This window comes from Pinus tabuliformis, chromosome 3_2 (genome assembly GCF_031772625.1).
Source record: "Pinus tabuliformis cultivar Carrire ecotype Pingquan chromosome 3_2, CPIR1, whole genome shotgun sequence".
In the NCBI taxonomy this organism is placed as follows: domain Eukaryota; kingdom Viridiplantae; phylum Streptophyta; class Pinopsida; order Pinales; family Pinaceae; genus Pinus; species Pinus tabuliformis.
This window is the reverse complement of record NC_142302.1, coordinates 1,080,840,313-1,081,128,670: the sequence shown is the minus strand read 5'-3', so window position 1 is coordinate 1,081,128,670 and position 288,358 is coordinate 1,080,840,313. Positions and strand designations below refer to the sequence as shown.

The 288,358-nt window shown below is 39.0% G+C and overlaps 1 pseudogene; it reads right to left on the bottom strand.

Moving 5' to 3' along the window:
* Positions 1 to 138,662: 138,662 nt before the first annotated feature.
* LOC149184439 (DNA mismatch repair protein MSH5-like) lies at positions 138,663 to 250,107 on the bottom strand (annotated as a pseudogene).
* Between the last annotated feature and the right edge of the window lie 38,251 nt (positions 250,108 to 288,358).

The window sequence follows — 288,358 nt, the reverse complement described above, 5'->3', positions numbered from 1 at the left end:
ATTCCAAACCTTACATGGAATTAGCTGCTACCCGAATTTATCACTCATTCCTCAAAAAACGAGTCTCCTTTAAGCTCTTCTTAACTGACTCGTAAAATATGAAAAGATTGCCAAGCAATTGGCCTCTCCATCTCGTTAAAGTGACCAAAAGTGCTATCCCTCCTTTAGATTTTAATCTTTTTGGACTTGAGGTATTATTACACAAAAAGATTGAGCGCTTGTTTTGTTCGGCTCATTAAAAGTACCGAAAATTCATCCCTTTTGTATTGTTTTATACTTTTTTGGACTCAAGGGATTATATGACGAAAAAGGATTATTGGAGTTTTCTTTACGTTCCTTTTTCAGACTCTCTAAAATTGAAAAGGATCGAGTTATCTTTTTTGTTAAACTTGTTAAAACCAAATAGCGACAAACTTGTCCATACAGACAAGAACGAGTTTCACTATCGCTAGGCTCATAAAAACATAGCGATGGGTTTGCCTGAAGGGAAAATTATAGAACAAGCATATGTTATCCTCCTCAAGCTTGACAAAAATAAAGAGGTACTAGTCAGCAATGACTGGGGAAAAATTGGGAAGAAAACTTGAAGAAACTTTATTGGTAGCAAGTCGCTCTTGAACATGACACTTTCACTCTGCATCCAAGTCGAGTTGGGTTGTTCTGTTCACTGGTCATATCACCATGGGTCCGTCACATCATCCATATTTGGGGTTAACACTACCAATCCATCATGTCAGTGTCGCCGATATGTTCAAGAGAAGTCGCTCAGAGAATTCACCTGTGTCTCCTCCACTGCAATACGTTTACGCTCCATTCTTTCATGACCACCACCCTGAACCTTATGTCATCAGATCGTTTTCACCTCCATTAAAATCATTTGCTCCGTTCTGTGTCATTGATGTGGGATTCACTAAGGCCCTCCTATGATGGATCGCTTCTTGTCGACATCAGCTCATTATCCAAGAAGTCGATCTAGGAATAACCCTTTCAGTGCTTTGAAGCTTGCATGCCTCAATGGCATGTTTCTCACTTCCAGCGATAGGTTTACATCAATGGCCTTCGACCAAAAGATTTTGCGTGATGTTCGACACCAAGTCCCTTATTCACACCACGTGAATTGTACTGTAGTACCTTGAGGGTCATCATCATTATCGATGATTCCTCTCACGCCTGTTAACAGCTTACATCATTGGCCAGTAATCAGGCGATGTCTTTCCATGTTCGACTCCAGAACATCTCTCACATGGATCGACTTGTACGTTCAGTGAAGATCGAATGAGATTGAAGACCCTGGATCTAGTTTCATCCATGTGGGTTGCGATATATATTCAGGAAAATAAAGACATCAAATGTACATCATTACTGCACAGATAATCATCCAATCCAGGGGATGATGGCTCTACCAGAATCATCAGTCTGCACCCAGACGATTGTCTGTCTTATGTACATGAAAATGAATTTATAAAGCTGAGCATGGGAATGCTGGCCTCAGCTAGATCATGAAAATATTATGAAGATAATGTATTGTATTGTATCTTATTACAGGTCGCCTTCCAGTTTGAAAAAACTTCGGATCCTCATGATAAAGCATTTCACCTGACATCAAAAGATTAACGACCTCATGCTTTAGGGGGCAACTGTTATAGACATTTTTGGGCACTGCAACCCCAATCGTAAATGTCCATAAACCAAGGGCTCTTAAGTCCCTAAAAGTGTTTTTCCAACCCCTAAAAGAATAAGGTCAGCTGATTACATCATCTCCCAGAAGTTCTCCATGAAAAACTACTCAGAACTGGTCAAAATTGGACCATCTCACCTGCTCCATGGTCAAAGTGCGTTGCATCCCACCTAAATGCACACGGGAGGTGCAATTAATACTGAAAAGCCCTTCTATGGGGTGTGATGGGTGAGAGTGGACAAATGGCAAGGTCAATCTGCAAGGTGGAGGATCATGGAATCTTCCAGAAGCTTCTCCTGTGACACTTGCCACTTTGCATTTGCCCAGGGATGAGTAAGAGATCATCAATCTCCAAGTGGAATCAAGAACTATCAGAGAGAGGACACTAATCAAATCTCAAAAGCTGACTCACCCCCCTTGCAAACATCTATATATGGATCCCTCATCCCAGAGATCTAGAGGCTGGAATTTTGTATCCTGTAAGGAAGTGTTGTTGGTTTCTTGGTGTAACATCATAGTGTTGGGTGATCTAAGCTTTTCATGAGGTGAAGAAGGGCTTTCTTGCTGAGAGGATGACGCTGGGTCAGAAAAATTGGTTGTAATCCTCTTTGCTACTCTTGATTATTAATAAAGCTATTCAAGTTTTCCTCCACATTCTTGTATGATTGATGATATATGCATTTGTGTGGTCAATATATATCTGGTCCTATATTGTTTATGATAGTAGATCTCTGTTCTTGGATAGTGTTATGATGCTTTGATTCTACAGGTACTCTGAAGCTGGGTAAATGAGGAAGCAAGTGGCAAAGGTCTATTAGAAGGGAGAGGAATCAAGCAAGGAAACAAGCGCAAGACAGATGTTGGTCTCCTTCTTTCCCCTCTTATCTACTTCTCATAAAGGAAAACGAAAGTGGTTTTAGTTTGTTTGTTTCTAAGGTAGCTACCAGCCTTAGTGGGACTAGCAGCTCTGCATAGACACTATATTTCCTGATAACACCAATGATAGAGAAACATTTAAGAGAGCTATGGACATAGCTTTTATGGGTCAGGTAAATACATTTGTGGTTATTTATCTTGATGACATAAATGTTTTTTCTAAAACTAATCAGAAACATTTAAAGCACTTGATGAAGGTTTTTGATAGGTGTAGAAAATTTGGAATATCATTGCCAAGTCAAATTTTCAAGGCTTGATGGCTAAGCCATTAAATATACCTCTACTACATGGATCATTCATGACCAGCCTATCCCTTTATACTCTCCCTTCATCGAGATCTTTCGATCCTGCCAAACATGCATGGTACATTGGCGCCCGCACAAACCATCACCCCTACCCTTATCATAATCGTTTGTTGGTTTAACTCGCAAAACCCTTCATTGCATCATTGTCATGTTATAATCCCTTTACAAAGGAAACCCTTCGCAAAACACATAAACCATCCCTCTTTCACTTATCGCACTCAATATGGGCGCATAACACATGCCACAAGGACTCCGGACCCGACGGCGTTATAAACCACTATATCTATATTTTTGGGTCTGAAAACCCCGTCGCATACCACAATCGGCCTAAGTCCAAGGCATATGCATACATGGTGTGCTGCTACCCTCCAAACCTGACAGCCTTATCAACCAGAATATATATATTTTTAGGTCTGGAGCATTTCGCATATCATAATCGGCAGGGTCCCAAGGCTTGAACATAAGGTGCACAACGATGTGGCAGACCATCGATCCTATTAAGCATATCATATAATATATCGGGTCCAGAGTTAATCGCTTATCACTATCAGGAGGCACAGGGCTTATATATATGGCGCGCTACCATCTACCGGACCCGATGGTTTTATCAACCATATCGGGTCTGGAGCATTTCGCATATTGCAATTGGCTCAGTCCAAAGTTTCATTTATAACGCACCATAACCTCCTAGACCCACCGATGATTACAAAGTCTAGCATATAAATTTTCAAGTCCGCAATTCAGATTCGGCTGTGTGTTTTACGACAGTTTTCAGTCTAAACCAAGTTTGACTTGCTAGGCTTAATCTATGCAGAAAGCTAAAAGCCAGGGGGTGATTCTTTCACGTTTGATGTGATAAACGTTCAACAGAGGCAATATTCATGTTTTAAAGAATTTTTTTTATATTTTTATAAGCGTGACTGGTGTCTCTTATTTCTGCAGGCTAGGAGTAACGAATGCACAAGCGGATCTAGAAAACCCTTATATGCAGAGGTGTTATGTCGAAAGAGTTGGCCTTTGACATTTTCAGTTGGTTTCTAGGTGTTGCTTGCATGTTACAAAAACAAAACCACTCCATATCGCATCATGAATAGGACACACAATCATCCTCTCTAATCAATAACCATTTAGTGCCCAGGAAATGAAAAGCCCTAATGAGAGGCTTTTAGCATAAATATTACCTCCGAAGAGGAGAAGGGGCTTTTGATTTTCAAGAAGAATAGTGTTGCTTTATTGTGAATGAAGAGGACTATTTTTGAGGGAAGAAGGAGCCTTTAATTTCAGACTCATTGTATTGTTTTGGATCAAAGTGTTGTTATTGGCATGAATGTATATGTGATTTATATTTATGTATATTGATGACTTACAACTCACTATTAGTCTTATTAAATTGAATGCGATTTAGTTTTAGGTTAACTTGTGAATGGTCTCTAATTTGAAATTAAATTAAACATTAGTTGCAGTTTTAATTCCATAGAAGAATGTGGATTCCTATATGAATGATTGGATTGCAATTTAGCTTTAATATAGTCTTGTCTAGCTGTGAATTTAGTGATTGATTCATTTGGACTTGAATCTATGCATGATGTTTAACCTTCTTTATCACGCTCCTGCTGAACATATATATGATGTTTAAACCTTTGTATCATGCTCTTGCAGGATAGATTAGAGTAGCTAGGACTAGATTAGAGTAGTTAGAAGTAGTATAGATAGGATTTAATACATAAAGGTTAGTTGTTTCATTTTGTTGATTTAATTGAAGTCTTCCTCCCAGAAGCAATCTTTCGACATGTTCAAGCAGTTTACAGGGTCCCTTAAAACCCGTTGGAGCTAGCCAATCCAAATGAAAGCAGGTCTAATTGGGGCTTACAATCAGGTTAGTTTCCCTTGTTGGCATAGTGTACATTAGCCAGGTCAACAACAACTTGGAGCCTCACTCTATTTATACAATCCCATGGTCCATGGACCATGGGTAGGCTGACATTACATTACAAAACTTAGGGCAAACAACCCTATGACTCAATGTACATTTCGCACTTCGTGCCCACAATTCACGGAGTATTACAACATATTCGACCAAAACTTGGGCTTTGAGCCCCAAAACATGCTGTGGGGGGATTCCATGCCCAACAGACCCCCAACACAAACATCATGACTCACCCTCAAGTCACTCTGTCAGTGTGGCGATCTTAGTGCGAAGTCGCTCTGACTGGTCCCGAACTGCTCGGAGGTCCACACTGCAATGCTCAGTGGTTTGTTTGACCTACTTCATGCGCTCTTCCGAAGCCTATTTATCAGGAGCAAATCCTTGCCTTAGCACACACATCCTCTACATATGTGAGAGCTTGCCTTCGATATCTACTGTGATGGTGAAGGCCTCGTCAATCCATGGTTGGAAACATGCTTTGAGAACTGCCTCTTTCTGTCGTGTCGCATCCACGTGCTCCTTCAGTGTCTTAGTTTGCTTCATCTTCACAAGTCGTTGAGTGAGGACTACTTTCTGCGCAGTTCCTCAGACACTTTCGTACTGCTTCTGAAGTTCACACGCCTCTGTTTCTAGGTGTTGTATGTTGGTTTCTTCCTACAAAGATGTGAGGACCACAAATGCTTGTTCCAACATACCAATACAGTCTTGTACTGCACATCCAATTTCTTCCAACCCTGTTTGGATAGCGCTAGTGCACTGTTCTCTGACTTCCAGGGGAGTGGAAGGTTGCGCCTTCAACCGCAGCTCAGCGATTTGAAGATTCAGCTCCAATTGAACCTTTATCATTTCTACTCTAGCTTCGCGGATGCTGGTCGCCAACCTGTGGATCTGCTCTACTGCTAGTAGATTTTCTGGGATGGCCAACTCCAAGATGCATTTGCAAGCATCGTCTACCACCTGTTCCAACCATTAAGTTTGTGATACCAGTTCATCACGCTGCAGGCTGAGCTATTCAATATTTATCTTTTGATCACTCAAAAGCTATATCACGCGGCCCTCCCTGGCATGGAGTTCTGTTGTTATTCCATCCTACAGATGGTACAGTTTTTCTCACAGAAGGGTAGCCATATTGAGGCCAAGTCCTTTGATCCTACCAACAGCAGCTTTGTCGATCTCATTTTCTGCTACTAGCGCTCCTTCTGGTAACACTATGGTATTGGCCATCCTTGTGCGTAGCATCTATTCTTCTGTTGATGTACCTGCTGTGACATAGGCGGACAAGGTACCTTCTTGCGGGGGTCACACTTGTAGCTCCTACAGCTGCACCCTTAAGGCCCCCAACACAATTTTCTACTCTGTCATAACCTCTTGGAGCACTTCCTTGGTGACATCGCGAACTATCTCACCGATGTCGTAGAGGTATCCTTCAGTTAATGTGATTGGGTTGATGGCCAGCTTCGAGGCCTTAACCTTTTTCCATGGACCTGATCTCTATAGGACACACGACTGTTTGAGTTGGGTCGAAGTGGTTCCTGGGTCCACGCCCTCTTTTGCAAGTTCTGTGTCCTCTGTCTCCTATCCTGCAAGCACTTCCTAGCCCTCCTCTGCCTGCGCTGTTGTGGCCTCTACTATCTGCACTACTGCTGCTGCTTTGAAGGCCTTCTTTTGCTCTACGGCTGCCTGTGTCACTTTATGGGTTGTCCTGACCTCGGTTGCCACTTTTTCATTGCACCTTTTCTCGACCAGTTGGGTGACGCGTAGCTTGGAATTCTCCTTCCTTTTCTATGTTGCTGCCTTCTCCAGTTCCACCAAATCCAGGGCGTGCCACTCGGGAGGCCATGTCTCTAACACTATAAAGATCGCGTCGTCAATGGCTATGAATGGGAACTTTGTCCACTGCTGTGCCAGATCCTTTCACGCCTTGATGTAAATATTGTGCATGTCTGCCTTGAAGTCTGCAAAACTTTGCATATTGTTGTGCACTGTAGGGGGATAGGCGCATCCTCCTATTAATCCACATCCGAATGCTCGCCTCCATGAGCACCCAGAAGATCTTTGTATTGCAAATCTACTTCGCGTCCTTGGTAGCCCAGAGTGAAGCGTACTTTGCGGCCTCTAGTAAATCACGCTCAATGCTCGGGAACTGACTATCCTCCAGCAGTTCTCCCACTACCAACAAGATGGACAAGAGCAACCATGTGTAGTGGAAGGTCTTACCCTGCTCTTGGGCCTCCTTGCAGTTGAGCAAAAATTCTTCGCAGAGGAACTTGGCCCAATTGAACCAGACCCCTTATGCACATTGTTCAGCCAATGCAACTACTGGTGCTGGTACTTCATCGCCACGACATTTTATCATTACTTTACCAACCAGGAGTTGGGTGGCTATGCACACCCCTTTATCCTTGATACTGTTGATGGTGTAACCCCTTTTTTTCTTCTTGAGCTTATATTTTTTCTTCATGGCTTCCACTAGAGCCAAATCACCGCTTTTTCCTGCTATTGTCGTGAGGTCCTTTCCCTTATAGGGAAGCCAAGAAATTCTGTGGATGAGATCCACTGTGATGAGAATAGGCTCCTCCAGCCATAAGTACCCATCATGCACTAGGAAAAGCACCTGCCTGATGATGAAATGGTGATGGGCGCTCGGTGAAAGTATGGTATCCACAGCATATGAAGCAACCCGGCCTTCTCCACACTACACAACCATTTTCATGGTTGTAATGTGATCACCAGCCCCTCCGTATTCTGTTTCATTAGGCTCTCTATCTCTAAGTGTGGGAACTTCTCGCTGTCCACGAGGTCCTAGTCTTCAAATTTCAGGGTAGGCACACGTCCTAGGAGTGGACCCTCAAATGTAATTCCATTGGGGAGGAGCGGGGTCTGGAGTGCACTCTTCATTGCATCCATATCCCTTGGTACCTTAGCTTTCCATTTTCACGGGGGGACATATTCGGGCAATTTTGCTGCAGAGCGCATCAGTTGGATGTCCACTTCCATGTCTTCTTCTTCCTCTACCTCGGCAATCAGATCCTGTAATTCATCCTCCTCTTCATCTGTCTCAATGATGACAGCCTTGCCCTTTTCCTCCATTGATAGCTTTCTGAACCATGGATTCCTCGAGGACATGCAGACTGGTCCCATTGCCGGCTTATCTTTTTTAGTCTCGTCGTCTGAGGTGATTTTGGGATTTCTAGCACAACCACAGTACCTTCGGGAACATCATGTACTGTATGGGTCAGTGCGGTCTCACCGGTGGTTCCTTCTTCAAAGCCTAGCCCTCCCCTGGTATTCGTCATCTTGTCTGTATTGTATCCAGTCTTTTGCGAACTTAGGGGCTCGAATATTGCTCGGCTCTCAACACTTTGTTCTCTATTCAACCGCTCAAGTCTCAAGTGAACAAGTGTTGTCTCGTGGCTAGCCCCTCGCGTTTTATAGCACCTTTTGAATTCAAATTCGACCGTTCCCCCCAACTCCAGGCCATCAATGCTTTTTTACCGGTAGATTTTCCAAAATCTTTCCCATAATTGATGCCTTAAATGCCCGCTGCCTACTCCATTTCACCTCAAGCCGGACATCCCGTCATGAATAGTGACACTAAGAGTCACTTCCTAGCCTACCCACACAGCAGCGCAACCCCCCTGCATGGGCATGAACCTTGTGACTAGCTATTCCTACGCGCATTTGATAGAGCACATAGCTGCCAGGCAGAATCATTTATAGTCCTGCACTCCCTTCCAGTTTCCTGGAGTGCTAAGATTGTGCTTCCTACGACTAGTCAGGTGGCCGCACTGCCTATGCGAGGCTCCATCTCACTTTCTAGTATAGTCCATGGAAAATCCTCAATTTCCCTTGGGACAGTCGACACCGCGCACTCTACTGTATGCATTGCATTCCCCTGATTATTGCGTTTGGTGATATGTGGTCCTAGCCATGGCAACAGACTAATCAATTCTCGACGATAGTCTTCTAATTTGTTGGTATGATCATTCGCACTGTGCCTTTCCATCCTTGGTTTATCAATGAGACATTCTTGCTTGATCTCATTTTCCAGTCTCTTGACCTCTACGTCCATCAAAATGCTTTTCTTCCTTAGTCGTACCCAGTCTTTTTCGAGTTCGCGAAGTCTAAGGTTCCCTTGTTGAATGGCTTCCTGAAGCCTTATGTGTTCTACCTCGTGTAGCTGTGTGATTTCTTCATCCAGGGTTTTGCGCACTATCACACCTGTGGGTTCTCTTATGTGTGGATTCATCGTTGCATGTGCTTAGAAATTACAGTCCCTACCCTATTCCTCAGCCTTAGAATTGTTTTCGTGGTCAGAGTTTTTTACATGGTCCTATAGTCCCATCAAACCACTGGTATGTGCAGGCCCCAGTCAATGTGTTTCACTTGGTGAACCCTGTTCAGCACTTCGCACACCCTGTCGAATGCTTCTCCGTGGATATTCCTTAGAGCGCTTCGCCTTTCTTGCTGCTGCATTTTGTTCTGATTCTCTATTCTAGGAGTGGTGTACACTTATGCAGGTTGCATGTCATATGTCTGCACCCATCTAGAAAGGTAGGTGCGCAAGTTGTTTTGCCCCTGATAATCGGCTCTCATCCTGATTTGGGGTTTTCCAAATTGTAGGCGCATCATCCTCTTGCATCCGCGCTAGTCCTCAAAACTTCCCTAATGCCACCATCATGCGAGCATTGCGTGCAATGACCATTTTAGAGCATTGAACCGCTGTTGTTCTAGCACTACGCTTTCAAATTTTCTCAGGAATTCATCCACCGCTATCAACCCATCATATGTAGTTAGATCCATTACCTCTGTTGTCACACAGTGCAGTGATCTAACCATCATGTTGCAATTAAGTGTTGTTACTTCGTGCAGCCAATTCTGCCAGCGCTCTATTTCTTCATTTGAATCCAAGGTGGTGGAGCTTTCGCTCTCCCACGAAATCCTACCATCTACAGTTAGGTTTATCCAATCCTGTTCTCACACAGTTATCTTGTATATGCAATCGAGATTGTCATCACTATCATCGTTGTTCACCGGTTCAGTGTATCGCGCTCCTTCGGCTGGATCTAGTGGTACTACTATGTGTAGTGACTTTTTCTCAAAAATCATTTTCCACTTCTTCAGATTTATGACGCCATTCATATCGGTGGCCCAGCCTATTCCTAGTAGCATGGGATAGGGATTGTTGTCATCAACAATCTCTATCACTTCAAAATCTGCCTGCGCACTCGCACCTTCAATATCCACCATTACCCCTTGCAATCTTCCCATGGGCAGGATCTTCTGCTGGTTTTCCATTCGCAACTGGATAGGAGACCATTGTAGTGTGTGTCTACCCATGTGCTCCCATGTTTGTTTTGGTAGTACATTCGCATCCGATCCAAGATCTAGGATTACCTGATACATTTCATACTTGTTGATTTGCGCAGTCAACCTCATTTCCCTTCCTGTGCGCAATGAATGCTTTCCAAGTTTCCAGACTACACACGGTTCTCTTGACCTCGCGCACCTAGTGATAATTTCCTGTAGTACTTTTATTGCCTTGCTATCATGTAGCAGTTTCATGCATGTCTCCAGAAAGGTAGTGAGCATTGAAGGATCCATCCCTGGTTCTAGTTGACCCTTACTACCTGAAGTGGAGGCCTGCATGAAGCTCTTCTTAGCTTCCATGAATGTCTCCTTTGTGCATTCTAAATTGAATTCGGGTTCCTTTATAGGAGCCTTACGAACCTACGTAGTTTCTTCTAACTTCTTACCTTTGTCATCGCCAGTGGTCATACCGCTCATGAGCACTATGTTTACATTCGGGTCTTCTTTGCATGGCTCAGACCTCATCATCTACAAATTTTGAGTCAAAGGAGGTTGGAGTACCCCTTTTTCGTGCAGCCTCGCTATCAAGGTAGGGCAGTCTTCTGCCTCATGATCAAACTGAGTACAATACAAACATGATATCCTTGTTGGGTTCATACAATCATGGGCATAATTCCCTAACCTTCCATAATTGTAACGAATTAGTTGTCGCAACCCCTTCTTGGTTCCATTCCACCTCGACCTCTTCCGCACCCCTGAAATCCAGCGTGCACCATTCCTACATTTAGGTCGAGGGCTCGCGTTTTGGTCTACACCCTATAGGTAGGAGTCTAATCCATCATTAGTTCATAGCTTTTGCAGATGCATTCATCATGGCCTATCGACCTACAGAAATTACAAAACAATTGCTGGGACTTCTGCATATACTTCTACAATAGATGAAAACTATCCGTAGTGTGTTTTCCTCCTATCTGACAGATCACACACCATATTGCAGGTGTCATGCTTGGTCCTGCTTGTGCTTTAGGTCTTAACAGCATTGGCCCTCCTCCTACCAAGTAATTTGTGGACACTGGACAGTGTTCCTTGTAATGCCCCTTGCCTTTGCATTTTATGCACCATACCTCCTCGTCACCTTTGGCTAAGGTGTCCTATCTTATTTCAAACTCTGCGTCTCCAGACACATTTTTTGTAGTTGCACATGGATTTGTTGGACTCCCAAACCAGGGTCTTGTATAGGGGTCTCATGCAATCTCATTGCCATCTCCAAAGCTTCGGCATGGGTGGAAAGCTTTTGTTGTGATAGTGTCGTCCTTAAATGCGGTGTTAGTGACACTATAAACCATACGCAATGTTGTCCATCCGTCAAAGTCATGTTGGCTTCACGAATCATACTCTTAAACCTTTGGTCCAGATCCCAGGGGGTCTTGCCTAGGAGCATCGCAATCTCCTTAAACCCGATAATTGATTGTGTCTCTGACTTTGGCCTGCTAAATTCCTTGTTCAGCACGGTCTGGATTTCTGTGATTCCTGCGGTTGGATGGTCATTAGAATTCTTGATGTACCATGTTAATGCGTGATCCTACAACATGCTTACCAACGTAGCCTTCTTGATATTTTCATCCACAACTCCTTGTGATTCCCATACCACTCTTACCACAAACCAGAATTGGCCTGTATCTTCGTTCCCTACTCCTCTAAATATCGGTAGTTTGATCGCACTTGCCATACTGAACTGTGGTGGTGGCGGAGGTGGGGTGGTTGGAGATGAGGTGAGTAGGGTGAGATGGGTGGCAGGGTAGGTGGAGGTGGTAAGCACAGAATTCACTACCTTATCAAACTGACTGCGCTTCTTGGAGAAACTCTCACGAGCTCTTCCTTGCTTTCCCACGAGGGTGAAATTAAGGGACTAGTTTATAATTCTTCACTACCTCTGCTTCTGTAGATCTTCCCACTTCATGTAGTCCCAAACATTAATTTATTCGCATAACCCAATTTTCACACAATAACATCTTAATCCAAGTGTTCAAAGATTTAATATACTTACCTCGTGGTCCTTTGACGAAGCGTCGCTTTGCCTAATTGTAGCTGACAGTCGTATCTACCGCAAACTCAGTGATAAATCCCCATATAATTCGATCGAGCCAATGGTCCACAGCTCGCATGATCTTATCTCCGAATGCTTCTATTTTGCGCACTAATTCCAGAGTCCACATGATTGGTTTGTCGAGCCTACACCTTCCCTGACTATCTGCTAACTTTGCAATCCACTCATACACCTCAGAAGGAAAGGATGCAAAGAAAATTTTGTGGATTTCCATATATAAGTAGTGCTCCAACCACTGTTCCTTAGATACTTGTGGATTCTTGTTTTCCTGTGTCGTGAACTCGTGAATCTTCTTGTCCAACCACCCTTCAATTTCTTTCTTTTTTTGGATTCCAGTGACACGACATTAGACATCCCTTATGCAGATCCAGGTCCCGGCAACGGAACCATTTGTTGGCTTATAGGGGCTTGACCCAGGTTCAAAGATGATTTAGCCAAATAAATCCCGGTACTACTTGCACTTTCGGCAATAGTCCACGGAGCGTGGATTGAGGCCTCACTCGAAGTAGTATGGGAGGGTGCTAGAACCCAGTTTCCGCACCCTAGATATGTCTGATGGTTTTTTGGTGGTCTGCAGTTTGACCCTGCGTGCATGTCACTATGCACATCTATCAGTCCCTCACAGCCTGCGATGCTGCCATCGTGTAGCCCTGCTCGAGGTGCAACCCATGTTATTACCCAAGTTCCTTACTATTAACGTAATATTATCCGATTACTTAACTTATCTATATGAGCCCAATTATATTTAACGGTGTTCAGTATTCATATAAGTGTGCACGATAAACAAAATAGTATAAATGCATAGAAAGTAATACAAAAGCAGATACATTGTATTTGGAATCAAACTTCTCTTTATTATTCTTCCTCTTGGGTTATAGACTCAACGTTTCCTTGTGCACTCAGCTATAGGGGTCCATGCACTCAGCTGCGGACTCTACTAGGCCTCTGCGCACTCAACCGCAGAGCCTCTTCCTACTACTACAACCCAAGACACTTAGACTTCTTCTCTATTCTCGTTATCTTCTACACTCCATTCCTTTTCTTATATCTCTATCCTTCTCTTTACAACTTAAAGCCTTGCTCTATTTATACAATCCCATGGTCCGTGGACCATGGGTAGGCTGACATGACATTACATTACATTACAAAACTTAGGGCAAACAACCCTATGACTCAATGTACATTTCGCACTCTGTGCCCACAATTCGTAGAGTCTTACAATATATTCGACCAAAACTTGGGCTTTGAGCCCCAAAACATGCTGTGGGTGGATTCCATGCCCAACAGGTACCTTTGATTTTCCTGCTCCTATAGCTAGAATTAATGTCATTTCATCCTACAAGGTACCTTCTCGAAGAGAGTTCTTTAGAACTCATTATTTTTCGGATCCTTGGCCCTTATCCTCATCTACCACCACATCAGGAGAGGGGTAGATAGGTGGAATGGCATGTCCTATGTCTACAATGGAAATTTCTTATCAGTCTATTGTTAGTACTGCAGACTTCGATCCTACTCCTTTTTCACCAGAGGAGCTGGATGGGGATGTGGCTCTGGCCTAGACTCTAGAGTCGAATTCTACTCTGGATTTCTTAGATATTGTCTTGCCACATGAAGAAGAAATTCTAGAAGCAATGACGGGTGTTGAAACACCATGGAATGATTTACATCATCGTTCATATTTCCTCCCTCATTTGTGGGAAATTGAATCAATTTTGTCCAGTTCTTCATCTGCTAGTGATGTTCTTGTAGTTTTAAACCCTTTGGCTCTAGCACAATTTTTTGCCGAAGGTAACATGTCTGTTATTTCACAAACTGCTCTAGTGAAAATTTATAGGAATCCCAAAATCATTGAAAATGTCTTCATTGGATCTGACTGTTCCCCCGAAGAAATTCAAACTTATAATGATTTCTTTAAAGAGATTTGAGATGTGTTCGCTTGATCTTATGAGGAAATTCCTGGGTTCGATCCATCTATAGTACAACATGAGATCAAGATGTAAGAAAATGAAAAACATATTCTTCAGAAACTTCGACTGGTAAACCCTAGAAAAGCAATAGTTATCAAAGCTTAAGTGGAGAAGTTTCTTAAGGCGAGTTTCATATACCCCATTCCCTTAACTAAGGGGGTGTCTAATCCAATCCCCGTAGACAAAAACCAAGGAATGATCCATGTATGCAATGACTTTAGGGACATAAATAAGGCTTATCCTAAGGATAATTACCCCACACCCTTTATTGATCATATTATTTATGAATGTGTGGGTAATGAAATTTTCTCGTTTATGGACGTATTTTTTTGGTTATAATCAAATTACTATCTGTCTAGAAGATAAGCATAAGACAACTTTTATTTGTCCCTTGGCTAAATTTGCGTATAAAAATATGCCTTTTCGCCTAAAAAATGTTGGAGATACTTTTCAGCGGGCCATGTCATATGCTTTTCATGATATCAAGCACATTATTGAAGCTTATTTAGATGATTTAGTTGCTCATTCTCGAAAGAGAATAGATCATCCTAAAAATCTTTGATTGATTTTTGAACGATGTCATTTTTATAAAATCCAGTTGAATCTAAATAAGTGTGTTTTCACCATCACATCTGGTCGATTGTTGGGCTTCATCATGTCTACTGAGGGGATTCATGTAGATCCCTTCAAGGTTGAGGAAATACTTTAGTTGCCTCCCTCATCCTCTATACGCCAAGTTCAGAGTCTCTAAGGAAAAGAAAATTTCTTGAGAATATTTATAGCTCATTATGCCGAGATCACAAAACGATTTATGAGATTTCTTAAGAAAGGGGTCCCATTTCTATGGGATGATTTCGCGTAATGCTCTTTCGATGCTTTCAAAAAAACATTAACCTTTTCTCCTTTGTTGAGTCCACCTGATTATAGCAGAGACTTCCTTTTTTATCTCGCAGTAGCGGAATCAACTATTGCTAGGGTTCTGGTTCAGGAAGATGATGCCTTATGTGAGCACGTAATCTACTATCTAAGCCGAGGCTTAGTAGGTCCTGAACTGTGCTATTCTCCCATTGAGAAACTAGCTTTGGCAGTTGTTCATGTTGTCTAGTGACTTAGACATTATATTTTGTTTTGAAAAACTTTCATCTTAGCATCCTTCAATCCATTTCAGTTTGTTCTTAGTAGGTGAGTGATTGGGGGAAAATATAATAGATGGATTGTCATTTTACAAGAATTCGACCTTGAATTTATGTTGGCTAAGTCTAAGAAATCTTTAGTATTTGCCGAATTGATCTAAGAGTTCCCTTGTGAGGAAGAAAATTTCATTTATGAGGAAACTTTTCTTGATGAACATTTGTTTCTTATTTCCTCGTAATATCCTTGGTATGGGGATATTATTATATATCTCTAGACTTTGAATTTTCTGCTTTCTTTTTCCAAGGATGAACATAGAAAATTGTGTCACCTCGCTAAAAGTTATATTATTATAGTTGACACTTTCTATCGTTGTGGGGTTGATTCAATCCTTAGACATTGTTTAACCTTAGAAGAAGCTGAGTCTATGCCTAATGATTGCCATAGTGGAGCTTGTGGGTGTCATCTATTTGGGCTAGCAACAGCCCAAAAAAAATTTGCGTGTAGGCTACTTTTGGCCTTCAATCTTCAAATATTGTATTGAAGCAATCAATATATGCCATCCTTGTCAGGTTTATACTCAGAAAATGCACGCACATCCAACTTTGCTTTTCCCTGTGATTACCGTCGGTCCTTTCACGAAGTGGGTATTGATTTTACTACTTGTAATTTTCCTTCGATAGAAAATCACAAGTATATCATATTAGTCATAGACTACTTTACTAAGTGGGTTGAGGCTATGCCTACTTTCAATAATGATGGTGAAATATCAGCCTTGTTTCTCTTCAATCAAGTTATTTCTCGGTTTGGTATTCCTAAAGATATTGTCACTGACCATGGTAGTCATTTCCAAAATCAAATGATGTCTGAAGTGGCTCTCAAGTTGGGTTTCTGACATGAGCATTCATCTCCGTATTATCCTCGGGCCAATGGGAAGGTTGAAGCCGTGAACAAATCCCTCAAGATCATCCTACAAAGGATAATTAAAAAATCTAGATCTAATTGGCACATCATGTTATATCCGGCACTTTGGGCATACTGAATTTCAGTTAAGACTACCACTGGTTTTACTCCCTTTCAACTAGTTTATGGGTTGGAATTCATTTTTCCTGCAGAATGTGAAATTCCATCCCTTAAACTCATTGTTGAAATTTTTCCTGATACTTCTAGTCTCGAAGAATGCCTTGTTCATTTGGAACATCTTGATGAGCAGCATCGAGATGCCGCCATAATCAATGAAGCTCATAAGAGGAGGGTAAAAACTCAATACGATAAAGTTGTCCATCCTAGAAATTTTTCTGAAGGTGACCTTGTCTTGGTCTACGATCAAGACAAAGATGCCTTGGGGGTAGGAAAGTTTAAATCTATGTGGTACGGTCCCTTCATTGTCAAAAATGTTTTGAAAAAGGGAGCTTATGAATTGATTGATTTTGAAGGAAACAAGTTGGCAGAGCCTGGAAATGGGCTCTACCTTAAGAAGTACTTTTCTTAGGCTTCGGCCTAGCATTTGTTTAATTGTATATATTGTATCGTTGTACATATCTATCTATCTATCAGTTTTAGTGATGTCGATATTTTTTATCTACTTTGGTAGGTATTGATGGATGATTTGATATATCTAGGGTTTGTCAATGGTGCCAGTAGACACACTCGGAACCTTGATTCCACGACTTGGGTGATTTATTATCCATCTGGCCAGTGGTTGGTTTCGAGAGGAGTATGTATCGGTCTCGCTTCAAATAATATTGCCAAATATATTGTTGTTATTAATTTACTATCTGAGGCAATATCTCTTGATATTGATTCATTAGTGGTTTATTTGGATTCACAACAGGTGGCATCTCAAGTGAATAACATCTATCATGTGAGAGAACCTTATTTATATTGCCAATTTCTGAGAGTGTGTTTATTACAAATATCATTGATTTATATCACATTTTTTCATATTCCATGATCAGAAAATTCATTAGCAAATTCTATCGCTAATCAAGCATTGGATTGGCATATAAATCATTCATCACATTAAAACATAAAAAATAATCGAGGTATCATCTATATATATATGATCATCATGATAAACTGTCTATATATATATAGAATTTTATGTCTAAAATAATATACAAAATCAAGAAAAAATGTCCTACAAAATTAGGGCTTATTCCCATCTTCATGTCTAATAAAAAAAGATATGATCATCTATCTAGTGATCCTACTCAGTATGAGCAGCAAGAAAGAAAATGATGGCATTGGCCACCCGCCGAAATAGTCGCACCCAATCCCATGGTATGCGCACCATGCGTCATTGCATCTCCTCTGGTAAGTCCTCTATAACCACCATGGGTACTTGGTGGGTTAACCTCACCAAGTTTCTTTGGACTGCATGGAGGGTCCTCTCAATCTCTGTTGCATCCCCTTCAACGTCTCTTCTGCAATTCCTATGTCGAGGAAGACCATCAGGTCTCACTGGTCCAACATCTATGTAATGATCAATAATTTTCGAAGTGTTTTGTCTCATCAATTTTTTTTAATTTTTTTTATTATATATATATATTCATTTTAAAATCCAAAAAAAATCTTAAAATTCAAAATTTCAAAATCATTTATACCTATGCCACACCATGTTGCATCTTGTGGCAACATTATATCCAGATCTCCTTTGAAATCCATTTCGCCATAAGGGTAGTCTTCGACTGTAATGACCTGTTGTTCCCACCAAAGGAAAACCTCGTCATCAAATGTAGTCCTAGGGACCTCACTGCCCCCTAGTCATTTCATTAAGTCATCCCACCTACCCATCCGTGGATCTATTGGGCTGCTGATGGTGGATTATACCTTGGGACGAAGCCCATGTACTCTCTCGAAGAAGAAGGAACACAAGATGGTTTCGTATCCAAAGTTCTTTGCTTGACCCTTCTAGATAGAAGTAAGTTGTTTTTCCATATTGGCTAGCAGAGGTGTGCACCAATCAAAGACTATAGTGAGACAATCCATCACAAGACTCATTGAAACACGCAAAGTCTGATGTAGAGAAACAGAACCATTTACCCTCGCTATGCTAAAAAGCAGGATTCTTAGTGATAAACTCTCCACATGCTTGATTGGAATATGGCTTCCAATCTTTTCGGTGTTTCTAGGACAGTATATGTGGACATAGTCTTCTACACTAATACTACCTCTTGTCATTCCAGTTGAGTCAACTCTCTCTCCCCTCTCAGAAAGACTTGTAATGAAATAGATATCCTCTATTTCAATCCTCAGGGGCATCTGATCAATCACAAAAGCATCTTCTTCTGCACTCCAGTAGTGGATTAACATCTCAAGAAAGCTAGTATTTGCCTTCATATTTGGCATTTTGAAAAATTTTAACAATCGCATCCTAGTAAGGCATCTAATGCATTTTGATCCTCCATTACTTTATTGTAAATTGCATTATACTATCTTTCATGCCAAGTAATCTACATCCTGCAAAAAAATGATGTTTTGAATCATTAAAACCGTGTTTTTCAATTTTGAATTCATAAACACGTGGGTTTGTTATTAACACATTCGCATATAGGGATTTCCTATACACAGATCACATGTATCCAACCCGTGTGAGCACAGAGCAAAAAATTTAGAAATAATTTCCCATGGTCAAATTTGAGACAAAAAATCTAAAAATCATTAAAATTTGTCAAAAGTTCAATTAGAAGGTTACCTAGAAGATTGGAAGAAGTTTGGACGGTTGAATTTGATGGAGGAAGATTGCTTGGTTTTTTCTCCACAGCTCCTTCACCCAATTGCTCAAAACACAAATAAGAAATTGTGAGTCAAAAAGTCCTTATATAGGTTGACAAATGAAAATTAATTTTTCTAAAGTTTATTTTTCTTTTTGTGGACTTTTTGACCTTTTGTATTAGAGTGTTGGGATGGGTTGTTTTTACAGGATACTTTGGATATTTTTTGAGAAATTGCTTTGGTTCCATGACTGCAGACCCGTCATGGTAGATATCATTTTTTACTGGCATATAGGTTAGGGAATATCACTTTCCGCTACATTTTGCAAACTAACCTCCATACTGCAATATTTTTTCCATAGGGTCGACCCCATCATGTCTTGATTCTAAAACCATTTTCACTCGTCGACTTATAAAATCATGATATGATGGTAACACCAACCTTTACATGGGAATCTTAGTTAGATCCTTGCTAGCATATGTTTCCCATGCTGTTATATTGGGTAGGCTCGGGAGTCCTCTTTAGTCCCGCCATGACCTATGCGTTGAAGACTCATTCTCTTTCTTCTTCGCTATTTTTCTAGCTTTATACCCTAGAGGCTCCTTTGTGTTGAGTTGTACTGTTGCATTGCATGTTGACCATTTGTACCTTTTGGCCTTGACCCAGCTTCACTTGGACTCATGTTTAAGCCACCTTTTTGACCATGTCTTCTACAAAATCAACCTTGCAAGCACTTAGCCTCTGCAACTTGACACACCTTTTTTCCCTTGGAAATAACATTCCTTTGAGTGTCATTGACCAGTTTCGTCACCTTACATTGAGAATAGGAATGTTCCCCTCCCAAGAACTGTATTTGGACACTCGTTCTTTCCACTGTACTATAGAATTATTTTATTATTTTTCAGGCTTTGTGAATATGAAAAATACAAAAAATTATATATCCCAAAAAAAAGCTAGAATGGGACATTATTTCCATATTTCATTGCAACTAAAGTCAGTCATGTCACCCTTGAACAAAGCTCTCAAAAAATAAGTCTTTCCTCCATTGGGATGGACTTTAGTTTGACTTAGGAGAGCCTTAACCTTGTTATTAAGTCAATACTCCTCTGATTGGTTATCTCTTCGAATCATATGGAGAGTTTGCTTATTCCTCCTACATGACAAACTTATACAAAGTTATCATATGCTGCCATGTAGTCACATTTGAGTCGTGCTTTTTTTCAAGGGAAGTAAACCTGAGTCGACCTTTTTGTGGTGTCTCTTGACCTATTTTTCAGTCATCCATCCCTCGTTGTCAGAGTCATGTTTGTTATCACATCATCTATTTCGTCCTTTGCTCATGCTAGTTTGAGAAGGTCTCAATTGACTTCTTGTTGTTCAGTCTTACTCTTATCAACTACGACAAATTGCTATAAGAGCAGATCTAGAGCCGCACCTTGGCCCTATAAACATTATTGATAGGTCACCTTATGCTCAACATCGATCAGTATCATGGGTCTTTGACTGAGTGGTTTCCCTTGTGTTCGACCTCATCATTCATTATCACACATTGGGATTCATGCAGTACCTTGGTTTCCATTTGACCCTATTGGCTGATTCCTCGCCTCTGTTTCATCTTTCATTATTGGTTGGTTTAGAGGGTTTCTATCTTGCCCTAGCTACATCTTGTGTACGCCGTAAACGTGCTTCGGTTGGGTTACTACATCTTTATTTGTATGATTCCTTCCACATTATTGACCTACAGGTTACACTCGCACTGGAATGATGAAGGATGCTTTAATGCCTTCCTTCTAGCGGATATTTTCCCAACAACTTCAACTCATTTCTCTGGGAACAAGATCTAGAATCAATTTGGTAGTACCTTAGGGTTTTCATTCATCACTGGCAGACTCCTTTGCTATCGACAGTGGGAAAACATCATTGTCTCCTGATTGATAGATTCTTCCAAGTGTTCGACTACAACTCATTTATTTGCACTTGTTAAATTGTACTGGTTACCTTGACTCTCATCATCATTATTGGTGAGTTGTCTCACATTTGTTAATGGTATACATCAAAGACCAGTAATCAAATGATTTCTCACATGGTTGACTTCAGATGATTTATTCCCATTGCGTAGAAATGTACCATGGTGGTTGGTGAAGACCTCAAGTTTGCATCAGCATTTCTTGGTTCACTTGTCAGTTGCTCCTGTTTCTACTAGTTGACACCATCCACCTTATATGTTGTAGTTCCTAACAGCGACATCCTATATGTTGGCACCCTTGTTGCGTGTTGTACCATTTGTTCCACCATTTTGACTTGGTACTTTTTGGATCAGCTTTATGACTTCAATGATCATATTTCTACTTCAGCATCATTGATCAGTTCTTTATATGTGATATTGAGACATGTACTTATCTGGATATCATCAAATGATCCACTATGTATTTCCAGTTCCTTTATACTTATATACATATTGGATCTGCTTTTTTTCTTGACATGTAAACATGATTTATTATCTCTGAGAATGGGTATGCTCGCCTTAGACAGTAGTTTCTTTATGATCTCTTTCATTGGCTTGCAAGGCTAAATTTTGGTGAACTCCTCTCCAATCTCAACATGATTCCTTCTATACACTTAATACATTTTGGCCATCATGTACCCCTTCTGACCTCATATATTAGGGGGCATCTGTTATAGAACCATTTACCACTCTTGGTAGGTTTTATGCTCTAGTTATGGCCTAGGGAAACCCTTCCTTTCTAGACTTAGTCCAAATTCTAAAAAATAGTGTTTTACTTCCCATAAACTATTTTGCCCTGTGTTAAAAGTGTGTACACATGGGTCAATATATAACCAACCCACATATATGTGTTAAAACACTAAAAAATAAATAATCTCCTTAAATTCGGGTGGATTTAACGTGTTTTACCTATTACTCACCTAATATACCCTGTGGCCCAACTGTTTCCCAGCTGAAAAAATAATTTGGAGAAGTATAAATAATCCTCCATGGAAAGGCCTAAGGGGATAAGAAATGAGATATTGTTATTATAGTTGATTTATCCCTAATCGAGTCTGAAGAAATCCCTGTGCCTACTGCACTCCCAAGTTATAGGAAACCTTTGTTTCCTCTTTTGAGATGTCCTTCATCCATCTTATGACATCCTTGTGTATATCGATGGAGGAAGATCGCTGAGGTCGGGATAGGACGGTTCCACTTGGAGCTGGAGGAAGACTCAAGTTTTAGTTTTCCACATTTCATTTAGCTTACATCAATACATAAATGTTGTTATGTTCGTGATATTTATCGTGTTTATGCATTCATCCATGTTGTGATTTGCTTATAAATCTTATATTAATGCTCAATTTCTCATTTTCTTATATGATCTAACACATATATCATGAACATGCTTTATGTTACTATTGTTGTATATGCTTTTCTTAGATAAGTTACAGGTTCTAAAGGCATCGGAAGAAGCAGAGGGTTTTGACCCTGCGGGATCGACCCCGAACATAGGACCTCCAGGTAATACCACCTCTTCCAACTTCAGTAGTTTAAGCATTTAGACTGTTTGTCTACACATTTTTTTCTGTTGTATGCCCTCCGCTCTGTTGGGTTTTTCAACCCAAGACCCCAGGGTGTTTTCACCAGCATCACAAGTTCCAAGGTATTGATATGTTTCTGGACTTGCTTCCTAGATAGGATGTTGAAGTCGATAGGAAGAGATCTATAAAAGGTAGGAAATAAGGTGTCCTACATCAGTTGACACAAAACGGAACAAGAATGATCATTTTGGATATAGATTAGAGCAATGGGTCAAACAGACGGAGGCAAATTTCAGGCATATGATGGTATGGTTGATACATGAAGAAGAAAGTAGATGAATCCCTTGAACAATAGAAGGCACAACATCAAGGCTACCAAGTAGCTTAGACTCATGAACACCAAAGAGTGTTAGGATATAAAGATGCTGGAACATTGGAGTATGAAGGCTAAACTCATAGGATGGTAAGGTTTGGTGAGAAGATGACAAAGAGGTTTGCTGAGGGGGTGCCATGTTTAAGGGATTGACTACTACCAAAAGACCCTTCAAAATATAGATGTTGAACCACTCGTTTGTCCATTTTTTTCCATTTGATTAAGTTTAACGAGTAAACTAGGTGGTCTTTTCATATTTAGAGAGTCTGAAAAGATCGTAAAGACAACTCCACAGGGTACCTTTGTCATGGTTAATGACCAGATGCGACAAAGGGTTAATAATATACCTGACACAGTTCCTTTTCTGTAAGTTAGTCCATTGATTAGATAAACATATGCTCAATAGACGTCTACCTCATTTTGTTACGAGTATGAGGAGACAAAGTGAACTCGATATTCTTTGTGAAATTTTAACGAGTCAAACAAACAAAAACTCGATAGATCTTCATAAAATTTTAACGAGTTAGATGAAGGAAACTCAATATGTCTTTTTAAGTTTGAGTGAGAAAAAGAGATAAAAAGAATTGATCAAGTCTTCTTCATAGGAGTTTTACAAGCCTGAAGAAGGTAACTCAAGGGTTTTTTAGTTCAAGAGTGAGAAATAGTCACTAGTAGAAAATGATGAAATTAGTGACTAGGTGACTAAAAAAGTTATTCACCGTAATTATTTCAAGTGAATTACTACTAAATTTGAACAATTTTTAGTGACCAAACTAAAAATGACTAACTTAAACGACTAATTTAGTCTAGGGATAAAATATACGACTAGATAATAAGTGACTAAACTAAAAGTGACTAACTTAAATGACTAATTTAGTCTAGGATTAAAATATATGACTAGATAATAAGTGACAAAATTAATAATGATTAACGTAAATGACTATTATAGTCTAAGAATAAAAATATGACCAAATAACAAGTACAACAAGGATATGAATTAGTCATTTATGTTAGTAATTTTTAATTTTGTCACTCTAGAAATGGTAAATTGCAATTTTGATAGTGAAGTGTTACATTTCACTACAGGGGTCTCTGAATCCATCTACAATGTTAAAATTTAGAGACAAAGGGGTCTCTAAATCCATATACAATGTTGAAATTATGAATACCCTTTTGTCTCTAAAGTTTAACATTGCAGATGGATTCAGAGACCCCCTTCTTTGAATCCAATCTACAGTGTTAAATTTAGAGACAAAGGGGTCTATGAGTCCATCTATAGTGTTAAAATTTAGAGACCCTCATATGCAATGTTAAACACTCTAGAAATGGAAATTTTCAATTTTGATACTAAAGTGTTACATTTCACTAAATTTTAATGCTATTGATGGAACCAGAGACCCCCTTGACCCCCTTGAAGGGGGTCTCTGAATCCATCTACAATGCTAAAATTTAGATATTAGATGGATTCAACGACCCCCTCAAAGGGGCCTATGAATCCATTTATAATGCTAACAATTTTATACAATATTATTGAGTATAAGTTTACAATATATAATATTTTTGCACTCCTTTTGGAAGGAGGAATAAGAAAGAGAGTTTGAAACTGATATTGAAGGGTTTTAAGAGTTAATAGGAATTTGTTCCTCACATCTTAGAGAGACAACACACTATTTGTTGTGGGGTTTTTGTGGTGTTGTTACATATCATGGTTGATTATTGCACTAGATTCATTGCAATATTTATTGTACTACTTTGAATTCTAAGTATGTTGATTAATTTTAAACCTTATCAATTAATATAAATGTAGATTACTCTAAAGCCATATTATTATATACATAATTCTATAGACACATGCAGGGGTTGAAAAGCAGAGCTCAATTTCAAATCTTGCACCTAGGTAAAATTTGGATTATTCTCCACTTATAACAAATAGAGGAAACTCAATTAGAAAATAGTTGAATTATTTAAATTTCAATATAAAAATTTATGTTCTTATGTTTTTTTAGTTGAAAATAATTAGCATATTCTTATTTATATTCCCTCATTTAAACTATGCAATGTAAAATAAAAGATATTTCTAAATATTATGATCCCAAATATGAAGATGGACACTCAACCTAGTTTTTATTTTCAAGCCAACAAGTATAAATTATGGAATGCCATTTAGTTTGGAAATTATCCCATCCCAAGTCTTAATTTTATCTTTTCTTCTTATTTGTTTGTCCAAATAAATTATCCCACAAAAAATATGCATCCCCTTTCAACTTTGTGAATATATGCTTCACTCTCTTGGGGTCCTCAATTTTTCAAACTCGAGGGATTTCTCCATCTTCCCAATCTAATAAATCATCTAGTCTTATCTCCCATGGGGCCTCTACTTTTCACTCTTCATTAGTCACATCATGAATATCTATTGCAACCCCTCTTTTCTTAGCTTCCTCTATGGAATCCATTCTAGTTAACATGAACCTCAATGTCTGGGGGATTCTATTTGTGGTTATGTTTCCCTTTACCCTATGCTTGTATTCCTAATTCCCTTATGTGCTCTTTTGAAATTCTCCTTGTTATAGCTCCACCAAACAAATTCCCTTTGATATCATTGTTCTTCAATTCATATGTGAGCCTCAAACCTATTTTGATACCAAAATAATGCATCCTAAATTAGTATTTACATAGGCAACAATAATCATGGTTACAAATCCACTTCAAACATAACACATGATAAACAATTAAAAGCACACACAATTTTATATCCTAAAAAAAATAAAAGATGACTTTGCTCTTAGAAAGACATGGAACCCATATCAAGGCCCCTTAATTATTCCTTTTAGCTAAACTAATTTCTTACACTCAACAATTCATTATAATTTTCACTCTCAATAAATTGGAAAAAATATATATTTTACAACCTTTTAAATTTCAACAAACTAATTTTTAATCAGCTAACAACTCAAAAACTTCAATAATTATAAACGAATAAAATACTAAAAATCTATATGAAATTTATAGTGAGAAGAAAATCCTAAAAATTTTAATATAAAACTACATATTTATCTATCTTTTAATACCAATCAACCAACTTTTATAAAAAATAACTATGATCACAAACACTCTCACTATAAATAATTTTCCACAACCAATTCAAATTTCCCTCAATAATCTACATCAATGAATTCATTTGATCTTAAGCGTCTAAACCCTCAAAGACTTGGATAAACCTAACGAGCATAATATGCGTCCAATGAAATCCTCTAATATGATCATGTGAAATTTACCATTATTCCACAATGGCCTCAGAAAAGAACATGAAGATGGAGGCCATGAATAGCAATGGAAAGGAGGTGGATAAGGATCCGACCATTGGTTTTCCTCTGGTGATCGTGATGGCTGAACAATGATGGAAAGGAGGTGGATTGGGATTCAACCATTGGTTTTCCTCTGGTGATCATGATGAATTTCCTGAATGGTAGCAGAATGGACAAAGAAACCCTCTGTGGCATTGCCTTCATCTAGCATGTGGGTGCATAGAATCAGCCATCGTTGTGCTCCTTCATTCCCTTTCTTATCTCCCCTGGGATGCCTAGAGGAGGCTTCAGCCATGGCAGTTGATCCTTTGCCTCGGCTAATCTGACAAGGTCATCAATATAGCCTTTACCATGGATCTAGGGTTGCAACTCCTCCATGTCCACAAAACTAGGGCTAAATAGGTGGTCGATATTGTCATGATCTTGTTGCACACATACTTGTTGTTGAAACAGGTCTTTTCTAGCTACAGTTGGCTTGAATCTCTCAAGCCCTATTGTTAAGGTACCCATCACCATAGTCTTGTGATTTGGATCACCAACTGACCATCCTCGGCCTATGCTCTTACCACCAAGAGCTTGGCATCCAAGATAATAATCCTCTATTAGGATTTTGAAGAGGTATGTGCTATTGATACCTCTATTGTATTTTTTAGAACACTTGCCTCAAAATAAATAATTTTACAGGTCAATGATGAGCCTCATCATTGGGTAATTATATGGGCCTTAATTCACCTCCTAGCTTATTCAGACCAACTTTTCTCACAATTTATTACATGCTTTTTATTATATTTTGTTTATGATATGAGTTAGAGTTGGATATTATGCCTAGTGGACTAATATGCATTGAATGCAGGATTGAAGGAGAAAATCAAGGAATTTTGACAAATACTAAGGTTAAAACTTGAATGGGACAAGGGAGAGGGATTATAGGAGGTAAATCCTTCTCATTTACTTCTCCCCCATTCGAACATTCCTCCATTTATCACACCAGCTCGGAGTGCAAGAAGCCAAGTCATGAGGATTAGAAGGCGGCCGAGGAAGTGAGAGACAAAGAGATAGCTTATCTCGAGTTTGGGAGCTGAACCTCCCTAATTTTAAGTCATTAGATACTTTAGTTTTATAAGTAGAGAGGCCTAAAGCCTCATTAGAATTTGATTTTTTGTTGTAAAACTCTAAGCTATTTTCGAGCTCTAGACTTGTGAAAGTTTTATTGATGTAATTTTATGTTTTGGTAATAAGAATGAGTTTTTTTTGAGCCAACACTGAGTTAACTCAGAAGGCTGAAGCTCTTGGGTTAGGGCCCAACCCCAGCATCCAACTCTCCTCTTTCTTGTATCTGTATGCTTAGATTAGTCTCATACCTTCATTGTTAATTTGCCTTTAAATGTGTTTTCATTACAAGTAGTGTAGATTGGATTGGTTGTTTATTAGTTTTCTTCCATTTGTGCCTTACGTCAGTAGCAAGTTAGCAGGGATTAAAGGAGTACCACAAGGTTTTCATTAGGTGTCTTGGCCTCATTTCCTCCCTTTGGGATCATGATTTGAGGAAGGACCCTTATGCAACCCCAAAAACACAAATTTTTGTTTCTTGTATGAGCTTTAGAGTTTACTGTATTTAAGTTAGCATTTGATCAGTTTCTAAAAGTAGGATTTCATTGCCATCTCCTCTCTCTTCATTCTTTCATTAGATCTCATCCATGCTTACTTTATTTTTAGCAACTTTCCTCATGCATAATGTAGGAATTTAGTTCATTAATTCTGATTTTCTAGCTTATGAGAATGCTTCTTGTTCACATAGCTTTTTGGAAATTATACATGTTTTATGTAGAGCAGGTGCTTTAGGAGTAGACAAAGACTTCATAGCCAGCAACCACCTTCCACTTCATCCACCATAGTCATTCCTTGTTTCCACCATTGCCTTCACTAGTTTTCATCAATTTACATAGATATTCTTCCAAGCACATTGAATGAATCCAACCATCTTCTATCCTTTTTGTTGACTTTTGAGTGATCCTAGACCTTTCCTCATTTCATTCCAACCATCTACCACCTTTCCTAAGCCTTCAATCACCTCCAACACCTTCCATTTTTCTCTCGGCTGTATCCTGTAGGTTTCTAGTACATCCTGCAGGTTTTCCTGAAATGGCCTGTTTTGAGGCCAAATTGAGGGAAAACCTCTAGGAAGTCACCAAAGGTCTCCCAAGGGTCTCCCACACCTTCCGAACATCTCCTAACCCTTCCAGCCATCCTCCAACATCCTTAATTCACTCGCCACATCACCAAAAGAAGTTAGTTTGCATACTTGATTTTGCATGAAAATACTAAAACAAAGTTATTTCAATCCCTTTACTTGCACATTAGTGATGTTTGATGCTTTTCTCTTCCATGCTTAGATAATAGCATTTGGTTCATGTTAATTGTGATTTAGCATTGAATTTCGGTCTTTTTCATCGTTGTAGTAGAGTAGCTCCCACTAAGAGTAGATTTCCCTTTCTTCCATCAAGAAACCAAGCTTCTTCTGACTCCATAGAAGTCTGGCTTGAAAACCCCAGTGGTCTCTTTCCAACTGAACTGTGACAAAAGGAAGAACCATCACTTTTACTTGTGTATACAACACTGTCACCTCCAAGTTTGTATGAACCCTAGGTTGATAAAGTAAAGTTGGTAGCCTAGGAGTTGCAGCATTCTTGTTGCAATACTGGTGCTCATCACTTTTTTGCGTCGTTTCCGAGGAGGTGTCTGAGTAATATGTGATTACCTTCTGTTTCTTGTCTTTAATATTATGGCATTAGTTTATTTCTGCAAAGGTATTTTAGTTGCTTCCTTTTTCATTCTACATTTTTTGCTTTCCTTTCCACTTTGCAAGCAAGATTTCGATCCAACAAGTAGTTTTTCATTCAGTCAGTAGTTTTCATTTAATTAGCAATTTCAATTCTGCAAATTACTTTCCAAGTTTGAAAAAAAACACAAAACCAAACCAAAAACATTTCCTTTCATGCCTCTTAGGAATAGGGACAACTTAGGGAAATTTTTGCCAAATACCCCCACTGCATCAAATAGCCAGCCTTCCCTATTCTTCAGTGGCTATGAACTGGAGGAACTCTTAAGTGAGCAACTTGACATATTTGAAGAAACTACAGGGGAAGAAGAAGAAGAAGAACCTATTCCTACTGAACCAATGGCTGAAAACAAAAATAATAGAGAGAATAGAGAGAGAGCTTAGGGTGCCTTCCCCACCAGGGAAACCAATGGGGACACTAAGATGAAAAATATAAGCCCCTCTTCCCTACCTCATTTCCATGGCTTGACCGCCAAAGATCCCGACACTTTCCTATTTGAGTTTGTTGTTATATGCTGAACCTATGACTATACAGGTGATGAGCAGAAGTTAAAACTATTTCCATCTACCCTCAAGGATACAACATTGCGCTGGTTCATGGGTTTACCTGGGGATAGCATCATAACTTGGGCTCAGATGCAACAAGCCTTTAACAACAAGTATCGAGATTACTGTAGGTCAAAGGACACTAAAGAGGAATTTTTAGGATGACCATAGGAAATGGTGAATCCCTAGAGGATATGAAGTAAGATTCCAGCTTAGTTACAAAAGGGCCAGGTGCACACTTGACCCTGAGTCACTAAAGTTGGTCCTGCTTATGGGAGTAAGGGAAGATCTTATGGATACCCTACACTTGTTAGCAGGAGGAAATATCTACCAATTACCCTATGAGGATATCATGACTGTCTTTATAAACCATTCTAGGGCAGCTAGGAAAAAGGGCAGGGGTATTCAACCTATGGTCAATACATCCTCTTCCAACTCATCCATAAAGGGTGAAATTGTTAACATGCTGGAATATTTCAAGAGTGATATGCTACAAACCCTTGCCTTACAATTGGGCACTATGCACATTAAGAGAAACTAAGAGGAAGCAGAGAGAGCCTTGGCCATTTTCTTTCCTAGATGCACTTGGAGGCACCCTAGTAATGAATGTCCATTAATTTATATTGAAATTTGCTCAGTCTGTGAAGAAAATCACTCCACAGACAAGTGTGCTTCTTTGCCTGGACTCAAATCTATATATCAAGGAGCTGGAGGGGTCACTGAGCAACTCTGCTACATAAACGAAAGGAGACCTCATGGGCCTAGACCATACCAACAGGGCATGTAAGGGTCATCCCATGCATATTACAACCCCAACCAGACCACATGCATACCTTCTTGGGGACCCTCTATTCATCCTTCCTAGTCTACACCTCCTCCTTGGTCCTTTGCATCTCAGTATCACTTGCAGCTAGCTAGCCAGTCATTTGAACCATATGCTCTGCCACAACCACGGTGGAATACTCTGCCCCAGGGGTGGAGGCCCTAATACAACAATGCTCCAACATTATTGCCTCCACCACCTACTCAACCACAGTTGTTACACTCTGCTCCACCCAAGCAACCCCAGATGCCTGCCCAGCCAAATCCAATCCCGAACAATAGATAGGCTCAGAAAGTATACAGTGGAGAGACATCATATCCATCTTATGTTGTGGAAATCCAGGAGATTAACCTAAGATCTAGGAGAGTTCTCCTGGATAACCAACCTCCACCTCCACCTAGGGAGGTTGTGGAAGAAAGAGAGGAAAGGATTCTTAAAGTGAATCCACCCTTTCCTTAGATATTAACCCAACCACTCTAGCCTATACCAGAAGAGACTAAACTTCTGGGAGAATTGAAAAATATATGTGTAAAGATTCCACTTCTCCAAGCAATAACAGATGTTCCTATTTGCAATAAGTTGATTAAGGAGAAGTGCTTCAAGCATCCAGGGAGGTGAATAAGAGATGCCCCTACCATTAATGTCATTGGACATTTGTCTGACTTAATGTTGGGGTGGGTAGTTTGTCCAAAGTATTTGGACCTTGGAAGCCCTGTATTAGATGTTCACATCAATGGCACCATTGTCCCACACACTTTTATTGATCTTGGGGCTGCCATTAATGTGATGACCAAGGACACCATGCTCAATCTCAACCTCCAAGATTCATTGAGGAAGACCACAATAGTTCTGCAACTTGCAGACTGCTCCACCATGACCCCTGAGGGGATTGTGGAGGATGTGATGGTCTCCATTGACTCTTTGGAGTACCTTGTAGATCTCCTAGTTCTCTAGCCTAAGAATAAGCTTACTGGTTACCCTCTCATCCTTGGGAGACCCTAGTTGGCCATTGTTGATGCTTACATCAGCTACAAAGTTGGGAATATGACCATCAAGAATGGTCATATGCCTAAGAAGTTAGTTCTATACCCACCTCCTCATCCATCTCTAGAGCATGATTTACCTTTATGGTTGGAGGAGGAGTAAGAAGATGAAGTTTATTCCACCCAACTTTATACTTTAGAAACAACCATGGGAGGAGGACAACAGGATGAAAATGACTTGATTGAACACCTACTCCAAAGTCCAACTCTCAATACATTTCCCTTAGAAGATGTAGTAAGGGAAACCTAGAACAATCATCCAATTGACCTATGCTTGGCCGATTCCAACCCCCTCCATTTCAAAACCATAGAATTCGGCCCTGAGAGAACCTTGAAAATCAATCCATCTCTTTTTGCTCTCTAAGAAGAGAAATTATGCAACATGCTAAAGGAACATCTAGATACCTTTGCTTAGAGTTACAAAGAAATGAAGGGAATTCACCCCTTAGTGTGTACTCACCACATATACATCAAAGAAGGTTACAAGCTAGTCTAGCAGCCCCAAAGTAGGATGAATCCAACTCTTAAAGATATAGTGAAAGAAGAACTACAAAAACTGCTAGATGCAGGATTCATTTACCCTATCTCTGATAGTGAGTGGGTCTCTCCTTTGGTGTCAGTTCCAAATAAAAATGGTAAGTGGAGGATTTGTGTCGATTACAGGGAGTTGAACAAAGCCACAAAGAAGGACCATTTTCCTCTATCTTTCATTGACCAAGTGATAGATGGCTTGGTAGGGAATTTTTTTTTTTCTCTTTCCTAGATGGATTCAATGGGTACAATAAATCCAAATCAGTCTGGAAGACCAAGATAAAACCACCTTCACTTGTCCTTGTGGTACTTTTGCCTATAGGGTCCTTCCTTTTGGCCTATGCAATGCTCATGCCACTTTCCAGAGAGCAGTCCTGAGTATTTTTACCAATTTAGTCCATGATGTAGTAGAAATTTATATGGATGATTTTACACCTTATGGCTGTGATTTTCAAGAAGTTATGTCCAACCTAGGAAAAGTACTGCACAAATGCATTGAAATGAACCTGTCTCTCAGTCCTGAAAAATGTGAATTCTTGATGATTGCAGTGACCTTGCTAGGTCATTCAATATCTCAGCAAGGACTACAGGTGGACCCAAACAAAATAGCTATCATCCAAAGGGCCCCACCTCCTCAAAAGCAAAGAGATGTTAGAAGTTTCCTAGGGTTGGCTGGATACTATAGAAGGTTCATAAAGGACTTTAGGAAGTTTTCCTCTCCTTTATTTGGTTTTTTGGCCAAGGACTCTGAGTTTATATGGTCAAAAAGTTGTCAAGAGGCCTTAGACACGCTAAAGAACAAGTTAACCACTGCACCGATTCTATCAGGCCCAAATTGGGCCTTCCTTTTCATATTCATGTTGATGCCTTGAACAAAGCCATAGCAGCATCCCTAGGTCAGATAGATGAAAAATTGCCTTATGCTATCTACTTTATCAGTAAGAATCTATCAAAGGGTGAATTGGACTACACAGTGACCGAAGAGGAACTCCTGGCTGTTGTGCATTCACTAAACAAATTTAGGCATTATATTACAGGCTATCAAACATTTGTACATACTGACCATGCTGCAATCAAATATTTAATGAATAAACCAGATGTGAATGCTTGGATTATAAGATGGTTACTTTTATTACAACAGTTTGATCTAACTATTTTTGATAAGCCTGGTAAGGAAAATGTTGTTGTGGAATTTTGGTCCAGATTAAATTTGCCTACAGGTGAAGAAGGAATTGTTGATGACCAGTTACTAGATGAGCACATATTTTCTATTTCAGTTCTCTCTCCATGGTTTATTGATATAGCAAACTACTTGGTATCTGCACAATTCCCACCATAATTTTCCTCTAATGAGAAAAGAAAGATAGTAAGGAAGAGTGCCCCCTTCACTTGGATTGTTGGAAATCTATTCAAACTTGGCCCAAATCAAATCTTGAGAAGGTGTGTGAGGGAGGAGGAAGTATTTGACATCCTTCTGACTTGTCATGATGGGCCTTGTGGAGGTCACTTTGCAGCAAAGAGGACAACATTCAAAGTGTTGTAAGCAGGCTATTATTGGCCCACTCTTCATCAGGATGTGAGAAGATATACTAGTCAGTGTGATCGGTGCCAAAGGATGGGAAGGTCTACTCCAAGAGATAAAATGCCTTTGCAGCCTCAAGTGACTTTCGAGCCATTTGAAAAATGGGGCATGGACTTCATTGGACCTATTGACCCTCCTTCCAAGCAAAAACAGTACATCATTGTGTGCACTGAATATCTGACTAAGTGGGCTGAAACCAAGGCAATTAAGGCAACAACAGAAGAGAAGGTAGCTGAGTTCCTAAGGGAGAATGTATTTTACAAATTTGGGTACCCTAGAGAGCTAGTCACAAACCAAGGTAGCCATTTTACCTCCAACATGATTGAAGACTTGCTCAGCCAGCACAAGATCAAGCATAGAACCTCCACTCCCTATCATCCATAAGCTAATGGACAAGTGGAGGTGACCAATAGAGCGTTGGAGGGCATCTTGACCAAAGTGGTAAGTAGCAGCAGGAAGGATTGGGCAGATAGACTAGTTGAGGCCACCTGGGCCTATAATACCACCTAGAATACACCCACTAGATTCACACCCTATGAGCTGGTCTATGGGAAAAAGGCCCTGATGTCCATTGAATTTGAGTATAACACATTAAGGATGGCAACCCAACTAGATCTAGATCTCAGTAGTGCACAAAAAGAGAGATTGCTCCAGTTGAATGGTTTAGATGAGTTCAAAATGCAGGCCCTCCTACATATAAAGGTAAGTCAACTTCAGAGGAAGATCTGGCATGATAAGAACATCAAGGAAAATTAATTTCAATAAGGTGATTGGGCTTTGTTATATGATTCCATGTATATGGACTTCAAGGGAAAGTTAAGGACAAGATGGCTAGGACATTATGTTGCATAAAGATACCATGATAATGGTTCAGTACAGATCAGAACCATAGGTGAAGAGGCCATTCCTTTACTTGTTAATGGACATCGATTGAAAATTTGTAAGAGACCATTATCAAAACAAGAGTTCATTGATGGTATCAATAAAACAATGATGGTAGTGGAGCAAGTTTCAGCTCCTACCTCATCAAATCACTAAGAGGGAAAAAGAAAAAGAATAAGGCCTGAGTCCCACTATTGGGTTGAAAACCTCTTGGGGCAGCCCAATGGTGTTAATAAAAAAAAAGTGAGAATAAAAAAATCCCTGGGTCGAAACCTCTCTTGAGGCACCCAGGGAAAATAGCTAGGATGAAAACCTCTTAGAGGCAGCCTAGTTGTTTTCAAAAAAAAAAAAATCATGAAAATTTCTATTTTGTAGGTCAACAAGAAGGATGATCGGAGAGCAAAGGAGGATCACAAACAGACCTATTTCACTCACATTTTTATTTTTCCACTCATTTTCATTCACCACTCTACAATTTCTTTCATTTTTTCCACTCCTTTGCTTCAGTTTACAAGGGGATCGTGTTTTCTATAGGATCCCTTGAAAACCTACAAGATAGGAATCATAATGACCCAGAAATCCTACAGGAAGCGACCTGAGGGAAAAAAATTGACCTGCTATGTCAATAAAATTGCACCCCTCCATCATCATTCCATTATCATACCTATGTCCGCCTTCATCACCACTGCGTTCACCCTTAAAAAAATATTAGTTTAAAAAAAAATCACAGTCTTTGAAAAAGAAGGAAACAGAGAGAAATAGGGAGCATCACCTGAGTATTCCTCATTCTCCACACTCCTAGTATCCCTCTCCATCCATGTCACCATCCTCAAAATCCCAATAGAATGTATGATTAAGAGTTCTGAGGGAGAAGCAACTACATGACATCCTGTAGGAAATCCTGTAGCAGCCTATCCCACAGAATACAAATCATAAGAATAGAAAGCTTCCAACATGATGATCCAAGAGCAGAAAGGACTCCAAAGCATCAGCAGAACCATCATCTTCAACACCAGGTACCTGCACAACAAAATAATCATCAGATAACAACAACAAAGAAAGGAAGAAGAATAGCATGCAACCAATACACACAGCAAGCACCTTCGGTCTTCAACAACTACAGCAAGGTATTAGCACTGCAGGTAAGTATCCCTCTTACTCTCTCATGTGGATAATGTAATCAAAATATGTAAAGGTTACGAGTAAGTTGGTTTATAAGCAAAAGGTGGTTTGTTAACTTGGCCACCTTCAATTAGTCAACAAAGACAAAGCAAATTGTTCTCTCACACGTGGCAGTAGCCAACTCAAAAGTAGAAGGATAAGGACAAAAGCAGTTAAGGCTATGGAAGCATAAAGTGGGAGTTGATTACGAGGAGTGGGGAATGATGAGGTGGTAGTGGGGATCAATGGTCCAAACATGGAAACTGTACCTTGGCTACCGACACACCACCTCACCCCAAATGACCATAAGAGGAAATAATCGTTGTCCCCATGCATTCATGCATTCATTTCCTTGAGGTTATGTCTCACAAGTTGCTCTCATACCCAAGCAACCTACAGAAAGGAAAAATCCATCATTTTTCTACACAGGAATTCCTACATGATTGCACACAGGATTCCTACAAGATACACAAAGACAGTCTACAGGATAGGCCGAGACGAGTTTCAGATGGGAAAACATAGGGGTTGGCCACAGAAAACACTATGAAGAGGTAGGATCTATAATTACATCCCTCCTTCCAAGTAAATTGAACAAAAAATCCTCTAATTTGAGTGAATTTGGTAGTTATGCAAGAGAATTTTCCACACAATCATCTTAGTTTTTTACTTTTGCATTTGAAAATTGTATCAACCATCTCATCTCCTCAAATCTCACCAACCAAGATGACAGGAGGGTTTAATAGAAGGGATCCCATTAACACTGTGAGAATCCAACAACACCCTCAGGTACTAGAAATATTCACAAGGCATAATTGGATGGGGTTTTTCAAAAAATTAAGGGGGTATGATGATGAGGTGGCCCAAGATTTTTCTCTCTCCCTCATTCCACTTACCAGAGTCCATGCCACTGTTGTGGTCAGAAGCCTCTCTGTAGATCTCACCCCTAAACTCATCCGCAGGGTTACTACACTTTCCATAGGAATACCATGGAGGAAGGAAGACAAAGGAGATAGCTAGATCGCCAAAACAAAATTGTTTTTAGAAGGTGAGGAACCCATAGAGGACAAGAATGGAGTAAGGAGAGCAAGTTTATCATATCCCTAGAATGAGGTGAGCTACCAATTTATCAAATACATATCATGTGGTGGTAGGTATAGTGTGGTCTATGACTACCATTTTAGGCTTCTTGAAGAGTTGAGATTTGGAGCAAAAACACCCCCTCACCACAGGCTCAGCATACCATACTTCCTGATGCAATCACTGATAGACACAAGAATCAAGGTTCAAGAGGGAAATTCCCAACAATTAGCTCACCATGGGTTAATTAGAATCCTTACAGAATATGCCCTCCAAAACCTCAGAATTCCTATACAATGGTCAATTTTTAGAGACATGCAGGAAAAGGAGGACATCAAAGCTCTCACATATGATGTTAGTCCTAATGTCAGTGGAAAGGACGAGGAAGAGATTTAAGAAGAGGAATAAGAAGTAGAGAAGGAAGAAGAAGAAGCAGAAGGAGATGAAGATGAGATGGATGAAGAAGAAGATGAAACAAAAGAGAAGGAGGATGATGAAGAAATAGAGGAGGATGTTAAAGGGGAAACTGATAAAGAGGATGAGGATCTACAAGAGGAGGAAGAAAGGAAATACATAGGTGAAGAAATAAATGGGAAAGATGGGGAAGAAGAAAAGGAGTCACCTAGGGTGTCTCAAAAACTCATTAAGAGAGAGGCAGCAACTGCCCTCACTGCTCTTAGCACCCCCATCAATCAAAAAGGCAAAAGACAGAGGCAGGCCCCCTTATATTTTAGGACAAGGAAAAGAACAAGAATAAGGTAGGGTAAACCCCAAACACCAACCAAAATTCCCATTGTGATTTAGGACTCACCTAAACAACAGGAGAAAATTCCTTCTCCTAAGTCTCCTATCACCTATGTGAGAAGGCCTATGACTATATCCACCTCCTCCAAGGGAAAAGCAACCCTACAAGATACATATCAGGATCTACAGGAAGCAAAAGCAGTTCTACAGGATACTCTGCTAAACCAACAGGAGACAAAAAAATTGGAAAAGGAGGTAGGCCAACAACAAGAAACTAAAGAAGAGGACCCATAATCAAAATAACCTAGCCCCCAACCTAACCTTGACTTCTACTACAGGTTTATTGAAGGAGGTAGGGTCATTCCTCAAAAATTTGTTATTCAACTGTTCTTAGAGCTTGAGAAAGAGAGAGCCAGAACTCATCGATGGATGCATATCACCAAATTCAAGGGGGTGGAAGACATTGGGCACATGGAGGAGAAACTCAAGGAGATGCAAAGAGAGCTAAGTAGCTTGAGAGATAGAGAGGGCATAATGAAAAATTAACTAAGAACAGAAAATGCATGGTTGAGAGGATAACTGCAAGAAAGAGAGAATCAATTGGCATGTATGGCCAGTCTCTCTTTAGAAGCAATCTAGTATAGGATTCCAGCTAAATCCTATGCCCTATACCTCAAGGAATAGTGGTTGCAGTTCCAAATCAAGACCCTAGCATAGAGAGGCACCATGCCATTTCAGGACTACATGCAGTTCATTGATCTTTGTGATCAGAGCACACTAGAAGATAAGGCCAAGATGTCTGAGTTTTATTTGCACAACATGACCTTAACAGACATGAATGTATGGGACCCTAATGGTAAGCTAGGAGATTTACAGTTGATGGCTTTGGCATCATGGATGGAACATGAGGAATCAAGGGCTGCAGAGATGAAGAAGATATTAGAAAGGGAACAAACTGAACCTCTTATGATCAAAGTTGAACAGTTAGATCCCATGGCCCTCATCAATACCCATAATTTGATTGCAAATTATCCTTAGCTTGCACCCAGGTATCTTGCTGCCCAAGAGCAAGAAATTTCAAATTTTGAGGACATGTTCAGGCTGTTAGGGGATGATAGCATACATGTTTGCTTGAGGAGATGGAACACATTTCTATACAACTTAAAGATAAGAGAGTACCACTCTCCTCAGATATTGAGAGACGCACTGAATAGGACACCCATGTACAAGCAATCTATGCAAAGACTAAAAGTCAATTGGATTGGCCTAAAACTCAGGCCACCACTACTCTTAGGAATGCTAGAAGGAAGGAAGGAAGAAGAAGAAAAGAGGCAGTGGGAGGAGGTAGAAAAGAAATCAGGCTTCTATGAACAAGAAGAGGAAACCACAGCAGAGGCATGGGATGTTAGGGAGGCCACTAGAGCTATGAAGGATATGGATATTGATTGAGTTGCTCAGAGGATGAGAAACACTTTCAGTAGGGGGGTGATGATGAGCCTCATCATTGGGTAATTATATGGGCCTTAATTCACCTCCTAGCTTAGTCAAATGAAATTTTCTCACAACTTATTACATGTTTTTGATTATATTTTGTTTATGCGATGAGTTAGAGTTGGATATTATGCATAGTGGACTAATATGCATTGAATGTAGGATTGAAGGAGAAAATCAAGGAATTTTTCCAAAGACCAAGGTTAAAACTCGAATGGGACAAGGGAGACGGATTATAGGAGGTAAATCCTCCTCATTTACTTCTCCCACATTCAAATATTCCTCCATTTATCACACCAGCTCGGAGTGCAAGATGCCAAGTCATGACGATTAGAAGGTAGCCAAGCAAGTGAGAGACAAAGAGCTATTTTATCTCGAGTTTGGGAGCCGAGCCACCCTAATTTTAAGGAATTTGTTGGGAAATTTAGTTGTATAAGTAGATAGGCCTAGAGCCTCATTAGGATTCGAATTTTCGTTGTAAAACTCTAAGCTATTTTCAAGCTCCAAACTTGTGAAAGTTTTATTGATGTAATTTTTTGTTTTGGTAATAAGAATGAGTTTTATTTTGAGCCGGCACTAATTTAACTCAGATGGTTGAAGCTCTTAGGTTAGGTCTGAACCCTAGTAGCCAAGGCTCCTCTTTCTTGTATATTTATGTTTAGATTAGTCTCATAGCTTCATTTTTAATTTTCCTTTAGATGTGTTTTCATTGCAAGTAGTGTAGATTGGATTGGTTGTTTATTAGTTTTATTCCATTTGTGCCTTACTTCAATAGTAGGTTAGAAGGCATAGAAGGAGTACCACAAGGTTTTTAGTAGGTGTCTTGGCCTCATTTCCTGTCTTGGCCTCATTTCCTCCCTTTGGGATCATGATTTGAGGAAGGTGTTAACACCCAGGTTGTTCCCTATGACTCCCAGGGAATACGGCCGGGGTAACCACTAACCACTCTTTGGATTACAGCTTCTAGCCAAACTGTGATCAGAGAGGGCTCTCTCTTTAATATTTATCTCTGCTTTGTACTGATTTAAGGCTAGCTATAAGTTCAGGTTTGTTTAAGGTTTTGGTTGGATGATAATTTCAGTCAAGGTGCTTATGCATTCTCCAAAGTGTTCTAGTCCATTGGGCTATGGAGTCAGTGGTCCTTTAGTTATTTTGAGGTACTGAGTGATTTGCTGTAGTGATGCTTGTCACACGGAATCTGTCAAGGGTGCAGACACGACTGACCTTCCTAGAAGTCTAAGACATTCTAATGACAAACAAGACAAAATGGAGTGATCTTTCTCTAAATACACCTTTTACAACATGAAAACTACAAGTGTTTAGGCTTACCTTATTCCAAAACGCTGTTGTTGAAGTCCGTTCTTGACGATCCGGATGAGCTCCTCCTTCAAGTCAATTCCTGCAACCACAAACAATCAAACAATTACCAAGCACTTGCATTTCATATAATAAAACATATATTCAACATGCAGACCAAGGAACACATGAAATAACTCATTAACACAAGCTATTGAGAAAAATAAACCAGTTTGTATTAATAACGAAACAAAGAAACTCTTACAACCTGGCCTTGGTGTTGTGCAAGTTCCTCCCAGGGTCCATCAAGGGTTTTCCTCTACTTTGACAAAGCTCACCCTCTCCCAAGTAGAATCAAGTGAAGACAATCTCTCCTCACAAAGGCTCTAATGGAAGACCTAAATCCTGCAGCATTTACCCAAAGAAAATGTATAGCTCCAACCTCTTCTCCCTCTGGCTCAATGTCTTTATTTATAGTGCTGTAAAGAGGTTATTCAGGTCCACTATCAATGGGATCATCCCCCTCTATGGGTGGGATAGCTCCCTTATTGATGGGATAAGTTCCCCCTTAATAGAGATACATGAACCAACTGGAGGCGCATCCATTTCATCAAACCGACCTCTAGAATGTTCTAGAAGTAACCACAAGTAACTTTTTCAAGATAAAACTCGCGCATTTTGCCTTTTACAGAGGGACGCACCTGTCCCTTAACATACAGAGCGTCCATGGACGCAGATTTTGTGAACATGGTCAGCGTCCCCGCAGGTAAGGCTAGAGAGAACCTGCGACCCCAGAGATAAACATATTTTTTACAAGACTTTCTCTCTTCTTTGAGTTTGAGATGGATAACAGAGGCATGAGACTTGCCTAAGAGGGTAGCATGACTGTTGATTTGAGCCATACTAACTGTAAGTAGTCAAGGTGACATTTTTTAGTGTAACAGATTGCCCCCTAAAGTGCGAAGCCTGGAATAGAATAGGGTTTTGTAATTCTAGGAAGGGTGAAGCGCTTTATCATTTCAAGGATTGCCTTGTGGATGGCCTGGTTGGAACCTGCAATTTTCAACACAAAATACATGGATAAGATTATATCATCACTGAGGTAGGCATTCCCATACTCAGATTCAAAACTTTAACTAATGGACTAACTATTCTGATACAGGAATGATCTTGCAGTACATCATTTTTTTATAGACTTTTGTAGACACAGTATGGACGCAGCCATCTGTTTATGATTAGTCTACATAGATAATGAATACAAAACTCCTCGCAGCCTGGATGGTAGAAACTAGATCCAGGGTCTTCACTTCTACTTCCCGAATTGGTACGATTCTAGCCATGTGATTAAATGATTTGATGTCGAACATGTTAGAAACCACTTGATTACCAGTCGATGATGTAAACTGTTAACAAGCGTGAGAGAGACCACCAGTAATGTCAATGGTTCTCAAAGTACCAAGCACAACCCATGAAATGTGAATAGATGTTTTGATGTCGAACACTTCACGGAATCCTTTGATCGAAAGTCAATGATGTAAACTGACGTCAAAGGCGAGAAACCTGCCATTGATGCATGCAGACTTCAAGGTACTGTCGATTTCTAAGTCATCTTTCTAGATAATGTGTCGATGTCGATAGAAAGCGACCCGTTGCAGGCAAGCCCGCAACACGAAATCATTGTTCAAGTTGAAGAAATGTTTCTGTAAGGACTGACTCAGGGATGGTCAAATGGATGACAAGTATTTTGCAGATGAAAGTTTTTGCTTGCAGACCTCTTGAACACATAACGACACAACAGATGGCTTGGTGACGAATAACTCAAAGTTAATCCCCGAAACCCGGTTAAAGACTTTCAAAGTGATTTGGTCAACTGTGAGGTAAAAGATTTCCCAACCCAGGTGAATGAAAAGTGTCGTGTTCAAGAGTGGTAATAAAGTTTCTTCTGAGACAAAAGGTGACAAATAGGTTCATTCTTCTCTTTTTTCCCCCACCATTTCTGGCAAGTACCTCTTTATTTTTAACAAGCTTGAGGAGGATAACATATGCTTGATTATAAGCTCATCCTTCGGATGAGTCCAACCTAGTTTAAATTCGAACCCTAGGAAGGAGTGGTTCGTTCCTGTTTGTAATTGAACAGGTCCTCTACTGTAAAAGTTTTAACGAGCCCAGTATAGGAGAAACTCGGCGTTTTTCAATTTTAGAGAGTCTGAAAAAACTAAAGGAGACTCCACGTTGAACTTTTTCGTATATTTGTGTCCCTCAAGCCCGAAAAAGTATAAAATAATACCTGGGGGAACCGCTTGATCTTGCGACCAAGGAGTACTTTCATAATAGTGTCGTTAACCTGAAAAGTAAAAAGCGATCAAGGACACGTCGTTTTATTTCCTTATCGAGTTCGAAACGACAAAAACCCGGCAATCTTTTCCTGATTTTGCGGTCAGAAAAGAGCTAAAAGGGGACCGTCTTTTAATTCCGTTTTAACGAGTGAAAAAGAAACACTCGGCGATCTTTTCATGTTTTAGGAGTCAGAAAAGGGCTTAAAAGATGACTCTGAAATTTTGTTTGTGAAAAATTACAATTTCCCTCGAAATCCCTTTGTCCTGCACAAAAGCGACACATTACTCATACCTGTTTAAAATAGGCAAAAATACATTCAAAAACATCTTTTCATGGTAAAAAATGAACTAATTCATCCAAAAAACCTATAAAAAGACCTTTTACCATGTCATTTTTACCGTTTCACTGTTGAGGTTGAAAAAGGAGCTTTTGACAAGAAACTTCCCGTGGTCGCTGCGGAAAATCTGACCGTTGGAATCGAACGCCGTCTCATCCAGGTATTTTACACATCCTACTCTGCATTTCTATCCGTTTAGAATCAATTTTTAGGTTTTAGTTTCATTTTTTGGGGGGGTTTTGGTTTTGGAATGCGCCTCTCGGCGGACGCAGGTGCCCTTCGGGTGACCTGCGTCCCCCGACTTTTTCTCATACGGGAAAACGGTCGGAAGACGCAGCCCGCCTTCAGGCCAGCTGCGTCCGGGCGCCCTGTGCTACAAAGCCGGGGTGCGTCCTCCGAGAAACGCGCATTTCAAAACCCCAACTCTCTCAAAAACCACCAAAAATTCCCAAATTAATTTCTAATGCTATTTTTGATATGCAGGGCATTAATCATGTTAGACTGGAGAGAAAGAGAGCATGTAGAGGAAGATGAAGCTGCAATAAATCATCAACCTTCCCTGGATGCCCTAAGAGCATGTGGATTATACAAATATTGGACCATACCGGGCATGAGGGGCCAGGTAAGATTCTTGGAATGGCTGGTTGAGCGATGGAACGTACAAGAACAATGCTTTTACATAGGAGGGCACCAGCTCGAGATAGAGCCCTCGGATGTATACTTTCTCACTGGCTTGCCAAACAGAGGTGAGCAACTCAGTCTTGCGGGGACTAGGCCGGGTGGCCAATCCCTTGATAGTCTCCGCGAGAATTGGTGCACACCTGGGGCTCACCATTCAAAAGGCATAGAGATAAAACACATCACTCTACCGGAACTCAAAGTCATAGCGTTCACGGTTACCAGAATTTGCGGCGCGGCCGCTTTACACATTGCTTCCGGATCCCAAATGCGGATGGCAATTGACTGTTACCAAGGCACCATTTTCAACTGGTGTGAAGCTGTGTCGGCTCATATGAAGAGCCAACTGACCAAGGCAAAGAACGGACGACTAAAGACTTTTGGATATGGGCCTATAGTCGTGAGCTTTGCCTTGGAGAGAATTCCAATGCTGATCCCTCAGCAACTCACTGTTGATATCTTGGGTCCCCAGCAGCCAAAGCTGATACGATGGGTTGCGGTGATGGCCCGGCATCCTGACGAGGGCGCGACAGTAGTTCGATTCTCAGATAGTTATTTTGACTGGTTAGAGGGCCAGCTTTTTGTGATACAGGACTTTCCGTATGCCGGAATGGATTTCAGAGGTGATCCGGACATGGTTCTTCCACAGGGAGAACAATGGGACGACAGAGGTACTTTTTATTTTCACAAGTTTTCTAGTTATGTATTTTTTGTATTTTTTATATATATCGTCTCAAAACTAATAGTAAACTTTTTCAAAATGCAGATGTTGGTCCACAGCGTCCAGCCAACCTCCGGCCTTATGATAGACTACATCCAGCTGCACCGGTACCGGCCCCACAGGACGCGACAGCAGAAGTACTAGCTGAGTTGGAGCATGATCTAGAGCGTCTCACGGCAGATATACCTGAGACTACTATGGATGACATTCCTATCAGGCTTCAGCGCTTCGTAGTCGCGGTCCCTGGACCGTTTAGGAGATTTTTGCGTAAGGTAGCCCGCGCAGTGGTGTCGTACAGAGAGCACCACCAGTGATTGACTAGTCACTTTTGTAGTCACATGTGACATTTTTGACTTTTTGTACTATCATTTTGCCGATCATAAGGTGTTTTAAACCTATGATCGAAGACGATGTATATATTTTTTGACACACTTCTATCTATATATATCACTATTACCGGCTTATCTTGTTTAACATATGTGATGAAATGTTTTTAAATTTACTTGCATGATTATCGTAAATGTCTGTCCAACATTCGAGAAGCAATTGCATCTGCTAATGTATTCAAAGACCTTGGAATATGTTGATATTCAATGTAATCAAATTCACGTTCCAAGAGACGCACTCTCAAAAACAACCTTAATAACACAGGATTTCTAATGGCATAAACTCTATTAAGCTGTAATACAACAAGTTCAGAATCTAACCTCACTATCAAACGTCGAATTCCAAATGAAATAGATTCGGATAATAATTCAACCACTGCACTGTATTCTGCAATGTTATTCGTTGTTTGACCGAGGCTTACCCCATGCATAGAAACTAACTCGTCAGAGGGCGAATAGATAACCCAAGCTGCGGAAGAGATATTCCGTGTACTACGACAAGCACCATCAGCAAATCCAATGTATGTTTGGAGAGGCGTCGACATCTACAATATCAAGAGTAAAACCAAGATAAGCCAGAATAATGACGAAAAACCACACTTGCTAAGCTAAGCACACTGACTAAACTAACACACTTGCTAGCTAGAAAGAAAATCTAACCTATCTAAAAATTTCTCCATACCCATCATTTTAAGCATAATACCTCTTTAGGTAAAGTCCATTTCTGGGTTTACCCAAAGAGTCCCCATCAAAATCAACTAACTCATAAGCCCCTTTTGCTAGCTTTCGCTTTACAATGTAGGGCCCATGCCACATGGGAACGAATTTTCCGGCACCTAGCTTATCGTTAGCTTGATCATATAATAGTACTAGGTCTCCTTCCGAAAAACTTCGAGGGGTTACATTTTTATCGTACTGAGCTTTCATTCGTTTCGCGTGAGTCTCGATAGCTAAAGTAGCGTCACGTCGAGTCTCATCTAATTTAGCCAAGTATAATAACCGTTTCTCCTCTTCGGAAGTAGCTGGAAGTAATTCGACAGCCATTTGAAGTGATGGGATTTCGCATTCAATAGGTAACACAGCTTCTAAGCCATAAACTAGCTGGAAAGGGGTGAAACCTGTTGAATTTTTCACTGAAGTTCGATATGCCCATAGCGCCGAAAATAACATGTTATGCCAATTCGTTCGATGGATACCAATGATCCGTCGAATCATGATGACTAGAACTTTGTTGATTGACTCAACCAAACCGTTGGCTTGCGGATAATAAGGAGTAGAGCTATCGTGGCGCAAACCAAGCTGGCTTGTAAGCTCAGTCATCATGACGTTTCGAAAATGGCTCCCATGGTCAGTAATGATTGCTTGTGGGACACCAAACCTAGTTATGATATGATTGAATACGAAAACTGCAGCTGTCTTGCCGCTTGCGTCGAATGTAGGCATCGCCTCGGCCCATTTTGTAAAATAATCAACCGCGAGGATGATATACGCATGCCCCCCGGCCGAGTGAGGGTTACAAGTAATAAAGTCAATGCCCCATTTGGCGAATGGACCAGCGGCAATTATAGGGTGGAGAGGAGCAGGTGGAGCGCGCATCTTTCGATCAAACACTTGACAGTTGTGGCATGTTCTGACAGCAAGGATACAATCTTTAAACATAGACGGCCAGAAATAGCCAGCGCGCAACACCTTCTGAGCTGTGGCATACCCAGACATATGACCGCCACATGCTCCAGAGTGACAATCATTCAAAACTCTCTCAGCCTCTTCGTGAGTTAAACAACGTCGAAAAACTAAGTCTGCCCCCCGGCGATAAAGTGTATCTCCAATAATTCTGTATTGCTGGGATCGAAACCGAATTTTTCGACGGTCTTCCTTGGAAGCTTCAGGCCGAAAGGTTTGGGTTTGGAGATAGATGATTATATCCCCATACCACGGATCTAAAGTGCTAATAAGAAACAAAGATTCGTCCACAATGGACTCCTCTGCCACAGTCTCTGTGTCAGCACTCGGGAAATCACACATCAATTCCGCAAAAACTAAAGATTTCTTAGACTTGGACTTCTCGAACTCCAAGTCGAACTCTTGCAGGATAACAATCCATTTAGAGTACTTGCCCCCTAGCAGTTGTTTTGTCAAAATATAAATCATAGGGTTGCAATCCGAAATAACTGTAGTCTTGCGGAGAAGAATGTAGTGACGAAAACGCTGGACAGCTTGAACGGCTGCCAGGGCCAATTTCTCCACATGCGAATATTTTAACTCAGTGGGATTTAAGGTTCTACTAAGATAATATATCACATGCTCTGCTTTGAATTCATCTTCTTGAACTAACACCATTCCAATGGTGGAATGCGAAGCTGCGAGGTATAAGAAGTAGTCCTGGTTGTAGTTGGGAGGATGCAATAACGGTGCATGGGTCAACGCGTGTTTCAGTGCATCAAAAGATTGTTGGGCAATCTCGTCCCAAAAGAATTGTGCGTTCTGTTTCAACAACCGTGTAAAACCTTTAGTGACCTCGGCGTAGTTTGGGATGAATCGGCGTAAAAAGTTCGCTTTCCCTTGCAAACTTTGGAGTTGGCGCAAACTCGAAGGAGGAGGCAATTTGATGATAGCCTCGACTTTCGAGGGATCGACGCGAATGCCGGCTTTTGAAACAACAAATCCCAGCAATCGACCTGTTTCTATACAGAAAACACACTTGTGGGGATTCAACCGAATTCGATAATGCCTACACCTCATAAAGATTGCTCGTAGGTGGACAAGGTGATCAGCTCGTTGTAAAGAATGAGCAGGCAAATCATCGAGATAGGGTTGCACAATGTGCTTGATGTCATGAAATGCATAAGACATCGCCCGTTGAAAAGTGGCCCCGGCATTCTTAAGTCCAAAAGGTAATTTGCAATAAGCAAATGTCCCCCATGGACAAATGAATGCCGTTTTTGGTTGATCGGCAGGTAGAATATTGATTTGATTATAGCCTGAGAAACCATCCATGAAGGAAAACATCTCACTTCCGGCACAATCATCAATAATTTGATCGATATAAGGCGTAGGATAGTTGTCTTTTGGACAAGCTCGATTGATATCCCTATAGTCGATACAGATTCTTATTGTTCCTTGTTTTTTATTGACGGGAACAATATTCGATACCCAATCCGTTAACGGGATCGGATAAATGAAACCTGCTTTCAACAGCTTTTCGACTTCTGCTTTAATCGCAGCCGCTTTTCGAGGGTGAATCTGACGCAACCGTTGCCGAATGGGTTTAGCATCCGGGTAGGTTTTGATTTCATGAACAACAATGGCAGGATCAATTCCGGCATTTCCTCGTAAGACCAGGCAAACACGTCGCGGAATTCTTGGAATAGGGCCTTGTAAGTTTGGATTTCTTCTTCAGTACATGCGGCACCTATATGAATGTTCTCCTCGATTCCGGGCTTCACTGAAATATCAATGGGAATAGTACGAGAAATATTCCCTAAATTCAGCTCTGAATCAGAATGTTTCGTTGGATCCTGAGCGTCTTTGACATATTCAGCGGTAAAGATAGATGAAAAATCATTTTCAAATGCATCATCCTTAGGTAAAAACGAAGATCTGTGATGGAGATCTTCCCATGGTAGATCATCTACACTTAGGATTTCGCGAAGTTGTTCGTCAGATGACACTTCTTCGGGAAACGTTATCCGTTCTAAGGGTGAGGTGAAAAGTGACTCTTCACTGACCACATTCATTTGGTCGGTTGAATGAAAGTCGGTAAAAGACATAAGAGCTTCATAAGCAATCTCATACGGACTCAACGGCATAACATCACCGAGTGAGTCTAGCTCAGAGTCAGAGGGAACATACCAAGGATCATCATAAATAATGTTTTCTGACGTGATCATATGAATTGTTGCAAACGAAGGGTCTGCATTGAGTGGAGGGAGAGGAAAAGTTCCCAGTAAACCGGAATCCTTAACTAAACCTACACCAATGTCCCTATAAGGGATTGTCGTTTTACCAACATGCTGGATAGTTTCTAAAGAGGTTGGGTCGGATGAAAAGTATGTCAGCTGATCAATAGTCACGATCTTACCGTTATGTGGAAACTTAATGACTCTGAAGACCGATGAAACGACCGCTGTCATAGCATATGACCAACTTCGACCCAAAAGAAGGTTGTAGTCTAGAGGGGCATCAACCACTTCCACATCCAGACTAACGGTTTTACCTTCGACCCCTATAGGCAATTCTTGTAGAATACCAAACGGACGGAACCCACGGCCATCAAAGGCCTTAAGGATGGTGGGGGATTGGTTCAACGAAGGAGAACCAAGCGATCTCCAACATTGAATCGACATAATACACGTAGAAGCTCCCTCATCAATCACAGTCCGATGAATAGGCCTGTTTTTGACTATCACTGGAATTTGGAAAGCCATTTGATGGGGGAGACGCGGTGTACTACTTTCTAGATCAAAGATCATTAGGTTCGGGTCCTGAACATCGACAGCTCCAATAGCCGACAAAAGCAATTTTCGTTGCGCTGGACATGATTGCAGCACTTCGAGTGCCGACATTGCTGAAGGTGAAACAGCTAAGTCTTCAACAATGTTGTAATTCTGGGCTGCTCTCGCATGTGGATTGAAAGCAGACCTTCGAAGTACACCCTTGGCGGGCGGCTTAATCACTAAGTCTGGGTTAGGTTTTTCGATCTGTAGTGGATCGGAACCAGGAGCTGAGGTTGATGGGTTAGAGTGAGAAGATTCTGCTTCCTTACCATCAACAGGAGCCTTACTACCATAATCTTGCGATCGAGTCGCAATCCTGACATGAGACATCATCAAAATGGGTTCTTCACTGGCATTCGAAGAAGAACCTATCATCTTATTCTCCTGCTCTGGAAATGGATTTTTTAACACAGCAGGAGTGGGAGAACCTTTGACTATTTTCACTACCTCGGCCCGATGAGGGCAGTCTCTCGTAAAATGATCTTCTTCACAAATAAGACAAGGATAGCGAGGTTTGCGCTTTTCGTCATTGGTTTCCGACTTTTCCGTTTTCTCCTTTGGAGCCTTGTCTGCTTTAGCCTTCTTCTTTCCTTTCTTCTTTCCACCGTTTTTTGATTTGGCCGTAGATGACTCTACAGCGTGAATGTCGGCGGTAAGTTCAGGAGGAGAAGACTCTCCTGTCGGAGAATCAGGCAAAGTGATAATTGGAGTATTGGAGGTCTTGGAAGACTTCTTCTTACTCTTCGTAGTCACGATACCGATCATACCATCAGCGGCATGAGATCCCGAAGGAGCAGCAGCGATTTGGTTTGACTTTGGAAGATCCGGAATTTTCTCGTGTAACGTACCCGACTGAGTGTAAACTAAGTCAAGGTATTGTGCCTGAGCAATGACTTGCTCCTCAGTAACTACTCCGGCCTTAGCTACATCTTCAGTAATTCTTGGTAATAATGATTTGACAAACCATTCAGCTAAGATTTGGTCCGGGATAAAAACTTTCACTAATCTTCTTCGACGTCTCCACTCATGGATGTGATCAGAAATGTACGTGGATGTCGATTGTTTTAGCGAAGTTAATAATTCTGTACCATTATCGTATCTGACTGGTAACTGAAAATGAGTTAAGAACGAGGTAGCTAACTGGCTAAAGTTGTAAAAAGAGGCCCGTGGTAACTCAATGTACCACTTGGCTGCGAGACCAATGAGTGTACGCTGGAAAAGACGTAAGCGGATGGAATCATCTGAGATGGAATTTGATGCACACCAGAGGTGGTAAGTCATCACGTGATTAGACGGATCCTCTCCAGACTTACCTTCGAACTTGGGTATATCGCTGGGCAACTTATTTGGCATTGGCGGCCAGAACGGAAGATATTGAATTGGATCGTTCGTTAGGCGCGTCAAGTCGGGTAAATCTAAAGTCGCAATAAACGGTAACTGCCGGTTAGGATCTCTAAAACTCTGAGTCACAATACCAGCCCCAGGAGGAGGATATCCAGGATAACTAGGAACAGGAGTCGCATTTGGGATATTATATCCTCCTGGAAAACCAGGATTAACCGGACCGTACTGGGGTTGCTGAGGTGGTTGATAAGTGTACCCAGGATACGGTTGATACTGGTAAACCGGTTGTTGGGCAGCTTGCCCAGGTTGATACTGTCCCTGGTACGGAGGTTGAACAAATTGAGGTTGAGTAGTAACAACCGTACTTGTACCAGGTTGGCCTACAGGCATCTGGACTGTGGTTTGAACCGTGGGTCCAGACAACGGTACAGATGTCTGAGGAGTGGTTACAGGGACAGTAGAAACCGGAGCTGCCGATACTCCAGAAGTAAGCATGGTAGATGAAGCGGTAGTTGCTGCAGCCGTGTGAGGTGGAGTACCAGGTGCAATTGGCGGCTGAGTAACTACAGAAGTTACAGGGGTCTGAACACTTGACTGGACAGGTTGCGGTTGCTGGGGTGGACCAGGAACTGCAGGTTGTCCTGCTTGAGGTACCGACTGTATACTTGGTTGCGACATCTGTTGACCCTGTGACGGATCCCATGTTAACATTCCAGGGTATTGACTCGTAACAGGTTGAGGATACTGAGATCCATAGCCGTATTGAGGATAGGGTTGATAACTGTAAGGTGCAGTCCCATATGATTGCCCTTGAGGTGGTTGATAACCTTGACCAGGGTATTGACCCGTAGGTTGATAACCTTGAGGTAAATACGAATACTGGGGTTGACCTTGACCTTGAGGTTGGTATCCTTGAGGTTGATACCCTTGGGGTTGATACCCTTGGGGTTGCCATCCTTGAGGTTGCCATCCTTGAGGTTGATACTGATACTGAGGTTGACTTTGGGGTACATATTGAGGCTGGGGTTGATACCCTTGGGGTTGATACCCTTGAGGTTGCCCCCCAGTCACAAATGAAGTACCTTGAGGTTGCCCCCCAGGCATTAACGAAGGTTGCCCCCCAGGCGGTAATTGGCCACCTTGAGGTTGGTTAATGGGAGTTGAACCTGACATCATATAAACTTCACCTATACTCAATGGTACATTACCACTGTTTCCAACTAATAACCCATGATCAATGGGTTGAGGAGATGCTCCCGCAAAGGTACCAGAAAGTGATTGATACCCAGTAGGAACAGAAGGACCGCCATGTAAAAATGATTCAGGACTTTGTGAAAACACAGATGACTGACCAGACATATTTACAGGAGAATGAATTCCTCTAGGTGGAACCGGAGTACGAGGTGTAGAAAAACCTACTGAGTTGTCTAAAAAATTGGTTAATGCAAGGTACCAAGATTCACTTCTAGGAGGACTGTAAAAGATGGATTCACGCTCCCTTAGATCAAGGGTAATTAGATCTTCAGAATCAGAAACGCCTATTTCTTCCTCTGGAACAAGTTCTTCTATAGCAATTAATCCAACAGGAAGATTTTCGGTGATAATTCTTTCTATTCTTGGTGAATCAGGAACACTAGGAGTTGGAGTAACAGGTTCTGAAATTTCAGGTTCTTCGCCTGTTTCACTGGCAGATGAAAAACTACCAGCAAGCTCGGAAACTGTAACAGCTTCGGGATTGTAACCTGTTTCTAAACTTTGGTAATCTGGATGGACTACCAAGGAAAGATTCTCCTTCTTCAGGTGATCCTACTCTACTGCCACTAGGAGGAGTTACAAGGACCTTTAACCCTTCTAAATTACCTGGGTCGTCTCGAGGAGGGGATCCCCTAAGTCTACGGGATCTTCTCAACAATTCGGCCACAGAAACAACTTCAGGAGACTGGCCCGCAATTCGACGGGACCTTCTCGGTAATTCCGCCACAATTAAAGATTTTAACTACAACACACGAAAACAAAGTAAAAAATTTCAAATCAAACCACCTAAAGTCTTCTAAAGAACCAATCAAATTTGAAGCACACGCCTAAATAATCTAGAGCGTCAAACCACACACAAACAGTAGTCTTCCGGACCAAAAACGCTAGTTGGTGATTAGGCCCAACCTCGCAGGATTCAGTACAGAAATAGTGGGTGGAACAGTTACCCCGGCAACCTGCTTAATGAATAGACTGGACCAAGTTCCTCCACTTTAACCGTCTCGAAGTGAAGCGAACCCCCCAGAAAATCCAAGTGAGTATAACCGACGTCTGCTCCAGGTACAGTGGGACCTTCCCTCCACCGTCACCTTGGGTAGAATCCTAGATATTATGGCCACTAAGGTTACCAATCACAACAATTACACCTGGGGGAACAGTCTAAACTCCGACAGCACGCAAGGGCAGAGTAGCAAGCTCCAATCCCCTTACCGGCTCCTTGACAACAATCCAAGGTTTACCGATAAGTGACCCCTGGCTCCTCGACAATGGTTAATCCGAGGTTTACCGTTTGTAATACGTACTGCCTGGCGTCGTTCCCAACGAGGGAGGAATGATCCCCTCACTGGTTCGGACACGAGCTCGTGTTTCTCCTTTAAGAGGAGCTTTCCCAGAATGTAACTGAAACAATTGGATTTGTTCTACTCAAGATAGACTATCTGTTTGGTTTTGTAGTCTTGGAGAGTTAAGTACTCACCTACTCCAAGACCCTAGCCTAAGCTATGTTGGTGCTTCAGAGCCCTAGAAAAATAAAGATTACTAGATTGATTTTAATTTAAGCGTTACTTTTAAGGTTGTTTCTTAAGTCAAAAGGTGATGGAAGTGAAACTAGTGGTGTGTTGACTCGACTCGAAACCACTACAAAATGCACCTAGAATGATTTATCCACTACTTTACTTTTTCGATGAATTGCTTAACTAAAAAGTTGAGAGAATGCAATCTTTATAAAAGCAACTTCTTAATTGAAGACAATCAAAGAAACAATTCGTTTTTCTTTTCCAAGCATAAAAACATAACTTCTCTTTACATGCACGAAAAAACTCTTTTCTTCTTTTGAAAACAAAAAGCTACTTGAAACAAGACTTTTTAAGAAGATGTTTTTGTATTTTTCTTTTAATAAAGCAAGTAAATCTAATGTAACCAAAAATCAATCTTAACAACTCTTAAAATCTATGAAAATGCACTCATAAGCAAACTAAAAGCAAATTTACTCTAAGCAATCTTAACGAGGCCAAAACTAACAATGATTATTTCTAAGGTGTTTTACTTGATCACAATCAAATCAAGGACTAGCTTATTGCAGAATCAAAAACTAGCCAAAACAAAACTCTAATCTTTTTGTTCTTTTTGTAAAATGGAAATCAATACTTTATAAACAAGTAATTCGAAATTTGACCCAAAACAACTCAAATGGCAAGTTGCTCACAAAAGGAGACTTTACGACAGGCCCGACTTCTAAGAAGGTTGACTAACCAGAGAGATCTAAGGCTGGACAACTTTCTACTATCAAAGTCACTACAAAGCCTTTCCAAAAATCAAACCCTAGGTCTAAACTTCGTTGAAAACCACTAAAACACTCAAAGCTCACAAAACAAGTTTAGGTGAAAATTCTTGACAGGGTACTAAAGGATCTGGGCAGAAAACACTAAGGAAAAACAAAATCTAAAAGCAATTTGAAGCAAAAATGGAATTTTCTTAAGTTTTACAGGAAGACGCAGGCAACCCGTTGTCACAGGTGCGCCCCCGCTCTGTGCAGACGGCAACAGCGCGTCCAAAGACGCACTGTGCAGTACTCAGAGACTGCGTCCTTCTGGAAAATGAAGAAAAACCAAATCTAACTAAATCTAAAGCTAAGCCACCCAAATACTAATTCTCACAGTCAAAAACCAGAAAATAAAAATGATTTTCTCAAAGCAAAGTTCATATAAAGGAAAAGACTCTCTCATTAATGGATTCCCCAGCGGAGTCGCCAATTTGTCACACGGAATCTGTCAAGGGTGCGGACACGACTGACCTTCCTAGAAGTCTAAGACATTCTAATGACAAACAAGACAAAATGGAGTGATCTTTCTCTAAATACACCTTTTACAACATGAAAACTACAAGTGTTTAGGCTTACCTTATTCCAAAACGTTGTTGTTGAAGTCCGTTCTTGACGATCCGGATGAGCTCCTCCTTCAAGTCAATTCCTGCAACCACAAACAATCAAACAATTACCAAGCACTTGCATTTCATATAATAAAACATATATTCAACATGCAGACCAAGGAACACATGAAATAACTCATTAACACAAGCTATTGAGAAAAATAAACCAGTTTGTATTAATAACGAAACAAAGAAACTCTTACAACCTGGCCTTGGTGTTGTGCAAGTTCCTCCCAGGGTCCATCAAGGGTTTTCCTCTACTTTGACAAAGCTCACCCTCTCCCAAGTAGAATCAAGTGAAGACAATCTCTCCTCACAAAGGCTCTAATGGAAGACCTAAATCCTGCAGCATTTACCCAAAGAAAATGTATAGCTCCAACCTCTTCTCCCTCTGGCTCAATGTCTTTATTTATAGTGCTGTAAAGAGGTTATTCAGGTCCACTATCAATGGGATCATCCCCCTCTATGGGTGGGATAGCTCCCTTATTGATGGGATAAGTTCCCCCTTAATAGAGATACATGAACCAACTGGAGGCGCATCCATTTCATCAAACCGACCTCTAGAATGTTCTAGAAGTAACCACAAGTAACTTTTTCAAGATAAAACTCGCGCATTTTGCCTTTTACAGAGGGACGCACCTGTCCCTTAACATACAGAGCGTCCATGGACGCAGATTTTGTGAACATGGTCAGCGTCCCCGCAGGTAAGGCTAGAGAGAACCTGCGACCCCAGAGATAAACATATTTTTTACAAGACTTTCTCTCTTCTTTGAGTTTGAGATGGATAACAGAGGCATGAGACTTGCCTAAGAGGGTAGCATGACTGTTGATTTGAGCCATACTAACTGTAAGTAGTCAAGGTGACATTTTTTAGTGTAACAATGCTGCAGAGCCAGATTAGTGTCTAAGGAAAAACGTTTATAATAGTGATTGAGTGGGGTGTATCCAGTTTATGCAAGGCAATTAAGAATCTTGCAGTGAACTGCTAAAGAAAGACAATGAGAATATTATCCTAGAAGCAATGAAGAATTTCCTGGTAACATTCATACATATAGAACTAATATACACATGAGCAATTAAGAATTCATGTCCATAGTAATCCTGAAGACAAACATTTATAGCAGTAAAAATTGAGCACAAGGTGTAATAAAACAAATCCTGCACTATTCTTTTTCTTTACTACTAGTTTATTGAAACATGAGTATGATTTGGTAAACATAAGAAAACAAGAAACAGAGATTGAGAAAAACTTGTTATTTCATCAGACATCACAGGAATTCTGCATCAGCGCATGTAGCTTCATCCAGACATCAGATATTTCAGGAAATCACTGAGCTGATCCAGCCCTCTGTATTAGATAATTCTGAAAGTGTACAATACATTTGCCTCAGAGCGAAAATTACCAACCCCTTATGCGTTACTAAGGGGAGTATATATACAAAGTTTACATAAGAAAATATCTGAATGGAGAGTGAATGCTTCATTAATAGCATGCCAACCGCTGGAGTGTAGTAGCTAAGAAAGTTAATGCTGTAATAACTTTTGTTGCCTTAGCTGTCAAAAAATGGTCAGAGCCTGTTGACTTGGTGGCAGTTAGAGTCGGCTGAGGGTACGCTGTCAAAATTTGCGCATTTTTTTACCTTTTGGGCTAGCCGTCGTTGTCTATGTGCTGAGTCATATTTCAGCTGTTTTTAAATGCTGACTTTATCATGCTGTTTGTCTTGTAGTGACCTGGAGCTGGCAGTGACCGAACAGCCGAAGCTACCGTGGCAGAATCTGAAGCATAAATTGCCACCAATCCTCCTTAGGCATTTGATGTCTGCGCATCTTTATCAATGTTTCCTCGGCCTCTGTATGTCTGTAAAGATTGGGAGGGGTTTCAAACAGATGATTCACTTCATTCTCAATGAAGAACAAGCCTTCAAGTTTGTCATATAAGCTCTGTCCTGTGGGAGGCCCTGCTTGTTCAGATGAATTGCCAGATGCAATAATCTGATTTTCAATAGTGGTTGCCATTCTGTTGGCCATTTGATCTGGAGAGATCAGTTTTCCTGCACCACTTAGTAAGCTGGGCAGGCCTTTTGCTTGCAGCACTCCCATTTTAACTTTGTATTCCTCCACATCTGCTTGCATCTCATAGTACTTCCTCTCCACTGTTTGTATATAGTTCCTGAGAGTTAGTACCTTCTTGGCAGAGAGGACAGCCTCTGTTCTGTTCGGAATGCCTATAGCTGCTAATTCCTCCCTTTCTTGCCTGTTCAGGAAGTCTATCATTCTGTTTGCCTGCTCTGCTCTGTTCCCTAGCACTGTCTTGGCCTTCTGAATTTCTGCTTGAGCTTGGCCCATCAAATCCATCTGCTCATGCATTATTTTTATTGACCTCCATTGCTGTTTGATGGATTGGCCAATTTTGGCCCATAGGATTCTTTTTATGTCGGCCATAGCAGTCTCCAGATTTAACTCTTTCTCCAAGGCCTTTATCTTTTCTTTCAGAGCTTTTATTTCTCTGCTTTGCTCTGCTACAGTCATTTTGGACTTGTCATACTTGGCATCTAATTCTGCCAGTTTGGCCTTGGCCTGTTTTATTTCATCAGCCTGCAGCTCCATTTGTTTTATGGCCTTGGTCAAGTCTTCTACACTAGTGCTGGTATCTGGAGTTGTTGTTGTTCCTGCTGCTTCTGTTGTGGGGGCCACTGCTGCCCCTGAAGTTGTTGCTGTTGTTGAAGTAGTTGGAGGAGCTTGGGAAGTGGATTCTGCCTGTTTATCTTGTAGTGCTCCTTCCAGCTCTTTCTCCAATTCCCTGATCCTCTGGTCTTGCTGCATTAGGAGGTCTAATTGGTCATCGACCTGTTTTTGCTTTTGAAGCTCTGCGGTTTGAGGGTGCTCTGTGGGCTGCAGCTTCAACCTCTTCTTTAATGCATTCAGGTCATCATCTTTCTTCTTCATGAGTGCCTTCACACCCGTTGGATCACTAGGATCATGTCCTAGATCAATGATGATCTCCTCAAGAGACTTTATTCTATTGTCTTTGGCCTGAGAGGACATTCTCTCAAAATCCAACTGGGTGTTGGTGTTTTTTAGGGACTCTTTCAGCTCATGTGCCATGGTGGCCTTCTCCACCAAGGTTGCATAGACCATTTCCCCAGCTTGCTTATGGAGTTCAATCTGGTCCATGGGATGTATATCTCTGGCTAGGACCTCCACCCTTGTTTTTACAAAATCTGCAACTGTCTTAGGCTGCGGCCCTTTGGGCTTAAAGTGGCTGAGGAGCAATTTTTCCTCCTGAATGTCATATACCGACATTAGCCTTTCTTGCTGGGCTGGTGTTGCATCTATGAATTGCTTGTAGACCTCAGCCCTTAGCAGCTCATTCTGAGCTTTTATTTGTTTGAAAGAAGCCTTAGTGCTTTTGGGCTTCTTGCTTTGTTGGGAAGAAGAGGACACCTCCAAACCGAGCTGTAAAGTTTGCTCCTGCTGAAAGGAGCTTGTACCTGTATGCTGACTGCCCTCTCTGTCTTTTCTTGCACTGTCCAAGACATCTTCAGTAATGTCTTCTACCTCTGGGGAGTCTGCTCTTTGCCTTTTGGCTTCTGGCTGGTGGGAGGATCCACTGAGAGGAGTGGACTCTTCTCTTTCTCTTTTTGTACCCCTTTCCTCATGTGCTGGGGTTTGCAAAATTGGGGCAGTCAATGGCTCAGTTTGAGGTGGTGGTGTTTGCGTTATTGGAGCTGCTGGCAGCCCAGTTTGTGGTAGGACAGTTTTCCCTTGCTGTTGTTCTGGCTGTTGCTCTATTACAGGGGCAGACTTTTCCTTCACTGCTTGCTCCTCTGCACCCATTATGCCTTTGTCTGTCACCGGTGCTGATGTAGAGGGTGCCTGTGGTGCAGTCCTTGTAGCCGAGGTCCCTTCTCCCACTGAATAAGGCGGTCTGAAAGGTACCTGATGCACATAGTCTAGGTCAATAGTTTTTTCAAGCTCCCTCCTATTCTTTAGCATTCTCTCTTCCTCAGTTAGATTTTCAACTAGAGTATCCATCTGCCATTCTTGCAGGTTGGCATATTTTTCAATATGTGGGTACTGGCAATGCTTAATGCCTATAAGCCTATACTTATTTCTCCTAGCAGTGATGAAACCTTCAGGGTCATAATGGACCCACCGAAAACTATAGGACAGCTTGTATTTATCCTTAAGGATTAGGTCTGCATCTTCCCACCCTTCTTTCTTGTTCATGATGAAGGGGCCCAACTGGTGTTTGAACTTGAGGTGGGCCTTCTTTTTGGAGCTGTGGAAATGGGTGAGGTCGGACTGAATCAATTGCCTGTAATACTCCAAGGCAAATAACCTCATAGGTACATATTTTGGGAGCCTGTATGGACAGAGCTCACAGCCATAGATCCTAAACACAGTATGGTTCTCATATAGGTACCAGTCACCTATTTTATATCTTTTGGAAAGCTGCAGAGCTTTCTTTATCTCATTTGATATTCTGGGAGGAGGGGACCTCATCAACAGGCAAGAGACTGGGTATACAAATTGGTCAACAAATTCACAGTAGGTATAGGGTGAATTTGTGACTTTGTGATAGACAGAGGTCCAGAAGATGACAGATCTTCTTTCCCCTCTATGATCCAGCCTTTTAATGTAGCATGGGAAGGCTTCAGAATGGTAGTACATGAACAGGTGGTAAATATAGGCCGAGTACTTGAAGACCCCCTGTCTGTCCACTCTGCTCAACTGATCATGAATCTTGTTAGCTATGAACTTAGCAAAGTTATATTTGCAGGCAGGGGGTTGGCGTGGGCTGTAAGCAGATAGCAATACCAGCATTGTTTTATCCACATGCTCACTGTTTTTGTATCCCAACACATAGGCAATCATGTCCAGTAGAAGCCTGCCTACATCATTGAAATGGACATTCAGGTAGGGAGGTGGCCCTGTAGGCTGGCACTCAGGTCTCATGAAATTCCTGGTGACCTTTTGAATCTCCTCACTGGTCATCTTGGCACCAGTGTCCAGCAAATAGTTCATGGAAAATGGGATCAACAACTCTGTCTGATCAAAATGTAACATTTTGTTGATGGACTCAGCATTAATGTAGAAAAGGATCCTCCCAGATGGAGTGCTAATAGCTCTGTGCTGCACATCATAGTTTTCAGCACATAGGTGAATGATTTCAGGGAAGACATTTACAGCTGGGAGACAATAGTATGGTAGGTTTGACTCCCATATCCCATGTGTACCATGACCATCCTTATAGTCCTCTCTCAGTTGAGTGAAGGTCTGCAAGAAGTCCCTGTTACCCTCAAAGTCTTCAATAAGATAGTCCTTGTCAGCAAATGCCAAGGCCTCCAGCTCTTTATTTGGTGGATTTAATGGAGCTACACTGAGGGATGAGGATGCAGAAGCAGCCATTGTGAAACTTGATTTCGAATAAAAAGGAGTGAAATGGCTTGCAAAGTTTTAAGAGCTCAAAATGCGAGGTCAATTGTAGTCAATGTCTGAACTGTGTCTTATAATGAAAAACACGCAGTCTTGCTTCTGCAGTTTTTTAGCAAGTTCACAGGGATTGTGAACTGCTCAGGGCAATTTGCAGAGGGTATGAGGAATTATTTAGGTGAAAGGCTGCAGCTGGTGTGTACACCCGGCAAAAGGGAACAATGCCGGGCGCTTCAAAGGTAATTTTCACAGTTTTTACCCGCAAATTGACTGTATTCTATGTCGAATTACAGAGCTGGGCAATGCAGATTGCCTTGGCTTACTTTAGGTAATAGGTGTGGAGCTTATATGAATTTCAACAGGTATTCTAATGGCAATTTACAGAGAATTGGTAAGCATGGGCCAAACAGAGGAATTACGGTGAATACCTGGACAGAACGCCTAGACAGCTTGCGGGCCGAACTCTGAAGGTTGAAGTGATGAATCTGAGCGGTTGCAATTTGAATTTGGAGGTCTGGAGTCACTTTGGCAGCTGCAATGGCTATCTCCTTCTTCACGCGAAAATGACATTGAAAATGCCTCAAAACATGACTTTAACGATAAAATTCGGAAAAATAGGGTAATTGGCGCCTTTCCGCCGATGACGTCAGCATGACGTCATGGCGGGCCCGGGTACGGAGGTGACGTGGCTGCTGAGGTGTAGGCCAGGGTGGCAGGACACGGTGGCGGGTGGATAGGGTGGCAGGGTTACGTGGAGGGCCACGCGGCGCAGGGGCGGGGAAGGGCGCTACGTCAGGATGACGCAAGCATGATGCAAGGGGGAGGCAGTAACGGGATGGTGGTAAGCGGGTTCCCCGCACCACCTTTGGGCAAAGGCGGTATCGGGGAGGGGGGCTCCGAACAACCCCACCGCCTGCCACGCGTCCCTTGTACGGGGTGGAAAACCGCTTTCCCCGGACGCTAAAGGTCGGCAGGTCGGGGAGCGAAAATGACCGCCCACCGTTAGATCTGGGCGGCAGAGATCGGACGGCTGGCGGGTCCTCCGACGGATCGTGCAGGTTGGGGGGTCCCGCTGGTTTATTTAAATATTCAATTAAATACTTTTGGCGGAAAACTTTAGGATTGTGGGTTTTCGTGAGTTTTTTGGGGTTTTTGGGTTTTATTTGCAAACGAAGCGGGTTTGGGTAGAAAAGGTCCTTTACAAGGTTTCTTTTGGCAAATGAAGGTTTCAATGGGCCAAATGAATTCAGAAGAGGGGAGGGGGTTTGACTTAGGTTTATCAAAGTGACCAGATGTCATTTTGATCCCTGACAGAGAACATATGGCTATAATGCCAAGGGGAGGGATACTTATAGCATGTTTGGGGTTTATACACCATGGTGTTATAATACTAGGGGAAGGGTAAGATAGGGGATTTATATAATAGAATTAGTGGTTAATATGGATGAAATGGGTGGATGAGGGGAAATACTACTAAGTTTATTTGAAAATCACTTAGTTTAGGGAGTAGATCAAAATGAAAAGAATTTTAGACAAGAAATGTGGCTTTTAAGTGAACAAGAACCACCATGAAACCATAAATTCTTCCATGAATCTCAACTGATGAGGGGATGTTAGTAACAAATGGGAAAAGGGGAAGAAGGGAGGTTAGACATGCTTCTTTGCTTTGCTGCCATCTGATGGAGAAGAACACCTTCTCAATTTATTGATTTTGCTTTGTGAACATAGGCCAACACACACTAAATTGTAATGAATGACACTTCTGCAACCCCATCTGCCTACCCATCTACTTGCCTAGCATTTTTTTGCTTCTTCTTGGAGGGTGCACTTAGGCTAGCAGACCCTTACTTGCCTTTTCTTTTCTTTGGCTTTTTCCTTTTGATGGTCTATCTACTTCTACCCTTATTTCTTCCAAGGTCCCAGATTAAGCTGTTGGGAGCCTTTCTTCTCTACCTAAACTACTTGTCTGCCAAGATTAAACAGTTTGGACAGACTTCTTTCTCTATTCTACAACTGGAAATTCAAAACATGGCATGATCCAGATTAGGCTGTTGGACCATCCATCAAAATTGAGACAACATCAAGCTATATACACAGATTGTTTTCTTTTGGAAATATGTGATCTTTGCATGACCAAAGCAGAACATATTTGGAACTCTTCATTATCAATCATGAAATATGAAACCTATTGGTATAGGTAGCTAACAGAAGGGACCCTTATGCAACCCCAAAAACACATATTTCTATTTCTTGTATGAGCTTTAGAGTTTATTGTATTTAAGTTAGCATTTGATCATTTTTGAAAAGTAGGATTTCATTTCCATCTCTTCTATCTTCATTCTTGCAGTAGATCTCATCCATGCGTTCATTACTTTCAGCAACTTTCTTCATGCATAATGTAGGCAGTTAGTTCATTAATTCCGCTTTTCCAGCTTATTAGAATGCTTCTTGTTCACATAGCTTTTTGGAAATTATACATGTTTTATGCAGAGAAGGTGATTCAAGAGTAGACAAGGACTTCATATCCAACAACCACCTTCCACTTCATCCACCATAGTCATTCCATGTTTCCACCATTGCCTTCACTAGTTTTCATCATTTTACATAGAAATTCTTCCAAGCATATTGAGTGAATCCAACCATATTCTATCCTTGTTGTTGACTTTTGAGTGATCCTAGACCTTTAATCATTTCATTCCACCCATCTACCACCTTCCCTAAGCCTTCCATTGCCTCCAACAACTTCCATTTTTCTCTCGATTGTATCCTGTAGGTTTACAGGGAGTCTTGTAGGTTTCTAGTACATCCTATAGGTTTTCCTGAAATAGCCTGTTTTGAGGACGAATTGAGGGAAAACCTCTAGGAGGTCACCAAAGGTCTCCCAAGGGTCTCCCACACCTTCTGACCATCTCCTATCCCTTCCAGCCATCCTTCAACATCCTTAATTCACCTACCACATCACCAAAAGAAATTAGTTTGCACACTTGATTTTGCATGAAAAGACAAAAATACAAAAACAGAGTTATTTCAGTCCCTTTACTTTCACATTAGGGATGTATGATTCTTTTCACTTCCGTTCTTAGATAATAGAATTTGGGTCATGTTAATTTAGCATTATTGCAAAGCATAGTTTCTTGGAAGTTAATTAGGAAATGGTGTGATTTAGCATTGAATTTTGGTCTTTTTCATTATTGCAGTAGAGTAGCTCCCCCTTAGAGTAGATTTCCCTTTCTTCCATCAAGAAACCAAGCTTCTTCTATAGAAGTCTGGCTTGAAAACCCCAGTGGCCTCTCGCCAGCTGAACCATGACAATAGGCAGAACCATCACTTTTACTTGTGTATATAGCACTGTCACCTCCATGTTTGCACGAACCCCAAGTTGATAAAGTAAAGCTAGTGGCCCAGGAGTTGCAGCATTCTTCCTGCAATATTGGCATTCATCAGTCAACTCTCTAGTGGAATTTGAGAATTAATGAACCCAAAAAAACATTCTAGAACATCAATATTTCTTTGGCATTTGAATGTTGGATCTGTGTGCATTTCTGTAAATTCCTTAACAAACATTATCTTTAAATAAAGACTGCCCAAGGGTAATTTGCAATGACCTTCCATGTTTTTTTTCAAAGGAGGAGCCCTAAAAAAACATTTCAAGCCATGCAGCATTTCTTTAGCTTTAGAATGATGGAACTGGAAACATTGCACTCATAGGAATTATACTCCGACCAACTTCATCTCAATGTGTATAAAATTTACATAATTATTTTCCTATGCTTGGGGACATGAGTAATGATAGAGGTGATTTTAAAATTCCCTTTATGTGAAGGGAAAATTTGTGAGAGGTTGCCGATCTTTCCCTTTAGCCACCAAATAGATGGATACTTTTAATGATTTTCTTTCGACAAGTGACCTTGTATCGCTCCACTATGTTGTGACAGAAGAAACACTACATATTCTCAATCTTGAAACCTTGCAACACATAAAGCCAGGTAATGGATCTAGCTTATTTCAAAATATTTCTCTTTGACACTATTAGTTTATTACATTCTCCAGAACATAGTATTCAAAACCGGAACCGGTGACCGAACTAGTCCACCTATCAAACTGGGTTTCAAACTAGAACTGGTCAAACCAGAATTGGTTAGATCTTGTTAATTTTAGGTTAACATGTTGTTTTCATAGGAAATTTAATTTAGAGATCCATATTACCCCAATTTTCCATTAGAAATCACATAATACATCATTATAATGATAGTAACTGAAGGAATAACATAGACGAAAGATGAAAAATACAATCTAAGACAAGAGTACACAAGGATATTGCACAAGCTAGGGAAAAACCCCAAGATCGGGAAAACCCTTGATCAATACTTCATCTTATTAATAATACAAAATGTTCAACAGAGAGAGAAATTATAATAAATTAAGTCAAAATGACTTGCCAATTTTAAGATCCAATATGATTTCCCTTGGACAAGTGAATAGCCCAAAACTGCAATATCATCATTATGTCAACAGTAGTCAGCTAAGATCTGGTTAGGGTTTCTTACAGTCCACTATTGTTCCATTTAATTGATCAAGAAACCTACCTTTCAGCTATGTATTTCCTTGGCAAGCAAGAGGTTGTCCATCGCTGGCCCTTAGAATTGATATGAACCCAAGATAGGCTTCTCAACCCCTCTGTCTAACCTGGTGCATGCCTGCAGACCTACCTAAAGTAATGGCTCTGAAGTGCGGACACAGAAAGGGAGAAATTCTTCCTTAAATTGACAATAGATCAACTCGAATTGAATACCAAAACATGACCTGACCTTCTAAGGTTGAATTCAGACCTATAATGACAAGATTACCCATACAAGTTTCCCTAAAATTTCATCAAGTCTTGCAGTTGTTTATCTGAGGAATCTCGACTCTAGTTGTTGAGGAAGAAACCAAAAACAAGCAGCCCATTGTCCTCCTCAAGATATCAGCTACCTTAGATATAAATTGGATCCCTTTGATGTATCAAATGAGGTTGAAGTCACCTCTATATATACAAATTGTTGAGGGTCAAAAGACATGACCATTGGGCATTATGATGATGAGGCCGACCTTGACAATTTGCACATGAGTGGACATAAATTCAAAAACACACTTCTTCTTGTCCAAATATGATCATCTTTAGGTTGATTTTGGTCCTCTCAAAAAGAGGAGTTGAATGCAATAATCATCTCCAATAGATTAGTTTTCCATTGGTGGAATTTGTCCCTCGTTGCGTTTTAACACTCCCTCTCAACTAGGGAGAATCCCACCTCGCAGTCTATCATGCCATCCAGTCATCATGAACTATCCTTATGTCACATGCCATATTTGTATCTTATCTCTTCTCTACTCTACTGAAAACTGATAAGAATAATTCAGAAGCATCGATTGAGAGTGAGTCACAAGACCTTACCACTCTCCACCGAAAAAGTCAATCCATATAACCATATGTAAAACCATAATCAGACTTGATCCCAAGTGATCAAGTTTGTTGAAAATAATTCATCCTAGACATAGGGAGTATGGAAGTACATGATGCATCCATTAGTAGTGATATGGTCCCAAACCACCTTTCCCACTCATTGGCTAGATGATAAGTACTTCCCATGTGTCCCAGACTAGATGGGTAGGATGATGTAGGAACACTAGTAGGGAAAGAATATATCACATCCTACTCACAACCACATGTAGGGAAAGGAGAATCCACATCCTACAAACACATGTCACAACTATACATAGGGAAAGGAGAAACCACATCCTACAAACACATATCACAACCATACGTAGGGAAAGGAGAAACCACATCCTACACACATGAAAACCAAGAGTGGAAAAGGATAAACCACGTCCTACATGCATCCCAATCAATAATCATAGGAAGGATCCTACATGTGGGGAAAGGGTGAACAACATCCCACCGACATGTAAACCATCAATCGTAGGGAATAAGCATCCTAGATATGGGGAAAGGATCAACCACGTCCCACCAACATGTCCACAAGTAGATGTCTAATTGTATCTCTCACTAGGGTATATGTAGGTGAAGGTGAACCACTCATCCTTCTCATATGCCATAGGAGAAGGTGAACCAGTCATCCTATACATATCTCATCAATCATAGGGGAATGTTATGAAACCAGCTCAAGAAAAGATAGAAAAGATATATCAACGCCTTAGAATTCAGCCTCTTCGAGGGGGCAACCTCCTTTACATTACATAAATGAAAAATTCTTGGATGATTCAAATGACAAAACCTCCTTTCTATATATAGGAGTCTAAGGAGTCACAATATAATCCAGCCGACCTAACAATAACAATATAAAGCCACAAAAATAACAATAGAGGGATTCTATGGGGCATAGTAATAACAATATGGGGGCAATAGGGGCACAACAATATTAATAAGAGGTATAACTACAATAGTAATGGGGTAATCACTAGTATTATAGGGACCCAACATGCCCCTCTCCTTCAAAAATATGTTGTCCTCAACGCTTGAGTATTTCTGAATACTTCTGCATAAAATTCTCATCCTCCCATGTGGAATCTTCAGTGGATAAGTTCTTCCACTTGATACGATACTCTGAAATTGATCGATTTCATAGCTATCGAGTTCTTGTTTCTGTGACTGCTTCCGGTTCCAATATAATTTTTCTTTCCTCGTCAAGTTCTAGCAATATTGTTTGAAATGGGAGCTTGTCGCCTATAACCTTCTTTAAACATGAAACATGGAAAATTGGGTGCAATTGAGAAGCTGCAGGAAGCTCCAATTTGTATTCCATAGTACCAATCTTTTGCAACACCTTGTACGGACTTGGCATCAAACACCACGCAAAATCTTTCGGTCGAAGGCCATTGATGTAAACCTATCGCCGGAAGTGAGAAACTTGCCATTGAGGCATGCAAGATTCAAAGTACTGAATGGGGTGTTCCTAGATCAACTTCTTGGATAATGAGCTGATGTCGACAAGAAGTGATCCGTCACAGGAGGGCCTTAATGAATCCCACATCAATGACACGGAATGGAGAAAATGATTTTAATGAAGGTGAAAACGATCTGGTGATATAAGGTCTAGGGTGGCGGTCATGAAAGAATGGAGTATAATGTATGGTAGTGGGTGAGACACAGGTGAATTCTCTGAATGACTTCTCTTGAACATATCGGTGACACTGATGTGATGGATTGGTAGCATTAACCCCAAATGTGGATGGTATGGCGTGACCATGGTGATGTGACCGGTGAATGAAACAACCCAACCCGACTCGGACATGGAGTGGAAGTGTCATGTTCAAGAGCGACTTGCTACCAACAAAGTTTCTTTAAGTTTTCTTCCCAATTTTCCCCAGTCATTGCTGACCGGTACCTCTTTATTTTTGTCAAGCTTGAGGAGTATAACATATGCTTGTTCTATAATTTTCCCTTCAGGCAAACCCATCTCTATGTTTTAATGAGCCTAGCGATAGTGAAACTCGTTCTCGTCTATAGACAAGTTTGTCGCTATTAATCTTTTTAACGAGTTTAACGACAAAGATAACTCGATCCTTTTCAATTTTAGAGAGTCTGAAAAGGGACGTAAAGGTAACTCCAAAATTCCTTTTTCGTCATCTAATCCCTTAAGTCCGAAAAAGTATAAAACAATACAGAAGGGATGAATTTTCGATACTTTTAACGAGCCGAACAAAACAAGCGCTCGATCTTTTTGTGTAATAATCCCTCAGGTCCAAAAAGATTAAAATCTAGAGGAGGGATAGCACTTCCTGTCCCTTTAACGAGTTGGAGAGGCCAATGGCTCGGCAATCTTTTCATATTTTACGAGTCAGTTGAAAAGAGCTTAAAGGAGACTCATCTTTTGAGGAAAGAGTGATAAAAATGGGTAGCAGCTAATTCCAGGTAAGGTTTGGAATTTTCCAATCACGGCAGTGTCACAAGGATGGCTAGTGAAATCACTCTTCGCAGCTGTTCCTCAAAATGGGTAAACAATCAAATGGAGGTGAATGATCAGCCAATGAAAAAGTGGAGGTGACGGTGCAAACACGACCAAGGCTTTAATGGCTGAAGTACTACATTCACGATGGATATTTACCGGGGAATAGTTCATTTTTTAACGAGCTTAAACGTGGGTGGAAACATTTGCTCATGTCTTATGTTTATTTTTTAACGAGCTTGAACTATGTTTTAAAACTGCTCGATTGAATGGCCCCTTTTTTATTTTACCATAAATGGCTTTGTTCTTTCAAAGATTGTACTGTATTTTCAAATGCTTCATCAAACTAGTCATAAATGAACAATATATGCTTGAAAATGAGTTAGAACACTAATATTTTACTTTGAACTACGTAAAAAGTAATGAAAAAGTGTTTGTACCTCTTAGTTTACCATTTCATTTGAACCTTGGTTTGTTGGAGCTTTGGAGGTGCTTTCCCCCTTTGATTTTCATCAGCTGATTTCGGGAGATTCTGTGGACGATTCTCAGCACCGTCTGGACCAGGTAGGAGCTAAACCTGAGCTCTTCCATTTCATGGTTTCCATTTTACATTCTGAGCTTGATTCCTAGCTTTTCTGAGCCTCTGGGGTTTGAAAAACTCGTTCTGCCTTTAGCGCACCCTCTGTGTATCGAAAGGTGCATTGAATGTTGGCCTGTCTAAAGGCTATCTGACATGCAACGCACCCAGAACACTACTGTAGGTGCGATGGGCGCAGAGAAGGAATTCTGTGCACAATTTTTGATGGAAATTTTGCCTGTTTCTTACCAAAATCAGGATCTAACTCTTCTCTTGTTTGTTTTTCAGAGATCTTTGGAGTAAGATGACCATTACATGGTGAGAACGCGAGCATGAAGAAGAGGACATGCTTTCCCTACATGATCCGGTTACAGTAAACGCACTGCGGAACTGTGGCTTGCTAAAGTTTTTCTGCATTTCTAGCATGAGACAACAGATCAACTTACTACAATATTTGCTCGATGCTTGGGATCCTACCAACCAGGTTTTCCAGATCAGGGGCAAATCTATTCCCTTGACTGTAGTAGACATCTATTTCTTGACTGGCTTGTTGAGGCGGGGTGCCCCCATCTCTTTATCAGGTTCGGTCCGAGGAGGCGACTCTGTGAGAGATTATGTTCGCCATACTGCAGAGAAGGATCTCAGCCGAGTAAAGATGACAAGATCATTATCCATGATGTCACTGATAGGGACCTCAGGACTATTCTGTTTACTTTTGGTAGGATGGCCGGTGGTGCGGCTCTTCATGTAGCTAACCGATCTTATATGCAGTATGCCTTGGAATGCCTCCAACCGAAGGTGTTCAACTGGTGCGACGCAGTACTTCTTGTGATGAAAGAACAGTTGACCAAGATAAAGAGCAGTAGGTTGAAGAACTTCGAGTATGGTTCTATTTTGACCGCCTTTGCCTTGGAGAAGATACCACTAATGCAGCCACCGTATATTGCACTCGATTTACCTTCACCTACTAAACCACGTATGCAGAGATGGGTTGACCATATGTCCAGGCATGCTGGTCAGACTCAGATTTCATTTTCTGATACCTTCTTCAGGTGGTTTGATCGTCAGGAGATGGTTTATTCCGAGTATCCATGTGCTGGCATGGACTTCCAGGGTGATCCCGATCTAGTACTGCCGGATGGCGAACAGTGGGGCGCCATTGGTAAAATCTTTGACCATATTCCTATTTATCATTTTTCATTTATAATGTCCTTGTGCTTTATTCTATCAAGACTTTAATCAAACTAATGTGTACATGCAGATGTTGGTCCTATTCATCCAGTAGCTCGCCTGAGAGTACCAGCTGTCGCCGCAGCAGGAGAGGCTATCGGAAGGGCTATCCTTCGTGACCTCGATGTGGCCGAGACTCTCACAGCATTACAGGAGCAGGTTGAGGGCCTCACTCTTGGTATTCCAGACGTGAGGACTGACGAGCTACCTTTGAGGCTACAGCGACATACTACTGGTGTGCCAAGACGATGGAATCGTCTCTTACGCATGATCGAACAGGCTGTGACTTGCTATCACGAGCATCATTAGACTAGGGTGCCCCCTAGCATTTTGAGTTTTTTGGGTCACTTGAACGATTTTGTCTTGGTTACAGAACATTATGTGTAAACCATAAATAGTTATATATATTTTTGATTTTCGAAGTTTTATTTTGGTTAAGTTACATGATCCACATGCAAACATTGGTGGTATGTTTCTTTTTATAAATGTTGCAAATGTCTATCTAAAACATAATTTGCTAATGAGTCAGTTAATGTGTTTAAGTTTCTGGAAATGTGTTGATATTGAATAAAATCAAATTGTCTTTCCAAAATCTTAACCCTTAGGAACATGCGATAAATAGCTGGGTTTCGGACGGAATAGATACCAGTGAGTTGTAGTATTACGAGTTGTGAGTCTAGCCTGACAATTAGTTGGCGTATACCATGTGCGATGGCATCAAAGAGAAGTTCTATCAACGCGCTATATTCAGTGATGTTATGTGTTGATTGACCAATACATACCCCTCTGAAACTTACTAACTTGCTGCTTGGATCAAAAATAGCCCAGGCTGCGGAAGATAGGTTCCGTGAACTACAACTCGCTCTGTCGGCATATCCAACACATGACTCCAATAGGTTTGAAATCTGCAACAAATGTAAAAAGTGGATTACTTGACCAAAATAAACACTTTAGCGAAAACAAAAACATAACAAAAGCGTACAGGTTACCATTACGCATAGTAACGCTTGAGGTACAACCCATTACGACGTTGTGCCAGTGGAATTCCGTCATAATCCATTAACTCGTAGGCTCCTTTTGCTAACACTCGTTTAACAATATAGGGGCCCATCCATAAAGACTTAAATTTACCTGCTCCCAATTTATCAGATTCTTAGTCGTAAAGCAAGACCAAGTCACCTTCTGAGAAGACACGGGGTTTGACATTTTTGTCGAACTACACCTTGACTCGTTTCTTATGGGCTTCATTAGCCAAAGTGGCATCACGACGGGTTTCATCCAATTGGATTAATTCCAAGAAACAAGCTTCTTCTTTTGAAGTTCCGGGGAGGAGATCAGTTGCGAGTTTGAGAGACAAGATTTCGTACTGGATTGGTAAGATTGCTTCCAGGCCATATACCAGTTGGAAAGGTGTAAACCCGGTTGCATTCCTTACCGATGTCTGGTAAGCCCACAAAGCTGAGTACAGGATTAGGTGCCATATTCTCTTGTGAACTCCAATCATCCTTTGCAGCATGCGTTTCAGGACCTTGTTGATTGCTTCAACTTGTCCGTTGGCTTGCGGATAATATGGAGTAGAGCTATCGTGAGACAACCCTAGTTTGGCAGCTAATTCGACCATCATGTGATTGCAAAAATGCGATCCATGATATGTGACTATAGCCTGTGGCACGCCGAATCTGGCAACTACATGATTGAAAAAGAAGAGGGCAATTGTTTCACCAGTATTATCTAATGTAGGCATCGCCTCGGCCCATTTGGTAAAATAGTCAACTGCGACTATGATATACCCATGCCCCCCGGTCGAGGTGGGGTTACATGTCATGAAATCGATGCCCCATTTGGCGAATGGCCCAACTGCAACTATCGGCTGCAGAGGTGCAGGTGGTCTTCTGGTTTTTCTATCGAAAATTTGACATGCATGGCAACTTCTGACTGCGGTTATGCAATCTTTGAACATTGTTGGCCAGAAGTATCCTGCTCATAATATTTTTTGCGTTGTAGCATATCCAGATTGATTCCCCCCACACGCGCCTGAATGACAATCATTCAGGACTTTTTCGGCCTCCTCATGGGTGAGGCACCTTCTCAGAACTGTATCGATACCACGACGGTAAAGTGTATCACCGACGATCATGTAGTCTTTTGCTTGGTATCGAATACATTTTTGTTCAGAGTGGGAGGTGTTTGGCCTATATTTTTGGGTTTGGAGATAAATGATTATATCTCCATACCACTCATTGCTTGAAGATATCAGAAACAAACTTTCGTCCACGATTGTTTCTTCGGATGTTTCATTGTTGGACGACGATGGGAGATCGCACAATAATTCTGCGAAAACTAGAGCTTTCTTCGACTTGGATTTTACAAATTCCAGATCAAAATCTTGTAGGATTGCTATCCATTTTTAATATTTGCCCCCCAACAACTGTCGCGACAATATATAAGTCATGGGGTTGCAATCTGACAGAATGGTAGTTTTCCGAAAGAGGACATAGTGTCGAAATCTCTGTATCGCTTGAACAGCTGTGAGTGCTAGCTTTTCAACGTAAGAATATTTGCTTTCTGTATCATTTAAGTTTTTACTCAAATAATATATAGGATGTTCAATTCCATCGACTTCTTGAACTAAAACCATTGCAATGGTCGTATCCGCTGCAGCCAGATACAGGTTAAAATCTTTTTGATAATCAGGAGCGTAAATTAATGATGCTTGCATTAGTGATTCTTTTAAAGCATCAAAGGAAGCTTGTGCAACCTGATCCCAGACAAAGGGCACTTCCTTTTTCAAAATACGTGTATAACCTTTAGCAAGTTCGGCATAATTTGGAATGAACCTCCTCAGAAAGTTTGCTTTCCCTTGGAGTTTCTGAATCTGAAGAAAATTTGAAGGTGGAGGCAAATTTATGATTGCCTAGACCTTACATGGGTCGAGAAGAATCCCATCCTTCGAGACTACAAATCCAAGTAAACGACCAGAACTGACGCAAAATACACATTTGTGTGGATTGAGTGATATCTTGTAGTGTCGGCAACGTAGAAATATCGCTCTTAAATGTTGCGGGTGATCAGTCTGCTTTCGCGAATGAGCCGGAAGGTCGTCAAGGTATGGTTGAACAATGTTTTTGATGTCATGGAAGGCATAATTCATTGCCCTCTGAAACGCCGCCCCTGCATTCTTTAAACCAAAGGGTAATTTTCGATATGCGAATGTGCCCCACGGACAAATAAATGCAGTCTTTGACTGATCCTGTGGGCGGATATTTATTTGATTATACCTGGAGAATCCATCCATGAATGAAAAGATTTCGCATCTGGTGCATTCATCAATTATCTGGTCAATGAAGGGTGTAGGGTAGTTGTCTTTTGGACAAGCTTGATTTACATCCCTATAATCGACGCACACTCTAATTGTTCCTTGTTTTTTTATAACAGGGACAATATATGGTACCCAATCGGTTAGAGGAATCGGGTAGATGAAACCAGCATGGAGAAGTTTTTCAACTTCTGCCTTAATGGCAGCGGATTTCTTGGGGTGCACCTGCCGTAGCTGTTGTCGTACTTGTTTGACATCTGGATACATATTAATGTCGTGTTCAACGATACTTGAGTCAATGCCTGGCATTTCACTATATGACCAAGCAAAGACATCTCTGAATTCGCGAAAAAGAGCGTTATATATTTCCAGTTCTGAAGGAGAACAACATTTGCCAACATAAATATTCTCTACAACATCTGTTTTGGTCGAGATATTTATGGCGATAGTCTCTTCAATGTTGGACAAGTTTCGTTCGGAATCCACCGTGTTTACAGTATTTGATAGGAAATAAAAAACTGAAGGATGATAAAGGTCATCTTGAGTATCTTCTCCACAATCCGGAAGAAGGGAACGATGGTGGGAATCATTCCATGGTGCCCCTTCAATTACCATTGATTGGACAATTCCTTCGTCGGTGACATGCACTCGCGACCAAGGATCTGAAGGGATACCATATTCTTTATAACTATCTATCCAAACGCTTGATGAGCATTGATTTGGGTTTGCCTCCCATGCTAGGAACATTGATTGCTACAATATTTCCATTGGGCTTGGGGGAAAAACCATTGCATGATCCATGTTGATATCGTTTTCTGAGATCTTTTTAGAAGATATCATATTGCAGGTTCCAATTGACGCTACTTCCGCCAGGTTGATTGGAGGTGGAAGGGCGAAAGTTCCCATTAATATAGGATCTTTTAGTAGGCCTACTCCAATATTTTGAAGCAAATGGGGGCTTCCATGGATCATGGGAATGCTTCCCGTAACTTGAGAGCCATTGGGGAGGAAGTTTTGTTGATCGACGATTGTAATCCCTCCTTGAAAGGGAAATGCAATCTTCCTAAAATAGGTCGACACAACAGCAGCCATAGCATATATCCATGGTCTTCCTAGTAGGATGTTGTAATCAAGATTGCCATCGATTACTTCAACATCTATTTCTACTGTTTTCCCTCCTAGCTCAACTTTCAAGTTACTTAGAATACCATATGGGGTATATGTCCTTTCGTCGAATGCTTTTAATGTCATCGAAGATCGCGCCAAGGTTGGAGATCCTAAAGTTTTCCAGCAACTCATCGACATAATGCATGTAGATGCCCCCTCATCAATAATTGTTCGATGAACAGTTTTGTTGAGGGCTTTCACTTGAACAAGGAAAGCTAGTTGAGCTGGTAATTTAGGATCGTATCCTTTATGGTCAAAGGATACAAGATCGGAATCCTTTGGGTCTATCCCACCAATGGCTAATAATAAAGCCTGCCTTTGGGATGGGCAATTCTGTAGTACTTCAAGAGTCGACATAGCGGATGGCGATTGGGCCAAATATTCCACTATATTATAATGTTGTGCTGCTCTAGCACGGGGATTAAATGTCGACTTGTGTACTACTCCCTTTGGTGGTTTTATTGCCAATTTAGGAATGATGGGCGGTGCAACTTCTGTCAAAGTTGTTCTCGAACTACTAGGTTGATCTTTATCCTTGTTGTTCGACAACTGTGGATTCCCATAATCTTTGTTCCTTGTCGATATCAAAGCATCATTTTGCTACTTTGAAACCGACAACATTAGCACTTGAGACGGGGAAGCATTTCCACTTTCAACCAGATTTGTTCCCGGATTTGGAAACGGATCAGTTAACACTGCGGAGGTTTTTGAACTCTTGAAGAATTTCTTAACCTCAGCTCTGTGTGGACAACTTGCAGTCCAATGATCCTCATCGCATTAAGGCATGGATTTTTTGGTTTCTTATCTCCAGGAGGGTTTGAAGAAGATTTTTCGGGTGATGATTCTTCCTGTTTCTTCTTCTTCCCTTTGCCTTTCTTCTTGCTCCCTAGTTGTTTGGTTTCTTTGCCTTTATCTGTTGATACGACATTTACTTCCGAGGCAAGAAGTTTGTCTTTTGCATTTTGACCTGAAATCTTATGGGCCTTTTTGGATGTAGCCTTTGTCGATTTCGTGTCTATTGTGCCAATCACGCCATCGCCAGCATGAGTCATTGTTTGATTTAGGAGGAGGAGGAATTGAGAATTCCAGCCTAGGGGCGTCAGGTATTTTATCGTAGAGTGTGCCGGACTGAGTGTAAATCAAGTCCAAATATTGCGCATGAGCGATGACTTGCTCTTCCGTTACAACTCCCCCCTTTGCCACATCTTCCGTGATGGAAGGTAGTAATGACTTGATAAACCATTCAGCTAGGAGCTGATCGGGGACATACGTTTTTACCATTCTACGACGACATCGCCACTCATGTATATGATCAGATATGTGAGTGGCCGTTGTCTGTTTGAAATTGGTAAGAAGTTCTGTTCCCGTTTCGTACCTTATTGGTAACTGAAAATGGGTTAAAAAGGTTGTGGCTAGGGTACTGAAGTTGTCGAACGAAACTCTAGGAAATTCGATGTACCATTTTTCCGCTAGACCCATTAACGTCCTCTGAAAGAGGCGAAGTCTTATCGAATCATCATTTAGGGTGTTTGATGAACACCATAGATGAAAGGTCATCACGTGATTCGATGGATCTTCACCCGGATTTCCATTAAATTTAGGAATATCTGATGGAAGTTTATGCAGAATCGCTGGCCACCAAGGGGAGTAAGCGATTGGATCGTTTGTTAACCGATTTAAATCAGGTAACTCTAAAGTTGCCACAAAGGGTAACTATTGATTCAGGTTAGGTGAAGCATATCCAGGATAAGATGGGATTACCTGAGCAATTGGTCTTTGCATACCGGCATAATGCATTTGATGCTGGTAACTTTGGTAAGGTTGGTGGGCATGACCATTGTAAAATGGTTGATTTTGACCGTTTTGAATATACAGCTGTCCACTACTTGCAAATATTTGTTGCTCAGAACCTCGGTATACTTGTTGGAATTGCGGTTGTTGGTATTGTACTAACCATGGTTATGAAGCCATGTGCTATTGACCGATACTAACAGTTTGACCAAGATGAGGGGTAATTGTACCCGTCTGAACCTGTGTCATTCCACCAGTCGGCGATTGTGGTTGAGTCGTAGGGTCAAGGGGCTGTTGCATTACAACCTGAGAAACCTGAGGTTGGCATACAATAGGCAGCGCTTGAACTTGCGACACCGTCACAATAGATGGCATAGTTGGTATATTTGACATAGGTAAGCATTGTTTATCAAGTATACAACTCTTGGTTGTTGAGGTAGTATAGGTACCCAACCGCTTGAGGTAATTCTAGTATAACCTGAATGTTGTTGTGAACTCCCGTATGGGTATCCTCCCGGAGGGGATAATGAAAGGGTATACTGCCCCCCATACGGTGGTAATCCAGAACTCAAGGGAATGGTTTTCCCTTGGGGGCCAGACTGCCCAAATTGACCTCCAAATGGATCAATTTGTTGAGACTCAACATAAGAGTTTCCAGATATTATTACAGATGAACAAACAGGAACAGACCATACTGTCAAAATGGCCCCTGAGTGGGCTCCTTCTAGCGGTTGAGAGCTAGTCGGGACAGATGGTATACCGGCGAACATTTTCGGAGTGATAGCAGGGAGTTCTGTCGTCACTGTGTCAGACGACACAGTCCTAGATGTTGACAGTTGTTTAGACATTTGTAGCCTATCCAAAAGATTACCTAGCGATTCTACAAGAACTTCAGCTGGTGGTAGACTGACTTCTGATGAAGAAGGATATAGAGTGATCCCGAATCCAAATTGCGATGGAGTACTCGTTGGAGGATCTTCTACAATCTCTTCTATGGCAATCAGATTAGGTGGAAGGGGAAGACCATCAGGTCCGTAGAATATTTTTGGTGCCGAAGAAGGTATGGAATCGGTAGCGACAGATGTTTGAAGAGCAAGACTCTTCGAACCGGTTGAAAATGGAACTGGTTCGGTAACACAAGTGTTTACTCTCAGACTAGGATCATTATCACTGTCCTTCTGTGGCTGCTGAACTTCTTCTGTAGAGGCAGGGGTTCCAGAAATTTTTGGAGTAACCGGAGTCTCTGATGTCGTTGGAACACTTGTTTCAACTTTAACAGGAGATTTGGAACCGGTTAAACGAGTTCGCTTTGTCCGTACTAGCTTCGATTCCGGAGACAAAGATGGCTGACTCGTAAGCCTCCGCGAACGACGGGGTTTCAATTGACTTTCTTCCACGATTGCGGATTACTCGATCAACTAAAATAAAGGGGAAGTATGTTTCTGAATTAAATGAATTTTAGATGCTTTGACACAACTTTTTTTTTTCAATTTTTAAGAGTCGAGAAAAAACAAAAGATGACTCTAGTCTCCTTCGATTTTTAATGAGCCTGAAGTGACAAGTGCTCAGATGGACCTTTTCTGTTAAGGAGTATGAAAAGGAACGAAAGAGACTGCTCTCGAAATCTAGGTAGAGGGATTACCAAACCAATTGCAAAACTACAGAATACTTTTTATGGTACGGCAGTCAATCTTCCCGAATGTTGTGTTCAGTGCATTGCGATCGATAGGGTGGCAGACACAGCTTCCTATGGATAAAGGATGAAGCCTATTGGGGTCTCCCAAAATATACTCGACGGTACGTGGGAGCACAAGTCCATACTGGCACTTATCGTCTCAAAGTGGAGGAATCACCCAACCATCAGTGAGAACAACAGTTACCAGGCTTTACGACGCCGGAATACGTCTCTAGCCTAGACTTCTAAATGTTGTGCGTTAAGTTCCAAAGCGTTGTTAGATTCATTGGATTTATTTTAAGTTGATCTTGTTTATGAAGTTTTCCTTTCGGGTTCACCACGAGATGTAGATGTAATTCCTAAAATGCAGTCTAAGATGATAAACAAACTTTTTATCTCCTTTATGCAATGAAAATCCTAGCTGCTAGGGAAAAGAAAGACAGAATCTTTTCACAAAGAGCAAAGAGCACACTCTAAATGCACTTTCCTAAATCAAGCCAATCAGACTATCTATATGCAAATGCACATGCATGTATTTGTTTTCGACTTTCTTAGTATATGAATGCTAAAAAGAAAGTTGATGCACAAATCTGAATTTCTTTTCAAGCGACAAATATCAACAAGTTTCTTTTCGAAATAAAAATTGGAGACGATCACAACACTTTACAATTTTGAAATGAGTACTCGTTCTTGACACTAGAAAATTACAAATTCAGACCAAAAGCAATAGTAACAGGATAATCGACCATCAACAACAATCAAACTCTTTCCTACGATTGAAATCGACACTTGCAACAGATTCAAATCAAAGGACGACAGTACGATTACACTACTTTTGCAAAGGAGAACTGTAAATGACTCAACAAACACACAAAAACATCTACAGTTCTTTTGTACAAAGGAGGCGGAATAACAACAAGGAAAAGGGGTTTCAAACAGACATATACTGATCACAGGCAGCAAAATTCAGGAATAGAACTAGAAAGAATGAACCACAGAAGCCACAACTGCACAGAGCTAGTCTGATCAGCGCACCTGTAACACAGAGAATATGAAATGCAGCGCAGGTTGTCCACTCGGGAAGTGCACTGAAATTTAGAATCTCTGAATAGTACCTGCGTTGGGCCAGAAACGAGACTCTGTTCGGGTTCTGGGTCACAGTTTGTAGTTCAGTTCTTGGGTTTTGGCCGAGCAAAAAGTAATCAGTAATGCAACAATCAGGGGTAGATCTAAGGAGGATCTAAGAGCTATCACAAGGGCAATTAGATAGTTTGTGAATCAGTTGTTTAAATCATAAACAGATCCAGTAGATGGATTGAAGTAGCAGTTATCTACTTTGCATTTTTTATGGCAAATGCAGTTCGAATGCTACTTGTAAGTTTATGAAACAAACAACAAAGAATGATAAACAAACAAACTAATTAGTTCCCCAGTGGAGTCGCCATTTTGTTACAGGGAAAAGTGTCTATATAGAACTGCTCTATCCCACTAAGGTGTGACATCTGCCTTAGAAACAAACAGAGAAAAGCTACTTTAGTTTTTCCTTTATGAATTATAGATAGATAGGAACAGAAAGACCAACCTCTGTCTTGCGCTAATCTCCTGATTTGATCCCTCTCCTCTTTGATAGTCCTTTAGCTACTTGCTCCCTTGCACACCCAGCTTCACAAAGTACCTGTAAGATCACAGAAGCATAGCACTATACAAAGACATGGATCTATAATCATAAACAATCTAGGATCAGATGTAAATTGACCATACAAATGTAACAAGCATCAATGATACAAAAGCATGGAGGAAAACTCAAATAGCTTTTATTGATAAACAAGAAAAGATCCAAGAGGAGTTACAACCAGTTGTTCTGACCCAGCATCAACCTCCCAGCAAAGAAGCCCCTCTTCACCTCAAACAAAGCATAGATCACCCAACAATCTGATGTTTGTCTCAAGAAACCAACATCAATTCCTTACAATATGCAAAATTCCAGCCTCTGGATCTATGGGATGAGGGATCCATATATAGATATCTGTAAGGAGGATGAGTCAGCTTGTGATTTGATTAGTGTCTTCTCTCTGATAGTTCTTGCTTCCACTTGGAGACTGATGGCCTCTTACTCATCCTTGGTCGAATTCAATGAGGCAAGTGTCACAGGAGAAGATTCTGGAAGCTTCCATTGCCTCTCCACCTCGCGGAATGACACTGCCATTTGTCATTTCTCGCCCATCGCACCCCACAGAAGGGACTTTTGAAATGCAACGCACCCTCATAGTGTACTTGGATGAGATGCAACGCACTTAGCCAGTGGAGCAGCTGCAATGATCCTGTTTTGACCAATTATGAGCAGTTTCTCATGGATAACTTCTGGGATAAGCTGTAATCTGTTGACCTTGTTCCTTTAGGGGTTAGAACAACACTTTTAGGGACTTAGGAGCCCTTGGTTTATGGACATTTTATGCTTGGGGTTGTAGGGCCCAAAAATGTCTATAACACTGAGTGCCCTCCTAAGGGAGAAGTGTGCAATTCCATAAGAATCTTTTGTTTTAGCTAGGCATTATTACAGAGGTATAAGCGATCTTTGTACCATAACGAATCATTTTTCCAACTAAATGTATCAGACGTACTGGAATCTTGTTGTAACTTTCGAATAAGTGCCCACACTTCTTCGTCATTATTCCATTCCTCCCTTGCTTCGTTTATCCAATCTGGTTGGATAATAGAAATGGCGCACAACAATGCTTCCACATCCTCATCCTTTCTTGAGAGTGCATATACCACCACATTTTGCTTCCCTTTTTGTAGATGATTTCAAAGTCATAACCCAAAATCTTTGTGACCCACTTTTGTTGCTCTTCAGAGGATAATCTTTGTTCTAAAAAGTATTTAAGGCTATCATGATCTTTTTTTACCTTGAAGTGTCTTCCCATTAGGTAGGGTCGCCATTTCTTAAGTGCATGGAGTATTGCCAACATTTCCTTCTCATAAATAGCTTTGCTTAAAAACTTTCCCTTGATTGGACGACTTTCAAAAGCAATGGGTCTTTCATCTTGCATTAGAACAACACCAATTCCATTTCCTGAAGCATCACATTCCACAATAAAGGTTTTTGTGAATTCTGGTGTAGCTAAGACCGGTGCTTGTCACATTGCCTCTTTAAGATTTTCAAAGGCCTTTGTTGCTTCCGAAGTCCATGAAAATGCATCTTTCTTCAATAATGTTGTTAGAGGTGCTACTATTCTCCCATAATTCTTAAAAAACTTGCGATAATACCCTGTCGACCCGAGAAATCCTCGCAGATGCTTTATGGATGTGGGGATTTTCCATTCCTTAATGGCTTTAATTTTGCTAGGGTCTACCTTAACTCCTTCATGTGATACAATATGACCCAGATATTCCACCTCCTGGACTCCAAAGAAACATTTGGATCTTTTTGCATATAATTGTTTCTCCTCCAATAGTTGTAGCACCCTGTCAACATGTTCAACAAGATCCTTCCAATACTTTCTATAGATTAGTATATTAGCAAAAAATACTAACACAAATTTTCTAAGGAATGGTTTGAAAATGGAATTCATCAAACCTTGAAATGTTGAAGGTGCATTGGTAAGGCCAAAAGGCATGACCAAAAATTCATAATGACCCTCATGAGTTCTAAATGCTCTTTTTGGAATGTCTTCAGTCTTCATTCTGATTTGATGATATCCTGAATGAAGATCCAACTTGGTGAAGTAAATTGATCCATGCAATTCATCCAGTAATTCATCAATGACAGGAATGGGGAACTTATCTTTAATAGTGAGCTTGTTGAGATCCCTATAATCCGGACACATGCGCCATGATCCATCCTTCTTGTGCACCAATACTACTGGAGCAGAGAAAGAACTTTGACTCGGTTGAATTATACCAGCCTCTAGCATTTCTGCAACCATACATTCAATTTCACTCTTTTGAACATAGGGATATCTGTACGGCCTGATGTTTGGAGGAACACTTCCTGGAATCAGATGAATAGCATGATCATGATCACGACAGGTGGGAGACCTTTGGGAGTCTCAAATACCTTGGAATGATTTTCCAGTTCTTTTTGGAGATCTGGAGAAATAGATGATTCCGATGTGGAAACATCTAGCGAACATAATTGTGCAATTACACCTCTTTGCTCCTTTTTTAGAAGCTTTGTCATACCATTAGATCTGATTATCTTTCCTGGTTTCCCTGCAATACCCCTTAATTCAACTTCCTTTCCTTCCATAGAAAATTTTATGAAAAGTTCTTGAAAATTAAAAGCTATTGCACCCAAGGATTGTAGCTATTATACCCAAGGATTGTAGCCATTGGAATGGAAAGCATTGGGCTAGTCAATACGTATTCTCCCATGGATAGCTTGATATTATGGCACTTTCCAGAGAAATTTATTGTTCCTCCATTTGCAATCATCACTTAACACTCTGGTGCTGGATATAGGAAGCAATTCAATTCTTTTGCTACCTTACAATGAATAAAATTGTGGGTGCTTCCTGAATCAATCAACACTATTACCTTTTTCTTCTTGATTTGTCCTTCTATCTTGATGGTTTGGGGAGTGGTAATTCCCACCAATGCATTACAAGATATGGTCGGATTTATTTTTTCTTCATCTAGGATTTGTTCCTGGAGTATATCCTCTTCTTTTGACCTTTCTTGCTCCTTTTCTTCTTCCTTTTCACAATCTATGTAGAATAATTTCTTCTCAGCACACTTATGACCTTTAGTGTATTTTCTATCACAATTGTAACAAAGCCCTTTTGCTATTTTTTCTTCCAATTGTTGTGGTGTCAACCTTATAGGTTGTGGAAGACTAGGGGCAACAACACTTCCGTCTTTATAGTTGTGAGTGGTATGCTTCCTGGTTGCCATAATTTTGCTTTCCATTTTTCTTGCTAACCTGAATGTCTTCTCTAATGAATCAGGTTCCCAAAGGCGAACATCATGTTGGATATTATCCTTTAAAGACCCTATGAACACATCAATCCTATGCTCCTCTGGAATATCTTTTACCCTTATGTTCAATTTTTGGAACTCCTCAATGTGCTCCATTAGTGAACCCTTTTGTTTGAGACTTATCAATTGGCTAAAAAAAGTGTTGCTTTTTGTATCCTCATAATGTGCTATCAATTCTTCCGTAAAAATTGCCCAAGTGATAAATTGTTTACGCGAGCAAAGCCATTGATACCATACAAACTGATTTGGTTCCAAATATAAAGTTGCCATACATACCTTTTGTGTGTTTTGCACATTATTGAGATCGAAGAATTGCTCCATCTATAATATCCATGTGGCGGGATCCTTGCCATCAAACTTCCTCATATCGATTTTTGGAATATGGTGAGTCTTCGATCCAACATTAGAGTCTATGGAATCATGATTAACATTTCTTTTGTTCTCATCATGAGTTTCCTTTAGTATCCTTTCACCCTTAGTGACCATTTCTTGTAGCAACTTATTCATATTTATCTTCAATTCTTCCATCTTATCATCCATGCCATCAATTTTAGCTTATACGCCTTTCTTTAAACAATCCATCTTAGCTTCTACACCTTTCTTTAAACCATCCCTATTAGCTTTTACATCTTTCCTTAATCCATCCATCTTATATTCTGTTGCTTTTTGTGCAAGTGACACTTGTTGCACTTGTTCTTGTAATTTTGATATATCATATAGCATTTCTTCTTCTTCTTCATGAGTCATGCTAGAGCTTTCAGGTTCCTTACTAGGTGTTTGAATTTTCTTTCCTTGGGGCATCAGTTACCGATAATAATGCTCTATTATCCCCTTTGAATTCCTTCAAAATAAATTTTCAAACCAAGATGAAGCAAAAATTTAAGAAAATCTACACACCTTTTCTCACTTTGTAGGAGCTCAATATTGCCTCTGATGTATCTTTGTACTTTCCAATCATCTAGTTCTGAATTTGTGACCTGTAGTAGTCCTTTGTGTCCTCTTTCCAATGCCACAAGTCTGACCCAAATTAGATTCTCCAAGGAAGATTTATGCGAAATCTCCCACAGTGACTTGATTATAGACTAGTTCAGTAGAGCGAACTTGTACGACATGCCACGAGTCACTGTTTCGACCTTTGGATCTGAAAAATGCATACAAGAAACTACAGTCTGTCCTCTTTCTTCACCTTCTTATGAAATTTCAAAATGATCCCCAAAGAGAAAGTTATGACGATTTTCTCCAGGTCACCTGTTTGGAATGTAATTGAGGAGTCTGCAAAAAGGCCAACTTCCTCAGATCATATCTCCGAAAATATAGTGCGAAAAGCTTTGAAATTTGGACCCGAGGTTCAGCACGATTTCTTCTCAAATGGGTTTTTCTTTGCAACTTGTGAAACATCGCAAAAAAAAAGTTATAGCGAAAATTCCACGATGACCTGTTTGGAGCAGCGAAACCCTAGAATCCAAAGCTCTGATACCAAATGTTATGAAACCAGCTCAAGAAAAGATAGAAAAGATAGATCAACGCCTTAGAATTCAGCCTCTTCGAGGGGGAAACCTCCTTTACATTACATAAATGAATAATTCTTGGATGATTCAAATGACAAAACCTCCTTTCTATATATAGGAGTCTAAGGAGTCACAATATAATCCAGTTGACCTAACAATAATATTATAAAGCCACAAAAATAACAATAGAGGGATTCTATGGGGCACAGTAATAACAATATGGGGGCAATAGGGGCACAACAATATTAATAAGGGGTATAACTACAATAGTAATGGGGTAATCACTAGTATTATAGGGACCCAATAGGAAGGTGAACCACTCACTCTACAAACATGTCAACCATCATGGGGTATCACAAGGGAAGGTGAACCACTCACCCTATTGTTGCTCATAGCTCTCAAGAAGTACCCTAGTCCCTCAGGAGCTCCCAGAGCTCAATGTTCAATTGGGACCCTCCTAGTAAGGTCTATCGACAACTCCCAGCCTATCTCTGAAGAAAGTAATATTCTTATTCAACAATGATGAATCTAGGTAGTTTTCCAATGCACCATAAAGCGGTACCCAATATATGTGGAGTATGGATTCTCTGAAGAATATCACAATATAGCACGTGCTCAAATGGCTCACTGAAGAAATTCTTCAACTGAAATGGCTTCAAAATATGTCGTGGTTGCTGCTTTATATAATCAACCTCAATAGTGCTTTCAGAGCAACCGAATCAAGAGATATATTACAAGATGTTCTCTTTCCATCCATCATAATGCCAACCGAGCTAGCATCAAAATATTCATGGAATCTTGGATTTCATCATTGTACCTCAAATTATAAACCATAGAGTCAATGCCATATCTTACTAAGTAGCTATCAATATACATATAAAGTATTCATAGCGAGGCATTTATCTAGGACACCGAGGATCCCACAATATATGCATATTGAGACCAACAACTTCTTCATCATATCTTAAGTGCATGAAATAGATTATCAAGGCTAGGGAAACTCCCTATTACTTTGAGAGGGTCATCAATAAGATATCATCAATATCTACACCTTTATGGCTTGACTGTAACTTACTCTAGATATATATAGAAAAGTGACCTTGCCAAAATATAACCAAAGTCATGATCATGCAACTTCCATGTAGTCTTTCAAATAACAGGGATATATCTAAGTTATTTCCCTTATCAATAAACATTTGGCAAGAAGAGTCATCAGGTCATACTTTCAAGGATTCTATAGCTCCCTCTGAAGACTTGTTTCACGTGATCATATAGCTTTCAATTATGAGCTTCTCAAGCAAGGGATGAGACTTTTCACGAGGCAACTGCAACAATAAACTTCAAGGAAGCTCTAGGTCAAAGAGGAAAATTCTGAAGAATCATCATGGTTCTTCTTCAATGAGGGAGATTAAACCCTCCCATGATATTATTTCAAAATATCTTAATTATCCTCCATCAGTAGGTGACAGATGTCAAAATTGACACCTCATCTTCTTATTGTGCTCATACAAAATCTTTCATGCAATTTCTTCAAGGCACCTCAGCTTTCATGCTGATAAGGATTGTTATAGAGATCTGCTCCAAAGTCCCATGCACTTCTTCACTTAGTTGTTCTTTTAAAAAAAACATTTCAAGAGTGTTGCACCCCTTTTCAAAATCTAAGGTGCTGCAATTTATTTTATAGGAAGATCCTTGTAGCTTCTTCAAAAGATAAGTTATCAAATGTTTCCATATGTCTTGTTCGAAACTTCAATTATGAACAAGACTATAATACAGTCATCAATTTACTAGGGCTACAACATATCATTATGGCTACTGGACTGTAGTAATATCATGGATAATATTGGACTTGAAAAGAGATCATAGATGATGCTGAGTTGTAGAGAAGGGTCACACATAGCAGAACTGATGCCACGTGTCATTGTGAGGTAACCAAAAATCTTCACTGTGCAGGGTTCTATGATAGCTTTAGGTCATAAAAATTCTAGGAGCATGATTACTTTTGAATGATTCAAGATTTTTTCTTACAAACATGTCTTCAGCAAAATCTCTGCTCTGCTACTTAAGGCTTAGTATAGAAAAACTAAAAGAGGGTTAACTGTGTTATAAATATCGAATGATTTCATCGCTTGATGCCTATAGCTACCGTAAGTCAAAAAATCTCTAAAAGTTGGCTCAAGTAATATAATAACTATAGATCATGTCACTGTAGAGAGGTCAAGACTTGGTTCACATTCAACATTTATCATTGTATGATGTACAGATGCATTAATGCTCTAGAGCCTTACTAATGATCCATTGACATAGGGGTCTTGTCTTCTTTTTCTTTATGATTTGAGTTATAGAGTAGTCTAGAACAATAGAAGAACTAAGCTTCTTTTTTTCTAGGCTCTGAGAGGAATAGAAGCTCAAAAGTTCAACAAAGAGATATAAGAAACAAATGTCAACATACTACCTAAGGCCATGACCGATCATAAATTCAATCAGAATTTCCATACTTCAATAGCTTGCAAAAATACCACAATTGTTTCACGGCTTGCATGAATTCCATGCATATACCAATAATGATTGAATTTATGTATATATGTTGATAGTTGATGCCAATATTTCTCTGCTTGCAAATATTATGTCATTCACATACTGCAGAAACCATGTCAATATATATACGAAATACCATAATGTCTTCTTATAAATAGAGTATCTATTCTATGCATACAATGTGAATCATCTTACACAGCTGAGATGACATCCATACCATATGCAATACTCAGATCTCAAACCATATATTTATTTCTATATGGTTTTATCATACCAAAACATTTCCTGCTCTTTACATATATTGTTGGAGACATACTTTCAATGCCAATGTGTCGGGAATGAAAAATTACATATGTGATGAGCCAAAAGAGGTATAATGGATTCATAACCATGTGAGGTGCCTAACAGTGATAGGATGTGCCAAACCATACATCTGAAATGTAAGCTATAGGATCAAGCCAATAGAGTGAATTCATATACAAAGAGATCAGGTTATCTGTATGATGATATATACAAAAGAGACTGTGCTAAGTGAGATTGAGCGATACTATTTATAGAGGGACCATGCCAACCGTAAGATGCCATATAAAACATGGATACTATGCTGAGATAGAGCTGTTGAGTGAAAGTAGGACCTTTGACATGTAGGAATAGTGATACTTCTATGAAGATGAGATCTATGAAAAATTGCAGAGGGAAAGGTATAGTTGAAAATCTCGAATTCAATCCCTATCAGCAAAGTCTCTCAGATCAATGGGAGGATCTCAGAGGGAGATATCTCCTAGGTTATTCTTCTGGGAAAAAAAGACCATACTCTAGCTATATGCCTGATGTTTCAGTCCTCAAAAAAAAGTATTATAACACTTCAAACAAGGCACCACAGTGGTTCAAAAATCATAGAAGATTTTGTTTTAAGACATAATATACTTCCACAAGTAAATGCACAAAGGAGACTCCAAACTCAGTTAAAAATAGAGTGAATTTATCCTCCAAAATGAGCACATAACTACTGTAATGAACTCTTTGATTAGGTTTTTGGCTTAGTCATCGATATCATAGGGATTATGCCCAGAATTTGATTTAATGCCACAAGGAGCTCGATCAAGTAGTGCTTCTATATTTTGATGTGATGAAGCCATCTTAGTGATTGCATTTTCTCTTTCTTGGGCTCATCCTCACCTTAACTCTGATACCATGCTAATTTTAGGTTAACATGTTCTTTGCTTAGGATAGTTACTTCAAAGATCCATATTAGCCCAATTTTCCATTAGCAATCACATAAGACATCATTAAAATGACAATAAATGAAGAAAGAACATATACAAAAGATGCAGAAGACAATCCAAGACAAGAGTAAAAAACGATATGGTGCAAGCCAAGGAAAAACCCCAATATGAGGAAAACCCTTTATCAATTAATCTTATTATTAATATCAAATGTTCAACAGAGAGAGAAAGTACAAGAATTTAAATTCAAGATGACTTGCCAATTTGAAGATCTAATATGACTGCCCCTGCACAAGTGGATAGCCCAAAATTGCAATATCATTATTTTGTCAACATTAGTTAGCTAAGATCTAGTTAGGGTTTCTTATAGTCCACTATTGTTCCATTTAGTTGATCAAGAAACCCTCCTTTCAACTGTGGCTTTCCTTAGAAAGCAAGAGGTTTTCCATCGTTGGCCCTTAGAACTGATCTGAACCCAAGATAGGCTTCTCGGCCCCTCTGTCTAACCTGGTGCATGCCTACAGACCTACCTGGAGTAATGGCTCTGAAGTGCGCACACAAAAAGGGAGAAATTCTTCCTTAAATTGACCATAGATCAGCTCGAAGTCAATACCCAAACATGACCTAAATTTATGAGGTTTAATTCAGAACTATAATGGTAGGATTACCTAGACAAGTTTTCTTGAAAGCTCATCTAGTCCTACGACTGTATATCTAAGGAATCTTGGCCCTAGTTGCTGAAGAAGAAACCCAAAACAGACAACCCTTCGTCCTCCTCAAGATCTTGGATACCTTAGATATAAATTGGAGCCCTTTGATGTATCAAATGTGGTTGAAGGCACCTCTATATAGACAAATTGTTGAGGGTCAAAAGACATGACCATTGGGCTTTATGATGGTGAAGTTGGCCTTGACAATTTGCACATGGGTGGGCATAAATTCAAAAACACACTTTTGCTTGTCCAAACTTGATGATCTTTAGGTCGATTTTGGTCCTCTCAAAAAGAGGAGTTCAATGAAATAATAATCTCCAAAACATGAGCTTTGCAATGGTGGAATTTGGCCCTACTCTCCCATTTTAATAGACCTCAATGAACCGGGCTTTAAAAAAATACATGAAATAATTAATTTTTAATGAAAAAAACTATTTTTTAGATTTAAAACCATGGTTCCAAACTAATAAAGAAAACCTATGCAAATTTTTCTCATCTATATACCATGAAAAGTTGAATATATCAAGAGTGAACTGATTGCACTACATGTCAACAACAAAATACATAATCAATGAGGCTTTAAATGACCTTTAGAGTCCAAAAAAAATGCTACAAGATATGGGGCCACTAACCTACTACAAGTATACATATCAGTGATCAACATGATCACTCCTCATCATGATCAAACTCATCACCACTACTAGACATGGGTTTATCAACATGAGCTACATAAATAATTTGGCTTAGAGTTTGAGGCTTAACAAAGATGGATCAGTCTATTAAGGTCTAGAGAGATCTTCTTGTTGTGCTTCTACTCAGATATCTATAAAACAAAAGTAAAAGAAACATCAATATGATATTTCAACATTGTTCAGACACTTTTTGTTGTTTTGGATGATAGTTTCATTTAATTTCATATGGTTCTTAGAGTTGTGCTGAAGGTTGGTAGGTTTACATTCTTTTTCAAGAGAGAAGGGGTGGTGTTTCAATCTATGGGGCTACCAACAAATGATTATCTTGATGTGAACTTCCATGGCCCATAGGGTCAAAAAATTTCCATATTACCTCAAAGAAGACAAAACCATCTTGAAAATTTTAATTATACATGGTCAAAAGCCTACATATCAAAAGAAGAAAAGCTTTACTACATGGTTTCTAGAAAAGCAAAGTATTAAAGTGGTCAATTAAACCTAGTTGCTTCTAAAGCTCAAGAGTATCAATGAGAGAATAGCGAAATTGGAGATAAAAAGGGTGGAGTTATAATTCTGTAAATACTTGTACAGCTGGAAAGCTTCCTCCATGTCTTCTACTTTGCTCCTTACTTAAATAAAGTAGAAAAGTATGTGATTTTTTTACCTCCTTTTAGAGGACATTGAAGTAGTTTAGAAATTTGTACATCTTGAAATCATTACAATTATAAATTGTATTAACCAACTATCCAAAAGATGAAATATAGTTGGATTTTTGGCTAATCATGCAATAACTTATATGGATGACATCTCCTCTTCAATAAAATGACCTGTTTCTGGGAAAACTAGTGTCTTTTCGAACGATTAGCCCTCGAGGTTTGGCAGCTACCCTAGAAACAACAGTTTAAAGCAATTCACGATTTCTTCTATGTATAATAGATAAGAGAAAGACAAAGGGACCAACCTGGAACTTCTGCTTATTCCCTTGCTTTATCTCTCTCCCCCTTGATAGAGCTTGCAACTCCTCCCTGTACTTATCCCGCTTGGAGAGTACCTGTAAAGACATAGTAACAAAGAACCATCAAAGCATCTTGATCTATTATATCATAAGCATTATAGAATTAGATGTATAATGAACATATAATAGCATTCACAAATAAGAACATTTACGATTGCACAATCATATGGAAGAAAACTTCAAGAAATTTATTAAATAGAAGGGAAAATTACAACCCAGTTGTCTGATCCAGCATCTCCCTCTTCACTTCATGAAATAGTAAGATCACAGCAACAATACAATGCTCTTTCCTCAAATACAAACTATCATCACTTCCTTGCAATTCACAAAATTCCAGCCTTTAGATCTCTTAGATGAGGGATCCATTTATAGATGTGTGCAAGGGTGTGAGTCATCTTTGGGTTTTTGATTAGAGTCATTCCACTTGTTGCAACTAGTTCCACTTGGAGATTTCTTGGATCTCTTATTCATCCCTGGGTGAATTCAGAGAGGCAAGTGTCATAGGAGAAGTTTCTAGAAGATTCCATGAGTATCCACTTAGAAAACTATCTCGGACATTTGTCCATCCTCGCCCATCACACCCTACAGAAGGCCTAATCAGTATGCATCACACTTGAGCAGTGTACCACTCAGTATGCATCGCACCTGGCCAGTGTAGCAGTCAGTATGGTTCAGTTTAGGCCATTTCGAGATGGTTTTTCAGGCAGAACGTTTGGGGAATGATGCAATCAGATGACCATGTTCTTTTAGGGTATGAAACAACTCTTTTAGGGGTTGATGAGCCCTAGTTTATTGACATATAAGTTTGGGGTTGAAGTGCCCAAATATGTCTATAATAGTTGCCCCCAAAGCATGAAGTCGTAAATCTTGATGTCCGGTGAAATGCTTTATCATGAGGATTCGAGGTTTCAAACTGGAAGGTGACCTATATAAGATACAACATGCTACATCATCATAATATAATTTTCATGATCTAGCTGAGGCGGGCATTCCCATGCTTAGCTTTATAAATTCATTTCATGTACATAGATCAGATGGTCGTCTGATGATTCTTTAGATGTGGAATCATTATCCTTGGTTCGGATGACCATCTGTATAGCTTCTTTATACATTTGATGTTTTTATATCCCTGAATATATCGCAACCTAGATGGATGAAACTAGATCTGGGGTCTTCAAACTAATTCAATCTTCTTTGGAAGTATAAGTAAATCCATGTGAACAGATGTTCTGAAGTCGAGCATGGAACGACATCACCTGATTACCAGCCAATAATGTGGGTTGTTAACAGACGCGAGAGGAATCACCAATAATGATAATGACCGTCAAGGTACTACAGTACAATTCACGTGGTGTGAATATATGATCCGATTTCAAACACCATGCAAAATCTTTCGGTCGAAGGCCATTGATGTCAACCTATCGCTGAAAGTGAGAAACTTGCCATTGATGCATGCAAGCTTCAAAGCAGTGAAAGAGGTGTTTCTAAGTCAACTTCTTGGATAATGAGCTGATGTCAACAAGAAGCAAATTTTCATAGGAGGGCCTTGATGTATCCCACATCTACGACATGAAATGAAGAAAGTGATTTCTGGAGGTGAAAACGATCTGACGACCCAAGGTTCAGGAATGACGGTCATGAATAAATGAAGGTTGGAGGTATTGCAATGGATGTGGCATTAACTAGATTGTGGTTTCTCAACTGAATGACTTCTCTTGAACATGTCAGTGACACTGATATGGATTGGTAGCATTAACCCCAAAAGATGGATGGTGCGGAAGACCAATGGTGAGATGACTAGTGAACGGAATAACCCAACCCGACTCAATAATGGCGATGGAGTGAAAGTGTTAAGTTCAAGAGTGACCTGCTACCATAAATTCTTCAATTTTCTTCCCTTTTTCCCCAATAATTTCTGACCAGTACCTCTTTATTTTTGTCAAGCTTGAGGAGGATAACATATGCTTGTTCTATAATTTGCCCTTCGGGCAAACTTGTCGCTATGTTTTAACTAGTATAGCAACAGTGAAACTCGGTCTTGTCTAGAATGGAAAAGTTTGTCGCTATTGTTTTAATGAGTTTAACGACAAGGATAACTCGGTCCTTTCATGTTTAGATAGTTTGAAAAGGGACGAAAAGAACACTCCAGCAGTTCTTTTTTGTAAAATAATCCCTTAGGTCTGAAAAAGGATAAAATAATACAAAATGGATGACTTTTCCGATCACTTTAATGAGCCGAAAAAGACAAGCGCTCGATATTTTTCATGAGATAATCCCTCAGGTCTAAAAAAGATTAAAATCATACAGGAGGGATGACATTTCCAAGCACTTTAACGAGCTGGAAAGGCCAATTGCTCGACAATCTTTTCATATTTAACTAGTTTGGAAAGGGTTTAAAGGAGACTCGATTTTGAGGAACGAGTGGTGTCTAGGGTAGCAACTGGTTCTGGGTAAGCTTGGAACTTCTCAAAACATGGTCATTTCTAGGAAGAGGTTGGCTAATAAGACCACTCGTCGTAGTTGTTCCTCAAAAAGGGTAAACAACCAAGTGGAAGCGTATGATCGGCCAAAAGAATGGAGGTGATGGGAGGTACACAACCAAGGCTCAAAAGGCTGATAGCATGGCAATCACAAAGGTTAATTACCGCAGGTGGGTTCATTTTTTAACGAGCTTGAACCATGGGGGAACTATGCTCAGTTTTTTGTTTCATGTTTTTTACGTAAGCTAGAAACAACAAAATTAAAAAGCTAGAAACGACAAAAACTAAAAATTGAAGATGAAATTGAAAATGATTTGCATGCCCCCAGCATGATGAAAAGGAGAGTCTCCAATAGCCATATGGAAATTATTGTGGTTAGGTAGGATGGTTTCATCCACAGAATAGACAAAAAACTTCCTTGGCTTCGTCTGCAGAATAGACAAAGGTGAATGGTGTGTCAGACCACTCACGTAACCTACAAGGAAACTTATCTTTTCAGCTGGGTTCGTCCGCAGAATAGACATTCACCAGACTATTCATGGCAATCAGGTGGATGGAATGAAGGTTCAAGAGATACAACTGATGTAAAAGGACCATTTAGGGATGATGATTGACTTGGAGCTATGCTTGGGCCTAGAAATGAAAGCTGGTCAATGGTGACAATCTTGCCTTCATGTGGGAAACACATCACTCGGAAGAGTGTTGAAACAATAGCCTCCATATTATAAACATAGTCATGTCCAAGGAGTAGATTGTAATCTAACGGTCCTGGGACTACCATAACGTTCAAATGAATAGTTTCTCTTCCCAAAGTAATCGGTAATTTAGGAAGGATCCCTAACGGTCGACTGGTTCCTTTGTTAAAGCCTGACAAATTTTGAGTAACAGGCATAAGCGATGGCGAACCGAGCACTTTCCAAGAAATTGAGGAAAGGATACTCACTAATGCCTCTTCATCTATAATAGTGCCAGACATGATCATTTTACGAACTTGTACTATGATCCAGAAAGGTACATTGGAAGGAAGGTGGGATCTTGCTAGTCGATTCCAATCAAAGGAATTGACTAGACTGCTTGGAGGGGGCACCGAATAAATGGGAGAAATAACCCCTTGATTTACGAGAAATGGGGGATTTTCTTCCTATTGTGAAGGAACAATCAGATTTCCCCCAAGTTCATCAAAATCTGAAGTAACAAAAATAATTTGAACGATATCGTTCTCACTCTCTTCAAGAAGAGTATGATTTTCTGAAGGTAAAACCAGGTCAACTGTCACCTCAACCTGTTGATTTTGTTTGGGCATAGACTCATGAGATTCACTTTCAGAGAGAGTGGTTTCGACTGACGATTGATTTAAGTCAGTCGGTTTTTCAACTAGTAAAGGACTTGGAGAGAGTTTCCTATAGCCAGATGGAAGTCGCTGCGGTGATGTAGGACGGTTATCCAACACTCTTTTGGCTTCATCCAAAAAGGGATAAAGGTGAAGGTGATGGTTCCCTTCACATAACTTACATGGAAATCTAATATTTCTCATCTATTCATGAACTTTACTATCACTAGTTGAAGGTGTGTTATCAACATGATCTCCAGTAGTTGATGACACAGGATGTTGTGAATGGGGAGACCATTCTCTCAATATTCGAGGAAAGCATGGACAATCTCGAGAAAAATGGTCACCTGCACAAACTACGCATGGAAATTTGGCTTTTGAAAGTCTAATGTGCGGATTTTCACTAGATGATGCATGGTTGCCCCCTTGCTGAATTGGCTTCTTCTTCTTCTCAGCCACCTAGTTACTAGCATCACTACTTTCACCAAGCAAAGAGGAGGAAGGGGAGGGAGAAACAAATGAAGAAGAAGGTGAAGGGTCAACTTTAATATCAACTGGAGGCTGATTCAATTGCGGAGGAATTACGGTATTTTGAACCATAGAGGTTGAGAATAGCCAAACTAGCAGGCCAATGGTAATTCCCAGAAGGGACAATGTGGCCATATACAGAGCACCAATATTTCCCCAAGAAGAAAAAGGACTAGGATTCCCCTCAAAAGGGATTCCTTGATTGGTGGATCCTAGATTTGTCTCCATATATCTCAACCTAAGATCAACGAAGGAACAAGGATGTTATTCTGAATTCAATTAATTTTAAAGATGCTTTGACACAACGTTTCTTTTTCAGTTTTTAAGAGTCGAGAAAAAGCTAAAGATGACTCTAGTCCCCTTCGATTTTTAATGTGCCTGAAGTGACAAATGCTTAAATGGACCTTTTATTTTAAAGAGTCGAAAAGGAACAAAAGTGACTACTCTAGAGAATCTAAATAGAGGGATTACCAAACCAATCGCAAAACTACAATATACACCTTGGTGGTAAATTAAAGAGAAATTACCAAGGACTTATGTACGACAGTCAATCTTCCCAAATGCTGTGTTTAGTGCATTGCAATCGATAGAGCGCTAGACTCGGCTTCCTATGGATAAAGGATATAAGCCTATTGTGGTCTCCCAATATATATGTGACGGTACGGGAAGCACAAGTCCGTGCTAGCACTTTTCATATCAAGGAGGAGGAATCACCCAACCTTCGATGAAAACGATAGTTACTAGTTTTTACGACACTGGAGCATGTCTCTAGCCTAGACCTCTAGATGTGTTGCATTAAGTTCCAAAGCATTGTTAGGTTCATTGAAATTTATTTTAGAGTTGATCTTGTTTAAATTTTTCCTTTCAATGGTTCACTGCATGATGATGATTTGAAATTCCTAAAAATGCAATCTACAATGATAAACAATCGTTGTTTATTTTGATCAATGAAAATCCTAGCTACTAGGGAAAGAAGATTACAATTCTTTCAAACAAAGAGCAAAGAGCACACACTAGTGCATTTTTCCTAAATCATTTTTCGCACACAAACCAAATGCAAATGCAAATGCATGTATTTGTTTTTTCGTTCCCCTTAATGTGAAAAATGCCAAAAAGGAAAACTAAGTGTAGCAAAGATCTGAAATATTTTACTCAAAGTGACATTTCGACAATTTCTTCTTCAAAAGAGAAAGGAAGACTAAATGAAACTTTTCAATTTTGAATGAAAAAATGCTTTTGAAACTTTGAATATCAACAAATCAAATCAAATACATGACGAAATGTTCAATCGACTATTCAGGTAAGGAAGAATCAACGACACTTCTCTTTTTGACACAAAACGATGGTTACGACACTTTTTGTACTAAAGAGACAGATTGATTTAAGAAACTTTTCGACAAAGGATTGTAAATGATGAACAAATACATAAAAAAATTTACTAATCCTAATCAATGTAGGCTGATCTATGTGATGCAAGCAGGCTTCAGTAAGGAGGCACTGTTCATAAGCAACAAAACAACTAAATGAAACTGAAAACAAGGACCAAAAACCCCAATTTCTAGAATGGAAATAGGTTCAGTCAGTCATCGCACTTGGGCTTCATAGAAACAGGGATGCATCTCACTTTACAAACTCAGGAGGTGCGATGCATATTGGGTCATAGTGACAGAGAGTGCGATCAGCTAAGGAGCACAACTGAAATGGGTTTTGGCTCAGATGAGCAGTTGTTTTCAGTAAGTTAAGCTGAGCTATGATGGACAGTAAAGAGCAAAGTACAGAGGTAAGTCTTGAGAGGTTACTGAGCTACCAAAAGGGGATCTAGAATGCTTGTAAGTCAAATGTTTAATTAATAAACTAAACCAAAGATTGACTGAAGTAGCATTCATCTACTATGCAATTGTAGAGCAAGAGAAGTTTGAAGGCTACCTGGCTGGATTTAGGCTCTATCTATAGTTTATAACACAAAAAATAACAACAAACAAACATCTATTCGGTCCCCAGCAGAGTTGCCATTTTGTTTCTGGGAAAACTAGTGTCTTTTCGAATGACTAGCCCTCGAGGTTTGGCAGCTACCCTAGAAACAATAATTTAAAGCAATTCATGATTTCTTCTATGTATAAAAGATAAGAGAAAGACAAAGGGACCAACTTGGAACTTCTGCTTATTCCCTTGCTTGATCTCTCTCCCCCTTGATAGAGCTTGCAAATCCTCCTCGTACTTATCCCACTTGGAGAGTGCCTGTACAGAAACAATAACAAAGAACCATCAAAGCATCTTGATCTATTATATCATAAGCATTACAGAATTAGATGTATAATGAACATATAATAGCATTCACAAATAAGAACATTTATGATTACACAATCATATGGAAGAAAACTTGAAGAAATTTATTAAATAGAAAGGAGAATTACAACCTAGTTGTCTGATCCATCATCATCGTCCCACCATCAATCCCTCTTCACCTCATGAAATAGTAAGATCACACTAACAATACAATTCTCTTTCCTCAAATACAAACTATCAGCACTTCCTTGCAATTCACAAAATTCCAGCCTTTAGATCTCTTAGATGAGGGATCCATTTATAGATGTGTGCAAGGGTGTGAGTCATCTCTGGGTTTTTGATTAGTGTCATTCCACTTGTTGCAACTAGTTCCACTTGGAGATTTCTTGGATCTCTTATTCATCCCTGGGCGAATTCAGAGAGGCAAGTGTCATAGGAGAAGTTTCTAGAAGATTCCATGAGTATCCACTTAGAAAACTATCTCGGACATTTGTCCATCCTCGCCCATCACACCCTACAGAAGGCCTAATCAGTATGCATCACACTTGAGCAGTGTACCACTCAGTATGCATCGCACCTGGCCAGTGTAGCAGTCAGTATGGTTTAGTTTAGGCCATTTTTGGATGGTTTTTCAGGTAGAACTTTTGGGGAATGATGTAATCATATGACCATGTTCTTTTAGGGTATGAAACAACTCTTTTAGGGGTTGATGAGCCCTAGTTTATCAACATATAAGTTTGGGGTTGAAGTGCCCAAATATGTCTATAACACGACCTAGGACCACTGGAAGCATATCATTGTTCTCCTTCAACAACCAGTAAAGGCCAATTCACAATTTGGAAGGACGGTGTCTCTACTATCGGTATTAATCATTCATATTGTTTTATGACTTTTTATGGTCTAAAAATATGGTGAAAATTGTTTATTCAAAAGTTGAGACAATTTCGCTGAGTAGGGATAATATCATTAGTGTTTTAATATATAAATCATTGATCAACATTACCACTCATGAAACTCATCATTGATTCAACCCTACTAAAAATGGGATCATCCACAAGAGATACATATACATCATCTAGCTCAAAGTCTTCATACTTGCATTGCTCGACCTTTTAACATGCCTAACCAATGATTTTGGTTTGAGTGAAGGGTTCATCCCCTCAACCTTATAATGTGGTAGAAAAAACATAGCATGCCTAACCAATTATTTTCCTTTGAGTGAAGGGTGCATTTTTGTTAGGGCCATAATAGAGGAGTTCAAGAATCAATACCACCAACATCAATGAAGTTCAACGGTCAATGCCACCAACATCATCTTGCTCAACCTCGTTGGTTGTCTTTAGAAAGACCTGTTTCTTGACAATTGAAATGTGTAATTTTGTTCATGCTCTCATCTAAGATCGTGTTTGGTTTTGCATCAAAACTTGAAGATTTGGTTCCTCTATTGCTAGTATATGTCCAGCCTCTGAAAAGTTCTATTACAGAAAGGATTGGATGCTTTCTTTTACACTACTTTTTGTTCTCTTGTACCATTGTGGGGCTTGAAAAACACCAACATTGTCAAGATTATTCTATCAAGGGACTCCTCCCTTATCATGGATATTAATAATATTTCCAGTGGTGATATTGAATTTTTAAAATTTTATTTTCTCGTATTTAACTCACATTCAATCTATTCATGCCTTCCTATACTTAGGAGTAGTCTCTGAAGGCTCAACATAGATGGATCAATCTACTGAGGTCTAGAAAGATCTACTTTGATGTGTCTTCTGCTCAGATATCTATAAGATAAAAGTGAAAGAAACATCAATATGCTATTTCAACATTGTCGAGACACTTTTTGTTGTTTTGGATGATAGTTTCATTGAATTTCGCATGGTTCTTAGAGTTGTGCGGAAGGTTGGTAGGTTTACATTCTTATTCAAGAGAGAAGAGGTTTTGTTTCAGTCTATGGGGTGACCAACAAATGATTGTCTTGATGTGAGCTGCCATGGCCCCTAGGGTCAAAAACTTGCCATATTACCTCAAAGAGGACAAAACCATCTTGAAAATTTTAATTATACATGTTCAAAAGCATGCATATCGAAAGAAGAAAATATTTACTACATGGTTTATAGAAGAGAAAAGGATTATTGAGGTCAATTAAGACCATTTACTTCTAAATCTCATGAGTATCAATGAGAAAATAGTTAGATTGGAGATAAAAAGGGTGGAGTTATGATTCTGTGAATACTTATATGGCTAGAAAGCCTCCTCCATCTCTTCTACTTTTCTCCTTACTTAAAATAAAGTAAAAAAGTAGGTGATTTTGTTACGTCCTTTTAGAGGACATTAAAATAGTTTAGAACATTGTACATCTTGAAATTATTACAATTGTAAATTGTGTTTACCAATTATCCAAAAGATGAAATATAGCCGGATTTTTTGCTAATCATGCAATAACTTATATGGATGACATCTCATCTTCAATAGAATGACCCAGGATCACTGGAAGCATATCATTATTCTACTTCAACAACTAGCAAAGGCCAATTCACAATTTGGAAGGAGGGTGTCTCTACTATCTGTATCAATCCAATTAAATAAGAAGGAGATTCAAATTGTTTTATGACTTTTTATGGTTTGTAAATATGGTGAAAATTGTTTATTCAAAAGCTGAGACAATTTCACTGAGTAGGGAGAAGATCATGAGTGTTTTAATATACAAATCATTGATCAACATGAACACTCATGAAATTCATCATTGATTCAATGCTACTAAAAATTGGATCATCAACAAGAGATACATATGCATCATCTGGCTCAAAGTCTTCATACTTGGATTGGATTCCTAACTAATGATTTTGGTTTGAGTGAAGGGTTCATCCCCTCAACCTTATAATGTGGTAGAAAAAACTTAGCATGACTAACCAATTATTTTCCTTTGAGTGAAGGGTACATTTTTATTAGGGCCACGGTAGAGGAGCTCAAAAATCAATACCACCAACATCAACAAAGTTCAATGATCAATGCCACCAACATCATCTTGCTCAAACTTGGTGGTTGTATTTAGAAAGACCTATTTCTTTGACAATTGAAGTGTGTAGTTTTGGTCATTCTCTCATCTCAACTCGTGTTTGGTTTGGCATCAAAACTTGAAGATTTGGTTCCTTTGTTGCTAGTATATGTCTAGGCTCAAAAAAGTTCTATTGCAAAAAGGATTGGTTGCTTTATTTTCCATTATTTTTTGTTCTCTTGTACCCTTGTGGGGCTTGAAAAACACCAACATTTTCAAGATTATTCTGTCAGGGGACTCCTCCCTTATCATGGATATTAATAATATGTCCAGTGGTGATATTGAATTTTTAAAATTTTATTTTCTCGTAATGAACTCAAATTCAATCTGTTCATGCCTTCCTGTATTTAGGAGTAGTCTCTGAAGGCTCAACGGAGATGGATCAGTCTACTAAGGTCTAGATAGATCTACTTTGATTGGTCTTTTGCTCAGATATATATAAGAAAAAAGTCAAAGAAACAACAATATATTTTTTAACATCGTCCAGACACTTTTTATTGTTTTGTATGATAGTTTCATTGAATTTCGTATGGTGTAGAAGGTTGGTAGGTTTACTGATCCAGGTGGATATTGGTGGCCACCTGCCAAGTCCACCTGGACCCCCACCATTGTCTTTCTCAGCATTTTCAGTTTCCTTAATTATAGCACAACTTACTATTTTTAGTAGTTTTTCGGGTCCTGAACTTCCGGAGCTGTTTTGAGGCCCTAAACGACGTTTTTTGGGGAATCCGAGGGCAACATGGGTCCATGGAATGGACCGATGATGTTGCCCATTCCAACAATGGTAGTGCTCAGATAGATCTTTCTAACGAGCTATTGTACGCGTCAAACGGAGATCGTATGCCAAAGTTACGACCCCGGGAAGTTGATGTACCAATTTACCCCAAACGGGGCCCACAGTTTGGCGTTTCATCTCCTAGGGTTAGGTTTGTGAATGTTAAGGGTTTTCCATTGTTTCTCAACAATAAATAGGCCTTCGAGCCTCATTGTAACACAGTTGAGAGGCATGTAGCCACCACATCTCTTCTCAGAGATAAGCTACCATCGCCCTAGCTGGTTTATTTCCATTTCTGGTTGTAAGCATATTTCAGTATTTTCCATTAATGAAATGAAGTATTATTTCCGCTGCATCTTTGTGTATATGGTTATCTCTGTAATTTGTTGTGTTCCTATTTAAATCCGGATCAGTGGTATCAGAGCGGTCTGCTTTTTCTTTGTTTTTCTTTGCATGTCCCCAACAAGGTCGGGATATAAGGAGTTAGGGCTTGAACTGGTTGAACCTTTGCAAGACCAGCCTCGCAAATCCCGACGGCCTCCCATGGCGGATGAGAAGAAAGACGAGGGGGCAGGAGATCCCATCAAAATCTTGCTCGAAGAAGCCCTCGAGCGACAACGGAACGCGATGATGGACAGCTTTGCCCAGATCCTTCAGCGGCTACCCAGAAGCGATGCATCGGCTTCCAGCAGCTATTCTGGAAACGCCACACCCTTTAAGGTACAAGTTAATTTTGAAATCCCCATATTCGAGGGTCAGATAGACGTAGAAGCCGTAGATAAATGGTTAAATCTGCTAGAGGGTTATTTTTCTGTTCATGAATTTTCGAGTCGGGAAAAGATTGTTTTTGCTTTTCTCAAAGTAGCCCCCCACGTCAAGGACTAGTGGGAAACCTACTGCGAGCAGAAGGATGAAAGTACTGGCTCACTATTTTCAGCCGCACCCACCTGGAATTCATTCCGGGATGCCATCAAGGAGCAGTACTACCCTGTTGGAAGCTATGAGGATGAATACATAAAGTGGACCACGCTGCGGCAGGGAAGGGACCAAGACGTGCCGGAGTTCACCAATCTTTTCCATACCCTTCGCACAAAGTTGGGTATCAAGGATTCGGAGCAACACTTGATACTCAAATACCGTGGCTGCCTGCACAAGTACATCCAGGAAGAAATACAATTCCTGAACATATCCTCGCTCGGCGCAACATACCGATATGCCGTCAAGGTCGAGCAGAAGTTTAAACAAAAGAAGCGAGACTTTGGATCTGCGAATCAAAAGCAGGGGAAAGGTGCCCCTAAACCACAGAACAAAGGACAAAGCCAAGGTGGGACAGCCCAAGACAACCAACTGAAGCTGCAAGCAAAGAACAGCGCCGCGAAGCTGAGAAAGGACACTGGAAAATGGTGTGAGTTCCATAAGAGCTCCACTCACAACACAAGTGAGTGTCGGGCCAAGCAGTCACTGGTGGCTGAGCTAAAGGTTTCAGAATCAGATGCATGTTCCGACTCTGAGTCAGAACCCGATAAGGGGAATGAAAAAGGGAAGCAGATCATTGATGCGGATCCCAACGCCACTGTTGCTACCGCCAAGATCTAGAAAAATGAACCCGAAGATCCAGAGGAGGAGGAGCGTCTCTTCCACTCCCAGATGTGGGTAAAGGGCTCCCCGATACAGTTCATTGTTGATAGCGGGAGTCAAAAGAAACTCATTTCGGCAGAGGTCGTGAAGCGGTTGGGCTTACCGACCACAGCACATCCACAACCATACACCATTGGGTGGCTTCACCAAGGACGAGATCTTCGCATGAGCCAGCAGTGTCGCCTTCCATACAACATCAAGCCCTTCACGGATGAGGTATTGTGTGACATTGCTCCCCTTGAAGTTTGTGATGTATTACTAGGACAACCATACTTGTGGAAGTGAAATGTTGTGTATGAATCAAGGCCCCATGCTGTTATTATTACATTGGGAAATAAGTTGTACAGGATACCAGAGGTAGCACCACCTACCGCCATCTCTTTGATTACTGCAAAACAATGCAGTAAGATCATTTCCAAAACCAGGAAATTTGTTTTCCTGATGATACGCCCTCAAGGAAAGAAGAAGACAGTGGCCGCGGCATCCAGACGGGGTCCCTCTGCACGACAACTACAGATGGACAAGGTTGTGGAGGAGTACAAGGACATCTTCACCTCCCCTGCAGGGGTTCCTCTGCACTGTCAAGTCAAGCACTCCATCGATCTGACCCCAGGTGCGCCGCTACCCAATGGACCAATTTATCGGCGCTCCATTCTGGAGAACAATGAAATCAAGAGGTAGATTCAGGAGCTCCTGCAGAAAGGTCACATCCGTCCGAGTTCATCGCCTTGTGGGAGCCCGATTGTGTTGGTACAGAAGAAGGATGGGACGTGGAGACTCTGTATTGACTATCGGGCGCTGAACAAGATCACTGTCTGTAATAGGTACCCGATCCCGCAGATTGATGACCTCCTAGACTAACTAAAGGGGGCAAAATATTTCAGCAAGATCGATCTGAAGTCAGGATATCACCAGGTACCAATCGAACCCTCTGATGTGTGGAAGATTGCCTTCAAATCCAAGGAGGGCCTTTTCGAATGGTTGGTTATGCCTTTCGGATTGACGAATGCTCCTGCAACCTTCATGAGGCTAATGGATGACATCTTGCGGCCATTCACCAACTCCTTTGTAGTAGTATACTTGGATGACATTCTGATCTTCAGCCAGAGTTGGGAAGAGCACCTCCACCACATCCGACAGGTTCTCCAAACACTGCGGCAACACAAGCTATGTGCCAATTTGGAGAAATGCACTTTTGGCATGACCCAGGTTCAGTATCTGGGATACATCATTGATGAACAGGGGGTGCATGTCGATCCAGCCAAGATCCAAGTCATTCGGGATTGGCCCTCTCCAACCACTCTAACAGAGCTCCACAGCTTTCTAGGTCTTGCCAACTTCTACCGCAGGTTTGTGTTGGGGTTTTCTCATATTTCTTGGCCCTTGAGTCAAGTCACCAAGGGAGGGGCGAAAGCAAAATTCTTTTGGTCTGAATCTCAACAGAAGGCATTCATGGAGTTGAAGGATCGCCTCTGCACGGCACCAGTGCTCACGTTACCAGATTTACAACAACCATTTGAGGTCGAGACAGATGCCTTTGACTATGCTATTGGGGCAGTCCTTACTCAACATGGACATCCAGTGGCATATCACAGTGAAACACTTTCAAACACAGTCCAGAAGTACCCCACTTATGATAAAGAGATGTATTCCATTGTATAGGCCTGCCGACAATGGAAGCATTACATTTTGGGGAAGGAAACGGTCATCCACACAGACCACCGACCCCTGCAGTTCATACAGACCCAAGGGAAATTGCAGAATGATCGCCATCATAAGTGGTCTACATACCTGCAACAGTTCCACTTGAATATCAAGTATAAGAAGGGTAGCACCAATAATGTTGCAGATTGCCTCAGTCGACCACCGATCATGCCGTTAACCACTGTGCTCAACTCTTGTGGGCACGAGACTTCTGATTGGCCACTTCTCTACAAAAGCGACCCAGAATTCAGCCACACATACCAGACACTCTTGGAGGGTCGGCATGTTCCAGATTTTCACCTCCAGGATGCCCTATTATGCCACCTCGGCCACCTCTATGTTCCTTCAAGCGAGCGTGCCAAGATGATTTGGGAAGCACACTACAGTCGGGCTGCTGGGCATTTCGGGGTTGAGAAAACAGTGGCAGTACTGCAAAATTATTTCTATTGGCCAAATCTTCGACAGGATGTTGGGAAGTACATCAGATCATGTACTGCCTGTGCCATTTCCAAACCGACCATTAAGAAGCACGGCCTCTATACCCCGTTGCCTACCCCTAGTCAACCTTGGGAATCCATCTCCATGGATTACATGTCAGGCCTTCCTTCCACTAAGCATGGAAATGACTGTGTTTTTGTGGTCGTCGATAGGTTCTCGAAGATGGCCATTATGGTGGCCTGCAAGAAGAATATCACAGCAGAAGCCACTGCTAAACTCTTCTTTGAACGAGTGTGGGTGCACTTTGGGATCCCACATTCTATCATCTCAGGTCGGGACAGTCGGTTTCTCAGCACATTTTGGTCCAGTCTTTGGTCAATGTTGGACACCAAACTCACGAAGTCCACAGCCTTCCATCCTCAAACTGATGGCCAGACAGAGGTTGTCAACAGGGTGATTGTGCACATTCTGCGCATGTATAACTCAAAGCATCCACGCACATGGAACGAGAGCCTCCCCTATGTTCAGCACAGCTACAACCAAACTCTTCACAGCTCCACTGGCCATAGTCCTTTTCAGGTGGGTTTGGGATTCCAGCCACTATGCCCCATTGATGTGGCCATGCCACTTGCAGCTACTCACACAAATTCAGCTCATGTCCAGTCCGAAACAGATAAGGCCACCAGCTTCATTGAGTGCATCCAACATATTCACCAGCAGGTCCATGACATTCTTGAGAAATCAAATGCCAAGTACAAGCAGCGACATGATCAACATCGAGTGCCACACAAGTTTCAGGTGGGCGACAAAGTCTGGTTGCATTTGCAAAAGGAACGCCTTATTGGAGCCTATCGGAAATTGAGACCACTCTGATATGGTCCTTACACCATTACTAAGGCTATGGGAGACAATGCATTTGAGCTCAGCATTCCTCCATTCCTTAGCCTGCACCCAGTGTTCAATGTGGACCGCCTTCGGCCATACTTTTCACCATTGCTAGACACATCCGACATTGCAGAACAACTCAAACCCACAGAATTAAATCCAGATTGCATGGAACAAGCTGCAACTGATCGGATCATGGACACACAGATCAAGAACACTCGCCAACAGAATATCCAACTGTATCGAGTTGTCAAAGCAGGCCAACTCCTTCAGCAGGGCAAGTGGCTCACCAGGGAACAAGTTCAGCAAAAGTTTCCTCATCTCATGGAGGAGCTCAACGCAATGGGGACCATTGCTTCCTAAGGGGGGAGGAATGATCCAGGTGGATATTGGTGGCCACCTGCCAAGTCCACCTGGACCCCCACCATTGTCTTTCTGAGCATTTTCAGTTTCCTTAATTATAGCACAACTTACTATTTTTAGCAGTTTTTCGGGTCCTGAACTTCCGGAGCCGTTTTGAGGCCCTAAACGACGTTTTTTGGGGAATCCCGGTACAACATGGGTCCATGGAATGGACCCATGTTGCCCATTCCAACAATGGTAGTGCTCGGATAGATCTTTCTAACGAGCTATTGTACGCGTCAAACGGAGATCGTATGCCAAAGTTACGACCCTGGGAAGTTGATGTACCAATTTACCCCAAACGGGGCCCACAGTTTGGCGTTTCATCTCCTAGGGTTAGGTTTGGGAATGTTAATGGTTTTCCATTGTTTCTCAACAATAAATAGGCCTTCGAGCCTCATTGTAACACAGTTGAGAGGCATGTAGCCACCACATCTCTTCTCAGATATAAGCTACCATCGCCCTAGCTGGTTTATTTCCATTTCTGGTTGTAAGCATATTTCAGTATTTTCCGCTGCATCTTTGTGTATATGGTTATCTCTGTAATTTGTTGTGTTCTTGTTTAAATCCGGATCATTTACATTCTTACTCAAGAGAGAAGAGGTGTTGTTTCAATCTATGGGGTGACCGACAAATGATTGTCTTGATGTGAGTTTCCATGGCCGCTAGGGTCAAAAACATTTCATATTACCTTAAAGAGGACAAAACCATCTTGAAAATTTTAATTATACATGTTCAAAATTCTGCACATCGAAAGAAGAAAATATTTACTACATAGTTTCTAGAAGAGAAAAGGATTATTGAGGTCAATTAAAACAAGTTGCTTCTAAATATCAGGAGTATCAATGAGAGAATAGAGAGAATGGAGATAAAAAGGATGGAGTTATGATTCTGTAAATACTTGTATGGTTAGAAAGCCTCCTCCATGTCTTCTACTTTTCTCCTTAAAATAAAGTTAAAAAGTAGGTGATTTTTTAACCTCCTTTTAGAGGACATTGAAGTAGTTTATAAAATTGTACATCTTAAATTCATTACAATTATAAATTTTGTTGACCAACTACCCAAAAGATGAAATATAGCTGGATTTTTTACTAATAATGCAATAACTTATATGGATGACATATCCTCTCCAATAGAATGACCCAAGACCACTGGCATAATATGAATGTTCTCCTTCAACAACGAGTAAAGGCCAATTCACAATTTGGAAGGATGGTGTATCTACTATCTGTATCAATCCAGTTACATCAAAAGGAGATTCAGATTGTTTGATGACTTTTTATGGTCTGTAAATATGGTGAAAATTGTTTATTTAAAAGTTGAGACAATTTATTGAGTAGGGAGAATATCATGGGTGTTCTAATATACGAATCATTGATCAGCATGACCACTTGTGAAACGCAACATTGATTAGATGCTACTAAAATGGGATCATCAACAAGAGATAGATAAACATCATCTAGATCAAAGTCTTCAGACTTGGATTGTTCAACCTTTTAATATGCCTAACCAATGATTTTGGTGTGAGTGAAGGGTTCATCCCCTCAACCTTATAATGTGGTAGAAAAAACATAGAATGCCTAACCAATTATTTTCCTTCGAGTGAAGGGTACATTTTGTTGGGTGTGGAGCCTGATTATCTTCTTTATTCAGAGGTATCACCACATTGGATCCCAGTTCGTAATGTGGCGGCCACGCTGCCTGTAATATTTGTGTTGCAAGGGGGGTCTAGGGGGAGCAATAGTGATCTTTAGTAGCCCCCCTTGGCAGAGGATCGGGGGCAGTGCCCCTGAAGCTAAAAATTGATGAAAATTGCCTTGTAAAATGTTGTAATTTTGTAGTCAATCTAGGTTGTTCATTGGGTGAAGATCTGATGGTATAAGTTATGCTTAATTTAGGGATTTTTTCCCTAGAAGGAAACCCCTCACTATATATGAGGGAATTGTATTGTGTATTTGTAGATCTGTATTCTGAGTGAGAAAGAGAGAGGAGATTGTGTGACAGAAGAGAGGGAATTACAACAGATCTGTTGTATGTTTTATCTCTTCAGTTTGCTTGATAGTATAAAAGGAAGAATTGGTTGTTTCCCATGGACATAGCCCAAATTGGGTGAACCATGTATATCTGTGTCTCTCTTGTTTTATGTGCTTTCTGTGTTTATATTTCTGAAATATATTTTATGTGTTCCATTGCTTTGTAATATATAATTTTCTAACCCATTTTTGTTAGTTCCATGGTAGAGGAGTTCAACAATCAATACCACCAACATCAAGGAAGTTCAACAATCAATGCCACCAACATAATCTTGCTCAACCTTGGCAGTATCTTTAGAAAGACCTGTTTCTTGACAATTGAAGTGTGTAGTTATGGTCATGCTCTCATCTTAGCTCATATACAATTTGGTATAAAAACTTGAAGATTGTTTCTTTTTTTGCTAGTATATGTTAGGAAACCAGCTCACAAAAAGATAGAAAAAATAGATCAACGCCTTAGAATTCAGCCTCTTCGAGGGGGAAACCTCCTTTACATTACACAAATGAACAATTCTTGGATGATACAAATGACTAAACCTCCCTTCTATATATAGGAGTCTAAGGGGTCACAATATAATCAAGCTGACATAATAGTAATAACATAAGGGCACAAAAATAACAATAGTGGGTTTCTATGGGGCATCCTAATAACAATATGGGTACAATAGGGGCACAATAATAACAATAAGGGACACAATGGCAATAGTAATGGGGGAATCACTAGTATTATAGGGGCCTAACAGTATATTTCCAGGCTCTGAAAAGTTCTATTGCAGAAAGGATTGGCTGCTTTCTTTTCCACTATTTGTTGATCTCTTGTGCCCTTGTGGGGCTTGACAAACACCAACATTGTCAAGATTATTCTATCAGGGGACTCCTCCCTTATCATGGATATTAATAATATGTCTAGTGTTGATATTGAATTTTTGAAATTTCCTTTTCTCGTATTGAACTCACATTCAATCTGTTCATGCCTTCATGTACTTAGGGGTAGTCTCTGAAGGCTCAACAGAGATGAATCAGTCTATAGAGGTCTAGAGAGATCTGCTTTGATGTGTCTTCTACTCATATATCTATATAGACAAAAGTCAAAGAAAAATATGTTATGAAACCAGCTCAAAAAAGATAGAAAAGATAGATCAACGCCTTAGAATTCAGTCTCTTCGAGGGGGCAACCTCCTTTACATTACACAAATGAACAATTCTTGGATGATACAAATGACAAGACCTACTTTCTATATATAGGAGTCTAAGGGGTCATAATAAGAGCTGACATAACAATAATAATGTAAGGGCACAATAATAACAATAGTGGGCTTCTATGGGGCACAATAATAACAATATGGGGACAACATGGGCACAAAAATATAATAAGGGGGTTGTACTAATAACAATAAGGGGTTACACTAGTAGTATAGGGGCCTAGCATGCCCCTCTCCTTCAAAAAGTGTTGTCCTCAACGCTTGAGTAGTTCTTGATGCTTTTGTATAAAATTCTTCCCATGTGGAATATTCAGCGAGTAATTTCTTCCACTTGATGAGATACTCTGAAATTAATTGATTTCGTAGCTTTTGGGTTCTTTTTTCTATGACTTCTCTAGGTTCCAATATGATTTTTCCTTCCTTATCAAGTTCTGGCAATTTTGTTTGAATTGGGATCTTCTGCAACTTTTGAATGAGGGGCCACACTTCTTCATCCTTCTTCCATTCATCCGTTGCTTCGTTTATCCAATCTGGTTGGATAATAGAAATAGCACAAAACAATGCTTCCACATCCTCATGCTTTCTTAAGAGTGCAACTGCAACAAAATTTTGCTTCCCTTTTTTATAGATGATTTCAAAGTCATAACCCAACATATCTGTGACCCATTTTTTTGTTCTTCTAAAGATAATCTTTGTTCTAAAAAGTATTTAAGATTATCAAGATCCATTTTTACCTTGAAGTGTATTCCCATTAGGTAAGGTCACCATTTCTTAAGTGCATGTAGTATTGCCAACATTTCCTTCTCATAAATAAGTTGCTTGAGATGTAGCCGTAAAAATACCCAATCGCCTACATCAAAACTTCTTTCATTGCGATGTTGATCTACCTATTGTTTCATTCGATTCTGCACGAAAGTGGCATTATCCTTTAAAAGTTGGAGAACTTTTTGTTGATGCTCGATGTGATATTTCACTGATTGAACATTTTTCTTCTTGATATGTCCTTCTATCTCGAGAGCTTGAGGAGTGGTAATTTCTTCCAATGCATTACAAGATATGGTCAGATTCGTTTCTTGATGCTCAATGTGATCTTTCACTTCTTGAACATTTTTCTTCTTGATATGTCCTTCTATCTTGATAGTTTGAGGAGTGGTAATTCCAACCAATGCATTACAAGATATGATTGGATTCATTTCTTCTTTCGCGATGTGATCTTTCACTTCTTGAACCTTTTTCTTATTGATATGACCTTCTATCTTGAGAGTTTGAGGAGTGGTAATTCCTGCCAATTCTTTACAAGATATGGTCAAATTCATTTCTTCTTTATTTGGGGTTGGTTCCCGATGTATATCCTCTTCTTTTGATGTTTCTTGATCATTTTCTTCCTCCTCTTCATAATCTATGTAAAATAATTTCTTCTCAGCACACTTATGACCTTTAGTGCATTTGCTATCACAATTGTAACAAAGCCCTTTTTCTCTTTTTTCTTCCAATTGTTGTGTTGTAAACCTTGTAGGTTGTGGAAGGCTAGGAGAAGAAAATTTTCCATAATTATAGTCATGAGTGGTGGGATTCATTGTTTCCATAATTTCTCTTTCAATTTTTCTTGCCCACCTGAATGCCTTTTCCAATGAATCAGGTTCCCAAAGACGAACCTCATGTTGAATGTTGTCCTTTAAAGTACCTATGAAGACATCAATGTTTTGCTTCTCTAGAATATCATTTACCCTTATATTCAATTTTTGAAAGTCCTCAATGTGCTCTGCCATTGAACCCTTTTGTTTGAGATTTATCAATTGGCTAAAGAATGTGTTTCTCTTTGTATCCACATAATGTGCTATCATTTCCTCCGTGAAAATTGACCACGTAACCAGTGGTTTATAAGAACAAAGCCCTTTATACCATAAAAATTGATTCGGTTCTAAATAATTAGATGCAATACTTACCTTTTGTAACTGTGGTACACCATGTAGATCAAAATATTTCTCCATCTGTAGTATCAAATTTACTAGATCCTTGCCATCAAACTTCCTCATCTCTCTTTTTCTTGATTTTAGAATCTCAATCTTGAAACGACTGTAGCTCTATAATTTTAGATCTTTAAGTTCTAAAATTTCAGCCTGAAATAGCCCTTTGAGTCCTCTTTCTAACTCCACAAGTCTGATGACAATTGGATTCTCAATGAAAGCTTTATTTCCAATCTCCCGTGATGACCTAATTATAGACTAGTTTAGTAGAGTGAACTTTTACGATGTCCCATGTGTCACTATTTCAACCTTAGGTTCTGAAAAATATACCTAAACAAAATAAAGTCCATCCTCTTTATGTAAATTCTTATGAAATTTCAATCTGATGCTCTGAGAGAAAGTTATGACAATTTTCCCAAGGTCACATGTTTAGGATGTAATTCGGTAGTCTACAAAAACCATAACTTCCTCAGATCATATATCCAAAAACATAGTGAGCCAAGATCTAAAATTTGGACCCGAGGTTGAGAACGATTTCGTCTCAAATGGGTTTTTTTAGCTTCTGGAACTTTGTAGAGAAAACTTTATAGTGAAAATTACATGATGACCTGTTTTAGATGCAATTCTAGAGCTTGCACAAACCCTAACTTCCTCAGATCATATCTCTGAAAATATAGCGAGGTAATATCTGAAATTTGGACCTAAGGTTTAGTGCACTTTCATTTCAAATGGATTTTTTTTTAGCTTCTGAAACGTCGCAGAAACAAATTTATAGCTAAACTTCCACAATGACCTATTTGGAGTAGTGAAACCCTAGAATCCAAAGCTCTGATACCAAATGTTATGAAACCAGCTCACAAAAAGATAGAAAAGATAGATCAACACCTCAGAATTCAACCTCTTCGAGGGGGAAACCTCCTTTACATTACACAAATGAACAATTCTTGGATGATACAAATGACAAGACCTACTTTCTATATATAGGAGTCTAAGGGGTCATAATCAAAGCCGACATAACAATAATAATGTAAGGGCAAAATAATAACAATAGTGGGCTTCTATGGGGCACAATAATAACAATATGGGGACTACATGGGCACAAAAATATAATAAAGGGGTTGTGCTAATAACAATAAGGGGTTACACTAGTAGTATAGGGACCTAACAACATCAATATGCTATTTCAACATTTTCCATACACTTTTTGTTGTTTTGGATTATAGTTTCATTGAATTTCATATGGAATGGCCCTTCTCCAACAAATCAGAGAGGAATTTATTGAGAGCATTGAAGAAATGGAACAATGGTGGTGGCTTAACATTCCATCAACCTCACTAGTGAATTTGCATCATGTTGGCTAGTATCAAATGCTTTTTAAGTGGACAAAGTACTTCAATCTATGACTGCGTTCTATCATTTGATATAATTTCAATTAGAATATGAGTTGTAAAACCATGAACTATGGTTTCATCTTTATGGTACTAGATTGATTGCAAATTCTTTATAGAATCAAGTGGTGGTAAAATATTATTGTAGGGAAATTATGGTTGGGAAGAATGGATAACTACCATATATATGCTTTTAAGGTCCACACTTCACCATACAAACACATTTCAATAGCAAAACATTGCCACTTAATGTGATTCTTGCCACCGAGATCAAGAAGTGCATATGGTATTGGGAAATGGTACATGTTTAAAAATGTCACTTACAAATTTCTAGGAAACTGAGAAATGGAATGACACAATAATTAATGTGTAAATGAAAAGTTGTTATAAATGCATTGAAAAGTAACTAGCCTGACATAGGAGTGTAGGAATACGATTTGTTTTTAAGTACAAATACAATTTCCCAGACTTACTATGTGAACATGTTTTGAATACTCTTTTGTATTACAAAAGCCTCCACATATATTTTGAGGACTTATCCAACATGTTAAGTTTTGGAGCCACAACTTCATTTATTGTGTATTTCTAGGACTCTTCTCGGGATTAAGTAGATATAGGCATTGATACTATCTTGATAGACAATAATTTTTGTAGTATAGCACATGAAAGTCCATCAAGGTATAAATAATCTAGGCTTATTTGATTTAGCATATATATGGATGATCATCAGTAACTGCAAGTTGCCATTAATTCAGACATATACTTTTGGCACCCTGACATTATGTTTGACATTTTCCTATGTGACATTATTTTTGACATCTTCCACTTATTTTGTTGCCACTTTTCTATTTGCCAATACTCCAAGGATGGACTTAATAAGATCCCCTTCTTCAATGTCTGATAGTTTTATGTTGTAAGCAATCTGGACATAACCAATCCAGGATAGATTAGATTCCTTAGTCTCCAATTTTTTATGTATTGACCTTTTGGTCACAGGGGCAATAGTGCCATCAAAATTCTGTACAGGAAGGTTGTCAATGCTTGCAGGATTTTCTAAGAGGGATAAAGAATTATTCCCTATAGAAATGAGTGATTTCATTTTTTTGTCTCAAGTGCATCCTATGCAGTGAGCACTAGCCTAACATACATGTACTAGTGTGCAAATAATGCCAATGAGAGCATGCATTCCAACTCCCCAATGAACTTTGATGTCATATGCAAATGCATTGAGAAAGAATGTTATGAAACCAACTCAGAAAGAGATAGAAATGATAATTGAATGCCTTAGAATTCAGCCTCTTCGAGGGGAAAACCTCCTTTACATTACACAAATGAACAATTCTTTGATGATACGAATGAAGAGACCTCCTTTCTATATATAGGAGTCTAAGGAGTCATAATATAATCAGAGCCAACAGAACAATAATAATGTAAGGGCACAATAATAACAATAGTGGGCTTCTATGGGGCACAATAGTAACAATATGGGCACTACATGGGTACATCAATATAATAAGGGGGTTGTATTAATAACAATAAGGGGTTACCCTAGTAGTATAGGGGCCTAACATGCCCCTCTCCTTAAAAAAGTGTTGTCCTCAATGCTTGAGTAGTTCTTGATGATTCTGTATAAAATTATTGTCCTCCCATGTGGAATCTTCAGTGGGTAAGTTCTTCCACTTGATGAGATACTTTGAAATTGATTGATTTCGTAGCTATCGGGTTCTTGTTTCTAAGACTACTCCAGGTTCCAATATGATTTTTCCTTCCTCTTCAATTTCTAGCAATATTGTTTGAATTAGGATCTTTTGCAACTTTTGAATAAGTGGCCATACTTCTTCATCCTTCTTCCATTCATCCCTTGCTTTGTTTATCCAATCTGGTTGGATAATAGAAATAGCACAAAACAATGCTTCCACATCCTCATCCTTTCTTGAGAGTGCATCTGCAACAAAATTTTGCTTCCATTTTCTATAGATGATGTCAAATTCATAACCCATCATATTTGTGACACATTTTTTCTGTTCTTCTAAAGATAATAGTTGTTCTAAAAAGTATTTAAGACTATCATGATCCATTTTTACCTTGAAGTGTCTTCCCATTCGGTAAGGTCGCCATTTCTTAAGTGCATGTAGTATTGCCAACATTTCCTTCTCATAAATAGCTTACTTGAGATGTAGCAGTAAAAATACCTAATCACCTACATCAAAACATTTTTCACTATGATGTTGATCTACCTGTTGTTTCATTCAATTTTGCACCAAAGTGGCATTATCCTTTAAAAGTTGGAGAACTTGTTGTTGATGCTTGATGTGATCTTTCACTGCTTGAACCTTTTTCTTCTTGATATGTCCTTCTATCTTTAGAGTTTGAGGAGTGGTAATTTCTTCCAATCCTTTACAAGATATGGTCGGATTCATTTCTTAATGCTCGATGTGATCTTTCACTTCTTGAACATTTTTCTTCTTGATATGTCCTTCTATCTTGATAGTTTGAGTGGTAATTCTGACCAATGAATTACAAGATATGGTTGGATTCATTTCTTCTTTCTCGATGTGATCTTTCACTTCTTGCACCTTTTTCTTCTTGATATGTCCTGCTATCTTGAAAGTTTGAGGAGTGATAATTCTTGCCACTGCTTTACAAGATATGGTCTGATTCATTTCTTCTTTCTCTGGGGTTGGGTCTTGGTGTATATCCTCTTCTTTTGATGTTTCTTGATCCTTTTCTTCCTCCTCTTCATACTCTATGTAAAATAATTTCTTCTCAACACACTTATGACCTTTAGTGCATTTGCTATCACAATTGTAACAAAGCCCTTTTTCTCTTTTTTCTTCCAATTGTTGTGGTGTAACCCTTGTAGGTTGTGGAAGGCTAGGAGAAACAACACTTCCATCTTTATAGTTGTGAGGGGTAGACTTCCTTGTTGCCATAATTTTACTTTCCACTATGTAACAAAGCCCTTTTACTCTTTCCAATTGTTGTGGTGTTGCTCTAAAGAAGGTGTTGCTCTTTGTATCCTCATAATGTGCTATCATTTCCTCCGTGAAAATTGACCACGTAACAAGTTGTTTACGAGAACAAAGCCCTTTATACCATAAAAATTGATCCGGTTCTAAATATGAATATGCAATACATACCTTTTGTAATGGTGGTACACCATGTAGATCAAAATATTGCTCCATCTGAAGTATCCAATTTACTAGATCCTTGCCATCAAACTTCCTCATATCGCATTTTCTTGATTTTAGGAGCTTGAGCTTGAAATGGCTATAACTCTGTAATTTTGGTTCTTCCAGTTCTGAAATTTCAACCGGCAGTAGCCCTGTGTGTACTCTTTCCAATGCCGCCAGTCTGATCCAAATTGGATTCTCCAAGGAAGAGTTATGCCAAATCTCCCACAGTGACCTGATTATAGACTAGTTCAGTAGAGCGAACTTGTACGACGTGCCACATGTCACTGTTTCGACCTCTGGCTCTGAAAAATATATACACGAAACTACAATCCGTCCTCTTTCTATACCTTCTTATGAAATTTCAATCCGATGCTCAGAGAGAAATTTATGATGATTTTCCCTAGGTCACCTATTTGGAATGTGATTCAGGAGTCTGCAAAAAGACCAACTTCCTCAGATCATATCTCCGAAAATATAGCGCAAAAAGCTTTGAAATTCAGACCCGAGGTTCAGTGGGATTTTGTCTCAAATGGGTTATTTTTTTCACTTCTGAAATGTCGTAGAAAAAAATTTATAGCGAAAATTCCATGATGACCTAATTGGAGCAGCGAAACCCTAGAATCCAAAAGCTCTGATACCAAATGTTATGAAACCAGCTCACAAAGAGATAGAAAAGATAGTTGAACACGTTAGAATTTAGCCTCTTCGAGGGGGAAACCCCCTTTACATTACACAAATGAACAATTCTTTGATGATACAAATGAAAAGACCTCCTTTCTATATATAGGAGTCTAAGGAGTCATAATATAATTAGAGCCAACATAACAATAATAATGTAAGGGCAGAATAATAACAAAAGTGGGCTTCTATGGGGCACAATAGTAACAATATGGGCACTACATGGGTACATCAATATAATAAGGGGGTTGTACTAGTAACAATAAGGGGTTACAGTTTTAGAGATATCATAAACTGTAATTGAGTTTTCATCATGGAATTGAGTTGTTTATGAGCACATGCACAAACCACCAATTTCTGTTGTTGATTCAACAATTCCAAACAATTGTTCAAAATCTTAGCATGCTTCAAACTATTTTTTGGGACCTTTGAAAGTAACAACATATGAGCCAACCAATACTCAACGCTTCCAGCAATTCCTAAAAAGGTAGCTATTAGATCACCATGATTAGGAATATCAAAGTTATGATTTTGTTGATGGTGTTGGATCCGCCAACATTCAGGGGATCACCCTGGTATGAAGTCCCAAATAGACCTCACACTATTTGGTACGGTAGTCCCGTCTAGTACAATGGCTCGGTTGCCATTATCTTAAGTATTTGCCTCAACTCTTTCTTGTCAGCACAGGAGAGTGGTATGCTTTGTCTTCGAGAAGTGAGGTTCATGTGCCTAGTGAGTGTAAGTGTCACTTGTGTCAATGGTTCTTTCACCATAGAGGGATAGGGTGGGAGTGAGTCCCAAGTCAGTTGGGAGAAGTCCCAACTCTGCTAGGAACACATAACACAATACGACATGCACAGCTTCTGGTAGAACAATCAACATGGATGCGGAAGTCACAACACACAAGGGAAGATAACATGTATAAAACTCAGTGCATTAGTCCACGCGAGTACAATAGTTGTTATAGTAAGTTCTACGTGAAAGGTCTATCTAATGTCTGGGAGAGTAGTCTACACGGGCGAGACAACATTAACATCATATACAACATATTTCCATTAATAGATTATGTATTACAACAAGTGAAATAGTTCAAATGTAGAACACAAGTTAAATAAACAAGCATCACAAGTGTTAAAGATTAGTCTTACGACAATTACAATACATGTGTGAAAACGTGCTGGCCTATAAGCATGCTTCTGAATTAAGCGAAAGTTCCAAGACACATCATTACACCATACATCACTAACCCCGTGTGAGGGGCATTGGAGCCAGTACTTACTCCTCAAAGTAAAGATTACAAACTCTCTTGGCTATGTGCGATGAGTTGAGGTGAAATGTCTTTTGCATGTATGAATAAGGGGGTATTTATAGCCAAGGGTGAAATTGACCCTTGTGGTTGTTCGACTACCCTCATGACTATTTGACTTCCATGCCTTTTCAACTGGACATGACTATTTGTACAACAAATGGGTCTCTTGGACTTCCACGTTACATTCCATTGATTGACAACATGGCCCACAGTACAGATGTGGATGATATGACTCATGGAACGACTCGACATGACATTTCTGGTACATTCGTGTTGTTGTTGGAGTGCATGTTGAGATGCAGTGTTGTTGGGTGATGGATGTCTTCATGGTGTGTCACAACTTCACCTCCGCATGGCAAGGTGTGCAGAGTCTTTGATGGTCATTGTTTTGCTTGATGTCACTTTGGCACATTGCTCCTTTCTTGTATGTTGGAAGGCTTGACAAGATCATCTGTTCGTGAAAGGTGCATGTTTGTCCATTCGTCCATCTGTGAGCACATATTTCATGTTTACTCGTTCGTCCATCCACGAACACATCTTTTCATGATCATCCATTCATGAGTACATCTCTTCGCATGCATCATCCATTCATCCGTTGGTGAACCTGTCCTTCTGCATGTGCTCCCTTAATTCATCCCATTCATCGTCATCCCATGTTTGTTAATGTACCTGTACCTGCATTCACTCATGACGAGATGACATCAAATCCAAAAAACCTCCTAGCCAACCATGACACATGATCATTTCAGATGTGGGTGACCAAGAGAGGCAGCAACGTTGTGAGGTGGGATGATGCCTCTGGGTAGTGCTGATGAAAACTACGCAATAGTCACTGGGTGATGGGGATGGGAAATCCAAGTTGACAATGACTATTCGCGAGGTCTGGCTCAGCTGGAAGGAAAAACTGCACAAATTTTGGGAAGGACAGTCTGGGCTACAGGAAGGAAAGGCAGACAAAATTTGCACATCTTCCGAAACGAGTGGGTAGCAAGGGCTTGATAGCAAAATTTGCACAATTTTCTGGAGGAACAGACGGAGATGTATCGAGGATTAGCAGGTAGAAATTGCGCAATTTTTTTAAGGAACTGGCCAGGAGCTTGGCAGCCAAAACCGCACAATTCCTGGAGGGAAATGGCAGCTAGCTGTTCTGTCACTAGCAACAGAAATTGCTCAATTTCCAAGGGGAACTTGCAGTCAGTTGTTGGGAGCTTGGCAGAAGAAAATGCTTAATTCCTAGAGGGAACTGTCAGTCTTCTATTAAAAGTTGTTGGCAAAAGAAAATGAACTGAAGCTAGGAGGTCAACTTGCTAATCATCTTTGTGTAATTTCTGAGCTGGGCGGACTACTAGGCAACAAAAGGCCTACTCATGAAAATTGCGCAATTTTCTGGATGAGCAGTCAGTCAACTGTTGGGAGGACTGACTGGGAAAACTATGCAATTTTCTGAGGGAGATAGGGATAGGAACTAGTGTCTATCTGTCTTGTCTGCACAATTTCCTCATTCAGCAGAGTAGGAAAGGTCAATATGCTATACGAAATTTTTGAGGGGAGTCAGTCCCCAGGTGGCTATCGGGTCCAACTCTCCGGGTGGCCAGCATGAAGGTAGATTGAATTGCTTGCAGGCAGTGCAACTTGAAAAGACTTGTTTGATGCTTCTACACTGTTCTAGGTGAGAGTTGATCAAGTCGATGGTGGGGTGATGGTCTGGCTGTAAAAGGGAAGTCTGGTCATCATAACTTCAGCAAAATGACTAAGTGTGTGAATGATTGAAAGATGAAAATGTGATCTTACAAACACACACCAAAATTACTTGACAACAAGACAACTCAAACCAACCCGACACACATGTTCAACATGACTGACCGATGGTGCAAGCGACAAGTGCGAAACTCATGATTGATCATTGATAGACCATGAGGATACTTGTGTAACATTCGATGTGAATTTGTGTGTGAGTGCAATAGATTCCTTCATAGAGAACACAGCAAGTAAACATGAATGAAGGACTTTGGGCATAACCAGAACATGGTCACAAGCATGACTTTGACATAAATATGCAAGACTTAGTGAAATAAACAAGCAAGGTGAATGCTAAGACTCACATGAGTTCATGGAGTGAACCCGAGTGTGTACAACCATCAAATGAAATTCTCAAGGGAGGCTTCGAAACTGGGTGCAGGAAAAAATTTTGGAGGGTGGTTGTAGCTTCTACAACACTTGGTGACACACTGGTAGAAATCTAGCTTCTTTGTTTTGGTTCATTTCTAGCATAGGGCCTTGGTCATTTGGGGAGTATTGAATCATTTTGTGGGTTACTTTGACTTCCCCACTTACCCCATGGACATACATGGTTCACCTTTTTCCAACTCAGTCAAACAAAATCAAAATTTTAGCTTGATCACAGTGTTTCAAATCTGGGAAGGGTGAGTTGCTTGCGAGTTGAATATTTTTAGAGTATAAGTTTTCATCCCTGGTGTTGCTCCATTGCCAGCAAGCCTAGAGAGTACTCCGGGAGAGTCACGTAGGAACACACACATTTCTCCACCGCCAGGGAGCCTGGTCAGCACCCCGATGGAGTTGCATGCTTCACCTCTTTACACAGGAAGCCTTTCTCTTCTTTTGCCTTTATATCTTTTAAAGAGGACTGTGCATCGACACTTATTTATTTTTGGGCCGGAAGAGGGATCCCTTCTTATTAAGAGCAGAAGAGCTTGTTCCTTCAGAGAAGCATGTAAGACCTCTAACATAGGTTTTCTCATTTATATTTTCCCCTTCTTTGTTTCTACTAGTTGGATGAGCTTAAACACAGAGAGCAGAAGGCTAAGTGCAGACATGGCGCTTCCCAGTGTGGACACAAGTTCATGGTTCGACCAAAAATTCCCCCGCAAATAGTTCATATTTTTTGTTGATACTTCATTGATTGAAGGTTATAACCAAGCACAGAGAATACATACACAAGACTGGCCAAGTGCTGCAATGTCACAAATTTCTTCAAATCTTAGCCACATACTCTATTCAAAAGCCAGAACACAGTAGTTGGCAGCACTTATTTCTAGAAACAAAAATAGTAATGTATTAAGCACCTCAAAAAAATGAAAAAAAAATAGTAAGTGAAGCAACCAAATCGAAAACAGAAGCAGAAGCAAAAGCCAAAGCAAAGCGAGTAAGAAAACACAAGAAAGCAAACAAAAAAACATGCAAATCAAGAAGGCAAACAAGCATGAAAGCAAGAAAACTGAAAGAAAACACTACTCCTACTCCTAAGCTAACGATGCATGGGCCTGATCACGTGAAGTGATATTTCCAATCTAGCGACTAGTGCATTGGTTAACCCTTGTTGGTGAAGGCTTGGTCCACGAGCAACCAAATTGTGCTAACCAGGAAATGTGAAAGATACAAAAATGAAAACAAACACACTCCAAGCTTACAAGCATCCACAGAACAAAAATGAGTGAAAGTGCATGACATCTACTCTTTAGACTTGTCGTGGTACTATGCTACACTATGTGCATATGTTGAGTGTAAGCATTCCCTTGACTTTGATATGCAATCAAACGTGAGAAAGGTAGACCAATTACGTTACACAAGTGTGCTTGATGTGTAAGATTCCTCCAACACATTAGCAATTGGATTGTGTAGTTCGAGTGGAGGAAGTAAAATCTAAGTGTTAGATTGATCTTGAATACATAGAAATGAGTGATGAGGAGCGTTGAGTGTTTGAACAATTTCCTGATCAGAAGTGAAACCAACCTCAAGATAGCGAGGGCCTGACATAACCATCATCTCGGGTTGAAGTGCCTGGATAGTCTGTGGGGTTTCGACTTTGTTGACAAATGGATCTTCATAGACCAATGGCTTAGACGGATTAACAATGAGTGAATCAACATTGTGATCAGATGATGAGGTGAAGATATCTTGACAACCAAGATCATAAAATTTGGGGTGTTGGTTGGCATCCTCATGGTTTTATGAATCACACAGAGGGGTAGATGAGAAGGAAGGATGTTCACCATCTGTGTTTCTGGAAAGAGAAGATGAAAGATCAAGTGGATTTTCAATGAATGATTGGTCCTCCCCATTGTTGGATGATCGGCTGACATACGATGTGTCCCGTGAAAGATCAACAATGGGTGCATCCATGGACTGAGATACACATGAAAAATCAAGGATGCCAGGAAAAAATGGAGGAGGTACGGATAGACATGGAAGGTACCCTACTACCAGTGGATCTTCAAGCTCCTTGTCATGCTCTTCATGAATGCTAGCGCATGTTGGTTGTGCAACGCCAACTCCATCGATAGATTGATCCTCATTCAAAACAAGTGTAGCATCTGAAATGAAAGAACACAAGGCAATGTCATCCAGAGGATGATCAAAATATGAAGATGGAGTTTGAGGTACAAAATACATGTGATGAGGTATGGGACTCACAACCAAGTCTACGTAAAAATCAGAAGGAGCAATGTCGGGAGGACATGAAGGTTTAAAAAATGTGTGTTCATGCTCTCCTAAATCATTCTGCGATGCTGGAGTTGTTTGATGGGAGGATGGAGGATAGTCACTTGTGACAACAACCAAGTACATATATGATTGTGCAACTCCATCACTTAAGAATGTTGAGTGGGGTTTGAGCTTAAAATTCTTCTTGGGATAAGCAGATTTCCTAAGATAGTACTCGAATCGGTCCCAAAGATAGAAAAATTTCATCTTTCCCTTCAGAGCTTGAAATTGTAAATCACAGAAGCGCTGCCAAAAATCCATAGGTGATTCATGTGGAGCCTTCCATTGTTGTTGCAATTTTTGTTCAAGATGTTCTGGATTAAAATGATAGAAAGTGTCTTCAATGAGATCATAAAAGTGCTCAAGTGAGTTCATGCTGTCAGCTGGTAGGCTGCACAACCATCGATGTGGAGATTCACGAAGTGTGTATGCAAGTAGAAATCTGGTTTGTTCATCAGAACATCCATCTTCCTCATGAAGCATGGAAATAAATTCATGTAAGAACTCGGGCCAGGCCACTTCACCTTCACCATCATACATATAAGTGGACAAGTGATTGAAAAATTCCCTCGTGATGGTGACATCTTCGTGATTTGAAAAACATCGAGGAGGGAGAAGAGTGCAAGAATCCATGATAGATATGTAAAGGTTCAAAACAAGATGAGAGGAAAAAGCTTGTCATCTAGCCCTCCTTCTAGTGACAAAAATGTTGACGGTGCCGGATCTGCCAACATTTAGGGGATCACCCAGTATGAAGTCCCAACTAGACCTCACACCATTTGGTGTGGGAGTCCCATCCGGTACGATGGCCTAGTTTCCATTATCTTGAGGATTTGCCTCAACTCTTGCTTGTCAACACAGGAGAGTGGTCTTCTTTATCTTTGAGAAGTGAGGTTCGCGTGCCTGGTGAGTGTAATTGTTACTTGTGTCAATGGTTATTTCACCATAGAGGGAGAGGGTGGGAGTGAGTCCCAAGTTGGTTGGGAGAAGTCCCAACTTTGGTAGGAACACACAACACAATGGATGCAATAGTCACAACACACAAGGGAAGATAGCACATATAACACTCAGCGGATTAGTCCATGCAAGTACAATAGTTGTTATAGCAAGTTCTATGTGAAAGGTTTGTCTGATGTCTGGGAGAGTAGTCTACACAGGCGAGACAACATTAACAACATATATAACACATTTCCAGTAATAGATTATGTATTACAACAAGTGAAATAGTTCAAATGTAGAGCACAAGTTAAAGCAACATGCATCACAAGTGTTAAATATTAGTCTTACAACAGTTACAATATATGTGTGAAAATGTGTTGGCCTGTAAGCAAGCTTCTGAATTAAGCAAAAGTTCCACGACACATCGTTACACCTGTTAGCCTTGGAGGCGTTTGGCCCAAAAATGGACCCAAAACACTCCCAAAGTCTCCAAAGTTTTCTTAAGAGAATGAAAATGGATCCAAATGTGCTCCAAAGCACTCCCTAAGTCTTCAAAAGTGCTTAAGATCATCCAAAGATCGAAACAAGTGAGGGAGGAGAGCCTTTAGAAGGGAAGAAATGCACTATTAGGAGGCTAAAACACTTCAAAAACCATGAAAAACCAAAACCGCAGGCTTAACAATCCAAATGCACAACAGCCGTCTAATCTGGCTGATCAACGATCCAGATCTGATCGACATGGGTGGGTAGTCGCAATCAGCACAAGACAACGCCAATCAATGATCACTAATGATTGGATCGGCAAGTCGCAATTGGCAGAGCAAGTCGGTGGTTATCGGCACAGACCAAGGGGAATGAGCGATTGCAATCAGCGATTAAAAGTGGACTATCGATCGCGCGTGCAGATCGATGGCCCACGTTACATTGCTGATCGCTATCAACGGAAACCTTAAGGAGCTGGGCCTTTGCATATATGTGTGCGATCCAATAAAACCCAGAACCAATGGGTTTCGAAAGAAAAATATATAAGATTTCAGGTCTGCACCCAAGCATTTTGTAACACATTCTTCATATATTTCATTATTTAATGAAATACACAGGAACCTTGACAGCACCGATAGCGATGAAGTCCAGACCCGATGTGTTTTAGAGGTGAAATATATATATATATGTTTTCAGGTCCACAAAGGTCGATTTTTCATGTTTCTTAAGGTTTTCACCATATTGCAAAAATACGAAGAGAACAAAGGGACTGGGCCATCTGCGATAGGCGACAGCGACCCAAAGGGTAGACTCGATGGGTAAATAAATCATTTTTGAGGACTTTTAAAGTCTGAAAGGAACAAACATTGGCGGGAGTTTACAACATTACAGTAGTTTCTGTGTAAAACAGTGTTAGGGTCCAACCCTAACCCCTTTATTTATGTAATAGGATCAAGTCATACTTATAGTTAAGTAAAGAGTCAATAAAGCCCATATTAATAATTGTAAGTGGTTAACCTGCATTTAATGAAGGGACCACAGTTACATGCAAATGGGCCATGGTATTAGATAGATGGTATTGATAAGAACCATGGTGTTGCCCCATGGTATTGCATGTATGAATCCTATATAAAGGAGAGAGACTCCCCTTGAGGAGAATCATGTCTTATTTTGTACTTGAGCTCAGCTCTATTGGAGGTTTCCTCTTCGAAGAGGCAAGTGAACATTTCTTTTTGAATAATAAAATACTTGCTGTTATTTCTCATTGTTCTATGTTCTGGGTATATTTATTCACATATTTGGTATTCTAGTATCGTCTTCTGAGTTAAGAGCATAACAAGTGGTATCAGAGCGCTTTCCAGGGATGGTGGGATCTCCAATTTTTAGCAAATTTTTTTTTGGCTAGAGACGTGTTTGGGCATCTTTAAACCACGGGATCTGTCGTTGAGCACATAAACCTATGGATTTGGGGAGCCATGCATGCAGGAAATACAAGAGGTGGTCACACTTGTTGGACTCCCTTGTAACCCCTGTGGGTACCCCTTCGAGTAGTAGCACATTACACAGAACCGCACACGTACTGTCTTCCAAGTACCCTTTGGGTATATCAGAAGCCCCCTAGCTCCCTTGAAACCTTGCCATAGATAAACCATCGGTCGTCTTGCTGCTACAGTACACTGAGAATAGCACTTGGGGAGATTACTCGCACGTACGATAGGGTAGTCGGGTTGTATGGCTAAGGGTACAATTGATCCTCCTTAGTTAGTGCCCTGAAAGATTGGGTTGAGTACTATTGTCAGACCCTTATGTATATTGTGAGCTGTAGCACTTGACACTCCTGGAGACCATAGTTCCCTTCTCTATCTCTTGATCACACATCATCTTTGCCAAATCAGATCTCACAGGTGGGGTTTTGTCACAGTAGCAGCAATCAGTTCCATCATTCAAATCTATTAGATCCATTAGATCCGCCATCCAAATCTAGCAGTTTGGGTTTTGTAGCCATCACAACAATAAGATCCACCATTCAAATCTGACTAATTGTGTGGGTTCCTAGACTTGGGCGTGATTTTCGCAGGACTTTGGGCAGCATTGAATTTTTTGGGATTCAGCCATTGTAGTATAAAAAGAGTCTGAGACCCCCCGGGATGCTTATTGGAGACTTAGCCCATAAGAATCAGGTCGACGAGCTGAGCAAGGTGGTACCATTCAATTGTTAGTGCCAAAAATTTCAGGTGGTCCCAAATTTCAAGTACATCGGATCGGTGCATGGTACAAACTAGAGCTCAAGCTATGGCCAATGAGAGGATTGACAACCTTGAATCACAATTGAAAGATGTACTATTGCAGCTAAAGAAATTAAATGAAACACTCTCAAAGGGCAAGATGGAGGATTGTGCAGAGGCATATATTGGCAATGAAAACATTGAGGGTGAGTCTAGCCGGTCTCTTCACCTATTTGGCACCCACCAACAATCCCAGCTGCGACCACCCAAACTGAACATGTATAAATTTGATGGCTCTCACCCAGCCACATGGATAGCACTAATGGAGCAATATTTCACACTAACTCGCATCATGGATGATGCGACTCAGCTTAGTGTGGGTAGCATGTACTTGGACAATGAAAGATGGCAATGGTGGCAATGGCATCAACGTTTCTATAGAAGGCCCTTAACTTGGCTAGACATTCAAAAAAGATCTTACGGATTGCTTTGACCATGAATCTAATTTTTTGGGTTGTCTCACTAAGATCCGATAGATAGGAACAATGAATGAATATATTACAGCCTTTGAAGCCTTAGCTTTCCACACAGGAGGTCTACACGATGACTTCTACGTGGAATTTTTTGTCATTGGTCTTAAAGAAGACATACAAGCCCACGTCATATTGCAACACCCTATCTCATGGTTGCATGCTTGTAGGATAGCTCGTGAAGTAGAACGTGCGTTAGCGGCCCAGTCCAATCGCCCAAATTTCATAGCCAAGGGTCGCCCCACCCAGGCTCAAAGCACTACCCAAACACTCAAGGTTCAAAAGGTGTCACCAATAGAAATGGCGGAAAGAAGAAATCAAGGATTGTGTTGCTACTGTGATGAGAAATACTCCCCCGGGCATAAATGTAAGGAGCCCAAATTCTTTCAAATTGATGCTACTAATCACAGTTCATCGGAGGAAGCCCCGCCACTTGAGGAACCAAAGGAGGAAGAAGACGACAACCAACAGGACAATGTATCTAAAGAACCAGTTATCTCACTACATGCATTGGCAGGGATTTCTTCTCCCCAAACTCTCAAAACCAGAGGTTTTATTAAGCATCGCCTAGTAGTAGTCTTGATTGATAGTGGTAGTACACATAACTTTATCCATCAAAGAGTAGCAGAAGCAGTGCATTATTTTGTCCGAGCAGTTTCTAACTTCCAGGTCCAAATTGCCGATGGGGGAACAATGAAATGTGAAGGCTGCTGTGAAAATGCCAAACTTCAAATGGGGGATTATCAGTTAAAGACCCACATGTTTGCCATACACATGGGAGGGTGCGACATCGTCTTAGGTACTGAATGGCTTCGCACACTTGGCCCAATCACAATAGATTTCCAAGAGTTATATATGAGATTTAAGCAAAACAACCACACACATACCCTCCGCGGACTCCAAGCAGGAGCTCCCTCTATAATCAGCTCACATCGGATGGAAAAATTGTTAAAAAAGGGCCACCATGGAGTTATATCCCAATTTAATGCCATCCAGGCCTTCGAATCCAATTCTCTTCATATTCATCCTGAGATGCAACAGATCTTAAACAACCATCTGCCAGTCTTTGACAAGCCTCATGAGATTCCACCCTCGAGAGGGGAACATGATCATAGCATTACTTTGGTCCCAGGGGCCCAACCACCAAATGTGCGCCCATATAGATATCTGTTCGCCTGAAAGAATGAAATTGAAAAAATCATCAAGGAACTCTTGGTAGTAGGCATCAATTGTCCCAGCATTAGTCCTTACTCATTGCCGATGGTCATGGTGCTCAAGAAACATGGGGAATGGCATATGTGTCCAAACTTTAGGGCCCTCATTAAGTTGACGGTCAAAGATAAATTTCCCATCTTGGTTGTTAATGATTTGTTGGATGAACTAAATGGGGCTCAATTCTTTACTAAGCTTGACCTTCGCTCGGGCTATCACCAAATTCGCATGAAAGAAGTAGACATTCCAAAGACTGCTTTCCGAACTCATGAAGGCCATTATGAGTTCCTGGTCATGCCATTTGGTCTTTGTAATGCCCCATCCACTTTTCAGAGCCTTATGAGCCACCTACTCAAACCATATCTCAGAAAATTTGTCCTTGTTTTCTTTGATGACATCCTCATCTACAGTCGCACCTAGGCCACACATCTTCAGCATGTATATCTACTCTTGCAACTTCTCCGTAAGCATAAATTATTTGTCAAGATGGTCCAAGCGCTCTTTTGGCATGGAAGAAGTTGAGTATTTGGGCCACATTGTGGGGTGTGAAGGTATTAGGGTGGACCCCAAAAAGATTTAGGAAATGCAGGATTGGCCTCAACCAAAGACCTTGAAGAGCTTGAGAGGATTTTTGGGTCTCACAGGCTACTATTGCAAATTTTTCCACAATTATGGTCACATTTCTAGGCCCCTCACTCAACTCCTCAAGAAAAACTCATTCCTCTGGAATGATGAAGCACAACAGGCCTTGATAGCTCTCAAACATGCCATGTGTTCCACTCCAGTCTTAGCACTACTCGACTTCACCAAATCTTTTGTGATTGAATGTGATGCTTCTAGTACATGGATTGGGGTGGTCTTAATGCAGGAAGATTGGGACCCTTGGCCTTCACGAGCCAACAACTAAGTGGGAAGAATCTGGGACAATCTACCTATGAGAAGGAGATGATGGCCATATTACATGCAGTAGATACCTGGTGACCATAATTATTGGGGCGACGTTTCCAAATCCACACAGACCATCAAAGCCTTAAATAATTTTTGGAGCAATGCCTATCCTCGCCACAACAAAATAAATGGCTCACCAAAATGTTGGCATATGATTATGAGATAATTTACAAGAAAGGGCACGAAAATATTGTAGCAGATTCGTTATCCCGCCAACTTGAGGAGGAAAGTACCCTACTCACAATTTCCCTTCCCATTCCAGAATGGATTGAAGAGGCTCACAAGGAATGGTTTTCACATCCCTGGCTCTCCCAACTCATTAGTCAATTGTAGGCAGATCCAAATTCCATAGCGGGCTACTCGTGGCAGGACGAGATTCTTTGCTACAAGGATAGAGTTGTAATATCACCAACATCCACCATCAAAAGCCGCATTTTGGAGGAGTTGCACTCATCTCCCACTGCAGGACATTCAGGCTTTCAAAAGACATATGCTTGCACTCAAAGATCATTTTTTTGGACAGGCATGAAAAATGACATTCTTACTTTTGTAGCTGAATGCGACGTTTGTCAGTGCCACAAAGGAGAAACAGTCAAATCCCCATGCACATTACAGCCATTGCCCATCCCGGCCTCAATCTGGACGGAGGTTTCTATGGATTTCATTATAGGTCTTCCAAAGTCAGGAAACAAGTCAGTCATCATGTTGGTTGTGGACAAACTTTCTAAGTATGCTCATTTTTGCGCCCTACCCACCCTTTTACACTGACTTTGGTTGCTCAATCTTTCATGGATCAAATCTTCAAATTGCATGGCATGCCCACTTCCATTGTGTCTGATCATGACCCAATCTTCACAAGTAACTTTTGGCAGAAACTCTTCAGGCTACAAGGTACCCAACTACAACTCAGTACTTCCTATCATCCACAAAATGATGGTTAAACTGAAGCAGTCAACAAATGTCTGGAGACCTACCTTAAGTGTTTCACTTCAAAAAAGCAACATCTCTGGGTACAATGGTCACCTCTAGATGAATGATGGTATAACACCAACTATCATGCCACCACCAAAATGAATCCATATGAAGCAGTTTATGGTCAACTCCCTCCTTCCCCTACTTCTTATATCAAGGGATGCTCGAAGGTACAAACAGTGGATCAACTCCTACAAAACCGCACAACCATGCTGGCCCACCTTAGAGAGAATCTTCATCAAGCCCAAAACTGCATGAAGCAACAGGCAGATCAACATCGCTCAAAACGCCAATTTCAAGAAGGGGATCAGGTATTTTTGAGGCTACAACCATATAAGCAAACATCACTCAAAGACAAGGTTTGTCAAAAATTATCTCCAAAATTCTACGGACCATATCAAGTACTTCAGTGCATTGGAGAAGTTGCCTACAAGCTAGCTTTGCCACCCACTGCAAAAATCCATCCAGTCTTCCATGTCTCATGCCTCAAGAAAGTGATTGGGAACCATTGCAAAATTCAAACTAGTTTACTTGAAGTGGATGAAGAAGGGTCAATCTGGCTCCAACCTGAACATGTTCTTGACACACGAGAATGGCACCTGCGTGGCTGCACGATCAAGGAAGTCCTCATCAAGTGGAAAGACACCTCTCCAGAAGATGCAACCTGGGAACCAACTACTATCCTTCAAGAATTTTTGCAACTTCAGCCTTGAGGACAAGGCTATTATTATGGGGTATGGCATGCTAGGGTCCAAACCTAACCCCCTTATTTATGTAATAGGATTGAGTCATAGTTATAGTTAAGTGAAGAGTCAATAAAGCCCATATTAATAATTGTAAGTGGTTAACCCACATTTAATGAAGGGACCACAGTTAGTTGCAAATGGGCCATGGTATTAGATAGATGGTATTAATAAGAACCATGGTATTTCCCCATGGTATTGCATGTATGAATCTAATATAAAGGATAGAGACTCCCCTCGAGGAACATTATGTCTTATTTTGTAATTGAGTTCAGCTCTATTGGAGGTTGCCCCCTCGAAGAGGCAAGTGAACATTTCTTTCTGAATAATAAAATACTTGTTGTTATTTCTCATTGTTCTATGTTATGGGTATATTTCTTCACATATTTGGTATTCTGGTATCGTCTTGCAGGTTAGGAGCATAACAAACAGAAAACACTCATTATTAAACAGTTTGAAGAGAAATTGAGGGTGAGAGGCATCTATAGCGCAACAAAGCATGCCCAACTAGCTCGAAACAGAAATATCATGGGCATCTACAGCACAACACAGTATGAATCAGATGCATCATGGAGCAGCACAGCATGACACAACCAAAATCAACAGAAGAGATTGTGGGCATCTCTGTCAAGAGAGAGCTCCCTACGAGTGCACTCAAAATATCTGAATGTGGTTATTCCTTTGTCAGAAAGAGAAAAACCTCCAAGCCATGTTTTCCTATTGAGGGAATCAATCAATTAACAAGGCAGATCAGACAGATTAAGACTTCGAACCTCTTAGAGCTCAGGTGCATTATAAACATGCTATAAATAGTTGAAAGTAAGATGCAATAAGGGTTCAACTTTTGGATATTATTCCTCCTCTATTTATTCAAGCTTCTCATATTCATCCTAAGAAATATAAGCTTCTTTTTCCATTAGATGTTCAATGTCCATTCCCTTTATTCCATTCTATGCTTGCACTTGAACAGTTTGTTCAGGTTTTCTGTGTGTGTAAGGCCAGATAACTGTCATCTTATCTCTGCTTTGATATATTAGATTAGCAAGCTTCTTTGCTGCCTGTAGCTAGCCATTTATATGTGTTATTATATATGCATCTACCAGTATAGTCAGTATTCTCATTTGCTACCTGTAGCTAGCCATTCATATATGTTCATGTATGCAATCTATTGGTACTGTCAGTATTCTCCATCTATCCATTAAATCTACAAACTATTGGGCATTTGTGGTCTAAAGCCTTGTGTTGTTAAGGGTGTTCATGCATGTCTTGAGTAAGAATAGAGCTGAAATGGTTATCTAACTTGATCCAAACCATCATTTATTCCAATAGTTCAGAGAACAATATTGAAGATTACATGTTACCAGGCATCTCCGATTTACAACCTAGGAGAGTTTCCTGGAGTGCTAACATAATTGGCGTCATTTCCAGGGAAAGGATACTAAAGCTCAGTTTCCCTTGGAAATGACACAAATCCAACTTTGATGATAGACAAAGTCTGGGCACATTTTTGGTTGTAATCATCTATCTGGTGACTCTACTGGAGGCCAAACCTCTTGGCGACTCTACTTCATAGTTCTGGCTTAATTTGTGAGGCATACTCTGAGAAATCCTTAGAAGCTACTAGCTGGCCCAGTACCTAACCCTAAAAAGTCATTAAAGAAAGAAAGGTAATGCAGAAAGGAGCATCAGGTTCAGGTAAACCTAAAAAATCTCCTATATGTCTTCAAGAAAGGCCTGTAATAGAACAAATACATGTTGAGAGTATAGCTTCTAATATTAGCAGTGAAGAAAAACTCTTAGAGATTCATAAAGCTCCTTATTATTTAGGTTCTCCTTTCACTTTAAGCCCAAAGGAAACCTTACCTCCTATCCATCATACTCATTTAGTCTTATCAGTCACTCCTTAGCCCTCTATCATTCAGACTGCCAGTACTCGTTTAGCCATCACAACTATGGCAGGTCCACAAGCACCTACCCAAACGGAAAGAATCATAGCTGCTAGGTATGGACCTCTAATACTGCCCAATCCTTTGAATGCCATGCCTACTGGAGAATATCATAAGTATATGCCTAAGTTCACTGGGACTGAAGGTATTTCAATTGAAGAACATCTTGATTCATTGTATAGCTATGCTAATAACCTAGACATTAGTGAAGATGATGTTTGGATGAGAGTCTTTGTCCAAAGCCTAGATGGAGAGGCTAGAAAATGGTTCATGGAACTGACCCCAAGATCTATAGCATATATTGAGGCCTTAGATGATGCATTCATAAAGAATTGGGGGGATAAGAAGGATCTCCTTTACTACCACACTAAGTTTTGGAACTTAAAGATGGAAAATGGTGAGTTGTTGTCTGATTTTAATAAGAGATTTAACCGCATGTACAACAAGATACCAGCTGAAATGAAACCCACCACTATCTCTGCTAGACTCATCTATGCCAGCACCTTTGATTCTGACTTCTGTTTACTATTGAGGGAGAGGTGATGTGCTTCTTTGGTTGATATGCAATATGCAGCCCTGGAAGTAGAATCAAAAATCATGGCCGCTGAGAAGCTGAAGGGAAATGTTGATAGAAGGAGATAAAGGGGTGAGTCTTCATCATCCTCTGATCCTAAGATAGATAAAATGACCAAGATGATAGAATCATTAGCCTCCGAGATCTCCAAATTAAAGGTTGAGCAACATTATGGGAAATGAAGAGTTCCTAATACCTTTGCTCCTCCAAATCCAAATCCATATAGAAGAGCAAATGAACAGTTGCAGATTTTGAAAAGAAACAAAGATGCCAATGAAGACCAAAGGGTGAAGACCCCTTTTCAAAATGCAGTCATGGAAGAAGAGTAGTTTGAGGAAGATGATGAGATCCATTGTATGGAATACAAAGGTAGCACTACTTTTTTAACCAAAGCTACCAATGAGAAGTCATTATTCAATGACCAGATCAGCCAAGAATGGGACAGTGGAACTGTTCTACAAACTGTGGATCAGCACAAATATAATTTGGGGTCAAAAATGAACAATGCCAAGGAGACTCCTATTCATAAAGTTGTTGTCCCTATAAAACAGCAAGCTAATAAGTAGAAGCAACCAACAGTTGATCCTAATATCCTCAAAGCTCCAGCGATAGAGGTAAGAGGCCTTGACAAGTCCCCTTCTTCTTTCAGTTTTCAATCAGAAATTCAAAAGCCAAGAATACCTATGCCTCTGATTGAACCAGTGAAAAATGAGTCCTTCAAGAAATCTATCCTTGAGGCTCTTGAGCCTAATGCCATCCAAGCTTCCACTGACTATGTAAATCTGCAAGATGACCAACTAGTTGTTATTCTCAGCCTAATGATTGAAAATTGTGAAGACAACTCGCCATCATTCTATGTCTCTCTAACTATTCATGATAAAATCCTTCATAATTGCCTTCTGGACACTGGAGCCAGCCATAATCCAATGCCCAAGGCTATCATGGATAAGCTCAGTCTTGACATTACCAAGCCTTATCAGTTGGCCTCTACTCAGCTTAAAAAACCAGTTTTCTAGATCACAAAGGAAGAAGGCTGACAAATTTGGGACATGTTCTTTGATGGGGCTTGCTCTAAGGAAGATGCAGGAACAGGTGAAGTCCTTGTGTCCCCCACACAAGAATGCATTGATTCATCTTTTATATTAACTTTTTAGGTCACAAATGACACAGCAGAGTATGAAGCAGACCTTATCATTCAGCAGGTGTACAAAACCTTCCAAGCAAAACATCCAAGGTTGAACGCATATAGAGAGGAGGTGAAATATAGACCATCTCTGCCTGATAATGTCAAATGCTGCAAATTTTTTGAAGTAGATGATCAAATTAATAACCTTTTGCAAGTCTTTGATGAATTTGTTGATATACACATTGACCAAGAGAAAGAAACCTCTGATAGAAAGGTAACAAGGGTCAATTTTCAGTTTGGTGACTATTTTCTCAAAAGGAATGCATTAAAGGAAGGAGGAGATCTTTTTGATGGCCCATTCAAAGGGTTGTTCTTCGAACTTTATTTTAGTTAAGGCTTTCAAGCCTTGGTATTGTAAATATGTTGTTTTCAAGTTTTTATTTCATGCTAAATAGACTCCATGTCCAATGCAACACTAGGAGAAAGATTTGATCTTGTTGTTTACAGGAAAGGCATTGTTCTATAGTTCTTGAAACCTCACAGGGAGGATTTCATCCCCAGAAGGAGCCAATGTTAGCCTTGGAGGCGTTTGGCCCAAAAATGGACCTAAAACACTCCCAAAGTCTCCAAATTTTGCTTAAGAGCATGATCCAAATATTCTCCAAAGCTAAAGTGCTTAAGATCATCTAAAGATCGAAACAAATGAGGGAGGAGAGTCCTTGGAAGGGCAGAAATGCACTAGAAGAGATAGCGACACAACTGAAATCAATAGAAGAGATTGTGGGCATCTCTGTCAAGAGAGAGCTCCCTGCCAGCGCACTCAAAATATCTGAATGCAGTTATTCCTCTGTCAGAAAGAGAAAAACCTCCAAGCCATGTTTGCCTATTGAGGGAATCAATCAATTAACAGGATAGATCAGACAGATTAAGACTCCAAGCCTCTTAGAGCTCAGGAGCATTGTAAACATGCTATAAATAGCTGAAAGTAAGATGTAATAACGGTTCAACTTTCAGAGATTATTCCTCCTCTGTTTATTCAAGCTTCTCATCTTCATCCTAAGAAATATAAGCTTCTTTTTCCATTAGACGTTCAATGTCCATTCCCTTTATGTCGTTCTACGCTTGCACTTGAACAATTTCTTCAGGTTTTCTGTGTGTGTAAGGCCAGCTAACTGTCATCTTATCTCTGCTTTGATATATTAGATTAGCAAGCCTCTTTGTTGCCTGTAGCTAGCCATTTATATGTGTTATTATATATGCGTCTGCCAGTATAGTCAATATTCTCATTTTTTTGCCTATAGCTAGCCATTCATATATGTTCATGTATGAAATCTACTGGTACTGTTAGTATTCTCAATCTATCCATTAAATCTACAAACTATTGAGCATTTGTGGTCTAAAGCGTTGTGTTGTTAAGGGTTTTCATGCATGTCTTGAGTAAGAATAGAGCTGAAATGGTTATCTAACTTGATCCAAACCATCATTTATTCCAATAGTTCAGAGAACGATATTGAAGATTACATGTTACCAGGCATCTCCGATCTACAACCATAGGAGAGTTTCCTGGAGTGTTAACAACACCATACATCACTAACCCCATGTGAGGGGCGTTAGAGCAACTACTTACTCCTCAAAGGAAATATTACAGACTCTCTTGGCTATGTGGGAGGAGCTAAGGTGAATAGTCCTTTGCATGTACAAATGAGGGGGTATTTATAGCCAAGGGTGAAACTGACCCTTTTGGCTATTTGACTACCCTCATGACTGTTTGACCTCCATGGCTTTTCGATTTTACATGACCCTTTGTATAACAAGTGGTCTCTTGGACTTCCACGTTACATTCCATTGATTGAAAACATGGCCCACAATAGATATGTGGACAACATGACTCATGAAATGACTCGACATGATAGTGCTAGTATATTCATGTTGTTGTTGGAGTGCATGTCGAGCTGCAGTGTTCTTGGGTGATGGATGTCTTCATGGTGTTTCACAACTTCACCTCTACATGGCAAGGTGCACTGAGTCTTCGATGGTCGTTTGTTTGCTTGATGTTACTTTGGCATGTTGCTCCTTACTTGTATGTTGGAAGGCTTAATAGGATCATCTGATTGCAAAAAGGTGCATGTTCATTCGTTCATTCATCTGCATGTTTGCTCATCTGTCCGTCCGTGAACACATCTTTGCATGATCATTCGTTCGCGAGCACATCTCTTTGCATGCATTGTTTGTTTGTCCGTTAGTGAACCTGTCCTTCTGCATGTGCTCCCTTCGTTCATCCCATTCGTCATCGTGCCATGTTTTTTAGTGTACATGTACCTGCATTCACTCATGACGAGACGACATCAAATCCAAAAAACCTCCTAGTCAACAATGACACATGATCATTTTGGATGTGGGTGACCGGAAGAGGTAGCAAGGTTGTGAGTCGGGTTGATGGCTCTAGGCATTGCTGATGAAAACTACGCAATAGTCACTCGGTGATGGGGATGGGCAATCAAAGTCAATAATGATTATCCGCGAGGTCTGGCTTGGCTGGAAGGAAAAACTGAGCAAGTTTTGGGAGGAACATTCTGGGCTACAGGAAGGCAAGGAAAACAGAATCTGCACATTTTCTGGAACAAGCGGGCAGCAAGGGCTTGACAACAAAATTTTCACAATTTTTTGGAGGAACAGGTCGAGCTACATGGAGGATCAGCAGGTAGAAATTGCACACTTTTTTGGAGGAACTGGCCGGGAGACTGGCAGCCAAAACTATGCAATTCCTGGAGGGAACTAGAAGTTGGAAGCTGGATCACTGGCATCAGAAACTACACAATTTCCAAGGGGAACTCGTAGTTAGATTTCGGGAGCTTGGTAGCAGAAACTGCGCAATTCCTAGAGGGAGTTGTTAGTATGAAGCTGGGAGTTGTTGGTGAGAGGAACTGCATTGAGGCTGGGACGTCGACCTATTGATCATCTCTACACAATTTCTGATCTAAGAGGACTGATGGGTATCAGAAGGCATGCTCATGAAAACTCCGTAATTTTCTGGATGAGAAATCAGGAGGACTAACTGGGAAAACTACGCAATATTCTGAGGGAGATAGGGATGGGCACTAGTGTCTGTCTGACCTATCTATGAAATTTCCCCATTTAGCAGAGTAGTCAAGGTCAGCAGCCTCTATGCAATTTTTTAGGGGAGTCAGTCCCTAGGTGGCTATTGGGTCCAACTCTCCGGGTGGCCAGTATGAAGGTTGATTGAATTGCTTGCGGGTAGCACAGCTTCAAAAGACTTTCTTTGTGCTTCTGCATTGTTCTAGGTGACTGTAGATTGATTTTATGGCAGGGTGATGGTCCAGTTGTCAGAGGGAAGTCTGGTCATCAGAACTTCATCAAAATGACTAAGTGTGTGAATGAGTGAAAGATGCAAAAGCGATATTACAAATACACACCAACATGACTTGACGATGAGACGACTCAAACCAACTCAACACATATGTTCAACGTGACTGACCGACAGTGCAAGTGACAATCTTGACACTCGTAATTGATCGTTTCTTGACCATGACGATTCTTGTGTGATAGTGGATGTGACTATGTGTGTGAGTGCGAAGGATTCTTTCATAGCGAACACAACAAGTACACATGAAGCGAGGACTTTGGGCATAACCATAACATGGTTGCAAGCATGAATTTGACATCAACATGTAAGACTTGGTGAAATGAAAAGGAAAGGTGAATGCTAAGACTCACATGAGTTCATGGAGTGAACCCGAGAGTGTACAGTCATCAAGTGAAACTCTCAAGGGATGTTGAAATTGGGTGCAGGCCAAAATTTTGGAGGGTGCTTGTAGCCGCTACAACTCATTTCCAAAAATGTTACAATATATACAATGTTTAGGTGCAACAAATAAAAATATTTCAGCGTTTATGCGATCATCCGGATAAAACTTGAGAACTTGTTCCAAAATTGATAAGACTAAAGTGATCGCCCATATAAGCATCTGCAAGACCTCTAGACAAAATTTGTAGGAAAGAATCTCTTTGTCATAAAGCCTTGTATTGAGAGCAACCTGGAGTCTACATTTGTAAGGATGTATTGAGCTAGTTTCCCATTTATAATGTAGATGCAGGAGCTGAAGGATGGTGATTATTTTTCATTGTATTGCTCACACAAAATCAATATTGCAAGGCTCCAAAGAAAACTAAAATCTTGTATTCCCAATTGAACAATGATGAAACCAGACATGTTGGTATCCTGTGAATTCATTTCTTTGGTATTCTGGGTATAATGGTTTCCATGCCCAAACCTCATTGGGGTTGAATCCAAAGCACTAGATTGAATAATAATTGGTCTGACTTCGTGTAGATATGGTAGCACAATTGATCCAATGGCTATTGATAGAGTGACATCTAGAAATAGCTTGTACTCCTTTGAGATCACACACATATGTAGAAGTGTATCATTTTGGAGAAGCCCAATCCAACATTGTTCAAGGAGGGTGGGTCATTTGAAAAATAGGGTACAAAAACCTAATATTTTGTAATGTCATGCATGCTCTTCATGCAACAATATACATATTCCTTGACAACTACATGAGGTGCAAGAAGTCTAATTTTTAGCTTACATCCAATATGTTTTACAAATGAAGGGTAATAGAGGCCTCCAGATGTTAACAGTGGTGATGCAACCAAAGTTTGGGTCTACCCTCTTTAGCACACAGAGGAAACCATTCCAGGATAGATTAGATTCCTTAGTCTCCAATTTTTTATGTATTGACATTTTTATCACAGGGACAATAGTGCCATCAACATTTTGTGCAGGTGGCTTGTCAATGCTTATAGGGGTTTCTGAGAGGGAGAAGGCATTATTCCCTACATAAAATGAGTGATTTCTCTTTTTTATCTCAAGTACATCCTCTACAGTGAGCATTGGACTGACATACATGTACTAGTGTGCAACTAATGCCAACGAGAGCATGCAATCCAACTCCCCAATGAACTTTGATGTCATATGAAAATGCATTGAGAAAGGCTAAAGATACAATTCCAAATCTCTTATTATGGCTCTTTCCATATCTAACATTTTATGATAGATGTCTCCTAGAAGAAGATCCAACTCTTTTGTCTTTGAAGTATGATAAAAGTACGCTTCCTGATGATCCTTTTCACATGCAAAAGCAAACTTTGTGTCTTTAAGATTTTCCAATTCACTATCATCGAGTTTTAGTCCATAAAGGCACAATTAATAACCAATTTGGGGTATATACACAATGGACCCATGTTTGGGATTATTAGCTTGCCATGGGAGACATTTTATCTCAAGTGTTGAAATCTCCTCAAGCAAATCGTCTTATATTTCCTTCAATTCATCCAACTCTAGACAAATCCTGGATGCAATCATATTTCCATATTTGTTTCTATTACTTTGATTAAATTCAATGACTCCATTTATCAGTTCAAAATTCATAGATATGGACAAGCTCAATTGTAATGCATGTAAAAGCTTTTCTTACAATATTCAAATTGGACATTCCTGCATGCTCATGCTATCTTTCTGAAATCCCAATTTCAAAAAATTTCCTTGTATGTAAAATGGAACTCATACTTTTACATTTTTGTCAATCATCCATTGTTGACATATAACCTAGACATCGAATTAATCTCGAGTAGATGTGGAATATATTTCACAGATTTCAAAGTATTGTGCAGGGTTGGCATCATTTCATCACAATGATGGAGCAGTGGTATAGTGTTGAGACGACCATTCAAAATCTTAACATCTAATATAGGCATTAAGAACCAAGTCCTTAAAAGATGCCAACCTGTGACAATGACACACTTGTTAAACATGCCAAATAACAAAAATCCTTCCATGTCTTTGCCAATTCCCATGCTATTTGGATGCTTATCAACTTGATAATTTTTCAAGGCATCATAACCCATAGCATCAATTTTCAAAAATTTGTTTATGAGATCTCTGAAACCCTATCAAATTTTATTGTTGTGGTGTCATATTCCTTCATTTCAATAGTGTTGACAAGCATCTCTTGTTGTAGCATAGAAAGAAGGTTCCCAACAACACAAACTTTCACATCACTTTTAGTGTTCATCATGGAATTGAGTTGTTCATGAGCACATGCACAAACCACCAAATTCTCTTGTTCATTCAAAAATTCCAAACAATTGTTCAAAATCTTAGCGTGATTCAAACTGTTGTTTAGGACCTTTGAAAGTAACAACCTGTGAGCCAGCCAATACTCAAGGCTTCTAACAATTCCTAAAAAAGTAGTTATTAGATCACCATGATTAGGAATATTAGAGTTGTCGTTTCCAAGAATGTTGCAATACATACAAATTTCAAGTGCAATAAATAAAAAGATTTCATTATTTATGCAATCATCTGGATAAAACTTGAGAACATGTTCCAAGATTGATAAGACTAAAGCGACTACCCATATAAGCATCTGCAAGAGCTCTAGACAAAATTTTCATGAAAGCATCTCTTTGTCATAAAAGTCTTGTTTTTTGAGCAACATGGAGTCTAAATTTGTATGGATGTCTTGAGCTAGTTTTCCATTTATAATGTAGATGGAGGAGCTGGAAGATGGTAATGATTTGAAATGGTATTGCTCACACAAAATCAATATTGCAAGGCCCCAAATAAAACTAAAATATTGTTTTCCTAATTGAACCATGATGCAACCAGTTGTGTTGGTATCCAGTGAATTCATTTCTTTGGTATTTTGGGTGTAAGGGTTTCCATGCCCAAACTTCATTGGGGCTACATACAAAATGCTAGATTGAATAAAAATTGGTCGAACTTCATGAAGATATGGTAGCACAGCTAATCTAATAGCTATTGATTGAGTGCCATCCAGAAATAGCTTGAAATCCTTTGAGAGCACACATGTATGTAGAAGTGTATGATTTTGGAGAAGCCCAATCCAACATTGTTCAAGGAGGGTTGGATCATTTGACAAAAATGGTACAAATACCTAATATTCTGTAATGTCAGGCCTACTCTTCATGCAACAATATGCATATGCCTTTAAAATTACGTGAGTTGTAAGAAGTTTGATTTTCAACTTAAATCCGATATGTTTTACAAATGAAGGGTAATAGCAGCCTCCATATGTTAACAGTGGTGATGCAACCAAAGTTTGGGTCTACCCTCTTTAGTACAAAGAGGAAAACAGTCCAAGATAGATTAGATTCCTTAGTCTCCAATTTTTTATGTATTGACCTTTTGATCACACAGACAATAGTGCCATCAACATTTTGTACAGGCAAGTTGTCAACGCTTGTAGGGGTTTATTAGAGGGAGAAGGAATTATTCCCTACATAAAATGAGTGCTTTCCTTTTTTATCTCAAGTGCATCCTTTGTAGTGAGAACTGACCTGATATACATGTACTAGTGTGCAACTAATGCCAACAAGAGAATGCAGTCCAACTCCCCAGTGAACATTGATGTCATATGCAAATACATTGAGAAATACTAAAGCTACAATTTCAAATATCCTATTATGGCTCTTTCCATATCTAACATTTTATGATAGACGTATCCTAGAAGAAGATCCAACACTTTTGTCTTTGAAATACAATAAAAGTATGTTTCCTGATGATCCTTTTCACCTACAAAAGAAAACTCTTTCTCTTTAGGATTTTCCAGTTCACTATTGTCAAGTTTTAGTCCAGAAAGGCACAATTGATAACCAATTTGAGCTATATACACAATGGACCCATGTTTGGGATTACTATCTTGGCATGGGAGGCATTTTAGCTCAAGTTTTGAAATCTCCTCAAGCAATCCCTCGTATATTTCCTTCAATTCATATAACTCTAGATAAATCTCGGATGCAATCATCATTCCATATTTGTTTCGCTTACTTTGATTAAACTCAAATATTCCATTTATCAGTTCAAACTTCATATATATAGACAAGATCAATTGTAATTCATGTAAAAGCATGTCTTACAATATTCAAATTGAACATTCATGCATGCTCATGTTGTCTTTCTGAAATCCCAAAGTCCAAAATCTTCCTTGTATGTAAAATGGAACTCATACTCTTTGACATTGTTGCCCAATCATCCAATGTTGATAGATAACCTAGACACCAAAATATTGAGTAGATATGGAGTATCTTTCACAAATTTCAAAGTGTTGTGCAGGGCTAAGATCATTTCGTCACAATGATGGAGTAGTGGTATGATGTTGAGACAACAATTCAAAATGTTGAGATCTAATATAGGCCTTAAGAATCAAGTCCTTAAAAGATGTTAGCCCATGACAACACACTTGTTAAACATGCCAAATAAAAAAAATCTTTCCTTGGCTTTGTCAATGCCCATGCTACTTGGATGCTTATCAACTTGAAAATTTGCAAGGCATCATAACCTATAGCATCAATTTTTAGAAATTTGTTTAATGAGATCTTTGAAACCCTGTCAAATTTTATTGGTGCAGTGTCATATTCCTTCATTTCAATAGTGTTGACAAGCATCTCTTATTGTAGCATAGCAAGAAGGTTCCTAGTAGCATGAACTTGCACATCACTTTCAGTGTTCATCATGGAATTGAGTTGTTCACGAGCACATGCACAAACCACAAAATGCACTTTTTCATTCAAAATTTCCAAACACTTGTTCAAAATCTTAGCATGCTTCAACCTATTGTTTGGGACCTTTGAAAGTAACAACCTATGAGCCAACCAATACTCAAGGCTTCTAGCAATTCTTGAAAAGGTAGCTATTAGATCACCATGATTAGGAATATCAGAGTTATCATTTCCAAAAGTGTTGCAGTACATACAAAGTTTAGGTGCAATAAATAAAAATATTTCATTGTTTATGTGATCATCCAGATAAAACTTGAGAATGTGTTCCAAGATTGATAAGACTAAAGTGACTGCCCATATAAACATCTTCAAGAGCTCTAGATAAGATTTGCATGAAAGCATCTCTTTGTCATAAATGCCGTGTTTTGAGAGCAACCTGGAGTCTAAATTTGTATGGATGTCTTGAGCTAGTTTTCCATTTATAATGTAGATGGAGGAGCTAGAATATGGTAATGATTTTGCATGGTATTGCTCACACAAAATCAGTATTGCAATGTCCCAAATAAAACTAAAATATTTTTTTCCTAATTGAACCATGATGCAACCATATGTGTTGGTATCTAGTGAATTCATTTCTTTGGTAGTTTGGGTGTAAGGGTTTCCATGCCCAAACATCGTTGGGGCTGCAAAAAAAACGCTAGATTGAAGAAAAATTGGTCTGACTTCATGAAGATATGGTAGCACAACTGATCTAATAGCTATTCATTGAGTGCCATCCAAAAATAGCTTGTAATCCTTTGATAGCACACATGCATGTAGAAGTGTATGATTTTGGAGAAGCCCAATCCAACATTGTTCAAGGAGGGTTGGGTAATTTGACAAAAATGGTACAAATACCTGATATTCTATAATTTCATGCCTGCTTTTCATGAAACAATATGCATATGCCTTGAAAACTACGTGAGTTGCAAGAAGTATTATTTTCACCTTAAAGCCAATCTGTTTTACAAATGAAGGGTAATAGAGGCCTCCAGATGTTAATCGTGGTGATGCAACCAAAGTTTGGCTCTGCCCTCTTTACCACACAGAGGAAACCAACTGCCCATCAACATCATAAACCTCTTGACCATTCACTGGGTCTACATAGTTAAACTTGTAAGATGCCACTGGTATTGAAAAATATTCATGATAGACAAACACCTCATTTGACTTTGAACCAGTAGAATTATACCTATCAGTTGCAAAAATCCCCACAAGGTTCTTTTCATTTTTAGGCCTAGAATATGTTAGAATAGGGTTGCAAAGTACACTTCGTGTATGTGTTGTCAGGTTCCAAGGCTTGATTTTACCATAAATTGAAGATGAGTAAAGGTTGGTTGAATCAAGGGACTTGACATTATCGACAATTTTCTTGTGATGTGCCAAAATGCACCATGGTGTTTTTATCTTTCAAATATCATCACAATGTATTTTATAATCTATAGATCTGGATGCAAGTATCCATGCAAAGCCTGTTGGAAACTAAACAACACTTTCTTCTTGATTAATATTCCAAAGTTTCACATAGCCATCACTCATTTTCACAATGCTCATTTCCAATAAACCAATGCAATTTGTTAGATTGTTAGGCCTTTTTGATTGCTTAGAAATGGGTTCCAATATGTTGGTTTCAAAGTTTATTCCATTATTTTGATAACATATACTACCATATCATTTTACTTCTTGCATTTGTTGAGAAACCATGAGCCACTTAACTTGCAAGACTGGGAAAATTTGTAGTGCCTGTGTATAATGATCCACCTCTTGTGGATTATGGGACTATAGCTTCTTTGCCTCCAAAACATCTATAGAATGGCTCACCTCTGTAGTTGAGAAAACCATAGAGAGACTTCAACCTCCCCTTTTAAGTGTATATCTTCCCTTGCCTCGATCATAAACTATAATTATGTTGTCAGGTAACTGAGTAGAAGGATTTTGGTCAGAAAACAGTGACACTAATTTGTTCGTTGCTAAAAGTGCTAGGCTAATTTTTCAATTTTTTGTTCTATACTTTTCTTCAACAGGGAAAATTCCTTCAAATTTTTCCTCAATATCTCGATCTTGGACTTCACCTTCAAATACATGTGTTGTCTCTTTTGTAGGATTTAACATCTTTCCCATATCTTTATTTACCTTTTGGCTCCCTCTAAATGGATTTTTCAAAGCTTCAACTGCATTTGGATCCTCTATAGAATCAATTGCTTCCATTTCTTCATCCTTATCTATCTTCTCAACTAAATGTACTAAGCCTTCAATCTTACTTGTATGAAATTCAGGTTTTCATTACTTCTTCCCTTCTTGGCATCCCTTGATGATACCCAGGCTTCCAAGAGTTATGTTACCTCTATGAAGACTTTTCTATAGTCTTCAAATTTTCGATTTGGAATTTTATTTTTTTCCTCATTAGCTTAAACCTTCTTATTCTGGTTCAAAAATTTTTCTTTTCAATATGTTCTAGTCCAACAATTGGCCAAGAGCATGCTCTAATATGATTGTGATGTACCAATTCTAAATTATGCAAATTTGTCCTTCATAAACAAAGTTTCTTTGACAAATTTTTATGAACAGTTAGAGTACAATAATTTCATCAAACACTTGGCATGCACAGTGAGGGAAATACTACAACAAGATGAAATAAAAGGCAATCATTAATTTCCTTTGACAACTTTTGACCAATCTCGACCCACTGGTATAACTAATATAGAATCAAAAACAAGGTACAAAATGTTAGTCTCCTTCATAAATTTTGAACCCTTTAATGATGTTGCTTAGTACAAAGAATTTGGCCTCAAATGTCTGTAGGAAACATACGTATTATCTTAACTTCAGAATATGATGATTGATCTCCAATTTGTCCTCCTGAAAACACTAATATATGGTGCCAAATTTGAGAACAATCACCCTTGAAATATCAACCCTTCCTCATGAATATATTATTAGCATATTATTCTTCTTCCAAAAGTCTTCTATGAACCCCATTCCCAATACATCTTTCCAATAAAAAAACCCTATTTTTACTAGGTATCCTATTTTACTAAATACCTTTTCTAGAACCCCCAATACATATAAATGCCCCCATATAACTGCAATATATTGACTCTATTTTTTAGAATTGTAAAACCCCTTTATGAATGAATGTTTTGAGATTGTGGTAAACAAGGTGAAGTACTTGTGCACAAAGATTGGATATTTTTGTTATAAAAACTAGTTTCCGAACTTCAAGGAATCCACAGGAAATATGTTAGGTACCTATAATACTAGTGATTCCTCCATTACTACAGTCATTGTAGCCCTTATTATTATTTGTGTGCCCCTATTGTCCCCATATTGTTATTATTGTGCCCCATAGAAGCTCACTATTGTTATTGTTGTGCCCTTATATTATTATTGTTATGTCAGCTTTGATTATATTGTGTCCCATTAGACTCCTATATATATAAAGGAGGTTTTGTCAATTGTATCATCCAATAATTGTTCATTTGTGTAATGTTAAGGAGGTTTCCCCCTCGAAAATTCTCATTTTGAAGGCGTTGATCTATCTTTGCTTCTATTTTTTGAGCTAGCTGCATAACATTTGGCATCAGAGCTTTGGATTCTAGGGGTTTCGTTGCTCCAAACAGGTCATAGTGGAAGTTTCACTATAAATTTTTTTCTACGATGTTTCAGAAGATAAAAACAAAACCCATTTGAGCCAAAATATCTTTGAACCTTAGGTCCTAATTTCATATCTTGTATCTCTACATTTTCAAAGATATGATCCAAGGAAGTTAGGGTTTTTGCAGGATCTTGAATTATATCTCAAACAGGTGACCTAGGGAAAATCATCATAGCTATCTTCCTAAGCATTAGAATGAAATTTCGTAAGACATTATAGAAATATGACGGCATATATTTTTCTATATATTGGTTTTAGGTCATTAGGTTGAAACAGTGAGATGTGGAACTTTGCACAAGTTCTCTCTGTTGAACCAGCCTATAATCAAGTCATCGAGCAATATTTGGAATAACTCTTCCTTGGAGAATCCAATATTGATCATACTTGTGGGGTTGGAAAAAGGACATATAGGGATACTATAGGACACAATTTCAGACCTTGAAGATTTGAAATTACAGAGATACAACAGATTAAATATCGAGCTCCTGCAAAGTGAAAAAAGGTGTGTGTGTTTTTTTTAATTTTGCATAAGTTTCGTTTGAAAAATTAGTTTGAAGGAATTCAAAGGGAATAGTGAAGAATTATTATCATTAATTGATGCCCCGAAGAAATAAAATGGAAACACCTAGTAAGAAAACTGAAATCTCTAGCATGACTCATGAAGAAGAGGAAGAAATGCAACATGATATATCAAAATTACGATACCAAGTGCAACAAAATTCACTCTCACAAAAATTAATGGAAGCTAAAATGGATGTTTTGAAGAAAGGCATGGAATCTAAGATGGATGGCAAAGAAGAAAAAAGTAAAGGCAACATCGAAGATTTGAAGATGTGGAATTGACTAAGATGGATGGTATAGAAGAAAAACTTAAAGGAAACATGGAAGATTTGAAGACATATTTGAAAAATTTGCTACAAGAAATGCTTACTAATGGTGAAAGGGTAGTAAAGGAAACTCATGAGGAGAAAAAAATAAATGTTAATTATGATTTCATAGACTCTAATAATGGATTGAAGACCCACCATGTTCCAAAGATCGATATGAGGAAGTTTGATGGCAAGGATCCAGTAACATGGATACTACAGATGGAGCAATATTTCGATCTCCATAATTTGAAAAGCACACAAAAGGTACGCATTACAACTTTATATTTGGAACCAAATCAATTTGTACGGTATCGATGGATTTTCTCTCGCAAGAAAATTGTCACTTGGGCAATTTTTACGGAAGAAATGATATCACTTTATGAGGATACAAAATGAAACACTTTTTTTAGCCAATTGATAAATCTCAAACAAAAGGGTTCAATGATGGAGCACATTGAGGACTTCCAAAAATTGAATATAAGGGTAAAAGATATTCCAAAGCATAGGATTGATGTGTTCATGGGGACTTTAAAGGATAACATCCAACATGAGGTTCACCTTAGGGAACCTTATTCATTGGAGAAATCATTTAGGTTGGCAAAAAAAATGGAAAACAAGGAATCCTACCACTCACAACTATAAATATGGAAGTGTTGTTTCCCCTAGCCTTCCACAACCTACAAGGTTGACACCACAACAATTGGAAGAAAAAAGAGCAAAAGGGCTTTGTTACAGTTGTGATATAAAATACACTAAAGTCCATAAGTGTGTTGAGAAGAAATTATTTTACATAGATTGTGAAGAAGAGGGAAAAAAGGAACAAGAAACATCAAAAGAAGAGGATATACACAAGGAACAAACCCTAGATAAAGAAGAAATTAATCTAACCATATATTGTAATGCATTGGCCATAATTACCACTCCTCAAACTATCAAGATAGAAGGACATATCAAGAAGAAAAAAGTAATAGTTTTGATTGATTCAAGAAGTACCCATAATTTTATTCATTGTAAGATATCCAAGGAATTGAATTGCTTCCTATATCTAGCACCAAAGTGTCAAGTGATGGTTGCAAGTGGAGGAACCATAAATTTCTCTGGAAAGTTCCATAATATCAAGCTATCCATGGGAGAATATGTATTAAATATCCCAATGCTTTCCATTCCAATGGGTGGTGTTGATGTTGTACTAGGAGACCAATGAATACAATCCTTGGGTACAATAGCTTTTAATTTTCAAGAACATCTCATGAAATTTTCCTTAGAAGGAAAGGAATTTGAATTAAGGGGTATCATATGGAATCTAGGATAGATAATTAACTCTAACGAAATGACAAAGCTTCTAAAGAAATAACAATGAGGCATAATTGCACAATTATTTTCGCTAGAGGTTCCCACATCGAAATCATCTATTTCTCTAGATCTCCAAAAAGTCTTGGGCAATCATTCGAAGGTATTTGATACTCCCAAAGGCCTTCCACCTATTCGTTATCATGATCATGTGATTCATTTGATTCTAGGAAGTGTTCCTCCAAACATCAAGCCTTACAGATATCCCTATGCCCAAAAGAGTGAAATTGAAGGTATGGTTACAAAAATGCTAGAGGCTAGTATTAGGGGTGATTTTAGGGGCAAATGTTCGCCCTTTGGCGAAATTAAGGGGTTTTAAATTTTTAGTGGGCGAATATTTTGTATCATAGTACATTTTTACAAATCACCTCAAATAGCCCACCTTATTTTAAGGGAGAGGGTAAAAAAGGTGAATTTAGCCCTTGAAATTAGGAGTTACAACCTTCCATTCGCCCATTTTCAAGAATAGGTTTTATTTAAGTGAATCCATTCACCCATTTTCAAGAATAGGTTTTATTTAAGTGAATCCTATGGGCCAAAGGCCCAAATACCATATTTATAAAAGAGGTATGGTAAATTAATAAAAATATAAACAAATGAGAGGTATGGTAAATAAATAAAGCATTTTTTATATTTACTCCATAAGTCACCTTATATACATGCAAGGGTGTAAACAAATAAAAATATAAGTAAAGTGGAGGTATGATAAATAAGTAAAACGTCTGTTTATACTTACTCAAAAGGTATGGTAAATAAATAAAAATATAAATAAACTAGACGCATGGTAAATAAATAAAACCTCTTTTTATATTTAGTCCATAAACCTCATTCTATTTATGAAGGCTCAAGAAAGAGGTTTTATTTAAGTGAATCCTATGGGCCAAATACCATATTTGTAAAAGAGATATGGTAAATTAATAAAAATATAAATAAGCAAGAGGTATGGTAAACAAATAAAACATTTTTTTATATTTACTCTATAAGTCACCTTGTATTTATGAACGGTATGGTAAATTAATAAAAATATAAATAAACGAGAGGTATGGTAAACAAATAAAACATTTTTTTATATTTACTCCATAAGTCACCTTATATTTATACTAATTAATACCATGCAAAAAAACATTATTAACCCTAATATTAGTATTAATAAAAATGAAAATGGCACATGGTATTGACCCATGGTATTCACCAAAATGGCACATGGTATTGACCCATGGTATTCACTTGGAATGTAGCCTATTTAAATGGGGGAATTAAACCAGCATAGATCCATCTTTACTCTGGATCTACTAACCCCCGAGAGGTATCAAATATCGTGATATGCAAACTAGCATAGAGTGAAAAAATAGTTGATCCGATCAAGAGTAAAAATGGATGTTGTAATTTAATGTATGTTAAACATTTTAGCTTGGTTAAAATAAAAAATAAAATAAAAATCAACTATTAATTTTATTAATTTTTATAAATTACTAATAGTAATTTTTAAGCTCTAGGTTTATGATAACCCATGGTAGTGACCCATGGTATTCATGTGAGCATAGACTATTTAAAGGGGAAATTCTATCGTAGATCCATATTAATTATGGGTATACCAAGTGCTTAGAAGGATAAATAGATTTCATCCCCCTAAGAGTGGTAGATGTGGAGTTAAGATGGATATAGGTTGGTTTTTATGATAATGAAGATATTAAATAGACTTAGGAAATTATATTGTAAAAACATCTTAAGGTGAATGGTTAAAGCATAGACATTGGACAAGTATATTTGTATACTTCTGTTTTAAACTAAAACAAATCCAGGGCTAAAAGGAATGGATTGATTGCACTAGTCATCCTTCTATAACTTTCCAACATATGCTGGAGTAAACAGATTGTAATTTGGGTAATTTTTCTAATTGCAAATGGGAACATACTTGTGTATTGGTAGGGTGGTTACGAGGTCCCTAGAAGTGGAGTAAACAGATTGAAATTTGGGTAATTTTTCTAATTGCAAACAGGAACATACTTGTGTATTGGCAGGGTGGTTATGAGGTCCCTAGAAGTGATGAATTTGAATTTTTCTTGGTTTTATATATAGTATTAGGTGTTTTCTCATGCTTTCTGTGAATGGCACGGGTGAATTTTATCCTACACCCACTAGGTTATCGATATGTAATTTCGGTAATTTTGATTTCAAAAGATATTTTAAAGAAATGCAATGATTTCAATTGTGTATTCAATAAACACAAGATTTTATAATTGAGTAAAATATTCGCCATGCTTGGTGAGAGATTCGCCAAAAAATTATATATACATATCATATTATTGATAAAATCGCCTTCCATTTTTCCTATATACCATGGAGATTCGCCCATTTATTATACATGTAAATTTAGGGGGGTTCTTAAAATTTTCCCTGGCTAGTATAATTCAACCTAGTCAAAGTTCTTTCTCTACTCCAGTAGTATTGGTGCACAAGGAGGATGGGTCATGGTGCATGTGTCCGAATTATAAGGAGCTCAACAAGCTCACTATTAAAGATAAATTTCCCATTCCTAATATTGATGAATTACTGGATGAATTGCATGGATGAATTTATTTCACCAAGTTGGATATTTGTTCAGGATATCATCAAATCTTAATGAAGACTGAAGGCATTCCAAAAACATCATTTAGAACTCATGAGGGTCATTATGAATTTTTGGTCATGCCTTTTGGCCTTACCAATGCACCTTCTACATTTCAAGGTTTGATGAATTCCATTTTCAAACCCTTCCTCAGAAAATTTGTGTTAGTATTTTTTGATGATATACTAATCTACAACAAGTCTTGGAATGATCATTTTCAACATGTTGACAAGGTGCTCAAACTATTGTAGGAGAAACAATTATATGAAAAAAGCTCCAAATGTTTCTTTGGAGTACAAGAGGTGGAATATCTAGGTCATATTGTATCTCATGAAGGTGTTAAGGTAGACCCTAACAAAATTAAAGCCATTAAGGAATGGAAAATCCCCACATCCATAAACCATCTACGAGGATTTCTCGGGTTGACAGGGTATTATCGCAAGTTTGTTAACAATTATGAGAAAATAGCAGTACCATGTTATAGACATATTTGGGCACTGCAAACCCAATCTTATATGTCGATAAACCAAGGGCTCTTTAACCCCTAAAAGTGTTGTTTCATACCCTAAAGGATCATGGTCAACTAATTACATCATTCCCCAAAAGTTCCACCTGAAAAACCACTCAGAACTGGCCAAAACTGGACCATACTAACTGCTCCACTGTCAGGGTGCGATGCATACTAACTCCTACACTAGCCAGGTGCGATGCATACTAAAGAGGCCTTCTATGGGGTGCGATGAGCGAGAATGGACAAATGTCTGAGACAGTTTGCTAAGTGGATGCTCATGGAATCTTCTAGAAACTTCTCCTATGACACTTGCCTCTCTGCATTCGCCCAAGGATGAGTAAGAGATCCAAGAAATCTCTAAGTGGAACCAAGAACTACAAGTGGAATGACACTAATCAAAAACCCATAGATGACTCACACCCTTGCAAACATCTATAAATGGATCCCTCATCTGAGAGATCTGGGAGGCTGGAATTTTGTAATTTGTAAGGAAGTGCTGATAGTTTCTCTTTAATAATAAGCATTGTATTATTGTATGATCTGGCTTTTCATGAGGTGAAGAGGGCTTTGATGCTAGGAGGATGATTCTGGATTAGATAGCTGGGTTGTAATTCTCCCTTCTATTTTAATAAAGTTCTTTGAGTTTTCCTCCATACAATCGTGTACTTGTGAATCTTGTCATTTTTGAATGCAATTGTATGTTCAATGTATTTTTGATTCTGCATTGTTTATGATATAATAGATCAAGATGCTTTGATGGTGTTTTGTTGCTTTGTCTCTACAGGTATTCTTTAAGCGGGATGAGTAGGAGAAGAGTTGCAAGCTCTATCAAGGGGGAGAGAAATCGAGCAAGGAGTTAAGCAGAAGATCTAGGATGGTCCCTTTGCTTCTCTCTTATCTATCGTACATAGAGGAAATCACAAATTTCTTTGATTGTTTGTTTCTAGGATAGCTGGCAATCCTAGTGGGACTAGTAGATCGAAAAGACACTAGTTTTCTTGGAAACAAAATGGCGACTCCGCTAGGGAGCGAATAGTTTGTTTGTTTGTTGTTGTTTTTTGCTTTATAAACTATAGACGAAGCCTGAAGTTAGCCAGATAGCCTTCAAACTGCTCTTGCTCTGCAATTGCAAAGTAGATGAATGCTGCTTCAGTCAATCTCCAGTTTAGTTTATGATTAGAACATCTGACTTACAAGCATTCTAGATGCCCTGTTGGTAGTTCAATAACCTCCGAAGGTCATTCCCCTGTACTTTACTCTTTACTATCCATAATAGCTAAGCTTAACTCATTGAAATTAGCTACAAATTTGAGCTAAACCCATCTCAGTAGCACTCCATGGCCCATCGCACTATCTGTAACTAGAAGCCAGTATGCGTCGCACTTCCTGAGTGTAGCAAGTGAGATGCATCCCTATTTTTGTGAAGCACAGGTGTGATGACTGAGTAATCCTATTTCTCTCCTTGAAATTTGGGGGTTTTTTGTCTTTGTTTTCAGCTATGTTTAATTGTTTTTAGCTGCTTATGAACAGTATCTCATTGCTAAAGCCTCTTCGCATTACATAGACCAGCCTCCATTGATTAGGATTAGTAAATGTTTTTATGTATTTTTCCATCATTTACAGTCCTTCATCGAAAATTTGCATAAATTGAACTATCGTTTTGGTACAAAAGTGTCGTAATTGTCGTTTTGTGTCAAAAAGAGGAGTGTCGTAAAGTCTTCCTTCTCTAGATAGTCGATTGAACTTTCTTCATGTATTTGATTTGACTTGTTGATATTTGAAGTGTTGAAAGCATATTCTATTCGAAATTGAAAAGTGTCGTTTAATTCTTCCTTTCATTTTGAAAAAGAAATTGTCGAAATGTCACTTTGAAGAAAATGTTTCATATCTATACTTAGTTTTCCTTTTTGGCATTCTTCACATTAAAGGGAACAAAAAACAAATACATGAATTTGTATTTGCATTTAGACTGTGTGCGAAAAATAATTTAGGAAAAGTGCATTTAGTGTGTGCTCTTTTCTCTCTGTTTGAAGTAATCGTAATCTTCTTTCCTTAGTAGCTAGGATTTTCATTGCTAAACATAAACAACAATTGTTTATCATTTTAGATTGCATATTTAGGAATTTTACATCTACATCATGCAGTGAACCTTGAAAGGAAAACTTCTAAACAAGATCACCTCTAAAATAAATTTAAATGAACTTAACAATGCTTTGGAACCTAACGCAACACAATTAGAGGTCTAGGCTAGAGACGTGTTCCGGCGTTGTAAATTCTAGTAACTATTGTTTTCATTGAAGGTTGGGTGATTCCTCCTCTCTGATATGACAAGTGCTAGTAAGGACTTGTGCTCCCCGTACCGTTGAGTATATATTGGGAGACCACAATAGGCTTATATCCTTTATCCATAGGAAGTCGTGTCTGCCACCCTATCGATCTCAATGCACTGAACACAACATTTGGGAAGATTGACTGCCATACATAAGTCCTTGGCAATTTCTCTTTAATTTATCACCAAGGTGTATATTGCAGTTTTGCAATTGGTTTAGTAATCCCTCTGTCTAGATTTTTAGAGTAGTCACTTTCATTCCTTTTTGACTCCTTAAAAGAAAAGGTCCATCTCAGCACTTGTCACTTCAGGCTCACTAAAAATCAAAGGGGACTAGAGTCATCTTTAGCTTTTTCTCGACTCTTAAAAATTGAAAAAGCAAAGTTGTGTCAAAGTGTCATTAAAATTTATTAAATTCAGAATAACATCCCTATTCCTTCGTTGATCTTAGGTTGAGATAATGGAGTCTACCAATCAAGGAATCCCTTTTGAGGGGAATCCTAGTCCTTTCTCCTCTTGGGGAGATATTGGTGCTCTGTATATGGCCACATTGTCCCTTCTGGGAATCACAATTGTCCTGCCAGTATGGCTATTCTCAACCTCTATCATTAAAAATATTGTAATTCCTCAGCAACTGAATCAGCAACCAGTTAATACTAGAGTTGACCCTTCGCCTTCTTCTTCATTTGTTTCTCCCTCCCCTTCTTCCTCTTCGCTTGGTGAAAATAGTGATGTTAGTAACCAAGTGACTGAGAAGAAGAAGAAAGGGAAGGAGAAGAAGAAGAAGAAGTCAGTTAAGCAAGGGGGCAACCATGAATCATCTGGTGAAAATCCACACACTAAATCTCCCAGATATCCTTGTATAATTTGTAGAGGAGACCATTTTCATCGAGATTGTCCAGCCATTCCTCAGATCTTGAGAGAATGGTCCCCCCATTCGCACCAGCCGGTGTCATCAACCTCTGGTGATCATGTTGATAGCACACCATCAACTAGTAATAGTAAAGTTCACGGGTAGAAAGGAAAGGTCAAAATTCCATGTGGATTATGTGAAGGGGACCATCACCTTCCCCATTTTCCTTTTTTGGATGAGGCCAAAAGAGTCTTGCGTAACCGTCCTGCTTTACCACAGAGACATCCATCTAGATACAAGACACTCACCTCAAGTCCTTTAGGTTGAAAATCCGACTGACATAACTCAACCGTCGGTCGAAACACCTATCGTTGAAAGTGAATCTTCTGAGTCCATATCAGACCAAAGTCAACAGGTCGAGATGGCAGTCGACCCAGTTTTACCTTCAGAAGATCCACCTTTAGATGATACCATTCCCAAAGAGAGTGAGAACGATATTATTCAAATTCTTTTTGTCACTTCAGAGTCCGATGAACTTGGGGGCAATCCACCTGTTCCTTCACAACAAGAAGAGAACCCCCCAGTTCTTGCTACTCAAGGGGTCAATTCAACCATTTATTTGGTACCCCCTCCAAGCAGTCTAGTCACTTCCTTCAATTGGAATCGACTAGCGAGATCCCGCCTTCCTTCTAATGTACCATTCCGGATCATAGTACAAGTGTACAAAATGGTTGTGTTTGGCACTATCATAGATGAAGGGGCTTCAGTGAGCATCCTTTCCTCAACTATTTGGAAATCACTTGGTTCACCATTGCTCATGCCTATTACACAAAATTTGTCAGGCTTTAACAAAGGAACCAGTCAACTGTTAGGCATCCTCCCTAAGTTACCCATAACTTTGAGAAGGAAAACCGTTCACTTGAATGTGATGGTAGTCCAAGGATTTTTAGATTACAATCTGCTCCTTGGACGTGACTATGTTTACAGCATGGAAGCCATTGTTTCCACACTCTTTCGAGTGATGTGTTTCTCGCATGAAGGCCAAATTGTCCAGTTTATTGGCCAGCTTTCATTTCCCGGTTCAAACACAGCTCCAAGTCAAACATCATCCCTAAATGGTATCTTTGCATCAAGAGTGTCTCTTCAACCTTCATTCCATCCACCTAATTACAACGAGTAGTCTGGTGAATGTAACGAAGCTTAGGGGGCATGCACCCTTGTCCATTTGGCAGATGAACCCAGCTGAAAAGATAGGTTTCCCTATAGGTTATGTGATTGGAAGTGCCATCCCACACCATTCACTTTTGTCCACTCTGTGGATGAAGCCAAGGAAGTGTTTTGTCTAACCGCTGACAAAACCATCCTACCATATGAATTTCCCTATAAGTTAAGTGATTGGTCTGACACACCACTCACCTTTGTCTAATTGGAGGATAAAGCCAAGGAAGTGTTTTTGTCTAACTGCTGACAAAAAAATCCTGCTTAACCATAGTGATTCCCATATGGTTACCTGAAGGCTCTCCTTTTCTCGATGCCTGGGGGCATTCAAACCTTTTTATGTAAGCGAAAAACAACCAATTTCATTTTTTTATCTTTTTAGATTTTTTAGCTTTTTAGTTTTTCAACTTCTTAGGTTAGGTGATTGGCCTGATCCACCATTCACCTTCGTCTATGCTATGGATGAAGCAAAGGAAGTGTCTTGTCTAAACTGCTGACAAAACCATCCTACCTAGCCTCAGTAGTTCCTCAGCCTTCTAGTTTTTCTAGCTTTTTAGCTTTTTAGTTTGGTCATTTATAGCCTACATAAAAAGGCTATGAACAATGTTTCCGCAAGGTTCAAGCTCATTAAAAAATAAACCCGCTGCTGAGCATATGTTCCCCCAGAGTTCAAGCTCTTAAAAAAGTGAACCCACCTTTGGTAAATAACCTTTGTGATTGCCATGCTATCAGCCTTTTGAGCCTTGGTTGTGTTCTGCCATCACCTCCATCCTTTTGGTCGATCAAACGCTTCCACTTGATTGTTTACCCTTTTTAGGAACAGTTGCGATGAGTGGTCCTGTTAGCCACCCTCTTCACATCACCATGTTTTTAGAAGTTCCAAGCTAACTCGGAACTAGTGGCTACCCTAAACGCCACTCATTCCTCAAAAACGAGCCTCCTTTAAACTCTTTTCAGACTCGTTAAATATGAAAATATCATCAAGCTATTGGCTTTTCCAGCTCGTTAAAGTAATCGAAATGCCATCCCTCCTGTATATTTTAATCTTTTTCAGACCTGAGGGATTACCCCATGAAAAAGTTCAAGCGCTTGTCTTTTTGGCTTGCTAAAGTTATCGAAAACTCATCCTTTTCGTATTATTTTATTCTTTTTCGGACTTAAGGGATTATGCTATGAAAAAGAACTACTGGATTTTCCTTTTCGTCCCTTTTCAAACTCTCTAAACATGAAAAGGACCGAGTTATCCTTGTCGTTAAACTTGTTAAAACAATAGCGACAAACTTGTCCACCCAGACGAGGACGAGTTTCATTGTCACTAGACTCACTAAAACATAGCGACAGGTTTACCCGAAGGGCAAATTATAGAACAAGAATATGTTATCCTCCTCAAGCTTGACAAAAATAAAGAGGTACTGGTCAGCAATGACTGGGGAAAAAAGGAAGAAAACTTGAAGAATTTTATTGGTATCAGGTCGCTCTTGAACATGACACTTTCACTCCATCACCATGATTGAGTCGTGTTGGGTTATTCCGTTTGTCGGTCACATCACCATTGGTCCTCTGTGCCATCCATTTTTGGGGTTAATGCTACCAATCCATCTCAATGTCGTCGATATGTTCAAGAGAAGTCATTCAGAGAATTCACCATCCAGTTCATGCCTCATCCTCTGCAATACCTTCACCCTCCATTTTTCATGACCACCATTCCTGAACCTTGTATCATCAGATCATTTTCACCTCCAGAAAATCATTTGCTACGTTTCGTGTTGTAGATGTGGGATACATTAAGGCCCTACTATGACGGGTCACTTCTTGTCGACATTAGCTCATTATCCGGGAAGTTGACTTAGAAACAACCCTTTCAGTACTTTGAAGCTTGCATGCCTCAATGGCAAGTTTCTCACTTCTGGCGATAGGTTTACATCAATGGCCTTCGACCGAGAGATTTTGCATGGTGTTCGACATCGGATCATATATTCACACCACGTGAATTGCACTGTAGTACCTTGAGGGTCATTATCATTATCGGTGATTCCTCTCGTGCCTATTAACAGCTTACATTATTGGCTGGTAATCAGGCGATGCCTTTCCATGTTCAACTTCAGGACATCTTTTCACATGGATCGACTTGTACATCGGGAGAATATTAAACGAGTTTGAAGACCCCAGATCTAGTTTCATCCATCTGGGCTGTGATATTTAGGAATATAAAGACATCAAATGTACACAGAAGTTGCACAGATGATCATCCAAGCTAAGGGATGATGACTCTACATATAAAGAATCACCAGTCTGCAACTGCAGACAATTATCTATCCTATGTACATGAAAATGAATTTATAAAGCTGAGCATGGGAATGTCGCCTCAGCTAGATCATGAAAATAATATGATGATGATGTATTGTATTGTATCTTATACAGGTCACCTTCCAGTTCGAATAACTCGAATCCTCATGATAAAGCATTTCACCCGACATCAAAAGATTTACGACTTCATGCTTTAGGGGGCAACTGTTATAGACATATTTGGGCACTGCAACCCCAATCTTATATGTCGATAAACCAAGGGCTCTTTAACCCCTAAAAGTGTTTTTTCATACCCTAAAGGATCATGGTCAACTGATTACATCATTCTCCAAAAGTTACACCTAAAAAACCACTTAGAACTGGCCAAAACTGGACCATACTGACTGCTCCACTGTCAGGGTACGATGCATATTGACTCCTACACTAGCCAGGTGTGATGCATACTGAAGAGGCCTCCTGTAGGGTGTGATGAGTGAGAATGGAAAAATGTTTGAGACAGTTTGCTAAGTGGATGCTCATGGAATCTTCTAGAAACTTCTCCTATGACACTTTCCTCTCTGAATTCGCCCAAGGATGAGTAAGAGATCCAAGAAATCTCCAAGTGGAACCAAGAAATACAAGTGGAATGACACTAATAAAAACCCTAGAGATGAATCACACCCTTGAAAACATCTATAATGGACCCTCATCTGAGAGATCTGGGAGGCTAGAATTTTGCAATTTGTAAGGAAGTGCTGATAGTTTGTCTTTAAGAATAAGCATTGTATTGTTGGGTGATCTTGCTTTTCATGAGGTGAAGAGGACTTTGATGCTGGGAGGATGATGCTGGATCAGATAGCTGGGTTGTAATTATCCCTTCTATTTTAATAATGTTCTTTGAGTTTTCCTCCATACAATCGTGTACTTGTGAATCTTGTCATTTGTGAATGCAATTGTATGTTCAATGTATTTCTAATTCTGCATTGTTTATGATATAATAGATCAAGATGCTTTGATGGTGTTTTGTTGCTTTGTCTCTACAAGTATTCTTTAAGCGGGATGAGTAGGAGAAGAGTTGCAAGCTCTATCAAGGGGGATAGAAATCGAGCAAGGAGTCAAGTGGAAGATTCAGGTTGGTCCCTTTGCTTCTCTCTTATCTATCATATATAGAGGAAATCGCAAATTTCTTTGATTGTTTGTTTCTAGGATCACTGCCAATCCTAGTGGGACTAGCAGATCAAAAAGACACTAGTTTTCCTAGAAACACACCTCTAACAACATTATTGAAGAAAGATTCATTTTCATGGACTCCAGAAGCAACGAAGGCCTTTTAACATCTTAAAGAGACAATGTGCCAATCAATTGTCTTAGCTACGCGGACTTTTCACAAAAACCTTTATTATGGAATGTGATGCCCCGGGAAATGGAATTGGTTCTATTTTAATGCAAGAACCCATTGCTTTTGAAAGTCATCCAATCAAAGGAAATAATTTACACAAATATATTTATGAGAAGGAAATGTTGGCAATACTACATGCACTTAATAAATGGTGATCATGCCTAATGGGAAGACACTTCAAGGTAAAAACGGATCATGATAGTGTTAAATACTTTTTAGAACAAAGATTATCTTCAGAAGAGTAGCTAAAATGGGTCACAAAGATGTTGGGTTATGACTGTGAAATCATCTACAAAAAAGGGAAGCAAAATGTTGCTGTAGATGCACTCTCAAGAAAGGATGAGGATGTGGAAGCATTGCTTTGCACCATTTCTATTATCCAACCAGATTGGACAAACAAAGCCAGGGATGAATTGAAGAATGATGAAGAAGTGTGGGAACTCATTTAAAATTTAAAATAAGATCCTAGTACATCTGATACATTTAGCTGGAAAAATGATTCGTTATGGTACAAAGATTGCTTATACCTATGTAAGAATTCCCAACTCAAACAAAATATTCTTATGGAATTGCACACCTCTCCCTTAGGAGGGCACTCAGGTTTTTTAAAAACTTACCACAGGGTTAAGAAGGATTTTTTTGGGATGGCCTTAAATCATATATTCAAAATTTTGTGGTGGAATGTTTAGTTTTCTAACAAAATAAAGTTGAAACAATTAAGACCCCAGGTCTATTACAACCTTTATCCATTCCAAGCCAACGTTGGGAGGAGGTTTCAATGGATTTTATCACAGGCTTACCCAAGTCTGAAGGAAAGAGTGTCATCATGGTGGTAGTTGACAGACTCACCAAGTATCCACACTTTTGTGCATCATCGCATCCATATAAAGCCAGTACAGTTTCTACTGCATTTATGGAAACAATTCAAAAGCTAATTGGAAACCCAAATATTATTGAAAGTGACAGAGATCCCATTTTCACTAGAAATTTTTGGACAGAATTATTTTCTTGTCTTGGTACTCAGTTAGCTCATAGCTCATATTATCATCCTCAATATGACGGGAAAAATGAGATAGTAAACAAATGTTTGGAAGGATATCTTCGTTGCTTTGTATCTGATAAACAAACACAATGGTTCAAATGGTTTCCTCTGGTTGAATGGTGGTATAACACTTCCTTCCATACTGCAGCAAAAATGACCCCATTTATGGCACTTTATGGATATCATCCATTGTCCATCACATCATATTTAAGAGAAAATTCTAAGATGCAAGAAGTGGAAGATCACATCGAGCGTCAACAACAAGTTCTCCAACTTTTAAAGGATAACCTCACTTTGGCAAAGAATAAAATGAAACAACGGGCATGTCAACATCACAATGAAAGAAGTTTTGATGTAGGGGACTAGGTATTCCTACGGCTACAACCATATAAAAAATGTCCCTCAAGCAAGCTAAGAAGGATAATAAATTATCACCAAAGTATTATGGTCCGTACATGGTGTTGCAAAATATTGGTACTATGGCATACAAATTGGAGCTTCCTGTAGCTACCCGAGTGCACCCAGTTTTCCATGTTTCATGCTTAAAGAAGGTTATAGGTGACAAACTCCCAATTCAAACAATACTGCCAGAACTTGACAAGGAAGGAAAAATCATATTGGAACTTGAAGCAGTCGCAAAAACAAGAACTCAACAACTACAAAATCGATCAATTTTGGAGTATCTCATCAAGTGGAAGAACTTACTCGCTGAAGATTCCACATGGAAGGGTGATAATTTTATACAAAAGAATCCAGAACTACTCAACATTGAGGACAACACTTTTTTGGAGGACAGGTGCATGTTAGGTCCCTATAATACTAGTGATTCCCCAATTACTATTGCCATTGTAGCCCTTATTATTATTGTTGTGCCCCTATCATCCCCATATTGTTATTATTGTTCCCCATAGAAGCCCACTATTATTATTGTTGTGCCCTTATATTATTATTGTTATGTCATCTTTGAGTATATTGTGCCCCCTTAGACTCCTATATATAGAAAGGAGGTTTTTTCATTTGTATCGTCCAAGAATTGTTCATTTATGTAATGTAAAGGAGGTTTCCCCCTCAAAGAGGTTGATTTTGAAGGTGTTGATCTATCTTTTCTTCTATTTTGTGAGCTGGTTGCATAACAAAAAAAAAAAAGATAAGGCTTTAGCGTTACGTATAGCCTTTGATGATTCTTATACATCATGTCTCCTCAGATGCCATAGGTGTTCATATTGTTTCAATGGAAGCCTTTGCCTCCTCCCTTATTAGCCCAAATATTTTTGAAGAGATTTCTCATGACATTGTCATGCATTAGATGATGAACCCCAACAAGATGAATGTAGATGGGGTGGCAACTACAACCTTAGTTCATATTTGAAATCTAGTAGTGTTATCCATTACCTTGGTCAACAATTTTTGAATTACTTTTCCACTCCCTGAATGACCATGTCCAAAATATTCTTATGTCAAGCCTGGAAGTTGAAAGGGATACCAATGAATTTACATCTTTGACCCTGTTGAATTCAGGATCAGAGTTGATAAGCTAACAAACTAGTGTGGTCTCACAAACATTGTCTGGAACACTTGGTTTTGTTTTGATACATTGAATTCATGATCCTAAAGCTGGGTAGGTTTGAATGTACTCCGTCATATTTTCCACTCATTCATGTTCCTTCAATATGTGAGGAATAATCTACAAAATTCCCATTAATTTGCTTCATGGTTCCTTGTTTAGGGAGGGGAGTGCCTTTGATTAAACCTTGTCCACTCTATGTGATATATATCAGGTAGCCCAAGGATTCAACTTCCATTAATTACAGAACTCAGGTTAATATGATCTCTTGTTAGATAGATGTAACATGTTGTACTTTTGTTTTTCTTTTGGTGATACATAGAAAATGGAAAAAGGATTAATCATTTATTTATTAACTTAGAAAGCTCAACAATTTATCTTTTAACCCTGTTACCATGCAATATTGTGGAAAATCATACCATGTTTCAAGGCTTATTTTCGAGGAAATATTTTCCATGTTTGTTATAAAAGCTAGATTCTGAACCAAGAGAAATCTACAAGACATAAAACAAGATATAACTTATAAGGTGTTGAATTAGATTTAATGAGAAATTTATAAAGACCATCCAAATAAGGTGTAGGAGGCACACAAAAAATGGAGCCAATACTCATAATAACCCATTTTTTTATTGTATCAAAACTTTCTTTTGAGGCCAAGCTATTCTTCCATGATGTAATTTTAGTAACTTAGTTGAGTGGTGAGACTTAGGCCTAGTTGATTTGGTTCAATATTTATTACATATGTAAGTTTATTACAATGAGGTGGGTGAAATATTATCACTCTCCTAACTCATAAAATATTTATATCCACCAATTTTATACTCTTGTATATACCTAATATAATATAGAGTTTATAGTTTGATTTTCTCTTGCACTTTCCTTCTTGTGCGATTGTTCTCATCACTCTTTAAATTCATGGACATATAAATAAGGTTTATTTTCTTGTTTCCATTGTAGTATGAGTTTTGTTTTGGGTTGAGGTATTATTTTTATTTTTTCTGATAAAGTGTATTCTTATTTATTCAGTTTAATTGTCTTGTGTTCAATTCTTTCAATTAGTGGGTATTGGCGACACAATTCGCAGACATACAATGAAACTTTTTGATCTGTGCAAGATAACCAATGCTTTGCATACCCTTTCTTGTCGCAAGTATGTGATTTGTCTAGTTCTAATTCATTTTCTTGTTTATGGAAGTATTATCTTGAATTTCTATGATGTCTGTGGAAACTTGAAATGTTATATCTCTTTATGTGGATGTACTTCAACATTAAAATGCAAATGAATTTCTTAAAATAGAATATAAGAAACTGAATATCCACTTATTCTTCCTAAAATGCATTGTAAAGAAGAGAGTTTTCCTCTTTAGTAATTTTACCATTCTATTTGGTAGAATACATGGTAGAAAATAATGCATTGCTCCTTTTCTCATTATTTTGGAATTGATACCGACTGATTGAGTATTTTGTGTATCTTCATTGTTGTTTGTTGTATACCTATAACTTCATTTCTATTGTGTAGTTACCAATAGAAATTAAGCTTCATTGTTTGTTTTATACCAATAGCTTCATTTTTGTTTTATATGAATAGTTAGATTTGTGTAGCTTCATTGTTGTACAATGTTGATCATAAGAGAGTATTAATTCCTATGGTTATGAAAAATATGGATGAGCATTAGGATCTGGAGATATTGGGGTTGTCTTTGTTTTTGAAACGAATATTTTTTAGGATGTAAATGAATATGAAAGAAGAAAATCAAGTGGGTACATTTGGTTAGATACATTCGAAGGGGGTATAGATGACAGTTTTAGAAACAATTCCAAAATGCCATTTGTGTGGCATTTATGACATTTTTGGTAGGTATGTGGAGATAGCATGCGAAAATGATACTATGGAGTACAACTAGTTAATGATGCACTTATTTTTATTTTTTTGGACTCACAAAGGAGAGACAACGCCAAGATGCAACCAATCAATCATTATGTTAGTAGGAGGTTTACTTCCTCTATACCCTAAGGATCATGGCATATTGGGGCATGTTAACCACCCACATGTATGGGTAACCATAGGATAATTTTTTCTTCTGTGATGTAATTTTCCAGCGAGCTATCATAAATTATTTATTATATGTTGTCTTTTTCGTTCCATGTGTTTTCACAAGATATCTACAACTTGATCTTTTTAGATTGTAACTTAGTTGACATGATTGTTATTAAGTTCCCAAGGTGTTCTTTTTCTATGGTGACATTTTATTTGTTTTGTTTATATAGGTCATCTAGCCACATAGTGGCCACTATCGCCCAACTGAAGAAAACTTGTTCGAGTTTCTTTTTTTTTCTGGGGAAAACTATTATTGACATAATTGATGTTGAGGTATATGTCATATAAATAGTTTATAGTCTACTTTAGTTTATATTCTAGTTTTCATCGTATTTTATGTCTTATACTCTGCATTATATCTACTTTTGTTTTAGAAGAGGAACTCAATATTGATGGTTAAAATCAGGATTTGAAGAAAGAGGAGAACAATAACATTGGAGCAAAAAATGCAAAGAGAGCGTGAGAGAGTGAGAGAGAGAGAGAGAGAGAGAGAAAAAAGAAGTGGTCTAGTGATACCCTTAAACACAATATCTCGCATGAGACACACACATAAAGACTGATGATCAAGTCTTCAGAGTTGGTGAATTCACCTACAATGCCTTCGCAACACAATGATAATGTTTTGAAGTGATGAAACAATATTTCATGTGTAAATTGTAGTCCAACCAATATTAAGTTGGAAACTCGTATTGTAATACTTGACATTTCATATAATATAATTTATGTGATTGAAGTTATTTATAGTTGCACTTGATATTATTTAGAATTGTAATTAACATATGTAACTTTGTGTTTTCATATTAAATGAGCATGTACATTGTATGGCATTTTTTTTATTTAGTCACAAAATAATACTAATTAATTCATGTTGATTAATAATGAACACATAAAATCAATATACAAATATTAATTTAGTAGTTTATATTGATTAATGATGAACACAAATAAAATGAATATATGACTAAATCAGTTATTTATATAATGAATAAGAAACTACCAACAACAACAAAAATGACTATTACAAATGATAAATTTGTGATTAGAAATAATGATTAAATTTTGTATATATACGACTATTAGTAGCTAATTTACAGTATCTTATAACATGACCAACATTTTGGTCATATATTTTTAGTCGTTAATTGGTTTCTCGGGTGGTCATATAATAATATACTTTGTTGTATATTTGGTCATTAATTGTGGCAATTAATGACTAAATATACTACTAGACGATAAAATTGAGACAACCAATTAATGACTAAGCTAAAAAGGACTAAAAGTTGGTCACGTATAAGATATTGTAAATTAGATACTACTGGTCACCGACTGAAAAATGGTTGTTTATATGCAAAATTTAGTCATTTTATGTACTAGTGAGTCCCAAAAAATAATGTGCTCATATCTTCTTCGTAGGAGTGTTACGAGCCCAGAGAAGGTAACTCGGGGGTTTCTCAGTTCAAGAGTGATAAAAGTCCCAAAAAAGAATGTGCTCATCCAGAGTCAAATTTAGTCAACTCTACATAAAGACACTAAAATATCATTAGATCATAAGTATGCTTTGACAGAATAGTAATATGGTGCATGTTTAAACAAGAGAGGAATGAATAGCTTCAATTTCAATGACTAGCTAAAGTGAGTCACACCTCCAGAGTGACTATAAGAAGGGTTACAGGCCCTCATTTTCATTGTTTGAAGTTTGTGAGAATGCTTTGGAGAGAAAAAGGAGAAGAACTTTCCTAATCGATTGCAATCAATCCAGGCAACCATTCGACGTTTCGTCAGTTCCAGATAGGTGACCTAATCCTTATCTTGCATTTAAATACTTAATTCATGTTGGTCGTTGGGAAATTTAGCATTTTGGAGCAAGACCTAGGTGGTTTGGCCACCTAACGCACTTGCTCAGGTCCTGGGGCCTATTAAACACTTTCCCGTGAAAGGGAAAGGTGTTCACACGCCATGTGGGCACAAGAGGGACATGTTAGCCGGCCAAGCACAAGGATAACTTGGTTTTATTGATTTCCCAGGGTTTTCTACCAGCTAGAAATTGATCTAAGGGTTGTGTTATGCAGAGACCGAGCTTACAAGACGATCCTTTAGAGAGAAAGATCCCATGATGCCAAGGAACTACAAATGTTGAATGATCTAGCATGTTTGGTAGCTTTGAGATGATGTGGGTTGTTGAAGTATGCTAGACTTGACCTGATGAAAAGTCAGGAGGATCTCTTAAGTTGAATTATCCAATGGTGGGATGAACAACATGGATTGTTCAGGATTGGGGACCATGAGTTATCTATCAAGTGAGACAAAATATACTTCCTCACTAGTTTATCATGCAAAGGTTGTTGGGACAGGGTCCCCTGGGGTCAATTTTGTAATAGGGTTTTTTGTTTTTTTTGTTTTTTGTAAAATTTCCGCAATTTGAGGAGACTTTACAAAAGGTCGTTAAAAGTCAAAGGGGTGGTAGGAAGGTTAAAGCCCCTTAATTTGTTAGAAGATAAATTTTTTTATGACCCACCCGTGGTTCGCAGACCATGGTATTGTAAAAGAAGATGTTACAAAAGGGAGTTATAGAGAGTCATAGGAGATCAAGAAAGAAATGGAAGATCTATGTATGGGCAAGTGATCTAGGTTTGAAGAGTTTGTTTTTTGTACTTAGGCGAAGGGGAAGGCTCTTGTGGCTGTGTGTGTGGAGACCTTGGTATGTCCATAGCTGAGTGCACGGGCCCCTACAACTATGTGTGCAGGGAAGAAGAGTCAGTGGCAAAAGGATTAAACATAATAAAGACTATTTTGGAGAATTATCTGTGTATTTGTATGTCTATGTTTACTTCTACATTTACTGTGAATTTACTCTCTTTTATTGAAATTATCATAAAAATCATTTAATAGATGCACGAAAGTGGTAGATCTATTAGTTTCCTTGATGTTATGAATGTTTAAAGAAATCGACGCAGAGTTAGAATCGATTTTCTGTAAGTTACTATAATTTCAACGTTTTAAGGATTAGGGTTTGTGAAGGTCTAAATAAAGCCCTAGAAGTAACAAAACCCCATCACATAGACCTATGGATATAGAAACCTATATTTTTCATCCCCCAATACTACCTCAGGTGATACTGCAGCCTGCACTACGTGAGTTGCTGCTGAAAGGGCCGATAGTGTAGGGTTTTGTTAGTTGGCACAACTAACTCTGAACCTGGGTCAAGACCCTCTCAAGCCAAATAAAGGTTTAGCTGCAAGGGAGAGCGGGACTATAACCTAAACTTCCAAAAGGAAGTTTGGGTGGAGTGAAGGGGTTGCTTGGTGCATCAAGGGTAGGCGCAAAGGAGAGTTGTGATGAAGGAGTTGTGCTAAGATCATGGGTCCCATGCAGCCTAGCCAAAAAGTGACCATTGGAAGCATTATAGCTGATTGGATGGTGATTTTTCTATTAAAAGAAGCGAGGGAAGATAATTTATGGATAATATATTTGGAAATTTTCCACCAAAGATGCATTAATGATAGGAATTTGGAGGGAACGAATGGATTTGAATTAAAATTGAGCTATAAATATGGCATACTGCTCCACATTCTAACACTTTCTTCCAGTGAATTTGCCTTAAGTTTTTGTAATTTTGTTTGTGTCTAGAGTAGTGTTGTATGTCTGATAAGGATTGGGAGAGAATTAAGGAGTAGATTTCACAGCCAGGATTCTCAAATTTGACTAACTGGAAATGAAAAATATTCATTGAGAAAATGACGACAACTCGACTTGAGACAGAGATGGCCCAACCTATACCTACAAGGTTGCCTACTACAATACCTAGGTCACCAAGGCCTAAGCCATCTACTTCCATGGCGAGAGATAAGAAGCAGAAGAAGCCTCTGCAAGCATTGGTGTGGAAATCAATGCGCAAAAATCTGATGGAGATTTGATAGAAGAGAAAGATGAGATGATCCAAGTAATCGACAAAGCCCCTAGACATAGATGAGGAGGGACTAGTTGTGGGGAATTAAGGATATTGATGTAGAGGAGGTTGAGCCAATAACTCGGCTACCGTTATATATACCACCTAGAAAATCCATGGCTACAATGCCCAAAAACCTGGATTCAGAAAAGTTCATGGTCTCCACATCTTTGCTATCAAAGAATGTGTTGTTTGAGGGAAATTCACTGGCCCAGATACCATACTTGAAAATGGAGGATTGGGACCTAGGGGACCACACGAAGTTTCCGTAGTTGGAGCCAAGCAAGTACCTTAAGAAGGTATACTATGAAGATTTGGATGCCACGAGGCTTGAACTGATGAAATGGGTGTTTGTAGTTGGGTGCGCGAGGCTACTTTATATGTTGTGGGTCATGCATTTCAATCGCACCACTATAAACACAATCTATGTGCATCAACTTTTGACACTGATGCATGATGGGTGCCTCTGGTTGGGAGGTCCCATCCTGATCACTGACATGCAGATCCACATAATAACTTTGTTTCCTTACGAAGGAGTGGACCCTACAGAGGCTTTCATAGGAAATTTGCAAGAGCAAAAATTGGTAGATCTAATGAAGATCAACTTCAAGTTGTTGAATAAGTCACGTGCATATGCTATAAGTTCCATATACAATGGTGCGATGTAGTTCGCTGCTCAAATATTGACTGGTAAGATCATGAGGAAGTGTCACGTTGATGAATTGTTAGCGCCAATAGTCTCTTTGGTTGGGTAGCGCGCCAAAGGAGTCCAATACAATTGGGCTCAATACCTATGTCATGAATTTTTGGAGGACTGCAGAGAGGCCCAGGATGAGGGTCAGGAATTCCACTATGTGTGGTTGTTGTTGTTGATTGCATTGGTGGCCTAAAGGACGCCCAAAGAGTTTCAATTCCCTCAGAAAAACTCAGATCTACTTGAGACTGTGAAGTTTTCTTCATTGTGGGCCACCAAAGACCCCGAGCATGTTATGGAGACAAAGATCTTTTGGGTCTTATTTGATTCAGAGCTGAGGATGGTGATTAACTAATGACCAAGTTTATCACCAAGTTTGCAAGTGCAGTACAAAAATTTTACCAATTTCAAGGTAGATTTTCATAATCTACACATTCATGCAAAGAAAGATGTCAAGGGCGTATGGCACAAGTTTCCATAATTAGTCGTTGAGGACGATATTCTGGGGGTTGTCAGTAAATGGCCAAGTGACTGGCTAACCCCCTCTGATGTTGGCTTAGGAACTAGTAAGGCTATTGAAGGTGAAGCAATGCAGACCATAGCAACAACAACAACTGAAAATAAGAAGGAGGGACAAAAGGCTTCCGCAAAAGAGAAGGCCGCAGAAAAAGAAAAATCCACGCAGTAGAAAGAAGCCACCATAGAATGGGTCTCTGCCAAAGAGACTGGAGAGACCAAGGAAAAGACTTCCACTAAGTCGCGGGCCATTATTTACCTCAGCGATCAAACACGGAGTACACAAAAGTGGAGGAAGAGGTAGAGGGAGAAGAGGAAGGGGGTGCAGGCTTGGCATTCCTCTTCATTGTCAAGAAGAGGAAAAGCAAAGTTCTATAGGGTCGTGCAAGAAGCAGAAATCAGACAAATCGTTGAGTGTGATGCCCTTGGTCCTCATGTAGGGGGATCTAGATGAAATCAGCGATGTGGCCCCTAATGCCACAGAGAATCTTTGGGGCCATACTGAAGAACAATACCAACACAATCTAGGTAAGGTGCAGTAGGGCCTGCAGGAATTGTAGGTCCAAACGGGTATTATTCAAGTGAGTGTGTCATAGGTGAGCCTAAAGCAAGCGAGCCTGCAACAAGAAAGCAAGTCATACTTAGCAGTATAACTCATCATGGACCTCCACATAGTGTATCTACCAGAGGGGTATGTGCACATCGACTTAGCAGAAGGAAGGGCACACCTCTTACACATGAAGGACTTGAGTCTAAATCTGGAAGAACTTCCTATTCATACATTGTATGAGCTACATCACGGGGTGTCAGATGAGCATAGAATTCAGGAACAATGTGCATTGGTGATCATCAATGAGGTCAAAACCAATAATCAGTAGATGTTCGAGGAAAAGGCATAGGCCCTCAAGGAAAGGGAGGAAGTGATGGCGCAAAGTCAACAACTGGAAGCAGTAATTACGTAGGTCTGCAATGAGCTTTCCAAACTCTAGATTCCAGTAGAAACAACCCCTACAGAGAAGATTCAGAAGCTAGCTGCCATAGTCAAGGAGTCGAAGGAGGAAATTGGCAAAGTTAGATTTGAGTTGCAGCTGCAAATCTCTAAGCTCCAACTCAAGTTGCAGCCAACCACTCCTCCAGAAGTTAGAGAGAAGTGTGAGGCTTCTATTAAAGGAGAAATGACTACCTTAGAAGTTGTAGCCAAAGGATGCACTCAATTTTTCAAACAAGCCATGGAATTGTGGACCTCACTATAGGAGGATCCAACTCTGCAAAATATTGAAGCTGACATGCGAGAAAAAAAGAAGCAATTCGATGAGATCAGGTCTACAACACGAACCTTAGCACTAGTGCAAAGGTTCACCAGATTACAGGAAGGCAAGCTCATCCAGAGTGAGATTAATGAGTTGCGTCGCAAGGAAGCCATTATATCTTCAAGGACGCAGCCCTGGGTGAATGAGGCAAGCCAGCTGACACTATCATTACATAGCAAGTTGAAGATGATGCAGCAAACATAGAGAACCATGGTCCTTGCAGTTGAAGGCCTAACCACAAAAAAGTTGGTTGAAGAAGTTCATCAAGCCATTGCACAAGGGACAATAGACCTGCAAGTATTGAAGATAGAGTTCAGTGAGATACAGGCAAAGATCAAGGCATCACCATTAGAGTGACTCGAGGACAAGTCACAACTCTTTGTCTGGGGCATGTTGTGACAGGGTCGCCTGGGATCAATTTCGTAATATTTTTTGTTATTTCTGTAAATTCTATGCAATTTGAGGAGTGGAGCGCAAAGGTCATTAGAAGTCAAAGGGGCTTTAGGAAGCTCAAATCCCCTTAGTTTTTTAGAAGATAATTTGTTTTATGAGCCGCCCATGATTCGCAGACCATGGTGTTGTAAAAGAAGATGCTATAAAAAGGAGTCATAGAGAGTCATAAGAGATCAAAAAGTAAATGAAAGGTTTGTATATGGGCAAGTGATCAAGGTCAGAAGAGTCTATTTTATGTACTTAGGTGAAGGGGAAGGATCTTACAGATGTGTGCGCAGAGACCTTGGTAAGTCCGCAGCTAAGTGTGTGAGCCCCTGCAGTTGTGTGCCCAAGGAAGAAAGGGTCTGTGACAGAAGGATTAAACATAATAAAGACTATTTTGGAGCATTATCTGTTTATTTGTGTGTCTATGTTTACTTCTGCATTTACTGTGAATTCACTCTATTTTATTGCAGTTATCATAAAAAACCTTTAATAGATGCTCGAAAGTGCTAGATCTGTTAGTTTATGTGATGTTATGAATGTCTAAAGAATCGGTGCAAAGTTAGAATCAGTTTTCTGTAAGTTACTGTAATTTCCACGTTTTAAGGATTAGGGTTCACAAAGGTCTGAATAAATCCCTAGAAGTAATAGAACCCCATCATATAGACCTATGGATGTAGAAAACTAGTTTTTTCATCCCTTAATACTGCCTCAAGTGAGATTGCAACTTGCGCTATGCGGGTTGTTGCCGAAAGGGCCGGCAGTGTAGGGTTTTGTTGGTTGGCATAGCTAACTCTGAACCTGGGTCTAGACCCCCTCAAGCCAACAAAGATGCACAAGTAAACATGACGTGAGGGAGAGAAGATCTGAGGACCATTGTGGAGTTGATCTGAACATATTGTAGTGAAGGTAGGCGGCTAATGAGCAACAAAATTCCAATAGAGAAATAAGAACAAGACCAATGAGGTCCATTCTATGGATGAGCATGTGCCTGGTAGGGTCTAAGAGTCAACATGTGGCTACAAAGGCCCATTTTCTACTGGCATTGGATTGCTTGCAACCACAAGTATTCAATTGGTGTGAGGGAGTCCTCCATTAGATGAAAGCATAGTTGACAGCATGTAAAACTCGGGCCCAAAGAGAGTTTGGGTATGGCACTTTGATCGTATCCTTCAAACTCATGAGGGTGCCCGTGATGAGGCCTCACATGACTCTTGTTATAATCGGTCCTAGGGAGGCTAGACAATATTGATGGGCAAACCTAGTGCTTCGTATAGTGGGGGGACCAATTAGATCTTTCTTTGAGAATAACTTATTTGAGTGGCTCAGTAGCCAGATCCTGATGATTGAGGATTATATTTATGTCAGAATGAACTATACAGGGGATCTGGAACTGATATTTCCACCCAACACTAAGTGGTAGCCACTAGGTAAGAGGATAAATCAAAGTGGAAAGTATTTTTTTATCTTTTGAAGTTTATGCAATTTTTTTTATTTATGGGTGAAATTTTTTTGACATGAAGCATTTGCTTGAAATAGATGTGGCACTGGTTCATCCTATGGATATGCCTCACCATGCTAGGCAAAGTGATCAGCTACCTGGGACTGAAGTAGCAACAGAGGGTACACACAGAGTCTATGCGAGGTTGACAAGAACCTCGAAGGTTTGAGCATGGGTGTGTCGCCTCTTCCCATGAGAGAGATACCTATCCACATGCAGCAGCACACAGTGGGTGTGTCAAACTCATTTTTGTTGCCTATGAGGAGGTTAGCTAGAGTAGTGATCTATTACCATGAGAAGCAAGCTCAGCAGGAGTAGATTATTTCCAGCGGGAGTCAGAGTGAGGCTTAGAAGATCCATTTTTGTATTAAAACACCCAAGTTTTGGGAAATTTTGATGTAAAAATATTGGAAACAATCTATATATATACAAATATTTTTTGGTGATTTAATGGTGTATGTGTTCTGTGAATTTTGTAAATTTTTAATTTGAAAATTTTACACTCATGCATGTAACTATAAAGAATGTGACAGATGCCAATCCAATACATAATTTTCCAATGAATCAGCTAATGCATTAGATTCTCTAGGAATGTGTTCATAAGTAATAAACTCGAATTGACATTCTAAAATTTGTACCCTTAAAAAGTAATGTAACAAGATTGGATTGCAAATGTGATAATGATTAGTCAATTGCATAACAACTAGCTGAGATTCTAACTTGACCACCATATTGGAGATGTCGTGAGATGTAGCTTCAGTAAGGAGTTCGATAATGGACATGTACTTAGCAATATTATTGGTGGCAAAACCAAGTACCCCCCCGGAAACTAAGAAGTTTTGTCTCAGGTGTATAAATAACCCAAGCAGCTGATGCAATGTGTCATGTGTGATGGCTAGAACCATCTGCATATCTGACGTATGGTAAGGGTGATGAAGCCATTTATGAAATGAGAGACGTGTATGAGACAAATACCCATTTAAAAGCCAAAAATATCTAGACACACCAAAATAAGAAAAACTTATATACATAAAATTACAAAGTAGATTCCCAGTAGAACACTAGACAAAATAATTTTTCAAATAGAACCCGTTACGAGGCTCGGTGAGTGGGATTCCATTGTAGTCCTAAAGTTCATAGGTGCCTTTAGAAAGAACCTTAGTAACGACATATGGACCAACCCATAATGGTTGAACTGTTCCTACCCCCAAGAGATCATGCTTCTGATTGTAAAGTAAGACAAGGTCTCCCTCTTGGTAATATCGAGGCTTCACATGTTTTTCCTATTGAGCTTTGACTTGTCACTAATGTGCTTCAAGAGACGGTGAAGCATCTTGGGGAGTCTCTTCCAGCTGATTTAATGACAGAAAGTGCTCTTCTTCGATAGAAGTGTCGGGTAGGAGTTCAACAGCTAGTTTTTTTAGGAGGGAATCTGACACTCAATAGGAATAATTGCTTCCAGGCCATGGGCAAGCTGAAATGGCATGAAGCATGTAGCATTTTTTACTGACATTCGGTATGCCCATAGAGTAGGATATAACATTCAATGCAAACAGATTTTATGATTGCCCATTATCTAGCGAATCATGGTCTTGAGGACACCATTAAGGGCTTCCACCTGGCCATTGGCCTGTGGGCAGTAGGAGGAAGAATGTTCTTGCCGAAAACTGAACAAATATGTTAATTCAGATAGCATATGGTTCTGAAAGTGGGAACCATGAACTATAATGACCGTGCGAGGTAAACTGAAATGAAATATTACCTGATTAAATAGGAATAGAGCAGTGGTTTCTCCATCAGCCCAAAAAGTATGAATGGCTTCAGCCCATTTCCTGAAGTAGTTTACAGCAACAACAATGTAGTTGTGTCCATCAAAGGAAAGTGGGATTACAAGTGATGAAGTCAATGCCCCATTTAGCAAAGTAGCTAATGGAAATAAGCAAGTGAAAAGGGGTAGGATGCGCACACATTTTATTTGTGTAGATTTGGCAAGGATGACACTGTTGGACTGCAGTAATACAGTCTTTAAACAAGGTTGGCTAGTATTATCTTGCACACAAAATTTTCTGGGAAGTACCCATGCCAGAAAGATGGCCACCACATGCCCTAGTATGGCAGTCATTAAGAAAAAAATTTGCCTCAGCATGTGTAAGATAATGTCAAAGAACTAATTCAATGCCATGAAGATATAGAGTATCGTTCAACACTAAGTAGTGCTTAGCTTGGTGGCGGATGCGACAACGATCTTCTAACGATAGATCTGGGAGAAAATGTTGTGTTTAGAGGTAGACAAGAATTTCTCCGTACCAAGGATCAGTAGAGTCAACCAGGCAGACAGATTCATCGGGCATAGGATCGTGGGCTACTTCATCTAGGTCAACTCTAGGAAGGTCTGATAACAATTCGTCAAATGCTAGGGATTTTTTAGCCTTGGCAGTGGAAAAAACCAGATCAAATTTTTGGAGGATCACAATCCATTTGGAATATTTTCCTCGAATAACTTGATGAGATAGAATGTATCTCATGGAATTCTCCAAGGCAATGAGAGTAGTTTGTCGCAATAGGATATAATGTTGGAAGCGATTGACAAAAAAAAAACTACCAAGGATAGTTTCTCCACATGGGAATATAGGAGTTTGGGCCTGACAAGGCATTTTTAGAGATATTAAACCACTTTCTCACTACGATCATTGTGAGTTTGAACCAAAACTATACCAATGGAGGACAGGGAAAATTCTAATGATGAAAAATTATTTTAATGTTTAGAAACCTTGTTGAATCTCACTAGTACATAACTTGCAATTTTTAAAAAGTTTGGAAATGTTTTTGTAAAAATATTCAAATTTTTAATAATTTTATATAGCGTCTATATAAAATTTTGGCGATTTTTAAGGTAAAAAAAATTATACCATAAAAATTGGGCGAATAATTTTTAGAAAAAATGGAAATTAATGAATCATTTTTTTGGAGAAAGCATGGAAAATTAGCCCACTTGCGAATATTAACCCCTAAAATTTTCCCTGATGGAGGATGGTGAGGCTTCCAAGTATAAAATAAATTCGTGTGAATAGTCAGAAGCACTGATGATCCAAAATGGATCTTGGATAGACATCTAAGTCTAAAGTGTTCCTCATAGAGGAAAATGAAAGTCAAGGGCTGCTCTTGGAAATAGTCCCATTGCGTAGATCTTTTCACTCTAAATCTACTACAATTTGAATGGGCTAAAATGGACTTTGAATGAAGTTATCGCAAAAAGAAGTCTGCCATGGTCCTTTGAAAAGGAGGCAAATTCTTCCAAAAATGGGCTTAAGGCCTTATAAAGGAAAATCACATCGGAAGGTTTAAGAGGAGGACTTAACGCAAGGGTGGAAGGAACACCAGATTAGCGATCTCTGATATTTCGGGTCGAAGGTAGGCTACACCCAATATCGAGACCCTAGGTATTGCGATATGTAATTGAATCGGTGATCGAGGTGATCAGCGATCGGAAGAGCAGAAGGCATAGACCCCACCAATGCGATACGTGAGGTGCGATATCGACGATCAGTGGATCAGTAGATTAGCGGTCGGCATAACCAAAGGGAAGACCCCCGGGCCCGTTGCGATTGCGATATGCAATATAGAAACGGGGCCGATAGGGATATGTTGATATCGGCGATCGGCGATCGGCAATCGGTGATCCCCGATACAAGGGTCGTTGACATGTGACGTGCGACTGTGATTGTGATAAGTGATAAAGGGCCAGACCTGATGGGATTATAAACCTAATTTCATAAGTTTTGAAATCCGGGAATTCGGGATTTTCAATGTATTCCCATGTATTGAGGTTTTTGACCTCCCACCTATGCGATTGCGATATGCCACTAAAAGGTGGACCCGATAGGGTTTATAGGGGCGATTCGATAATATGTGAAGTCTAGATTTCGCGCTCGATAGTGTATTTCCGTGCATATTCTATGTGTATTGGAAATTTGGCCATTTTCGGGATTTTGCATAGGAAGGCCAAACGACCCGGTTCTCCATGCCCGCCGGTCCATTTCCATTGGGAACAACCATCACACCTGTACGTTATGAAGCACAAAGATCCACAGAGGGGAAAGGGAATGATTCCTCATGATTGGGGACAGAAGAACAGATGGAAGCCGCAAAGTCGAGGGTTCCTCAAAGGCCATAGAGCCAAGCAAAGTAAACTAGTTCTTGTTTCGGACAGCACAACTATTGAAAGTGTTTGCTGAAGGTCACTGGAAGGTTGCCGAGAGTCGTTTAGAGGTCGAGCAAACTACATAGGCATGCAGAGGCCAAGAGAAGCTCGTGAGAGCTAGAGCTAGAGCCAGGAGCCAAAGCCGCAGAGCCACAGAGGTGAAAGGGAATGATTCCTCATGATTGGGGATAGAGGAATGGATGGAAGTCGTAGAGTTGAGGGTTCCTCAAAGGCCATAGATCCAAGCGAAGCAGACTAGTTCTTGTTTCAGAGAGCACGACTACTGAAAGTGGTTTTTGAAGGTCACTGGAAGGTTTCTAAGAGTCGTTTGGAGGTTGAGCAAACTATAGAGGCACGCAAAGGCCAAGAGAAGCTCAGAGAAAGCTAGAGCTAGACCTAGACCCAAGAGCCAAGAGCTAGAGCGAACCAGAGCCAGAAAGCCTGAGAGCTTTAGAGCCAGGGATAAGATGGTGTTCTAAGCCCATTGCTTCCATGTAAACCAATGGAGTTGAGTGTGGAGCTTGTAAAATAATTTAAGCCATAATCCCAAAGCACCTAGTCGAGTTGACTAGAGCTCAAGGAGATGTAGCCCAAGATATCAGGATGAACTCCATATCATATTGTTGTCTTATGTTTTGTTTATTTGTTGCATTATTTACTATTACATGTATTTAAATATCAGCATAAGAAATATAACTTAACAATTAAAAACAAACACAAGCATACACCTCTTTCAAGCACTTTTTAATTTCACAATTGGTTAATCATAAGATCTTGGAAATATTTAAGCTTTGGAAGTGGGATAGGTTCTTCTAACCTGACAAGAAGCCTTTAATGCCCGATTTTCAGATCAGGTGGTATCGTAGCTTAAGTTTGATTAACCCCACCTTCAAAGAAGGTGATATCAAAGCTGGTTATACCAGAGCAAGTGGTATCAGATCAGAATTCTTGATTGACAGAGCAAAGATTGCTTGTCTGAAAGGTGTTTAAACAATTAGAGGTTGATTGTATGCTTGTTTGGAGACTGACTATTGTTTGAGTTTGTAGAGGTGAAGGGAAAGCTATTGATAGCTCAGTCCAGGAGAGGACAAAAGGAAGAAGGGCAAAAGGAATTCTTCCTATCCCAAAGGACCTCAAGGCAATCCTTGAAGCACAAGAGGTTTGTTGCAAAAGGTTGCTGAATAAGCTCTTTATTAATCTTGTTTGAAGTTATTTTGTTCATTGGCATAATGGCAACTTCTACAAGTGAATCCTCAAATTCTTCTTTCTTCACAAGAGTCTTTGATGAAGACATGAAGCAAGACTTGTCCACCATGATGGATATGGTAAGAGAAATGTATGAGGATGGAAGGAAGAGTAGCATATTTAGAGAGCAGTTGAATTCCATGAAGGAAGAGAAGCAATTGCTTTCTGAAAAATTGTGGGAAATGGAGAGGAAACTTCATATTGCAAATATGAACCTGAAAAGGATGCATGAGTTGGAGACACAGCTCTTTGTTGCCAAAGAAGCCTTGGTCAAGTATGAGCTTGAAGAAGAGGTAAACAATTCCTGTTTGTCTTCAAATTCTTCTAAGAATGCTTATATTAGTTCTTTTGAAAAACATACCAGAGGCATAGGTTCCAAGTTAATGTCCAAGATGGGCTATGAAGGAAAAGACTTGGGTAAACATGCACAATGTATTGTTGATCCAATAATGATTGAGGAAAGGCCTAAGTATTTGGGTCTTGGCTATGGACAGTCTTATGGAGAAAGTTCCAAAGCTGCCATGAAGGCCATTGAAACAGTTCCAAGAAGGAGTTTCATTTCAAGTCTTCTACCTCAAGAGTGTGAATATTGTATTCATGGAGAATGCAATAGCTTGAAACATCATTTGCAAGATGCAGGTGTTCATAAGCATGCACTTGAACCAAAGAGTTGTGAAAACTCTGAAACCATTGAAGAGGTTGATGGTGTTCCAAAGGGAGCTACTTCTTCATTCAGTTCACCTCCTCAAGAAGGAAATAAAGGTGAAAGAGAAAAGTATAAATCTAGTTCTAACCATATTCCTTTTCATTATGTAAAGCATGATAAATTTCCATATAAGCATTGGAAAATAATTGCATGTTCCTTTTGTGGTTTATATAACCATCATGTTTCTAGATGTTGGAAGAGAATGGCCACATATATTAAACTTTTGAAGGAAAGGAAACAAGAAGCCAAAGGTCCATTGGACAAGGCAAATAATGTTGTCAAGAGGATGCACATGTGTTGCACTTATTGCCATAAGCAAGGATATCTTGCTGAATAATGTTGGACTTTGAATCCAACAATGCTCCCACAAAAGCTGAAGAAGGTGGAAAGAGAGAATGGCAGGAATGGAAAGAAAGATTCCATGAATGATGTGTTTCAAGATGATTCACATGTTGATGCTGATGTGCAAACAAAGGTAGCACCTTTGAAATGGATTGGTAAGAAATGGTTAGAGTTCTTATTCAATTAATATTGCATGTCTATTGATGCATCTAGTTACATTTCTTTGTTAATGGAATGCAAGTTGTAGGATTTTACCAAGAAAGTGAATGGAAAAGTTGAGTAGGAGACTCACTTTATTGCTGCAACATTATATTCATTTCATCTTCGAAAGTACAGTGTGCTTAAGTGAAAGTTGAAGGGTGAAATGCATGCATGAGAATGATGTGCATGAACATAGGGATGCTGATGATTTCCTTGTATTTGAACATGTATGTGTAATTAACTTGAAGGGTTGATTGATTTGTTGTAAACATGCATGTAATATTGACTTGAGAAAAGTTGATTTGGTCTCCAAGATGGAGATAATGATTAAGTGTTTCATCTTTTGAAAAGAATCCTTGACATCTTTTCTACATGCTTAACTTGAAGGGTCATTTGTTTTAAAGGCATGTTTTGTGGGCTTCTTATCTAGTCCATCATTTGTATGCAGATGTAAGACATGGAGGTGTTCACAAGATGTGAAAATCTGTTTCTTTTGTTGAAGCAAGAGCTTTAGGTCATCCAATTGTTGTCTGTATTTCTGTTGTTGTTAACAGTTGTTGTTGACAGCTTGTCAAATAGGTACAAATGAGAATTTTGTGAAGAAGATGTAACTTCACATTTGTTTGAGCCACCTTGGGTAAATGATCAACGCAGAGAAGTTCAAACTACCTTCTGTGACCATCTTAGTAGGAGTTATGCATGAAGTCAAGGAGGAAAATAGTTTTTCCCAAGAGGACCAGCTCATCCAGGAAGGAGAGTGGTCAAAGGCTTTGGTTCAGAGGCACTATGCAAGGCAAGTGTATGGAGGCTGAAAGAAGAGGGTGTTGTTGCTCTCATTTATTGTTTAGATCAGTATGTTAGTCTTTTGGAGACCAAAGGTTATTTTAGTGGGAAGGTGTGATCCAAAATTGCTCTTGGATAGAATTCTAAGTCTAAAGTGTTCCTCATAGAGGAAAATGAAGGTCAAGGGCTACTCCTAGAAATAGTCCCATCGCGTAGACCTTTTCACTCTAAATCTAATATAATTTGAATGGGCTAAAATGGACTTCGGATGAAGAAGTTATCACAGAAAGAAGTTTGACATGGTCCTTTGAAAAGGAGGCAAATTCTTCCAAAAATGGGCTTAAGGCCTTATAAATGAAAATTGCATCGAAAGGGTTAAGAGGAGGACTTAATGCAAGGGCAGAAGGAACCCCCGATTAACAACCTCCGATATGTTAGGTCAGAGGTAGGCTGCACCCAATATCAAGACCCTAGGTATTGTGATATACGATTGAATCGGCGATCGGCGTGATCGGCGATCGGTGGAGTAGAAGGCATAGACCCCATTGATGTGATACGCAAGGTGTGATATCGATGATTGGTGGATCGGCAAATCGACGGTCTGCATAACCAAAGGGAAGACCCTCGGGCCCATTGCGATTGCAATATGCGATACAACGACGGGGCCAATAGCGATACGCCAATATCGGCGATCGGTGATCCCCGATACAAGGGTCGTTGACATGCAACGTGCAACTGCGATTGCGATAAGAGATAAAGGGCTAGACCTGATGGGATTATAAGCCCAATTTCATAAGTTTTGAAATCCGAGAATTTGGGATTTTCAATGTATTCCTGTGTATTAAGGTTTTTGACCTCCCACCTATGCGATTGCGATATGCCGATAAAAGGCAGACCTGATAGGGTTTATAGGGGAAATTCGATAATATTTGAAGTCCGAATTTTGCGCCCAATAGTGTATTTCCGCGCATATTCTCTGTGTATTGGAAATTTGGCCATTTTCAGGATTTTTGCATAGGAAGGCCAAACGACCAGGTTCTCTGTGCTCGCTGGTCCATTTCCATTGGGAACAACCATCACACCTATGCATTATGAAGCACAGAGAGCCACAAAGGCGAAAGGGAATGATTCCTCATGATTGGGGATAGAGGAATGGATGGAAGCCGCAGAGCCAAGGGTTCCTCAAAGGCCATAGAGCCAAGCGAAGCAGACTAGTTCTTATTTCGGAGAGCACAGATGTTGAAAGTGGTTGCTAAAGGTCGCTGGAAGGTTGTCGAGAGTCGTTTGGAGGTTGAGCGAACTACAGAGGCATGCAGAGGCTGAGAGAAGCTCGTGAGAGCCAAAGCCAGAGCCAAGAGCTAGAGCTAGAGCAGAGGGCGAGAGCACCAGAGCTGCATAGCCACAGAGGTGAAATGGAATGATTCCTCATGATTAGGGACAGAGGAACAATGGAAGCCATAGAGCCAAGGGTTCTTTAAAGGCCATAAAGCCAAGAAAAGTAGACTAGTTCTTATTTTGGAGAGCACAACTGCTGAAAGTGGTTGCTAGAGGTCTCTGGAAGGTTGTCGAGAGTCGTTTGGAGGTCGAGTGAACTACAGAGGCACGCAGAGGGCGAGAGAAGCTCAGAGAGAGCCAAAGCCAGAGCCAGAGCCAGAGCCAAGAGCTAAGAGCTAGAGCCAAATCCAGAGCCAAAAATCCTGAGAACTTCAGAGCCAGGGATAAGATGGTGTTCTAAGCCCATTGTTTTTGTGAAAACCAATGGATTTGAGCATGGATCTTGTAAAAGAATTTAAGCCATAATCCCAAAGAGCCTAGTCAAGTTGACTAGAGCTCAAGGAGACGTAGCCCAAGATATCAGGGTGAACTCCATATCATATTGTTGTCTTATGTGTTTGTTTATTGCTACATTATTTGTTGTTACATGTATTTAAATATCAGCATAAGCAACAAAAATTAAGGCACTTAACAGTTAAAAACAAACACAAGCATACACCTCTTTCAAGCACTTTTTAATTCCGTAATTGGTTAATCATAAGGTCTTGGAAATATTTAAGCTTTGGAAGTGGGAGAGGTTCTTGTAAGCTGACAAGAAGCCTTTAGTGCCCCATTTTCAGATCAACTAAGTAGTGGGGTTGATATGAGTGCATGTTTCAAGGCATCAAATGATCATTGAGATTGATCATCTGACAAGTACAATACTCCTTTCTTGAGTAGGTGCATAAATCTTTTCATTAATTTGGCATAATTCACGATGAAATGGTGTAAGAAGTTTGCCTTCCCTTGCAAACTTTGGAGTTGTAGGATGGATTGTGGTGCAGAAATTTGAGTAATCATTTTTACCTTATCGGGATCAACCTGTATCCCATGTTTCGAGACAATGAAACCAAGAATACATCCATATTCAACAAAAAATACGTACTTATGCGAATTTAGAAATATGTTATAAAACCTACACCTAATAAATATTACATGAAGATGAACTAGGTGTTGGGCTCATTTCTTGGAATGAATCAGAAGATCATCTAAGTAAGCTTGAACAATATGTCTGATATTGTGAAAGGCATAGTCCATAGCCCTCTAAAAGGTTTCACTCGCATTCTTGAGATAGAATGGGAGCTTACGATACACAAATGTGCCCCAAGGAAATATGAAGTCATTTTTTTGCTAGTCATTAGGTTTTACAGCAATTTGGTTATACCCCGAGAAGCCATCCATGAAGGAGAAGGATTTAAAACTAGCATAATCATTGATTATTTAGTCAATGAATGGAGCTGGATAGTTGTCTTTCAGACATGTGATGTTCAAATCATGGTAGTTGACACATACATGGATGATACCTTATTTTTTGTCTACAAGAACCATATTAGAAACCCATTCAGTCAAGGGAATGGGGTATATGAAACCAGCACTCAACAGTTTTTCGACTTCAGTCTTGATAGTTGTTATTTTGCGGGGCTAGGCTAGTTGAAGTCTTTGCTAGACATGCCTATCATTGTCATAGATATTGATCTCATGCTTGACAATAGAAGGATCTATGTCAGGAATTTCCTCATAAGACCAAGTGAAAACATTACCAGGTGAATCTTGCAATTTCCTCAGGACTGCAATCAGCTCCAATCTAAATATTTTGCACGACACCTGTTTTGGCCGAGATATCAATGGGAATAGTGTTTGAAATATTTTCCTAGTTATCTTCTGAATACATAGTTTGAATAGTCATATAAGCTGACGGAAAAATATCAGGTGGGTCAAAAGGCAAGATTTGTAGAGGTGTCGCATCTGAATCAGATATCGAAGTGTTGGGCTCCAGAATTGACACATTTTCTTACCCTGTTTCCTTATTCTTTCATTAGATTTCTGAGTCTTTTATGTATATAATATGGTAATTTGTGTGTTGTGAACTTTAGAAAGTAGTCAATAAAGTGTTTCATCATGTTATTCTCTAAAAGAATTGATTTAACCATGAAAAGATGATTTACTCTTACAATTTGAAATGATAACTAACAGGGATTTCGATAAGCAGATGTTGTTCCTTGGATAGTTGGAAAAGAGAAAGTTACACGGAGTTTCTCGGGTTAGTTGTGACCTGGATAAATGAGATTAAAAATCATCATGGAAAGACCAGTTGTCAACGATATTTTTTCCATCTACTTCGAGGGAACTTAAGAGAATTTGTAACTTGAATTGAGCATCTTGAGAATATTTAGATTCTCAGGATCACTCCATTATTTTAATTATAGACTTGGTTGTAAATAAAAGCGAGGAACAAATCCTTGGTGAAAAATATTTCTACTGTTATTCTCATACCTATGCTCTGAGTTTTTACAGCCATACTTTGTAATATTTTTGTTGATAAATATAACGGATACTTACATGGTTTAGCTTTAATTTTTGCATTGATATTACTTTAAGGTGGTTAAATTCCTATGATCATGGGCCCAATCCTGGAACAACCACTGCCCTCTTTGTGTTATTAAATTTACATTTCAAATTTTTCATTCCTATTTTGCAATTATTCAATTTCCTTCTAGAATTGATCATTGTTACTGAATTGTTCATTGCAGCGATAGTTGCTACAACAGTTTGAGTAAATATCATTAGAATTAGATTTCTGATAATTGATTTTTTAAAGCGTTATTTATCCTGTCACTTCCTATGATTGATGAAGAAATGTTAAGAGCAAGGTCTAATATTTCTTTCAGTATATTTCTTTCTAGTCAAGCGTGTTGTTTCTTTCCTGTAGCTGTAGTTTCCTAGGAAATGGCTTGTACTTAGCATAATTGTTTTTAGACGGTTTGATGCTTCAATTATCTTAAATAATATTTTGATTGTTTGAATTCGTGAGTAAAGCTATTCTTTTAGTAAATCCTTATTGTTTCTTTTGTTTTCATTCATTTACCTTTCAATAGGACTAGACAGATTAGGTTACATAAACACTATTGTTTGCACATACAGTGTGGGCAACCTTGAAATAACTAGATGAGCTCCAAGTTGAAAATTTAGTGTTTAAAGGTATGTTGGTATTTTTAAAGAACAACTAAGTAACCCAAAATTTTGGCATCATTACCGGGGAGGTATTCAAAGAAGTGTTAGTTGTATTCTATAGGGTTGGGTATTAAAGACGGAAGGTAAGAACCTGCGCATACACCAAGTAAAAATATTGTGCCAGTGCCTACCCTCAGATGATACTTTTAGAATTGTTTAGTGTGCATGACTAGGAAAAAGCATAGGACCATAAATCAAGAAGTTATAGATTCAAAACCTATTTCAAAAACCACCAAAACTCAAGGTCCTTATGGCCTTGGAAAAAATACCTTTATAGATGAAATCATTCGCCATTCAGAATCTCAAGTGTTATTAGGTCCCTGAACAACATCTAGGAAGGATTCTACTATTGCCTCTCAAGTGGTAGGATCATCATCTGTAGCTCACGCTGAGATTCACGATAAGACTATGACGTCTGAGAAGAGTTTCCAAAATACATTTAATAATAATTCTAGTCCTTCCAGTAAAAGAGAAGGGAATTATTGTAACCTAAGAGAGGGAGGAGGTGAAACAAGTGTGTGACAGCTACAATCTTCTGAATTTCTAGCAACACCTATTGTAAAGTGAGAATCTGAAATTATTGATCTGAATAGTGTTGTAATACCTACACAAAACCCAAAAATTAGCCAACACATTTTTCTTCGGATAATATCTCCTAACCACTAGATCCCTGAGGATTATTGGCATATTTTTTACCAAATGGAAAACGCAATACTGGAGGCACAAACTTCAACCATAGAATACCCTATTGTCGACTCACAAGTGAATGCAATAATGAAAGCCACCCCATTACAAAATCTTCAAATTTTTCTTAGAATGGCTTTTGAGGATCCTAATGCATTTCTGTTTTAATTTTATGTCTTATGTTGACGTTATGACTATACCACTAATCCTCAAAAACTAAAATTGTTTCCTTCCACTTTAAAGGGAGCAGCTCTATGCTGGTTTATGGGATTAGGGGGACATACTATAACTTCAAGGGATCTGAAATATATATTTAAAATTATTTCCAAAGAAGATGAAACTTTAGAGGAATATGTCAAAATATTCCAATATAACCTGCAAAGATCACCTTATACCACTTTACCTAAAGAAATACTAAAAATTACTTTGATTAGAGGAATGAAAGATGAATGGATAGAAACACTTAATTTAATGGGACAATGTGATATTTCTAAGGAAGAATATGAAGATATCATAAAAATGTGTATCAGGTGCTCACAAGGAAGTACATGAACCAAATCCAGGATTCATGACCCTCTTAGTAGAACCAACAGGACTGCACGAGGAGGAGTGACTCAAGCAAAAATCAGTAATCTCCTAGAAGACTTTAAAACTGATATTTGGAATACATTAACTACATAGTTGGATGTTTTGTAGGTGAAACAAAAAAATCATAAGTATAACAAGCTTTAGCCATTTTTTTCCCACTTTTGAAATAAGCATAGATGCAAACAGTGCCCATTGGACACTTTCGAAATATGTGCCATATGTGCCAAAGATCACTCCACAGAATTTTGTCCCTCGCTCCTAATATTGAAAGTTGTGTTTAAGGAGGCGGAGGAAGATCCTGAGCTGGTGTATCTTATGGCACAATGATGATAGTAGCATACACACCCTCGAGGTACGCTCCAAGTTCCTGCTTTATTTTATTCTGGACAGTATACCCAAAAACAGATTCTTGGATCATAGTGGAAGTAACTTTTTAATACCTCATGGAAATCCCAATCGTACTCTACACTGCCATGGTAAAATTAGTCGATTTTTGGGCCCTCATGGCCTAATCAACAATATTCTACACCCCCATGGAAAAATTATTCAAATAACCTATACCCATCCCATTGGGAAAATTCCTCCACACAGGGACCAATGTGGTCTCAGGATTTGGCAACACCCTACGTGACCAGTCAATCCGTCTATTGGGTCATTGCCTTAGTCACAAGCACATTAAAAACTCCTCTCCAACTACACCCAAATGTTCCACCTCCATTTTATTCTCAGCAAGCTACCCAGCCAAATATTAATCCTAATAATAGACCCGTCTAGTATTTGGAAATTGTCGAAAATCCCCAGTATGACTCAACCTCCTTCGAATGTAATGAGTTTCGGTTAAGAACTAGACAGACGATCTTCCTAGAAGATGATACAGGGAAACATGGGTATGTATACAAAGAAAACCTTATTGAAGAGAAGCCCTTAACAAAACACTCTCCATCACCTGTAGTTATCACTAAAACATAAATCCATAATAAATTAGTGAAACATCAAGATTTCGCTAAAACTACAGATGATGCTCTACCATTCCCCAAGAGACTTACTAAAATTAAACCATTGGTTTGTTATGATTTTGATCTCATAGGGGAGTCAAGAAATTTATTTATTAAAATTCCTCTTCTCCAAGTTATCCGAGATGTTCCAATTTATGCCAAAACTATTAAGGAACTATGTGTTAAGAAGCCTAGAAGAAAACCAAAAGACCCTCCTATAGTCCATGTGTTAGGAACACTTTATGACCTTATCTTAGGGAAGAAAGTACCTATTAAGTATGAAAATCCTAGAAACCTAGTTAACATTCAAATCTAGGGGCATAACTTCCTAAACACCCTTATGGACTTAGGAGATCAAACAAATATCTTGATTGTAGAAACTTGTGGGATCTGTTAGCACCTAAATCTGCCCTAGGCTGAAGGAAGGCAAAATTTAGGGTAACCACAAACCACGCTCAGTCTGGTAGCTAGCCCTACCAGAACAGGAGAGGGCTCTCTCTGAGTCATGCTCAGTGAATAGATAAATGAAATGGTCTGAGATGACTTATAGTGAAATATTGATCTTAGGCTACTAAGTGAATATGGATACACGAAACAATTTTTATGAATGACTGAGCTTCTGGGATGTTATGGGACCAATGGACAGTAATGAATAGAGAATTTAATACAAAGGCACAGATTACTCTGTGAGGCAAGACAGGTGGAAAGTGTAGCGATTTAGTTTGAAATAACGCGGAATGGAGAGATTGCTTAGGAGAGTGAAAAGGGCATAAGTACATGAATCCTTTTCAATAGAAGAAGAACACTGAACATGAAATTTTCCCACAGGCAAAGCAATAAAATCGAATTCTACCTTATCTAACTCAAAAAATTTCACTGGAAATGAATACGAATTGAACTATGAACATTACAAAATACATATGAAACATAAGAGACACATTTACTACACTCACAACCACATGAATCTCATGAAACAGAGCCGCTGCCTTTCATTAATTCTCTGTCTAAAATATACAGTGAAGAAACAGAGTTTCTTTCCCACAGTCTCCTAGAAGTTACAAGCCAACCAACCCTTTGCAAATAGTTTTCATACAATATATAGAATGTGCCACGAAGAGATAGAACGCCCAGGGGTTGGGGAGTTACTCGAATCATTACAAAATGGAAGTGGAAAGCCAACCATTAGCTACAGGTGCAGGGTTACAAACATGACAAATCGCTTGGGTGACCATTTGCCTTCCTTTGCCACTTGGATAGGAGCCAATATAGAGTGAAAATACTTTAAATGCCACCTTAGGTGCCAAAAAAAAACTGAAATGTAGATGAGTGGGCCCACTTAGAGAAGTCGCAAATCGAAATTTCGCGAAACGGAGGTAAAATTGGGCTTTTTTCCTGTATGCACTGCACCACTTTGGAGCCTATTTTGAGGCACTTGTAGGAGTTCAAAATGTGCCCAAGTGTGCTTGTTGGAAAACCTATCTTGTCTACTTTCTAACCCAAGTGGAATTTCTGAATTTGGTGCTCATTTTCCCCTTCAAATCTTCATTCTCCCAAGACTGCTTCCTGTGTGTCAAAATAGGGGCAGAGAGGTCATTTTTTGGGTGTTTTTGACCTCCTGGAGACTCAAATCATGCCCAAATTTCTTTCCCAAGCACCGGTAGTCATGATTTTTCATGCTAAATCCAAAAATTCAAACCATTCTTCATTTGGAGCTCCCAATTTTTAGCGCCGCGCCATTGGGAGAAAAAACCTGTGTTTTGCCCAAAAATTTGTCATGTGACCAAAATTTCCCCAAATTTCTTGAAATTTGGGCTGGAGGCCCTCTATGAAGTGCTATGCTGTGCCAAGGAAGCTTCAACCAAGATTCGAAGCTGATCTTTCTCTTTTGCCTCTTTTGCCTCTTTTGTTGCTTTGCTCAATTTTGCCTTCAAGCTCTTTATTCGGGCCTTTGCACTCATATTTCGTGCCCTGTAATGGAAGGCCATGTGTCTCAGTAATGCATAGTCCTTGTCAGCCTTGTCCAGCAGCCTCTCCAAGTGCATGTTAACTCTCTCGAGATTGGCCTCCTGATCCTCATTGATCTCTTGCTCCAATGATGTGAGCTCAACTCTTCTCCTTTGTGCAGCTTGGTGATGCTCACGAATGTTTTGTAGATCCATAATCGCCTGCTGATCCTCTAGCTATTTGTTCCTCTACTCCAAGTATTTCATGTTCCACTTAGCCCTCTCCAATTCAAGGGATAATGCCTCAATCTCTGATTTCTTCTCTTGGATGATCTCTCTAAGATTTGCATTTGTTTGTTCTGTATCTGTCTCATCATCATGAAGGAGAACGAATTTTGTCTCTCGTTCACCTGATGGCTCACCTGAATACCCCTCATCATGAATTGGCTCCTTACCTCTGTCCTATTCCTGTGTCGTTGATGTAGAAAACTAGGCCCCTTCCACCCCGGATGGAGATAACACTCGCTTTTCCACTGCAAACAAATGTCTACTGCCTCTCTGATAGGTGATGAATACTGGCATAGTAGTGGTCTCATGGCACTCATATTGATGAGAAGGACCACCTATCTCATGCTCTACCTCTGATACTACCTGTGGAGTGCTGAAGAAGTCATGGGAGATGAAGTCCTCCCAAGCAATGCCCTGCAATCCCAACTGATGATCCACCAAAATCCGGATAAGAGAAAAGTGATAAACACTGTTAAGTTGCTGCTGAGGGATCTTATGCTGCATGAAAGTGTTCATCCTCTCTATGTTCCTGCAAATGAAAAATGGGAGGTTCATCATCTGCACCCTGGTAAAGTGCATGAGCAACCTGATGTGATAGGCATATAGGCGAGAGAACCTCCCCTCACAACTGAAGTACTTCATGATCAATTTCATGAGCAGAGCATACTTATCTTTCAAATATCTGAATGGGAAGACTCTTGTGAGCTGCCTCAAACAACTGGCCTTAATGTAAGGCTCATATTATTGCCTATCCACCTTCTTCTTCTTATGCCACTGTTCTCCAACATTTGGTATGCCTAATGCCACTGAGATAGTTTCGGGTGTCAATGTGAAGGTGACCCAGACCAAGATAGACTGACCTCCATGTAGATGAAGCACAAAAAGATGGGCCAACTCATGATGAACTCTAACATTAGCCACCCTTTGACAAAATTCAAAACATGCTAGGTGCTGGACATGACATAGCAAGAGGGCATGCCTGTAATTCAGTGAGGGTGTTTGGCTCATCCCTAACATGTTTGCCACTCTTGTGATGTCTCCTGGGAGCCTGTTCTCCTGAAGCTGTATCACTGTGAGTTTCAACCTCATACTCTGATGAACCCTCAGATGCCATGACTGTTGTTTATGTACTGTACTTAGGCTACCCTTTGATGATGGTGAAGCTTGGTGTTGTTCTTGTGATATCTGCCACCAAGGGGAACAACGAAACAAAGGGAGTATTAGGAGGGGAGTAATGTGATGGGAATAGGGGTTATGGGGAGAAATTTGTTTAGGGATATGTAGGGGGTTTGGGTATTTGATAGGGTAGGTTTTTTGGGGTTTTAATGAGGTAGGGTTTGGTGTTTGTATTGACCAAATAGTGGAGGGATAAGGAATATGAGTTTGGTAGTATTTTAGGGTAGTGTGAATAGGAAACAATAGCATAGGGGGATAAGGAAAAATGGTAAAGAAGGAGAACGGAACCTTGGCATCAACACCACACTTACACAATCCTAGCAACAATGACTTTTTGGTATTTTCTTGTGGTTGGTTTTATGAGTTTTTGTTGCATTCAATCATAGGCATAAAACCACCATACCATTTATGAACTTTGATAAACAAGTGATGTTATAGAGCCTACCTGTCAATTTGAGGGGCTTCACAAAAAATTTGAGGAAGTTTGGCAAGGTTCTGAGCACTTTGTCTGTGTGTGCCGTGTGCAAAACCCAGTGCACCACGCCCTGGGTGTGCACCGCGCCAGTTAGAAAAATACACTGTGGGCCAGCTCTGTGTGCGCCGCACCCCTGTCTATATGCACCGCGCCCTGAAATCGCCTCCAATCTTGCTCTAAAATGCACGATGCACACTCAAACAGTTTGAAATGTTTCCCCAAGCACTTGGTTTGCACAATGACTTCGATTTTGGTGGAAAATTATATTTAAAGACTTGAAAGTCATGGGTTAAATCTTTGCTTTTCAAAAACCCATTTTTCTAATGTTATGTTTTGATAGTTTTTCCCTGATTTAAAGCAACATTGATCTTCACTTTCCCTTTGAAATTTTAGCTCAAATGATGAAATTTTTGGCACTCTTTGCAGGGATTGCATGACAGGGCATTTGGCCACGGAAACCATGATTGCACCTAAAGAAATCAACTGAAGACTTTTTTGGAAATTTTATCACCAATGACACTGTTTGACTTTTCCTCAAAACAAAGTTTTGAAGAACAGTCGCAGTTTATCAGTATGACGATGAAACTCTCTGAATCATTACTTTGTAAGGGCATCACTCTAGCCTGCATGGCTTTACTGGACATATTTAAAGACCAAATTGATTAATCCCTAGACCTAATGATCAAAAATGACTTTTGTCCATTAAAGGACCAGACCTTGACTGTCATGGACTTTGGTGATCATTGACAAAAGACCAAAGCCAGTAGGAGCCAGACATGAGGGGAAATGACTAGCATGACCTTTTTCGTCAGATTATGGCATGCCCCTAGTGGAATGCAGCTAAGTGAATGGAGCGGGACACCTAAAAATGAAATGCATAAAGAGTTTTGATCTCTGACGGAGGACTGACCAGACCGACTCTAACAGGATCCTTGGGATTACAACATTTAAATCAACAACTATTATGTTGGAATTGGTCAATAGATTGATAGTTAGGCTAGAGGGCACTCTGGAAGACATTATCGCCTCTGTAGATACATGGGAATACCCAGTAAACTTCCTGGTCATCAACCCTAGAAATTGGTTAGATGGACACCCTCTGATACTAAGAGGCCATGGCTAGAAACTGTGGATGCATATATTGGGTGTTGAACTAGAAACATGACAATTGCAAAATGGATTTTTGCTAAAAACCTCATCCTATATCCACCCACTATACCTAGCCTATCAATTAATAATTATCAACCATCTCGTCCAAAATATCAAGAAGAAAATTTGCGTCCACCTCTTACTTTAGATGAATATCTTGCTTTTAAAAGGCAGACTAAGGATGATGTGATTAGTGGTTTTGTTAACCAACGATCTACTATTGGAAATCCAATGTGCCAAATGTTAAAAACAATGTTTGATAATGAGGCCCAAGGAGATCCATTGAATGTTCCAAATGATGATCATATACCCACAACTATGGCTCATAATAGTACTCCAATTAAAATCAAACCGGGAATACTTTTAATATTAAAGCTAATCTGGATAAACTACAACATTAAAATTTGATTCAAGTCCTCCATAAATATAAGCAGGCCTTTGCTTGGGAGTATTCCGATGTGAAATGAATTGATCCTCAATTATGTAAACATCATATTTACATTTAGAAAGATGCTTGTGCCATTCGCCAACCATAAAGAAGATTAAATCCACACCTTAGGGATATAGTAAATCAGGAAGTGCAAAGCTTCTTGATGTTAATTTTATATATCCTATTTCTGACAGTCTATGGGTTTCACCTTTGGTTGTGGTCCATAAGAGAAATGGAAAATGGAGAATTTGTGTGGATTACAGTGAATTAAATAAAGATACACAAAAATATCATTTCCATATTCCTTTTGTAGATCAGGTCCTTGATACTCTTTCTGGGAGGAAATTTGTTTCTTTCCTTGACGGTTTCAGTGGATATAATCAAATCCAAATTGCTCCCGAAGATCAGGAAAAAACCACATTTACATGTCCATGGGGAACCTTTGGATACAGGGTTTTACTATTTGGGCTATGTAATCCACCAGCCACCTTCCAGAGAGAAATCTAGAGTATTTTTTATGTTTTTATCAGCGAATGACTTGAACTTTACATGGATGATTTTACCCCTATGGTAATGAATTTGAGCAAGCCTTACAGAATATAGAGAAAGTTCTTGAACAATGTATTTCCACTAGATTATGCCTTAGCAATGAAAAATGTCACATGATGATGACATAAGCCATAGCTCTAGGGAATTATATCTTCGCTGTAGGAATCCAAGTCAATCCGGTAAAAATTCAGGTAATTCTTATGCTACCTACTCCACGTACGTAAACAGAGGTACATAATTTCCATGGTTATGTTGGATATTATCATCACTTTATATCACATTTTTCAAATATAGCAGCACCTTTGTATGTGTTAACAGGAAATGTGGAATTCGAATGGACTAACAAATGTGATGTTGCCTTTGCAGATCTTAAGAAATTGGTCTCACCATCCCTTATGTTATGAGGGCCAAATTGGAACTTTCCATTCCATATTTCAGTGGATGCATCTAATACAGCAATAGGAGTCATACTTGGGCAAGAAGAAGACAAAAATCCATATGCTATCTATTATATTAGCAAGAATATTACACCAGCAGAGCTAAACTACACAGTGACGGAAAAAGAATTTTTAGTTGTTGTTTACTCTATCAATAAATTTCGTCACTATATAATAGGATATCCCATTTTTTTATACACCGATCATTCGGTCATTAGATATTTATCCAATAAACCTATTACTAATGGTAAAATAACAAGTTGGTTGTTGTTATTACAAGAATTTGACATTATCATAAAAGATCAGTGAGGGAAAGAGAACTTGGCCACAAACGTTTTATCCATAATCCCTGTAGTAGTTGAATCTTCACCTGTGGAAGATCAATTTCCAGATGAACATCTGTTTGTTGTAACGGTTAACATCCTGGTATGAATATGTGCCAAACTATTTGGAATCAAGTAAACTCCCAGCACATTTATCGTCTCGGGAAAGGAAGCTCATTGTTCAACGTAGTGTGCAATTTTCTTGGATTGAGGGATATCTCTTTCACCCGAGGTCTAATCTTCAAATCTGCATATGCATCAGGGAAGACAAGATTTATTATATCCTTAAGGCTTTCCATGATGAACCATATGGTGGGAATTTTGTTGATCGGAAGACTGGGCATAAGGTATTGCATATGGGCTACTATTGGCCCATGACATTCACATATGCAAAAAAATATGTCTAGAGTTGTGATAGTTGTCTGAGGATGGGCCACCCCATTCAAGTTGATGACATGCCCCTACAGCCTCAAATTTCACTTAAACCCTTTGAAAAACAAGCATTATATTTTGTGGGCCCCTTTAATCCACCTTTGAACCAAAAGAGATATATTTTGGTGTGCACATATTATGTGACTAAATGGGTGGAAGTGGTAGCTCTCTCAAAGGCTACAGAAGAGGCAGGCATTAACTTCCTGTTTGAACTGATCGTGTGATATTTATTTCCTAGAGAGATCATAACAGATGGAGGTTCACAATTCACTTCCCACAATATTTCTGCTACAATACAAAAGTATGGCATGAAACATAGGGTTACTTCCCCTTAACATCCTCAAGAAAATGGATAGGTGGAAAATACTAATAAAGTTCTGGAGGCAATTCTAACCAAAATTATATTCACACACTGTCGAAACTGGTCTACCAAGCTTCATGAGGTCTTATGGGCCTATTGAACAACTTGGCACAACACTACTGGTTATTCACCATACCAACTTGTTTTGGGAAGGAACCCATTTTCCTAAAAGAATTTGAAATTAAGACTCTCAAAACCACAAGGGAAGTCAGATTGGATTTGAAATAAGCACAAAAACACCACCTGCAATAGCTTAATGAACTGGATGAAATACACTTGGTGGCCTTACAACGCACAGTTGTTGTTCAAGAACAAAGGACCAAATGGCATGATCACCTTATCAAGAAGAAACCTTTCCAAAAAGGAAATTGGGTGCTATTGTACAATTCCAGATTCTAGGATTTCCCAGGGAAGCTTCAAACTAGATGGATGGGACCATATGAGGTCACCAAAGTTCGTGAAAATGGTACGGTGAGCCTTACTACCATTGATGAGTCTAGCATATCTCTTCTTGCCAATGGACATCAATTACGCCTATAACACCAACCGCTTACATAGGAATATTTTCTTCATGAGGTAAATAGTGATTTGAATTTATAGTTTTTAGTTGATTGGGGTGGTAACCCCGTAGCTACAACCCTCTAAAGCATAATTTTTCGTAATTATTTTCCATTTTTACATAATTTATATATTTATTGAGGAAATCCTTTTATATATATATATATATATATAATAAACTTTATAATACAATAGTAAAACGTGGGGGAATGTTGTTTCCTACGTCGTAGTTGTTGTTCCATTAGTCACAGTTGTTTTCGCCTTAGGTCATAGTTGTTGTTCCCTTAGGTCGCAGTTGTTGTTCCCTTAGGTCGTATTTGTTGTTCCCTTAGTCACAGTTGTCGTTCCCTTAAGTCATAGTAGTTGTTTCCTTAGTCACACTTGTCATTCACTTAAGTTGCAGTTGTTTTTCCCTTGGCTAGAGTTGATGTTCCCTTAGATCACAGTTTCTATTTCCATAGTCACAGTTGTCATTCCCTTGGTCACAGTTGTTTTTTCCTCAGTGTCAGTTGTTGTTCCCTTGGTCATAGTTGTTGTTCCCTTATCACAATTGTTTTTCCCTTAGTTGCAGTTGTTGTTCCCATAGTCACAGTTATTGTTCCCTCAGCTACAATTGTTATTTCCTTGGTCATGATTGATGTTTCTTTAGTTTTAACTATTTTTCATTGATTTTTTTTTAACCTTAAGTTGTTTTGTTTTATAATTCTTTTTTGTTATTTTGAATCCCTCCTTGGAATCATGGTAAAATTAATAAATTTCTTGAATTATTTCCATTAGAAAATATATTATAATAAAATTTTAAAGTACACTTCGGAAAACTCCCAAACCTCTCAAACAATCTTAATATTGTAAGTTTATAAAGATATTTATCCTACACTTCTTCAAAATACCACTGGAAGAGTTTTTCTTTTTGCTCAAAAGTTTCCTGTAATTCTTTGATCTCCTTAAAAATAAATTTTGGGTAGCAAAATGGAAAACTAAAAAGGTAATCATTGTGATGCTTTTTACACCATCCCTAACTCTTAAGGAGTTGATAAGCCACCCCATTCACTAATATTTTATCATAACAAGACAATAAAATAAGAGAATGGACAAAGGATAGGAGGTCTCATCACGAGCCGACCTACCATGATCATAAGATTTAATGTGGTGACATTACCACTCTGGTCACCAAGCTAGGGTAATGGCCTCCGATCATTAGATCATAGGACAAGAGGTCTCATCATGAGATGGCTTGTTCGTCTCATTATCTCTAGTGAATGGCATTGTTATCGGCTAGTCACCACGCTAGAACAATGACATTTTGTCAAATAATTAAGAAATATTAAAAATTTGTGAATATTTTTAAAAGTGAAATGGGATAGTGGCATATCAATGAGTTAAAAGGAGACCCTGTCGAGGCTATAAATTCCTGCTGGCAGTAGAGGACATGCCTGTGGTATTGAAGTACATTTGAAATTTCAATTAAAAATATAGCCATTTTACTAAAAATAACAAAGGAAAATCATTGAATTACTATAGGGGCTTATTTCTTTCCCTTGGGAGGTGGTAACGATGAATTTGTATCTAATTACTTCTTATTCTACATGTCAGGAATGCAGCTTTGGGGAATTAGTAAATTGGCTTTAAATTTCTTTTACTTGTTCCTCTAAAGGAAATCTTTCAATGGAAATCTATCTTATCCATGATCGAAGCCTAAAGATATTTTCCACATGCTTTTTCTGATTTTTTATGCCTTGGGTGTCACAAATATCTCGCTTTGTTAGCACACTCCATGATCAATCCCTCCAATAAATAAGTCACACGCCTTGCCATTATTTCCCTTCCCCTGACGGTTAATCCATCATATTGAATTAATGCATTCCTATATGCATAAGTCATGTTAATTGTTTGCAAAATTATGCATAATAAGTGGTCGAGGATGAATTTTAATTACCTCAGGGGGGTGAAAACATTAAAAACATAACCAATATTTATAAACTCTGCAACAATCATTGTATGTTATGATATTTGAAGTTTTTACTATTGTACAGTATTTTTGACCGCGGATTTGTTAAGCTTGTTGTTTCTAGTTTGTTTCCAAGATTTCTCCTTGCATGGACAACAAAAATGGGTGGTCACTCAATATGAAGTGAACCTGCATAGATGCGGGTTTTAGAATAGGCACGAAGCATTTTGGACTAAGTGGGATGGTCAGAATATTTCCTCTAGTTGTAAGGTTTCGACAATGAAGTGGCCTTAGAATTCATGACGAATATGAAAAATGGAATGACAACAATCAAGGGGAGACAAATTCAGGTGAATGCGGAAGTATTGGCTGAAGTAACAGGCCTACCCTCGGAAGGTGAAAAATGGTTCGAGATGCACACTCCATTACATAGTGCAACATCATTTTTTGTAAATCCTAGGGAAGAATTGGTAAGGAAAGGGAAGGGATACAACCCTACTTATTTTTCGTAACCATGGAAGGAACTAGAAGGCATGGTCCAAAAATATATCACATGCGATAGATGCTATGATGTGGTAAGAGGGTGACACCTAAAGCTGTTGGCGACACAAAGATGAAAGGTAACTCTGAACCTACCCCATTTTCTGAGTTCACTTCTACGTGAAACCACTATGAGACTTAAAAGGTCCAAGGATCAAGCTTCGGTGGTGAGCCACCATGGACTAATAAAATTAGTAATTTTTGAAAACCTAAACCAATCATAGTTAAATTGGGAGGAATTCTTTGGAATTCCAGAGACTTTAATAAGAGATGAAGCACCTAGTGAAGTATACCAACAGACTCTATTTGATGATAAGCAGTCAGATGAAGCTGAAGAAGTTGATAATGATATAATGGAAGGGACTCCAAAGACCCTTACTTCTCAACAATTAACGAGGAAAAAAAAGAGGATGGCTTCTCTCTTGGCCTCCTTACCCCAAAAAAAAAGAAGATTAGCCAGGTTGGTTAAATACCGGGACTCTACAAACCTTGCAGCATAGTTGTTGGAAGGCAGTGAACCTCAAAATCATGAGGAGGACCCTCCTCAACAACATGAAATGGAGGCAACCCAAGTTATAAAGGGGTTGGAAAACTTTTTGAATTTAATGGAAATTGAAGTTGTTGAAGGTTGTTCAAAGGATTCTCCTGAACAAATGACATCACCCATATATCTAGCCTCTCACCCCGATTTCATCGCTACTGTTATTTTGGAGCCTTTAGGAGACACTGAAAATATTCGAGAACGCTTTATTGACTCTATTGCAACCATCCAGGAACCATCCCCTTCTAAAGAGGTATAGTCTCCTCATGAAAATATGGAGCGGAAAGCCAATGACAATTCTCCCCAGGGACCCTAGGATGGTATAAACCTTGTTGAATCCATAATTGATGCTATAATAAAGCATGTTGTGGAACTAGTGACTGAAAATATAGCATCCATTGTTTTTTTTCCCTCTCCTCCAATTACCCTAGCTAGAAATTTTACACATAATATTAATAGTGGATTAAGAAACAAATGAGAAGACAAGAATAGTAAAGAGATAGAGTGATCAAAGAAAGAAAATAAGAAATTACAAAGAAGGGTCTGATAGATCAAAAGATGGCTATGAAATAGTAAAATTAAGAGGCAGTCTGAGAAAAGGAAATAAAGGAAGAAGGAAGTTCAAGAAAATGGGACCCAAACTGAAAGTGGAAATTTTATTATTTCTTCTACTATGGGGACTCATACTGAGTCAGAAATGTCTGTTATTGAATTTGGAACTTCGATAGAAATGCCAACTTATACTACAAGAGGAATGCAAACTGAACACGTCCCTCTAGACACTCCTTTGATTGTGGGAGCCAAAATCCAAGTCTTGAATAGGAAAATGGAAGAACTGCAAGAAACCATAACACGATATCAAAAGGTAGTAGTTACCTAAAAAGAACATCAAGAGTTATTGCAAAATTTTTTATGAGCCTCATCATTGGGTAATTATATGGGCCTTAATTCACCTCCTAGCTTAGTCAAACCAACTTTTCTCATAACTTATTACATTTTTTTATTATATTTTGTTTATGAGGTGAGTTAGAGTTGGATATTATGCTTAGTGGACTAATATGCGTTAAATGAGGATTAAAGGAGGAAATCAAGGAATTTTGGCAAAGACTAAGGTCAAAAATCGAATGGGATAAGGGAGAGGGATTATAGGAGGTAAATCCCCCTCATTTACTACTCCATTCAAATATTCCTCCATTCATCACATCAGCTTGGAGTGCAAACAACCAAATCATGAGGATTAGAAGGAAGTCCGACAAGTGAGATATAAAGCATCAATTTATCTCGAGTTTAGGAGCAGAGCCTCACTGATTTTAAGGAATTCATTGGGGACTTCAGTTGTATAAGTACAGAGGCATAGGACCTCATTAGGGTTCGAATTTTTATTGTAAAACGCTAAGCTATTTTCGAGCTGCAATACTTGTGAAAGTTTTATTGATGTAATTTGTTGTTTTGGTAATAAGAATGAGTTTTTCTTTGAGCCAGCACTGAGTTAACTCAGTGGTCTGAAGCTCCTAGGTTAGGACACAACCCTAGCATCCAAGTCTCCTCTTTCTTGTAGATGTATGTTTAGTGTAGTTTCATAGCTTCATTTTTAATTTTCTTTTTAGATGCATTTCCATTACAAGTAGTGTAGATTAGATTGGTTGTTTATTAGTTTGCTTCCATTTGTGCCCTACCTCAGTGGTAGGTTAGTAGGGATAAAAGGATCACCATTAGGTTGTCAGTAGGTGTCTCAGCCTCACCTCCTCCCTTTGGGATCATGACTTGAGGAAGGGACCCTTAAGCAGCCCCAAAAACACGGATTTCTAGTTCTTTTATGAGCTTTGGAGTTTGTTGTCTTTAAATTAGTATTTGGTTAGTTTTGCAAGGTAGATTTCCATTTTCATCTTTTTCATCTCCATTTATGCAATATATCTCATCCATGCTTTCATTCCTTTCAACAACTTTCCTCATGCATAGTGTAGGTAGTTAATTCATTAATTCTGCTTTTCTAGTTTATTGAAAGGTTTCTTGGTTGCATAGATTTTTGGAAGATATACATGTTTTATGCAGAGAAGGTGCTTTAGGAGGAGACTAAGACTTCATAGCCAGCAGCCACCTTCCACTCCATCCACTTTAGCCATCCCTTGTTTTCACCATCACCTTCACTAGTTTTTCATCATTGTGCGTAGAAATTCTTCCAAGCACATTGAGCAAATCCAACCATCTACTATCTTGGATGTTGACTTTTAAGTGATCTTAGACCTTCTCCCACTCCATTCCACCCATCACACACCTTTCCTAGGCCTTCCATCACCTCCAACACCTCACATTTTTCTCTCGGCTATATCCTGTAGGTTTACAGGGGATCCTGTAGGTTTCTAGTACATCCTGTAGGTTTTCCTAAAATGGCCTGTTTTGAGGCCGAATTGATGGAAAACCTCTAGGAAGTCACCAAAAGCCTCCCAAGGGTCCTCCACACCATCCAACCATCTCATAACCCTTCCATCCATCCTCAAACATCCTTAATTCACCTGCCACATCAATAAAGGCAATTAGTTTGCATACTTGATTTTGCATAAAAAGGCAAAAAAGAAAAGCCAGATGTAGTTCAGTCTCTTTACTTGCACATTAGTGACGCTTGATGCTTCTTACCTCTATAACTTAGATAGTAGCATTTTTTTCATGTTGATTTAGCATTTCTGCCAAGCATAGTTTCTTAGTGGTTAATTAGGAAAAATGGCATCATAGAAAATTTTAGGGGCGAATGTTCGCCCTTTGGGGGAATTAAGGGGTTTTAAATTTTTAGTGGGCGAATATTTTGTATCATAGTACATTTTTACAAATCACCTCAAATAGCCCACCTTATTCTAAGGGAGAGGGTAAAAAAGGTAAATTTAGCCCTTGAAATTAGGAGTTACAACCTTCCATTCGCCCATTTTCAAGAATAGATTTTATTTAAGTGAATCCATTCGCCCATTTTCAAGAATAGGTTTTATTTAAGTGAATCTTATGGGCCAAATACCATATTTATAAAAGAGGTATGGTAAATTAATAAAAAAATAAATAAATGAGAGGTATGGTAAATAAATAAAACATTTTTATATTTACTCCATAAGTCACCTTATATACATGCAAGGGTGTAAATAAATAAAAATATAAGTAAACTGGAGGTATGGTAAATAAATAAAACGTCTTTTTATACTTATTCAAAAGGCATGGTAAATAAATAAAAATATAAATAAACTAGACGTATGGTAAATAAATAAAACCTGTTTTTATATTTAGTCCATAACCCTCATTCTATTTATCAAGGCTCAAGAAAGAGGTTTTATTTAAGTGAATTCTATGGGCCAAATACCATATTTGTAAAAGAGGTATGGTAAATTAATAAAAATATAAATAAACGAGAGGTATGGTAAACAAATAAAACATTTTTTTATATTTACTCCATAAGTCACCTTATATTTAAGGACACTCAAAAAATGTGTTATATTTAGGTGAAACCTATGGGCAAAATACTATGGGACAAATACCATGGACTAGATTGTTATTAATACCATGCAAAAAAACATTATTAACCCTAATATTAGTATTAATAAAAATAAAAATGGCACATGGTATTGACCCATGGTATTCACCAAAATGGCACATGGTATTGACCCATGGTATTCACCTGGAATGTAGCCTATTTAAATGGGGGAATTAAACCAACATAGATCCATCTTTACTCTGGATCTACTAACCCCCCAGAGGTATCAAATATCGCGATATGAAAACTAGCATAGAGTGAAAAAATATTTGATCCCTCTCAGGGTGGATCCAGAGTAAAAATGGATGTTGTAATTTAATGTATGTTAAACATTTTAGCTTGGTTAAAATAAAAAATAAAATAAAAATAAACTATTAATTTTATTAATTTTTATAAATTACTAATAGTAATTTTTAAGCTCCAAGTTTATGATAACCCATGGTATTAACCCATGGTAATACCAAGATCTTACAAGATGTTATAATTGAGTAAAATATTCGCCATGCCTAGTGAGAGATTCGCCAAAAAATTATAGATACATATTATATTATTGATAAAATCGCCTTCCATTTTTCCTATATACCATCGAGATTCGCCCATTTATTATACATATAAATTTAGGGAGGGTTCTTAAAATTTTCCCTAAATGGCATGATTTAGCATTACATGTCGACCTTCTCCATTATTGCAATAGAGTAACTCTATCTTAAGAGTAGATTTACCTTTCTTCAATCATAGAATCAAGCTTCTTCTAACTCCATAGAACCTTCTCCATTATTGCAATAGAGTAACTCTATCTTAAGAGTAGATTTACCTTTCTTCAATCATAGAATCAAGCTTCTTCTAACTCCATAGAATTCTGGCTTGGAACCTCAGTGGTCTCTCTCCAGCTGAACAGTGACAACAGGCAGAACCATCACTTTTACTTGTGTATACATCACTATCACCTCCAAGTTTGTACGAACCCCGGGTTGATAAAGTAAAGTTGGTAGCCCAGGAGTTGCATCATCCTTGCTGAAATATTGGCGCTCATCACTTTTTGGTGCCGTTGTCAGGGAGGTGTATAAGTAAAATGTGATTACTACTTTCTTTTCTTCTATTTCTTGTCTTCAATATTATGCCATTAGTTTATTTCTGCAAAAGTAATATAGTTGTTTCTTTTCCTCCATTTTGCATTTTCTACTTTCCTTTCCATTTTGCAAGCAAGATTTCAATTCAGCAAGTAGCTTTTTCATCCTATCAGTGATTTTCATTCAATCAGCAATTTCAATTCTACAAAGTAATTTCCAAGTTTTAAAAAATACAAAACCAAACCAAAAATATTTCCTTTCATGCCTCGGAGGAATATGGACATCTTAGGGAAGTTTTTGCCAAATACCCCCACTACATCAAACAACCAACCTATCAAGCCAGGTAGTAACTCCAAAAAATTCAATTCATTGATTTCATTCAGGTTGGTGTTTATTATATACATGAGGGAGAGGCTGTTCATTTCATCTCTCGGTGACTATTCATATTCTCCATTATTTATTTACATCAATTTCAGTTATTCACCCAATCCTGATGATTAGGTGTCAACATTCCCCCCTTAATCTGAAGGGATGTTGGTGAGTCCAAGCATCATTCTAAATCTTTCAAGATTTTCTCTTCCAAGCACTTTGGTGAAGATGTCTACAATTTGCTTGTTCGTGGAACAATGGTGGAGATGGATTGTTTTGGCCTCAACATGATGTTGAATCAGATGATATTTATTATTGATGTGCTTCGTTCGATCATGGTACTTTGGGTTCTTGGCCAACTTTATTACAGAGGTATTGTCAATCATGAGTGGAGTTGATTGTACTTGTTTTACCTGCAAATCTTCAAGAATTTTCCTGAGCCACACATTTCTTTTGTTGCCTCAGCTGTTGCCACGTATTCTGCTTCTTTTGTGGAATCTGTTGGAACTGATTGTTTGCGTGATCTCTAGGAGACAACTCCTGATCCAAGACTCATAGCATATCCTGAATTACATACCCCAGTTTCTTTGTCTCCATCAAAGTTCGAATCAGAGTATCCAATCAAGATGAAGTCGTCCACCTGTGTATACTTGATTTCAAATTCTTGAGTTCCCTTCAAGTACCTTAAAACTCTTTTTGCAGCAAACCAATGCCCCTCACAAGGCTTTTGCATAAACCTAGAGAGGATTACAACAACAAACGAAATGTCTGGTCTGGTAGTAGTTAGATAGTTGAGACTTCCTACAAGTTGTCTATACTTTGTTGCATCCTCAAATTCTTTTCCTTCAATAGATGTGAGCTTTAAGTTTTGTTCCATTGGGGTAGTAAGAGGATTGCATTCTATCATGCAAAACCTATTCAACAGATCTCCAATGTACTTCTTTTGAGAAAGAAATATGGACTTCGGATGTTGAGTTACTTCAATACCAAGATAGTAATGAACATAGCCCAAATCACTCATTTCAAAACTTTTCCATAATTCCTTCTTTATGGATGCAATGTAGCTTTCATTATTCCCTGACATCAAAAGATCATCTACATATACCATAAGATATACAAATGTTTTGCCAAATTTCTTGACAAATAAAGTTGCATCATTAAGATCATAATGTTTGAAATTGAGTTTCAGAAGATGCTCAGTTAGATTTTCATACTAGGCTCGCGGTGATTGTTTGAGGCCATACAAGGATTTCGCAAGTTTGCATGCTTTATGTTCATGTCTTTTCACTGCAAATCCTTCAGGCTGGGACATAAAAACATTTTCTTTTAGATCTCCATTCAAGAAAGCATTTTTTACATCCATTTGATGGACTTTCCAACTGTTCTAAGCTGCCAAGGTAAAGAGTGTCTTAATGGTAGCCCATTTTGCTCTGGGGGCAAAAGTATCCTCATAATTAACCCCTTCCTTTTGTGCAAAACCTTTTGCCACAAGCCTGGCTTTGTTCTTGTCAAGTGAACCATCAACTTTATACTTGTTCTTGTAGACCCACTTGCAGCCAATTAGTTTGGTTCCTAATGGAGGATCAACCAACTTCCAAGTGCCATTCTTTATGAGGGCATCATACTCCTATTGCATCACTTCTTTCCATTCATCATGAGAAGCAGCTTCTTTGAAGGAATTTGGTTCAAAATCTATAGACATGTTCAATTCACAATCATAGGAAACATCCATATCAACAGGTGAATTAGAGTCATCTACATCACCTCCATTTTGCCGGTTTGAATTTCTAGTTCCTGTCTTTCCAACCTCATCAGGATGAACACTTTCAAGTGTCTTTGTCAACCACTTTGGGGGACCTTTCTCAGATGGTCCAGGCTGCTCCGTTGATTGAGTTGGGACTGAATCAAGGTTGAGTCTCCCAATTCTATCAATCACATCACTTAAAGCATCATTCGTTGTTGGAGTTTCATGCAGGGGAGAGTGTTCTTCAGAAGAAGATTCCACATGTTGATCTAGTATAGGAATCCCCCCTTCAAGATGTGGAATCTGATTATCAAATTCTTGAAATGATTTTTCATTTGCGAATCTATCCAAGCGATCAAGTTGCCGCTCAACAAAATTGTCAGTTTTGGATGATTCAAGAAAAATTACATCTCTAGATACAACAAACTTTTTATTGACTTCATCATAGAGACGGTATGCTTTGGAGGTGTTTGAATACCCCAGGAAGATACACTTATGACTTCTAGCACCAAGTTTGTTTCTATGTACCTTTGGTATCAAGGCATAACAGGTGGAACCAAAGACCTTGAGATGCTTTACCGAAGGAACATGTCCATACCACATTTCATATGGAGTCTTGTTTCTAATAGCTTTAGATGGACATCTATTCTTTATATATGTAGCACATAGAACAACATCAGCCCAAAACATTATCTTTACATTTTTTAAGAAGAGCATGGATCGTACCATATTTAATATTGTCCTATTCATTCTTTCAGCTACACCATTCTGTTGGGGGTTATAAGGCACAGTTGTTTGATGTTTGATCCCATGTTGGCAAAGATAGTTTTCAAATTCATTTGATGTGTATTCTTTTCCATTATCAGTGTGAATAGACCCAATATGAGATTGTGCATCATTTTCAATCCATTTATGAAAGTTCTTGAATGTTTGAAAAGCATCAGATTTGTTCTTCAATAAATAAGCCCAACACATTCTGGCGTAGTCATCAATAAATGTCATCATATATTTATTTCCATTTGCAGAAGGAACAGACATTGGACCACATAAATCTGAATGAATGAGTTCAATTTTTCTATGCGCTCTTGAATGTGAATCATGAAAAGACTGTTTTCTATGCTTTCCTAGAATTCAAGCATCACATTGCTTAAATTTCCTAGGAATTATAGGCAAACTAGCAACACCATTTTTCTTCAACAAGCAAAGGCTGTCATAGTTCAAATGTCCAAATCTAGCATGCCATAGTAAACTTGATGGAAGTATACCTTCTTCATAATTAAAATTTTATGAGAAATGTTGTGCACGAGAAGAGGTACCTTGCAGCTTGAGAAGCCTTTCTTCTTCTATTCCCCTCATGACAAGTGAGTGATCAGATGCTTTTCTCACCTCAAGCTTGCCATAAAACATATGAATGGAGTGACCTTGCTGGCGGATGTGGACCAAGGACAACAAGTTTCTCTTCAGCTGTGGGAGATAGAGAACATGATGCAGAAGAAAGTCTGGAATACCAAGCAATTTAAGCCTGATTGTGCCAAGCCCTGAGGGCTTGATTTTTGATTGGTCTGCAAAGTATACTACTCCATCAACATTGTCAGTAAATTCTTCAAAAAAATATTTTCTATGATTCATGTGGCAAGTTGCTCCTGAATCAAGCAACCAATCATTTTTCCAAGAAGCAAGTGAAGCATTAAATAAATATTCATTTATTCAATTATTACATTGTGCCACAACATAATGAGTGGATTCAGGTGCTTTACCTTTTTCTGTATCATCAATTTTACCTTTCTGTTGGTTTCTTTGCAACTCAATTTGTCCCATGGTAGCTTGCATGTAGAGGCATCATGTGATCCATTTCTTTTGCAGCGTATGTAGTGAAAATCTACCCTAAAGGATGCAGCATTACGTTGGTTCATGGGTTTACCAGGAGATAGCATCACAACTTGGGCTCAGATGCAGCAAGCCTTTAACAACAAATATTGAGACTATTGTTGGTCAAAGGATACTAAAGAAGAAATTTTCAGGATGACCATAGGAAATGATGAATCCCTAGAGGATTACGAAGAAAGATTCCAGCTTAGTTACAAAATGGCTAGGTGCACACTTGACCCTGAGTCACTAAAGATGGTCCTGCTTAGGGGAATAAAGGAAGATCTTCTGGATACCATACATTTGTTAGTAGGAGGATATATCTACCAATTACCCTATGAGGATATCAATATTGTCTTTAGAAACCATTCTAGGGTAGCTAGGAAAAATGGTAGGGGTAGTCAACATATGTTGCGTACATCGTCTTCCAACTCACCATCAAGGGTGAAATTGGAAACATGCTAGAAGATTTCAAAAGTGAGATGTTGCAAACCCTTTCCTTGCAAATGGATACCATGCACATTAAGAGGAAGCAGGAGGAGCAAAGAGGGCCTTGGCCATTTTTTGCCCTAGATGCACCAGGAGTCATCCTAGGAATGAATGTCCATTGAATTCTATTAAAATTTGCTCAGTCTGTGAAGAAAACCACTCCACAGACAAGTGCCCTTCTTTTCCTAGACTCAAATCTGTATATCAAGGATCTAAAGCGGTCACTGAGCAACTCTGCTACATTAACCAAATGAGACCTCATGGGCCTAGACCATACCAGCAGGGCCTACAAGGGTCATCCCATGCATATTACAACCCCAACCAAACCATAGCCATTCCTTCTTGGGGACCCCCTACTCATCCTTCCTAGTCTGCACCCCCTCCTTGGTCCTTTGCATCTCAATATCACTCCTAGCTAGCCAGCCAGTCATTTCAACCTTATGCTTTGCCACAACCTTAGTGGAATGCACCGCCCCAAGGGTGGAGACCCCAATACAACAATGCTCCAACTTTATTGCCTCCACCACCTACCCAACCATAGCTCCTACACTCTGCTCCACCCAAGCAACCCCAGATGCCTACCCAGCCAAATTCGAACCCAAACAACAGGTAGGCTCAACAAGTATACAATGGAGAGACATCATATCCATCTTATGTTGTGGAAATCTAGGAGATTAACCTGCGATCTGGGAGAATTCTCCTAGATAACCAACCTCCACCTCCACCTAGGGAGGTTGAAGAAGAAATAGAGGAAAACAATCTTAAAGTGAATCCACCCTTTTCTGAGAGATTAGCCCAACCACTCTAGCCTACGCCAAAAGAGACTGAACTTTTGGGAGAATTGAAAAAACTATGTGTAAAGATTCCACTTCTCCAAGCAATAAAAGATGTTCCTATTTACAATAAGTTGATTAAGGATAAGTTCTTCAAGCATCCAGGGAGGCAAATAAGGGATGCCCCTACCATTAATGTCATTGGATAGCTATCTGACTTAATGTTGGGGCAGGTAATCTGTCCAAAATATTTGGACCCTGGAAGCCCTATAGTAGATGTGCACATCAATGGCACCATTGTCCCACACACTTTGATCTATCTTGGGGCTGTCATTAATGTGATGACCAAGGACATCATGCTCAAGCTCAACCTCCAAGGTTCATTGAGGAAGACCAAAACAGTTATGCAACTTGCAGACCGTTCCACAGTGACCCTTTAGGGGATTGTGGAGGATGTGATGGTCTCCATTGACTCTTGGCAGTACCCTATAGATTTCCTAGTTCTCCAGCCTAATTTTAAGCTTACTGGTTACCCTCTCATCCTTGGGAGACCATGGTTGACCACTGTCGATGCTTACATTAGCTGAAGAGCTGGGAATATGACCATCAAGAATGGGCGTATGTCCAAGTAGTTAGTCCTATACCCTCCTGCTCAACCTTCTCTAGGGCATGATTTACCTTTATGGTTGGAGGAGGAGGAAGAAGATGAAGTTTATTCTACCCAAATTTATACTTTAGAAGCAACCATGGGAGGAGGATAGCAGGATGAGGATTATTTGATTGAAAACCTAATCCAAAGTCCAACTCCCAGTTCATTGCCCTTAGAAGATGCAGTAAAGGAAACCCAGAACAATCATCCAATTGACTTGTGCTTAGCCAATTCCAACCCACTCCATGTCAAAACCATAGAATTCGGCCCAGAGAGAACCTTGAAAATCAATCCATCCCTTTTTGCTCCCCAAGAAGAGAAGTTATGCAACATGCTAAAGGAAAATATAGAAGCTTTTGCTTGGAGTTACAAAGAAATGAAGGGAGTACACCCCTCAGTGTGTACTCACCACATATACATCAAAGAAGGTTGCAAGTCAATCCGGCAACCCCAAAGGAGGATGAATCCAACTCTTAAAAATATAGTCAAACAAGAGCTACAAAAACTGTTGGATGCAGGATTCATTTACCTTATCTCCGACAGTGAGTGGGTCTCTCCTTTGGTGTTAGTTCCAAAGAAAAATGGTAAGTGGAGAATTTGTGTCAATTACAAGGAGTTGAACAAAGCCATAAAGAAGGACCATTTCCGTATACCCTTCATTGACCAAGTGCTAGATGGCCTGGTAGGGAAAAGGCTTTTCTCTTTCCTAGATGGATTCAGTGAGTACAACCAAATCCATATCATCTTGGAAGACCAGGATAAAACCACCTTCACTTGTCCTTGGGGTATTTTTGCCTATAGGGTCCTTCATTTTGGCCTGTGAAATGCTCCTACCACTTTCCAGAGAGCAGTCTTGAGTATTTTCACCGAATTAGTCCATGATGCGGTGGAAATTTATATGGATGATTTTACACCTTATGGTTGTGTTTTTCAAGAAGCTTTGTTTAACCTAGGAAAAGTACTACATAAATGCATTGAAATGAACCTGTCTCTCAGTCCTGAAAAATGTGAATTCTTGATGACTGCAGGGACCGTGCTAGGCCATTCAATATCTCAGCAAGGACTGTAGGTGGACCCAAAAAAAATAGCTATCACTCAAAGGGTCCCACCTCCTCAAAAGCAGAGAGATTTCAGAAGTTTCCTAGGGTTAGTTGGGTACTACCAAAGGTTCATAAAGGACTTTAGCAAGTTAGCCTCTCCTTTATTTGGTTTGTTGGCCAAGGACTCTAAGCTTATATGGTCAAAAAGTTTTCAAGAGGCCTTAGACGTCCTAAAGGGAAAGTTAACCACTGCATCGATTCTCCAAGGCCCAAATTGGGCCCTCCCCTTTCATATTCATGTTGATGCCTCACACAAAGCCATAGGAGAAACCCTAGGTTAGATAAATGAAAAATACCTTATGCTATCTATTTTATTAGTAAGAATTTGTCAAAGGCTGAACTAAATTACACAGTGACTGAAAAGGAACTCCTGGCAGTTGTGCATTCATTGAAAAAATCTAGGCATTATATTACAGGCTATCAAACATTTATGCATACTGAGAATGCTACAATCAAATATTTAATGAACAAACTAGATGTGAATTCTCACATTATAAGATGGTTACTTTTATTACAGCAGTTTGATCTAACTATTGTTGATAAGCCTGGTAAGGAAAATGTTGTTGCAAACTTTTTGTCTAGAGTAAATTTGCTTGCAGGTGAAGAAGGAATGGTTGATGACTAGTTACCAGACGAGAACTTCTTTTTTATTTTAGTTCTCTCTCCATGGTTTGCTAATATAGAAAACTATTTGGTATCAGCACAGTTCCCACCAAAATTGTCCTCCAAAGAAAAGAGCAAGATAATAAGGAAAAGCGCCCCCTTCACTTGGATTGGGGGCAATCTCTTCAAACTTGGCCCAAATCAAATCTTGAGAAAGTGTGTTAGGGAGGAGGATGTCTTTGACATCCTTCTGACCTGTCATGATGGGCTTTGTGGAGGTCACTTTTTCACAAAGAGGACAGCATTCAAAGTGTTACAAGCAGGCTATTATTGGCCCACTCTTCATCAGGATGTGAAAATATATACTAGTTAGTGTGATCAGTGCCAAAGGTTGGGAAGTCCTACTCCAAGAGATGAAATGCCTCTGTAGCCTCAAGTGACTTTCGAGCCATTTAACAAGTTGGGCACAGACTTCATTGGGCCTATTAACCCTCCTTCCAAGCAAAAATAGCACATCATTGTGTGCATTGATTATTTGAATAAGTGGGCTAAAACCAAGGCAATTAAGGTAGGAACAGAGGAGAAGGTGGTTGAGTTCCTAAGGGAGAATGTATTCTACAAATTTGGGTACCCTAGAGAGCTGGTCAAAGACTAAGGCATCCAGTTTACCACTAACATGATTAAAGGATTGCTCATCCAACACATGATCAATCATAGAACCTCCACTCGCTATCATCCATAAGCTAATGGACAAGTGGAGGTGACCAACAGAGCGTTGGAGGACATCTAAACCAAAGTGGTAAGCAACAGTCAGAAGGATTGGGTAGATAGACTAGTTGAGGCCACCTGAGCCTATAATACCACATGGAAGACCACCACTAGGATCACACCCTATGAGTTGGTCTATGGGAAAAGGGCCTTGTTATCCATTAAATTTGAGTATAACACATTAAGGATGGCAGCACAACTAGATCTAGATCTCAGCAGTGCAAAAAAAGAGAGATTGTTCTGGTTGAATGGTTTGGATGAATTAAGAATGCAAACCCTCCTACATAGAGAGGTAGTTCAACTTCAGAGGAAGATTTGGCATGATAAAAACATCAAGGAGAAGCAATTTCAGGAAGGAGATTGGGCGTTGCTATATGATTCTAGGTATAAATACTTCAAGGGAAAGTTAAGGACAAGATGGCTAGGACCTTATGTTGTAGAAAGATGCCATGATAATGGTTTAGTGCAGATCATAACCATAGATGAAGAGGCCATCCCTTTACTTGTTAATGGACACCAATTGAAAATTTACAAGAGACCTTTATCAAAATAAGAGTTCATTGATAATATCAATAAAACAATGATGATAGTGGAGCAAATTCCAGCTCCTCCCTCATCAAATCACTGAGAAAAAGAAAAAAAAGAAATATAAGGACTCAGGTGAAATCCTCCATGAGACACCTGAGTTCCATCATTGGGTTAAAAACCTCTTGAGGCGGCCTAGTGGTGTCAAAAAAGAAAGAAAAAAAAGAAGAGAAAAAAAGAGAATAAGAAAGATCCCTGAGTGAAAACCTCTCTTGAGGCGCCCAAGGAAAATAGCTATGGTGAAAACCTCTCAGAGACAGCCTAGTTGTTTTCAAAAAAAAAAATCATGAAATTTCCATTTGTAGGTCAGCAAGAAGGATGGTTAAGGAGCAAAGGAGGATCAAAAAGAGACCCCTGTCACTAACATATTTATTTTTCCACTCATTACCATTCATTTCTCCACCATTTCTATCATTTTTTCCACTTTGTTGCTTCAGTTTACAAAGGGACTGTGTTTTCTACAGGATCCCCTATAAACCTACAAGATCCCCTGAAAACCTACAGGATGATCTTGTAGGAATTACAGTGACCCACAAATCCTACAAGAGGCAGTCCTAAGGAAAATAGATGAATTTCTATGCCAATAAAATGCACCCCCACCCCATTCATCATTCAATCACCATACCTTGTCCACCATCATCACCCCTGCACTCACCATTAAAAACAAAATCAATTTCAAGAGTATTTTTTTCAGTCTTTGAAAAGAAGGGAAACAAGGAGGAATAGAGAGAATCATTTGAGTATTCCTTATTCTCCACACTCCTATTCTTTCTCTCCATCCATGTCACCATCCTCACAACCCCAGAAAGAAGTATGATTAAGAGTTCTAAGGGAGAAGCAACTACAGGACATCCTATAGGAAATCCTGTAGCAGCCTATCCCACAGAATACCAATCATAACAACAGCAAGCCTCCAGCATGATGATCCAGGAGCTCCAAAGCAACACCACCACCACCATCTTCAACCACAGGTACCTGCACAAACAAAGGAGTCATTAGGAAATAGCAAGAGGAGGAAAAATAATAGCATGCAGCCAATACACACAACAACACCTCTGGTCTTCGACAACTGCAACAAAGCATTGGCACCATAGGTAAGTATCCCACTCGCTCTCTCATATGCATCATGTAGTCAAAAAAAATGTAAGGGTTATGAGTAAGTTGGTTTATAAGAGAAAAGGTGGCCAGTTAACTTGGCCACCTTTGTTCAGTCAACACATACACAACAGGGTGTCCTCTCACACGTGGCAGCAGTCAACTTAGAGATAGAGAAGAAGAAGGATAAAAGTGGTTAAAACTACGGATGCATAAGGTGGGAGCTGATTACGAGGAGTGGGGAATGGTAGTGGGGACCAATGGTCCAAAAATGGAAACATACCTTTGCTGCCAGCACACCACTTCACCTCAAAAAAAGGAAATAATCATCGTCCTCATGCATTCATGCATTCAATTCCTCAAATCTTACTCTCACAGGTCGCTCTCATACCCAGGCAACCTACTGGAAGCAAAACTCCATCATTTTACTGCACAGGAATTCCTACATGATACACAGAGACTGTCTATAGGATTTTCCGAGAGGAGTTTCAGAGGGGAAAGCACAGGAGTTGGCCACCGCAAACACTATGAAGAGATAGGCTTTGTAATTACATCCCTCTTTACAAGTAATTGAACAAAAAATCCTCTAAGTTTGAGTGAATTTAGAAACTGTGTAAGGGAATTACACACACAGTCATTTTAGTTTTGGTTCTGCATTTGAAAATTGTCTCAACCCTCTCATCTCCTCAAACTTCACCAAAAATATGATAGGAGGGTTTAATAGGAGGGAGCCCATTAACACTATGAGAATCCAACAACACCCCCAAGTACTTGAAATCTTCACAAGACATAATTGGATGGGATTTTTCGAAAAATTTAGAGGGTATGATGATGAGGTGGCCCAAGAATTTGCTCTCTTCCTCATTCCAATCACAAAAATCCATGCCACTGTTATGATAAGAGGCCTCTCCATAGAACTCACCCCTAAGCTCATCAGCAGAGTCACCACACTTCCCCTAGGAATACCATGGAGGAAAGAAGAAAAAGGAGATAGCCAGGTTGCCAAAGGAAATTCTTTTTAGAAGGTGAGGAACCCACTAAGGAAAAAAATGGAGTAAGGAGGGAAATTTTTCCATATCCGTGGAATGAGATAAGCTACCAACTGATCAAATACATTTCATGTGAGGGTAGGTATAGTGTGGTATATGGCTATCATTTTAGGCTTCTTGAAGAATTGAGATTTGGAGCAGAAACACCCCCTCACCAAAGGCTTAGCATACCATACTTCCTGTTGTAATCACTAATAGACTCAAGCATCAAAGTGTAGGAGGGAAATTCCCAACAATTAGCTCACCATGGGTTAATTAGGATCCTTATAGAAGATGCCCTCCAAAACCTCATAATTCCTATAACATGGTTAGTTTTCAAAGACATGCCGACAGAGGATGACATCAAAGCTCTCACATATGATGTTAGTCCTACTGTCAGTGAAGAGGGAGAGGAAAAGACTAAAGCAGAGGAAGAAGAAGTAAAGCAGGAAGAGGAAGAAACAGAAGGAGATGAGGATGAGATGGATGAAGAAGGAGATGAAATAGAAGAAAATGAAGAAGATGAAGAAGAAGAGGGGAAATAGAAGGAGGATGATGAAGAAACAGAGGAGGATGTTAAGGAGGAAACTGATAAAGATGTTGAAGATCTACAAGAGGAAGAAGATAGGAAGGACATAGGTGAAGAAGGCAATGGAAAAGAGGGGACAAAAAATAAGGAGGAGTCACCTAGGGTGTCTCCAGAACCCACTGAGAGAGAGGCAGTAGCTTCCCTCACTGCTCTTAGCACCCCCATCAAGCAAAAAGGAAAAAGACAGAGGCAGACCCCCTTATATTTCAGGACAAGAAAAAGCACAAGAATAAGACAGGGGAAACCCAAAACATCAACCAAAATTCCTATTGTGATTGAAGACTCCCCTACACAAAAGGATAAAATGCCTTCCTATAAGTCTCCTATAACCTATGTGAGAAGACCCACTACTAGATCAACCTCCTCCAAGGGAAATCCAATCCTACATGATACACAACAGAATCTACAGGAAGCAGAAGCAGTCCTACAGGATACTCTACTAAACCTACAAGAGGCACAGAAATTGGAAAGGGAGGCAGGGAAATAGAAAGAAACTAAATAAGAGGACCCAGAGACAAAAGAACCCAGCCCCCAACCTAACCTGGACTCCTACTACAGGAATATTGAAGGAGGTAGGGTCATACCTAAAAACTTTGGTATCCCATTATTCTTTGAGCTTGAGAAGGAGAGGGCAAGAACTCACCGATGGATTTAGATTGTAAAATCAAAGGGGGTGGAAGACATTGGGCACATGGAGGAGAAACTCAAGGAGATGGGCAGAGAGCTAAGTGGATTGAGAGACAGAGAGGCCATAATGAGAAATCAACTAGAGATAGAAAATGCATGGTTGAGAGGATAGTTGCAGGAAAGAGAGAATCAATTGGCATGTATGGCCAGTCTCTCTTTGGAAGCAATCCAGTGTAGGATGCCAGCTAAATCCTATGCCCTATACCTCAAGGAATAGTGGCTGCAATTCTAGATCAAGACCCTAGCATAGAGAGGCACCATGCCATTTCAGGACTACAGGCAGTTCATTGATCTTTGTGATCATAGCACACTAGAAGATAGGGCCAAGATGGCTGAGTTTTATTTTCACAACATGGCCCTAACAGACATGAATGTATGGGACCCTAATGCCAAGCTAGGAGATTTACAATTGATGGCTTTGGCATCATGGATGAACCATGAGGAGTCAAGGGTTGCAGAGATGAAGAAGATATTGGAAAGAGAGAAAATTGAACCTCTTGTGATCAGAGTTGAAGAATCGAATCCCATGGCCCTCATTAGTACCCATAATTTGATTGTAAATGATCCTCATCTTGCACCTAGATATCTTGATGCCCAAGAGCAAGCAATTTCACATTTTGAGGACATGTTCAGGTTGTTAGGAGATGATAGCATACATGCTTTCCTAGGATATGGAATACACTACCATACAACTTAAAGATAAGAGGGTATCACTCTCCTCAAAGGTTGAGAGAGGCACTAAACAGGACACCCATGTATAAGTAATCTATGCAAAGGTTGAAAGTCAATTGGACTGGCCTAAAACTTAGTCCACTACTACTCTTAGGGATGTTAGAAGGGAGAAAGGAAGAAGAAGAAAAGAGGCAGTGGGAGGAGCTAGAAAAGAAAGAAGGCTTCTATGAACAAGAAGAGGATAACACAACAGAGGCATGGGATGTCAGAGAGACCACTAGAGTCATGAAGGATATGGATATTGATTAAGTTTCTCAAAGGATGAGCAACACTTTCAGTAGGGGGTGATGATGAGCCTCATCATTGGGTAATTACATGGGCCTTAATTCACCTCCTAGCTTAGTCAAACCAACTTTTCTCATAACTTATTGCATGTTTTTTATTATATTTTGTTTATGAGGTGAGTTAGAGTTGGATATTATGCTTAATGGACTAATATGCATTGAATGTAGGATTAAAGGAAAAAATCAAGTAATTTTTGCAAAGACTAAGGTCAAAGCTTGAATGGGACAAGGGAGAGGGATTGTAGGAGGTAAATCCCCCTCATTTACTACTCCTCCATATGAATATTCCTCCATTCATCACATCAGCTCGGAGTGCAAATAGCCAAATCATGAGGATTAGAAGGCAGTTGAGCAAGTGAGAGACAAAGCACCAGTTTATCTCGTGTTTGGGAGCAAAGCCTCCCTAATTTTAAGGAAGTCGTTGGGGACTTCATTTGTATAAGTAGAGAGGCATAGGACCTTACTAGGATTCAATTTTTATTGTAAAACTCTAAGCTATTTTAGAGCTACAATACTTGTGAAAGTTCTATTGATGTAATTTGTTGTTTTGGTAATAAGAATGAGTTTTGTTTTGAGCCAGCACTGAGTTAACTTAGAGGGCTGAAGTTCTTGGGTTAGGGCCCAACCCTAGCAGCCAATGCTCCTCTTTCTTGTATATGTATGTTTAGTGTAGTTTCGTAGCTTCAGTATTAATTTGATTTTTAGATGTATTTCCATTACTAGTAGTGTAGATTATATTGGTTTTTTATTAGGTTACTTCCATTTGTGCCTTACTTCAGTAGCCGGTTATAATGGATAAAAGGATCACCATAAGGTTTTCAGCAGGTGTCTTGGCCTCACTTACTCCCTCTGGGATCATGACCTGAGGAAGGGACCCTTAAGCAGCCCCAAAAACACATATTTCTAGTTCTTTTATGACTTTAAATTAGTATTTGGTTAGTTTTGCAAGGTATATTTCCATTGTCATCTTTTTCATCTCCATCCATTAATTCATTAATTCTGCTTTTCTAGTTTATGAAAAGGTTTCTTGTTTGCATAGCTTTTTGGAAGATATACATGTTTTATGCAAAGCAGGTACTTTAGGAGGAGACTAAGACTTCGTAGCTAGTAGCCACCTTCCATTTCATCCACTTTAGCCATCCCTTGTTTTCACCATCACCTTCACTAATTTTTCATCATTTTTCATAGAAATTATTCCAAGCACATTGAGTGAATCCAACCATCTACTATCTTAGATGTTGACTTCTAAGTCATCCTAGACTTTCTCCCACTCCATTCCACGCATCACACACATTTCCTAGGCTTTCCATCACCTCCAACACCTCAAATTTTGCTCTCCGCTGTATCCTGTAGGTTTACAAGGGATCATGTAGGTTTCTAGTACATCCTATAGGTTTTCCTGAAATGGCATGTATTGAGGCCGAATTAATGGAAAACCTCTAGGAGGTCACCAAAAGCCTCCCAGGGGTCCTCCACACCATCCAACCATCTCATAACCCTTCCATCCATCCTCAAACATCTTTCATTCACTTGCCACATCAACAGAGGCAATTAGTTTGCATACTTGATTTTGCATAAAAAGACAAAAATGCAAAAACAAATGTAGTTCAGTCTCTTTACTTGCACATTAGTGATGTTTGATGCTTCTTACTTCTATAACTTAAATAGTATCATTTTTTTCATGTTGATTTAGCATTTATGCCAAGCAAAGTTTCTTAGCGGTTAATTAGGAAATGGTGTGATTTATCATTACATGTCGACCTTCTCCATTATTGCAGTAGAGTAACTCTCTCTTAATATTAGATTTACCTTTCTTCCATTAAAGAATCAAGCTTCTTCTGACTCCATAGAAGTCTATCTTGGAACCCTAGTGGTCTCTTGCCAGCTGAATAGTGACAATAGGTAGAACCATCACTTTTACTTGTGTATACAACACTGTCACCTCCAAGTTTGTACAAACCCTGGGTTGATAAAGTAAAGCTGGTAGCCCAGGAGTTGCGACATCCTTGCTGCAATACTGGAGCTCATCACTTTTAAGGAATTATTAGTCACAAAAGATTAAATGTATGCCAAGTTGCAGGCTACCAAGGGGAAGATTAAATCTCTGGAAGCACATCTTGAAAACGTTATAGAACAAATAAAAGAAGTTTTTTCTTTATCCTCGGATGCATTGGCATGCAAGTCCCTAGCTAGGAACTACACTTTATTTTTGTTGGAGAGATACTTATTGTTCAAGTTCAAGGTTGTCGGTCTGGGTAAACATATGAATTTAGTAACGTTTCATAGTTTATTGACTCTTTTCATAAACAAGATGATAACACATGATATTTCGTCTATGAGCTATACATGCATAATTTCTTTCTGGAAGAACAAAGAGATGAGAACCTGTTGTAGTGAAAACAAAAAACCCCATTCTATCTTATCATAATAGACATGGGGAGCCTTTTGGCATTGCATGTAGACTTTGAGTGTGATTGCTTCATTTCAAGTCTATTTTTATTTTTATTTTTATAGTTTGCCTAAGTTTGTTTGTTAATAAACTTTGTAAATAAGTTTTTGTTTTAAAAATATTAATTAATTATATTAATGAATAAAATAGCCCCTGAGACCAAGACTAAGTGGCTTTGTATTAATTAAACAAGCGGTTATAATTTATCGGATCTTTGACATCGAAGGAACCCTTTTAGAATTCCCCGATGTCAAAACCCTAATTCATAATACAGTGGCTTATGTCGTAATAAAAGAATATAATATCCAATCCATATAAGTGGCATGGGGGGCATATTAAATTCGAAATATGTATGTGGAAAACCCTTTTTATAGACTTTGGAGTATTAAAACAAACATATCATATAACCAAAGTCTGACCATTATATAAAGGCACTATAATTTATAAGCCTTGTCGGAGGACCCACATTCCACGTCATTGTTTTTGCTCTTGCATATCAGAGGTAATGCATATTGGAGATTTCCTTTCGAGACACATTTAAAAAAAAAACTATGATAAGATTACTCGTCGATAATTCGATATGCCAATCCCTTTGATCTCTAATCTTCGATAATCATATTCCCTCGATCTCTGATGTCCAATAATCATATATCTTTGATTGTTGATATCCCAATGCACCTCCCCCTCCAACTTTTGATATCTTCCAAGCTCCGATATGTCATACACAATATGTGTATTAATGATGGTCTAATCAGAATATCGCATCCACCTGTATATCGAAACTTTTAAATGGTAACAATTATAAAACCCTCGATATCAAATCTCTTATACAAGACCTCTGATATAATGGACCCAGTAAAGTTATTAAAGGGAGTTGAATATGATATCATATCCACTCCATATCAGAGCCACCCAATATCGCAACTATTTCATTTTGTCTCATTTTAAAAGTTCTGATGAGCTTACCTCTGATACCACTCAACTCTTGCCACGTATAAGTAAAATCCACTTAATTAATTTAAAAATATCTCTTGGCATAAGTATAGTTTAATAAATTTTTATAGTTTAATCTATGTTTTCACTATTTTAATAAAAATCCAACTATTTACCATTAATTTTGTTTTCTGTTTGACTTCCAATACAAGGCCAATTACGAAAACATATCAATCACCAATGCAATTCCTCCCAATGGAAAAGGGATTTCTTAATTGGTAAAGACGTTGTTGAATCAGTTGAATAGAGATTACATTGCCTGTAAATTATTCCTATCCATTTGGAACAAGTGGGATCATTATAACCTGCGAAAACCAAATAGGGCAATTCTTTCTACTTGGCTAATCTATGTTTGGTCAGAGTTCCAATTAAAGTCACATTTGTTGTAATTAAGTTTGTTGTTGAGAGAATTAGGGGAGACTATTAGCTCTATAAAACTTTTATAAATACCCCTAAATTTGATCCATGAGGGAGGTTGCGATCCACTCAAGGGGGATTCTTTGTAGTTGTTTGATTTGCACAATAGCACTATTGTGATGTACAGAAAGGTCAATTATAGAGAGAACAGAGGGTTTTTGGCTCTTTTTCTCATTGCTTTGCACTATTGTAGGAAGTTTTACTATGAGTCTGAGCTACTCCAAGACTGCGCATTTGTAATCTAATTTTGGTATTGTTTAATGAATTTTGATTCTTGTGTACTACTACTGGAATGATGAATTTTCATATTTTTGTCAAAGTTTTATAATTGGTTTTGATCTACATTCTAAGTAGTATGTTTCTTTGATCTCTAACACTATTGTTGAGTCGTATTTTGATATGTTGTATAAGTCTTGCAAGAGTTATCTCCAAGAGGTAGAATGAGATCGAAATCGTACTTGATTCATTGAATTATACTTGTTATGAATGATAACTCTTTATTATTCATTTACAGGTGTATTTTTCTTTTATGTGTATTAATTGAAATGAACAATTTCCTTTGATTAATACAAATTTTATAATGAATTATGTTTAATATGAATTTAGGATTGTAGATGGACTTACCTTAATAACTATTTATTAAAGTAGATTCATTTTCATAGTTGTTTTAACCTTTTATGAGTTTACAAACTATTATGGAATTCATAATCGAATATTAATTTTGAATTCATTCATAAAGTAGTCTTTCCCCTATTTAGTTATCTTGCTCTCGGATTAGGAGAGGGTTATCCCATTCTAGTTCAAGATAGGTTTTTCTTAGATTAGTTCTACATTTACATCTTAGTTTGCATAAAGTCCTCTCTTAAAGAGGAAAATAAATCATTTAATTGTGGTTTGATCATCCTTTCCAAATTGATCAAACCTTTGTGTCGATTTAATTCTTTAACTTACATCTTTAAAGATCGATATAAAGGAAATGTAACATACTATGTTGTGTATAGATTAACTCTTAGATTAGGTTAGATTAGTATTAGATTAGTTTTAGGTTAGTCTTAGATGACAGGGTAACTAGACCCATAACGAGTCAAAACCACCATCTTCAACGAAAAAGGAGTTGCTTTAAGTTCTTGACTGGGTTGTCTTCCCTAATGTTGACAGAGGGAATTTTTTTATCAACAAAACCCTACCCCTTTCATAGGGGATGTAAAATTTCAATATTTCATATCCTTCTCTAAAAATCAAATTAGATGGAAAAATCTTATAATGTGTTCCAAATATCAAAACTTGACCTCAACCTCTGGGTCAAAGGAGAACTATGAAGTCCTTTATGCACGCTCGTCCACCACAAGAGTTCATGGAGCAGTCAAGCATTGTCAAATCTTTAGCAGCCATTCATAATGATGTATTGAAGTCAGAGTTAGAACATCTGCTAGATGTCAAGTCTGAGGCTCTGCAAGGAGCCAAACAAAGGTGGAAGGCCTCAACTGAGGAAATAAAAAACAGGGATCCCTTCAATCATCGAAATTTTCAAGTTGCAATGGATAGGGAAGAGGATTACGCCCACATGGTATTAGAAGAGGGCCTTAAATGGATAGGGTGTAGATATAGGTACCCAATAATTTTGTGCCCTCAAATTGATTATAAGGCCAAGTATGACTTAATTGAAGCAAGTAAGTATGTCGCTCTCCAGGAGATCCGAAGAAGGAAGGGTTTCCGACATTATGAAGAGGATTCTTACCCAGCTTACTCTTTAACTAATCTCCATGTCAATAATTTGTTTGCATGAAATCTAGGGGGAGATGTTGGGCTCCAGAATTGACACATTTTCTTACCTTATTTCCTTATCCTTTCATTAATTTTTTAATCTTTTATGTATATAATATGGTACTTTGTGTGTTTTGAAATTTAGAAAGCAGTCAATAAAGTGTTTCATTATGTTATTTTGTAAATGAATTGATTTAACCATGAAAATATGAGTTACGCTTACAATTTTAAATGATAACTGACAGGGATTTCGATAAGTGTATGTTGTTCCTTGGATAGCTAGACAAGAGAAAGTTACATAGAGTTTCTCAGGTTAGTTGTGACCTGGATAAGTGAGATTAACAGTCATCATGGAAAGACAAACTATGAATGATATTTTTGTCATCTATTCCGAGGGAACTTAAGAGATTTTGTAGCTTGAATTGAGCATCCTGAGAATCTTTAGATTATCAAGATCACACCTTTATTTTAATTATAGAATTGGTTGTAATTATAAAAGTGAGGAACAAAGCCTCCGTGAAAAATACTTTTACTATTATTCTCATACCTATGCTCTGAGTTTTTACATCCATACTTTGTAATACTGTTGTTGATTAATATAACGAAGATTTACACAGTTTAGCTTTAATTAATGCATTGATTTCGCTCTAAGGTGGTCGAATTCTAGTGATCGTGGGCCCAATCTTGGAGTGATTGCTGCTCTCTTTGTGTTATTAAATTTACATTTCAACTTTTTTCATTCTTGTTTTGCAATTATTCGATTTCCTTCTAGAATTGATCATTGTTACTGAATTTTTCATTACAACGATAGTTGCTACAACAATTTGAGTAAATATCATTAGAATTAGATTTCTAATAATTGATTTTCTAAAGAGTTATTTATCCTGTCACTTCCTATGATTGATGAAGAATTGTTAAGAGAAAGGTATGATATTTTTTTCAGCAAATTTCTTTCTAGTCAAGCATGTTGTTTCTTTCTTGTAGCTGCAATTTCCTATGAAAAGGCTTGTACTTAGCAGAATTATTTTTAGAAGGTTTGATGCTTCGATTATCTTAAATGATTTTTTGATTTTTTGAATTCATGAAGTTTTGAGTAAAGTTTTTCTTTTAGTAAATCCTAGTTGTTTCTTTTGTTTTCATGCATTTACCTTTCAATAGGACTAGACATATTAGTTTACATAAAAATTATTCTTTGCACATACATTGTGGACAATCTTGAAATAAATAGATGAGTTTTGGATTGACAATTTAATGTTTAAAGGCTTGTTTGTCTTTTTAAAGAATAACTGAGTAACCCAACACGAAGCGCGGTGATGAGAATTGTCCCAAGGTCACTCTTTTAAAGACATGATCTCTTGAATAGCTTCATCTGTAGGTAGGACTTCATTGAGGAGATTGTTAGAAGGAGTAGTGATGGGAGAGGAGGTGGTACCATTAGTCGTAACTAAAGTAGTGGAACAACATACATGGATTGAATGGCTAGATAAGCCAATTTAGCTGGTGAAAGCGACATTTTCTCTCCATAAGCGTCAATGTCTAAAGGGGTCAGGAGGATCTAGGGATTGGTAGGGTCATGAGGAATGGTAGAGACCATAGAAACTGTCTGTGGAACCTTGGGTGGCAGGACAGGGAAACAACCCAAAAGGGAGGAACCCTTCAAAATACCAGTACCTACATTGACATAGGTGTCAGGTATACAATCCACTAAGGGCACAGTGCCACTAGGTAATGGGAATTAATTTGGGGTACAGAAGGATAGTTGATCCAACGTGACTATTTTCCCATCCGAAGGGATGAGGATGAGTTAGAAGACCGAAGAAATAATGGTAGTCATGGCATAAGTCCAACTGCAACCCAAAAGTAGATTATAGTCGAGATGGCGATCTATGACTTCAATATCCATCGTTATCATTTTCCCACTCATAGTGATGGGGTAGCTCGCAGGGTATCCTTGAAAGTGTGGCCATCAAATGCTTTGAGGGAATTCGATGGTGGTGTAAGAGTGGGATAACCGAGGGCGAGACAACATGAATTGGACATTACGCAGGTCGAAGCACCTCTGTCAATTATCATTCGATGGATAGCTCTACCTTTTGATATAACTTACACGTGAAATGCAAGCTAGTGGGAAAGGTGAGACTTACTTTTTTCCATGTCAAAAATTGCTAGCATGGAATCTTGAGGGTCAATTCCACCAATTTCCCAAAGAAAATATTTTCATTGTGCTAGACAGGTTTTTAGTACTTCAAGGGTAGACATGGCTGATGGTGCTTGCAAAATCTTCTACAATATGGTAGTTTTGGGTAACACGTGTAGAGGTATTGTGTGTCATGCGACGAAGTGTCCCTTTAGGGGGATGGATCACAAGGTTAGTGATAGGCCTTTCAATATGAAGATCGTTATGCGACAATAGATTTGAACTTGAGGCAGTGTCTGGAGCATTAGCGACTGGAGTTCCATAATTCTTTGCTCGCTTTTTCAGATCATTCTTTTCAAAGGTGTTGTTAGCACTCAGAATGAACCTCAAGGTTAAGAAGATGCAATTCCGAGGTAACCACAGACCAAGCTTTTGATCTGGCATCTAGCCTGCCAGACCAGAGAGGGCTCTCTCTTTGCCAACAAAATGTGGTTGTAATAAGTGAAACTTAGGCTAGCTATGAAGTATGGAGATTTGATTGAAAGTTGAGGGTCGAAAACAACAAGAGAAGGGACCATTGGGCTATGGAATCGAGGCTAGTTTCTGCCGGAAAACTTGGGGCAAAGTAAGTGCAATGTTCAGCCAGATAAAAGATGTAAATGAGAGAAGGAAAGAGGAGAAAGCCCGCTACACTACAGGCATCAATCAAGGGATGGATTTATAGTGGCAGTGTTAGAAGAAAAAAAAACACCGGATTACTCAACAGAGCATCTAACAGAGGATGGATTCTGCAAAGATAACCACTACATTTAACAAAAAAATCATTGCGAAAGGAGCATCATGCATGAATGGATTCCTAACACTTCCCTTATATAATGTTGTAACAAGAATTAGTAGAAAAAACAAATTATGTAAGTGAATTTACAAGAAAAACAAACACATGCTAGACATTAAACATCATGATGGATCCCAAATCTAAAAGACAAAAACGGCTCCATTAAAAATAATATTCAGAAGAAACTTTACACAATCCAAAGCAGCTTTCCTCTGCTGAAACATTCAAACCTTTTACACTCTGAAATTCATAAAATATATACAATTAGCTCATCCCTGTACTAAGGGAGTTGAGCTCAACCATCTCCCTAAAGATAGAAACAGTTACATTAAATTTGGACCGAATTTCTGAAAATAGGGGTCAAAGATGAACTCGTATCTCTTGAACCATAACACCTGTTACAAAACTGAAAGAGGTTTTTGTAGATAAGGTCATGTTTGAGAAAAAACTCTCTCAAATTTTGGAAATTTGTTTCCATTTGCTTGGAATCTGTGCCACAAAATAATCTCTAAAATAGGAAATCATTAAATATTTAAATCTGTAAAAATAGGTTGTAAATATCTAGTCAAATATTCCAATTCATGACACTTGTGAATAAAATGAAAGACATTTTTGTTATATGGCTCATGGTTGACAAAAACCTCCTTGGTTTTCTCAAAATTAGTTTCCATCTGTTGTAAAATGGTGCCACACTACAATGACTAAAACTGTAAAAAAAATGCAAAATTTGTTTTGTTTTAATGTAGGCTTCAAATATTACTGCATATCTCCCACATAGTAACATATGTGCATAAACTGAAGGCGGTTTTTGTTATTTGGTATGTTATTGGCAAAAGAATCTTTCAATTTTGTAAAATTCATGTCCATTACTTTAGAAACTTATTTTGTAGTAAACTTGTCCCTGTGTGTAGCAAATGACCTCAAAACATGCATAACCAAGAATCAATCATTCATTTCGATCATATCTTCTGATCCAGGAACCGGTTTCGGGCGTGAAATATATCATTGGAAAGATATTTTCGAGATGCTTCTGATGAAAATACTTAGGATATGATTTGCACTAAAACTCATGTGCAAAACATCTCTGAAAACCAGACATAGTAAGAGCCCATTTTGATCCCTGGTGACAAGGTGCGAATACTAGAACTAACAGGTGTAAATAGTTGATGATCCTTCACCAGAGGAAGGAGGATTTGAACCATTGTTTCCCCCTTGTAGGGGTTGTAGTGGGGTTGAAATAAGTTGTTTTTATTACTGAGCAGGGAAAGGGTTGTTGAGGATCATGGGAATTCAGCCAATGTCCTTTTGAGCAAGAAGGTTTATGCATTCTTGAACGCAAGGACAATTGTAAGTCATGTGGTCCTTTGCATAGATATTGCAAGGGAACTTGATAGTTTTTTCCTTCCTTGTATCAAATTTGGAAGCAACTTTAAGTTTGGGTTTGTTCTGCATAGAAGGTTTCTCCTCAGAAGGAGAGGTCTTTTTCTTATTCTTCTTATTCTTATTGTTGAGTTTTTGTGTGTACTGCATAGATTTTATCATAGTGGTTGGAAGAGAAGTCGATTGGGAAGTAAGAGTGGTATCGACATATAACTAAGCATCTTGCCCACTGATTTGTTTTACAGCAACCCCAGAAGTAGCACTAAAAAGGCCGTCAGCGTGGAGACTGGGTTGCTAAGTAGCAGGAGCATTGGAATTTCGAGGGGCATGGGGGATTACATTATAGAGTCTGCTAGACTGAGAATAGATCAAATCTAAATGTTGGTCATGATGAATGGATTGGTCTTCCATGACCACACCACCTAGGGAAACATCCTTGGAAATTTGGGGAAGAAGTGACTGATCCAGGTGGATCTTTAGATACAATGGCATGGAAAAGCTCCAAATTCAAAGTGACAAAAAAGCAAGTATCTTGACATCAAAACGAAGTGTTCATCACCCTTATTCCAACGGTGCGAATGGCACTCCAATCCGAGTCCAGATGATGAAGTTATGGCAGAAAGAAGGTTGCCTTGTTCCTTTGGAAAATGAGGCTTTTTCCCTAAAAAATGGCTTTGAGCCTTTAAAAGGCAAAATCGCAATCAGAGAAGTCAAGAGGCAGGCTTAAGGTAGCAGCAGCAGAACCCCCGATCAGTGATCTCCAATTAATCAGAGTCGGGGGCAAGCAATCGAAAGTATTGAGATGATCAGATCAGAGGATCGGGTCAGCGAAACCCAAAGGATTGGACCAGGACCCCTGCAAGCAGCGATGCGATATGCCGATGTGATAGGGCCGATGCAATAAGCCGATATCGTCGATATCAGCGATCGGCGATCAGCATCGGCGATCATCACAGTCAAGGGAAAGACCCAGAGCCATTGCAACTTGTGATAAGCACGGACTCGACAGGAAAATATGGCAGATTTGATATATTTGAAGTCCAATTTTTAAGGCTTTGGTCAGATTTTCTAGTATTTCATGTATTGTTCAAAAAAGGCCAATTTCAAAGTTTTCTTGAAGGAAGGGCGGATTCATCGCGCCCAACTGATTCTCCGTTAGAACAACATCCCATTATAATCTGATAGCCTCCAATTTCAGAAGCAAACAATGATTATAAAGCTCGATGATTGGAAAAAGTATGGGGGAGAGGATTTTCAACATGTAGTTTGAGGCAGGAGAGCTTACAAGAGGGCCGATAGTGTATTTTGTCTGAATTGGACAAATCTTATATGTTTTTAGCCCCTCTCAATGCCACGGACGCAGTGGTGCTATCCATTTCTCCATATGAGTTCTCCATTTCTCAGCCATTTCCCAAAATGGAGGTATAAGACTCCTTTTATGTAACTAGTGATTGTAATTCTCTTCTTTTCAAGCCATTTAATGAATGAAGGCCTCCCTATTGATCGATCAGGGCCCGAAGACGTAGTCTGAGTTGGACGAACTCTGTTATCAAGTATTGTTGTCTTCTTTTCATGCCTTTATGTGTTCTTCTTCTCTCTTGTGTGCACGTTAATTTCTATGTTAAGCTGCAATTTTCACATGTGATTCTTTTTATACATCTACAAGCAAAAGATCACTGGATCAAGTGGTATTAGAGCAAGTCTTTTTAGATGTGAATTGCATGTTTGTATGCTAACAAGAAACAAACTCCAAAGAGGCGAAGGGGAATTACAGCCTTTCGATCCTGAAGCGGGGCGTGCACATCGAAGGAGAAACATGGTAGAAGATGAAGCTCATCTTGAAGAGGAGCAAAATTTCCGCAAGACCTTGTATTCAATGGCAGAGAATATCAGTCAGTTGGTTTTAAGGCTGGAGAAAGTAGAAGAGAGAAACCCAGAAGAACAAGGTTTAGCGCATGGAAATGGTGGAGAAGAACCCCCTCCTTCTCCTTCCACGAGTGAAGGTTATCCTTCCTCTCACCACCATAATTGTAGAAATTCAAAGGATGAATCTAAGAAACCTTTCTTTAAATTAGATGTTAAATTTGATCTTCCCATGTTTAATGGTGAAAGTAACTCAGAGAAGCTTAGTAATTGGATTAGGAAGATTGAGGTCTACTACAGGATTCAGCAAATCGTGGAGGACGAGGCAAAGATTCAGCTAGCCTCTCTATGGCTGAGAAGCACCCCTCTCATTTGGTGGGAGAGAAAATTGCAGAGCAATAAGAATGTGGGTAACCAATTTTCCTCATGGCCTAATTTTATTTCTATGTTAAAGGAACAAGTTTATCCCTTGGGATACAAGCAAAACGCTCTAACGAATTAGTAGTATTTAAGGCAAGGCAAAGGTCAGGATGTTCATAGTTTTACAAAAGAGTTTAGAAAGCAAGAATTGAATTTGGGTATTGCACTTGATACACATAAAGTAGTAACTAAGTATTTTGGCTCATTGCATAGTTACACTAGGCATTCATTGTTGTTGTTTGAACCAACCACTATTGACTCAGCCAGCGTAAAGGCAATTCATATTGAGAATAGGGGCAAAAATGAAAGAGATGATCATTCCATAAAACCACCATTCAAACCTCCCAATGGCAAATCTAAAGTGAAATGGAAAGGAAAGGAGAAGAAGATGGCAGCAGCCAAAGAAGGAGAAAGGTTATATTGCAATCACTACAAAAAGGAAGGTCACAATGATGATCACTATTGGAAACAAATCTAAAGAGAAATGGAAAGGAAAGGAGAAGAAGACTGCAGCAGCCAAAGAAGGAGAAAGGCCGTATTGCAATCACTGCAAAAAGGAAGGTCACGATGACGATCACTATTGGAAACAACACCCAGAAAAGAGACCGAAGAAGTATGGAGGAAAAGGCAAGCAGAAGACAGTGGCGACTGCACAGCAAGACCTTGGATCTGATTTGGGAGATGAAGCGTTGATCACAGCAATAGGAACAAAAGGTACTCTTACACCTCATGTTAATTCTGAATCGCATGAAGGCACTAGTTCTGTAAATGAGTCCCTTCCTAATGATCGAAAGAGAATTGAACTGTTTCATATCAGAGTTGTCATAAATCATACTAAGGTAGAAACTCTATTTGATACTAGATCCCAAGAAAAATTAATAGCAGAATCCTTGGTAAAGAAACTCGGCTTAGAAGCAAAACCACACTTGAAACTTTACCCACTTGGATGGATACCAGATAAAGCAAAACTGAATGTAACCAAGCAGTGTAAAGTAAAATTTGTGATCACTTCTAAGCTAGTGGACGAAGTAGAACTGGATGTAATCCCATTGGATATCTATGGCATGTTGTTGGGGAGTTCATATCTATATGATAGAAAGGCGGTCTTTTTCCGTCATGAAAAAAAATACCAAATCACAAAATATGGGGTAGAATATATAGTAAGGGATCATCAAAATAAAATCAATGCCAGCCTTGTAAGCGTTGGACAAATGAAAAGGTTGGTGAATTCTAGTAAGGGTTGCATGCTTATGGTTGTAAGGGGAAAAGAAGTAGAATTAGTTAACGCTTTCCAGGGTTCTGATCAGGGACATAAACAAGAATTATCTGAACTAATTTCTAATTATGATGAGTTGTTCTAGGAACCGAAGGAATTACCTCCGAAGAGGAAAATCCAACATGAAATCCATTTGCAGCATGACACTCCTTTACTGAATATTGGCATGTACAAGATGTCAACCATTGAGATGGAGGAAATCAAGAAACAGGTGCAGGAATTGCTGGACCAAGGGGTCATTAGGCTGAGCACTTCTCCGTGTGGCTCACCAATTGTCTTAGTCCCAAAGAAAGATAGCACATGGAGGATGTGTGTGGATTACCGCGCACTAAACAAGATCACGGTGAAAAATCGCTACCCTCTTCCATGCATTGATGACTTATTATATCAGTTAAATAATTTTGTTTATTTCACCAAATTGGAATTGCGCAGTGGTTATCACCAGGTCTGAATTGAAGAGCAGGATGTGTGGAAAACCTCTTTCAAGACCAAACAGGGGCTATTCAAATGGATGGTGATGCCATTCATACTTTGCAACACTCCAACCACTTTTATGAGGGTCATGAATGATCTCTTTTGGCCTTTCATTGATGGATTTGTTCTTGTATATTTATATGATATACTTGTCTTTATTAAAAGTTGGTTGAACATGTGTGTCATGTAAAGAAAGTGCTTGATGTATTGAAAAAAGAAGAACTCTATGTAAAGTTGTCAAAGTGTGAGTTCGGGAAAACCACTTTGGGTTACCTAGCTCATATTGTTGGTCATGGTCAATTAAATATTGATCCTTCTAAAGTTGAAGCAATTTTAAATTGGCCTAACCCTACTAGTGTAACCGAGGTCTGTAGCTTTTTAGGTGCAGTCCAGTATTGGAGGAGATTTATTTCTAATTTCTCTATTATTGCATCACCTCTACACACATTGGAAAGTGTGAAACATTCCTTCCAATGGGGAGGAAGACAACAAAATTCCTTCAAAACATTAAAGGAAAAGATCAGCACCACGCCAGTCTTAGCCTTACCAGATCTCCAACAGACGTTCGAGATCGAAATCGATGCCAGTGGTTATGCCATGGGAGTTGTACTGATGCAACAAAAGAAGCTGATTTGTTACCATTCTGAGAAGTTTTCTCAAGCTGTGATAAACTATCCCACTTATGACAAGGAGCTTTATGCCTTGGTGCAGAGTGTGAAAAAGTGGAAACACTACTTGATCGACAAGGAGACCATCATCCATATGGATCATCAGCCCTTGCAGTACCTTCAATCACAAACCAAGTTGTAGCAATCTCGTCATTTCAGGTGGATGGGTTTTCTTCAACAGTTTCATCTGGTAATAAAGTATAAGAAGGGAACTAGCAATAAAGTGGCCGATATGCTATCTCGCCCTCCTATTTCTGCTTCTGTTATTTTGCATAATGCTTCATTGTCTTTTGAGAGTTATGCTAAAAAATATGCTAACGATGATGACTTTAAGGAGATTTATGCAAAACTAACCCATGGTTCACAAGTGGACAACTATCAGTTGCAGGGGAAACTATTGTATCACCTTGGTAAATTGTGGATTCCCACAGGGGAAAGAGTAGATGTAATTCAAGAGGCCCACACCTCTCTTGTGTCTGGACACTTTGGTGCCAAAAAGACTTTATGTCATGTACAAAGATTTTGTTTTTGGCCTCATATGAAGAAAATTGTGACTCGCTATGTAAAGGGTTGTGTGATGTGTTCTATTTCAAAGCCATCTAATGGAAAACTCGAGCTCTACACACCACTCTCTATTCCGAGTCACCCATGGGAAAGTGTGTCAATGGACTTTGTAGGAGGTTTGCCTTTGTCTAAAAAGACTCACAACTATTTGTATGTCATCGTTGACCATTTTAGCAAGATGTGTATTCTTATGCCTTGTTAAAAGGAGATCACTGCAGAGCAGACTACTTCTCTTTTCTTTCAACATGTTTGGGTCCATTTTGCATTACCCACATCGATTGTGTCAAATCGCGACTCTCGCTTTCTCGGAGAGTTTTGGACCAGCTTGTGGAAGATGATGGACACCAAATTGCAAAGAAGCATGGCATTTCATCCGTAAACTGACGGACAAACAGAGGTTGTCAACCGTAATGTAGTACACTTGTTACAAGGCTATTGTGGGAAACATCCCAAGTTATGGGATGAGCATATCCCATATGTGCAGCATTCCTACAACCGAGAAGTGCATTCACCTACACAGCGTTCACCATTTGAGACATGTTTTGGTTACCTGCCAAAGGACCCTTTTGATATGGTCTTTGGAAGGGAAGATGGCTCCAGTGGACGTAATGATAGGGACAAAGCTCAGTAGTTCATTCAATGAATCCAGTTGATTCATCAAGAAGTACAAGAGTAGTTGGAGAAAAGTAAAGCCCATTACAAGGCTCAACATGACAAACACCAAGTCGACCATAAATTCCAAGTGGGAAACAAAGTGTGGTTCCACATCAGCAAGGACAGGTTGAAGGGAGAAGGGAAGAAGTTGCGACCAATCTGATATGATCCATTCACCATTCTGGAGAAGATTGGAAATAATGCCTTTCATCTTGATTTGTCGATATATATGCAGACGTAATCCGTAGTGAATGTGGAGAACTTAAAGCTGTATGAACCACCATTGATCATGGACACGATGAGGTGGGCAGAGTTCCTACAATTGATGATTTTGCACCAGAATATCTCAATGAGTTACCTGAGGACATCATCCTTGACAGAAGAACCAGGACTTCACGGTGAGGATATGTGGAATACCTTTGAGTTGGTTTCAAGGGAATGCACCCCAGCAAGGAAAAATGGTTGGAGAAGGAAAGAGTGAGGGAACAATTCCCTTACTTCCCAAATGACTAATGAAAGCTTTTAGCAGTCCAAAAGCTCCTCAATGGGGAGGATTGATCCAGGTGGATCTTTAGATACAATGGCATGGAAAGGCTCCAAATTCAAATTGGAAAAAAAGCAAGTATCTTGACATTAGAATGAAGTTCTTGTCGCCTTGATTCCAATGGTGTGAACGACACTCCAATCCGAGTCCAGATGATGAAGTTATGGTAGAAAGAAGGTTGCCTTGTTCCTTTGGAAAATGAAGCTTTTTCCCTTGAAAAATGGCTTTGAGCCTTTAAAAGGAAAAATCACAATCAGAGAAGTCAAGAGGCAGGCTTAAGACAGCAGCAGTGGAACCCCCGATCAGCGATCTCCAATTAATCGGAGTCGGAGGCAAGCAATTGACGATATCGGGATGATCAGATCAGCAGATCGGGTCAGTGAAACCCAAAGGATCGAACCAGGACCCCTGCAAGCAGTGATGTGATATGCCGATGTGATATGCTAATATCGGCGATATCGGCAATCGGTGATCGGCATCGGCAATCGCCACAGTTAAGGGAAAGACCCAGGGTCGTTGCAACTTGCCATAAGCATGGACCCAACAGACAAATAAGGCATATTTGATATATTTGAAGTCTAGTTTTTAAGGCTTCGGTCAGATTTTCCAATATTCCGTGTATTGTTCGAAAAAGGCCAATTTTGGGGTTCTCGTGAAGGAAGGGTAGATTCATCACCCCCGACTGATTCTCCGTTAGAACAACATCCCATTATAATCCGACAGCCTCCGATTTCAGCAACAAACAATGATTATAAAGCCCGATGATTGGAAAAAGTACGGGGGAGAGGATTTTCAGCATGCAGTTCAAGGCGGGAGAACTTACAGGTGGGTCGATAGTGCATTTTGTCTGAATTGGACAAATCTTATATGTTTTCAACCCCTCTCAATGCCATGGATGCAGTGGTGCTGTCCATTTCTCCATCTGAGTTCTCCATTTCTCAGCCATTTCCCAGAATGGAGGTATAAGACTCCTTTTATGTAACTGGTGATTGTAATTCTCTTCTTTTCATGCCATTTAATGAATGAAGGCCTCATCATTGATTGAGCAAGGCCCGGAGATGTAGTCCGAGTTGGATGAACTCCTTCTTTTCGTGCCTTTATGTGTTCTTCTTCTTCTTCTTTCTTGTGTGAACATTAATTTATGTGTTAAGTTGCAATTTTCACATGTGATTCTTTCCATACATCTATAAGCAAAAGATCATTGGATCAGTGACTTCCAAAACCAATCTGCTAACAAGTAATCTGGAATGGGAGCTTTGACAAGCCTCTACCTACATCTCGATTCACGGATATGATCAAAGATGTGGGTAGAGGTGTCTTGGCATAAAGTAGTGAGGAGTTTCATTCTGATTTCATAGCAGATAGGAAGCTCAAAGTGCTTTAAGAATTCCATTGTGATGGCACCAAAGGTATTGACTGGCGCAAATGATAACTCAATGTACCACTTGGGAGCACTGCTAATAAGGGTGTGGGGGAAGAGATTGAGCCAGTTACTGTCATCAATCATGGAGCTCAATACACACCATAAATGGTAGGTGGTGGCATGTGTAGCTGGATCATCCCCTTGTTTCCCTTCAAATTTTGAAATGTTGATAGGTATCTTGTTCGAGATTGGAGGCTAATGCAAGTTGTGATTGAGGGATCATTTCTCAACTTATATATATCAGGGATATCAAGTGTTTCCAGAAAAGGAAAATGTGTAGGCTCCCCCGAGTCTGACCAAGGTGATGCAGGATGACTTGAAGGACTAAGAGGTCCCCCCATCAAGTTGTTTTCAACAGGATACATGGGATTCATCGGATAATAACCTCCTGGTTATGGTGGTGTAGTCATATAAGATAGAGATCCATATGGGATATTAGGCTGGGGCACTGTTATAGACATATTTGGGCACTGCAACCCCAATCACATATGTCGATAAACCAAGGGCTCTTAAACCCATAAAAGTGTTGTTTCACACCCTAAAGAATCATAGTCAACTGATTACATCATTTCCCGGAAGTTCCACCTGAAAAACCACTCAGAACTAGCCAAAATTGGACCATACAGACTACTCCATGCTTAGGGTGAGATGCATACTGGCTACTACACTAGCTAGGTGCGATGCATACTGGAAGAGCCTTCTGTGTGGTGTGATGGGTGAGAGTAGACAAATGGCAGAGACAGTTTGCTAAGTGGAAACCCAGAGAATCTTCTAGAAACTGCTCATATGACACTTGCCTCTCTAAATTCACCCAAGGATGAGTAAGAGATCAATGAAATCTCCAAGTGGAACCAAGAACTATCAGTGAAATGACACTAATAAAAAACCCAGAATCTAACTCACCCCTCTGCAAATATCTATAAATGGATCCCTCATCTGAGAGATCTAAAGGCTGGAATTTTGTAATTTGTAAGGAAGTACTGTTGGTTTCTCTTTGAGAAGAAACATTGTATTGTTGGGTGATCTTGCTTTTCATGAGGTGAAGAGGGCTTTCATGCTGGGAGGATGATGTTGGATCAAACAGCTGGGTTGTAATCCTCTCTTCTATTTCTACTATCAATAAAGTTCTTTGAGTTTTCCTCCATATAATCATGTATTTGTGAATCTTGTTATTTGTAGATGCAATTGTATGGTTAATGTATTTCTGATTCTGCATTATTTATGATATCATAGATCGAGATGCTTTGATAGTGTTTTGTTGCTTTGCCTCTACAGGTATTCTCTAAAGCAAGACAAGTAGGAGAAGAGTGGAAAGCTCTATCAAGGGAGAGAGGAAACAAGCAAGGAGCCAAGCGGAAGATACAGGTTGGTCCTCTTTGCTTCTCTCTTATCTATCATACATAAAGGAAATCTTGAAGCACTTTGAATTGTTTGTTTCTAAGATAGCTACCCGTCTTAGTGGGACTAGCAGATCAAAAAGACACTAGTTTTCCCAGAAACAAAATGGCGACTCCACTGGGGAGCGAATAGTTTGTTTGGTTGTTACCACTGTTTACTTTATAAACTACAGACGGAGCCTGAAGTTAAGCCAGCTAGCCTTCGAACTGCCCAAGTAGATCAACGCTACTTCAGTCAATCTCCAGGTTGGTTTATGAACTAAACATCTAACTTGCAAACATCCTAAGCACCCTTGTGGTAGCTTAATAACCTCATAAGATCATACACCTATACTTTGCTTTTACTACCTATCATAGCTCAGCCTAAATCACTGAACTTAGCTACAAATTTTGAGCAAAAACCAAGCTCAGTTTCATTCCCTGGTCCATTGCACTATCTGTAACTAGCAGCCTGTATGCATCGCACCTCCCGTGTGTTTCAGGTGAGATGCATCCCTTTTTCCCTTAAGGACAGGTGTGATGACTGAATGATACTGTTTCTCTCTCTGGAATTTGGTTTTTTCCTCCTTGTTTTCAACTCTATTCAGTAGTTTTGCTGCTTATGATCAGTATATCATTGTTGAAGCACCCTTCTTTCACATTATTTAGCCTCCATTGATCAAGATCTTTGAATGTTTTTTTATGTATTTTTCATCATTTACAGTCCTTCTTTGTCAAAAGTAGCTTAATCGAACTGTCATTTTTAATGCAAAGAAGTGTCGTAACTGTCATTGTGAGTCGAAAAGAAGAGTGTCGTAAAGTATTCCTCTTCTAGATAGTCGATTGTACTTTTTCCATTGTATTTTATTTGAATTTTCAATATTTGAAGTGTTGAAAGCAGTTTTCCATTCGAAATTGAAAGTGTCGTTATAGTCTTCCTTTCATTTTGGAAAGAAATCGTTAAAATGTCGCTTTGAAGAAAATAGTTTAGATCTGTACTTAGTTTTATTTTTGGAATTATCATATTAAGGAAATGGAAAAACAAATACATGCATGTGCATTTTCATTTAGACTACATGCGGAAAATGATTTAGGAAAAGTGCATTTAGTGTGTGCTCTCTACTCTCTGTTGAAAGAATCGTACTCTTCTTTCCTTAGTAGCTAGGATTTTCATTGCTAAAAGAAAACAAATCACTGTTTATCATTTTAGATTGCATATTTAGGAATTTTACATCTACATCACGCGGTGAACCTTGAAAGGCAAACTTCTAAAAATATCAAATCTAAAATAAACCTCAATGAACATAAAAACGCTTTGGAACCTAACGCAACACATCTAGAGGTCTAGGCTAGAGACGTATTCCGGTGTCGTAAAACCTGGTAACTATCATTTTCATCGAAGGTTGGGTGATTCCTCCTCTTTGATACGACAAGTGCCAATTCGAACTTGTGCTCCCTGTACCGTCGAGTATATATTGGGAGACCACAATAGGTTGATATCCTTTATCCTTAGGAAGCCGTGTTTGCCGCCCTATCAATCACAATGCACTAAACACAGCATTCGGGAAAATTGACTGTCGTACATAAGTCCTTGGTAATTTCTCTTTAATTTACCACCAAGGTGTATTTTGTAGCTTTATGATTGATTTGGTAATCCCTTTGTCTAGATTTCCAGAGTAGTCACTTTCGTTCCTTTTCGACTCCATAAAAGAAAAGGTTCATCTAAGCACTTGTCACTTCAGGCTCATTAAAAATCAAAGGCAACTAGATTCATCTTTAGCTTTTTCTCGACTCTTAAAAATTGAAAAAGAAAAGTTGTGTCAAAGCGTCATAAAATTTATTTAATTCGGAATAACATCCCAGTTCCTTTATTGATCTTAGGTTGAGGTAATGGAATCCACAAATCAAGGATTTCCCCTTGGGGGGAATCCTAGTCCTTTCTCTTCTTGGGGAGATATTGGTGCTCCATATATGGCTACATTGTCCCTTCCAGGAATCACAATTGGCCTGCCGGTATGGCTATTCTCAACCTCTGTCATTCAAAACACCGTGATTCCTCAGCAATCGAATCAGCAACCAGATGATACTGGAGTTTCTCCCTCACCTTCTACTTCGTTTGTTTCTCCCTCTCCTTCTTCCTCTTCGCTTGGTGAAACTAGTGATACTAAAAACCAAGTAACTGAGAAGAAGAAGAAAGGGAAGGAGAAGAAGAAGAAGAAGTCAATCAAGCAAGGGGAAAACCATGCATCATCTAGCGAAAATCCGCATGCTGAACCTTCCAAACCAAATCTCCATGCATAATTTGCAGAGGAAACCACTTTCATCGAGATTGTCCTTGCATTCCGCAAATCTTGAGAGACTGGTCTCCCTGCTTGCACTGTCTGGTGTCATCAACCTCTGTCGATCATGTTGAGAGCACACCATCGACTAGTGAAAATGAAGTCAGTGGACAAAAAGGAAAGTTCAGATTTCCTTGTAGGTTGTGCGAAGGCGATCATGCCCTTCACCGTTGTCCTTTTCTAGGTGAAGCCAAAAGTGTCTTGGATAACCGTCCTACTTCACCGCAGCGACTTCCGCCTAGATACAAGAAACTCTTGCCAAGTCCATTACTAGTTGAAAATCTGACTGACATAACTCGTTGTTGGTCGAAACACCTATCATTGAAGATAAACCCTCTAATTCCATACCGAACCAAAGTCAACAGGTCGAGATGGCAGCCGACCCAGTCTTGCCTTCAGAAGGTCCACCTTCAGATGATACAATTTCTAAAGAGAATGAGAATGACACCATTCAAATCCTTTTTATTAACACAGAGTCTGATGAACATGGGGACAATCTACCCGTTTCTTTAAAATAGGAGGGAAGTTTCCCATTTTTAGAGATTCATCCAGTGGTTTGCTCGGTCCCCCCTCTAAGCAATCTAGTCGTTTCCTTCGATTGGAATCAACTAGCAGGACCCCGCCTTCCATCTAATGTACCATTCTGAATCATAGTACAAGTTTAAAAAATGATCATGTCTGGCACTATCATAGATGAAGGGGCTTCCATGAGTATCATTTCCTCGACTGCTTGGAAAGCGCTTGGTTCGACATCGCTTGTGCCTGAGAATCAAAATTTGTCAGGCTTCAACAAAGGAACCAGTCGACCATTAGGGATCCTTCTGAAGTTTCCTATAACTTTGAAAAGGAAAACTGTTCACTGGAACATGATGGTAGTCTAAGGGCCACTAGATTACAATATAATCCTTGGGCGTGACTACATTTACAGCATGGGAGCTATTGTTTCCACACTCTTTTGAGTGATGTGTTTCCCGCATGAAGGCAGAATGGTGCAACTCATCGACCAACTTTCGTTTCCCGGTTCAAACACAACTACGAGTCAAACATCATCCCTAAATGATCTCTTTACACCAATAATGTCTCTTCAACCTCTAGTTCATCCACCTAATTACCGCAAGTAATCCAGTGAATGTAACGAGGCTTAGGGAGTATGCACCCTGGTCTGCGTCGGTAGATGAACCCAGCTGAAAAAACAGATTTCCTTGTAGGTTATATGACTGGTCTGAAATGCCATTTCCATGTAGGATATGGGATCATTCTGAATCAGTTATCTCCTCGCACATTATGTGATTGGAAGTTCACACCATTCACCTTTGTCTATTTCGATGGACAGAGCCAAGGAAGTGTCTTGTCTGCTCCGCAGACGAAACAATCCTGCTTAAATGTAGGGACTTCCATAAGGTAACCTGGAAATTCTCGTTTTCTCAACACCTGGGGGCATGCAAACCTTTTTATGCAAGTGAAAAGTGACCAGTTTCATTCTAGCCTTGTAGTGTTTTAGCTTAGCTCTTAGTAACAACTTCTTAGGTTAGGTGATTGGTCTGATCCACCATTCACCTTTGTCGGTGGCACACAGGCAAAGCAAAGGAAATGTTTTATCTAGGCAAAAGACAAAACTATCCTACCTAACCTCAGTAGTTCTTTAGCTGTTAGTGTAGTTAGCTCTGTAGTTTGGTCATTTCTAGCTTACATAAAAAGGCAATGAGCAAAGTTTCGCATGGTGCAAGCTCACTAAAAAATGAACCTACTAATGAGAGACATCTTTAAAATGACTGGCATGAGCAATGTTTCCGCAAGGTTCAAGCTCGTTAAAAAATAAACCCACCACTGAGCATAGTTTCTTCCAATTCAAGCTCATTAAAAAATGAATCCACCCTTGGTAAATAACCTTCGTGATTGCCTTGCTATCAGCCTTTTGAGCCTTGGTTGTGTTCTTACCATCACCTCCATTCTTTTGGCTGATCATATGCTTCCACTTGATTGTTTACCCTTTTGAGGAATAGCTGCGATGAGTGATTCTGTTAGCCACCCTCTTTACACTGCCGTGTTTTAAGAAGTTCCAAAATTACCTGAAACCATTTGTTACCCGAAAACATCACTTGTTCCTCAAAAAATGAGTTTCTTTTAAGCTCTTTTTAGACTCGTAAAATATGAAAAGATTGCTGAGCTACTAGCCTTTCCAGCTCGTTAAAGTAAGGGGAAGAACCATCCCTCCTCTACATTTTAATATTTTTGGACCTGAGGGATCATTCCACAAAAAGATCGAGCACTTGTCTTTTTGGCTTGCTAAAGCAATCGAAAAGTCATCCCTTTCATATTATTTTATACTTTTTCGGACTTAAGTGATTATGCCACGAAAAAGGACTGCTGGAGTTTCCTTTTCATCCCTTTTCAAACTCTCTAAACATGAAAAGGACCGAGTTATCCTTGTCGTTAAACTCGTTAAAACAATAGCGACAAACTTGTCCATCCGAACAAGAGTGAGTTTCACTGTCATTAGGCTCGACAAATATAGCGATAGGTTTGCCCAAAGGGAAAATTATAGAACAAGCATATGTTATCCTCCTCAAGCTTGACAAAAATAAAGAGGTACTGGTCAGCAATGACTGGGAAAAAGGGAAGAAAACTTGAAGAACTTCCTTGGTAGTAGGTTGCTCTTGAACATGACACTTTCACTCCATCACCATGATTGAGTCAGGTTGGGTTATTCCGTTCACCGGTCACATCACCATTGGTCCTCCGTAGCATCCATTTTTGGGGTTAAAACTACCAATCCATCTCAGTGTCACCGATATGTTCAAGAGAAGTCATTCAGAGAGTTCACCACCCAGCTAACGCCTCATCCACTGCAATACCTTCACCCTCCATTTTTCATGACCACCATTCATGAACCTTGTATCATCAAATCGTTTTCACCTCCAGAATATCATTTGCTTCATTTCATGTCATAGATGTGGGATTAATTAAGGCCCTCCTATGAGAGGTCACTGCTTGTCGACATCAGCTCATTATCCAAGAAGTTGACTTAGGAACAAACCTTTCAATACTTTGAAGCTTGCATGCCTCAATGGAAAGTTTCTCACTTCCAGCGATAGGTTTACATCAATGGCCTTCAACTGAAAGATTTTGCATGGTGTTCGAAATCAGATCCTATATTCACACCACGTGAATTGTACTGCAGTACCTTGAGGGTCATTATCATTATCGGTGATTTCTCTTGCGCCTGTTAACAGCTTACATCATTGGCTGGTTATCAGGCGATGTCTTTCCATGTTCAACTTCAGAACATCTTTTCATATGGATCGACTTGTACATTGAGCAAAGATTGAACAAGTTTGAAGACCCTAGATCTAGTTTCATCCATCCAGGCTGCGATATATTCAAGAAGATAAAGACATCAAATGTACACAGTAGCTGCACAGATGATCATCCAAGCTAAGGGATGATGGCTCTACAAGAATCACCAGTATGCAACAGTGGACGATTTTCTGTCCTATGTACATGAAAATGAATTTATAAAGTTGAGCATGGGAATGCCCGCCTCAGTTAGATCATGAAAATAACATGAAGATGATGTATTGTATTTTATTTTATACAGGTCACCTTCCAGTTCGAATACCTTGGATCCTCATGATAAAGCATTTCACCCAACATCAGAAGATTTATGACCTCATGCTTTAGGGGGCAACTGTTATAGACATATTTAGGCACTACAACCCCAATCACATATGTCAATAAACCAAGGGCTCTTAAACCCCTAAAGTGTTGTTTCACACCCTAAAGAATCATGGTCAACTGATTACATCATTTCCCAAAAGTTCCACCTAAAAAACCACTCAGAACTGGCCAAAAATAGACCATACAGACTACCCCATGCTTAGGGTGTGATGTATACTAGGTGCTACACTAGCCAGGTGTGATGCATACTAGAAGAGCCTTCTGTGGGGTGCGATGGGTGAGAGTAGACAAATGGCAAAGACAATTTTCTAAGTGGAAACCCAAAGAATCTTCCAGAAACTGCTCATATGACACTTGCCTCTCTAAATTCACCCAAGGATGAGTAAGAGATCAATGAAATCTCCAAGTAGAACCAAGAACTATCAGTGAAATGACACTAATCAAAAAACCAAAAGCTGACTCACCCCTCTGCAAATATCTATAAATGGATCCCTCATCTGAGAGATCTAAAGGCTGGAATTTTGTAATTTGTAAGGAAGTGTTGTTGGTTTCTCTTTGAGAAGAAACATTGTGTTGCTATGTGATCTTGCTTTTCATGAGGTGAAGAGGGATTTCATGCTGGGAGGATGATGCTGGATCAAACAGATGGGTTGTAATCCTCTCTTCTATTTCTACTATCAATAAAGTTCTTTGAGTTTTCCTCCATATAATCATGTATTTGTGAATCTTGTTATTTGTAGATGCAATTGTATGGTTAATGTATTTCTGATTCTGCATTGTTTATGATATCATAGATCGATATGCTTTGATAGTGTTTTGTTGCTTTGCCTCTACAGGTATTCTCTAAAGTAGGACAAGTAGGAGAAGAGTGGCAAGTTCTATCAAGGGAGAGAGGAAACAAGCAAGGAGCCAAGCGAAAGATACAGGTTGGTCCTCTTTGCTTCTCTCTTATCTATCATACATAAAGGAAATCTTGAAGTGCTTTGAATTGTTTGTTTCTAAGATAGCTACCCGTCTTAGTGGGACTAGCAGATCGAAAAGACACTAGTTTTCTCAGAAATAGGCACAAAAGCCTGGTTTCCCGTAGGATAAAAAGTGCCCCCCTGACTCAATTTTGGTGGAGGAGGGGGTGCCCAAATGGATGTAGCGGGACTGGGTTGAGGGATACCACTAGCCATAGAGTTTGTAGTAGGAACATGACCGAAACTAGATTAGTGTCCACTTGGAGGAGGTAAATCGATTAGCGAAGAACCAGGTTGTCCTATAGGCAGAAGGGGAATAGTAATTCCCCTTAATCGTATATGCATGTTGTAAACATTTCCCCAGGACATATGAACCTAAGGGTTAGAACTTAGCAATGGGTTCCAACCAAAAGGGTTACTGAAGATGTTCATGCTAACAGCATTACTAGGAGTGATAGTCAGTGGTCCAGGAGCTAACACGAAAGGGGTGGAGAGAAGGATGTGCGTGATTCCACTCAAAACTAGTGTAACAAGTTTGCTTGGACTAAGCATAGTCTAGATAGTAGGGTGACAAATAAGTTGTGTAGTACTAACCATAGGCGAGGTAAGTGATGGTGGAGAGAAATTTTCCACAAAGGACCACAACCCATTAGTCGCCACAGGAATATTGGATGTGGGTACAGATGAAGACATGACAAGTATAGGTGCTACCTGAACCAACACTGGTCCAAGAGGATCGGTGAGGGGAGGATTGTAAGGAGGTACAATTCCTTCGTGAAAAAATTCCTCAGGCAATATGGTATCTTGGGAAGTGTTATGTGATTCAGTGTTGGACACTAGAGACTGATTTCTCGAAGAGGGAGAATCTAACTCACCAAGGCTCGACAAGCCCTCTAGAGTCAGTGGAGGAAGACCTCATTGTCATCTATATATATGATGAGGTCCAAATGTAGCCATGGTGACAGATATATTTTATCAAAAAAAATTAAAGTGATATTTGTTATAGTCTCAGTTTCAACAATCCAACACCTAAAAATCAAAAATACTCTAAAGGTAATCAACAAGCATCCAGGGAACATAACTCTGTCTGATAACCACCACTAGCTAGAGATGAAACCCAGTATCACAATGGCTAAAAGAGAGAGTTGGCCAAATGTACAATTGTGATTACTCCTAAGCTTCACCCACACCTCTGTAAGAAGGGGCCAAGCACTCTCATGAAGATGAGAACCCTCCCAAAAAATCAAATACAGAGTAGGTTCATTTGTTTAAGTACCAGGGAGGCCCACCTCAATCACCTTGTGTTCATCCCTAAAAATTTTGGCCACTAAGATTACCTCAAATCACATACACGGTCGTGGGGGTCATGGTCATATACAGTACACTGTGTGGGCAGGATATCTAATTTCCCGACTCAACTCAAATATCGCTAAGGGGATCCCCAGTACACAAAATACCCACCAAAAATGAAATCAAAGGTGATCTATCTTATCTCGCACTTTGATGTTGTCTCTGATTTAACTACTTTGTGAGGGGAATGGTACTGGATGATATGAGTGTAGCAGGATTTTACTTTCATTAATAACACTAGTCTCAGTTTTGTGATCTTTGGAAGTTTACTCACCACTACCTACCCCAAACTCCTAGCTTAAACTAATTTGTCTGTAAGCTCAAAAAAAAAGAGTTGTTGATTATTTTTATTAAGCATTGATTTTATGTAAACTTGTATTAGTGTCTCTAGAGGGAATGTTGACGTATGGAGTTCAATGAGACTCTAACTCAAACCATTCAAGAAAAAATATTTTTTTCCTTTGATGAAAGATAGCTTCTTACAAGGATAGACTATACATCATTTTAGAAATATATATCCAAATGCAGTAAAAAACACATGCACAAAATACAAACACACAATTCCCCAACAACTAACCCAATATAATCAGCAACAAACCAACTAAAACAAAAAGCTAAAGTATTTTTTTTTCATTTTCCTTTTTTGAAAATCAAATGTAATTAAGCTATTCTTTAAAAATAAAATGACCATGCAAGCAATAAACCAAGAAAAATTCATAGTTGCAGATCCCAAGGCCAGACCATAGGAAACCTATCAACCCAAGAATCCATAGAACAAGGTGGATGTTAAGATACTGGTACAATAATTCTTTTGTTGGGATGGGGTCCCCAGGGGTAGAATTGAAACCTGGGTCAGGACCCCTTAAGCCAACATCTTCTCAGAAAGACAATTAGAGCATTAGAAACAAGACTAACACTCTATGCTAGAAACTCTGGAGCATTATAGTGCTCTAGATTGCACAAGGAAGTGTGTTACAAAGAAACTGGGTGCAAAAAGGGTCCAACTAGGGTCTAATCAGAAGTTGTGAGTAGCAGAAGAGGTCAGGAAGCACACAGGGTGATCAGAATATGAATCTAGAAGAGCAAGAAGGCCTGGAGAGAAATAGATATCTAGGAACAAGGAGAGAAAATCCAAGAACTAAAAGTGTTCCCCAACGGAGTCACTAATTCTAATGTAGGGATTAATGCATGGGTGGTTGTAGACAGAAAAACGCAGGTCTCCCAAGACCCAAGGCAGACAGAATTAAGTGACCCACAACTATTCATAGACACATCCACATATTAATGTTAATCTATAATCAACAAAGTGAAAGAGAATAGTTACCTCTCAATCTCTAGTGTAGTTTCATCAGAGATCTTAGTGTGGCAAAGGGAGGACTACTTCGCCTGTTCCTAGAACAGAACATGCACAAAGACAAGACAAGAAGTAACCTTCACAGAATATACATCTTGATGATTAAAATCATTAACATATAAGAATATATAAAACTAGCATGCATCTAAGAGAACCATCAATCTCAAATTCACATCAACATATACGGAAAATAAGTCTCAACATCATCAAGTGGACAAAACAGGAACAAATCTATATTATCAAATGAGAGAAGAATGATTACAACAATGGTTGTTGAATAAATTATTCCCTTATCTCCTTGGCTTATTTCCCTCTCTCTCTCTCCACTCTTCGACAACATAATGATGCTTGTCTCAATATTCAGATTAGGATCCTTGTTACAATGGTCAAGCTTCTAATTTATAGATGTGGAGAGGCTCTCTCCTTTCCAATTTCTTCATGAGTTCCAAAGAGGCAAAAGCTTGGATGTTGCCTCGTTTTTTTTTTCTTTCCCTTCCTGTGAAGATTTGTTAGGATTAGCAATGTCCCTAGTCAGGACTGAGGTAGATGTTTCCTACTTTTGAGCTAACATTTGAGTGAAAAATGGAGTGTCAGTAAGTCAACTCGCGCTTTGACCTCCAAAATCCCATAAATATCTAGTAACGCTTCCCCTTAGGAAAAACAAAGTGTTAACCTAGGGACTAACACCTTTTGTTGATTCATGAGTAGCGTTATAACTCCCTTTGTCAATTTTTGGGTTGTGTTACCCTGGAAAATGGGCCTGAAACTTAGTGTTTTCTTCCAGTCAAAGTGTCCTTCTCCTCTAAGTTGATGAGGAGGTTATTTTGTGTATAATTGAGATCAGTTCGACTCATCATTTATTCGAGCTAGCCATGGCTTATCTTTGAGAATATTCCATAACTTTTTATCATCCTTAGCATCCACATTCATCCTCTTAGGAGCTCTCTTCATCCTATTTATACTAGACTGCTTGAGAGGGTCAGGCTAGCCAAAGTCTTGGGTATATAGAGTTTATGCTTTAGCATTAGATTCCTATTGAGAAAAAGAGTTTTTGAGGGTCATGTTGTTGGATTCCATGTTTTGTCTATTGTAGTGGGGAGACTCTGCCGTATTTTGGAGAGACAACTTGAGTGAAGGTATATTTGTAATTTGATCTTAGACTAATCAAAATTCTTTTTCCTTCCCTGTATCTACATGTCTGCAGCAATAATTTTCTTACTATTTCTATGATATTTTGGGCTAATGATATTCCGAGGAAGATAACTTGTCATCCTTGCATGCTTGTGATTGTGTGCAAGTATTGAGATTGACTGTGGAAAAAGTATATCATTCAAGTAGAGCACTGGGATTCTGCAACAAACTCAAAACCCTTCATCAATCTGCGAGGAGGCCAGGCGCATGATTTTTCCTTATAACATCTAGATATGTTTGTATGATTCATGTGTGAGCATTAGGTTGGGATCAATCTATTTATCCATTAGCCATCTTCCTTTTGTTGTCTGGTGATCCTTTTGGATAGAGGATTGCAGAGCAATATCTCCTTGCATAATTCATTGCAACAGAACTGGTGCTTTCAATGAGAGAATTCTTTCTCTTGTCCGCTTTGTCTTGTATTTTGGATCATTTCTCTCATATTCCAATTTTTTGAGCCTCCTTGAATTTGTATGACTCTTTGTGGTTGTTTTTGGGGCTTAATTCCCTGAATATTCAGTATTTTTCTCTATTTGTATGCGATTTTTTCAAAAAATTTAGGTATTTTTCCCAGTCATTGGCATAGAACTGCATCCAAGTGACTGTAACTTTCTGGTCGCTGGATTTTTGTCTCATCTATAACACCAGTCACTCTCTACACAGATGCTTTGCACGATTGGCATTCTAGCCCTTAAAATTTGGGATTTACCATCTAAAAAAAAAATTAAAAAAAAATTAATTAATTAATTAAATTAAAAAATAAAATAAAATAAATAAAAATAATTTCTCTACTTTGGATTTGAGTTGGCTTTCTATCTACATGTTGATTTTGGCCCAAATCTATCTTCTGGTTTCTAATTTCATTTACTTGAATTTGTTTTATTTGAGGTAAGTTTTTGTCTTGTTTTAAGCTTTCATTTTATTATCTTTGTCCACTCTATTGGAGATATGTTGGGTCTATGACTTTTTGTTATTGATTAGTTGTTGGTTTTTATTTGATCTAATCCATTTCTAATCATCTTGTTTGAGGTCTTCCATAGCTAGTGTCTTTCAAGGTTTTCTTGAAGACCTTTTGTGATGCAGGGGCATTCGAGCTTCCAATCCATGAATTGTTTTGAAGAAAAGCTCCAAAAGAGATTTCAATATTGTACAGGAATTCTAATTCCTTAATTGTAAATGTTCTAAGTTTATTTTAATTATTATAGAATAGTTTTAGAAAAGCTATGGATAAGAGAGATTTGTCCATAAGGGGAAATCAAAGTTTCCTTGAAAAGCATGAGAGATTTATGGAATAAATCATGAGAACTTTAGTGAATAAATCATGAGAGCTTTAGGGAATAAATTAGGGAGTGATTTATGGATTTAGTAAAATCTAATTTTCTTGTAACTTTTTATTTTATCTTTATAAGCGTGAATGAGAAGCTATGGCCAAATGAATGTGAAATTAGGCTCATAGAGAGAAACAAATGTTTTTGAGTATTTTTGTATGTATAGGTTTTGTGAATGAAATGAAGTTTCATATCTTCTCTATATGAATATTCTATGTGCATGATCTTTGAATAATTCTTAAAATTTGGAATTGGTAGAGTTAAGTGCTTATGTGTGTGAATTGGGCAGTTAGATATTATTGAAGATTTGGTGAAAATAAATTTAATGCATGTGTTAAATGGCGGAGGGTGGTATTATAATTTATTTTACGAAGAATAATTATTCAATGTGCTTAATGTAAAGAAATATAATGGGTGCTCATGAATTATATTTTTATATTGAGTGTTCATGATGAATGATTCAGGAAGTGTTGTGAAATGAATGTAAATGCACAGATGTGTATGGAGTGGATTCATGAAATCGGTGTCAGGGTAGATTTTGCAGCATCATTTTGGGTGCTTTGGTTGAGGTTTGTCTTTTGTCTCTAGATCTCATCTTCAGATCTGTTTGGCTACTTTCAATGATATTTTAGAGCGGCTTCATATTCCACTTTTAGATCCTTTTGGCCTTTGTTTGGTTTTTTCACTTATCTCTAAGTGTTATCTTTCTTCTCTTGTTTATTTTTGTCACAATTGGTGGTCTTGTGATTGGTTGTGTAGTTTTCATCTAGAAAATTTCATGTGAGTGTGTTTCCATTTCTTTTTATCACTCTCATTTGATCTTGTTTAGGCCTTCTTGCCTCTAGGGTCTGATTTTGACCTTTGTAGAAAATTGGCCTTTGTTGAGCCATTGTGATATAGCCCTAGCTTGTTGACATTTCCTTCCTGTTGCACTTTTGGCTTTCCTTTTTATCGCTTGAGTGTGTTTGCTTCTTTGGTTTATTTTTCCTAGCTTTAATGCTTTTGAAATGCTTTGTGTTCTAGCTTGGGGACTTTTCTTTGGTCTCTTTTTGGTTATTTTCTCTATTTGGTTTGATTTTTGGGTCAACATGTTTATAAATTTGGGTTCTTTGCATTCAAAACTTTAGTGAGAGATGCATCATAATAGGCATTGGTGTGTTGTGAAAAACTCTTACCCTCCTATAGTTAGCATTCATCGAAGTGAAAACGAAAATTTTCATATAGATGCATCAGGGTGACTAACAACAATCATTCAAACCATTTAAGTTTCACATCGCATTCCAACTATGTAAACAACAACCACTTAAAATTAACGCAATAATAAAAGTAACTAGAATTTTCTTTTTCTTTTACTATTAGTACACTAATACTAGCTTAGGCTAGGTTCTTGGAGACGTGTGTGAGTTAACTGCTCCAAGACTACAAAACAAAGTTAGTAGCTTGCGGTAGGGAGATAAATCCACTTGCATTAGTGCCTTTTGGGAAGCCATTCTAACAAGAGGGTTAAGAATGAGGTGACACTTAGGTTGGGTGAGGTGAAATGACCAATTTTGCTTAGTTTTGGGTGGCATGATATAGTAGAATTATCACACATACAAACGGTGTTATCAGCATTTTTTTGTAGCACTTGGGGGCCACTTGGGAGGAAGCTCTCAAGGGGGTTTCATTCTTAGCTCTCTAGGGCTAAGTGTTCTGCCCTTATGTGTGGATTTGGCCTACGATTGTCCCCCTAGGATGTGTTATTGTCGATGGTAACCATAGTGGCCTATCTTTTAGGGCTCATATATAGGTGTAGGGTCAAGGTCGTCTTCTTTGTACCTGGGAAAGATATTAGTCATATTCTCTTAATCCTCTAAGGGGGTGCTCAACAACCAGTGAGGGCACTTGGACCAAGTTCGTAGCTGAAATGGTTGGGAAGTATGTCACTAGTATAATTGTTCCATTGCCAGCTTCTTTGTATTTTGGTTTGTGTGTGACTACCTTTTAGGACGTTTCTAGTGTGTGATGTTTGGCCTGATTCAGTAGTTTTGGCCTTAGGTTGTTTTCACTAACATAATTGTGTTAATTTATAATTTTTCACCCTGGCTAAATTTATTTGTTGTCAATCCCATCGTCTTCATAGTTTTCCTCTTGAACAAGGTGGACTTGTCACTCCTACATGGATAGTTCATGTCGATGCTCAAGACTTAGATCAAAACATAGTTTTGGAATCCACACCTAGTCCATTTGGAAGTGATATGATTTTTATTGAAACTTTGGCAGATGATTGTGCTACTCCTGCCAATCCAACCCTGACCAATCCACTAGGACCTGAGTTATTAAGGTTGAACCATGATAGTTCCACACTTATACCTTTTTACCATTGCCAGTTATTCTTCCTATGGCATAGTCGGATACCTCTTTACCTTCTCCATCGATAGTGTCAGCTACCATATCATCATTTTCGTCTCTTAGAGGAGCCATACCTACTCCTCTGTCTACACCTCTCACATCTTCTTAGGGCATCCCACTAGTTTCATTTATAGCTCCCACAAATTTCCCAAATTTTTCCATGCCTACTTCATCTTCTATGTTGACCATGGCTATTCCTCTTAGTCAACTAGTAGGGTCAAGAGTATTTTCACCTAAATTTTCTCAACCCATGATTCTTGTTCCTTAGTTAGGTGTGGTAACTTCTAGAAATGTGTGTGTGTGGGGGGGGGTCACCAGTTGTTCCTAGTTAGCCTAGGGGAAATGTTGCTTCTAGTATGTCACAAGCCTTGTATAGTTCATTGTTTGGAGGGACGCCACCTACCAGCACTTTTCCTGGAGGGGATAGCTTGCTTGAAGGCAAGCTTGTTGCTAGTGTCGTCACTCATATAGGTTATTCTCCTTATGTTGGTCCTATTGCACATGTTGGTCCATCTTATCCTCATGGCTACAACCATGTGATAAGTCATGATCTTAGGGGTCCTTTTCTCTCTGGGGTCACATACCCAGGGAGGGAATCCTTTCACCAATTACTCTGGCTTGCAGCAGTCATATGTCGAGGTGAAAACATACCTTCACCAGCAAACCATAAATCCTAATCCTTATATGGGGGACTGCAAGGTTAATGGTCAAGGGCTTCTCCGACCTAGGTGGATATTGGTGGCCACCCTCCTATTCCACTTGAACCCCCAACACTGCCTCTTTCAGTTTTTCAGTTTCCATAATTGTAGTACAGTTTACTATTTTTGGTGGTTTTTCGAGTCCTGAACTTCCGGAACCATTTTGCAAACCTAAACGATGTTTTTAGGGAAAATAGTGAGACCAAAAAAGTCTCAAACAAGTTTGTTATTTTATTTTAGCCTACTCTTTGAGATCTTCAAAAGGAGGTATTAATATAGCCAAACAGAGATCATATGCCAAATTTATAACCCCAGTAAATTGATGCACCAATTTACCCAAATAGGGCCCATAGTTTTGGTGCTTCATCTCCTAGGGTTGGGTTTTTGGATGTTTAGGGTTTTCCATTATTTCTCTATAATAAATAGGCCTTGGAGCTTCATTGTAACATAGTTCAGAGGCATGTAGCCACCACATCTCTTCTCAGAGCTAAGCTACCATCGCCCGAGCTAGTTTATTTCCATTATATTTGTAAGCATATTTCAGTGTTATAATATTAATGAAATGAAGTATTATTTCTGCTGCATTTCTATACTTGTGGTTATATCTGTAATTTGTTGCTCTCCTGTTTAAGTTTGAATCATTCTACTGCCTATGATCTGTTTAACCAACTTTATAATCCATTTTTATGTTCTCTTGATCTACCATATTAGGCTAAGTTGACTAACAAACCCATCAGATATGATCCCTGGTGGCCACCAATTACCACAAAACAACCTTCTGATATACCCAAATTTGAAGGAAATCCTGGAGAGAAACTGTCCACTCCTATAACTACATATCATTTGTGGTGTTTGTCAAACTCTCTCGTGGATGATTTGATTAAGCTTTGCTTGTTCCAACATACATTAACTAGGGATTCTGCAAAATGCTACATTGAATGGGATACAACATCCTACGATGAATTTTCCTCTTTAGCTCAAACCTTTCTGGCACACTTTCAATTTCCCATGAGGTATGATATTGATTATGATCTCTTGTCTAACTTTAAACAAGATGATGCCACATTGATTTTTGATCATATCCATGAGTGGTGTCATCGCAAGAGGTTGGTTAGAACCAAGCTTCTTAACGAGATTTTATGCAAATGGTTCATTTGATCTTTAAGACCTCAGATTGCCAAAGATGTGTCCATGTTTAAGGTTGTCACTGAAAAGAAAGCTATCTTAGCTTCCCAGCAACTAGATTTGATTTATTCATAGTCAAGAACGTTATATGAAGTTCTTCCTAATGCTCCTAGGTCTTCCATTGACCCACTGAAACCTAATTCGGGCCCACATGTTGATGGAGTGATTGGGTCTGTTTCTGATTCCGTGAACCAACTTTTTGCTCAACCTGGGAAATTGATCATTGCATCGCAAGCCCCAGCAAGTGCATCTGGATCTTCTAAAGCACGCTCTTCTCAGCAATCCACCAACGTTTTGACAATGAATTCCATGACACCTGAGAACAATCAAAAAATGGGTGGTAAAAATAATAAGAAGACTAAACAAAAACCAAAACTTCTCATGAATCTCAACTATGGGCCCAGAATTAGGGAGGAAGCACCAGTGAGCACCGTCAAAAGATTAACATCTAGGTGAACATCTTACTCACGAATGTCCTCAAATGGATGAAGTTCATAGGCTCCTTGCTCCACCAGCATCTACCCAACATCCTCTTGTTTTATCTCATCCATTTCCTGCACAACCTTAGCAACAAATGGTTGCCCAACCTCCTCCGCCTCCATAAGGGTGCAACGAGGCATAATTTTCCCATCCTACCAACAGTTCATCTGTCTTTATGTGCAAAGAAGACGTGAATGTGACCATGTGAGCTAAGTCTTATGTTCCTAAGTCAAGTTCTTCTCCTAAGGACTCACCTGCTCCACCTACTTCCATTGGACCTCTCACATTAGATAAGCATTTGGAACCACTTTATCACCCCCCCAAGTGTGTCGTCCGTAAGGAAACACACAATTCCTTTGCCTGCGCCCCACTCAGCATTACAGTATTGTTGAAGATCTTTCCCAGTCTCCTTGTGCCATGTCTGCCCTGGAGGTTTTGTAAAGTTGTCCTCGACCATGCAAGGCCATGTTGCCTATGATTTGTGGAGTAGATCTATTTGACTCAAACCTCATTGTGTTTAACGCTGATAATGATTCTCCTTGAATTTCCCACCAGATTGCCTTTCAGATTATCAGGTGTGCCTTCCATAAGAATATTCATCTCACTTTGGTGGATGCAGGCTCTTCCACTTGTGTCATGTCGGCATCATGCTGGAAGGATCTTTGATCTCTAGTGCTCACTATGTCCAACACTATCCTTCAAGCCTTTGATGGACACAACTTTGTACCTAAGGGGTTATTCCCAAGTTTTCCATTGAGCTAGGGGAAAAACTATATATGTTGATGTTGAAGTCGTCAATGCCACTTTAGATTATAACATGATCCTTGGTCGTACTTGGTTCTATGCCATGACTGTCATTGTCTCATTTGTGTTTCATAGCCTTTTCTTTCCTCATGAAGGCAAGTTTGTTACTATCAACCAACTTGACTACTACGTGCCATCGACTAAAATATCCACTACGACAACTTTAGTCCCACTTGTTGGAAATAAACCTAGGATTCATGAGAGTGTTGGTGTGGGCTTGTTCAAATTATCATCTCTTATTGGAGTATTTCCTCAATTACCACCGCCCAACATTCTTTCATCTTCTTCTAAAGATCCTATGCATGTGATCTATTTCGACACCTGTGTACCCCATAGACCTCCTGAGCCTTGGGTGCTGTCTCCTGATATTATTAAAGACGATCAAGTTAGTGAGCCTCCTCTTCTACCTTTAGTGGAAGAGATTTCCTCCTCGACAGTCTCGTCAGTACCTCCTAACGCTGGTTGGTAACTCCATCGCAATATGGAATATGACCAGGTTCCTTTTCCCACGTGTGTTACAGGGAAAAGTGTCTATATAGAACTGCTCTATCCCACTAAGGTGTGACAGCTGCCTTAGAAACAAACAGAGAAAAGCTACTTTTGTTTTTCCTTTATGAATTACAGATAGAGAGGAACAGAAAGACCAACCTCTGTCTTGCGCTAATCTCCTGACTTGATTCCTCTCTTCTTTGATAGTCTTTAGCTACATGCTCCCTTGCACGCCCAGCTTCACCAAGTACCTGTAAGATCACAATAGCATAGCACTATACAAATACATGGATCTATAATCATAAACAATCTAGGATCAAATGTAAATTGACCATACAAATGTAGCAAACATCAATGACACAAGAGCATGGAGGAAAACTTGAATAGCTTTTATTGATAAACAAGAAAGAACCTTTTATTGATAAACAAGAAAGAGCCAAGAGGAGTTACAACTAGTTGTTCTGACCCAGCATCAACCTCTCAGCAAGGAAGCCCCTCTTCACCTCATACAAAGCTTAGATCACGCAACAATCTGATGTTTGTCTCAAGAAACCAACACCAATTCCTTACAATATGCAAAATTCCAGCCTCTAGATCTCTGGGATGAGGGATCCATATATAGATATCTGTAATGGAGATGAGTCAGCTTATGATTTTATTAGTGTCTTCCCTCTGATAGTTCTTGCTTCCACTTGGAGATTGATGATCTCTTACTCATCCTTGGTCGAATTCAGAGAGGCAAGTGTCACAGGAGAAGATTCTGGAAGCTTCCATTGCCTCTCCACCTCGCGGAATGACACTGCCATTTGTCATTTCTCACCCATCGCACCCCATAGAAGGGCTTTTTGAAATGCAATGCACCCACACAGTGTATTTAGGTGAGATGCAACGCACTTGGCCAATGGAGCAGCTGAAATGATCCTGTTTTGACCAATTCTGAGCAGTTTTTCATGGAGAACTTCTCGGAGAAGTTGTAATCTGTTGACCTTATTCCTTTAGGGGTTAGAACAACAATTTTAGGGACTTAGGAGCCCTTGGTTTATGGACATTTCATGCTTGGGGTTGTAGTGCCCAAAAATGTCTATAACAGTTTCCCCCTAAAGCATGAGGTCGTTAATCTTTTGATGTCGGGTGGAATGCTTTATTATGAGGATCCGAAGTTCTTTCAAGCTGGGAGGAGACCTGTAATAAGATACAATACAATACATTATCTTCATAATATTTTCATGATCTAGCTGAGGCGAGCATTCCCATGCTCAGCTGTATAAATTCATTTTCATGTACATGGGACAGACAATCGTCTGAGTGTAGACTGATGATTCTGATAGAGCCATCATCCTTTTGATTAGATGATTATCTGTGCAGCAATGATGTACATTTGATGTCTTTATTTCCCTGAATATATATCACAGCTCGGATGGATGAAACTAGATCTGGGGCCTTCAATCTTGTTCGATATTCACTCGAAGTACCAGTCGATCCATGTGAAAGTTGTTCTGGAGTCGAACATGGAAAGACATCGCCTGATTACCAGCCAATGATGCAAGCTGTTAACAGGCGCGAGAGGAATCACCGATAATGATAATGACCCTCAAGGTACTGCAGTACAATCCACGTGGTGTGAATAAAGGACTTGGCATCGAACACCACGCAAAATCTTTCGGTCGAAGGCCATTGATGTAAACCTGTCGCCGGAGGTGAGAAACTTGCCATTGAGGCATGCAAGCTTCAAAGTACTGAATGGGGTGTTCCTAGATCAACTTCTTGGATAATGAGCTGATGTCGACAAGAAGCGATCCATCATAGGAGGGCCGTAATGAATCCCACATCAATGACACGGAATGGAGCAAATGATTTTAATGGAGGTGAAAACGATCTGGTGATATAAGGTTCAGGGTGGCGGTCATGAAAGAATGGAGCATAAATGTATGGTAGTGGGTGAGACACAGGTGAATTCTCTGAATGACTTCTCTTGAACATATCGGCGACACTGATGGTGATGGATTGGTAGCATTAACCCCAAATGTGGATGGTATGATGGGACCATGGTGATGTGACCGGTGAATGAAACAACCCAACCCGACTCGGACGCGGAGTGGAAGTGTCATGTTCAAGAGTGACTTGCTACCAACAAAGTTTCTTCAAGTTTTCTTCCCAATTTTCCCCAGTCATTGCTGACCAGTACCTCTTTATTTTTTTCAAGCTTGAGGAGGATAACATATGCTTGTTCTATAATTTGCCCTTCGGGCAAACCCATGGCTATGTTTTAACGAGCTTAGCGATAGTGAAACTCGTTCTCGTCTATAGACAAGTTTGTCGCTATTAAACTTTTAATGAGTTTAACGACAAAGATAACTCGGTCCTTTTCAATTTTAGAGAGTCTGAAAAGGAACGTAAAGGTAACTCCAAAATTTTTTTTTCGTCATCTAATCCCTTAAGTCCAAAAAAGTATAAAACAATACAGAAGGGATGAATTTTCAATACTTTTAACGAGCCGAACAAAACAGGCGCTTGATCTTTTTATGTAATAATCTCTCAAGTCCAAAAAGATTAAAATTTAGAGGAGAGATAGCACTTCCGGTCCCTTTAACGAGCTAGAGAGGCCAATGGCTCGGCAATCTTTTCATATTTTACGAGTCAGTTGAAAAGAGCTTAAAGGAGACTCGTCTTTTGAGGAACGAGTGATAAAATGGATAGCAACAGATTCCAGGTAAGGTTTGGAATTTTCCAATCACGGCAGTGTTACAAGGATGGCTAGTGAAATCACTCTTCGCAGTTGTTCCTCAAAATGGGTAAACAATCAAATGGAGGTGAATGATTGGCCAATGCAAAAGTGGAGGTGATGGTGCAAACACTACCAAGGCTTTAATGGCTGAAGTACTACATTCACGATGGTTATTTACCGGGGAATAGTTCATTTTTTAATGAGCTTAAACGCGGGGGGAAACATTTGCTCATGTCTTATGTTTATTTTTTAACGAGCTTGAACTATGTGCTAAAACTGCTCGATGCGGGTTTATTTTTTAACGAGCTTGAACCTTGCGGTAACACTGCTCAATGCGGGTTTATTTTTTAACGAGCTTGAACCTTGCGGTAACACTGCTCGATGCGGGTTTATTTTTTAACGAGCTTGAACCTTACGGTAACACTGCTCGATTAATCCAGTCGTATAATAAGAATGTCCCATATAAAATTGGCAATTTTTAGAGTTTTGCCCCACATCCTTTCTTTATGCAAGTTAGGAAACGACCAATCCAAAAAACAGATAAATGATCGCTCTTTGCTTGCACTCCAAAAGGTTTTCATGCCCCCAGGTATAAAACAGAGTTTCAAGGTTACCCCTTCTTTCTTCCGTTAAAACATTTGTTTTACCGGGAGAGGCCTACCTCTTACAGGTCACCCAAAGATTGTTCTATTCATAGCGCAAACAAAACACTTCTTCGGCGATGTCTACCGAAATAGACAAAGGTGAGTGAAGGAGGCTACTTGCCGAAGCTTTCTCGAAGCTTTCTTGCCGAAGCAGACCAGGGTGCATGCCCCCTGGGTTTCAGTCATGTCCCCCGAATCACTCGCGCTCATCGGGCGGACGGACTGGGGATTGAGACATTTCTTGCATGAAAAGACCATTCAGGGATGGTATATGACTATTTGCTATGCGTGAACCGGGGAATGAAAGCTGGTCTACGAGCTTGACCACTCTTCCTTCATGCGGAAAACACATTACTCTAAAGAGTGAGGAGACAATCGCTCCCATGCAATAAATATAGTCTCGTCCAAAGAGTAGATTGTAATCAAGGGGTCCTTGAACTACCATTACGTTCATTTGAACGGTTTTCCTTCTCAATGTTATGGGCACATTAGGAAGGATCCCTAACGGTCGACTGGTTCCTTTATCAAAGCCTGTTAGATTTCTCATCTCAGGCAAAAGCGATGGCGAACCAAGCACTTTCCAAGCAGTTGAGGAAAGGATACTCACAGAAGCCCCCTCATCTATGATGGTACCAGCCATAACCATTCTATATATTTGAACAATGATTCGGAATGGTACACTAGCTGGTAAACGGAGTCTGCCTAGTTGATTCCAGTCGAAGGAGACAACTAGGTTGCTTGGAGGTGGGACCGAATAGACGGCCGGGCATGACTCTGATGAACTTCCTTCCTGTGGTAAAGGAACGAGTAAATTGCCCCCATGTTCATTGGAGTCTGTGTTTACGAAAAGAATTTGGACGGTGTCATCCTTGTTCTCTTCGGTGACTGTATCATCTGAAGATGGAACCTCTGAAGGCAAGACCGGGTCAACTGCCGCCTCGACCTTTTGACTTTCATCTGGTATGGGTTCAGATGGTTTGTCTCCAATGATAGATGCTTCAGCCGACCACCTGAACGGGCCAGCTGGATTTTCAACTAGTGACGGACTCGGCAAGAGTTTTTTATATCCAGGAGAAAGTCGTAGCGGTGAAACCGGATGATCGTCAAAAACTCTTTTAGCCTTATCTAAGAAGGGACAACGGTGGACGGCATGATCACCTTCGTACATTTTACAAGGAAATCTATATTTTCCTTTTCTTCCTGGGGCTTCACTTTCACTAGTCGATGGTGTGTTGTCAACATGATCATCAGAGGTTGACGACACCGGGTTGTGCAAATGAGGAGATCAGTCCCTTAAGATCCGAGGGATGCAAGGACAATCTCTATGATAGTGGTCTCCCTTGCAAATGACACATGGCGATTTAGGCCTGGTTGGTGCAGTGTGTGGATTTTCGCTAGACAACACTCGTTTGCCCCCATTCGCTTTTGGCTCCTTCTTCTTCTTCTCTTTCTTCTTCTTTTCCTTCTTCTTCTCAGGTACTTGACTTTTGGCTTTACCAGCCCCATCAAGCGAACAGGAGGGAGGAGAGGAAGAATTAGAGGAAGTAGAAGGTTGGTGGGTAACTCTGGACTCATCTAGTTGCTGGTTCGATTGTTCAGGAATTGCGGTGTTCTGAACGACAGAGGTTGAGAAGAGCCATACAGGCAAGCCAATTGTCAGTCCTGGAAGCGACAATGTGGCCATATGGGGTGCACCAACATCTCCCCAAGAGGAGAAGGGACTAGGATTTCCTCCAAGGGGAATTCCTTGGTTGGTGGATTCCATTTTCTCAACCCAAGATCAACGTAGGAAAGGGTAATGAGTATTCCATTTAAAATAATTTTTAGACGCTTTGACACAACTTGTTTTTTCAATTTTTAAGAGTCGAGAAAAAACAAAAGATGACTCTAGTCTCCTTCGATTTTTAATGAGCCTGAAGTGACAAGTGCTCAGATGGACCTTTTCTGTTAAGGAGTCTGAAAAGGAATGAAAGGGACTGCTCTGGAAATCTAGGTAGAGGGATTACCAAACCAATCGCAAAACTGCAGAATACTTTTTACGGTACAGCAGTCAATCTTCCTGAATGCTGTGTTTAGTGCATTGCGATCGATAGGGCGGCAGACACGGCTTCCTATGGATAAACGATTAAGCCTATTGGGGTCTCCCAAAATATACTCGACATTACGTGGGAGCACAAGTCCGTACTGGCACTTATCGCCTCAAAGTGGAGGAATCACCCAACCATCAGTGAGAACAATAGTTACCAGGCTTTACGATGCCGGAATACGTCTCTAGCCTAGACTTCTAAATGTTGTGCGTTAAGTTCCAAAGCGTTGTTAGATTCATTGAATTTATTTTATAGTTGATCTTGTTTATGAAGTTTTCCTTTCAGGTTCACCGCGAGATGTAGATGTAATTCCTAAAATGCAATCTAAGATGATAAACAAACTTTTTATCTTCTTTGTGCAATGAAAATCCTAGCTACTAAGGAAAGAAAGACAGAATCTTTTCACAAAGAGCAAAGAGCACACTCTTAATGCACTTTCCTAAATCAAACCAATCAGACTGTCTATATGGAAATGCACATGCATGTATTTGTTTTCGACTTTCTTAGTATATGAATGCTAAAAAGAAAGTTGATGCACAAATCTGAATTTCTTTTCAAGAGACAAATATCAACAAGTTTCCTTTCGAAATAAAAAATGGAGACGATCACAACACCTTACGATTTTGAAATGAATACTTGTTTTTGACACTAGAAAATTACAAATTCAGACCAAAAACAATAGTAACAGGATAATCGACCATCAATAGCAATCCAACTCTTTCCTACAATTGAAATCGACACTTGCGACAGTTTCAAATCAAAGGACGACAGTACGATTATGCTACTTTTGCAAAGGAGAACTGAAAATGACTCAACAAACACACAAAAACATTTACAGTTCTTTTGTACAAAGGAGGCGGAATAACAGCAAGGAAAAGGGGTTTCAAACAGACATATACTGATCACAGGCAGCAAAATTCAGGAATAGAACTGGAAAGAATGAATCACAGAAACCAAAACTGCACAGAGCCTAGTCTGATCAGCGCACCTGTAACACAGAGAATTTGAAATGTAGCGCACCTTGTCCACTCGGGAAGTGCGTTGAAGTTCAGATTCTCTGAACAGTACCTGCGCTGGGCCACAAACGAGAGTCTGTTTGGGTTCCAAGTCACAGTTTGCAGTTCAATTCTTGGGTTTTGGCCGAGCAAAAAGCAATCAGTAATGCAACAATCAGGGGTAGATCTAAGGAGGATCTAAGAGCTATCACAAGGGCAATCAGATAGTTTGTGAATCAATTGTTTAAATCATAAACAAATCCAGTAGATGGATTGAAGTAGCATTTATCTACTTTGCATTTGTTATGGCAAATGTAGTTCGAATGCTACCTGTAAGTTTATGAAACAGACAACAAAGAATGATAAACAAATAGACTAATTCTCCCCGGCAGAGTCACCATTTTGTTACAGGGAAAAGTGTCTATATAGAACTGCTCTATCCCACTAAGGTGTGACAGCTGCCTTAGAAACAAACAGAGAAAAGCTACTTTCGTTTTTCCTTTATGAATTACATATAGAGAGGAACAGAAAGACCAACCTCTGTCTTGTGCTAATCTCCTTACTTGATTCATCTCTTCTTTGATAGTCTTTAGCTACCTGCTCCCTTGCACGCCCAGCTTCACCAAGTACCTGTAAGATCACAGTAGCATATAACTATACAAAGACATGGATCTATAATCATAAACAATCTAGGATCATATGTAAATTGACCATACAAATGTAGCAAACATCAATGACACAAGAGCATGGAGGAAAACTTGAATAGCTTTTATTGATAAACAAGAAAGAGCCAAGAGGAGTTACAACTAGTTGTTCTGACCCAGCATCAACCTCTCAGCAAGGAAGCCCCTCTTCACCTCATACAAAGCTTAGATCACCCAACAATCTGATGTTTGTCTCAAGAAACCAACAGCAATTCCTTACAATATGCGAAATTCCAGCCTCTGGATCTCTGGGATGAGGGATCCATATATAGATATCTATAATGGAGATGAGTCAACTTATGATTTGATTAGTGTATTCCCTCTGATAGTTCTTGCTTCCACTTGGAGATTGATGATCTCTTACTCATCCTTGGTCGAATTCAGAGAAGCAAGTGTCATAGGAGAAGATTCTAGAAGCTTCCATTGCCTCTCCACCTTGCGGAATGACACTGCCATTTGTCATTTCTCGCCCATCGCACCCCATAGAAGGGCTTTTTGAAATGCAACGCACCCACACAGTGTATTTAGGTGAGATGCAACGTACTTGGCCAGTGGAGCAACTGAAATGATCTTGTTTTAACCAATTCTGAGCAGTTTTTCATGGAGAACTTCTGGGAGAAGCTGTAATCTGTTGACCTTGTTCCTTTAGGGGTTAGAACAACACTTTTAGGGACTTAGGAGCCCTTGGTTTATGGACATTTCATGCTTGGGGTTGTAGTGCCCAAAAATGTCTATAACAACGTGGGTCATTGCTCTGCCTGTTCCACATGACTCCCTCGATGACAAACCTCCCTACATGTTCTGTTACAATGAATTATGAAAAGAGCTATTATTCCGCAATTCTATGTCTGAAAGGATCACCAGATAGTAAAAGGAATATGTTTAATGGATAAATATATTGATCTCAACATAATTCTCACACATGTAGCATATAAATATATCTAGATGTTATAAATAAAAATCATGCACCTGGCCTCCTCACATATCAGTGAAGGGTTTTTAGTTCATTGCAAAATCCCAACACTCTATTCAAACGATCTACTTCATCCACACTTGATCTCAATACCTGAACACAATCACAAACATGCAAGGATGACAAGTGATCTTCCTCGAAAGATCATTAGCTCAAAACATCATAGAAATAGTAAAAATTATTGTTGCAAACATATAGATACAGGGAAGGAACAGGAGTTTCTATTTGTCTAAAATCAAAGTACAAATATGCTTTCGCTCAGGTCATCTCTCCAAAATATGGTAGAGTCTCCCCACTACAATAGACAAAACATGGACTCCAATAGCATGACCCTCACAAGCTTTGTCTCTCTCAATAGGAATTTGATGCTGAAGCATAAACTTTGTATACTCAAGACTTTTTCTAACCTGATCCTCCCAAGTGGTTCAGTATTAATAGGATGAAGAGAGCTCCTAAGAGGATGGACGTGGATGCTCATGATGATGAGAATTTATGTAAGCTTCTCAATGATAGCCCTGGACAACTTGAGTAAGTGATGTTGTCGAACTGATCTTCTAGGAACCATGAAACTCTAGAAGGAGTCCCCAATCGCAGGCACAGAACAGAGAGGAAAACACTGCAATCGCTCTCATAAGATCATGATGGGAGCAGATGGAAGGCTCCAGTCACTCTCACAAGGTCATCATCCATGTGACTGGCTGTCATGGCTAGAAAAATAAGGTCTCAAGCCCAAGTAAAATTCAATCAGCATGATGTCTCAGAGGCACTAACCCTAGGGAGAAAAATAGCTTGATAACAACACAAGTTTTCACATCAGTGGTTTATCGTACTCTCTGACCATTGTATTTCTCTCATTTAGTCGAATACCCATGTGTTCATATTGCACCTCCTTGAGAAGTTCATTGTATCTGATGCATGGGGGCACTTAGTTCATTTTATTTGATAGAGATTCCCTTGAGGGCGAGAGCAATTAACTTCTTTAGTTGACAGCACATCAACCATTACAACATTGATTTGGCAATGTTTTCTTGTGTATTTTTAATATCTCAGTCAAAGTCATCATAACATGGGTATTACAATGGATTTTCAAGATGATCTAGGTTTGATTATTTATTATTTGTTGATTTGCAGTGGTTGGAATAACATGGATTTTTTATTATATCATAGGTAGAACGTGGCCATTTTCGTGTAGTGGAATACACTGGCAGAAGTCGCTTTAAAATGTAATTTTGTTGTTGCATTTGTGAGCCAAGTTGTGGTCGTTGTAATTGTGTGTGTTGTTATATTGGGCTCAAATTATGTAAAGGATAGAAGCTCACTAGAAAGTTTCATGTGGAAGTCAATGATTTTGTGGAGGACGTGAGTTTCGCAGCAAGATCCAAGTGGATTGAAATCTCGGGATGGCCTGCAGGTCAAGAAGCGACACCAGTTTGTCAAGGTGTTAAATTTGAAGGGACACAAGAGTGGATGAGTTATGTATTTACCTATGGAAGTCGCTCTTCAGGTATTCATAGGGAGTTGAAATTGGTTCAATACTGGAGAAATCTGGTGCCAAAGGTAGAAGTGGACAGGGGAATCCCTTCGAGGTTGTCGGGTCAGTGATTGATATTTTTGGAAAGGACGAAATATGAATGCCCTGGGACACTGATATTATGGATTGGTTGGACCAATAAACACCAGGATCTATTGTGTCTTTCAAACAAAAGTAATATATTTCTCCAAGATAGGTGACAGAGGTGAGAAAACAAGGCTTTCTTATGGGTTTTGCACCCACCAAACTCAAAAGTTGGTGTGGACTCCTCAATGTTGGAGGGGTAGCAATTTGAGATACTTTATGATGGCTATGAGTAGCAACTTTTGATTCAGTGCATTATTGAGTTTTGTTGGGTGTCACAGGTAGCAATCTTAGCTCAAACCTGACTAGAATAGTATGTTACTATGGAACTTGTAGGATACGTTGGACTTGATTTATGAAAAAAAGACCTTTTATCAAGGGAGTTTCGAGCCCCTGGAGTAATTTTTCCATGACATGTAGAATTGATGGATCCAATGAAAGAAGAGGTGCATGAGTTTATGATTTCATATACAATATTTCAGGAGTCAAGGCTAGTGCTTCGAATGATGATGTTGCCTGAGCGTACTAGAAATCGGACGACGAGTGAAGCTCCCTTTGTTGGGACTTAGCGTAAGAAAAAGAGGGTGGTCTTCAATTTTTCTTTTTTTTTAAACATGTGCATTGGATTTTATTTACCTTAATGTTCTAAAGGAAAGAGAATGGAACACCCATTTGTACAGAGAAGATAACACTCAGAGTCAGTAAGCAACATGCACAAATGGCACATTTCCAATTGAAATCATTATGAAGGACAACAATTCAAAGGTTCTCCTAAAGTTTATTAAAAATAATCAACCCTCACGAGTGCTCCAAAGATAGTTTGACACACCATTGTGCTTTTTCTTCGATATATGGGAGGGTCATAGAAAGCACAGTCAACATCTCAAGGGTCACATTGCATGAAGTAAACACTATCCCCTGACATGGTTGGGCTAACCAATCGAACCTTGAGGATCAAGAAGCCTTAATTGAAGGATGGTGGAAAAACCTAAGAGTTCATCTTGTCTCTCCTCTTGACTCCATCTCATTTATGAGACAACGGAGGGAAAGAGTGGTTCAAATTTTATATAAATCCAAGGGGATGGGGAGCCAAAAACAAGAATAAGTTATGCATTATTATGCTACCAAAATTTTTCTAAGCAATCAAACATTCCAATGCTAGGAGGATTCCACCATTGTGATAGTTTCTTCTTTAATTCTTTGAGATAGAAAGATCTTGAAAAAGAGATTGGGGTGGGGGAATATTTGTTGAGATCCATTAAACACCATTGCTCAAATCTATCTTCAGGTGTCTTTAAAGTCCATATGTGATTCTTCAACCACCAAAAATCAATAAAGATGACCATTTTCCCATTACTTTGTTGATTTGTTTTGTTTCATGTGTTTGTTTCAAGTTTTTTAGTTTAATTTTTTTTCATGCATTGTTTCCATATAATTAAATTCTTTGTTTGGCTCATATTTAATAACTAATATCATCCATTGTTTGTGTAACTTCTTGTAGGGTTAAACCAGTTGCAAGATAAGATATTTGGGATACTTGTGCCACCAAATTCAACACACACATGGCTTAACGACAAAGATACATGATGCATTTTGCAAAATATGATAAGGAAATATTGCTAAGGTGAGATATGGGTTATGATTTACAACCAAGAATCTACTTGAATATGCTAAAGACTTGCATCAAGAAAACCAACAATCTAAAATTACATCATGGGTTAACTAATTTAGAGGGAGTTAAGCCGAAGTTAAAAATTAATGAATGGTTCTTAGTAGAACCATTAGTGTAATACATTAGTCTAGGTGGGGACCATTATAAAAGAAGCTCTCCAACTCCCTCAAATAAAGAGAACTTTGTATTGTAATATATCTATGTTGCAAATTGATTTCTAGTTAACATAAAAGCTCATGCATGTTTGCTACCAATATTATATTGACCTGAATGTGGATTTAATTAAATACTACCTTTATCTTTCATTAATTAAACTAAGGATTAAGGGACACCTCCCAATACATGTATTGTCGTAACTTTAGTGGGTTTTTAAATTAGATTCTAGTTTTTCTTTAAAATCAACAAATCCTTGTTGAAAGTTACAGTTATTTCTTGAGTGTTTAAATAAGTTTTAATATTTACATAAGTAGTGTTGTTTTATATTTAATCATCAAAAATAATTGTTTAATTGTTTCAATATTTACTAAAGTGTTTCAATTTTAGTAGGTTTTTATTACGAACTGCTTCATGTGGCAATTTAATTGGTTTTTCATAGCTAGCATAGTTTTCCTTCAAAAGGTATATCATGATTGTAATATACACAATGAAAGATATTTATTATTTTTTAGTTGTTTTCAAAATGTTTGTACATTGGTGTGATTCTAGAAAACAAGAACAAGCCCTAATTTGAATCCCGATCGAAATTGATACAAGCTTATTAACTTTTTAAAAGTGTTTTCATGTATATAAAATGACCATTAAAAAAGAGCTCAATTCAAAATACATAGGAAAATTGAAAGGAAATTGAAGTAAATAAACATTAATAACAAACCACACAAGACACAATAACACCAGCACATTGATAACGGAGTTCAGCTATCTTCAAGCCTACGTCTCCGTGCCCAGTCTTCAGTAGGGAGGCCTCTTTATTAAAATGCTCAAAATACTTGTACATAAAAATCTGAGCTCCAACTTATCAAAATAATGCCACCAATGTGTTCATAAGGCCTCCAAACCCCTATCTCGACTCTTTTTATTCTCAAAATGGCATAAATTAAATTTTAACAAAGGATTTGGTAGTGGGGTCAACAGATCCGCCACCCCACCATACCACAATACATTGCATTCGTTAATGTTTTATGGCCCAAGGCCCTAACCAGAGCATGGAGGTGTATCATATGTTGGCAGATAGATATGTATGTTGGGGGATATGGTGGAGCTTCCAGATATGGCGGGCTCTCGCCATATCCCTTCCCCCATATGTGTCAGCAATAACCTTTAAATAAAACATCTTTGCTACACATAACAAGAACCATCGGTGGTGTAGTGGTAAGGCACAAGATTTTTTATAGAAATGTCATTGGTTTGATTCCCGTCGGGTTCATTTGGTCGATCCATAACAAATTTTGACCAATGTGATAGGGCCATGTGGCCTTTCCTAAGTGGGTTATGTGTCGCCTCAGGATTGGTCTAAATTCAACCAATCACACAATGACACTTGTTGAAACCTGGACATGCCATGCGTCATCCAGAACCATGAGCTTGGAACACTAACTATTGGAACCATGAGTTGACTGCTAACTTTGACCTATTGACCTTTGACTTTTGACTTTCTTCCCTTCTTGGACCTGAACTTTGACTGGTTGTAAATTCGTCATATGATATCCATTTTCACCCATTCAAGTTGCACTGGATTCAAAACAACAAAATATACACAATGGAGATGGTTAGAAAATATTTTGACAACTTTGATTTTTGAGCATTTTCTAGAAATTTGAGCCTCTTTTGGATCCTCTGGATCACTCCTTGATCATTTCGGATCATTCCTCAATCCTTTCGGATCATCCCTGATCAAGCCCCTAAGATGAGTATTAACATGATCATAAATTGAGCATCAAATATCGACCACTTGGCAACTTGTAGCATTTCCTTTCTTGTAATAGTTGAGTATCAAATGTTAACTGCTTGGAAAGGTTGTAGCGTTTTCTTTCCTGTAAAAGTCATTGATTTCCTTCTCTACAATGTGATTATTTTAATTTCTACAAGTGTGATTTATCTTGCAAGAGTGGTTTTTGTTTTTGCAAGTGTGATTCTAGTTTTAGAAAGAGTGATTCAACTCCTAGAAACAGTGGTTTCAATTCCTATACATGTGAGTTTTAATTCCAAAGGGTCTAAAATTTACTTTAATCCTAAATGAGTTGTATGTTAGTAGTTATCAACCAATTCTTTTATTACAGTTTGAATTTTATCTCTTACTAACCTTAGCAATATAAATTTATACTTTTTTATAATTTCCATTCTTATAGCTACAACTGCAAAACCAAGTCATTGTATGAATGCTTATTTTATGCATATATAGTGCAAAATCATTCACATGTCCCATATAAGCCCTAGGTTGAAAATTAAATTTGTAGTCCCTCTGGCTATCTCTATGAGAAATTGGAAGGGTAATTAAAGGGCTCATCATTAACCTCTACAAATAGTATGGAAAGTTATTAAACATGATATATGAAATCACATGCAAAAAGTGGGGCAAATGGAAAGAGGGATAAATTTCTCCTTCCCAACCCTAATACCCAAAAAAAAAAAAAAACAAGCGTGTTTTCCCAAAATTCACCCATATTTCTTACTAATTGTTGAGCCTCCAAAATTGCCTTATTTTTTATAGTTTATCTCTCATTTTCACTCATTTGGTCACTTATTCTCATATCATTATACCTCCACCATGAGTTAAGAGTCATTTTATCCATGTAAGTGCATTAATAAGGTGAATTTCCATTATTATCTCAAATCTATATGTTTTTCTTTATAAAATTTCTTTGATTAGACATAAGCTACTGAATTGTGCATATTCCGTAGCTCCTTTAACATTTTGAAACTAATTCAAAGGTTATATAGTATCTCTGATCCGAATGGAAAATAGCATCCACCTATTGTATTCATCCACCCATGGAGTTTACCCATGGTAATGTAATTGACATCCACCCATGGTATCAACATAAGTTTCCCCATCTGATGGAGGCACTCAACACAATGGGGATCATTGCTTCATAATGGGGAAGGATTGATCTAGGTGGATGTTGGTGGCCACCCGCCTATTTCACTTGGACCCCACCACTCTCTCTTTCATTTTTTTAGTTTCCTTAATTGTAGCACAATTTACTATTTTTGATAATTTTTCAAGTCCTTAACTTCTGGAGTCGTTTTGAGGCCCTAAACGATGTTTTTTGGGAAAACCGGGGAAAATATGAGCCTTTGACTAATATTTTCCATGTGAAAGTTGTAATTCTCAGATGGATATTTCTAACAATCTATTGTGCACATCAAACAGAAATCATATGCCAAAGTTACAACCTCGGGAAGTTGATGTACCAATTTACCCAAACGGGGCCCATAGTTTTGGCGCTTCATCTGCTAAGGTTAGGTTTTTCGATGTTTAGGGTTTTCCATTGTTTCTCAATAATAAATAGGCCTTTGAGCCTCATTGTAACACAGTTCAGAGGCATGTAATCGCCACATATCTTCTCAAAGATAAACATCCATTACCTAAACTAGTTTATTTCCATTTTGTTTGTAAATTTGTTTCAGTATTTGATATTAATGAAATGAGGTGTTATTTCAGTTGCATCTCTATATTTATGGTTATATCTGTAATTTTTTGTGTTCATGTTTAAGTTCGGATCAGTGGTATTAGATTCAAGTTACAGCTCCATGGCAAAGAGGGTTTGATGCAGCTTCAAATTTTTGCATCAATATTCAACAAACTTCATGTGTTAGGCCCCTATAATACTAGTGATTCCCCCATTACTATTTTCATTGTATCTCTTATTGTTATTATTGTGCCCCTATTGTCCCCATATTGTTATTAGTATTCCCCATAGAAACCCACTATTGTTATTTTTGTGCCCTTATGTTATTATTGTTATGTCAGCGTGATTATATTGTGACCCCTTAGACTCCTATATATAGAAGGGAGGTTTAGTCATTTGTATCATCCAATAATTGTTCATTTGTGTAATGTAAAGCAGGTTTACCCCTCGAATAGGCTGAATTCTAAGGCGTTGGTCTATCCTTTCTATCTTTTTGTGAGCTGGTTTCCTAACATTTGGTATCAAAGCTTAAATTCTAGGGTTTCGCTACTCCAAACAAGTCATCGTGGAATTTTTGCTATAACCTTTTTTTTTGAAATGTTTCAAAATCTACACAAAAAACCCATTTGATCTGAAATCGTTCTGAACTTTGGGTGCGAATTTCAGATCTTGTCTCACTATATTTGCGGAGATATGATCTAAGGAAATTAGGGTTTTTGCAGAATCCCGAATTACATTCCAAATAGGTGACCTGGGGAAAATAATCATAGCTTTTGTTTTAAGCATCAGATTTAAATTTCATAAGAAGTTTCAAAAATAGAATGGCCTGTAGTTTTATTTGTATCATTTTCAGATACTAAGGTCAAAACAGTGACACATAGCACGTCATACAAGTTCGATCTACTGAACTAATCTATAATCTGGCCACCGTGGGAGATTTGGAATAACTCTTCCTTGGAGAATCCAATCTTAATCAGACTTTTGAGGTTCAAAAGAGGACTCAACAAGCTACCACAGGATGAGATTTTAGATATTCAGGATCCGCGGTTACAGAGATACAACAGATTCAATATCGAGCTCTTACAAAGTGAAAAAAAAAGGTCTGTAGTTGTTTTTTAATTTTGCATAAGATTGGTTTGAAAAATTAGTTTGAAGGAATTCAAAGGGAATAGTGAAGAATTATTAGCATTAATTAATGCCCCGAAGAAAGAAAATGGAAACACCTAGTAAGCAACCTGAAAACTCTAGCATGACTCATGAAGAACAGGAAGAAATGCAACATGATATATCAAAATTACAAGACCAAGTAAAACAAATTTCACTCTCACTAAAGGTAAATGAAGCCATGATGAATGGCATGGAAGCTAATATGAATGGAATGCAAGTTAATATGGATGGTGTGGAAGCTAAGATGATTGGCATGGATGCTAAGATGAATGGCATGGACAATAAGTTGGAAGAATTGAAGATAAATTTGAATAAGTTGCTACATGAAATGGTCACTAATGGTGAAAGGGTAGAAAAGGAAACTCGAGATGAGAACAAAAGAAATGTTAATAATGATTTCATAGACTCTAATGTTGGATTAAAGACCCACCATGTTCCAAAAATTGATATGAGGAAGTTTGATGGCAAGGATCCCAGAACATGGATACTACAGATGGAGCAATTTTCGATCTCCATAATGTGAAAAACACACAAAAGGTATGTATTGAAACTTTATATTTTGAACCAAATCAGTTTGTATGGTATTGATGGCTTTGCTCTCGTAAACAAATTTTCACTTGGGCAAATTTTATGGAAGAAATGATAGCACATTATGAGGATACAAAAAGCAACACTTTTTTTATCCAATTGATAAATCTCAAACAAAAGGGTTCAATGATGGAGCACATTGAGGGCTTCCAAAAATTGAACATAAGGGTAAAATATATTCCAACGGAGCATAGGATTGATGTGTTCATAGGGACTTTAAAGGATAATATCCAACATGAGGTTCATCTTTGGGAATCCGATTCATTGGAGAAGTCATTCAGGTTAGCAAGAAAAATGGAAAGCAAAATTATGGCAAGCAGGAAGCTGTTGTGGCCACCAACAACCCCCCTCCTTATTTAGTATTAGCAATAACACTAGGTAAGTGGGGACCCTTAGGAAAATTCGAAAAATCAATTAAGGCTCATGTATTTTAATCCTTAAGAAAACATCGCATCGCGCAAAGAATGATAGGACATTTCCTTATGAGTAAAAATGATAAACTGCGAGATTGCGATGCGAACTCCATCGCATCGCATGCATTAAGAAAACGCTCACATTGAAAAACTTTAAAAAATCACTGATATGTGATATCTCCATATCGCATATCGAAAAGTTGCATGAAAAATACATAACGATTACAACGATCTGCGATTTCGCGATACTGCGATACTGCAATCTGCAATTTTGCGATAGCGCGATCAAACGACCTTGCGATAACACTGCACAATGAAATTGTGATGCTGCGATGTTGCGATGTGAATCGCAGGAACAGTCCATCGCAAATTTTCCTGGCTCAATGTTCAAGAAACGTTTTCCATAAACCAAGAACTGGATACGCGCTTTTAATGATAATTAATGAATTATACGCCAGTTGTTAATAAAAGAAAATTTTGTGTTGTTCGAAGAGTCAGGTTATGTCAGATGGCATGTTTTTGTACATCCGTAGAATTTAAAAGCTTTCTTGTCAATTTTTACTGTCATTACTCTCTCCTCATTTGTGTACTGCAGAAACAAAAAACGGAAGTTATGCAAAGCAAGGTGCAGGAAGCTATGAAGAAAAAGGGTAACACTCCAATGATTCAAAGACAGAGAAAAGATGCCCGCGTGCAACAAAGTCACAGATTCACAGAACGTTACTGAGCTATCCATCACAGATCTTTCATTCACAGCCATGGTTGAATGAGTAATTGAACAATGCTAATATCAACAGGCGGTTTAACGCTCAAGGTCAGAAGCTCACGAAAGCAGTATTTTTACAAATTTTGAAGCTTATACCCGGTGAAGGAAAAGGCGCTAAAGGCGAAAAATGCATCAGAGAGGCCCGGATCAAAGAACGGAGGCAGTTTCTGATGCGTGATTAGCGCCTAGTGCTAATCGCGCATCGCTGAGAAAATTGCTCAAAAAGCAAAGCCTCTAACTGCTCAGTCACTTGTAAGCCCGGAAAATGCAAGAAAGCAATGGTAAAGAACAAACTGGAAACATAAAGCTGAAAGAAAAGGCAGAAGCAATTCAAGGGTTAACCAAGTTGAACTTGCATTATTACTGGGCATACATAGTAAATCCACATAGCCAGAGGATGACTCTCGAGTATATCATTGATTTTTCTGAAAAGATGGTGCCAGCTCTTACCATTTTTGTTTGCTTAGCTCAACCAAAAGCGGAAGACAATCAGCCGACTCTACCCAGGCAAATACTGAATGCTTGCAACATTAAGGAGCAAATGCAAAAATATTTAGAATTTAGATTTAATTTTTAGAAATAGTTTTGCTTAGAAAAAGGGCGGTCATTTAAACCGTATCCTAAATCTGTGTAATTAAGTTATATAGTTAGTAGTATTTAAACCCTTCTCATGCATTTAGAGAAGGGTCCAGAAATTTATCAAAAACTTGTCCTCATAACATGCACTTTTGCACCCTCAGAGGAGGTTTTGGTGAATGAATGGATCAAGATTTGTTGATGTTTTCATTTGATATCTGCTACTGATGTTGCACTTCTGTACTCTTAGTGGATGTTAGAACAAGGAGAGATAAATCATTGTCACTTGAAGCTTATGAGTAGGACTAGTCATAAATGGTACTTTTATCTCTTGACCATTTCTACTTATATGTTAAAGTAATATACAGTTTTTAGTTTTTTATGTATTATTGCATGAATGCTTGAGTTATCATTTGGCACTTTTGTACGATGATAGCTATTTATTTATGCCTAATGTATGAATAGCTCATTATGCGATATGTTTTTCACAACTGTTTCGTCTAACTTTTTATGCGAATTGGTTCATATTTATTGATTTCCTTTCTTATAATCGTTGAATGATCTTTATTACCAGTTGTTATTTGAAATCCCTTTAGATCGCATAATAGAAGAATTACATCCCGGGTTAGCATAGATTTAGATGTGTTGTTTATTAGATTACAATAGCATAGAATTAGATTAAAGTTTGAATTAGAATATCTTAAATAGGAATTGTTAGATCAGCAACATCAAATTCTACACACACACACTCATAGATTGGGAAATTGGTCCCATTATCCCCAGTTGGACCCGCTATACCAAACGGATAAGGAGTTGCCAACCAAGGTCCGGACCGGGTGGGTATCCCCCTTGTTGTCGACCCGATTTTCGGGGCTTCAACATATTTGGTGCTAGAAGGAGGGCTTGAACTATGAATGGCAAGTAAATCTAAATCTGAATACCATTCTAAGAATAAATCGCCCTCATCATCTCCCCCGACTTCTCCATTATGCTTAAATCCAGAGTTAGAAGTCACTCGAGTATCAATCGCTGCTACACACCCTGATATTTCAGAACAATCTACCGTTGAACTTCCTGAAGTCGAATCTCTGATTCACAAACTTCAGCGATTTTCCATTTCTCCTCAAAGGTCTGACAAATCTCAAGGCAGCATGACTTCGTAGTACAATCCTGCTCATCCCCTGACCAGGCTAAAGAGTGAAAAGTTTGGCGTTCAACCAACCGAATTACTTCTTCCCACTAGGAAAAGAGCGAGGAAATCACCTAAAGAGTCTGACAGCGAGACTCTTTCGTCAACATCGTCCATCTCAACTTCTTCACCGCGAAGTCAACCATCCACTCCACCACTCCAGATCATCATCCATTCTTCCATAGGGACCCCCACAACCCCTCTTCAATCATCTACAATCATAGTATCCTCATCCTCCCAGCCACAGGGATCATCTTCTGCACTTTCCTCTGTTAGCAGTTCAATAATGGCCCAGTCTCCATGGAATAACCCTGGGACAATCTTAATGCCTGCACCCTTGAGTCAAATACCGGCCCATCCTGAGAAATGGCTGCCTAAATTTAATCCTGAGGCAGGCATGCTAGCAGAATAGCACATAAACAACTTCATGCTATACATTAATCTCAATGGGGTTACTAATGAAGATGTTGTTGTTCGGCTTTTTCCTTATACATTGCAGGGAACAGCCGGGTCATGGTATTTTTCATTGCCCTCCGAATCCATCACAAGTTGGGACATCTTCCAGGAGCAATTCCTGACCAAGTTTGGTGATGACAAGTCTACAGCAACGTTAATCAATGACCTATCTAATCTTAAAGCCGAAACTAGAGAGCCTATCAAGGATTTCAATTTACGTTTCAACAAAATTCCTACTGCTTCCCAGCCCAGCGAAGAAGTACGATGTGAATGGTATATCACCGCTCTACCATCAAACATAGCAATCTTCGTGGACAGGGCCAATAAAACAACCTTAGCCGAGAACATGAAAGAAGCAATAGCAGTAGAGAAACGAATAATAGCCTTGGAAAAGAAAACCGCAATAGAGGAGCGTAAATCCAAAAAGGTCACCTTCAAGGAAGACTCCAAGAAGAAACAAGAAAAAGATCCATTTGATTTGGAAGGATTGCAGAAAGTTGTAAAGACCATGTCCAATGAAATGGTCGACATCAAAAAGCAAGTAGCAGAAACTTCTTCAAAAAATCCATACAGAGCTTTTAAAAGAGGCCCTTCAACGGATTCAAAGCCACCCAATGCCATTTCAAATGTCAAATCCGAAGAAGAGGAAGAGGAAATTGCCACTGAAGGGCAGACTGATGACGAAGAAGTTGTGGAATTACAAGGAATGTGGGATTTCATCCTCCCACAAGAAGAAGATCAAGAAGTATTTCCAGTTAGCACACGAAGCAAAAATCAGTTTGATCCTCCCCAAACTACCCCTAAGCCGAAGAACGCAAGCTCTGCAATAAAGGATAAAGTCGAAACAAAGAAAATGACGTCTAAAGAGACTCAACCAGACTAGTCCAAACATATGAAACAACTCCATCTAAAACACTGATAGTGTCGGATGAAATGGAGTACAATATTATTGAAGACATGAAAAAGACTAGGGCTAACATCACCCTTTACGAACTGAGCAAGTTGAAACATCAACAGAAGATAATGATGAAAGAATTACATGCCGTGCTAGTTGCACCTTTGCCTGTCACTGTACTTTCTCAAGCTTCCCATAACATGGGAAGACCTCCAGCTAACGCGATCAATAAGATTGATCCAAATGACATCGCTCTAATTGGAGGAAGATCAAGATCTCACACTCCCCCATTTCTCCTTACTTATGAAATATTTAATAAAAATGTGCACAATTGTTTGATAGATTCTGGTGCTTCATCAAATATTTTACCCAAATATATATGTGCCAAGTTAAATGTTCAACCACAAAAATCCGCAGTGCGCATAGTTCAGCTAGATCGATCTCAAGTTGAAGTGATTGGCGAACTAAATCAAGTAACCATAAGGTTGTCATCCAACCTGAAGGTATGTCAGGTTATTGACATTCTAGTTGTTGATATCCCAGAATTCTATGGCTTAATTCTTAGCAGGGATTGGTCAGAAAAACTTCATGGATACTTCGCAACTGACTGGTCACACATATGGCTTCCCTACAATGGTAAACCCAATCAAATAAAAGTTGAACGAGAGTTACATCAGAAGTACATAGTAACAGAGTTAGAGGGAGAAAATGAACCAATAGCGTATAACAGTAGCATTATTGGCAATTACTCGGTAGATTCTTTCCTCGACAATTTCAATGCTCATGTGTCACCCTATTTAGAACACTCTATTTTGTCCCAAGTCGAAAATTTTTCTCGAACTGATAGTTCGAAATGTATCAATTTTTTAGATAAACCTGTAAATAAATCTTTGTTTTGGAAATTATTTTTTGATGGTTCTAAATCTAACAAAGGAGCAGGAGCAGGATGCGTTTTGATTAGTCTAGAAGGAGATAAAATCATGCTCACATGCAGACTCGAATTCGATTGCACAAACAATACAACAGAATATGAGGCTTTGGTCCAAGGCCTGTACAAAGCAATCGGGTTAAACGTCAAGTATCTTCAAGTTTTTGGAGACTCTGAGATTGTGGTTAAACAGGTACGTAACACTATACATTGCTTATCAGGTCATTTAAAACATTATCAATCCTTAGTACAAGATCTGACTGAGCATTTCATAGCGTTTAATATTTCTTCAATCCCCAGACTCCAAAACGCAAGTGCAGACCTTTTGGCTAACGTAGCTTCTAAGCTTATTCCTTCTGAAGATTTTAGTCCAGATAGATTCTCAATAGAATTAATCTTTAGACCATCCATTCCTGACAACATCACAAATTGGAGAGTATTCAATGACGATCCTGATATTGTAAATTTCCTCACATCTGAAGGATCCTACTCCAATCAAATAATTGACGAAGACCAGCACGATCGACAATTGCAACAAAATAGCACTAACAATGCTATACCTAAGTCAGTGGTCAAGTTAGAAGACTTGTACGATTTGAAAGATTGGTTTAAGAGGTCTACCAATTCAAAACTCCAAAGTTCAACCTTGAACTACGAATTAGTAAACCTAGGAACCGATGCTAAACCACAAAACATTAATCTAGGCCTCGGCCTAGCCCCTGAAGAGAAACTTGCGTATATTCGTCTTTTGAGACAATATAAAAATGTTTTTGCCTGGAATTATGATGAGCTGAAAACATACGACACTTCTATCATCCAACATACTATTCCCATGATCGATAATGAAAAACCTGTCCAACAAAAGCTGAGAAAGATCCACCCCAATTTAGAAAATCAGATAAAAACTGAGCTCAATAAGTTATTGAAAGCCAGAATAATCTTTCCCGTCAGACATTCCAAATGGGTCTCCAATATGGTACATGTTAGAAAGAAAAACGAAGATATTAGGATTTGCATTGACTTTCGAAACCTTAACAAAGCCTGTCAAAAAGATAATTTTCCTCTACCACCTATGGAACAGATACTGCAGGCAGTGGCGGGCTCAGAATTAATGTCTTTCTTGGATGGATTTTCAGGATACAATCAAGTGTTGGTACATCCTGATGATCAATTGAAAACCACATTCAGAACTAAATGGGGCACATATGCATATCGAAAGATGCCATTTGGTTTGATTAATGTTGGTGCCACATTTCAGAGAGCCATGGACATCGCATTCAAAGGTTTAGTCAATAAATTTGTAGTAATTTATTTGGATGATATAACAGTGTACTCGAAGAAACGAAGCGACCATCTCAAAGACCTTAAACAAATCTTTCAACGGTGTTTAAGGTATGGAATTTCACTTAACCCAAAGAAATCTTTTTTCGCGCTAAGTGAAGGGAAACTTCTAGGATTCATAGTGTCAAAATCTGGTATTCACATTGATCCCGACAGAATCAAAGAAATTTCTGAAATATCCCTACCTCATAACAAAAAAGCCATGCAATCTTTCCTTGGTCAGATCAACTTTGTAAAGAGATTCATTCCAGATTTTTCACGAATCGTGTCTCCTTTGCAAACCATGATTAAAAAGAATTCAAATTTTAAATGGGGCCAAGATGAACATGAAGCATTCAACCTGATCAAACAGGCTATTATTAATGTTGCATCTTTAGCAACTCCAAATTTTTCAGAGCCTTTTATTTTATACACTTTTGCCTTAGATAAGTCATATGCTGCGATATTAACCCAAGCAAATCAAGAAAAAGCGGAAGCTCCAATTGCGTTTTTCAGTTCAAATTTACAGGGTGTTGAACTAAATTATTTAGACCTTTCTTACTTAAAACACATACTAAGATTATAGTACCATTTCCAGTGGTAAGGAATCTTCTAGTACAGAAGGATGTGGGTGAGAAAAGGGCCAATTGGGTTACTGCCTTACAGGAATATGACATTGAGATTAAACCAGCAAACATTGTAAGAGGTCAAGGCTTCTGCAAAATGTTGGCTGGAGCAGCGCAAATTTCTGAAAATCCATCTGAAGAGGTACAAATGTGTGAGGTAAGCCTAAACGATGCAGAATCATTATACGTTGATATCATTTATTATCTTAAGAACGGGTATGCTCCTTCACACCTCGATCATACTAAGAAAAGAGCTCTAAGGTTGAAAGCCAAACAATATCAGCTCATGAATGATATTCTTTTTAGAAAAAATTATGATTCTGTTCTTCTTAGGTGTCTTGAGAAAGCTGAAGCTGAAAAAGTTTTGCAGGAACTCCATGAAGTGCTGCCAGGCGGACACTATGCTGGAGATGCTACTGCACATAAAATCTTACACGCAGGATATTACTGGCCCACACTGTTTAAAGACTCGCACAGTTACGTGAGGAGTTGTCAAGTCTGCCAAACTAATGCTAGAAGACAAAAGAAGCCATCCTTGCCACTACAGCCGGTAAACATCGAGCAACCTTTCAGTCAGTGGGGCTTGGACATAATAGGTGAGATCGTTCCTCACTCTTCTATGCAGCATAGATACATCCTCACAACAACAGATTATTTTACTAAGTGGGTAGAAGCAGTTCCGCTCAAGACTGCTAATTCTGAAAATATCATTGAATTCATAGATCAATTTATAATAACCAGGTTTGGATTGCCATCTACTTTAATGTTTGATAATCCATCATACTTTTCTGGAAATGCAATCTGAATTCGCACTTAAAAGAGGATTCAAACTTAAATATTCGGCCAATTACTACCCACAAGGTAATGGTCTAGCTGAGTCAACAAATAAAAACCTAATCAAGATCATTAAAAGAATAGTTGACCAAAATCATAAAAATTGGCACAAGGCTTTGATATATGCTTTATGGGCAGATCGGATAACACAAAAAGCTTCTATCGGCACTTCTCCCTTTAATTTAGTTTATGGGAAAGAAGTGGTTCTTCCGACTCACTTAGCAATTCCCTCTTTGTCTTTAGTACAATACATTGATGAAGTACCCACTTCCTCCTTACAGCTAAGAAAAATGGAAATAATCAAATTAGAAGAACAATGAGAACAGGCTAGGAAAATGCATGCTCATCATCAAGCACTAGTAAAATCCTCTTTTTGATTCAAACATAATGACCAGAAAATAATTTCAGATGGGAGATTTAGTTGAAACAAAATATCATTGACAGTTTAGAGCATAATGTACTTTATCTTTCCATAATAAAGTTTAATTTTCTGAAAATTTTTCTGTTTTGGAAGTTTAGAAAATTCAATAGAAAAGCAGAGATAACTGGTTCTTCCAAGTGAATCGCCAATTGTTGTGGCCACCAACAACCCCCCTCCTTATTTAGTATTAGCAATAGCACTAGGTAAGTGGGGACCCTTAGGAAAATTCGAAAAATCAATTAAGGCTCATGTATTTTACTCCTTAAGAAAACATCGCATCGCGCAAAGAATGATAGGACATTTTTGTATTTTTGACCGGAGAATCCACAGTTGAAGAATTTATACACCGACGTTTCGAATCCCAAATGGGATCCATCATCAGGGAATAGAGAAAGATGATCAGAGAAAGATGATAAAAAGAAGAGCCAGATGAAGGAAATAAATACTCATGAGGGATGAAAGTTCAAGGAACAGCACAGGTCGGCCAAAGAGATTTAAAATGAAACCTAATTTTTATTTTTAATTTAATATCATTTAATTAATATTTATAAAATAAAAACTTTAAACTAAAATCTAAGTTAATATTAATATTAAAAACTAATATATATATTAATATTAAAAGATAGGGATATCTAAAACTAAAAAATAAGTTAATATTGATAACAAACCCTAATATATAACTTTAAAATTTTTATATATAACTTTATATTTGTGTAATATGATTAATATAAAGCTTTATAATTGAAGAACCTAAATTCTATATATGTATAATTTAAAATATATATAATAGAATTAAAATCAATAAAGCCTCATATCTATATTAGACTCTAAAACTAAAATAAATATTAATATCATAATACTTTATATATAACATAAAATTTTTATATTAATATTAAAATCTAAAAACTAAAATATGTATTAGAATGATATTATAAATCCTAAAAACTATATAAAATTAATATAATATTAATATTTATTTAATCTAACATCTAAATAATATTAATATAATATTAATATTGAGTTTAATATAATATTAATATTTATTTAATCTAGCATCTAAATAATATTAATATAACTCAAGACAAAATAACTAAAAGCTTTCTATAAAACTTGAGCCCTAAATAACTTAATTTTTTAACCTAAAAACTAAATCACCTAATGAATATAGAAGAATTAATAAAACCTAATATCTATAACAATAAATAATATTAGGATATAATAGTATTAATAAGACTTAGAATCTATAACATTAAATTAATATTAATATAGCCTAAGATTTATATTCATTCTATATTAAAAATTTTTCCTTATGAATAAAAATGATAAACTGCAAGATTGCGACGCGAACTCCATCACATCGCATGCATTAAGAAAACTCTCACATTGAAAAACTTTAGAAAATCGCCGATATGCGATATCGCCATATCGCATATCGCAAAGTTGCATGAAAAATACAAAACGATTACAGCGATCTGCGATTTCGCGATACTGCGATCCGCGATTTTGCGATAGTGCCATCAAACAACCTTGCGATAACACAGCACAATGAAATTGCGATAATGCGATGCTGCAATGTTACGATGCAAATCGCAGGAACAGTCCATCGCAAATTTTCCTGGCTCAATGTTCAAGAAAATTTTTCCATAAACCAAGAACTGGATACGCGCTTTTAATGATAATTAATGAATTATACGCCAGTTGTTAATAAAAGACAGTTTTTTGTTGTTCGAAGAGTCAGGTTACGTCACATGGAATTTTTTTGTACATCCGTAGAATTTAAAAGCTTTCCTGTCATTTTTTATTGCCATTACTCTCTCCTCATTTGTGTACTGCAGAAACGAAAAACGGAAGTTATGCAAAGCAATGTGCAGGAAGCTATGAAGAAAAAGGGTAACACTCCAATGATTCAAAGACAGAGAAAAGATGCCCACATGCAACAAAGTCACGTATTCACAGAACGCTACTGAGCTATCCATCATAGATCTTTCATTCACAGCCATGGTTGAATGAGTAATTGAACAATGTTGATATCAACAAGCGGTTTAACGCTCAAGGTCAGAAGCTCACGAAAGCAGTATTTTTACAAATTTTGAAGCTTATACCTGGTGAAGGAAAAGGCGCTAAAGGCGAAAAACGCATCAGAGAAGCCGAGATCAAAGAACGGAGGCAGTTTCCGATGCGCAATTAGCGCCTAGCACTAATCGTGCATCGCTGAGAAAATTTCTCAAAAAGCAAAGCCTCTAATTGCTCAGTCACTTGTAAGCCCGAAAAACGCAAGAAAGCAATGGTAAAGAACAAACTGGAAACATAAAGCTGAAAGAAAAGGCAGAAGCAATTCAAGGGTTAACCAAGTTGAACTTGCATTATTACTGGGCATACATAGTAAATCCACATAGCCAGAGGATGACTCTCGAGTATATCATCGATTTTGCTGAAAAGATGGTGCCAGCTCTTACCATTTCTGTTTGCTTAGCTCAACCAAAAGCGGAAGACAGTTAGCCGACTCTACCCAGGCAAATATTGAATGCTTGCAACATTAAGGAGCAAATGCAGAAATAGTTAGAATTTAGATTTAATTTTTAGAAATAGTTTTGCTTAGAAAAAGGGCGGTCATTTAAACCGTATCCTAAATCTGTGTAATTAAGTTATATAGTTAGTAGTATTTAAACCCTTCTCATGCATTTAGAGAAGGGTCCATAAATTTATCAAAAACTTCTCCTCAGAACATGCACTTTTGCACCCTCAGAGGAGGTTTTGGTGAATGAATGGATCAAGATCTGTTGATGTTTGCATTTGATATATGCTACTGATGTTGCACTTTTGTACTCTTAGTGGATGTTAGAGCAAGGAGAGATAAATCATTGTCGCTTGAAGCTTATGAGTAGGACTAGTCATAAATGGTACTTTTATCTCTTGACCATTTCTGCTTATATGTTAAAGTGATATACAGTTTTTAGTTGTTTATGTATTATTGCATGAATGCTTGAGTTATCATTTGGCACTTTTGTATGGTGATAGGTATTTATTTATGCCTAATGTATGAATAGCTCATTATGTGATATGTTTTTCACAACTGTTTCGTCTAATTTTTTATGCGAAGTGGTTCATCTTTATTGATTTCCTTTCTTATAATCGTTGAATGATCTTTATTACCAGTTGTTATTTGAAATCTCTTTAGATCGCATAATAGAAGAATTACATCCCGGGTTAGTATAGATTTAGATGTGCTGTTTATTAGATTACAATAGCATAGAATTAGATTAAAGTTTGAATTAGAATATCTTAAATAGGAACTGTTAGATCAGCAACATCAAATTCTACACACACACACACTCATAGATTGGGAAACTGGTCCCATTATCCCCAGTCGGACCCGCTATACCAAACGAATAAGGAGCTGCCAACCAAGGTCCAGACCAGGCGGGTATCCCCCTTATTGTCGACCCGATTTTCGGGGCTTCAACAGAAGCCTACCACTCACAACTATAAAGATTGAAGTGTTGTTTCCCCTAGCCTTCCACAACCTACAAGGTTGACACCACAACAATTGGAAGAAAAAAGAGCAAAAGGGCTTTGTTATAGTTGTGATAGAAAATACACTAAAGGTCATAAGTGTGCTGAGAAGAAATTATTCTACATAGATTGTGAAGAGGAGGAAGAAAAGGAACAAGAAATGTTAAAAGAAGAGGATATACTCCAGGAAAAAACCCTAGATAAAGAAGAAATGAATCCGACCATATCTTGTAATGCATTGGCTAGAATTACCACTCCTCAAACTATCAAGATAGAATAACATATTAAGTAGAAAAAGGTAATAGTGTTGATTAATTCAGGAAGTACCCATAATTTTATTCATTTTAAGATAGCAAAGGAATTGAATTGCTTCCTATATCCAACACCAGAGTGTCAAGTGATGGTTGCAAGTGGAGGAACCATAAATTTCTCTAGAAAGTGACATAATATCAAGCTATCCATGGGATAATATGTATTGAATATCCCAATGCTTTCCATTCCAATGGGTGGTGCTGATATTGTACTAGGAGTCCAATGGCTACAATCCTTGTGTACAATAGCTTTTAATTTTCAAGAAATTTTCATGAAATTTTGTGTGGAAGGAAAGGAAGTTGAATTAAGGGGTATTACAGAGAAACTGGGAAAGATAATCAGCTCTAACTGTATGACAAAGCTTCTAAAGAAGGAACAACGAGGTGTAATTGCACAATTATGTTCGCTAGAGGTTCCCACATTGAAAGCATCTATTTCTCTAGATCTCCAAAAAGTCTTAGACAATCATTCCAAGGTATTTGAGACTCCCAAAGGTCTCCCACCTATTCGTGATCATGATCATGCTATTCATTTGATTCCAGGAAGCGTTCCTCCAAACATCAGGCCGTACAAATATCCCTATGACCAAAAGAGTGAAATTGAATGTATGGTTGTAAAATTCTAGAGGCTGGTATTATTCAGCTTAGTCAAAGTTCTTTCTCTGCTCCAGTAGTATTGGTGCACAAGAAGGAGGGATCATAGCGCATGCGTCTAGATTATAGGGAGCTCAACAAGCTCATTATTAAAGATAAAATTCCCATTCCTATCATTGATGAATTATTGGATGGATTGCATGGATCAATTTACTTCACCAAGTTGGATCTTCATTTAGGATATCATCAAATCATAATGAAGACTGAAGAAATTCCGAAAACAACATTTAGAACTCATGAGGGCCATTATGAATTTTTGGTCATGCCTTTTCGCCTTACCAATGCACCTTCTACATTTCAAGGTTTGATGAATTCCATTTTCAAACCCACCCTTAGAAAATTTGTGTTAGTATTTTTTGATGATATACTAATCTACAGCAAGTCTTGGAAGGATCATGTTGAACATGTTGACAAGGTGCTCAAACTATTGGAGGAGAAACAATTATATGCAAAAAGCTCCAAATGTTTCTTTGGAGTACACGAGGTGTAATATCTGAGTCATATTGTATCTCATGAAGGTGTTAAGGTAGACCCTAGCAAAATTAAAACCATTAAGGAATGGAAAATCCCCACATCCATAAAGCATCTGCGAGGATTTCTTGGGTTGACAGGGTATTATCGCAAGTTTGTTAAGAATTATGGGAGAATAGCAGCACCTCTAACAAGATTATTGAAGAAAGATGCATTTTCATGGACTCCAAAAGCAAAAAAGTCCTTCGAACATCTTAAAGAGCAATGTGCCAAGCACTAGTCTTAGCTATGCCAGACTTCACAAAAACCTTTATTGTGGAATGTGATGCTTCAGGAAATGGAATTGGTGTTGTTTTAATGCAAGATGAAAGACCCATTGCTCTCAAAAGTCATCCAATCAAGGGAAAATATTTACACAAAGCTATTTATGAGAAGGAAATGTTGGCAATACTACATGCACTTAAGAAATGGCGACCCTACCTAATGGGAAGACACTTCAAGGTAAAAATGGATCATGATAGTCTTAAATACTTTTTAGAACAAAGATTATCCTTTGAAGAGCAACAAAAATGGGTCACAAAGATGTTGGGTTATGACTTTGAAATCATCTACAAAAAGGGAAGCAAAATGTTGTGGCAGATGCACTCCCAAGAAAGGATGAGGATGTGGAAGCATTGTTGTGCACCATTTCTATTATCCAACAAGATTGGATAAATGAAGCAAGGGAGGAATGGAAGAATGACGAAGAAGTGTGGGCACTCATTCGAAAGTTACAAAAAAATCCCAGTACATCTGATAATTTAGCTGGAAAAATGATTTGTATGGTACAAAGATCGCTTATACCTATGTAAGAATTCCCAACTCAAACAAAAGATTCTTATGGAATTGCACACTTCTCCCTTAAGAGGGCACTCGGGATTTTTAAAAACTTACCACAATGTTAAGAAGGAATTTTTTTGGGATGGCCTTAAATCGGATATTCAAAAGTTTGTGGCAGAATGTTTGGTTTTCCAACAAAATAAATTTGAAACAATTAAGACCCCAAGTCTATTACAACCTTTATCCATTCCAAGCCAACGTTGGGAGGAGGTTTCAATGGATTTTATCACAAGTTTACCCAAGTCCAAAGGAAAGAGTTTCATCATGGTGGTATTTAACAAACTTACCAAGTATGCACACTTTTTTGCATTATCACATCCATTTAAAGCCAGTACAGTTTCTACTACATTTATGGAAACAATTCAAAAGCTACATGGAAACCCAAAGATTATTGTAAGCGACAGAGATACCATTTTCATTGAAAAATTTTGGACAAAATTATTTTCTTGTCTCAGTACTCAGTTAGCTCATAGCTCATCTTATCATCCTAAATCTAATGGGCAAACTGAGATGGTAAAAAAATGTTTGGAAGGATATCTGCGTTGCTTTGTATCTAATAAATAGACACAATGGGTCAAATGGTTGCCTCTGGCTGAATGGTGGTATAACACTTCCTTCTATACTACAGCAAAAATGACCCCATTTATGGCACTTTATGGATATTTTCCACCATCCATCACATCATATTTAAGAGAAAATTCTAAGGTTCAAGCAGTGGAACATCACATCAAGCATCAACAAGTTCTCCAACTATTAAAGGATAACCTCACATTGGCGCAGAATAGAATGAAACAACAGGCAGATCAACATCACAACGAAAGAAGTTTTAATGTAGGTGACTGGCTATTCCTATGGCTACAACCATATAAACAAATTTCCCTCAAGCAAGCTGTTGTGGAGGTAAATCCCCTCTGCGGACAAAGGTGATCCCTACTAGCCCAAATGGGGTCTAGCAACAATCAAACAACGCTAACACGCAGGTTCCTAATTGCAAATCAAAGACCGATGATGAGGGCCTACCTAGATTCCAACGCTAATATTTGTAGAAGAGTCGTCGCTCCCGTTCCTTTGCTCCGGCTGGTCACAATCCCCACGATCCTCGTGAACGGACACCTGCACATGCAAAGAACGACACAAACACAAGCATAAAATCCAATAGATGCAACTATATATCAGTCAGAAAGGATATAACTCAATCATCATTACAAAGACAATAAGAGTGGAACCATAATGATAGTCGTCTATTATTGATAAACAAAGAAGAATACAACCATAGTTCTGACGTCAAATCCTCCTTTGGCTGGGTGATCAGCAGCACATGCCTTGCAAAGCTTGTTGGGAATGGGAAACAAGCCTCTCTCTCCTTGGTTACTTGGATAAGAATCTCCTCACTTTAGATTTAGCCTCATGGGAATGAATAAGCCTTCTTGTAGCATGAGCTCAGCAATTCTCAGACTTTGAGACTTAGAATTTGGAACTTGGAGACTAACTTGTCAAAGGAAAAAGGACAAGCTTTTATAGATAGAGGAGAAGGAGTTAGGGTCATCCATAAGATTCATGGGATTGGCTTTATCACTAAGAAGCTTCCATGAGAGGTGGAGAACTACTTCCCTTCTATGGAGATTCGGAATCAAACTGACCCAACTCAATATAGATTCAGTTCATGAGTGGGTTAGGAAGAACCTTCGTAAGTTTGTTTGTTAAAAACTTTACCCAACAAGGCTGGCGCGAGTGCAACTCTAAGACAGAGCGCCAGCTAGTGCACCCTCTTTGGAGGATTTCCCCCATTGGCGCGAGTGATACACAGTGGAACCACGCCAATGGAAAAAGGGCTATTTTTATGGGTATTTTGCAAAAGGTGTCTTCAGGGCATATGAAGTACATACTCAAGGGGATACAACGCAAGTGTTTTCAGGTTATGTCACTTCTCACAGGTCCCGGAATAAGTCCTCCAATGTGCGGGAGAAGGGGTAACAGGGATGGTGACAAATTACTGTGTAACAGATGCCCCCTAAATCATGAAGCCCGAGAGAGAGAGAGGGGTGAAATGCTTTACAAGAACATGGCTAACTGAAAACACTGCCGCCGGAGAACCTACATGAAGAAGTACAACTGATATCTCAAGTACATGATATATGTGGTATGGGCGCAGCCATCCATAGCAGAGTACATAAAAATCTGGATGCAAGGCATGGACACAACCATCCAGTGAGGATCAATAAACAGACTCAGGCATGGTCGCAGCCATCCAGTGAATGAGTCATGTAATGATCATAATAATCCACAAAATCGCAACCTGGATCTCAACAGACAAAGTCCAAGGTCTTGCGCTCCATCTCGACCCGAAAAAAGTACAAGTTCAAGCATGCGAATATGGGAGTCGAAGTCGAACATGCAAGAACATCGTCTGATGACCAGTCAATGATGAAAACTATTAACAGACGCGAGAGGTACCACCAATAATGACAATGGTCCTCAAGGTACTATAGGTACAATCTACGGTGTGTGAATCAGTGAGCTGTCGTCGAACACCCGTAGAATCATTCGATCGGAGGCCAATGATGAAAACCTCACGTCGAACACGAAGAACCTGTCATTGAGGCATGCAGGCTCCAAGGTACCTGAAGGGTGTCTCTAGGTTAACTTCCTAGATAATGAGCTGAACTCGACAAGAAGTGACCTTGATCGAAGGTGGGCCATAATGTTTCCCACATCATCGACACGAGATGGAGAAGGATAAGATGTTTTGTGTGAGGTATCAGAGGGAGGTTGAGTATTATGCAGAGGTCAACTTCTCTTGAACATATTGGCGGCACGACAGTGGACTTGGCAGTATTTGACATCAAATGATCAAGGGTCATGGTGACGAGGTAATGAGCAGATGAGAGGTCAAACAGGATAACCCAAACCCACGGAGGCAAGTGTAAAAACAAGATGAGATGTCCCCACCCAGACACGAATGCAGACAAGTGCCATGTTCAAGAGCGACATACTGCCGACACAACAATAATTGTGGTTCCATTTTCCCCACCATTGCTGGCGAGTACCCCAGTTATTTTTATCAACAAGCTTGACGAGGATAGCATATGCTTGAAAGGCATCATTTCGACGGAATCCAATGTCATCAAGTTTTAACGAGTCTGACAAAGGAAGAACTCGGCGTCTTTTCATGTTTAGAGAGTTTGAAAAGACAGCAGAAAAATAAACTCCAGGGGGGTCCTTTTTTGTAGAGTTGTGTCTCTCGAGCCCGAAAAAGTATAAAACAATGCTCGAAATAACTGCCCGATCATTACGATCGAGGAGTACTTTTCATAAGTAGTGATTTCGACCTGAAAAAGTAAAAAAGCGATAGAAACCACGTCGCTTCGTAACCGTTAATGAACCTGAAATGACAAGGGTCCGACGATCTTTTCGTCTTTACACGGTCAGAAAAGAGTTTAAAGATGACCGCCTCTCATTCACATTTAACGAGTCGAGAGGAATAACTCGGCATTGTTTTCACGTTTAGAGAGTCAGAAAAGAGCAAAAAGGTGACTCCAAAGTGACTTTTTCGTGTATTTACCGAGTCCGAAAAAGTATAAAATACAACTTGTTTCGTTGCCTAAGCCGCACAAAC